This window comes from Diplotaxodon limnothrissa, linkage group LG9 (genome assembly GCF_057381915.1).
Source record: "Diplotaxodon limnothrissa isolate DT_005_m linkage group LG9, D_limnothrissa_male_GT1.1, whole genome shotgun sequence".
NCBI classification, from domain to species: Eukaryota; Metazoa; Chordata; class Actinopteri; order Cichliformes; family Cichlidae; genus Diplotaxodon; species Diplotaxodon limnothrissa.
Genome location: NC_140604.1, coordinates 12,523,481 through 12,808,021, shown reverse-complemented (window position 1 = coordinate 12,808,021; position 284,541 = coordinate 12,523,481). Strand labels below are relative to the sequence as shown.

The following is a 284,541-nucleotide window of genomic DNA, read 5'->3' as shown; positions in this document are numbered from 1 at the left end:
GATTGAAATGACAACATATGGACGAAACACATGAACACACGATCCATCCATCTGTCTTTTAGGGTGGGTATGGGTGTAGCTGCTGTGAGGCCACCCACTGGTTAATGAAGATCTGTTTTGAAGCCTTGAGATGAGCGTTTCCTATGTCACCATTTTGGTTGCAAAAAACAAAACAAAAAACGTGATAAGCTCTGCTTCATGCTCATTGGCTCTTCAATACACTTCTATAGAAATGTAAATATTTCAGTAGCCACAATTATTGCTATCTGATGGCCTTCAGATAGAATGTAAGTTTTCTGCATTGACTTAATTTTTCCACTACTGTTGGTTTGTATGATACATCAATGATGCGTCTCGTCTTTCCATTAGTGCACCGTATTATGTATATTGTTTCATACTGCGCACAGCAAGTAATGCACATACCAGAAGAGCCAGATGACACTAAAATTTTCTTACCATTAAGGTGATAATTTAACATGCATTTCTGAATTCATGCAGCCCTGTTAAAAACTAAGTTTGCCCGGTGATTCAGTGTTTTGTAGAACCATCTTTAACAGCAATAACATGACGTAATCACTTTCTCTCTGACTTTATCAGTCTCACACATTGTTGCAGAGGGATTTTGGCCCACTCTTCTTTGCAACTGTGCTTCACTTCATTGAGGTTTCTGTGCATTCTTTTATGCACAGCTCTCTCAAGGTCTCGCCACAGCATTTCAGTCAGCTTGACTTAACTTTGACTCGGTCACACCTTCTTATCCTTTTGCAGCCGTTGTGCTTGGGATCCAGTAGCGGTTTTTGATACGGGCGACACGGGCATTTGCCCGGGGCGGCATCGTGGTGGGGGCCGGATTCATGGGCATCTGCAAAAAAAAAAAAAATTCTCATACTCATGCTGCCCTGACATCAGCCAGCGCATATTGGGAATGTCATAGGCACCGATCGGTTTGCTATCGCTCATTTGCTGGGAGTAAGGACGCCCTCCGTTTGCGAGGTGCGCCTGCTGCTTGCGGCACAGGGAGGAGAGGGCGGGGCGGCGGGGGATTCTCTGGCTGGCTGGAGCAGCATCTAATAACCAACTCGCAAAATAAAACAATAAAAACAAAACAAAACAACAAACACGAAAACACGAGACATTATGATACAGACTTATAATTTGCACCGATGTTTTTTTGAAATTCTATATGCGAAAAGTGAGCGCGAGAGCCCTCGGTGCGCCTGCTCGCTGCTGAAGTCAAAGTAAACTTTATTGTCATCTCTGCTATATACAGTCCAGTATGTAGAGAGACGAGACGACGAGGCTCCAGTTACAGCAGTGCAAGTAAACAAACAATATATATAAGAAGAGTAAGAAAATAAACATACACTTTAGGACCAGGAGTAAAGGGATCAATAACAATTTAAAATTTATAATTTACAGTTTGATGATCTCACACACAACCCGTCGAAAGGGGAGGAGAGACCTGCTGCTTCCAGATGGAATAGAATAGAATAGAATAGAATTCAACTTTATTGTCATTGCACATGCACAGGTACAGGGCAACGAAATGCAGTTTGCATCCATCCAGAAGTGCTTAGTGATATAGGTATATTACAATATATATTAGCAATAATATAGATATGTGAGTATATTACAGAAATGGGTCTATTATGTTATAATGTACACGGTATGAAGTATGTTGTGAATATTCTATAACTATAAGTATGTACAGGCTGTATTGAGTACAAGCTATGTACAGGATATGAACAGGATATAAATATGAAAAACTATACAGAATATGAAATAAATAACTTTACAGGAATCTGAGATATACAGCTATACAGAAATGGGAACTATGCAAGTTGTAAACAGTTGTAGGGTTAAAAATTATCGTATGTACAGAATGATTATTTACACAGAGCTATACAGTAGTGCAGTTAAGATAAGTGAGATATGTGGATAATTTCTACAGAGGCTATATAAAGTGCTAGTGGTTGTGAGTGGTGGTTCACTCCATGTTATTATTGTGTGTTTGAGGGTACAGTTGTCCATTGTGTGTGTGTGTGTATGTTCAGTCCATGAGTTAACGTGGGTCAGATGTCAGGAGGCAGAGTTCAGGAGTCTGACAGCTGTGGGGAAGAAGCTGTTCCGGTACCTGGTGGTCTTAGTCCGGAGGCTCCTGTAGCGCCTCCCAGAGGGCAGGAGGGTGAAGAGTCCATGTGATGGGTGACTGGGGTCTCTGATGATAGAGCACATTTCATTCATAATATTGTAAATCCAAGCCCATTATGTATTCATGATCTGAATCCTGGGTTGTGTGAAATCCCAGAAATAAACCTTAGACAAAGTGAATCTGTGAACTAAGGTGTAGGTCTATTAGGTTATGTTGTGGTGATCCTCGAGTTGGGGGATTTGTGTTCATACTGCAGTGCAAAATTAAAACCAATGGAAGATGGACAAGAAAAGTTCAAAGCCATCAGGTCCTCAGTTTAGAAAAAAGAGAAAAGAAGAGGAGGAGAAACGAGCAAAAGATACAGGTAAGCAGATGTGTCATTGGATAATGGCAGGTCATCCTGAAACAATCAGAATCAGAATCAGAATACTTCATTAATCCCTAAGGAAATAATGTGGGTTACAGTTGCTCCAAAGAGAAATGGTAAAAACAGTAACAGTAACAGACTAAACTCCACCAGAGGGAGTGTTCGCCCGGGGCGCCAAACAGGCTAGGACCGCCACTGTTGGGATCATTATCCTGTTGCATGAGCCAAGCTTTAGTTGCCAGACAGACAGCCTTATATTTGACTCTAGAATACTTTGGTATACTGTAGAGTTCATGGTTGACACAATGACTGTAAAGTGCCCAAATCATCATCCCTACACCACTGTGCTTGGCCGTGAGTTGGCATGTGGTAGGTGCTTGTGTTGACATAATGTGTTTGGTTTTTGCTAAAGTGGTCAAATATTTCCACTTTACTCTCCAGAAATGTTGTGGTTGTCCACTCCTGGGAAGAAGTGTTAACACACACCTGAATGCTCGTAGAGGTGCTCACACTTGCTGATCATCAAACAGTAAGTTCAGCACTTAATTTCAGTGGAAGCAATAAAGGTGTACTTCGATTTTCTCGGGACTGGATAGAGGCCTGTGAGAAATTTCATTTTCACGTTACTATAAGTGGCCTCCTTGTAGCAGGGTAGAAGCTAGCTGTCCTCTAACCATCCCTGTGAGTAATCATGACACCAACAAGCCTTAAGCAGTATAAACATGGATGTCTTACTCTTTACAATAATTTTCTTGTATTCAGTGTACAAGTGGGGCCTTCAGAGCATCTACAGCGTAATGCCACAAATTTAGAGCAGAAAAACAATTGTGTTATTTTTCCAGAGAGATTTTCTTCTTCCATCCATGGCATTGATTTTGTTCCCAAAGAAATTTTACTGAAGCAGAGTGTACGTGCATCAAAAATGACCCATTATTCTTTTATTAAGACAACAATATTATCTCAACTGATTGAAGAAAGCCAGACAGCTGAATCCATGACAGTCTGCTATGAGCGAACGTCTGAAACAATACAAAGAAAAGCCGGCGTGCGGTTTCAAATCTTATCACTGCATCATGTAAATAAATTCAGAGTCAAACAATGCAGTCATCGCTGTCACCGGGCAATGGTCAGTGATGTTGACATTGCTGTCGACACTCAGTCTAATCTTTTATTTGCAGGGCTGTGATGCAGAAAACTAGCTGCGACTAACAGAATGGCCACAAAACAATCATGGTATCGTTGTTGACTCCACCCGAGGCAAGCAAATTCCAATATATTTGTCAATATTTACTCCATCTGAAACTGTCCAGGAAATGAAGCAACAATTTCTTGTTTCTTGTTCTCTGAAAACATCAGAGTTTACAGACAGAGGAGACAATGGTTCACTCCGCGGTGAAGGGATGCGACGCGGTGCTGTTGCCCTTAAGACTGCCTTTTCACAGGGCCTCGACAGCCAACGTCTTGGAGGCAGGAAGGATATTAAAGCTTTTTCCCAGAGTTGACAGAAGAATACTGGGAAGTGGGTTGACCCTGTGATTTTGACCAAAAGCAATGTAGGAAGTGTGAGAGGGCCGTGCTTCCAAGCAGACGTGCGCTGTTGTGATGGGTGAAATGCTGGCATTGCACAAAGCAACTGTGGCTTTTCAAGGTTGATGTCAATTTCTAGCATTGTGTTATGGCAATTTTTTTTTTCTATCAACTACTCTTGACTAAAAATAACCCCCAAAGAAGTGCTATTGAGTGTGTTTCTGGCTGATGTTACCAAAGAAATTGACAACACTGCAAATGATATCCATAAAAACGTGTTTAACAGAGGAGATATCGCTCAGTTAGTGGCTAATTATTATGTCAGTGTGTTGCTCGGGGCACGCTGCTCACGTCACAAGTATATGAGTTGGCAACCAACCACACAACCAACGCTGCGTCTTTCTAGGGTGAATGTGCAACACATCATTAAAGCGTCATCATGGATCTACATGTCCTGGTCCTGGTGGCCTGAGGGATGTTTTGACCTGATGACTTTACTTCAGCAACAATATTACAAACTGCAGGAATGAGTCAGGTGTGACTTTGTCATTCCCACCTATGGACATTCGCCAGGTGTCCATTGCATTGGGGGTTACCAAAGAAGGAAAAGATTTACTGTAGGTTAGACAGTGACACAGTTTTGCGTCTGTACACCACCACAGTGAATAAACAATTGACTGAAGTGCAGACTTTCAGCTTTAAACTCAGAGGTTTAACAAAAGCATCAATTCCTAACTTGTTTAGGAAGTTAGGATAGGAAGTTTCTGAAGTCTTTTAAAGCTTTCCTTTGGACATCAGCTGCTTTTTCACTCATTTTCATTTCTGTCATTGAACCTGACCAATTTCAGAGAAACGTGCTTTTTGTTTGTTAAGCCACCTTTTTTATGCTTGAATGACTGAAGCACAAAAAGGCACCTAACTAAAGTGATGAACCAGGGAAGCAAAATCCCAAATATAAATGGTATCTTGAGAAAATTTGTTGCTAGTTAGCTGAATACATGAAAATAAGAGTGTAAGAGTTTGCCTATAATGCTCTAGAATAACTGATTCGTCCAAATATCATCACATCAATGACATTAAATGTCAACCTGGAGATGTTTAAACCAATGTGCACATTTCCAATTCATTACAAAAAATGTTAGTGGCAAAGTCAAACTTTTTCTCGACCCAAGGGAGAGAACCGCAGTTTATGAACCTATGAGATGTTTGAGATTTTGATTACCCAGGTTTACAATGCTGATTTCTATGGATTATCAAGAGGTGCCATATAATTGTAGGACTTTTCAGAAAGGAGCTGATGAAACTTCATTACACACTCACAGTAATCTCTGCAGCTTCACTGAATAGCTGAGATAATGCTAAAAAGTTTGTAAAGTGTGGTGAGATGAGGCGTCTCGAACTGTAAATACCATGTTAACTTATTGGTTTTGTCATCATTTTTATTCGTTTGAGGTTCTTTCTCTCGCTTTCTTTAAATGAACTAACCCGTGTTGCCCTTCTTTTATGATTTTGCACAACTCTTGATATCCTAACTCAGAGTATTTGCATGAAAGAATCGGGTGACTATAAACAACAATGTGTATTTTTTTTCCCTATTTGCTTATTTGTTATTTATGAATTTTATATTGGCTTTTAATAATCACTATCACTATATAACTGTGCTTTTGTGCACAGTTCCAGAAGTGTGAAATATACTGCATGGAGAAAACAAATTTCCATGTGTTTAGCAGCTCCCACTGTTTTCCTGTTTTTTTCTCTGTTGTCTGTTGTCCTGTCCCAGAGCGCACATGTCATGTTTACAAAATAGTTCTATTTTTCATCTAACATAGACAGTATGACTGATCACTGCAGAGGTCATGTGATATGTTTTGGTTTTATAATTAATGATAAAGGTCTTGTGCATGTCTGTGTGGGGCCCATGAGGGAGGTTCTGCTTCACCCTCACAAAACACAAATACTGTGCACACATGCAGAAAACGTGCTGCTGTGCATCTACAAAGGCACTGCATAGTCTCATATTTATTTAACACAGCTACTCTGTGTTAAATAAACCCTTCCTTAGCAACATGACATCCAAAATATCCTTGAAAGAGCTGTGGGCCATCAGAAGTAAGTTCTCACAGCCAAACCAGGCCACACACATAAATATATATACACACACACACACACGCACACGCACACACACACACACAGCAAACACACTTTCCCACAGTAAAAAGCTCGGAGGCACATGACCTAAACAGGACATCCTTCCAGTCTTTTCCCACTCTCCCCTCCATTACTCCACTACCATGCCAACACATTTCTACTCAGTTTTTCTTTATGTGAGTTATTTTAACCTGTTACACTAGCTATTAAAAAGCGTACTTGAGCCTTTTCTGGCATTTTGTAATGTAGATGTGATAACTAGCTACACACCTGACAGCCCTGAATACTGAGGTTTTCATATACATGTTGACCTCTCTGTCCTTCCTTGACAGCAGCCTACAACTGACAGATAAGAAGTCACGTTTCAAAACAAAGAACGTGGTGACTTGATTATGTAATGCTTTAAGGAAAAGATAAGATTATTTGCTGAATTCAAACCAAAATTTTTTCTGAAGGATTTGTCAGGAGTCGATGCAGTATCATTTGTTCATTTAACTCAAATGTATTCCTGCTTCCTATGAGAAGCCCTGTACATTTTGTTGCCTTCAGTATTAAAGCTTCATTATGTTCAGAAATATGTGTTATTGTTTCTGCATCTGCAGGTATGGCAGGTTTACTGGACACGTGGACACGAATGACATGAATTTCATAATTGAATGGTGAGCACGAGGCTCTCTGTGGATGTCTGCACACTTTGTGTCACTGCATCCATGTCTGCAGCAGACTACAATCCCTGCCTTAGCCACTTGTTTAGGAAACGATCAGCCCATTGAATGACTGTTATCAGCTGTAATCAATCCCATGCTGAGTAAGCAGTCATTATCCACTGTAACGAGGAATAAACAGAAAGCAACGCAGACCTCTAGCAGTCATTTGTTGTAAAATGTGCTAAACATTAAGTTCAAACAACTTATCTGGACAGTAGTTCAACTCTAGTTATATCTGTAGCTGGCATCTTAAATGCAGAAAGAGTGAATATATCTTGTTATAAGCACATTGATAGGCTATAGGAGACCAGGCTTTAGAAATTAAAACAAGGGTAAAATCTTGTCAAATGGTTGTTAGGGCTACAGTTGTAAGAGAGTTCAGACTAAAACATGAATAAAATGCGGTGGAGAAACAAAAATGCTCGGTTAAAAATCATGCTTGGTGTTACCAAATGGTTTCCATCAGGTCAACAGTCTGAAAAAGGGAGACAATCTGTGGCCATGTACTCAAAACTAATTGCACCACTTTTTCACAAACTTAGCCTGTCTTGCTCTTTTAACAGTCCCACACAGCTACATCCACAACATCATTCCCCTTTTGCTTTGTCATGTTTACAACATCTCAAACCCCTGACTGTGAACAACGTGATCTGACACCAGGCATTAAGGAAAGGACAGCTGGAGTCTCCCCGTAACCTCTTTGTTGCTGTTCCTTTTTTTTCTTCTTATTTCACCATCTGTGCTCATTCTTCATCCCATTTTCCTACCCCTTTATTAACCTGTTTCCTGCTTTCACCTTTCTTATATTTTTCCTCCTCCCCTCTCCTATTCCACAGTGACCCTTTGCCTTTCTCTGTTTGACTCCCCTATTGCTCGCTAGATCTTCACGCAGCTGGATTCTGTCTCTGTCTCTCTCTCTCTCTCTCTCTCTCTCTCTCTCTCTCTCACACACACACACACACACACACACACACACACACACAGGCACATACTTAGCTAGAACAGACGGCTCAATCTGAAATGGTATTACTAAATAAACTGGTGCCTTGTGCGATAAGCCCTTTCTGCAACAGTGTGCGTGTCCAGATGCGCAGGCTGGGGCGACTCTTGGAACATAGTGAAACCTTTGCAACATCTTGCATCATCTCTCCAAAAACACCATTAAGACAGTCTAGGGACTCATTCCAAAGTTTTATTTCTACTTGTTTCTGAGTTTTTTTCTCTCTCTTTGCAACATTTCTCTCCAGCCTGTGAGGCTTCAACTGCTTCTGTGTGCATGACAGCTTTTATTGTTAATTTCCCTGCCGCTCCACTGTTATTTTTTCAATATTGTCTCTGACGAGATGCTGCAGAAGCAGTCATAATAGTCATTTTGATATTGTGACTCTCTCTGCTCTGCAGTAACCCGGAGAAAATGGATTTATTCTGTTTCAGATCAGATCTCGTGTGCAGATGGAAAAGATTTGGTTTGAATGTCTGCTCTTTACCATGTTTTACAATACACATGTGAGCAAAACCAACATCCTGTTAGGACTAGAAGCAAAACTAGATGCGGGGAGCTAAATCTATAGGACTGCAGACGATCAGGTGAGAAAAGAGGCGAGATGAAATTTGAATGATTCCTGGTACAAAAATGCACAAAAAAACTGGGGCATCGATTCTTTAAGAATATGAGAAACATAAGACTGAACAAAAAGGGATACGGATCCAGGCTTATGCTGACTGCCTGCCAGTTTAGAGAAATCTTCTTGAGTTCTCCCCTGACAGATTTAAAAGCATCCATCTCCTTACTTCTTCACAGCAAACATTAAGCTGACACATATACATTTCCTGCTGGTGGAAGCTTTTATTCATGCTGCAGGGCAGTCCTTCAGTATCCTCTGAGTGCAAATATGCATGAGTGGCTCATCACATGACTCTGTATTTACATAGCAGGGGCACCAGCATGCATCATAACCAGTCACTATTGGATTTACTGGCAGACAAGCATCTTTGTGTCAAATCTTCGTGCAGGGATTCAGCCCACTGACATGTAAGAAACTCGTTTTAATACACTTTACTTCTCTGGTTCTGATTTATCAATTAACTGGTGAGAAAACTACACTAATGCAAATGTAAGGAATTGGATGCAAAGGTTGATCAGAACCTGCAGTATATCATGTCTGATGGGAAACAGATCTAATCTAAATTTAGGTTTTTAGCTAAACCCAAATTTAAGATAGCTCTTTATTGTCACCGTTACCAGAACAATGAAACACAGTTTGGTATCCCTCCATTGGCAGCTTGTAAGTTTTTACATTCACTTCATTTATACCATATACACCATACCGTACAGAAAACTGTGTTATGAACCCTCTCAAACTTTCTATACTTCTGAAGAAATCTAACCTGAAACATCGCCTGATTTTCACAAAAGTCCTATAAGAAAAAACATAAAATCAAAATGAAACAAATGAATCAACGATATAGAACCTGGCCACTTATTTAGAGTGTGAAATAACATCATTACATTGATTTCATTCATCACAATCTTCCACACAGTGCAAAAAAGCTTGTTTCTTAATTCTTTGATGGTATTTGTATGATTTTGTATTTTTTGGGTTCATGTTTGCTCATTACTGATCATCAGTCATACAGCACAGAATATCATAAATAATCCTCTAACTTGAAACTCAGTATGTCCAAGATTGACAAAACAGGCTTAAATTCTTATTTAAAGAGGAGATCTTGAACTTTGGAACCTAAGTAAATTTAAACTGGTCTGTATGGCTGTGGATTGGTGGAAAACAACCTAACCACCCTAAACAGCCTAACTTTTGACATTAGACTGAACGACAATAATATTTTTTATCCTTTAAGCTGGATTTTTAGACCAATGTTACAAAAAAATTACTTTGAAAGAGTGGGGAGTGCTTTTCTGGAGTGAAAAAGGAATAATGAGCCATGGGAGGAAAATGTACAACAGAAAGAAGAAGATACATATGGAATAAAAGGTCCAGTCTGCAGACCACTTGCCATGACCACAGTGGTAAAGACTGTGAGCAGGAGGACTTCAGAGAAATGCCACTTTAAGGGCTCAGACACAGATGACATAGAAATTCAATATGAATCACATAAAGTCCATTCATTAAGAGGAGCTTTTGCATTTTTGGCCATAGACACAACGCTGATATATGTTTAAATGAGCTGCTTGGCATACTCATTAAACCCGGAGAGATCTGCCTTAAGATGCATTCAATGCTTCTTAACAATCCATTTTAATTTGAAAGTCTCAGTTTGTGTGGTGGGTCATACTGGTAATTTGGACTTGAGAATGGTATCACTTTGCAGTTATCCTGCTGAACTATAGAAGAGGGTTGGGATGAGTTTAACATAAGCAGACTCATTCAGGTGCAAGTACAGCAGCTAAGCCCAGGGATCATTTAAATCTAGACACTGTATATAACACCTGTTGTCTTCAGCACTTGAGTGAAGATGTGGATTTCTGATCTACTTGAAGGAAATTATTTTCACTTTGAAAGTCACTTAAGAGAAATTAGGATTATTAGCCACAACCTCTTAGTGCAGGCTACAGGAAGACTTTAAGATGAACACATTTCTGAAGGCTGAAGAAAAACTATATAGCTTACACGTATGATTGAAGTGTATTTATACAGTGAAAAAAGGGATGATGGAACATTTGCAGCTAATGATGTGGCATATCTGGTTGAATGCTGATGCAAATTGTAGCTCCAGCATCACATATGTACAGTGGGTCATGATTACAACACAGCAGAGACTGCTGACGGACACTTCCATTAATGGTTACGTAGCAAAGATTGAATGTTAATCTTTGACGGCTAACCATCTTTTCTTAAAGTCTATTTTTGCAAAATGCTTCTAATATGAAAGTTGTGCTGACATAAGTTCACCATTGGCTGGATGTACTTCTTGAATATAATCATCAGGATGTCCTTGCTAGGCTTTTTACCAACTGACTACACACTATTTGCAACTGTTTGTATCACAGTAGTTGAAGCAGTCAAACAATAAATTAGTTTCCAAGTTGAATATTTTTACTTTTGAGCAACCATTTGGTTTGATTCAGCGAGCTTTATTCTCATCAGTTTTTTAATTTTGCTTTTCTTTTAAAAAAACTGATCAAAAACTGCATTCTCATGAACAGAATTAATCTATTAAAATACAAAAGAGGTGGATTCCAGTATGTGGAAGCCGCCATATTGATCATAGCCATTCAGCCTAATTGCATTTCATGTCTTCATGTCTGGCATTTTAATAAAATATCAAAGTCTTCCTCCTCACCTTAAGCCTCATCTCCTAAACTGAAGTCTTGGCTCTTTTACACAAACATGCATAAATGTGCTTTTTTATTTCCGATATTTTTGCAATTACTTATTTTCAGCAGATTAGACATAATGTTATATCAGGTAGTGAGAGTCTATGAAAATCACACTTTCTCTCTGATAAACATTTGATTACATTCTCACATTGTATGAGAGTCTATTCACTAAATGTCTGAGTCCAGCTATGTTTGATCCCTTTTTCACTAACGCAGGCTAACGGAGGCTAGCATTAAGAAAAAAGTTCAAGATATTGTCAACAACTCCCCTCTGCATTGTTGTCATCGGACAGAAGAGAACTTTCCTGACTCATCAACTCATATCGGACTCCTTTCACAAAGTTTCACAGACTCTTCCTGAATAAACTGACATGGACAACAGCCGAGGAAACAGCATATTAACAGCCACTCATGGCGGCCAGAGTTGTTTGTCATACATTGACTTTAAGAAAACAGAACTCAGCTAAATGAAATTTACTGACAACTAGTGGTGAGATTTCACATACTGTCATTTTAAAGCTGGAGGTCCCACTCAGTCAGCACCAGATATTTGTACGTGTTCCTGATTACTGCTCTTGTTTTTGTTACTCCCTTTCTTTTCTTTTTTGAAAATAATTTATCCTCCTCTCCTCTCTTGTAGACTGCTTACTGAAAATTTGGAATGACCCTCCTGCTCCACATCGTTCACCCGACTCTGAAAAATACCAAAGAAAATTCACTACACCTGAACTATTGACCATTATCTGCAAAATCCCCAATAAACCTATTAAACTTTCATCTTTGGTGTTCAGATCTGGTTTGAGACTTTACAGTCACCACATTTTAAACATGGCCTTTGTTTACATTTCACAATATTTCCTTTTGACCCCAGAATTATGATGTTGAATAATCTTCAAAAAGTCGTTTTTTATGTTTTAAGAAAGCATCATGATGTCACAGTGAAATTTTGTGTCTGTGTCAACATAACTCAGTTTTATCGTGTGTATCAGTTACTGAGTTATAGGCAGGAACAAGTTTAGTTTAATGTGACCTTTGACCACAAAAAAAAAGAAAAAAAAAATCAGTTCATCCTCCCTCCCTCATAGAAATCCTGTCACATGTGCAGAGGCCTAGAAACTAAGAAACTAAGAGACCACTAAGAGAATTATGTATGACATGAAATTGGTTAGTAGGAAGTGTTTTATGTATTTATAGAGCGGTTTAAGTGCATCTCTGAGGTATTTGTAGCCTCAGAAGTGAGTTTCACTTTTCCGGTGACGCGTTTGTGCCTTGTTGTATTATGGGTGTTGCATCCTGCTGCTGTGAGTACAAAAGTGGATTCAAAGGAGCTTTTTTCTGAAAGCAGAGATCCCTCCAGTTTTGTCTTCCTGTTTACACCCATTCTCGCACTTACACACACGCACACACAGTTACTCATGTGAAGCAATACACACAGTCTCTCTATGACTGAAATACATATCACGCACTCACGCATGTATAACCCTCACATGCACACACAGCATTTTATTTTACAAGTATTTCATGTTTCATATTCATATCACAGCTTTTGTTGTCCTCCCATAGTGTGCCAGGCAACCTGCTGAACTGTCTCCCAGCAGGATTTCCTGTTACATCATCAGCTTATATATCTCCTGGAGTGTTTTTGTTTGTTCTTTTAACCACATATATGTTCAAATCTAAGCAAAGAATAATGGCAAGCTTACTGTGGTAGTACTATTAGCTTGTCACTAAGAAATTTGAATTACTTTTATCACGACATTGTGAAGACTGGACTAGAAGAAACTGTGACTGAAAAAAGTGTGGACAAAGATTGCGATGAGTCACGCTGAACCTAAGAAAATAATCCCATCACACCACATAAAGCTGTTGCCTCAAGCTGAAAGGAGTTGTTTTCGTGAGGAGAGAACTCAGCGCTATTGCCTTGGTCTTTGTTATGTAACATCTGAGCAGGTGGGATAAAAAGCAGAAAGAGCCAAAGGATGAAAAAACCCTGATGGATACTTTTAACAGCGTTCACTGGTGACTTTCTTTTTACCACATGAATGGTGTCTTGGTTTTTTTTATTGTATTGCCACAAGAGTACGCTCAAAGACACAGAGGTGTTGCGAGAGGTCTTATTTTATCTGATAACCAGTCTACATGATGTGAGATAATTACATGTGCTAGTGTAATTGTGACATGCAATGTTACTATCCTATAATAATTGAGCAGTTAGGGATATATGTGATATTAGGAACAACAAAAGCAGAAACAGATGACCCCAAGAATCAGGCTTAGCAGCACTCTCTAGTGCAAATGTATCACCTTTAAACTTTACTATGAAGGAAAAGACATCTCTAAGCAGAGACAATTACATCAGCAGCCTGCCACCAGAGGTACAGGGATGTACACTCATACTCATCATGACTCGATGAATCATGATCGAGTCATGACTCATCATTGTAAATACGCCTGACCATTTTATTACCAGCTATACCATCAAAAGGCAGAGGTGGGACCAAGTCATTGTTTTGCAAGTCTCAAGTCAAGTCTCAAGTAATGTCAGGCAAGTCAGAGTCGAGTCTCAAGTCATTGGTGTAAAAGTCCGAGTAAAGTCACAAGTCTGAAACTTTGAATTTCAAGTCCTTTCGAGTCTTTAAAAAAAAACAAAAAAACGAAAAAATAATGTTGCAGTTATGCTAAATGTAAATATTAGACCATGTAATTTTTAAATCTGTGTTTTTCTCAACACATGACAAAATAGTGAACTTAGAAAATATACACAAATTGTGAAATTGCACCTCTTTAAAATGCAGCTCAATTAAACCTAGCTCCAAGAATAATTTTCACCGACAGTTCTGAGATAAGCTGCATGTTATTCTTGGATGTGCTTGTAGGACCGGCTTTAAAATCGCATGACAAAAATATCATACACATTAAAAAAAACGGTATCATCAACGTAGCCTGGACAACATTTGCTTGTTAGATGAAGTCATGATCTCATCGTTGCAAAAGAGAAGCACCACCGACCGTTCTTTATGCAACTTCAACTGTCGGAGAAAGTTGGAAGTTGTTCCATCTCTGTCTGTGATTCTCTTCTTGCATGTTTTGCATATTGCATTTCGGTTTTTTGTTGACTACTTCATAGTTTATGTACCTGAAAAAAATAACTCCTTGCAGCATTTTTGAGCGTTTTTTTTTTTTTTTTAAATCTGGTTAATTTGATTGGCTGTGCTACAGCTCACACACACATACGTACGGAGTGTGGTTTGAATAAATGAATCAATGAATTGAATTAATGGTGCACACTTTCTATATAATATGTATGTTAAATTTTAGATTTGGGGTGAAATATCAAGTCTTTTCAAGTAAACCGGTTCAAGTCCAATTCAAGTCCCAGGTCATTGGTGTAAAAGTCCAAGTCAAGTCACAAGTCTTAGAAGATTTTTTCAAGTCAAGTCTAAAGTCATAAAATTAATGACTCAAGTCTGACTCGAGTCCAAGTCATGTGACTCGAGTCCACACCTCTGCAAAAAGGGACCAATAATCCATATGTGACCAGTCTCTATGTGGAGGGAGTGGAATACAGAGCACTGAGCTGTGGCAAGGAAATAACACCAAGCCAGTGGTTCAGATGTGTTAAGCAAATCAAAGTCCAAGAAATAGAGTTTAATGGAAAGCACAGTAAATACAAACCAGTTCATTCAGAATTTAATGAAGCTGTCTGGTGATTAAACTCAGATGACCCATCATAGCAGAATTGAATCGTGGGATGAACCAGTTGTGTCTACACATAATAGACAACTTGGCAAAGCATCAGGTTTTTGGGCACTTTCTTTCTTCACCCTGTAACAGAAACAAATAATTTGTTCCCATTTCTTTAGTTCAATCTATGAACAATATCAAAAATTAGACATTAGATAAAAAAAAGATCTTAATCTTAAGGTCGGGGAAACAGGGAGAAAAGGCAGAGGTTTGCCAGATTACACAAGAACTGGATTTATAATCCGTTTTCATGCTGTGATTAAACAAAATGAGATTTTTTTATTCCCATAAAGCTGACGTTCAAACTGTTTTTGCCTTCTGTTTCCATGTATTTTGCATGTTTTAATAAATTACAGCAACTCTTTCCCATTTTTCCAGGAAAACATAAAGAAATGAGGGAGTTTAATGCTGTTTTGACAAAATTCATTCATTATACTCAAGTTAACTAAAGTACCAGTCATAAAGTTTAAAGTCATCAAGAATGTGTTTAAAGACTAAAATACGTGCAGACTATTTAAGGATTTTCTAAAGGAGATATGGGTAATAAATGGGTTCACTGAATGTGTGTTTTTGCAATTAACGAAAGTGTACACGCTGCTTCAGTGATTCACATGTTTTTGTATTTTGGAATCAGGGTATATGTCCTCCCAGTTAAACACAGTTGAGAGTCTGGTTCCTGTTTCATGAACAGACTTCAGCTGCTTTGCATGAACCAAGTGGTCTTGCACAGAGTCAAAAACCTTGGACCGAGTTGTTGCTTCGGGCCACCCTCTGTATACGGTGGAGGAGAAAATACACACCAAACTGCTATTTCATGTGCTGCCTATTATCCACCAATAAAAGCCTAATAAAGACAGGTGTTACCAGGCAACCGAAGCTATTATAAAGTGAAACGGTCCTTTTATGATGCTTAATCCCTTTTTGAGTGCGTGAAAGTGCCCTAACAACGCTTCACTGAAACAGTGGGTGGGGTTGGAGAGCATTTGTGTAGTAGCCTGTTAGAAATAATGGCAAACCGAAAGCAGCATCAGTTCATCTTTTACATTTTGCACATTTTACAGCATAAAGCAGTCTCAGCTGCAAAAGTAAAACCATCTCCCTGTACTGGAAAGCTTTTATCTCTCAGGTGCGTATAGAGTAAGAGCGCACCATGCTGTCTTCATCCATGGAAGTCAGGGATTAGGTCTGGATTCATAATAAAACAATGGGTATAAATACAAAAGGCTAATTTGTAGCAGTAGACAGTGGTGCTGGTTTTAAATAAAACAGCACATTGAGCCTTGCTGATTGATGTTGTAGGTTTGGCATTGCTTCTCAGAAATGCACCAGTGCTCACAGCCCTTTAAAATTCTTTGTGTGTGTGTATCGGTGTCACTGTCAGTTATTATCAACATGACAGCAGCAGCAGCTTCCTGTGAGTTTATCATTTAGTACCCTTATAAAGGTTGTAAGGGCTGCATGCCTTGACAGTCAGCTATGCATGCTATGTGTTAAACACACAAAACAGTTTGGGATGCTCACATTAGTACACACACACACACACACACACACACACACACACACACACACACACACACACACACACACACACACACACACACACACACAGGTGATGACAACAACAGGAGATCAGGTAGGCACGTTCAGCCTGTCGGGAATGAAAGAAAAGACCTTCAGGAATACTGACTGGCCATATGTCCCTCCTTCACCCATCAGGGAATCAGTCTGCATAGCTGCCAAGTCTCTGCCGTGTCTCCGCCATCAGCACCAGAAAGACGAAATACAATCGGGTGTCACGCAGGGCGAAGCAGTGGAAGGTGAATCTGTCCCTCCAAGCTATCTCAAATGAAACTGCAGCAAAGAAAATTCAGGGCATTTCTACAACTTTTGTGTACGTGTTGAAGTTCAATCAGTGTGACTGCACGTGGAGAGACACTGGGGCATTCATTAACCTGTCACTGATGATTTACAGTGCAAAGGAAGCTACAAAAGCTATGTGTCAGTTTCATATCTGGCATTGTCTATTAGGAACGGGATTTATTTGAATGTCTTTTGAACTAAAGAGAGGATGACAGGTTGCAGGATTAATAATTAAATGTTTTTAATATTTCACTAAAACGGGACCTTCAAAGAGGATTAGTCCCTGTGTGGGGAAAAAAAGTGTGGCAACGCACTATGTGCAGAAAAACACAACGGCCTTTTTCAAAATTAATGCTATCTGGATTTATTTATTTATTTAATAACAAATGAGTACATGCCTGTAATTGAAAATGAATCTATTACACTTCTATTACACTCATTTCCAACTGCATGATTTTATTGTGGACTGCATTGGCTCCTAAATTAAACAACTGTTTTGCCAGTCTGTCGCAGGCCAACACACAGGGACAGACAACCATTCACACTCACATTCACACCTAGTGGTAATTTGGATTATCCAATTAACCTATCCCCACAAGCTGCATGTCTTTGGACGGTGGGAGGAAGTGCCACCGTGCTGCCTTGTATTTGTGTATATGTTGTAGAAATAAATGAGCTCCGGCCTGAGCAAGATGCTAACTTCGGTTTCCTCTCTATTAATCCACAGTGTGTTCATACTTGGCTACGCAGTGCTCTCTAGCCTGTGAGCCGCTTTCTGCCGGTCCAGATTCGCTTAGCTCTGGTGCTGGTAACAAAGACACAGTAGTGACATGGACATTTCTTCTCAGCCACATCTGCAGCTGTCATTTTTATAAATATCGACTTATTATATATGTGCGTATGTGTGGGTGGATGGGTCTCTTCATAGCAATATGTGGACACCAACCAAAGTACTTCTATATAGATGGCGACCCTACGCCCTTTAGTGACCTGGAAGCAGCTGTTGTTCCTGGATGCCTGTGATAAAACATAAGCTCTCCCAGTGTGATGAGGGCACCTTCAATATGTGGTGATCCGCTCTCACAGTCTCTATCTTATTCAGCACAACTTTTTCATTTTTGTTTCTTTTTTAAATTATGAAACAACAGACACAGATGAGCATCTATCCATCCATCCAATTCAGGGCTGTGATAGGGTGAAAACAGATAAGAAATAACACTGAAGCAAAGATAAGACAAGACTTTTCCCATTTTTCCTCCTTTGTCAGAACTGTGTGAGTGTTTAGATGTGTAAGTATGTGAGGATTACGATGGTGGTGATTCAAGAGTCACATTTAATAAATAAAGAAAAAAATTCAAATTAAACAACAAATGTTTAATTTAGTCAATAATATCTTGGTCTGTTGGAGTACATAGAGCCTTTGTTCCAGATGGATCATTCTCTGGTCCACAGCAACACGAAGCACACGAATGTATCCTGATCTCCTCTGGTGGAAAAAAAAGTTTCCTCCACCATCGTTTGCAGCCTTCTTTTTGTTTTCTTTAGGAAAACTGAACCACGTAGTGTCAAAGGTTATCTGCTTGGACGCCATCCATGGATGTCCTTCATTATCGTCTTAACTCTTGTGCCGAGCTCCTGTCTGCCTGTTTTCACAGCTAGTTTGTGCACTGAAGGACAGACACTGCTACACCTGATTGTTGGCTCACTCTATACCTCCTATGTTCAGCCTATATTTAGATGGTCACCAGTGTTCCTGCATCCTTTTCCAGCTTTGTGAAGTCAGTTCCTCTTGCAGCTCTTTTTAACACAGAGACCTGATGCAGACTCAAAGGTTTCAAACTGAGAGAGTTCTGGTGTTACCAGCTCATCTTATCTTTTTTATTTTAAGCGGACAAAAAGTTGGTTTCAGTGAGAAAAAGTTGTCTAATGTTTCAGTGATAACACTTGTTTTCATTTTATCGGGGTGAGAGAACTTCCACATTGGGGCTTATATTTTCAGCTTTTGTTTTTCATGGCTCATAAACAGAAATGTTCTTTTAATCGACTTCGATCACAGGCATCAAAGTCAGGCTAAAGGAATCAAATCAGTTTATGCTGATTTTGAGTTACTTTTCTGTAAACAATGGGATAAGAAGTAAGTTTTATACATTATGGATTTCTGTATATTTCTGCTGGTAACAGTTTAGCAGTCTCAGCATCTGATGCATTTTTTGTGGCTGCGACAAATACAGATGTGTCACAAAAGCATATAACGCCATCCTCTTGTCTTATAATAAGGCAGATTTTTTCTGCAGCGTCGCTGTGATTTTGTTAGCGCATTTTTATGGCTTCATCATCCTGCTGCTTCTAAACAGCTGCGATTCTGACAGTCCTGGGATTTAGGAACTGCACGCTTTGGAGAATCCACTTTCCGATGCCAACTGAACGATTTATTAGGCCTTCAGAAGAGTCTGGTTTCCTGTTGTGCAGCAGTTTTTAGCTCTTCTCAAAGCTCTTCAGATTTTAATGTGAAGATAAACAATACACAGTGAAACACAGCCCGCGAGCCTTCACGAGACCACACACACTGAAACTTCAACATTTAGGTGAGTGCAAACCCGTCACCCAGCATGATCAAAAATGTGCTTTTACTAAGTCAGATTGGTTTATGTGAGCTAACAAAAGCAGCTGCACTATGCTAAAACGTTCATTTTAAAAAAAGTCACCACAGTTTCAACTCACAGCTCTGACAAAGCATCATGAAAACAGACGGAGAGATATTTCTTGCCCTGGTGTTGCCTTCACATCATAAAAGATTTCAGTAGCTGCAGGCTGTTTTTGGACACGTTCAGCCTTAAATCCCTTTTATCTAGTTGTTGGGAACAGGAAGCAGGAGTGGAAACATACAGCTGATGGCCAACAGTAAACGACAAGATAAACAAGTTTCTGTTTGTGAGGCTGAGTGTTGCTCTCCTGCCAAACGAGCGATGGTGTCTGGAGGCATGACGCAGATTCTCCAGTCTCAGGGTCGAATGTCGACGACCTCATGCTGGCGACACACGTGTTTATCTTTTATCTTCATTTTAATGTTCTTTTTAAATTTTAACGCTCAACAAGCTTGGACCGTCTTCTCACTCGTGCTGGCGCCATCTTTAAATGTCCTTTCCTCTGAGTTGAACCTGGAAATATTCTGGTTCATAAAATGCTTTACTTGAAACTTTGGCATTTGATGCAAAGCTGTCTTTTTCTGCTACCCAGCCTGTTGCTTTGTAAGTCATTTATCTAAAACAAATGTGTCTTCCTTTTCACTTTTAGAAGCTCTATTAGAGAGTAGCTATCCATGAAATTTCCCCTTGTGGGACTAATAAAGGTATCTTATCTTATCTCATCTTAACCAACAGGGTTGTTGATGAAATCCTAACTATAATTAACTTGTTGGAGAATAGTGCCTATCAGTTAAAATACCTCTCTATTTTTAACCTCTTCTGCTTATAACTGTCTACAGCAGCGGTCCCCAACCTTTTTAGCGCCACGGACTGGTTTATGTCCAACAAAATAAAACCAGCACCGGTAGCACCAAAAAGAAGTATTATTTATAACACATGGGAAAAGACCCAGGGAAACCGAGTTGATGATAAAAACCATAAATTTCAGACTCGAGCCTCAACTCTCGTGGCCCGGTACCAAACGAATCATGGACCGGCACTGGTCTGTGGCCCGGGGATTGGGGACCGCTGGTCTACAGCATACACCATTTAAATCCATAAAAAGCTACTGTCAGTTGCTTAAATCTTGCTAACAGTGATGGTTTACCGTTGATGCTTTTCTCTGAGTCTCACAAACCACATTAAAAGTTTAAGAGAATATCGACTCTTAAATTCAAAAAGCCTGCAAGAGTGTTATGACTGCTTCATTACATTCGTGTGTGCGGAGAGATAAATGAAAGAGCTGCTGATGTCTTGGACGTCTGCTAAACCATGTAGCTGGATAAGTCACTTTTAGAAATGACATGGAGAGCATCTTTGAATGTGGTGTCTGGGTTATTTTGTTCTAAGGGAAACATGTTTGCTCTTTCAAATAATGCGTGATTCTACTTAAAGATAAAGGCCTTAAATGCATCTTAAAGTAGCATGGTCAGTGTTGTACTCTTGGCCATTTTTTGTGCGTTTTTTGGAATGTGAATGTGCTTAACGTACAGATGAGCAGAACAGAAGAGATGCTTTTCTATTTCCACATGATTTTATGAATCAGCCTTTTTCAGCTTGTAGTCTTAACGCTCAATAAAATACAACACGATTGCCAGGAAGCGGTTGTCTGAGTAGTTGGAGTGCATACTGCTGGAGGAGCTTCAAAAACAAGACAGAAGCCAAGCCTATCATCTGTGTGGTGGTACAGTGGTCAGTTGGTCCCACTGTCGCCCCACAGAAGGTCCTGGGTTCAAACCCAGTGTGTGTGGTGTTTGCCTGTTCTCCTTGAGTCTCTCTGGGTGCTCTAGCTTCCTTTTACGGTCCGGAATAATGAAAATGGGGTTAGGTTAATTGGTGTTCTAAAATGCAAAAGTATGAATGTTTGCATAAGTGGTTGTGTGTCTCACACTTTGCTCTGCGATAGATTGGTGACTTGGCGCCCTTCGCCTTATGGGAGCTGGGATACGAGGAGGATAATGGATGAAAACTCATCTGTATACGTTCGAAAACACTGAGACCAATGAATATTACATATAACTGTATATTTCTGTAAAATATCTTCTGCTTGGATACTCATTCTCTGCTCCTGCAGACTGAAATGAAGGGTGCTTATAGGAGGCTAGGACATCTTGCCTTCTTTACTTCAGATGTGTGAAATCTCAAGTGACCTCACTGGTCTTTAATTTCCATCTTCTCCAAGTCCACCTCTTCAGTGCAATTGCACACCCTTACCTTATGCCTGTGATTAACTGCTGTGTGCACAGCCACATTTCAAATGTCCTGATAAAAAAATTAGTCTGCAGTAGCACTTACACTATACTCCCCTCCTCTCGCTCTTTCAACTGCATTGAAGTTCTTGGGAAGGATGTTTGGATTTATCTAGTGTTTGGGCTAAAGGTCCTGCACAGATTTGTTGTGTATACACACAGATAATGCTGTTTGGGTTGACCACTCGCCTGCATCCTGCCTGACGCTGACTGAAACAGAGGAAAACAATGCACTGCCATCGATCGTCCTCAGAGCTCCCAAATCATCTCCCCTCCCCCGTCATTCCCTGACCTTTAACTCTTTTAATGGGTTTATGCATGTGCATTTCATTGTTTTAGATTTTTTTGTAGTATTTTAATTTAAAAAATCCTTTTACAATCTTTAAGCCTTCAAATGTGCTAAAACTGTCATGGTACTGGGTCGTGTGACCCAGTATGTGGGTTTTTAATGGATCATTTTGTATTCATTGGTGCTCTAGTTTCAGTTTGGCTCATCTAGTTAATTTCCAGGTTGCTGTTTAGTCCTTTGTTTCTTAAATTCCTTTTGTCATCTCCCCCTGTACTCAGTCTCCCTGGTTCGTGTGCCTACCTGTCATGTGTCATGTCTGTGTGGCTCTTGTTGTCAAGTTCGTTTCATGTATATGTCTCTGTGTTTCCTGTTTTATTTTGAAAGAGTCTGGTGTTCTTTGTTCACTGCATTTAATAATAATAATAATAATGGATTGGATTTATATAGCGCTTTTCAAGGCACCCAAAGCGCTTTACAATACCACTATTCATTCACACACTGGTGGAAGCAGCTACAGTTGTAGCCACAGCTGCCCTGGGGCAGACTGACAGAAGCGAGGCTGCCATATCGCGCCATCGGCCCCTCTGGCCAACACCGGTAGGCAAGTAGGGTAAAGTGTCTTGCCCAAGGACACAACGACTAGGACAGAGAGCCCAGGGATCGAACCGGCGACCTTCCGGTTACAGATGCAATTCCCAACCCCCTGAGCCACGGTCGCCCCAATTTAGTTTTACTCTCCCCTATGTTGTCATTATGTTTCTCCAAAGGTTGATTCTGTTCATCTGGACGAAGCATTTTGTGGGAGAAACGTTTCGTCACTCATCCGAGTGACTTCTTCAGTCTCAGCTGACTGCAGGTTTCCCAAATCTTATAAACAGTACATTTACAGAAACATTTCTCCCACAAAAAGCTACGTCCAGATGAACAGAATCAACTTTTGGAGATTTACTTTCCTGGATGATTGAGAATGCATCAAGACGTCATTATGTTTCATTCTAGTCAGCCGTGTCCTCATGTGTCTCCACTTTCCCTGATCACCTCATGTGTGTATTTAGTCCTCAGTCTTGCTGTGTTCAGTGTTGTGTTGTCTTTGTTATCTCCCCTACCCCTTGTCACGGTTTCCCAGTCAAGTCCTAATAAGTCATAGTTTTCCCTCAGTTACTTGTTTTTTTTCCGTGAGTTTTCAGCCCTAAATACAGGCTCGCCTTTTGTTAGGTCCAGTTTTGTCTCCCTGCCTCTGTCTGCTCTTGGGTCCTCTCCTCACTACACATGGTCTGCCCCGGCAGTTCGTGACAGTAACTGTAAATCCAAATTGCTCTTTTCTACTAAGGCATCTTTATTCTTTCAAAACATTTGAAGCAATGCCACTTCTCTGACTGTGATTTCTAATGAGTGTCACTTCTAAATGTGCTGCTGGCAGACTGATGAGGTGGCGTAGGAAGAGGACAAAGAAAAGGAAAATGAGTAGTTACTGAAATGACAGCAAGCGATCAGCGTGGACACACGTTAGCAGCAGACTTCCCTTGGCTTAATGCTCCGGCCCCTTGAGCCTTCACTTCATGTTGTTCACACAGAGATGGAAGCACAGAGTGCATGGAAATAACTAAACACGCAACATATTTTAGACCAGAGGAAGCCTCCAAAGGTCAATTCTTGGCACTCATTTTTCCAAAACGTCATGACTGAGCCGTCCATTGCACCCACCAGGCAACGTGGATTAATCCACAGTTTTAAATCATTTATCAGACGTAATATACATTGTGACTTGTAAGGCAATAAGCTTTTGGTTCAGCAAAGGCAACCTATGTTTCTGAAAGAATATCCTGAACACAGAAAATGTAAAAGCACTTATACAGTAATAAAAAAAGCGCCTCTCACACATGAAATCCTTTTGGTTAATGTGACGCGACCTGAGCACTGAATGAGTGTCGTACATCTGTTACAGTCACAACTATTTTCTTATAGAGACCTAGGAGCATATACACATGAGTTCATGGACTAATGCAGCGGTCCCCAACCCCCGGGCCTCGGACCGGTACCGGTCCGTGAGTTGTTTGGTACCGGGCCGCGAGAGTTGAGGCTCAGGTGTGAAATGTATAGTTTTCAGGGTTTTTATCGGTTTTCAACGTTATTTTATTATTATTTTTAGCGTTTACTCGGTTTTACTGGGTCTTTTCACGTGTGTTATGAATAAATTTTATTTTTTTCAGTACTAGTTTTATTTTGTTGTATTTATCCGCGACACCTTAAATGCCGGTCCATGAAAATATTGTCGGGCATAAACTGGTCCGTGGCGCAAAAAAGGTTGGGGACCACTGCACTAATGGACATAAAACATTACATAAGACCTGATCTGTATCGTCGTGAGTTGCTCAGCTCAGTAAAAGATTGTTTCTGAAAATGTCATGATGGAAAAAAGTGGCTTACTAACTCCACAGGCTTTTTGTGTGAGACACTTGCTTCAGTCTCTGTCACACCAAATAATATGAAGCCTTATTTTAAACTGACCTTTTCCTGCACACTAGACTGGACACCAGACTCTTGTATTTCAGCCCCAGCACTGGTCAATAAACACCAAAGAGCACAAAAGACACACACCTGTAGCTGAAGGAGGCACACAGCTTTCATGTATATTGAGTTGTACCTCGTTCACTTTGCTTTGCAGTTTTACTTTTGCTAAATGTTCCAGTGACGTCTTTAAAAACGAGTCAGTGACTGAACGAAGCCACGAGGAGCATCAATGGACCTTTAAATGAGGAAGAATCTTTTTGATTGATTCTCAGAGCAGAAAACACAATTATACATTTACTTCTATTAAAATAAAAACATAATACATAATTTGTATGTATGCTATCTTCTTCTCATCTATCTAAGGAAGTGAATTTTGTGGCTTGAGCGAGCTGAGCAGCTCTGGCTTTGCTACAGAATCTTGCAAACTTTTGTGAGTTTCACCATGTCTACTGCCTTCCTCCTCCAATATTTGGTTTCTTATTGCTGTGATTTTCAAATGCTTTGTCTTTACCCTTCATTATCCAGGTGGCAGTGATCTATGAAGCCTTTAATTCTGTTGGTCTGAATGAGAACTCAGGGGTGTGTTATGTGTTGTGTGTGAGTAATGAGACCTGGGTGTGTGTGTGTGTGCAGGCGAGTGCTACCAGAGTGAAAACCTCAGAGGTGATTACCAGTTGGAAATTGGTTTTGTTCTCAATTGCTAATGGGAACTTCTCAAAGCAACAAGGTATACTCAAAGTCACTTCAAAGGGGAGCTCATACTGGGAAGCAGGGCCGAAAGATTATTTGGGAGTGTTTGGTTTAACGCTCTCCTTAGTCTGCACGGGGCATGTATTCTCCCCTGAATAGAAAAGTGGTGGAAGTTGTAGTTTTTCAAGCTAAAAGTTTCTCGGGCTCACTGAAAAGTTCTGCAGGCGATCTTTTATAATGTCTCCAGGATGAGAAATACTGACAGACGGAGAAAGAGCCTGAGAGCCTGAGAGATGTAGAGCATGCTATTTTCAAAGGTGCAGGTTAGTCTTCCTGTTGTATGGTGTGGCAATGCCCAGTCCGAACAATTTGGGTATCACTTGAGTTTAAAGTTCTTAGGCTTTTGGAAACAGTGATTTGGGTGAAGATTATTTATTTGTCAAATTATTTTTATCACAGAAACTACAAAACCATCTTATGATTGGCGATATTTCAGTAAAAAGCCAATGAGATATAAGGTCGTATTTAACTTGGAAAATACATTCTATGTGTAGCCTGGCTAAATTAACCAGCCCAGAACACAGATTATCTTTGGGGTTCTTTTAATCTGAATGATAAAGTAAGTGCTCAGAAGAAAATAACAAGGTTGTAAAAATAAAGAAATAAAATTGTTACAGACAGCTCCTATCCAGTAACAGCTTTGTGCTCTGGTAACCCACTGCTACTGCAGGTTATTTCCCCAACTTTATCAGCATCTGGAACTCAAGGACATCTAGCGTCATTTCGTGTCTGATATAAACCCAAACATAAATAAAACAAAACTTAGCAGTGCAAAAATAACTGTAGTGGCTTCTCCTGCATAGATACAGAGCCAAGATTAAACAGTTAACACGGTACATTTCCCTCTTACCCACAGAGATAGTATAATACAAGTGTGAACTCAAATACATACAGTGCATTAATCCAGCAGAAAACGGAATATGGATCCCTCTGAGACGAACGGCGAAGTTGGTGGCAGCTACTCCTGGTGCCTTAACTGTTGCACACTTTGCGTTCAAAACAGATCACGCAGCGAAAAAAGGCATTGCACACCCACATAACACCAATGCAAGCTAGCACTCGTGCATGTCTCCGTAGATCCCCATGATCCCTTCCGCTCTCAGAGGTACCCCAAAAGAAAAACAGTGCCATCCAGTGGCATGTCCCATAATATCGAACTTCCACCCGGCTACATATGTCCAAGATAAAGATATCTCACTGCAATTGTGGAACAGGGGCTCAAAGAAGGGGAGTGAGTGGCCTCTTGGCCTCCTGCTTCCAGTGTCCTTTACTCAGTATTTCACAGCCTGTTCTCTTCCACGTCATCACGTAATCTGCTTTGCCACATGAACTCGGAGAAATGTCAGCTGAATTAAGTAGGGAGATTGTCAGAAGTTGCCCTTTCTCCAACGAGGTACACCACAGGTGACAGTCTGATTCAGATGCATTCTCACTTCAGGAGATGCATTTGATTTAAGTTCTGCTCGGGTAAAATCACATCACACAGATTTTTGTACAAGGAAACAGGTAGGTTAAAAACTGCCGGGTTGTATCTGCTCAGACTGTGTCCGACATTCGTGTTCTCGCATGCTGCAGTATGTTTGATGTTCGCTGTACTGATGTTTTGTCAGGCATCACACTATAACACACTGGGTAACCTGTTAGCACATTTTTATTGTCTAATGGAGTTCAACAGGAGTCTCTAAAGTTTTCAGAAAAGAAGGAATATGACCACAGCTAACTGTGGTAACCAAGGATACATAACCATGGTAACCAAGGCAATGTAAGAAAAGCTTTTGCAGAATTTGTCATGCTGGCAATAAAGTTTATAAGTTTCACAGGTTACTGCAAAAAACAAAAACAAAAACAAAAAACCCCAGAGAGAAATCCGGAGAAACCAACAAAGAAACAAAGAGTGAAAAAGAGCACATAAAAAACAAACCACAGAGTGGGATAATAACGTACAAGGCAACTCAGTCAAGACAACCATGAGGGCAGCAAGGGACATAAAACCACATGAGGATCTAATGTTCAACATAAAGCAGTCACCTGTGTGCAGAACAAGGATACAAAGGAAACACAGGAGGCACGGGATTATTATAAGAGCAAAACTACTATGGATTACAGCTGTGCTGCAAAACAATCACTTACTTTCTAATTAGAAATAAGTCAGAATAATCCGAGTTCCAGTAGATTTTTATTTGTGTACAAACTGTGATCAGCTGCCCTTTGCTGCCACTGTGATATTCACTGTGCTTTGCTTTAGCCAGCTGAATTAAACAAGATGTAAGAACATGCTTCACTCTATAATGTTCGTTCCATTTATGCTCACTTCTCTTCTGTAGGGCTCGCTACACACTGAGGATGGAGGCCACAACCTTTTTTGCATCTACAACATGAACCCATCACGGGGATAAGAAGAAAAAAGGCATGTACTGAAGGTGTAAACAGACCTGAGGATGTGAAATATCTCCATGTCAATACTGGCAGCAATGCCAGACAGCAGCACACAAAAAATGAACTCTGTCAACAGTAACATGCACTAACCAGCCAATCAGATTTAAGCACTTATTACATGAAGGTGCCAGAAACCTGTTACAAATCGTTCTGCCCCCTTTAACCCCTGCTTGTGTTTACTTTAGATTAAAGCATGCTAAACTTTATGGTGGATACACATGATAATGTAAGCACCACACAATTACAATATGCTGTGCAATGGCACTCATAGCATCTATTAAGAATAACCTCCATCTGGATACACAAGAAGGACCATATCAAGGGACTAGCTCTTCTTTTGTGGGTGAGAATTATTATTGAATCCCCTCAGCTTCCCACTGCGTTGAAATTCATAACATGGGAGGCCAAGTGCAAAAGGAAAATAAATGCATTCATTTCAGTGCACATATTTTTATATGTATATACTTCTTCAATCATTGCAGTTAATTATCTTTATTCTAAGCTTGCACAATTCCCAAAACATTTAAAAAAGCTTCCTTAGAAATGTTGGCACATATGAAGCACTTGTGTGGAGGAAGATAAAGAACTGAAGACACCCACAGGACATGAAATGTGCACAGAAAGGATCAAATGAATGCAGAAAGACTGTCATTTCAGCAGCTGGAGGAATAAATGTAAGACATTTGTGATTGTGCACTAAAACCGCACTGCGCTATGTCAGAGCAGGTGCTGTGTGTACATTCTCTTCATCTAAACTTACATTTTCTACATCTGCGTATCCTGCTCAGGGTCAGAGGAAGCTGGACACAATCCCAGCATGCAGTGGGTGAGAGGGATTGTGTGTGTTTGTGTTTGTGTTGTGCTATTTTCGAGCTGTCGCTGCCAACAGTCCTGGCACTAACGCGTGCTACAGTGAAGTGGTCTTATCAGTAATAGTAGGATGCCTCAGTGTAGCTACAAATGTACTGTAGAGATTTTTATGAGCTTATTAACTCTGTTAATAAGCACCATAATCACGTTAATGGGACACAGAGACTTGGGAGATACGGGACTAATCGGTGATGCATTTGATTGATCAAATCACTCTGCCAGCCATTGATTGTTGCAGGCGTGTGAACACAGCGAGTAGCAGGCCTATTAGAGCGATGCTGAATATACAAGGAGAACAGAGGGTGATGGTTTAGTTGGCTTCCCAGCAGCAAGACACACCAAAAAAACAAGTGTTTTAAAAATAAGAGCAAGAAAAACAGCGCAACAAATTCAAGTCATTTTACTGAAACATCAACAACAGTGGTATTCAACTCATCACAATACCATAGCAGTATAATTATAATTTATACTGTATCATTTTTAATGTTACAGTGAAATCCCCCCACAGAGTTGAACCCTTTAACCCCTGTGTATCATATTTGACACATGCAGGTTTTTACGAGTTTTTATAAACTTCTACAATTTTTTTCTCCCTGCAAATAAATTGAACAATACATTTTTGGGCAGTTAAAAAAAGAGATGTAGCATATACGATACAAGTTAAAACTCATATATCGTTAGCTTCATAGCATAAGTGCCTAAGTCATTGACTTAGTCAAATGACTTAGGCAATTATGCTATGAAGCTAACGATATGTAAATTAAAATGAAACAATTTTTTTAAACACATTTGTCAGAAGGTTCAACAAACTTTCCATTAAAAATAAAAAATCATATTTCAGGCTTTAAGGGGTTAAGTCAATAGACTAAACACATTTTTTGCTGAAAATGTCTCGTGTTAAGGTTAAACAACAGACAAATGTGTAAGTTGAGGGTGTTTTTTAGCACCAATGTTTGTGGAAGATAGAACTATAGAGAGAGATGGAAGAGTTCACACGTACCTTTCAACAATAAAAAACAAGAGGGATAAAACAACAGGATTATTCAAAGGCAAAAACACAAACTTGAGCATTTTATAGGCCAGAACATTAGGCACAATGTGGAGGATGATCAGTCGTGCTCGGTCTTGGCACGAGGCGTTGTCTTTAGGTGCTTTGCTGCTCTATCAGAGTTTAAGCTGAAGTTTAATAGCTGCTCAGGTTCGGGAGCTTTATACACTAAACCCACTACATTTGTTGGCTATTCGAGATACTTAAAAAAATCGAACATTCTCAGAGCCTTTTCTCCTGGGACACTGTCTGAAAATCCTAACATAGCTCACGCTCCTTTAGCTTTAACACTGTAAAAGGCTGAACCATGAAATAAGTGCTGGAAAATTCACATTTTTTTGAAAGCGGACTTTAAAAACTAAGAAATTGAGTATAAATGTGCATATATAAGTTTTAATTTGCATCAATTTTTCCATGTCCAGCATTTTTGCGCAATTTATTGCTCACAGTAGCACTGCGTGTGCCTGACTGCATCAGGTTTTTTGGAAATATTAAAATGACGCTGATGATGGAGAGGTCTCAAAAACTCCTGTATCAAATAAGGATTAATGCTTTAGTTTAAGGTCGTTTGTAACATGTAGCCATTTTAGCATTTGTTACTATCTGTACACATTAGGAGGTCGCAGACACTCATGAAGTTAATTTTACAAATGAGACATTTTGTCTGCCGTGGAGATGAAACATCTGCTGTTTCACAAATACAGGATTTAGATTCTGGTCAACACTCAGCAGGAACTCTAACCCCCGGTTCTCATGTAAGCTATCCGCTCAGCCTCTATCTGTGGTGAGCTTCACATATTTGGCAAAGAGAGCAGAGTCTCATTCGATAAGATAACTGTCAAGTGTTTTTGACATATCAAGTGAGCATTAGTGATGGGGACCACCAGATAACCCCAGAAACACACTCATGCTATCAGCTGTGTGGAGGTTAGATTAGATGGCTGGAGAGCAGAGCAATCTGTCTGATGCTGCTTTGTGACAACAGAAGTCTGCCATCACCCTCAGCACAGTTTAGCATTTTGCTAACAGAACTGTGAGAACGCTACTGGAGATTTTACACACTGTCACTTTATAAAATGTCTGGGCCAGTTCAGCCAAACAGTTTTTATGCTAATGTGTCCCCATACGTCAAAAAATCTGCATTTATTTTGCTGTTTGTTCATTACAAAGATTCTCCATTAGTGATGTAGTTTTAGCATCAGTGGGCAAAATGTCCAAAATAATCTTTCAGCAAATTATTCTTACAGCAGTCTGAGAGGAAACCAGGCTTCCACACGTCTTCTTGGCTCTGTTTTCTGGCTTTAGAAAATGACAGGAAACTGCAGGTCTTTGCGGAGAGAAGACATACCTACTGACTGCTCTATAAATGCAGATGAACATGCAGTCTGCATGTTGTTCCAGCACGAGCAGCAACAGCCAGCGATACAAAGCAATCAAAATGAATACGGCTCTTTGAAGGAGAGATTGAGCTGGTGTGATAATGAGACATGCGCCAATCTCAAAGCTCACAGAAACGCACTGATGTCCAGTATATTACATTCTGGTCATTCATGAGGAGATTAGCTCTTTATTTTCATTTAACTCTCTTTATCAAAATCAGTAGGCTGTGTAGACAGACACAGCTGTGCTCACGATTTTTATTTATGTATTTATTTTGGTTTTTTATTTTCTTTTTAAAAAAACAAAAAACAAAAACCCAGATTCCTGCAGTGTCACGGTTCTGGGTCGGTTTGACCCAGCATTTTAAGTTTATTATGTTTTGGGTTTATTTTTGCATTGTGGAGTGTTTTGGGGTTCTCTGGTGTTTTGATTATTTATGATAGATTATATTACTGTGGTTCTGGTTTAGGGTTTTGTTCACAGGGTTTGTGTTCTAATGTTTTGTGTGGGTTTAGTTCTGCGTCTGGTCTGCGTCTTTGTGTAGTGATGTCTTGTTCCTGTTTTATTGTGAAGGTCTGCGTCTCATGTGGGTGTGTTCAGTTTACCTCCCTTGTCTCGTCTCGTTAATTACTCCCACCTGTGTGTAATCTCCCTGTGTTTCTCTGAGTGTATTTAAGTCGTGTCTTCTGCTGTATGCTGTCTGTCTGCATATCTACCATGTGCCATTCGTGTGTTCTCCCTGCTGTCACCATCATATACCATCGTCTATCTTCCTTCATGTTCAGGTTCGTGTTCAGTAGTTCGTTGTTCCCAGTATATTTTAGTTCATTCTCCGTTTGCCGTTTGTCTATTTTTATTTTGTGTTCAATAAACCACCTTCACACCTTCACTACTGCCTGCAATTGGATCCTCCTTTATTATTTCCACACGGCTCATCTCACTCGCCGTGACATGCAGCCTATAAAGCATTTTATATAAGATTTTCCAAACAAATATTTGCATAACAGCTGTATGACAGGTGTCCAAGGGTGTCCAAGTGGATGCTGCCGGGCTTTAAATGCAAAATTCCAAAAGCTAAAACAGTGTACAGCGTAACAACAAGTTTATAGGACCACCAGTCACGAAAACGTCCAAATATTCCAGAAATCTGTCAAAAGCTTTTTTAAAGATAAACAAATTATACGTTTTTTTTTACTCAAATTTGGGACGGAGACTTCTCTGAGTGAGCAATTAACCCAGCATGACATTTAAACACTTCAACTAATTTATTCATTTCTTTTGGCTGATAAATGTAATTACATTCGGCTTCTTAATCCAAGAATAATTGTGTGTTTTATTGCATTTTATTCTTGTTTTTTTAAAACTGTAAATATGAAAATTAATGGATAACAACAACAATCATATTTCAGCATTGAAAATATAATTTCAATCAAAGAGCTCATGCATACTGGTATTAAACTGAGATGTTCAGCCCATGCTCACACGCACAGCTACTGGGAGCTGTGTGACAAATAATAATCATGTAGCACAGATTCCCACATGGCTGGTCAATATTAAACAGCCATATTCTGTTCCCTGTGTGTGTGTTTATTAACCTAGGTTGATTAAATTAGGACAGGCAGATGGAGGACCAATTATAGGAGACTTTGTTTAGCTTTCAGAAAGTTTTGTCCTGTTGCCACAAAAAGGAAAACCGAAAAGCAAACTGAGATGATTTAAAACGATGAGAAGCTCACTCAGTTTAGTTTATTGTACTTTGTTTATGCATACATTCAATCTGTCCCGCAGGCAGCATATTAGATCATGGATTCAAATCGCTTTTATCAGTGGAACGCAGCTCGGATCTTCAAACTCTTGAGGCATTTCCCTCACATTATTTACAATATAATGGAGATTTTCTGGAGGTTTTGCACCTTCCAATATCAATAATGCATCATGTTGTCATTGTGATACAGTCAGTCGACATTGGGATATGAGCCAGATGTATTGTTGAAAGAACCCGGCGTCCCACTGGGTTTGATTCATGGTCAGGATTTTCCTCGCGCTCAGAAGGAAATAACTGGAAGAGACTGAGAGGGACTGAAAGCAGACGATAAGAAATTTCATACACCGCTCTGAATTAAGGAGAACAAAAGGAAAAAATGTTATCTTTTAACTGGAAAACAAAGCTTGCACAAATATTAAACTTTTTCTCCAGCTCCTTGTGCGCACAGAGACTGTAAGGACTGTGTGTCTGAATGAAGTATCAGTGTAGATTCAACTTAAAGGCTAATCGGGAGATCTTACCTTTTATAGAACAAACACTTTGAATACAAAAATGATCCAGAAGGACGAATGGACGGGAGACTTAGGGTACACATTTTTGGAAACGGAACAAAGAACACTGAAATTGTGATTACAGTCTCTAACCTTTGAGGTCAATGTAACAAGATGTGGAGAAATTTTATTCAATTCTTCACAGACGTTAAACTTTTCAGGGACATGTGGCAGCAATGGTGCCACTAACGTAGCTGCTTCCTCAGGCAGGATTTTCTACCCATGTCTAGATTCTGCATCACTGTAGATGTGATGTTTACTTTCCACAAGCAACTGAGGAAAGTAAGCAAAATTAAACTGTTCTCTCACTGTTTTTCACATCATGTTTGTTAGCCAGAGCCAAATTGGTCAGTAATTAGAAAGTTAGCTGGTGGTACAAACAGACGCTTCTCTGTTTCTGATCGGTTGCTAGTACAGGCTGAGCTCGAGTGCTTGGAATAAAATCTGTTTTTTGTTTTTGGCCAACTTTTGTTTCAGACTAATGTGGTAAATAAATGAAATGATGTGTTGGCAGTGACTGAAAACAAGCCATTAAATGCCCTGGGCATGGTTTGTTTGCTGTGGTTTCTGTGGTTAGCTGAGAGCACAACGTGCTGTTGATATGTCCTCAGCTTGGATCAGAGACTGAACTTGAAGAAAGAAACAGTGTAAGCGCAACAATCATCCTCGCCCTGAAGTTAAGGGGGAGCAGATCCAGATTGTTTTGTGTCAGCAGTGTTTTGTCATTACCCGAAAACTTTCTGTATGACACTTTATTTCTTTTATTAAAGCTTTATGCATGACATCACTCATCTGCTCACTGAAGCAGCGCTTGTTACATCACTTTAGTGTTACTCATCAGCAGAGATGGGCAGTAACGCGTTACTTGTAACGCGTTACTGTAATCCGATTACTTTTTTCAAGTAACTAGTAAAGTAAGGGATTACTATTGCAAAAACGGTAATTAGATTACCGTTACTTTCCCGTAGGAACGCTGCGTTACTGCGTTACTAAAACCGTGATTTTTTTGCGAGAATGTCTCATGACAGTGACGTAAGCGAGTTCTACGGTTGTGACAACAGCTGTGTGCAGATCAACAGTGGATCATATATCGAGTGCGGGAGAGAGTATGAGCGTGCAGCGTTTAAAGTGTGGAAGCACTGACCTTACTTTGAGTTTAATTCCATAAAAAGTGACAAAAACATTAGTGTCCATTAGCATTGTGCGTGGGAAGAAAACATCTTTTTACAGCGAAAAAAAACCCTAAACTTCCAAGCAAGCTCCGAGTGCGCTATGACGTAATGGAAAATTCACAGAGAAACTGCCGTATCCTTCCACTGACCGCTGCGGCACACCTGCACCAGGGTAAACCTCCGCCTACCCAACTCCTGCTGTACAGGTGAAAATAGAGCAACAGGACCGCTAGTCTTTGATTTTATTTATTTTCTGCTGTGTTTTACTTGCATCTATTTGAAAGAGTGAGTGTAAACACAAAAAAAAAAAATATTTTATGTGCTGGAATGTGCAGAAAATAGGTTTAAATATTAAACAAATTTCTTCCAGTCAGAGAATGTTGCATATAATTAAATTTTTGCTTGATGCATAAAGTTAAAAGATTAAAATTAATAAAACTATAAAAGTTTTAAAAAGAGACTTTTCCATTTGATTACATTTTGTATGATGGATTATGCAGAAAAAGTAGAATTGGGCTGAAAGATCTATCGCTTTATCACCTATTCAGGTTGTAAATCGTGTTTTTAAAAAGTAACTAAGTAACTAAGTAATTAATTACTTTTGAAAATAAGTAATCAGTAAAGTAACGGGATTACTTTTTGGGGGAAGTAATCAGTAATTAGTTACTGATTACTTTTTTCAAGTAACTTGACCAACACTGCTCACAACACACCCAAAGGAGTTCAGCCAGATGGCCTTTTGTTGTGGGCAGTCTGAGGTACACCTGTGCACTACTCATGATGTCAGATCAGCATCCTGATGTGGCACACCTGTGAGGTGGGATGGATTATTTCAATATAGCAGATGTGCCCACTACCACACATTTGGACTGATTTGTGACCACTGTTTGGGAGGGATGGTTATATTGTGTATCTGGATTGAATTGTAGGTCTCTACGTCCATCCCATGGGGAATGGGAGCAAAAACAAAAGTGTTGCGTTTATATTTTTGTTCAGTGTATGAACATACACAAATCATATCCAGCACAATATGAAGAAGTCACTGTTGGATACAGAATTTAATCTATAAATCTGCTCCTCATTGATCCCACCCTCTGCCAACAAACCTGTTAAGCAATGTTTTGAGGAAATCTCCACCATAGCAGCTTCTCGCTTGAAGAGTGCTACCGCATTAAAGCCTCAAAGCTATTCAAACTGACCGCGGCGTAACCCCGGGAAGACAAAGGGAGCGAGGTTCTGCGCTCATGACCCATCATAGCAACATGCTTAATTAAAGCTTCACACACAAGAAACACCTTTGTTCCAGAGAGTGGGAGACTACTCAGAACTACTGAGAGAGATGAATGGGAAACATCAACATTTCAATTCGAATTCACTGTTGCGCACTTCATGTTGTGCCCATAACAAAAGCTGTTGACCCTTAGCTGCGGGCCATCAGTGAACTACTATCTACAAACATTTGCCAGCACTGTGGATGTAATTAACCAAACGATCAAATACTGTCCAAATACTAACATGATGCTAAATAATGTGTCACATACAGTAGCAGAGCTCGTTTATTATGCACTTTAAGTGTTTGTGTTCAGTGTTGTTGCCAGGGAATCTTTGATTACAAATACAGTAAATCTTTGTGGTAAATACCAGAGTGAAGGTGTGAAACAGGAAGCGGAGCCACACTAGCTGGGGCTTCGATGGAGCTTCGCTGGGGTTTCACTGGGTGCGTGGGAGGGACAAGTTGCTGAGTGAGATTCCAGAGATACGAGAACAGCAGGATGAGACAGAGGAAGGACTCAGCCTGAGGGGAGTCTGTGAGCAAAAGGAAATGGTGAGTAGTAACTAGGCAGTGAAGCAAAAAGGCTAAAAATACAAAATTAGCTGGGACACAGTTGACTGCGAGATAGAGTCGAGGATGGGGCGAGGCGCCAGGGTTGGAACTGGGTATTTGTGGAAGAACAGATGAGATGATGAGCACCTGGTGGATGACCTCCCACACACCTGCCTCCGCTTCTGCAATCAAACTGATGCAAGATGGGAAGACAAAAGACAGGAGGAGGAAAAAGGAGAGAGAGCGGTGGCAGAAGTAGAAGCTCTGGGTGCTTTTCATTATGGAAATGCACTGGCATTTATGTAGCACTTTTCTAGGTCAGCTGATCACTCAAGCCACATTCAGGGATTCAGGGATACAGTCACAGAGTGCTTAATTATATGCAGTTAAGCCACTTTACCTGTCTCACATCCACACCTCCGGCCAATTTCGAATCACCAATTAACTTACTGTGCATGTCTCTGGATGTGGAAGGAAGGAGATACCCAGACAGAAGCTACACAGGCATAGAGAGGTAAAGGTACAAAGAAAAATCACCAGGAAGAATTTTCAGATCCATGTTTGTTCGTGTTTTTCACGAGTTCTTATTTATTCACATGCATCAGTGCCGACACATTGCTGCGTCGGACATAAATGAGTTACAAGCTATGGCTTTGTGTAACACACAACACTCTGCTATTGTTGTATAATCATTTAATTTTTGATTTGTCATGCACAAGGTGGTGCGGCATTACAATGCATCCACTTAACCGTGTTATGTCCTCTCATTAACCAAATACACAGCAAAGTAAGCACTCTGACTATTAAGTGGCACATTTATAAATCAGACAGCTGTATACAAGGATGCATCTATGCCATTTAACTGAAACGTCATTCAAGATGGCGAGGCAGGAGCATTCGTTAGGTTTGTGACAAGGCCTTTCTGTCACTGATTCCCCGATGATGATGATGGGAACAATTGCACTGGAACATGTGTCCTTTTTTGTCCCACAACAGGAGAAATTAGAAACAAACATAAGAGCATTTCATTTACACATGCAACAAGGGGGTCAGGAATGTGTGGTAGCAAGCTTCTGATTGTCTGCCTCCTGTAGGGTGTCCTACTTGTATTCACGTTCCCATTTTGCCAGTTTAGTGGGTCTGTTGAATTGGATGAGAGGACTGTGTAAACCGGTGCTTCTGTCAATACAAATACTATCTGAGCAAGGTGATAGACTGGAACTAATTAGGCAAACATGATCACGGCATCTCTGTTTACACTAAAGGTTTATGGGGTTCACCACATTAAACATAGGAGGTTGTGTATGTGATGGGGTTTTTATCGTTTCCGATAACTGATTAGTGACATTTGAATGTTCTAAAGTCTTCGCCCCCATGACCGGAAAAGGAGTCTGACCTGCAAAAAGGGGGCGCTCCTGTACTGGTTTTGATGTTACGGGAAAAGATATGAGATACTGGATTAATTCATTAGCCCAGTTCAGGACTGGATCCAAGAACGACGTCAATAACTCACCTTGGTAAAATGTGATTTAACAGGAGTAAGAGTTGAGTCTGAATGCAGAGACGGAAATTGTCCTCTCTCAGTTTGAGTCTTCTGCACTTCTCACCCTTTACTAAAATTCTCTTTCTGGTACGCAAATATTTGTTCAAGTTATCTGTTAATCACATGCAGTCCTGACAGGGAAGCTGATCTATGAGCAGCATTGGCTGTATTCATGATTCCCTACCATTAGCATGTGACATTTATCATCCATTTGTTGTCTGTGCTGCTCTGCTTGCTGACTTATGGCTCTTATAAAGAAGCAAAGATGCATAAAAGGTCAACAGTATGTTGTAAGTTTAAACCGTGAAAGATAAATGAGAACTGCCACTTGGAAGATTAAGGATTTGGGACTATATGGGAATGTGACAGAGACGATGGTTTATCCTAATAACTGAGGCTGGTATACACCCATAAAACTCTGTGTTGTTTAAGTTTAAGAAACACCATCAGCTCGGACAGGCAGCTTGGACACATCATTAGTGAAAAGTGAGAACGCAGGGTCATCGGGTGTTCTGGGTATTTGATTGTCAGACCCCTCACCTGGTTGACTCAGCCAGGGGTGATCAGACCCCAGCTTGTGACCAAGCACCATGCTACACCATGGTTCCCCTCTCTTGACCTGCAGCTGTCTCTCTGCAACCTCTGTGATGTTTTGATGGTTTTCCTTTTCTCTGGTGCCAAGAAGCCCATGTGTGTGGTGCACAGACTGCCCCACTGAGTCATCTGCAGTGCACCTGAATGTGTTGAATGCAGACCTCAACCAGCTCTTGATATTTTGCTGTCTTTCATCTGTGGGCTTCTTTAAACTTCCAGAGGAACAGTGAGTTCTAAGAGCAACACTTCGATTGATGAGATAGATGAACTTCTGGTCTGAGTGCTTCAGCACACTTGAAGTATAGCTGTTTGCACAGGAGAAAATGTATCATTAAACCTATTCAACTTAATCACCTCACCTTTCACTTTTCACTGCCCCTTTTAAGTGAAAGCCAGAGGTAAGAAATATATGTGAAACAAAATAAGCCTATAGGGGAAGACAGCAAACGGTGTACAGCCTAACATTTACCCATTTACACACCAGCTGAAATCATTAATATGTTACCAGGTTATCCTTTATTATGTCACTGATACCCCTTAAGTTTACATCCTTGTGGTTTAAGGAAATAAATACATTTTTTTCTGCCTTTCTGTAGAGAGATTAAAAAAACGCAGGATTGGTTACAAATGTAATAAAGCTACAAAGAAAAGGAGGAATAGGGATTCTAGATATTCATCATTATTACATTGCTTATAATTCTAGGTATACCCCATCCTGGGCCTGCAATGAGAAAGAATATGAAAGAAATTGGCCTGAGGAGAAAACTAAAGGAATATAATATAGACTTTCCTATATCAGTTTTAATGTGACCTTGTAATCTCCCAGCTCCCACCACATCCATCCATTCTTAGATTGCAGATCTAAGCAGAAGTGGTCTGCATCTATGGGTTAGTGTGGGAATGCAAATCTACTTGTAGACCGCTGTGTGAATAGAACAGAACAGTTCAACATCTGCATCACTGCAGATGTCACACCAATCCTATCTTCTCCCTTCTCCCCTTACTCATGAACGACACCCTGAGATACTTGAACTTGAAGTCATTCCCAGCTGGGCTGAGAACCATGGCCTCAGGCTCGGACATGTTCATTCTCATTCCAGCTGTTTCACATTTGGCTACAAACTGCCCTGTAGGTCATCGCTTGATGAGGCCAGCAGAATCAAATCATCTTGAAAAAGCAGGATGATATCCTTAGATCATTGATCCCTGTGGTCTTTGGCTACGCCCAGAAAATCTACCCATAAAAATGATGCACGGAGGCCCCAGGAAAGAAGAGTTTAGAAGATAAACTAAAAGGTTTCTGCAAGCATTAGATGCCTCAACAATACATAGATTGCTATATAATACTGATTTTCTAGTAATCTTTTTGGCACAATGATGTCTACAGTACAGTACACTGAGATTGGCTATTTAAAAATTGTCCAAAAATGTGTTTCATACAGAACACTGCACCAAAATGCCTCATATATCACACCCTGTACACACCAGGAACTGATCATAAATTATCAAAGCTTTCTGCCTGCATGGTTGTAGAGTGGAGGCCACATTAATATGGTACTGTCATCTAGATGGGCAGTTTATGGTGAACATTACCATAATCTGCACAGGTTTCCATCAGCTTGCAAATTATTTCAGTGTGGATAACTTGCATAAGGACTTTATGGACTTGTTATTAGTGGAGCAGGCTGCTGCTTCTTGGTAATGTTGGGTAAATTTGGTAGAAGTTGTGATTCATGCCCTTCACAAACACATCTTTACTTTTTACCTCAGAGCACAAAAGAGAGAGGGAGAGAAAGGTTTATCGCAAACTTTGTTTCATATGAACGTCACTTTGTGTGCCTTCTGTGTTGTGTCTAATGAGCTAACACAGATTAGCTGCCTTTGATGCTTCAAGCTCTAGTATATTAAAAGGGATCTTACATATACAGTTAGAGCTGCGCCCGATAAGACTGATGAGTCTAAAAGCTAAAAATCAGTGATCTCATCTTTTTTGTCTTTCTTTTCATTTTTAACCTGTATTTTATCTGTTTGTCTGACAAGGAGCACAGATTTTTAGAAAAGATGATGAAAGTACTGAAAGAGATGATGTTTCATTCAACAGACATGGACAAAAAGACAGGCTAACCTCATACGAGCTAGTTAGTACTTGTAAGTGGAAAAAATGAAAGATTAAAAAAAAGGTTTACCCTCTCAGAAAGTGGTTATGCATGCAGATGACAAACAGCAAAACCTTGCTTTAGTTGCTCATATCAATAACTAATCAATGATCTAATCAGTTCCAGCAGTGGTTGCAGATTCCAACTCTATGAAATATGAAATTTCTTTCATTTGGATTTTGATTTGGATCCAAAAGGTTATTAAAATTTGAGTTAATAAACCTACCGCTAACTTCAAGGTCACTCTCATGGCTCATCACACTCCATCATCGAATTCCTCCAGATGCTGCTCTAGATGAACTGACCCCGGGTTGGGAGACGTCCTGGAAACAGGTGAGTGTCAAAAGTGTAAATTTAACAAATCTCCCACTTCAGGACTTCTTGCTTAACAAGAAACTATGTGTTGAAGAAAATCTGGAGACAGAGGAGTAGCACTGAATTAAAGAGTCTTAAGTAGTTAGTATGCAGCATCACCTGAAAACCCACCAAAAACACCTCACGGTGAGGAATTTAAAAACTGCATAAGTCCTGAAAACTGCAAGAGTTTAAATAGACTGTGTAATTGCAACAGTTACATTAATATTTCAGATCCAGTGTATCCAGCCAGAAAGATGTTGTTTTTCTTCGTACTTTTCTCTGTGCATCAAAGTAACAACTTGGTCCCCCTGTCTGACACATTATTATTTCTAAAAGATTTCTGATCAAACTGAAAATGATAAGTAGATTTAAAAGTTACCAGTTAACAGCGGGATTATATATAAGATATTAGTGTAAACAATATCAAAGGAGAGCAGATAGAGATTTCCCAAAATCAGTTAATCCGAGGTGTTTTTAAAGCTTTACAGTCAATCCAGTTACATGAGACATGAATGTAATTAGAAGCACTTCTTTGTATTTTATCCAACTTTATATTCCATTTTAAAGAGAGGTACATGCACACTTCTTCATGGTGGAGTTATTATTTTGACCTCTACTTCAGTACCTTTTATGCAGATCTGCTGTACATGAACTGATTCTCACTCTGACACGGTGGGGGTGGAGGCAAGTTTTATACACAGTAATAAGCTACAGAAGGTGAAATGGTGGTTAAATATCTTTGTACAGCCGGTACAGATGTAATTGTTCATTTGGATCCCTGATATTTGGCAAATACACAACCAGCTTTATCTTTTTTTTTTAGTTTTCTTTCTTCTTCTTCTTCTTTTTTTTTTTTTTTACCTCTGTGTTTTGTCTGTATGTCTTTCACTCCTGAACAAGGAGCACAGAGGTTTTTTTTTGTTTTTTGTTTTTAAATAATGGTGAACAAAAGGAGCAGCTAGTAAAATAAAAATGAAAAAGCTACGCTTCTAAATAGATGTACGCTATTGGTTTTTCCATATATATGGTAATTATGATATATCTATTATGGCATCTGTGTGTTCACGTTCACATTAATTTATTTACTGTCACTGACATTCTTGCTGTTAAAGAAATGTTTAGTGAGTTGCGCGTTTTCCTCCTAATTTTCAGTTCCTTTGTTCAAGTGTTTTGAAGCACTTTTCCTGCCAGCAGCAGCATTTCAATGAACAAACTGGGTGGATTTAAGTCCCATTAAGTGGGTATTGGATGCTCTTCTTTGTTCCAACTTCACTTCCTGATTTAGGATGATAACACATGTATTTATAAAAATGACTCCTCTAAATCACTGTCTTTTTGAGTAAACACAAAGAGCCAGTTCTTCTATTTAATTCATTCTGGTGTGAGCTTTATAAGGATCTTATGCTTAAGTCTTTGGGATGAATGATTATTCCACAAAGCCATTATAAGCTAAATTGTTTAGGCAGAAACTGACATTCTTCCAGGAGTTTGTCTAAACCTAATTTGTGCTTATTAACTTTCTTTTATTCTATAAAGTATCTCTCCCTTCACTGGCTGCGTACTTTAAACCTCTTCTGTTCTTTTCAGTTGAAGCTGTGACCTTAAAGAATTTCTTGCAAAAGCTTTTCATTGCATAAGCAGGTTAATCTACCCCTGACTTCACTTGTTCTCTTATAAAATAGCACAGCAAGGCAAGCCTCATAAAAGCTTGCACAGAAAAACAGGAACACAACTAAACATGCACATTTACAGAACATACGCTGTCTGGTAGATTTACGGTTTGTTAGCTTGTTGGATCTCTTAGAAAACAGGAAGTTCGGTGGAAGGCACTGGCAGCGTGCAACACCCTTGACCTCTGGGTGACCACTTTTGATCACAAGGGGATTGCACAGGCCAACTGCTGGGAGGCAACCTGTATCCAAACAATCACAAACCAACTTGGACTCAATAACTCTCAGACAGATTTGTAAAGGCAACAATGCAGATCAGCAAATAATTGCTATTTAATTTATAAATGCAGATATATTTTCATTGCATCAAATCAGTGTGAACAACTGCAATAGTTTTCTTTGCAATGAAGGACTCAACTCAACTGGTTGCCAGCCTTTTGTATTCTGGGTGTAGGCATGTGTAAAAGCAAGGTTGCCAGGCACCTATGTCGTTTTGAAGTGCAATTGCTTTCCTGCAGCATCATTGGAATGGCTGGACTCTGAATGTAAGTTGGGTTCAAGGTTTTGGAGAATGCAGATGGCAACAGATTTGCAATTGTTTGCAGACTATCACAAACAGATTGCAGGTTATTCTCAACTTAACCTTGTTCAATAACAAACTGACAGCAGGGTCACTTGTTGTCTTGTTATTGCCGTCTTGTCACATCAGAGTCGCTTTGAAGTTGGCAAATGACTCCGAGTGGTGGCAGACCTTGTCTTAGTCTATGAAGCAGCCATTTCAAAAGCAACGAGATCACAAGGTCATTGCACACGATCATGATAATTCTGGTTCTGCCATGGTTTTCTCCATTCTGACTGTCGCATGATGGTTAAACGGGTCTCTAACTGGGGCAAAATGGTCTGTTTCTTAAATAGTGCTTTTCTACTTGAGCATTTAAAGTGCATGCCTCATTCAACTATTTTTATACAAGCACTTTTTTTTCTTTCTATTCAACATTCACACACATTGGTGAGGTACAGCCACCCCACTGATGGCTATTAAAATATTCATGTGTCTTATATTTTAAAAAGTCTGTTTTTTGTTTTTAAATCACTAAACGGCCGGGGCCCTTCTTACCTGCCTGAGCTCCTATTTATTTATGCTTCAGAAAGAACCACAAGGTCCATGTCAAAACTATCCTTAACTATTCCACGGACTAAACTTAAGACTCGTGGTGACAGAGCCTTCTCTGTGACAGGTCACCGACTCTGGAATAGTCTTAGATCTGCACAAACACTCGAACATTTGAAATCGTTACTAAAGACACATTTTTATGGTCTGACTTTTAACATGCATTTTACATTGTTAAGCACTTTGTGCAGCATGTACTGTTTGGAAATGGGCTACATAAATAAACTTGACCTTGGTGAAACACTGACTTTAAAGCAAAACTAAAAGTCAGGTCAGTAGAAGATACAGCGGGAGTAATAATTATTTGATCCCCTGATGAATGTGTAGGTTTGCTCACTTACAAAGAAGTGAACGGTCTCATTTTTATTGTGCACTTAAATTTTAATGGAGAGAGACAGAATATCAACCCAAAAATCCAGAAAAACCATATTGCATAGATATTATACATTGATTCCTGTCTTTGAGTGAAATAAGTGTTTGATCCTGTACAACCCAGGAAGAATTCTAGCTCCCAAAAATGAGTTATTGATTGACTTGAATAATGAATAAATGAATAAATCATTCAAAAACAGATACTCCAGACCGCATCTTGTCATGTGTATAAGGCATACCGCTCCACAGAATCTGTTTCTTCCATTACAATCTCTCCAGCACCATGGTTGACACCAAAAACTGATACCTTCCTTAAGGAAGCAAGCTTACATATTCAGCAGGTGATCCAATAATTATTTATCCCACTGTAAGTTATTAATAGCAGAAAAGGGAAAACATAGTAAAGGGTGGGAGTAATAATATTACATAAAGCAGGATAATTTAAAAACAAAATCCAAACAGCTGCATATTTCTTGGCTCTAATGTGAAAATGTGTTTTTGCTAATTTAATTTTCTCCCCATGGACAAGCTCACAGCTTGCAGCTTTTAACTCTCCGTGGGGGAAAAAAACAACAAAACAAAAGAGAGCAATTTACTGCTCGTAGCTTCTAGCTGACACAGAGCCAGCCATTGTGTCCGTGCTCGTGTCTATGCGCTTCAAAAAAGTTTTTCACGACAAGTGACTCGACGCTACGCTGTTCCCTGACAGAGTGAAATGTCCCCTGACTACTTCCACACACTGTAAGTGTAATAGAGGAAAATACAGAATACAAATGATCGTAATGATGTTTTTGTGGATGTACAGATTGTCGGCTCTCATATTTGTCATCATTGCATTGCCTTATGAAAGGCATAAATCTTGGCTGTGTAAATTACTAGTTTGTTTGTTCCAAAAAGAATAATGGATACCCAGAGGAAACAACAAAAACCTTTGAGTCGTGGATGCAAATTCTCACATTTATGGAGGCACTGGTATTACTGTATTCCATCATAACGCAGTCGATGTGACGGGCCATCGTTCAGAATCTTTTAGATGTATGGTTGGATATCTTTGACACCGGGGCACCAAGAAAACACACACAAACAGAGGAAATCTTTAATTCAATTCAATTCAATTCTTTATTTATTTGTCACATGTAGTTATAACTAGTACAACACACAGTGAAATGTTTTTTCCGGCTAAAAAGTACTCCCCCCCCGACTGTGCATCTTACTAAACTTATAATAAAAAAATATCTATATAAAAGTATAAAAATGTATAATATCGTACAAAATATTACGCTGTAATAGTTAAGAGCTATAGTGTACGTATTTACGTAAATACAGATGTAAATGATAAAATACAAATAAAAATAAGGATAAAACTCAAAAGAAAATTATATACTGTGTATGGAATTGTCCATCATGTTGTCCGATTTGTGTTTTGGTTGAGGAGTCTCACTGTTTGTGGGTAAAAACTCCTTCTGAACCTTTCAGTTCTTGTTTTCAGGCTACAGAGGCGTTTCCCTGACCTCAGTGGCCTGAACAGTTTGTAAGCGGGATGGCTGGAGTCGTTAGTGATCCTGATGGCCCGGGATCTGCACCTTTCAGCGTAGATGTCCTGCAGTGTTGGTAAAGATGTTCCCATAGTGCGTTCAGCTGTGCGCACGACCCTCTGCAGGGCTTTCTGTTGCTGTACTGTGCAGTTCCCGTACCACACCGTGATGTTATTACACAGGATGCTCTCAATGACCCCGGTGTAGAATCTCCTCTGGATGTTCTTGGAGATCTTAAACCTCTTTAAACGCCTCAGATGATAGAGGCGCTGTCTGCCTTTGCTGATGAGGAAGTCCGTATGTGTGTTCCAATTAAGGTCCTCGTTGATATAAACACCGAGGTATTTAAAATTAGAGACTTTCTCCACAGGGTTTCCATTGATCTGAATTGGGGTGTGAGTTTTCTCGCCTCTCTGTCTCCTAAAATCAATCACCATCTCCTTTGTTTTGCTGATATTCATGGAGAGGTGGTTTGCCACACACCACTTTGCTAATCCGTCCACCTCGCTTCGGTAGGCCCTCTCGTCATTCCCGGAGATGAGTCCTACCACCACTGTGTCGTCAGCGAACTTCACAATGGAGTTAGTGGGGTATCTGGCCGTGCAGTCCGCGGTGTAGAGGGAATAAAGAAGAGGGCTAAGCACACATCCCTGGGGGGCCCCTATGTTCAGTGAAAGGGTATGAGAGTAGAGTTCAGATAGCAGAGGTGTTGTGCTGATAAACCCCCTGTGAATACAGACTCTGTGTCTGACTCATCGCCTTATCTCCACGGCTGCTCCATCTCAACACCTCACATGGCAGCTACATCTGTGTGGGCCTCCATTTTTCATTATGCAATTATACATCCACCAACTCCCTGACATTAGACAGGTTGTGCTCTAAGAATTTATGAGCAGCTTGACATATGCGGCCTAAGCCTACACAGTGTGTTTGTTAGAGGAGGCGTAGTGGAAGGGGGGAGGGGACCAAATGCCATCAGAGCCCAGTGAGCAGGCCGCTGACAGTTTGTCAAATGGATTTTTCTTGTTCATATGGGAAGGAAATAACAGCACAAACATCAAAGTGTAGGAACTACTAACAAAGGCTATTTAACCATATAAACTCTGGCTGTGCACTTCCTGTTTAATTTAAAAAGATATTTTTTAAACATTTAATCAGTCCCCACATTTCCGTCTCAGCAAGTACAGGTCACTTATGGTCAGTAGACTGAAAGGTATTTTTAAAAATGTGTTTATAAAAACCACAGACGATGCTCGACTCCTCCTTGTCATCTGCTCAAGGTCAGGATTTTGAAAAAGGCTCAGCCACCCACTGCCCAAAGAAGAGTTTTTTTCCCTACCTGACTGCAAATGAAATCGGTTAATATGCAGGAGAGAAACAGACTTAATATCTGTTTGAGTTTTGTTTTCTATTGACAGCCTATTTATTTTTGTTTTCCGTCTAGCTGAACAACACGACAGGCCTAATCCATCTGTATTTCTGGCTGTTTTTTGCTTGTTTTTTGTTATAGTGTATGCTGATCTCCGACTCTGTCTGGCTCTGCTAAAACATCAATACCTTACCTTAAGGAATCTGTCATTACTGAATGAGATGGATGAATATTTATTTGCAAAATAATAAATTACCAAGAGAAATGTGGAGTACCAGCCTTCATTTAAAAAAAAATATTTTGCTTCCAAGGAGCCAGAAGAGGTTTTGAGCAACAGTTCTCCAGGCTTTCAACTATATTTTTCCTTTGGACACTGGCTGCTTTTTCTTTCTTTGACTGTGTGTGAAAATAGTCACATACACTCCCTGTATGTGACTATTTTCAGCCGAATGCTTTTTTTGGTGTTGTCATTGTTGTTTGCTAAACCACCTACCACTGATCTAAGTGTAACAGCCTGTTGCAAAACACATCATTTGTTCCACTTTCTGTAGCTAAATCTATGAAAAGCGCCTGCGACAACAGTATAACAGACATAAACTAGTCTTTTTGTATCAACAAGCTGAATCCCAGTGTTAAAAGCTGAAAACGTGGTGCATCTTAGCAGAGTGTGCGCTGTGTCCTTAAAATCGGAGGAAAAGTGAAGGAGAAAAAAATGCCGCATGCCTAAAAAACTATCTACAGCAGACGAACAGTATCTGAAAGTCATGTCTTAAAGAAACAGGAGAACCCTGCTGACAATCTGAGTTCAGTCAATAGATGAACCTGATGAATACTGGATCTAGATGTTTCATAATGCCTCTGTAATCCTATAACACTAAACCTTTAAGCCTGATTTAAACAATAAACAGTCCAGAATTGTTACTGTTTTTTTCCCTGTTCATTGCTATATTTTTCTTCCCTTTCACACGTGTAGTTCATCACCACAGTGTCCATGGGCTGGCGGTATGGATGGATGGAAGAGGTCAAAATCCAGTCACCTGTGTTTAACTGTAAACAGTTTTCTCACAGCGGTCACTCTTCCGTCTTCATCAGAATAGTGTGTATGTGTGTGTGTGTGTTCAGTCACATAATGAATCAAACTTTACCCTTTCCCATGCACATGCTTGGTTCAGACGACCCTTCAGTGACTACACACACTCACACATGTTATGAACTGATAGACTGTGATGAAAAGTAACCCATGAATTTATAAACATCAAGCATTATTTATTCGATTTTACAAGCCCCACTTTTCTCTTCTTACGCTTTAGCTGGTTTGACCCTAATGACTTGTGTTTTGCATTTTTCACTTGGAGCAGAAATCTAAACCAGCTTGATTACAGGAAACATGTATTTAGAGCTTAGTTCTCATCAAAGAACATTAACACTAAAGCATAGTCGCAAATTCCCATTTCTTTTACGAGTGTGTTTTGTAACAGACTTTAAACTGGATCTAGTCTATTAACTCAGTCGTAGTTTGCCTTTTATGTTGTGGGATGAAAAGTGGTAATGTGGGCATCTCTGTGCGAACATTATTACGAATAAGACAAAGCATTAGTGTGACTCTAAGGAGAAAAGAAATCAGATTTTCACTTCTAATCTTACGAAAAATAGGTCGATAAAAGGCATTTCATTATGAGACTAAAGTTATATTTCAGTGTTGTGCTGTGTAATACAGTAATCCTTCAAGTAAACGCCCTCTAGAATGACACGTACAAACATTAAAAAAAAGATATATTTACACTATTTGGCTTCAATAAGTCTAGCAAGCACAATCATCAGACAACATTATATTACTTTACTGTATTGGCGAACTGGCATGTTCACATGAAAGAGGCACTGTTGCTGCCAGATGACCATGTTATGTACAACCTGTCATGATTCTCAGGGACTCAAACACTGACATTTTATGAAGACCACAGCAATCTCAGAGGTAATCACTGGGTGCACTTCGGAGTCATGGCAACCCTGCCAAGAGAGAACCGTCCATCTATTCTGTTAGGCTTCAGCCACACTGGGGAAAACAGTGGTTGTAGACTGCAGCATGACCAACATTAAAATGGCTGTGTACAATGAACTTGTATCCCTTGTATCTCCATCACTCGCAGCAAGTTGCCATCTTCAAAGTGACTTTGGTGCATCAAGATAGCAATAAAATGGTATTAAGACAAGTCTGCTATCAGTTTGCTATGAGTTTGTGATTGAATGAGGTCAAAATGGCAATTACAGTACATAAAATCTATTTTAAACAATATAGCAATTAGGTACGACAGATTGTCAAAAATTAAAAATCTTTTGCCATCTGTTGTAAATCTGTTGCCTCCTGCCGACAAAGAAATTGATATTCTTAAACTTACATTTCAGCCAGAACTTCATAAATTTGATGAGTGGGACTCATCTGCAAAATGTCTTACTGAGACTGAGTGCACTGCGTTGGCAATTTGTCTCTGGTTATAAATTATATGGCAATTATTTGCTTAGAATAAAGCCACTATTATCCACATTGAAAGGAGCCAGTTGAGGTGGTTTGGGCATGTGACTAAAATGCCCCCTAGGTGCTTCCCGAGTGAGGGCATGTACTACTGGGTGGAGATCCGGGAGTTGGAGAGCTGGAGAGATTACACTTCTCGACAGGCCTGGGAATGTTCCCCTTGGATTGGAGGAAGTAGCTGGGTAGAGAGGGGTCTGGGTTACTCTTCTCAGGCTTCTGTCCCTGTGGCTCGGCCTTGGATAAGCAGAAAATGAGGGATGGATGGATGGATATTTGCAGAGCTTTACAAATTTAAGCACCACTCTGAATTGGACTGCACTAGTTGATGTTTGCAGTCAACTGGTCATTCACTTCTTGCAATGAGTCAAAGCTGGGTAACCACTGATTTTTTCCCCAGTCACAAGGAGGTTGCCATCCAATTTTTTTCTCTACTGTGGCGGAGTCATGAAGCACTCATCTATTTCAGGATTGTTAGGGATGTGCAGCCTGGCTGACTGTGACTGAGAAATGGAGTACACCCCTGACAGGTCACCCGCTTATCACAGAGCTAAGGCAGACACAAAGGCCACCATTCACACCTTTAGACTCACCACTGTTCTGGCTGCGAGCCCTCCTGTATGAATTGGAGATTATGTATTTGAATTTCAGGAGCGGGACCACCCCTCCAAACACGCTCCTTCCGGTTGTCATCTATATAGGTTCCCACAGTTCTGCAAGCTGTTCATTCTCGTTTACGTGCCTCCCTCCCTTCTTGTTTTCAGTTCTTTAACTTCTTCATTTCTATTTAGTGCACGGGGATCCGCCAGGCCCAGGCGCCATCGCCAGTCCCCTTCGAGGCCTTCCCCAAACCGCAGCTCCATTCATGTCAAAGCATTCACTTTTACCTACTAAAACGCTGTCAAAGCTAAATGAGACCGTGGCCGCAGCTAGTGAATCCCCCTAAAATGCCAGGAGCTTCAATTGTGGTGTTAATCCCAGGACTGTCCCATAGACTTTTTTTCAGACTCTGTGTTCTGTTTTGGATTTTCCTCTTTGCTTTCACGCTGTTTAGTTTTGTATAGTTAGGTTTGGGCTGGAATACAGCAGCACCGCCTGCACACATAAAAATTACTCTGATGTAATACAACGCTGATGCAAGGGGTAATGACCTTGCCTCCATATGGCAGACCGGCTTCGGCATAGGCTCGTATTTTTTTTAATTATTTTTGTTTGTTTGTTTTGTTTTAAACTAAGTAATAAGATCTAGATCCAGTTTCTCAGACTGACTGTCTGGTCTGTACCTGCAGCACAAGTTTACTTTTACCTTTTTACTGAGCTGTGACAAACGGTTGTATCCTCATGCGAGTGATGGACTTCTGCTGCAAACATAACTTAATCTGCTAAAAGAAGACACTATAATAGCTATGATGCAATAAAACCTCTTCTATTCTATTTTTGGTTCTTCCAACATGAAAAAACTACAAAGATGGAAATAAGAATGCAGTTTGGATGGATAGCAGATAGAAAAAGAGGAGAAATATGAAACAAAGTTCCGAGTTCAGCAAATATTTTGAGTGGAAAAATGAGCGCTAGACAGAGCAAAAAAGACAAACAGTGTGTGTGTGTGTGTATATATGAAGCCCTCCATCCAGCTGGCTTTTCTCCCCCAGTTTTTCCAATAACCATTCATTCTCCCGCCACCTCTGAACATTTTTCTCTACACAGCTTGCATTATTCAGTCATTATCCCCCAGCAAAATATGACTTATGAACACCATTGTGACAAATGCTTCACAACACACCCAAAGGAGTTCAGCCAGATGGATGTGAACCCACAATGCATACAGTTTGGAGTGAAAAATGACACATTAAAGTGTCTCTCATTTCAGATTTAAAGATGGAGATATTTACATGCTGCTGGTGATGCTGCATCAACAATAAACTGCTTTTTAAATGATGCTGTTAAATTGATTGAACACATTTTCCCACCTGTTTTTTTTTTCTTTTTTAATCATTGTTCCTTCATTGTCTTAATTGGCTTCTGTCTTCAGCTTTTATCCTCTTTTTACAAGGTTTAAAAAACTATAATATAAATCTCTTTATTCAAGCACTGAGATGATGATGAATCCTGTCTCTTAACAAGGTTTCCTCTGTTATGTGCAGAGTAATGTGATGTGTGGAGGTATGACAAGCCTCTGCACATCAGGCTGTGCAGGGCCGCTCTGTCATCCTCGATTCCTCTTCCCTCTTCCTCCTGAACTCTTTGTCTTTCTCTTAACGTGTGCAAATCTTCTAATCCCTCTCTCTATCTGGAGCTGGATTTCCATGTGAGTGTGTCATGCAAATTATGATGAATGCAAACTGACAAACTGCAGGATTCTGGCGATGAGCTAAAAAAAAATCCTGCGTTTTTCTTTCATTTGTTTTTTTGCTTGTTATATATGTTATTTATTTATTTATTTATTTATATGCTTCATGTACAGTGCTCAGCATAAATGAGTACACTCCACTACATTTGTCAGAAAATCTTTAGTTTCCTTTCAGAATCAACATTTTCTATGAGATACTATAAAACACTCCCACAAATGTGGGCCATTGATTGCAAACAAGATTTGTTAATTTGCACACACAAAAAATGATTTTCCTAACAAATTCATTCAAGCCCATGTCGCAAAAATGAGTACATCCCAAATATAGTCTTGGGAGAAAAGCCACACTTAAGACTACAAAATTCGAATTAACAGGCATTCAACCACAGGTGAGTCTAATGATTCATTTAAGAGGTGTCCAGCAGACAGGTGACTACAAAAGGGTACTTAACAATGAAAAGCCCTTTCCATTTCATGCTGTCAGCAATGGCTCCACATGGAAGAGAAATGTCACAAAATCTGAGAAAGGAAATCATTTCTTTCCAAAAAAAAAAGGTGAGGGCTACAAGAAGATCAGCAAAGGTTTACATATCAGTCAAAAATACTGTAGCAAAAGTGATCCAAAAATTTAAGAAAGATGGAAGTGCAACCATCTTACAGAGACATCCAGGCCGTCCACAGAAGTTAACCTCTTGACAGGAGCGTCTTCTGATGAGAAGGGTTGAAGAAAATCACCATGGAAGTTCACTGCAGTTAGCTAAAGCAGTAGAAAGCTAAACTGGAGAGTCCGTTTCCTGTGACACCATACAGCACACACTGCAGAGGAATGGCATGCATGGATATATTCCACAAAGGAAGCCTCTCCTAAAGCCCATGCACAAAAAAGCAATTTGCTAGGGCCCATGCTGAAAAAGATGAAGACTACTGGGACTCTATACTCTGGAGTGATGAGACGAAGATCACTGTTTTTAGAACTAAGGGTTTCAAAACTGTATGGCGTTGTAAATGTGAGGATTTTAAAGAGAAATGCATGGTGCCTACAGTGAAACATGGTGGTGGCAGTGTCCTTATGTGGGGCTGCATGAGTGCTGCTGGTGTTGGGGAGCTGCATTTCATTGATGGTGTCATGAACTCTACTGCTCTATGCTGCCATCACTCTGTGCACTTGGTCGTCGTGCACTTTTCCAACACGACAATGATCCAAAACACACATCTAAAGCTACTGTTGCATTTCTGAAGAAGAACAGGATGAAGGTGATTGAATGGCCAAGTGTGTCTCCTGATCTGAACCCAATCGAACACCTGTGGGAAATTCTGAAGTGACAAGTTGAGCATCACTCTCCATCCAGCATCCGGGCTCTAAAAAAGGTTATTCTTGAAGAACAGAAAAAGATAGATGTTGCAATATGTCACTAACTTGTTCATTCCATGCCTAGAAGACTTGGTGCTGTCCTTGAAAATCACAGTGGTCATACAAAATACTAGATGTAGTAGTTTTTGTTGCTTCAACCATTTTGAGTAAAACTTAAGATTTTGTGATGTAAGTTATATTATTAACCTTAATTTCATGTTATGGAGTTAAACAAGTGTTCAATAAAACTCAGCCTTGTGAAAATTTTGGAAATTGTTCTTTTGTTCATTGAGCTACTGATTAAATTAGTACTTTTTAAAGTGGGTGTACTCATTATGCTGAGCACTGTATAAAGAGGCAAGTACAGATGCTCCTGAAGGGCTGGAGCTGCTCCCTATAAGCACCTGAAAAAAATACCAACTCAGCTCATTTAAAGACAACTGGTTTTCACCAAAGTGCTGTGCAAAAGATAAAACAGATTAAAAAAATATAAGGGAATAGATAAGGAATAAGTAAAAAAAAAAAAAACATGTTAGAAGGTGGAAAAATTTATACAATTGTGGCTGAAAAAGGCACAAGAGACACAATAAGCTAATCAGACAGACTCAGATGGTCTCCCTGACTTCACATCTAGAGCAGGGGATGGTCAGAAGCATCTAATTATCTGACCTGGAAGGTAAGCAGGGATTTAAGAACCAACTTGAAATGATTATTTTAATTTACAGTGCATGCGGTGGTATCTGCCACTCAGACCAATTCATTAAAGCTATTAAAACAGGTTTGCAAATTTCAGCCTTTAATTTCAGACTAAAGGAGAGAGACAAAGGCAGCCTTTCATTTCTAAATTGTTAACATGAAATTCAGACCTATGAATCTTGAAAACTTATTTCATGAATTAGAAGAAAAGGCTTATAAGACAGAGTAATTGAGAAGGCTGTGAAAATAGCCACCCACTGTCTGGTTTTCTAAAGGAACAATAATGTGCCTCCTCTGTCTGTCTGAAAAAGGCAGTTAGTCACTGTTCTCTGCCTTATTACAGAACCGAGAAAAATACACCTCTAGTGGTTTCTACATCATATAACGTGAGCAGCATTTCCAGTCCTTGTTAAGATATTATATTTTAACAAGGACCATTCTGTGTGTGATATGGCACTAATCTAAAAATTAATCTCTGGCAGGTCATAAACATGAAATAGAAAGTTCACCCTCTTTCAATTTTAAGGTTTTATATCTCTGGAGATAATAAATCTGGTCCTTAGCAGGTTTTGAAATAACGTAAGTAAAACCTCAGATGAACAATCACATATTACATGTTAATAATTTAACAAAACTAAGCCAAAATGCGGAAGCAGTGTGTCGAATGCACACTGCTACACATTTCTTGCTGCTAAGTGCACCTTTACTGCTTGCACAAGAATTAAGAGGGTAAGTAGCAGCCAGGTGCTGCAGTCTGTAAAAGCAAAGTTTTGGCAGTTTGTTGATCTGGAGCATTCAGGTGTATTAATACAATGTCAAGAAGGAAAGACATCAGCAAAGATCACAGAGGAAAAAGTTGTTGCTGACCATCAGTCCGGAAAGGGTTATAAGGCCATTTCCAGGCAATCTGAAGTCCATCTTTCTACAGGGAGAGCAATTATTCACAAGTGGAAAACATTCGAGACAGCTGAGTCTTTCCAGAACTTGATATCCAAGCAAAGTGACCCCAAGGTAGGACCATGTAATGGCAAAAACAGAGGATCTGAGGCTCTATAGCCGTCAGTTAGCATGTTAAATGTTAAAGTTCATGGCAGCACAATTATAAAAAGACTGAAGAAGTATGGCTTGTTTGGAAGGGCTGCAATGAAACACGGCTTAGGTTTCCAAAGTTACATTGAAACAAACAAGAAGACTCCTGGAGCAAAGTGCAGATTTTTAGCAATCATACACATTGCCACAGTACGGTGGTGGAGGAGTGATGATTTGGGTTTGTTCTACCTGCACAGCACCTGGGAACCTTGCAGTCAGTGTATCCACCATGGACCTTTCTGTATACCAAATGTTTTCTAAAGTCAATTATGAGGCTGCCTGTTCAACTGCTAAAGCTTGGTAAAAACTTTTAGTTCTGCCTGCAAACCTCAATAAAGTAAAATAACGTAAAGATGTGTGGCCAGAATTTCTCTATAAAAATGTGAGACCCTGATAAAGTCATAGCCATAAGCTACAGAATGATGGCATGAAGTTAATTTTGGACACACTTTATCTGTGTTTTAGTTTAGTTTTTATTAAATAAGTAATGACATGATGTAATATGTATTGTGTTGTTGCTTAGTATATAGCCTGATTTGTAAAACCTTGAAAGATGGTATACCCTCGGTGTCCAGTTTTATTTGAAAGTAGTTTAGTTTAGTTTACGTTAGTTTAACTTTTTATTCATTTGTTTTATTCAGGTCATATTTAGTTCATTGTATTAACATAATAAAAACAGCAAACCCACCGAGATAAAGTTCAGCAAGCCTGACACACTCGCTTCAGGACACGGAGTATTTCTGAAGTCTGGCGTAGTGCTGACTCAAATGAGGCATATTTAACCGACTGTCTGAGGATTAAGAACTAGAAATTCATAATTCATTATTAGTGGGACAATCAAAGAAGATTTCAAACCTCCCACAGGGATTTGTTCCTGGTGTTTTAGAGGCTTTTCCACTTCACAATCCAACATCCAGCTATTAGAACAAACAGCAAGAGGAAATCTATTATTACAGCATGAAGATGGCAGGTTCAACTGAGAAACTGAATTATAGCATACTGACAATGAGTCATCCTCATTAGAGACCATTAAAATTTGGTTGGAGGCAGAAAATATTTAGCTCAGCATAATTAGTGGAATATCAAACACAGCCACATGCCCCAATAATCTTTTCAATTAACAGATTCAACGATTATTTTTATATTAATTTACAAATTTTTATTTTAAATAAATCTGTAATCAGTAAATGGTAAATGGATTGGTTCTCATATAACATTTTTCTAAAGTGCTTTATAAGCAGTTTGAGCTTGACCAAGGCAAACATATAGGATGTCGCCTCCAGGCCTAGCTATTGTATACTTTGTCATGCAATAATACATCATTTTAAAAAAGTTGGCCTATTTATTGTTAAATATGAAACATAAACTCTAAATATTTGTGCACTGAGGAAATGGTTCAACAAGCAGTAGGAATTGAGCTCTAAAAATGTTTTTAATATAAAAGGCTCTATATAAAAGATGGACGTGGCCACTGTGACATCACATTGGGCTCATTTGAAGCTTCATACACTGGAAGACAAGAGTGGAGTGTTACATTATCAGTTGCATACAGTATGTCCTAATTAACTGGTAAGTAACAGACTCAAAATAACATCATTCAGCCCAAATACAGCTAGAGCACACACTTATTTACCACACAGCAGGCCATGATCCTCTTATGATGGAGGAAGGTAGATAATTAGAACATGCCAGCTTCATTGCTTAAGTTGTGCAGTTTAATGGGAAATAGGGCTCCATGGTGTAGTGGTTTACACATTGAGCTGGAATCGAAGGAGATTTGAATCTATCTGGGGATCTGTCAGGATGGGTATCTGATTCTAAGTCAAAAGATGGTGAGCCAGGGGCGATTTTAGCCCACCCCCAAAAATGAATCAAAGCACCCCCAAAGTTTTCTTACTTTTTTTTGACAATATTTGCTGTTTGTGTGACACACTACTAAAAATATAAAAAGCATACAGTACTGTACTTGTTTGAGACGTAACATTTTAACAACAAAAGTATAGATAACCCCCCTCCCAAAATGGTTTGTTCCAGCTCTCCCCTGCTCTGGCTCTAGCCAGAGCGATGGTGGCTGAGACGCAGCGGAGCGGAGGTGTAAGTGCCTGGCTTAAAACAGGACATATTAGCTGCATTTAACCTTCAGTTACTCTTTATATAGTTGCTAAGAGTCAGACCATGTTTCTTTTTAGCTGAAAAACATTACACCAGGTAACCTGCAGTGTTGAAAACGTGTTTACCGACTATGTTTGCTACCCTACAATCCGTCCTGCTCTGTAGTAAATTCAGCGACATTTGACCGTCCTGTTGCTAACATTGAAATGTATACAGCCTATTTAAAATCTAAAACTTTAAATTCTCCGTAGCCTGCTGTTGTTACCACTGTCCTGTTTGAAATGGATACTAACTAGCTAACTGACTGAATGCCCATTAGCCTTATAACTTCTGTTGTGTGTGTGTGTGTGCGTGTGTGTGTGTGTGTGTGTGTGTGCATACAGAGAGACAGCCAGGTTCATAATGGATATGAGGAAGTTTTTTCTAAAAAGGAGCCACATTCAGGTGAAAGTGTAAAATCAAATGATCTGTCAATCAAGAATAATGTTGGATCCGTGTTTCAATATTTATCTTTTATTAGATGTTCATGTGGTTTGGTTATTTGCCTTTTGGTTGAAAGTAAACTGAGAGAGGACTTTTTTATTAGTGATCTTAATAGTATTTTTTCATATTAATTTAATTTATCATCTAATTGAATACAATCTATTTGTGCATGATTGTCAGTCCAAAGAGGGAGCGAGGAAAGAGGGGAATGTGAGGAGAAAGTACAAGGTCAGGAAGAACCAGGTAAGAAAACAGACAGGGAACAGTGACAGGCACAACACAAACTGTTAAACTGACAAAGAAAAAAACCTGATTTTACTCACACAATCTGGAAGTTGTGTCCTCCCTATATTAAAGCTGCTATACAAAATCTGTAAAACAAACTGGGTTGAAACATTTTTGAGCCTCTTTAACAACATTCCAACATCACGTTATAATTGATCGGGGAGATTAAAATTAATGATATATTTTTATGTGGTTCAGCCACAACTCTACTAAAACCTCAGCCAGTAATAGGTAGGCCAATTTTTGGACCCTCCGGTTGTCTGTATGACTGCCGCAGTACGTACATCACATTTGCACACTATCAGAAAGAGCCAAACAGCCCTGGTGGAGTGAGGAGCTGTAAAGAGAAGCAGATGCTCTGTTTATATTCTAAACATGTTTTAAGCTTGTTTCAAAGATTCTGTACTGCAGCTTTAAATGTTTTCCAAAAGCACACACACACTTAACTTATCAGTGTTTCTCAAACTTTTTACAGTGTGTACCACCTGATAAAAATGTCGAGCTCTCCTAAGGACCACTATGAAAGCATGAAACTCATAAATCTTACAACACAAAATTAGTGTTATTAAATTAGTAAAATTAGTATCTGCAGTAAAGATTTTTTTCATACATTGTATAAATTCTACCACAGGCAAAGTTGCCTCCATTTTTATAGTTTTTATTAATATTTTGTAATAATTTATTTGTAATAATTCTGTTTTGGGAGTGTTTTCTATGTATCTGTATTATATTATACAAACACATTAAAAGTGAATCTCTGTCCAAAAAATGCACTCAGTTTACTTCTTACTCACTATGAGCATCATTCATTATTCTCCCCCAGTAATTAAGGTTAGGATATGTATTTTTTTATTCCAATACATTCTTCTTTTGTAGCATTTAAAAAACCTTTATCAGATTTGATGGTTTTGTTACAGACTTTTCAAAAAAGTGTTTTGCTTTTCTTTCACAAATGTGGGGATTAAATTGTGTTAAAATGTACAAAACAGTGATGTCATGTTTTGTGACAAGGACCCAGGCACAGAGAGACTTGATGAATTTAAGAATCTTATGATTTAACAAGGAAATTTGCAGACTTGCACAGAGATGGTAAAATTATGATGACTGATAACGGAGACGAAGACAACAGACGATGAGGACAGAGAGGAACAGGGGTTTAAATGCACCAAAGTGACAGTCAGAGAGAACTCGGGACAACATTTAAGGATGCAGGGACTGACAGAGACAGGTTTATCTTGCCTGGCTGGGCAGCTCTCTGGGTGCTCAGCACCCACAAAGCTCTGATCCTAGAATCGCCCCTGTGGTGAGCCCTTGTTAATAAGGAGATAAAATCATTGGAGATTGATTGATTCTGGAGCCTCACATGGCTACTAGAGGAACTGCAGGCTTTTGTAATTTTGCATTGGCTTCATTTTTCAACAGACGTTGCCAACTGATTCATGACGTAGTACTTTTAGCTTCTTGGTGGTGCCAAACATGCAATCCTCACAATCCTCACACACAAAACTGTCCTCATCATGATCGTCTGCAGATTAAACCACACCAGTCCATGTCAGCACACTTTGCAGAATCAGGTTTTCTGACTATGTCCACATTCCCACAACTAGATACTAACTGGCCAAGTGCTACAGAGTTAAAAGTGTGATAACAACCGGTACTTCCTGTTATGGATAGCACCTATGTAGCTGCAGCCAAGATTGATGACCTGCTGATATTTTGCATAGAGAATATGTGTTGGCTATGTGATTAAAAAAAGACTTCACTACCAAGAAAATTCCCAAACTTCCCAGTAGCCACTCTATTCCTGTTTGTGATCAAGAATGTGGAGGAGAAGCTTCTATTGTTGTTAAGGTTGCAAAAACCCTTAAATCATGATCTTATCTGAAAGCCAATAAACAGCAGCTGAAAGCGAGAACAATAATAACAACATGTCAGCTATCTCACCTTCCCCTCACTTTCAACCAGTTGCGACAGATGGCTGTCCGTCCTTGAACCTGGTTGTGCTCATGCTAATGATAGCATTTTGCTAAGAGTCACATTTGTTAAGTTATACTTGAATTGCCTTTGTACATCTTACCTTATATCCTTTGCTTAATTTAAATTTTAAAGATTTAAATATCCCTTGGTGACTAATATAAACAACAGCTTTAGTAATCATGGATAAAATGGAGAATTACAGAAATGCGGCTAACAAGGTTATACTAATATCTTTAGTCCTATACAGGTGAGTTGTTATCCTGGCTCCAACTCTGCAGTGCACTAAAACTGCAACTCATACTGTGACACTGATAGTCGCCAAGGGGGGGCATGTGTCTCTATGAAAATATCACTGCAGAGAGAGACTGAAAACGAAATGTTAATGTGAAGCACACTCAGCTGGCCTTGGCTTTGCCTCCAGTTATTAAAGCATAAACAAAGTTTAATCTATAAACAAGAACAAAACAAATAAACAGCTGTCCTCAGCTCTCTGCTTTGTGAGCTTTGCATAGGATCATTCAGGACTCGTGGGCATTTTTAGGCTATTAAATTCCAGCTTGGGGTTTCAGAAAAAGCATGAAAGTCTGCTGGGACACTCACTACATGAGGAAAAATTTGAAGCTATGCTGCAGGAAGAAACAAGTTTAACAACTAATAACAACCTATGATTGAAAACAGAATGAACCTATGATCTGTGTGAGACCAGCTACAGCAAGTCAGCTGCTGTATAACAGGCCCCATTGATTACATGTGAGGCTGGTGAGAAAGCAAAGTTACAATTACAGTTGTGTGGCTGTGCAGTAAAACATTTCAATTGATCTGTCTGGACCTCAAACAATGATAAAAATGAAGAAAGAGAAAATAGACGGTTGAACAGCCAGCAGTGACAGAAAGAAAAGATATCCCAGTGCAACACAATGCAGTCCATCCCAATTAAACTTGTTTATATAAATCTATGCTATGTAAATCTCTCTCTCTCTCTCGCTCTCTCTCGCCCTCTCTCTCTCTATATATATACATGTGTATGTGTGTGTGTATATATGTATATATACACACATATGGGTAATTATGGATTTCTTTCTTAAGACTGTGCAGGACAAAAAACCCTGGTAAATCAATGAATACTGGCCAAGTAACCCCATCCACCGTGGGAGGGTTTCAATCAGCAGTTTATAAAACCTCTGATGCCTCACTCTGCTTTAAAAGGCTGCTCACCCACTTTCATTAATTTCATTTCATTAGAGGGACAATCAAAGGAGATTTTAAACCTCCCAACGGGGACTTGCAAATTTTTTTCTTCCAACATTCGGGTTAGTGTTGTGAAGTGGAAAATTAACCAGAAAGTGCATTTCTTAGAAAAACACTTTCCAAGAAATAAAAGGTTATTTTGAGATTCTGTCCATTAATCCATAAAACATGGATGGAACATTGTTTAAATTACTGATAAGTTACAAAATGGAGTTCTCAGGTGGTAAACAGATTTGAATCCAAGCTGCACCATGATTTCCTAAAGGGTCTCATCTCATATCTGCACTTTTATCCAGTGGCTTTCATAAAAATAATAGAAAATTTCAGTCAGATTTTAACAATAGTAACCAAAAATGTTTTGTTATTTTAGTTCTGCTATTTAATAAACCAAGATATGGTATTTTGATGAAGGTCCAAAGTTAAGGTATTAGATAATCATAAACAGCTGAGTGCAGAGCAGTCCGGTGTGGTAAACATTCGATTATTTAAAACACTGTGTAAAAGTCTTGAGTCAACCATCATTTCTTTATGTTTTGCTGCAAAAATAGGAAATACTTTATTAGCTGCAATTTTCTGAAACATTCAAACATATGAAATACAGCATAAATAAAAATACAGCATTCTGTTCCGTTTTGTGTTTTTCCTGTCCAAGTATGCTGTTACTGCACTAGCTGTGTGTTGGGAATCACTGAAATGCTGGAACCTGAATCTGTTGCCAATCGGATGCTACACACCAACATAGAATCGGAGCGTATAAGACAAAAGAGAGTTTGGATATTCTAACAACCTTGGTATGTCCAACTTTGTTCTTCAACACAGCATGAACTCTTTAAGCAAGCAAAATTTTGACTCAAACAAAAGTTGGACAAAATGATCTGACAGTCTAACTAAATACTGAATTACGGTGTCGATCTACAAATGTTAATATCTTTATGTGAATGACTTTTCAGTTGATTATTTCTGGCATAAATGGGCTTCCATACATATCTCAGGCCAAATCCTAAAAGACTGCCAACTCTTCATTTTTATTTCCATTCTCAATGCTCCATCTCTTACTCCATCCAGTAACACACACAGCAGCGTCATTATTCAGAATTTTGCTAGCCACAGCTGCAAACTGGGCTCAGGAGTGATTGTGGGAGGTCAAATGAAGATGCATGCACCACATTTCCTCATTTACAGCTGAGGGTACATTCATGTCATTAAGCTCAGCTGAACATGCTAACAAGCGAGTTATCTGTGAGCTTCGCCGATGGTCACATGAGGTCTGACACATATCAGACCTCATGTGACGCTGTCAAGTTCCTGCCTACACAGTGACTGAGACTCCAGCAGCTCTATTAGGATATTAATCAGATCATATAATAAACACAGGAGCAAACACTGCTCTGCATGCCTGAGTATGAAGCTGCATGGTGTTTAAAATTTAAAGGAATCTGGAAGATAAACACTACTATCCCATGAATGCTAACCCATCTGGTACAGTCTTATGAGCTACTTCCATTCTGTTTGTGCTGTAAAACCACAGCTCTCTGCTTGTGCTTACGCAGTTATATGACTCAACAGGAATTCATAAATACAAGGATACGTCCTCAAAAACACGCTTAAACATCTGAGAAAGATTTTCATTGCTTTTATTTGAGCGGGTCTAAAAACAAATGAGTGAAAACAAATGTCTCGAAACTGATGAATTATAGAAAGAGACGTTCTTTATTTTGCTGTGATATTTATAGGGCTGCCTTTGAGCGAGTGAAACACATCACACATTTCAGCCCCGAGAGAGCGCTCACCTGTGGGAGTGTTAAACCCACTGAAGCCTGACATAATTATGACAGATGCTTTGCAGTCTAAACTTGGATGAAATTATTCTGCACCCTTTGAAATTATTCAGCAGCTAACCTCACACTGACTGCTCTCAGGAACAATAAGCGAAGGTTGCGTGATTAATGTGCAGGAGCTGCCCAGAGGCATCACCGTGGCGGCGCGCCGCGATGAGAGCTGTTTCGATTCAGCCTCCTGTACTTCGTGTAGATACAGCACCCTTTGTTTTCAGATGAACTGCAGTATACATACTATCCTCTCTTCCACACAAGCGATCAGTGTAACAGTTCATTTCAGGTTATCTCTATTGGCTTTCACTGCTGCCCAACTTCATTTAGGTTATTTTCTACTAATAGATCTTAGTGTTGGCCTCAGACGACACAAGCATTATGGAGAGAAGTAATTGGATTAAAGGGACCCATTCAGACAAACAAGACGCATCAGGGGAGAGGATTAGGAGAGATGATGTTGGGAAGGAGCAGACAGAAGAAAACAGAGAAGAAGTGACGTGGAAGTGCAAGAGAGAATGAGCGGTAGAGGTGGAGGGGGCAGCGTGAAAGACTGTCACAAAAAGGAATGATGGAGAGAGGAAAAGAAGAAGAGTGGGTGGATAATTATACGAATAAAGGTGGGAGAGAGATGCGCAGACATTCGGTGGGTGGAGGAAGATGCATGTAAAACGCTGTTCTTACTGCAAAGAGGCATGTAGAGATTAGTTTGTCATCCAACTGTGAAATTACAGCACTGTGTATGTTTTTATTATCTTGTTTTGGTACGATAACACAAAAGTAAGTTTCAAAGGTTTAATTAGAAAGGCTGTTTTTATTTCCTAGGTTAAAAATGAATGTGATAAGAAAGCTGGTGTACAGTAATGATGAAACAAGACTCGACTTTTGGTTTTGCATTACAAGAAAGAGTTTAGATAGTCTGTGGCATTTACTTCCCTTGCAGCCAAGGGGTTCCTGCAGTGCTCGACATTGAACAGGTCTGTTGTGATTCAGACAGGGTGTGAACATGAAGCTGTCACACTTAGATCTAAACCATGACCAGAAGTGAAAGAATGTGATTGTAGTGTATCTGGGTCCTTCATTAGAAATAAAGTAAATAGCTCAGTTTTCAGAGTTGATCAGACTAAAGCTGCTACTCTCGCACATTGAAAGTAGCCAGCTGATGTGGCTATTATTCCTCCTGGACACCTGCTAGGTAAGGTGTTTCTGACGTGTCCACCTGGGAAGCGGCCCTTTGGGGCACACCCAGGAATCTTTGGAGAGATTACGTCTCTTGCTTGGTTTGAACTGAACTGAAGGCCTGGGCTTCTCTACTTAGACTGCTGCCACAGTGACCCAGACAGAACATGGATGTAAGGATGGCCATTCTATAGACACACTACCAACACTACTTGGCAATGGAATTTCAATTATTCAAAGAGGCGAGTGAGACTGAGAAGATTGTGTTGCAGTTAAAGGTAATACATGCTGAGCAACATTTACTTTGACTGAAATTACTGCGACGCAAAAAAGGAAAAGTACGTTGGAATCGACTGAACCTAGACACAGATGGCAGAGCTGTCATAACAACAAAATGGCAAATGGTGACAGGGCTGCAAATTATTTGCATTATAAGGACGCAAGACACAATTACAGCTTATTGGATTCTGTAAAATAGTGACAAAACAAGGCTAAGAAAGTTCAGTTTGACTGGACTACTTGCACTAACACTTCCGCGTTCTATGTAGTCCTGCCCCAGTGCTTCCGGTGCGGTTAAACCATGGCGACGTTCTACACTCGCTGCCTACAAGAGCTCCCAAAATTGAACATCACCGATGTTCATCGGATTTGCAGAGTGACGACTACCCCCGCCAGCAAATTAGATAAAGGATTTAAGTTATATGCTGCATCATATATACACAACTACGAAGGTAAGAAAACGTAAATTAACCGACAAAGAAACGCTAGCTAACGTCAAATGCAAACACTACGTTACTCCGCTATGTCCTTCATTTGATGTCAGTTCTCTACATTACATGTTTTCTTAAACGGTGTTTTATGTCGTCCTAAACTATAGTTGAGGTTTTCTTAACTAATGTCACTTTTGTAGTTAGACACTGTTATAATGGCGTTAGGTAGTTGGCTAACTATGGAGGTAGTTAACTACCTAATGCTACTCTTGCTAAGTGTAAAATATATATGTTTAAGACATGCTGAAATGAGTAATACAGAAATAATGCTAATGGTACTTGTATCTTTATTCAGTGTCCAATAAAGACAGGTTGTCAGGGGAGGTCGGTGTGAGAGCCCTGTGCTACAGGTCGATGAGGAAGAGTGAGGCACCACACAGACTAAGTGTAGGCAGGAAGCTGTGTAAAGTTGTTAATCCCCGTTCAGTGGGGTTCAGTTCATTTAAGCATTAGTTAAGTTCATTCCTAAAGGCCCATCAACTTGAATGTTTTCCTTGTCTCCCTGCTTTATCACTCCTAATTTGACTAGTCAGATAGTTAAATCAACGTGTGTTTGGGTGATCAGAAACATTTGACAACAAGTTAATACTGCAAATATACACAATCTAAGTTATTACAGTTATCAAGGATGGTTAAGTTGTTTTAATAGGGAGAGAAGGAAACACTAAGCATTCAGGAGGGTACGTAACCATAACACTGAACTATGTTCCTGTTCAGCTCTTCCATGAAGATGTTACATTTTTAATTTTCGTTCTTTCTTCTTAGATTAAGCTTCTGGATTCATCGCCGGTGATACTGACACATAGCCAGTGCTCCTGTGTGGCAGGCGCTGTTATGTGCAATCACACAGTGGCATTGCTCTTCCAAACAGCACACTACTCACAACTCAGAGTGCCGGTTGTCCCCCCTGTGCATAGCTGCACGGAATCTGAACAGCAATGGCACAAGCCACGGACAGTGGTAATTTAAATGAGGTTAAAGTTTTTGAATTAGTCCATGTTTACATATGAACAGCAACACCATCCATAGTAAATGTGTCTTCTGTTAGGGTGTGAGGCCAGGACCCATCAACTCCATGATCTTCACTAAGCCGGTACCAAATAGGATGGCCCAGACTGGAGTACGGTAATTACATTTGTAAAATTTGGTTTCACGTGTTACAAATGTATGTTGCTATTTTTTTCATACATACATGTGTCAGAATAGGTATTAATTTACATACAACATTACACTTTCTGAAGACGGCTAACTCAGTCATGTACATATACATCCCAGTCTCTAACTTATGCACCACTGTTTTACACCTTTTAGTTTTTAGTTTAGTTGTTGTTCAGTATAACAACCTTCTTCCTTACATTATTGTCATTGATGTTTTCTTTAGGAGTGGCTTCTACAGAGGCATGGTGGGTCCGTTACCAGATCCCTGCTTGTTCAGAATAACGGAGGCATATGCAAAATTTAATATTGAGGACAGGCCACTTGTGACCACAATGAACATGAGACCTGACAAGCCCCTTGTGGAAAGTGCCTTTGGGCTGGTGCAGGAAGGCAGTGTTCTGTCATATCAGCAGCCGGTTTTGACAACCCGGTACATCACACTACACCGCGATGCACCACCAACACCGCACTTGCCTCTGGAGGGGTATGACATCTTGCCATCAGATTGTGTGTTTGTGTGCTCAGAAGAAGAGCTTCTGCATCTGAAAAGCTTGTCTGTAACTCTGGAAATGGCTCACAAAATAGAGGAAGCTACACGTGAGCAAAGCTCTTCGTCTGAGTGGCATCAGCTCCGCAGGCCCAGAGTGACTGCCTCTAGGTTTCGGGAGGTGTGTCACGTCAGAGGCCAGAGCTCGGCCGAGTCACTAGCAGAGCGTATATTGAAGGGAACAAGGCAGACAGCAGACATGAGGAGAGGAACTGAGATGGAGCCTGCAATAGCAGCAGAGTATAGTAGGCTAATGAATGTTAACTACTCACCCTGTGGTCTGGTCATTCACCCCATTGCTTGCTGCATCTCCTGATGGTGTTGTTTTTGACCCCAATGAATACCCCCAGTTTGGCTTCGTCGAATTCAAATGTCCCAATGTACAAAACTTTATTGACTGCAAATATGTGCAGATGGAATGTGGTACCCCTAAACTAAAAAAGAGCCACGCATATTACTGGCAAGTGCAAGGACAACTGCTCATCAGTGGGATGCAGTGGTGACTTTGTTGTGTGGGCACAAGAGGACTACCTAGTGCAAAGAATATACATGGATACAGATGTGCACAATGCAATCAGAGAAAAGGCAGACTATTTCTTTTTTTTACATATATATGCCAAGATACCTGTGTTTGAAAAAATGAACAGTGAAAACATAGCAAAAAGAAAAACAGATCCTTCAGGCTGGCTGGAACAAAATAACTGATGTTTTATTTTCAATATATTTCATGAATTCTTTTGTTGTTACATGTTACCTTTATGTGACATCAATGAACTGTTATTTAAGCAATGGCATCAATTAAATTTTTAAAAACACACATTAAAACGTTGAATTTGTGTAGAACTTATTTACATGGTATTTAAAACTCCATGCCTAGCATACTGATATACATTTAGACAATAACACAACTGAACTGTAGAAAATGACAAATGGTATTTTTGATGTTCCAAAAGCTCAATGTCACTTATGATTTTAAAACGATTTAGTGATTTACTTTATAATTTTGATAAACAGTTTTGTTGAATCTGAATAGTAATATAGTATTATAATTAAACAGTATTATTAACATTAAACATTTGCAATGAATTTGAATTATCAATAACTGAAACTCAACTATCGGCACTCAAGTACCAGTTCTGTAATCAAGTATTGTCAGCTGAGAAGGAAGAAATTCAACTGTAGTGGCCTCAGCTGCAGGTCATTTTCCATAAGTTACTGGCACTGGTGTCTTGGGAAAAATCCATCTTGTCTCACTTAACCCATTTTTTAACTAATGCTGTGTTCTGGTAATTTGACAGCATACATGCCACTGCAAACAGTTGGTTGATATTATAAACATGTGACATGGTAATGATGCTATCAAAAAGTTTGTTCTGTTTGATCCTCCTAATGACTCGCTCCACATGTACCCTGAGTCTGGCTATGGCCTGCGTCTCCTTAACCTGGTATGCTGGCATCTGCTTCTGCTTAGATAGAAAAGGTGGGCAGTACACTTTGCATTTACAACAATCAGTGATTAGGAAGCCCTTATCTACCATCACTGCCATGTCTTCAGTCAACTTCTCAGCAATGCCTGATTGTTTGAATAGTTCCTTGTCACTAACCGAACCAGCATACAGATTAGAGATGAATGTCACTGGACCATGTGGAGCTATGCCAACCAGGGCTTTCATCGTACAGTGGGATTTGTACGAAGAGTACATTTCACTTTGGAGAAGTGGTGAGGATGGTGTCTGACACCTCAGCTCTGTACAGTCAAGGATCATCTGGGTGTCTGAGAAATCTTTGAATTCCTCAGGGAGGTAAGCTTGCACTTCTTCACGTGTAAGCCAGATGCACTGAGACCCCAGTGCAGTGGCAAGAAAATTTGTCCATGTTGCAATAATGCGGCTCACTGTGGACTGGTGTATGTTAAATCGGTGTGCCAGGTCCCTCTCCTTCAAACCAACTGACAGGAAAACCAGGAAAAGAAAAAACTCATCAATTGGCTGTAGCAGCTGCCTCTGGAAGGTGAAAACAAAAGGGAAAATGTTACTCCTTAAGCTATGAACTAGTAAAATTATTCTTTTCTTGGCTAAATGTTTTGTAATGGTTAGGCATACCATACTGTACCATGGGGTAAACAATGAGGTGCTGTAGTGCACAGGTGTATGTATGTAAAGGATACTGAGTCTAGCATACATACACCTGTGTATGTATGCTACTGTACATAATGTAATGTTATTGTACATAAATACAATAACATTACACCTCTAGTTCTAACTACCAACAAACCCATAACCTACTGTTGATGTGCGTGCAGGTGTCAACACTTCTTCGTTCCGATTGGCAGCTGACTTGGCTCTTGAAACCCGGATCATTTTATAGATGCAAGGCTCAATCAAAACCCAGAATGCCATCAAATGATCATAGCTTGGAAATCTATTCACGAGAGAGACATACATCGTGTCCATCATTAATTAACATTACACACTGACATAAAAATAATGTGATCTGTGACAAATATGCTAATGGTATGCTGTATAAAATAGTCTGATTAAGAGTATTTGGTGTTGTATTTTACCTGTAGCATTAGGATATCGTTTAAATACTAAAGCATCTACATAAAACATACAATCAGCAGAGAAAAAGTAAATATCTATTTTGTTTTCATTAAGACTGGAAAAACTTTCGAAATTTAACTGATGGTGACCTTGGTATATTTTAAACAGTTAGCTTGAATAGAACTTAGGTGTACCTGGTATAGAATCGGATGTCACTGTCGGAGCCAGCAAAACGCTGTAACCCAAATTCTCGCTGGACACGTAACTCCTGTATTTCCTTCCTCAGAGTCTCCACGTCTTCGGACAGGTCTTCTGCAGCTGATGCAGATATGTCCAATGCAGACGGCTCAGGGACTGAGCAGTAGTCATGATCTCTTGTAAGACTGTGCTCTTCTTGATCGTCAGGAGGAACTAGTTCAGGGCATCGCTCCGTTCTCTCCCAAACACTACGCCGCGGTGGTTCAACTTTATAGCCATTCCACTCAAAAAGTGTTGGTACAGCACCTTTAATAAGCCTCCTTCGACCATCGAGGGTTGTTGGCTCTATGAGTTGATCACTGGCAAAGTGTCTGCAGCAGACCCTGGTGTGAGAGGTAATCGTGAAATGATCCCGGCGTATGTTTAACAGCCATTGTCTTCTCAAGTCGGAATGGGTCGGAAAGGCATGAAAACTTAGTATGCCGTTAAATTTGGCTGAAGCTGAACAAAGTGGGACACAGCAATGCTCGGAGTATTTCTTCTCCTGTTTTTGAAAATGTTCTGTTTTAAATACTTTCCTTTTTATACTCATTCTGAAGCGACATTAGCATAGCTACCGATAGATAAGCAAACGTACCGGAAACGCACAAGCGGTACTATTTGGAAACGGAAATACGTCACATGCCCTAGTGCAAGTAGTCTATTAAATACCTTTAAGTGGGTGCCCGGGGCAATTTTATATTCCACTTACGTAACTGCTAGACGTACTCTGACATTTAAAATAAATGCTCCTTTAAAAACTGCTAGAGACAGGCGCATTATCATAATTTTTAGACCATAATACCTCATTAAAAGTCTCTCTGTGTTTTGCCTGTTAAATCTAATGCCTAACATTAACATTAAATCCAGCACAGTGTTAGCTCAGGCTGGCCATGCTGGAAACTTAGCCAGCAGTCCCAGTAGATCAGCTGGTAATAGCCCATGATTCATCTGATATGCTTTCAAATTTGGACAAAATTTGATATTAGGGGTGTGCTATTTAAGATAAAGATTAAGATCCTTCCTGATGTGCAGTGCAGTGCATGCCACTTTACAACCCGCCTCAACCACAGACCCTTCTTTCTTTCTGTCGCACCTAATCTTCTTTTAACTGAAGTATTTGTTGTTAACATTATCTTGAGTTTAACTGAGGGCATTATTGTTCCCACAGCATGCCTCCAAACAGCAGAGCTCTGTTCCCTATCAAAGTAGAATCAGCAGTTTTTTTTGTAACAAAATGTATATACATTTAAATTGTTATCCTCCCAAAGCCAAACTTCAAATACCTGAATGTCAATGCTGACTTGTAATTGCGCAAAAATATGGATGGATAAAATTATATTATATTACTGTCCAACAACATCCATGCATTATTAATGCAACTTCTGCATCAGCAATCAAATCCATTTTTATAGCAGCAGCAAATACAAATGCACTAAACTAAACAGAATGAAGATATCATGATGCTTTTTTATTACACAGTGGGGGCTGCATGTTGACTACATCAGCAGTTTGTATACATGCATGTGTTGTGCAGCTTGCACATGTTGTAGTCTGAATATTATAAGAATAACAATTTTAACATTCTTATAGATACACTCTAGAATTCAAGGAGCCACAGGTCTTGAGTTCAGTGGCAGAATGGCATGTAACTTCATTTTTCTATGATTAAAAGTATATTTTTAATGATTACCTGAAAAGTTGTCGTAAAGAAAGAGGTAACGTTTGATTTAGGTTAGTGCTACAATATCTTTACACTGATTTATCATAGCTTGTACTCATATTACACATCTCTTTATACAGTTGTTTTATGGAAATTTGTGATACGTTTTATGGAAAGCACAGATCCTCAAAGCATTAAATAAAATGTATTAATAAAACATGAATTACAGTGAAGGTTAGTTTAGGTTTAATTACGTTTAGGGTAAGCAAATCATATATATAGTCATGAAGTAAGTGTGTCTCGAGCAGGGAAGCCCTGTCAGTATTTGATTTTTATCAAATCTTTCCAGCTCCGGTTGTTTACCATTGACTCAGCAAGTCAATAGCTTCCTCTTCTATTGTCTGTGAGTGATGACAGTTTTCCCGCGGTCTGGACTGCAGTCACACAATAGGGCTTACTTGTCATTTCCAATTTTCAAGATTGTGATTTTAAGAAGAAAAGAAAAATCTATTGAGTGGTTTCAAACCCAGTGTCTCAGCTCAGAACAAAGTGTCAAATAGAAACAATAAAACTATCCTTATAACCAGCTCTATTTCCTGAATGAACTTCTGTGTGCTTTGAACTTAGATTTTTATAACAAACTTCCACTGTTCACCATGTTTCCCTGTTATTTTTCAGATGCCTTTGGATTTAATTGCAGCCGGGATCATTGATTAGCTTCCTGGGAAAAGTCGATTTCTTCGTCCACCGTGACAAATAATCAGTAATTTAAGTGTTTTCAGCTGACACATACAGAGTTTGGGGCAAAGACAGTCCAATAACATAGCGATCGATACTGATCCATTATCCTTCCCCTGTTTCTTGACAGTTTGAGTGGATTGGGTGATGCAACCACATCACCTTGAAATTCCTTGTACATTTAAGGCATCTCCAGTCAATTAATTTAAAGCTAAATGTATTTTCAAGAGATTAAAGTAGCATTATTCATATTTTAGCCTGTGTAAAAATGATAAAGTGTTGATCCATATGTGTACACAGTAATCAAATATTGCTTACTCATATTCTGTGGTTCCTTTTCAATTCATAAGTACAGAAAAACTCTTAATATTTTATTTTCCAAAAGTTTTACAGTGAATTAAAAAACCTTCTATATTTCATGACAACAAAGGGCAGGTGTGAAGTGGCTTAGGTCTCACTTGCAAGAGAGCTTCCAGGTTATGCAAGATCTCTGATAATCTTGTGTCTGGCATTTCTCAGCAATGGGCCGAAGAAGACATGTAGAAGAAGACACGAAGTGTGTGTGTGTATATGTATATATATATATATATACAGTACTGTGAAGAAGCCTTTAGTACCCCCTCCCCCAATAATTTTTAAATAGGTTGCTTCACAGAGCCAGTTTTTGAAAATGCCAAAAATAACACAGATTGATGGGCATATAATAGTATTTTTATACCAACAAGGTGATTCCAGAAGAGCTAGTTGAAAACCAGCCATATTGTTGCATGATGTGCGCATTGTGCCCTTAAAATTTTTGAGGTAAATGGGACAAGAGGAGGACAGAAGAAGTGGCAGATCTAAAAAAAAACAAAACAAACAAACAAAAAAACCTCACAGCAAATGATCAGTGTCTGAAAGTCAAAGAAAGACACACAATGGAATCAGTCATGGATTGGTCTCCCCAGAGCTCGGACTGCGACATTATTGACATAGTGTGGGATCATCTCAGGAGAAAACATAACAAAAGAGCCAAAGTCCAAGGGAGAGGCCTGGAGAACTATTCCTCAAGACGACTTAAACAAGAAAGCTTGCCTAAGAGAGTTCAGGATGTGTTGAAAAATAAAGGTGGTCAGACCAAATATTGACTTTCAATAAATTGCTAAACCTATCTTACATTTTACTAGCAAAATATAAAGAAATAAAGAGTGATTTAATACTTGCAAAGTTCTGCACTGAGATATACTGACGTATATGGAATAGTTGGTTCACAGTGAGGAACATTGTTGTTGTTAAAAATGCGATGACATGATTACAACAGGTCTCCATGGAAGCAGTGTAGATAATTTGACCAAGCATCTTTGGTGAAGCAGTTTATTCCCCCAGGTTAAAGGTCACAACTGTCATGATTGTTTGCTGTTGTCAGAGTTGACCTCTGCACAAAATATCTCCTGGGTTGTACCTTTGAATTTGTAAGAAAATTCACGTACTGTTGCAAACTGAGTCAAAAAGTTACAACTGCATTGGTTTAACTGTTATTGTTATAGTGTAGCATCAGTATGTGTTCATCCCCAGCTTATAGAAATCCATCCTCAGCACTGCGTACATATAAACTACTGTTATTGCCCACAGAGATTATGACCCTGACAATGATGCATAAAGCAAACTCATCTTCCTCCTCTGTTCTCTTCAGCTTCTGATCGCTGCCATCTATTCACAGTTGCTCAGCACTCATATAATCCAATCAGAAATCTGTCAGCACATTTGCTAAAAATTGCAGAACGCAGCACATCATTTCCACATCTCTGCCACACTCTCCAATTTCCTTCATATTCCACTGATCTGTCTAGAAAAGCTTCACTTCAGTCATAGAAAATGTTGAGTATCATGCAGACAGCAGATTCAGCGAAAGTCAAAATCATTTTTTCTTTTGATTTCCAATCAAAGTCTGTGGGAAAATGTAGGGATTTGACGAGGTTGTATAGTTTTTCTACATGTCAGCTGTGGTCAGGACCCTAGGTCAGAGTTCAGTTGCCAAAAGCATATACGCTTGCTGCCTACCTGCTGATGTAGAAGGTTTAAAACCTGTAGCATATTCTCTGTTTTTTATATTTATATTTTTACTTTGGAAAGAACCTCATAAAGAATTCAGAAAGCAGCTAGTGAAGAGGCTGGTGGGCTCACTGGAACAGCAGCTCCTAACTCTGTACATCAGCGCTGCAAACACCATCAAAGCAGCAGACAATGTACCTTTGTGGTCTACACAAAGAGGGAAGACAGACAGACTGTGTTTGAGCTCAGGGAAGACAGTAAAAGCTATTAGAAATGTCAGGCTTGAAATGTAATACTGATCCTTTCATCAGACTCAGACAAAAAGAAAATGCATTTCCCCAAATATATGAAAATACATCAACAGTAATCTGGTGAGAATTTGTAAGATTGCCTGTACGATATCCCCACATACCCTTCTTCCTGTTAAAACAACATCCTACATTACTGTGCATTGATCAGCAGCCATGCAATTAAATTAGTAATATATTAGAGAGTTGGTTTAGCCACAACAGGAACTAAATGCTATGTACTTAATGTGTAATGCATGATAATGCATGGATTAATTCAGAAATTTGTGAAACATTTTTGCCCATTTCAGGAATATTTGGTTGCTTGCTTGCTTTTGACTTGGCAGAGAGAGATTTGAACCTTTCTCCCTGGATCTTATAAAGCTATTCTTTGCCTTGGTTGTGTCGTTCCTATTACAAATTGTTCATCATCCATCACTTCTTGCAGAATAAAGGCTGGGTAACTCCCGCTGCCACAGTTGCTGTCAGGTTTATTTAAACTGCTATGAAAAGGCAGCTGACCTTTCCCCATGCTGAGGAATGTCTTGTGTGTTTTCACACTGTAGAAAACCGTTGTTTATAATTGGCTGAGATCCTGAATTTCTTAGATATGTAGCTACACATCAAGTGTTTTTTGTTCTAAAAAGATATACTTGTACTCTACCCTCCACATTTACCACATGAGGAAAGTTTCGTCCTTGAATCAGAAATCTATCTTCAGTCGACTTGCCTCCACCTCTGTCTTCAAATCTATCTGCAGCTTGCACTTTTAAGCTGAGGTCTGCAGGGGCCACTTTAGATTTTCAGAGGGACACACATATATATTTATTTATCACTGCTCTACTATGATTTATCTGCAAAAGCTTTTCAAGGTTAGCAGAAAAGATAAATTAACCACTGACCAAGTCCAAGGAGCACATCTTTTTCCAAGGCAGCAGGCAGAGAAAGAGTTTGGTGAGAAAAGTTCAGAAGCAGTAGCAACACACTGACTTTCAACCACTTTCACAGATATGGAATAAAACAAGTCAAAGACTAACAGAAGAATTGGCTCAAGAGTTTCAGAGACAGAAGACTGGGCCTGATGAAGATTCAACACTAACTTAAAGATTTAGCTGTGATTAAATATAATTATCATCACACAAAGGACTTGATATACTTATATCTATATAATAATTAATCGTTTTGTCACAACAGATACAGACAAAAAACGACCTCAGTTCATCCAAAAAGACTCATCAAAAAGCCTAATAAGGAGGGACTTTCTAAAGTTATCCATTATTGCGGGGGCAGAGGGTCAGAGCCTTTATGAGAGCTTCAGACAAGGTTATAATTATTCTGACATGTTGATTGGCAGCACCACCTCCATCCGTTTCCTGCACTTCTGCCACCTCACTCAGAAGAAGGGTTTGAAGCATATGGAGTGCTGATGTATGTGCTGTAAGAGCACTTTCTTCAGTATTGCCTCTTAAATTTTTAATCGAAATGGACATATTCAAATATGCCTTTAAAGACCAAGTCCTCGCCTGTCTTTGCCGATTCACCCTGTCTTGTGAGGGCAGAGCTATTAGTTTTCTAATCACATGGCAGACACACACAGACACACACAGACGATGGGAGGTATTATCCAACATTGTCTTTATCTTGGACAACATCCACCTCTCAGACACCACCTTAAGGGAGTCCAGCTCCATCCCCACAACATTACTGGCCTCACGGATCAGTTTATTGAGTCTGTCGGCATCTGCGACCCTCAGCCTGCTCCCCCAGCATGCAACGGCATAGAGGATTGCACTGGCCACAACAGACTCGTAGAAAATCCTGAGCATTTGTGTGTTTGTGTGTGTTTTTAGTCCAGTTTATTGTCAATGTATACTCCGAGGTATTTATAGTACATAGAAGTACATATAGAAGTGCATGTTTTACAAGAATGGATTAGATCAACATCAGCGATTCACTTTTCAGCTAGTCCAATCATCAGTTCCAAATTAGTCAAATGCAGTTAACAGAATATTATTCAGTCATCAAACTACATTGTTAAATGAAATCAACACTTCAGGGTCTCTAATTGTGTAGATAAGCTTTTTAAGGTGAGCTTGAATAGAAAGAATGTATGAAGAAATAATTATTTGACTTTTGCCGTCTGTGAGCAAGATTAGAAAAAGTTAGATTAATGGAAACTTGATCGGAGTCTCTGGAGCTCTTAGAAGTGCAGCGAGTACTAATTTCACTGCTGTGAGTTTCTTTGGTTTAATGAGGTTGCTCAGTCATTAAATGGAGATTGAATATCATTTAGGTTGCTGTGGATTCATTTTTAGAGCAGTAAGATCATCATCATCATCTGGAGTACCAACATGGAAAAAAAACAGTGAATAATATGAATATGAGGCACTTAACTCAGGGGTTCCCTCAGGATTACACGTATTATTTGGTGCTTCAAAAGCTTTAAAACTCTCTATGGTTACATTTTTCGGTATTTATTTATTTTTATATCTCCAGAAGCAACTTTTCACACTTGCAGGAGGAAACCGAAACATAAGATGCAGGAAAGCAGAATAAAGTCTCAAACACAAAGCTGTAAGAAAAGGCCGAGGTCATGCACGGGTCGGCAGGCTGGCAACGTGGCAGACAAACAAGTGAGGGCCAGGCAAAAGTCAAAGTCCATGAAAGTGCGAGAAAGTCATGCATGAAGAGAACACTTGGAAACATGTGTATATAAAAAATAGAAAACTGGAAAATACAAGGATCATGAAAATGTGATGGAAAGCTGCAGCACTTTCTGTAGTCCAAACAAGAGAGGGTGGGGAAAAGGCTGGAAGTGACGTGACAGAAACACTGATTTCAAAATGAAACAGGAAGCGATAAAACAAAGATGTAAACCATGGGCAGTTGTTGCTGATCACAGATGTTTTAAACACAAAGCACATAAAATTGTCAACAAGCCCTCACTTACTCACTGCTGACACAGCAGAACAGAAGGTAGCCAGTGACAAAAATATTGTCATAATCTCCTCTGTAGGTCTGGAAGATTTATTTGTACACTTTTACTTCACCAAAAATGTAAAACTAACTATCTAATTTTTTTTTATTTCCTTCGATTAGGAGATTCCTGGTTCTCTTAATTCCTCCTTGTCCTATAGAGGTCATAAATTATTTGCTACCACTTAAAAGTTTCCTCTTCCTTCATATAGAGGATATGTGTCAGTCTGTGAACTTTGTTAGCAGTAGAGTTTATCATTCTCCAGATTGTAAACTCATTAACATGCCAGCACCACCTGGAGTCTTACAAAGATGTGTTCCTGTTTCCTTTAATATTAGACTCCTGCAACTCAGACTTGTCTTCCTGTCTTCGTCTATAAAGAGAGCAAACATCTCTGTGTTGGCTGAAGGAGCTTTTTGGGAAGTTCTGGACTGACTGCAAAGTTATTAACAGGCTTCCCAAATAGGGCTGTGCTGCACGTGCCAGCACCGAGACACCCATCCTGTGGAAACTCCTGCTGACTGTGTCAAGAGTGATGCCTGAGAAATCTGCGTCTGTAGTCTCCGTAGAGTCTGTAGCTTTTTCCACTAAACTTGAACTCGTTAATTTCAGTCTGCAGATTGAGTTGGCATATTAAAAATCTGTTTACAGTCTTTTCAGAGGGCTGCTTGGGGCATTCACATCATTTATGCAAAGCCTGATCTCACAATCAGCATTTACTCAAAACCTTTACCTGAGGTATGTCAGAGTTTCTAAAGTGTTTTCTTCTGATTGCACTTTAAAAGAAATCATTCCTGTTTGTCCTGAACACCCTGAGACGCCAGCCATTGTCCCCAATTGCACTGATTCTTCAATTAGCACAGCGGGAAAACACAACACAATCAGTATCTCTATTCAGACTTTTGCATTGGTCACAGGAGGGGAACACGACATTGTTTATTGTTGTTAAAATAGCATGCGACCCAGGGATAGGGAACGTCGACTGCGATCATTTCAGCTTTTTTTTAGGCTTTTTCGAAGCCTTTAAAAAGAGTTTGAATAAGTGAGATAATACTAAACAATGGAGGGAGCCAGGAGCCAAGCAGCTAAAAATAAAGGGGAAAAGAATCTGGACATAGGGTGTGCGTGTGTGTGTGTGTGTGTGTGTGTGTGTGTGTGTGTGTGTGTGTGTGTGTGTGTGTGTGTGTGTGTGTGTGTGTGTGTGTGTGTGAGTCAGTTTCTTAAGGTCAGTGGAGAAAAACTGCAAAAAGAGGAAGCACCTGTTCTTTTTCATAACACACATTTGCACTGCTATCTGTGTGAGGACTGGCAGTGACATTATGCATTAACTAGCCCTGAAACTTTATTACAGTTGAATGTCTAAACTCACCCTTATGTGAACCTGATTCCAGCCTTAAACTTAAAACCAAGTCTAAGCCCTTCAAACAGCCTTTGGTTGTTATAAAAGAGCAAAATGTGCCCAGTCACAGTGCCTCATATTCAGAGTGGTTCCCACAAAGATACATATACAAGCACACACAGTTTACAGTCTTGTTTACATGGACGTGGTCCAGGGCAGGCCTCCATGGGGGGCACACGAGTGAAATGAGCATGCAGAGGTTTAGCGCTTTATCTGTTTTGTATTCTCCAGTTTGCTGGAGGATATGCAAAAAAATAAATACATTTCTATAAAAACACTTGTAGTATAAGATCACAAAAGCCTGCAAAGCAACTGTTTACACAAAGTAAAGGGCTGTATTCTGTTAGCTATATTTATGATCATTATTTGTCCATGGTGGTAATGGCTCCACGGTGTGCTGGTTAACACACTCACCTACAAACCAGATCTCTGGTTTGAGTGTTGCAGGGCTTATAAACCCACCCTCTAGGGGTGCACAAGCGAGTATACTGCCAGTTCCAAGTGTGGATTAATAGAAGAGCGGTATTAGTAAAATCAGCAACTGATCAAACGTGCAGATGCATCTGCTGTGGCGACCCCTCGGGGAAATAAAGGAGCAAAAGTTCTTTATAGTTTTGTTTTTCCATGAGTCTTATAAATGGACACACACATATAATGAATAGAATAGAATAATCCTTTAATTCTCCCACAAGGGGAAATTTGGTTGTAACAGTAGCAAAGAAAAAAGCACATATACAAACAGAACAGGACACAGAACAGAAACAGACACAGAAAAAATATTTACATAGTTACAAAAACAGAGTACTGTACAGTTTTTATTAATTAAAGTACAAATAAAAATGGCAAACCCAGGTTGTAATGTGCAGACAGAGCAGGGTACTGGAAGATGTTTAAATAATTAAGAATATTTAGAAATAGTACAGATTGTGCATCGTACCTGTGCATTAAAAAGTAAACTTGTAACTTCCAATAAGTTAGTATATATAAATTAAGAAAGATAATGCTATAAAAATGGAAATAGGGGCAGAGATTTATTAATATTTCTACAAACATACATGAAAATGGAGTATGTAAGTATAATATACATTGCACATTCTGAGGAGCTTGAAGGTCAATATTAGGTATGACCACCTTTATTCTTCATTACAGCCTCAAGTGTTTAAGGCAACCTCTCTTATAAATTCTTTAGATAGACTTCAAAATAACTCTCCAGGCTTTATGAAGGACCTTCAAAGCTCTTCTTCAGATGTTGACTACCTTTTGTTCTGTTCTCTATCGACAGAGAGGACAGAAAATGGAATAACAGTGTTGAGAGCCGGGCTCTGGGGAGACCAATCCCTGCCTGATACACTTCTTTTGTGTGCTTTTCTATGCAACAGTGTCATGCAAAAAAATGTAGTTGTTATCAATCAGAAACTTTCCAGAAGGTGCTGCATCATAGATCAAATCTGATAGTACTTCCTGTTTTCATAATCCCATCAATTTTCTTAAGATCAACACCACTGGCTGAAACAGCACCAAACCGTGACAGAGCCAGATAGCTGCCCCTGCTCCCTGTTTGTACCTCTCTTCTTACCTCCTACATACAAACTGATGATGGCTTTCAGGTCCTGCAATGGGTTTTTGCTGATTTCGTTTTCCGGCTTCTTAAGGACATGACACTCAATTGCTGATTTTTGCCCGATAGTTCTTCTTTTGTCCTCCACTTGTCGAGTTAATGTTATGTGTTTTTGTGAAGTTGCTGCAAAACGTTGTCTGTTATCTGTATACAAAAAAATGGGTTTATCCCTGGAGTTGAATGCCATTTTTATGCTTGAATGATTCATAAGTCAATGTTAAAAGCTTAACGAACAAAAGCAGTCCTCTGAAAATGGCCAGGTACAAGGACTGGACTGGATTAGTGAAAAAAGCAGCCAAAGAAATGTCCAAAGAAAAACTTTGAAAAGCCTCCTGAAAACCTGGAGAAGTATTGCATGAGGCTACTTTTAAAATGCTCCATGAACCTTTTAACTATCAATTATTAAGTAAAATGGATGTGTGGCTACCAAGTTCTTTAAAAAAAAATCAGAGAGGTGCACAAGCTTTAGCATCACAGCTATGCAGTGTGGCAGAGATTCAAAGTTTGATGTGCTGGATGGCTGGAGGCCGATATATGAGTTTTTCCCAGGCGCTATGGCTGTTACAGGCCAAAGATGTGTGTTACAAATTGGCTGCACAGTAGGTGTTAATGTGAGAGCAGTTAGATTCCCAACAACATGGCAGGGGCAGACTCAAAACCATATTTAGAAAAGAAGGCAGACTTGGAGTCGTCACTACGACTCGGGCTTAATGTTAACTTTGGATGCTAATTTTAGACTTCATAAACCTGGCCTTGTAAATGTATGTACCGGAGACAGTGGACAGTGAGCTCCCTGCAGTGTCTTTCAGTACAATGGAGAGTTTAACAAGACAAAACAGCATGCAACATTGCTTCAAAACAGCCACTAATAATGCATAACTCTAAGCCTTCATCAAATTCAAATGCGAAGCATTGTGCCCAGCTTAGGAGGTAAGTAAGTGAAACATAGGACTTAAGAGAGTGTTCCCGCCACGGTCCTGAGAACAGGAAGTCCAGCTGTAATTCACAATTGAAGATGTGTTTTTTTTTTTTATATTATTTGTCAGAAGAACTATCCCAAAAAGCTGAAGTTATATAAAAAACAAAAAAAAAAAACACACATAAAACTAGCAAATGTTTGGAAGCCGAGGACGGGACGTGTCAGTTTCTGCCAGGGAGCAACTTCTGGAGCCAGGGTTTTTGAAACGACTCGATGACAATAAAGACAAACATAAAAATGTTGTAAAGTTGTTTCAAAGGAAGGAAAAACTAAAGAGACCAAAGCCATTTTTGGTACCAGGCTATAAACATTAAATATAAAGTCGGGCATTTCCAACATGGAGCCTTAAGAAATGAAATTTCTTCCAAGGTTTTTCTTGGGGTTTTACTATTGCATTTAATTTGCCTCGTCATAGTTTCATGTCAACACCTCTATTTGTAGCCAACACCTGATGCACAGATATACCCAACCTCTTTGACAAAACTGTGTCTGAGGCACAGCTACAAATGCATCATCTTCTTAAAATGAGAGAAAACACACTAAGAAAAAAAGTTCAAAATTCTGTCTTTTCTGTAAGTTTTTCAGTATTATTATTTTAAATTGGAGTTTAATTTACCTGTGTTTGCAAAGATGCTGGTGTTTATTGTGTGTTTGTGTGTGTACGGAGAGACAGGTGGAATAATTTGCACATGTAACAAGGATTAAATAGTTTAGTAGAATAACAGGCCTAAAGAAAAAAGCTAAAAAAGAAAAGTACAAAGTGCTCTACAAAGCACAGAATCCTTGTATCATCCATCGCTGCACGGGCTTTTCTTAATTAATGATATTTTTTGCCTTCTGCTGACTCAGGAAAGTCAGGTCTTTGATTCACATGTTCCAAATTTTGGTCAAATATTTGCAAAGCTAAAGCGTAATCTCAAGTGAATACCTAAACTACTTCTTTCTTTGAATTTTTTTGTTTCATACCTGTTGTTGCTGTGATCTCCCATTTGGGAGATGAAAAGTTCACACTGTTCACGCGGTCCCGGTCCTAAAGGAAACAATTTCCAGTCATCTTAAAAATTAGAACAACTTTTCCTCCAGGTAAACGAGACACCCCTGTGATCATGCACATTGCACATGCTGCATGAAACAGTTTACCTCATATTATCTAAGTATTAATCTCTGTTGAGCTAATATTTGTCATCAACATGCATTATAATGCAAGTCTTACAAAACTGTTCTGCTCTAAATGAAAGCCATTTTACACAGTGTAGAAAATGTATTTGCTTCAATATGTCTCCAATGTTTGGTTAAATCTATACAATTCATGATGTCACACCTCACTGCTCACATTTATTTAATTGCCGCGCGGAAAATATTCCAACGAGCCATTCATCAAACATAATGAATTGTCAGATTTTATTAAAGGAAGTGGTAACGGAGACCCTCAGAGGTTATGTTACAGGCGGATATCTGTGTACATTCAATTACATTCTGATGGAAAACAGGAAGGCTTTGCCTAATGAAGCCTCGAATCTTGTCGGGTTCCCGCTTAAATGAATTATAATAACAAGACAAAAAAAAGGCAGCAATCAAAGATGGGCTTCTTGTGGATTGTAATGCTGCACACGTGTGTGTGTGTGTATGTCTGTGCAGTCTTGTCAGTATTTAAGTGTAATTCAGAACAATCTTTTCCTGATTGCACACACCTGATATGAATGCAGAAACAGACACAATGGGACTTTTTTGAAACCACTTTGCAATTGATGATTAGATCTACATGCAAACTGGATGTTCAAAGAAAATATTTTTCTGTTTGCTTCACACTTTGGGCCTTATAGCGTACTTGTCTGTCCATCTGAGCGTCTTGTACTGCACAGTGACATTTCATATCTTTAGCTTTTTGTCATTTACAGCCCTCAATCATGTTGAAAACACATATTGTTGGAGACCACGCTTATTGATGGTACAGATTACTAGGTCACTATACACAAACACTCTTAACTCGTCACTAATGCAAAAAGCATAGAAAAACAAAATATGTAAACAGGATCAGCTCAAACTGGACTCAGAAACCAGAGTGTCGACTGTTTACTGAGAGCAGGAATGAAATAAAGGAGAGCAGATAAGCAGCTAGAGAAGATAACCTTTCAAATATAACCAGGAGCGCTGCCAGAGAGGCCAAGGTGAGTTCAATAGGATCTTGCAGTCCAAGATGAATGGGTGAGCAGCAGTGAGAAGTGAACAGGCAGGTGGAGAAGGGGAAGTCCTTTCCTTTGCAGGTCCCAAGAGCAACTGACCGGTTCAGGCAACAGTGACTGGTGGTGATAGCAAAACTCCTCATAAAAGCAGGAATCCAGGAAAACAGGTTTACACAATGATCAACTACAAAGGAGACTGAACAAAGACTACAAGAACCGTCACAAAGAAGCCCTAATCACACTATATAGGCATTAACCATCTGGTAAACGGCAGTAGCACCATCCAGTCTTTAACCCTCTCGAGGCAGGCGTTGCCGATTTGCAACAGTTAAAAACTAACAACCTGATTACCCCACATACATATTTTATGAGTTTTGTTTTACTCAGAAGTACCACTGCAGGACTTGGTTGTGCATTAGCAACAAAAAGTTTAATTTGAGAGGGTTAAAGCTTCTCTGTCTCATGGCTCTGGTTCTCCTGGATTCTCCTTGTTTCTCTCTTTCTCTCTCTCTCCCTTTGTTTTTGTGTGTATGTGCAGTGTTGATCGTGGGCTGGACTCTTCTTGAGTCTCTGCCCTACTCGGCTGTGATTGTTCCTCCACCTGCAGGTGGAGGAACAATCACAGCCGTTCTAAGGCACAGAGAGACAGCTGTTCATGGCTGGAACATTAACCTACGCCGTTAGCGAGACCCCGGCTCAATCTCTGGTTGACTTGTCGTGTGTTTCCTCGTGGCTTCCCTCGGTGATTGTTTGCCTTCCTTCTGTTCAGGTTGTTGTCCCCTTCGTTGTGTCCCTGGAGTGAGGTGAGCTAGAGAGTTTCCCCTCAAACCGTGAGAGTGTGCGTGGGTCGTGAGGATTGGATGTTTGGACTGCCCTCTGACCTCTGGATCTCCCCCACATTAACCCTCTTCTGTGTGGCCTGTGATTTTCTCTTCTCTGTAAATAAACAGAAAGGACAGATTCTAAAAGTCTACAGTGAGCTATGTAGCTAAGCCTGGTATAGCTAGCAAACATCTATACACGGGCTGTTTGTTGTGAAGATATGCATAAGGGGGAAAATAGTTTGTTACATGTGTTACTGAAAATAAACATTTAACAATAGTAAAACTGTACCGTCGTGCAGGACGTAAACTGTGAAGTAAAAGGTGAATCTTTTTATAACGAATCAATAAAAAGCCAGTTTAAGGTAATATAATAAACCTAATGAATGAATTAAAATGTGTTGTATTTTGACTCAGGGGGGCCACAGGATGACCACCACCGCTCTCAATCATTTTTTCTTTTTATAGAACAGCAATTTCTCCCTTGCAGCAATCGGAAACGCAGCTGGCATGAAACCCAGAATGACAGGGTCAGCAGGTGGTTCAGGGAGAGACACAGAGGGGAAACAGGCAACCAGAAGGCAAGCTTGATAACAAGCAGAATGGACAGATAACAGCTGGGCAGAGAGCAAGCAGACGGACAGAGGAAGTGTAGGTAAAGAGTGCAGGATCTTTGAGATGAAAACCAGAGGGAAGGTATTCAGTTAAGTAACGACAAAAAGGCAAATGAGTTTTCAGCTCTCTGGTCTTTTCTAATGTGAGATGATGTGATACGCTGCAACAAAGACAGAGGAGAGAGAGGAAAGCAGCAGTGCCATTAGGATGAAAGAGAGCTGCAGTTGCCTCAAACCGTGGACGCCCACACAGCACCACAACTTCCCGGTGACAAGAAACTTAGGACACACAAAGAGATTGGGGGGGGGTGACTGTGCTGTAGAGTCCTATATATCAGAGGGCCAGCAGACAGAAGAAGATAATGAGAAAACAAAATAAAGTTTAAAAAAAAAGAGTGGGTAGAGAAAGAAGAAAATGAAAGGACGAACTGACGGTGCTTACAGACCTCACTGTACAGTATGTTTTCTGTCTCCACCCCCCGAGTCCATTATTTATTTTATTGGAAGAAGGCATTTCTATTGTCCCACAAGTGGTCTGATAAAGTACATTCTGTGTATCTATGACATTTTAGAGGTCAGCGCAGCACCGTCTCATCTATTTCTTGTCAGTTCGATTTACAGTGCATCACTGGAGGAGTTCCCATCAAACCCAGACCTTGTTTATATTAATTTCATGACAATAATAAATGAAAACGGGGAGTGTTTTCATTTTGAAACATGAAAAAACTGCTATGCGTTCATTTAAAGACCAAAACAAATGTCTTACAGTGTGCGATGTTAGCTGGGCTGGTGTGAGATGTTGAAGCACAGTACAAAATCTATTTTCTTCCACTCATAACATCTGATAGAGCCATGAGGGTCACTGAATCACTAAAAATCAATCTCCTCCTGCAATCAAGTCCTTCTGCCTTTGTGAGCATTATACTTCATATGCAGCGTGGTCTGAATACAATGAATAAATGTTTATGAATCGTCCCATGACTCGCAGAAAGACAAAGAATATTGACCTTGGGAAAAAAAAATCTCCAGCTTATGCATATCAGTTATTTGAAGTTTTTGGGGAAACTAGTTTCGTGAGATCTGTGACACAGATAGTTCAAAGCATTTTTTAAAGACTTTATTATCAATTGTCTTAGCAAGTGAGGTTCTTTCTAGAGATGTCCCAACTAAACATCATCATCCTCCTGCAGCTCTTATATAAGCAGTTGCACTGCATCTTTTAGCTCATTCTTTGGGTTTTATTGCTCCCTGTTGTGTTTTAGTTCCCTCTAATCAGACAAGTGAAGTAAACATCCTTTTTTTTCCCTTCCCATTAGCTGGTTTGACAAAACCACATACTACAAACCACATCGGGCTGTGTGCCCTATGCTCACTCACACAAAGGGTTGGAAGGAAGGACTGGTTGACTCTTCCACACAAAACTGACCAAGTGCCTCCCCATGAGCTTTATTCAGACAATATCAGAGAGTGAATGATAAAGACATATAAAGGATATTAAAAGTTGGCAGTTGTATTGTGTTGACGAGGACACAACCTCAGGACACAAAGACAGGTGATGTAAAACAAAAGGTGAGCTGTTCAATTTCAAAAAACAAGCAAGAAATCTATGAGAATTACTAAGAAAATATCATCATCACAACAGAGTGTATTAACACACAGTCTGGCAAGAGCCAAAAGATAAAGACAAGACTATTTATACACGCTGCACTGATCAGGGAATGAGACACAGGAATGAGACACAGGTGGAAGCAGTTGTGCACAGGCATGGGAGGGGATGAACGGGAAGCCATGTGACACATTACATCAAAGAAAACAAGCCTTCAAAGTAAAACAGGAAATAACCAAATGATGCACACATAAAGACAGAAATTCCCAAACTCAATCCAACAAGTAATCAAACACACTCCTTAGAGCACTAACGTGGCAGTAAACGCAACCAGAAAGCACATAACACAAATGCAAAGAGCTACAAAGCAGCTCAAAATCCAGGGACTAAAGTACATTAGAAAAGGCGGTAAAGGGGAGTATGTTTGTTTGACCACTCAGAGCAGTGGTGCATTTTGATTACAATGTAGCAGCTGCACATTGAGCTCTGAAATTTACTTGTTGACATTTTTAAACATTAAGATCTACTCAGTGGTATCAGATCAGCTAATTAGGTATGCACAGTATGAACTGAGTCTGTCAGGTGGAAATGCAACATACACAGCACAGCTTCATTTGATGCCATTAACAATACATGACTTCACAAGTTACCTTTACATACATATAAATCTATCTATCTTTATATGTCTTTATCATCCACTCTCTGATATTGTCTGAATAAAGCTCATGGGGAGGCACTTGGTCAGTTTTGTGTGGAAGAGTCAACCAGTCCTTCCTTCCAACCCTTTGTGTGAGTGAGCATAGGGCACACAGCCCGATGTGGTTTGTAGTATCTATCTATCTATCTATCTATCTATCTATCTATCTATCTATCTATCTATCTATCTATCTATCTATCTATCTATCTATCTATCGATTGATCGATCGATCGAGAGAGAGAGAGAGACTGAATATAGCTTAATACAGATCAGCATTAGTTACCATGGTGATCGAGCCAGGTAAGAAGAGAGCCACCTTCGTGACACTGAAAACCCGACATACCTCAATAAGCCATTAATCTCCCTTTGTAGTACACTCCTCTGGTTGTCTTCAGCTCCAGCGGGCAACTGCCCAGCATCAAATGGCTGCATAATGGGATATTTAGCAGAGGAAGACAGAAATAAATAGAGGATGAATGCTGGACACAAACCTGCAGTAGAGCATAAGGTCGTACTGCATAGTCTAGGCAACTATTTGTTAGCCAAGTGAATCAGGTAATAGTGAACGGTCAGTGTGCTAGTTCATTCAAAGTTCAGCAAATTGGGTGCTTGCACAGACAGATGCAGTCCTTCAGGCTATCCAAGTGTTCCAATACATTTGTATACACAGTAGGGCTGTGTGTGTGTGTGTGTGTGTGTGTGTGTGTGTGTGTGTGTGTGTGTGTGTGTGTGTGTGTGTGTGTGTGTGTGTGTGTGTGAGAGAGAGAGAGAGAGAGCAAGAGGTTAGCAATCCAGCAGATTAACTAACTAACTAACAACAGTAAAAGGTCATTTTAGCCTAACCCTACTATTTTTTGTGTGTGTGATGGTGAGAACATTTACTGAGTGATGAAGTAAAAGTTGTCCTCGTGACACTGGCTGTGATCCATAATTACAGTCTGGAGTGGGGACAGCTTAATTGTCACGTACAAACACGACAGAACAGCTAACCAGTTAGCTGCGTCATGCACATGTGCAGCATGAACATACAGTGTGTATACAACTGTAAACAGAGACACAGAGAAGTATGCAAACCCTTGTGTATGTTTACAGATGCATCATCCAAACATACCCACACACATAATTAGTCCCACAGTGTTTTCTCTCTGTATTATTCATGCAAACTTTCTACATTAATTATTAACTGTAAACCAAGTATTGTTCTTCATATCTGGAATGTTTTCCACCAAGCTTTAGCCATAGTTATAGTTGTTATATGGCACATACCAGTCTTCGTTATCTTTTTTAAGGACATTTTTAATTTCAGCTGTTGTTCTGTATCTGATATTGTTTAGTGATTCAGAGTGATTTAGTGATCGAACAGAATTGGTACAAACAATCTGCACTACAGATTGCCATCATGCCAACTCATTGTCCTCTATTGTATTTTACAAAGAGCTCTAATGAGATACAATAAGGGCTCACTGGTTTGCTCTTGACTGAATCCAACTGACTGCTTTTTCTAACCACCTTAGACAAAGCAGCCTATCTGACACTCACTGGTTTCTTCTGTGCAATAATGACAGTAATGTTTCTTTCTTGCCACATCAAAGTAATACTTTTGTGTTTGTCGTGCCTGAAAAGGTGTGTCGGACTTAAAACAAATAATACAGCTTTCACAGCACATCACTAATTTGAAAATGTATTCCAATATAACAATATCAAACACAGAAACTGAAAAAAAAAAAACGAATTTATATTAACTGATTTTGAAAAACATCTCTGATAATACATGTTATCTATCAAATGTGTGCTCTTGGACTATAACACATTATTCAAATATATATATTCCTGTGGCTTGTATTGTTACTACATTATTGTGTATTTTTATCCCCTTTGGAATTTGTCTTATACTGCCCCCTACTGTTTGAGGTATTAACTATTCCCCTGTTCTTGTGAGTGGAACAATTTTCCCTGTCACAGAACACAAAAATGCACTTATCAAATTTGTGGGACTTTAACAGTAAGGTTGTGACATAAATGGTGTAATATCGATTTAAAATGTAATCAAACTGGAGTTCCCCTCCAGTGTTTGATGGTGGAGTTGAAATGTTCCCATTTTGATGAGGGTCTGAAACGAAGAAAGCATTTCCTCAATTGACTGTCATCTCTCTGGGGCCCTGGCACTGAAATACTGATAACATCTGGAGCCAGGAAAGAAAAAATAGTGAAAGCTGTGGGAGAGAGAAATATGAAAAGCTGAGATTGGCACACCTAGTTAAAATGCAGGAGGTTAAAAATGAGAACATGAACAAGAAATCTGTCCACATGTCTGTCCACACAGAAGAACAAAGACCTCTGTCTTTTGTTTAAGTTGGGGTCAGCAGCATGATTGTGACGATAAATTTGCACTTTTTAAAACAGAATAAGAAAAGAACTTTCAGATGAAAGTTGTTTTTAACAAGAGCTTTGCTACAGGGTGTTTGAGTGTCTTGGATCCTTAGACTGTGAGCTCCACAAGTGAGCAGTGCAAACAACAAAAGGCCTGACCACCTTTAATTTAGCCAAGATTTCAGAACTGTTAGCAGGGCTCTGCCAGAAAATCTCAAGCAGCAGTTGGACTCATTAGCAGAACCCACACATAAAAGCAGGAGCTTGATCGTTCAAGTCAGTAAAAACAAGCTGTGAAAGGCATTAGATAACATTGAAGGGCAACAAGGATTAGTGCAATGTGGCTAGTCCCCTTCAAACGTGTTACAAGGCTTGTAGAAGCCTTTCAAGTTAAGTTATAGTATTATGATGTTTCACCTTCTGATGCTTGAATAACAAGCGCTGCAATAATGCAGCATAGAGGAGATAAAAGGATGTATGATTGTTTCTAGATTAAAGGTTAAAAGAACTGGTCTAGTACTGGTTAAATATTTCAAGAGATGAAAAGAGAATGGTAATGCTGCGAATGCTGGGCCACTTGGCGTAATACTAATTAATTCTGATTTGGAGTCATTCAGCTGCAGGAAACTATTGGACATGCACTACTGAATTTCATCAACACAGAACATAATAGATGACACGCTGGTGGTATCAGGACATGAAGCTCTTTTTCATCCTCTTAGTAGCAGAACTCTATTATATGTTTAAGTCTGATTTGACCTAGTGGTTAAATTTATATAGGAAACGTAAAGGGAAGATAAAAATAGACCCCTGTGGCCAAGTATATGTAGAGATCAAATCAAAAATCAAATCAAATCATTTTTATTGTCACATCACATGTGCAGGTACATTGGTACAGCACATGTGAGTGAAATTCTTGTGTGCGAGCTTCACAAGCAACAGAGTTGTGCAAAATACAATAATGTAAACAAGCAAAATACAAGAATGGCTACATCTGAAACTAATAAATATATGTACAATATATAATAGTATATGCATTCCTGGATGTGTATACTAAATATTTTTCTACGCGTGTGTGTGTGTGTGTGTGTGTGTGTGTGTGTGTGTGTGTGTGTGTGTGTGTGTGTGTGTGTGTGTGTGTACACATATTTTACAAATTTTACAAATTAAATAGAGTAAACAATAAATAAAATATATAAAAATATACAGAGTGAGACATGTGCAAAACAGTGGCATTACTGTACAGTATGGAGTGCATAATGTTGAAGTTCCAGTAGTGAAGCTGAGGTGTCTATGACGTGTTCAGCAGTCTGATGGCCTGATGGAAAAAGCTGTCTCTCAGTCTGCTGGTACGGGACCGGATGCTGCAGAACCTCCTTCCTGATGGAAGCAGTCTGAACAGTTTATGGCTGGGGTGACTGGAGTCCTTGATGATCCTCCCCGCTTTCCTCAGGCACCGCTTCCTGTAGATGTCTTGGAGGGAGGGAAGCTCACCTCCAATTATCCGTTCAGAGCACCGCACTACTCGCTGGAGAGCTTTGCAGTTGTAGGCGGTGCTGTTGCCATACCAGGTGGTGATGCATCCAGTGAGGATGCTCTCAATGGCACAGTGATAGAAGGTCCTGAGGATGCGGGGGCTCATGCCGAATCTTTTCAGTCTCCTGAGAAAGAAGAGGCGCTGCTGCGCCTTCTTCACTGTTTTGTTTGTGTGTACTGACCACGTAAGATCCTCAGCCAGATGTACTCCAAGGAACCGGAAGCTGCTCACTCTCTCCACAGCAGCGCCGTTGATGGTGATGGGGGTGTGTACTTCTCTGCACCTCCGGAAGTCCACTATCAACTCCTTTGTCTTTGCGACGTTGAGGGTGAGATGGTTGTCTTGACACCAGTGGGTCAGGGCGCTGACCTCCTCCCTGTAAGCCGTCTCATCACCGTTGGTGATAAGACCCACCACTGTAGTGTCGTCCGCAAACTTCACAATGATGTTGGAGTTGTTAGTGGCTGTGCAGTCGTAGGTGTAGAGTGAGTACAGGAGAGGGCTCAGTACACACCCCTGTGGAGCACCAGTGTTCAGTGTGATGGGGGATGAGGTGATGCTGCCCAGTCTGACCACCTGGCGTCTGTCAGACAGGAAGCTAAGGATCCAGCTGCAGAGGGAGCTGCTCAGTCCTAGATCCTGCAGTTTCCTGTCCAGCTTCGAGGGAACGATGGTATTGAATGCTGAGCTGTAATCTACAAACAGCATCCTCACATACGCGTCTCTCTTCTCCAGGTGTGACAGGGCAGTGTGTAGTGTCAGGGCTATGGCACCATCAGTGGACCTGTTGTGGCGGTATGCAAACTGTAGAGGGTCCAGTGAGTCGGGTAGTGCAGAGCAGATGAAGTCCCTGACCAGCTTCTCGAAGCATTTGCTTACGATGGGGGTCAGGGCTACAGGTCGCCAGTCGTTCAATGAGGAGATGGTGGAGGATTTGGGTACAGGGACGATGGTGGCCATTTTGAAGCAGGCTGGGACTACAGACAGATACAAATATATATGTCAAATATATACATACATACACTCCCAGTAATACTTATTTTGGTTTCCATTAAGAAGTTGCAAGTCAGTGTGATTCTGGCAGGATAATTGACCGCTCTTGGCAAAATTAGTAGAGTTCCCAGCTTTTAAGCCCAGTCCACAAATTTTCAGTACAGTCGAGGTCGAGTTTTGGTGAGGCCATTCAAGAAGCTTAAAGTTAGCCTTCTTTATCCATTCCAAGACCAGTTTTGATGTGTGTTTGGGTTCATTGTCCTGTTGGAGCACTCAGTTCTGCCCTAGTTTCAACCCTTTTGCTGCTGATATGACTTGTTGAAGTTGATAGAATAATAAAAACGTCCTCCTTCTTCTTTGTTATATTACTTTTTTGCACTATACCAGTACCACTGGCAAACAAAACGCCAGCTCCAGTGCATGATGCTACCACCACAATGCTTTACAGTTAACTTTACAGATTGCAGTGAACAGTAACACTGGTGTTCCAGCAGTTCATGACAGGTTTTCAAAATAAAATCATAGATAAAAATGTTAGCTGAATGGTATGTTTAAAATTACAAGAGAAAGCTTCTTTGAAATAACATAATTATTAGAAGTTTGTAAATTAAGAGTGGAAATGCTCCTAGTCAAAGAGCAGACTAGAAAGAGCTTCTTATTTAGTATTCCGACATAGCAAAAATAGGTTTTTGTGCTTTTTCAAAGTCATTAACCATGAGGTACTGGGGTGAATTAAGGAGCACTTTAGATTCAGTTTGTAGAAATAACAAAATTCTTATCACCTAAGCCTGTTGACATATACTCTTGCATCAAGATACAGATATTTTTTTCTTCATTTTGACAAACTTCTTGTCAATGCTTCAGTTAGCAGCTATGAAGCACAAAGGTGTCAACAAAGCAGAATGGAGGAGAGTTGTATCATCAGAAAGGCAAACTTCAGATTTAACAGTCAAGTACTTTTTTTACATGCTATTATAATGTAGTGTGACTTATGCCTTTGCAACACAAATTTCAGTCAAATCACAGGGTTAGGCCAAATATCAACAATTCCAATACATACTCAGGAATCCAAACTGTGTTGAAACTATCTCCAATTCCAATTTCCCACTCGTGGGACTAATAATAAAGGCATCTTAATATATCTTGAGTATTCACCCTAAAAACCAGCCTAGCTAATATAAAAATATCTGTCCTTGTTAGGAATCATAGTGACAGCACATCCCCCACAGAGAGAAAAGAAATAGACTCCTGCTTTGAATACATGTGAAATGAGTTTTGCTACATGCCCACAGGCTTTGGTTGGGAAATGCATTCTGTGCCTATTTGCATAAAGGACATCTGTCTAGTTAGCAATTCATATCTACAAATGTTCTCGTCCACAGCTATGCGGACAGTTTATCTGGAAAGCAAACAGGACTGGAGTCTGGGTGATATATAGACCACAAATGCATGTTTGAATATTCAGCAGCTAATAAATATAGAAAGAGTGCTGAGAAATTCTGCCCGCCTGCAGGCAATTCACTTCTTATTTAAATGTTTAGTATGAAACTGAAGGAGCAGAAAGTGAAATATAAATGTCTCATCTTTATGTGTGAATGTGATTGATTCGTTTGGGTTTGGTGGAGTTGGTTTGATAGTGTCGAGACAGTGACTCATGAAAGCACCTGTCTTTGCACCGTCAAGATAAAACAAGGCAATTCTGCAATTTTTTGGCTTTTGGGTTCCTAAATTTCTTTCAGTATGCTGTATTTGAAATAAAATCTCATGCGCAGGCTCTGGGCTCTGGTAGACTTTTAGTGCTAATGCATGAAGTCACCTCAACATTAAGAGCTCTGATTTGCTACAGTTTCTTATTACCATGGAGAAATCCCACACAGCTGGGTGATGAATCTGTGCCTCGCTATCTGACAAACTAATTGAGTGGGTGGACTAAGAAACACAGGGTCTTGCTGCCTGGCCTGGCTGTTCAAGTCAAGAGGCTGAGAGAAAAGAACATTACTCATTAGAGATTTGAAAAGTTCCTTTCTGATTCAGTATGTGTATGTGAGTGCTGGTACTGGTATTGCTCATTTTGTGGGTACAAGTCTGTTCAAACATTCATATTTAATGGACGTGTCCACCTTTTGTGACAAAAATAAACAAATCCCAACTAATGGAAAGTTGTGAAATTGTATTAAGGATTTGGCATATAGTTAGAGTCTAAAGTTTCAGAAAATATATGCATACTAAAGATTAATGTCAACCATAAGAGTGGTGGAAAAACCAGAGAAGCCGGGGTTACTTGTAAAAGAGCTCCATCTAATGGTCAGTGATATTAAAACTACACTCATCTGCCACTATATTAGGTATGCCTGTTCAATAAGTCGTTAATGCAGATATCTAATCACCTAATCATGGCAGCAACTCAGTGCTTTAGGCTTGTAGACATGGTCTATTGAAGGTCAAACTGAGCATCTGAATGGGGAAGAAAGGTGGTTTAAATGGCTCTAAACGTGACGTGGTTTTCAGTCTTGGTCTTGACTTATAGTGAACGTCTATGTCCAGCCGTTAAGTAATACAACTGAGCAAAAGAACATTTTATTTTGAAAGTATTTCCCGGAAGACTAATTAATGTCAGGTTACGTTGCCAAGTAACCTACTGAGATATTTTCAAAACATCTGCTGCCATCAGCTGATATGTTTAGAGAGTAATTGGCAGCAGTCATGAGGTGATGTATATTTTACATCACAATGACGTTTGCATGTGATAAGAAGTCACGTGTGTATCACACAATGTAAATACTGTATATTTTATTTCCCTGGCTTAAGTTAGCTAACGTTAGCTGTTTGATGCCTTTGTTCCCAGATAAATTGCAAACTTTAAATCAAGTTGTTTTTGTATTGTATATAATGGGACAACATTTTTTATGACTTTTCCATTATGCAGAAGTTTTTATGCCGTTTTATTGATACATACACACACACAGAAAACCCAATTTGTATTTTATCACAGTAATATGCTATGTCAGAAATTTCTTGAGTGAGTTATTATTAGACTTTATGTTGGACCTATACCACAAGCTATCTGCATAGTATTACTAAGGCTATTTAATAGGCAACAAATGTGCTGCTGTGTATGATATTTTAGAAAATGGCTGCACATTTTTATATGTAAAGTCCTAATCTATAAAATAACATTTAACCTTAACAGTTTGTTAAAAGTAATGGAAAACATACATTAAAAAAACCCAACTTAATTCCTCCTAAAGAAAAAAGTGTGGTGAATTAGCAATATGAAGTCAATTAAAATGACTATAATTTGAATGAAATAAAAGTGCATACCACCAGATTATATGAAAAATAAGTATCTAAATCAGAGTAAATATTCCCACTGTTGGTTCTCTCATCAGTAGAACTCATCATAAGACACATTATGCAATATATTGTAATGTAAAAAGTAATCGGTCTCTTTGTCCTTCCTTCTCATGTTTCCTCTTCTGTAGCTTGCAGGAGGACGAGCCCCAACAAGGGACACTGCAGGAGGTGGCAGCCAGAATAATTCAGAAGACTTGGAGAGGATATATGGTAGGAACATCTACTACTACTGCTATGGGAACACAGACTCACATATGTGCACAATTGTAGTAACAGCTTTTTTTTTTAAATCTACCCAAATTGCAGGCCAGTGAAGTCTTCAGGTATTTCAAAGAGTTGATTTTCTACTGCAAACAGCAGGATCCAAAGACCATCCTCAAAACTGTCAATCCTCGAGAGGTAATGGAAATTGCAACCCCTATGAAATAAAACCAAATCAAACAAAATGAAATGTGATTTTGTTGTGGCAGGCCGAACTGCTGGATGCTGCAGCTGGAGTATTTATCAGATTTCGACTTGGAGGGGTAAGAACTCAGAGAGGAAATAGTTTAGGTCAGGAATAGATCACTCAGGAGCTATATGAATATAATATTAGAGACATGCCTTCCTCTCTAAGGCTAACCTCTCTGCCATTTTAGATCAACTTTCCTCCTGATATTTATTACAAGATCTTCACCCATCGGCCAATTACAGATGTGTGTGCAGGCAGCCCAAAAGACTACACCAAGCAAAGTCGTAGGAAGCTTGTGGCCCAGAAGACCAACAAAGGCCCAGCTGTCGCAAAGGATGACCGATCAGGTTGGTACAAGCGCATGGAGAACAATAGTTGGAGGCTGTTCTGTAACAAGGTGAGGAACAAAAATGATTTTCTGTTCTGCTTTAGTCAAGTTCTGCCATTTGTTTAGAAACAGGGAGCCAAAGAGCTACAGCAAGTTTACAAATGCTGTTTAACAGGAAGCCTCTAAAAGCCGAAGTTCTGCAAGTCTGTTTTGGGGTTTTTTTGCTTCGTCTTCTCTCTTAGGTGGTTTTGGCACGTGAGCCTGCAGAGATCGGTGCTGACAAAAAAATGGACTTTCATTACTCCAAGTTGCAGCGGAAGCAAGATTTAGAGAGTTGGAGGAAAAGAAAGAAAATTGAATGGCTGAAGCAGATGTAAGTGCTTTATGTTTTTGTGAAATGAAACAGTTGGTGAGCAAACCACTGTAGCATCAGTGATCACAATAATGCACATGCAATCTGAAGTTTGTGTCTGTTACTTATTAATAGTGATAGAAACCTCCCCCTTATAGAATCACATCTTTGCTAACAAACACATAATGATGTGTTGTTTTAATTGTGTTAAATGAGCTGTCACTCCTGTTCCTTACATACAGGTATAAAGAGGGTCATCTGCAGGATCATGCAGAGCACAGACACATGGCGGCCCTGGTGGAGAGTTCCGCCCAGGAATTGATGGAGACAATTGAAAAGAAAGGAGATGATGAAATACTGGAATGGGAGCTGGATGAGCTGCTGGCCTGGACCAACACTCTAAACTTCGAGGAGTAAGGCACTCTGATTAGAATGTTTGTGGCATTTGTAATCTTTCTCATAATTTCCTGCATCATGGGATGCCCCCCGTATGAATTTTCCTCTCTTGCCTGTGCAGGTATATGGAGGAATGGAGACATTTGGCCTGCAGTTACTCCTCTGAGCTGAGCAAAGGTAAAAATATTCCCTAAATACTGTATTCTGTGCTGCCATCTGATTTTTTTTAAATTGACAGCTAACATGGCAACATCATGTATGTTGCTTTGGAAGTCTTTGCATTATCCTGATAATCCAGTCTCATGCTATTCTGTCTTCCTTTTTTCTTCATCACCTTTTTCTCATAGTATCTCCTACAGATGGCCCTTCTCACCCACCCAGGTTAGATCCACACAAGCTCGCTGATGAAAACGCAGCAGAACAAACATGATTTATGTTAAAACTGTGCAGTCTCGAAGTGGAGTGTGCCACACTGTTATTGTCGCAGTATTCACTTTAATAAAGTCTGAAACTTGCAGTTGTTTACAGTCTTTGTTAGTCTGTCATATAAGTAGACATCACTGTGTGACATTTTTTGTTAGTTTTAAATAGTTTTTAAAAAACTATAAACATGTGATGAGCGTCTTTTGAAGTGGATTTTAATATTACGCTGCAGCCGAGAGAGCACTCTGGTCAAACGTCAAAATGGTCTCTAAGTTTACACGTTAGTTTTGACTGCTAATGAAAATAGTTTTCTTTACAAATAACTCTCGCACTGAACTAACAGCCAATCCCTCAACAAGTTTGTGCTCTCTGCTCATATTGCCTTCATATTAAATCATTTTGTGCTTTTTAAAGAACTTATTTTAACATTGCACTCAACAACAAACAAATCCTCCCTTACAACAAAAGTAACTTCAATGGCCAAACTGCATTATATTTCTTCAGGTCAATATACGGGCCCCAAGTAGGCCGTGAGTTTGAGACCCTTGCTAAAATGAAACGGTGGAGAGTCCCAGGTATTTATACACCAGAGGGATGTGTCCCTTAAAGGAATCCGGACACTCATCTTTCAAAGCTCCTTAGACTAACAGGCCCTGGATGACTGAAAACAGACAAAACTACTATCTTTTAGGCACTGCTGGGAGTTGAACCCAGGATCTCCTGTTTTCTAGTTTAATACTTACTAGACAGGCACTTTAACCAACTAAGCCACAGTGCCACATAGACACAGATGAGTGACTTGTTAGTGTGTAGACTATAGTTTGTTACAGTAACATTGTGTTAAACCACATTCCGAATTCCAGACAGTCAGACTGCCAAAAATTGCTGCTGATGATGAACATCTGCAAATCAACATACAGCTGATATCCTGTGTGTTTGTATCTTGACTGTTCAATTTCAAATATATGCTGGTGGTATATGAAGGCAAAATGACAATCCCAACTGGTCCTAACTGTATTTATGCCTTTTGTGTTTCTTAACTTGATATCTGAGGGTGTTCAGCTCATTGTGATAACACACTGTAGCACTGTAGAGAGAAGTGCATTTTAAAGGTCAGCCTTACTTGTATTCTGGCTGTTATTATTATTATTATTATTATCATTAAATTCCAAAAGCTTTACTTGTCATTAAGGTGACAAATTAAAGTTTTGCAAATGACTAACGCAAAACTGAAAAACAGGGGGCACCCGGATTTGAACCGGGGACCTCTTGATCTGCAGTCAAATGCTCTACCACTGAGCTATACCCCCTCACATTAAGCATAGAGGACGCATACGTATTTATCATAATGATCATAATCATTCCCCCATACGAAGTTGGCATAGAGTTCATGTTTATACCTTCAATTAAGTGATAACGAATTGATTTCGTATACTTTACATATTGTACAGCACACCATTGTCTGTTTAACTGGAAAGACGTGATCCTGTACATAAGCTATCAGCGGATGTGTCGTCATCAAAACGAGACGTTACCGGATACAGCAGTGTATCGAAAGGAAAGGGGAACAAACGAAGTGACAATGGTATGATAGCGTTTTTAATCCCTATACCATATTTTTAAATATCTTAAACCTTGTTGTTGCGTACTCTCTCTGCTTTATAATCTGTGTGATCATTTGAGGTCTCGGTGGTGAAGTTGTTTGTCTTTAACCGTGCCCAAACTGAGTAGCTGTGAATTTGATTAGTCACTCGAGCTAATGCCAGCTAGCGCTTAGGTTAGCCACAAGGTCCCTTAGATAAATACAACTTCCAGTATTTGTTGCTATTAGCTACATTAGATAGCCATTAGCTAAGTGTTATCAAATGTAAATGGTTTATGTATGTCTTTGATGTGGACTACAGAATTCCAGAGGACTTCGCTCTCAGCTTAAGGACAGTGTACCTGTGGCTGGGTTCTCTCCACAGGGAGCTTACGGAGTGCAGGACTCCCTCCGTAGTGGGTGAGAAACTGTTAAAAATAAAACTCTGTTGCATGGTAATCTCCAAAAACACATTTTTGTATTAGCCCCCAAATAAAGAACAATGTGCTTTTCGTAATACTGTTTTTTTCTCTTCTACTTTTATTAAACAGATTTACCAGTGTTAAGAATGAACTGCTTCCAAGCCACCCGCTGGAGCTGTCAGAAAAAAATGTGAGTCATTAAACCAATTAATGCGGTTTTCATGAAAGGCTTAAATGGTATTTGTGTTCTGTGCTTGGTTTTACTATAAAAATTACTGTTTTGTCAAATGCAGCTCAGTTTAATCACAATAGACACAAAGTGCAAGTAGTAAAAATACGTTTCTGTGGGTATCTCACTGTTTTCTGTTTCTCCATGAGCAGTTCCAATTGAACCAGGATAAGATGAATTTCTCAACACTCAGAAACATCCAGGGTCTTCACGCTCCTCTAAAACTGCAAATGGAGTACAGGGCGGCCCGACAGGTAGCTGCAGTCCTTTTTCAGGTGTTCTCGTGTTTTGTTTTGTTTTTCTCCTTCTCAGTCCTGACACCAACTGTTTCTTCCCTCCAGATCCAGCGTCTCCCATTCCTACAGAGCTCAAATTTGGCTCTCGATACGCTGCGAAACAGCGATGAGTCCATTGGATTTGAAGACGTCCTCAACGGTGGGAACCTTGTCCTTCCCTTTTACACCTTCAGTGATATGTGTGACGACGTGAAACCATGGCTTATACTGTGCTTTTGTCTTTTTCCTTTGTAGATCCAGCCCACAGTGAAGTGATGGGTGAGCCACACATGATGGTGGAGTACAAATTGGGATTGTTGTGAACAGAGTTGTGCACACAGATCCATATTATTATTATGTATGAATACATTTGTTTATCAACTCCATAACCAAAGTTAGTAGTTGGTGGAGAGTTTTAGTTGTGGAGTACTTTTGAGCAGGAAATGGGTGTGCGTGTGTAGTGATCTTGAAAAAAGTCACTCACACAGGCTGCTTTTGTATGATTTCATTTGGTTATTTCTAATAAACTTCATGACTCTCCTCATTGTCCTGGTTCATTTGATCAGTTATTGACATTTTTAGATGAGCTTGCGCTGATAAAATTACCTGGTGATGTGTTCAGAGAGAAGGTGTAACAAAGCCTCACTCTACCCACTCTGAGTTTGTTCACCTGTATAGCTAACATTGATTCGCCAATGCAACAGGTTAATAAAGAGCAACACTTGTATTTTAATCCATGTTATTCTTCACTTCACTCATTTTTCATTTGCCTAACTTGAAGTATCCTTAAAAACTCATTGATATCTAAATCGGGTTTTTTTTTCATCCCACAATTAAATTCTTCAGATATGTTATTTAAGTCTAATTGCATGTTTATACAACTGTACTCTCCAATTAGAGCTTAAGGAGCTGTTGGCAAGGCTCTCCGCTCTCTTTTAAAATTTGCACTGTGAAGCCCGAGCTTGTTAACATTAATAGCAGGGTGGAAATCACTGAGGTTGAATTTATAATGGCTGATGCTTGGTGGCATGGGCCGGTCAAACATCTGCAGCGAGCTGAAAAAACGCAGAGTATAGGTTTGTGATTGATGCTTTTCTGGGTGATGTATGACGTTCATGTGAAAATGTGCTAAAGAGAAATCCTACAAATGAACCCTAAAAAGGCACATCTGTGAAGTGAAAACCATTTCATATATCATGATGCTCATTGAGAGAAGGCTGAGGGTTTGTGGCACTGTAAAATAAGCAAAGCGTGGCTACTTCCAGGAATCTAAAATTTAAAACATATTTAGTTATTTATCATTCTTTTTGATGGTACATGATTCCATATTTCTTGCTTCATTTATTTGACGTCTTCAGTTTTGGACACACATTGTCAGGGTTTTTCTATATTGTAGATAAAACTTTTGACTGGTAGCTTTCAAGACAATCTTTCATACATGCCGCTTTATTTGCTCTGATATGTGACTTTTGGAAAAGACTGCATATTTTCATGTGGCTCGTTGGTCTAGGGGTATGATTCTCGCTTAGGGTGCGAGAGGTCCCGGGTTCAAATCCCGGACGAGCCCATATGTTGTCTACATGACCAAAATGTTGTTTAGCCTCTATTTAATCCAGCAATCAGTGAGATGTTCTCTACAGCTGCAAATCACACATGTTCCCATAGTAACTGATTTAGGGGCCGCTAAGAGATCTGATATGAATGACCTCATTGGCCTTGGCCAAGTAGAAAACATCCACAAATATTTCCAAAAATCTAGTGTTGTGTTGGTTTTTTATTTTCAAATATTGAATAACAAGACAAAACTGCAAAGCTGAATTAATTATTTTCACACTCTTAATTAACTGAAGCCTTTCACTGAACTACCAAACAAACAACTTGGTACTCTCTTTCTGGCCAGTGTCATTGAAGTTTTTAAAAAACTATAAACATGTGATGAGTGTCTTTTGAAGTGGATTTTAATATTACGCTGCAGCCGAGAGAGCACTCTGGTCAAACGTCAAAATGGTCTCTAAGTTTACACGTTAGTTTTGACTGCTAATGAAAATAGTTTTCTTTACAAATAACTCTCGCACTGAACTAACAGCCAATCCCTCAACAAGTTTGTGCTCTCTGCTCATATTGCCTTCATATTAAATCATTTTGTGCTTTTTAAAGAACTTATTTTAACATTGCACTCAACAACAAACAAATCCTCCATAACAACAAAAGTAACTTCAATGGCCAAACTGCATTATATTTCTTCAGGTCAATATACGGGCCCCAAGTAGGAGGGAGGTAAGCCGTGAGTTTGAGACCCTTGCTAAAATGAAACGGTGGAGAGTCCCAGGTATTTATACACCAGTGGGATGTGTCCCTTAAAGGAATCCGGACACTCATCTTTCAAAGCTCCTTAGACTAACAGGCCCTGGATGACTGAGAACAGACAAAACTACTATGTTTTAGGCACTGCTGGGAGTTGAACCCAGGATCTCCTGTTTTCTAGTGTTAATACTTACTAGACAGGCACTTTAACCAACTAAGCCACAGTGCCACATACACACAGATGAGTGACTGATGAACACCGAGAAAACCTCCAACCGTTAAATAGATTTGAGCCTAAACAGAAACACATGAAAGGCAGTCTTGTTTCTTATATTACTCACCAGAGGTTGTCGCATAAAAAGAGACGACGTGTTTAAAACTCAGGGGTTAAAAGTGGGACGGTGTTTTCGTTTTTGCTAGCTAAAGGTTCAGCTGCTGTTTTTCACAGGGAGAGAGAAGAAAGGGAGCTAACATCACATGGAAATGGAGAAAGATAAGAAAGACAGGACAGGAGAGGTGAAAGTGGTTCACAATAGTATCACACAGATGTACATAAAACATACATCATCATCATACAGCACAAATCCATTTAGAAGCTAGTCTAAATAAATGAGTCTTTAGCTGCTTTTTAAAAAACCTAAAGGTGGAGTCAAAGCATTCCACAACCTGGGGGCCACCGCTCTAAAAGATATGACTCCTTTGATCCTAAAACGTGCTTGTGGGACCACCAACAGCCTTTGATTAGATGATCCCAGGCTGTGAGAGGGAGGGTGGGGTTCTAACAGATCAGAGATGTAGGCAGGAGCGTCACGACTCAGAGCTTTAATAGTCAGCACTAAAAGTGAATTCTATAATGTACTGGAAGCCAGTGTAATGAGAAGAAAACCTATGTAATGTGCTCTCTTTTTCATGCCTTTGTTAAGAGCCTTGCAGCAGGACTGACTGGAGATAGTTACGATTCTTTTGGCTCAAACAAAGAAAACAGCTGTTACAATAATCTAAGCAAGCCGAAATAAAAGCTTGAATAATTATTTCCAATTCAGATTTAGACAACAACAGTCTGGTGAGGGGTAGTTTGGGAGACTGTGGGTGTTCATAAAGTACCTCCTATTCCTAGACTTTTTCTTTGATGTTGATGAGAAAAGGTCATTGATAAATCGATAAACGCCTGTGAAAAATATCATTACAAAGGTTGGCATATGAAAGAAAGAACCTCTAGGGTCAGATCTACTCGTGTCTGCAGCAGCTAAAAGCCTTCTCTTGACATTAAAAAGCTGTTGGGTTTACTAAAGAGGCTCAGTGTCAGCTTGTGACTGAAAGTTGTGAACAGGAGTATTTTTGCAGCTGGCCTTTGATTCAAAATCTTAAACACTAAATGGGATTTGAGGCTAAGAAACTCAAACTGAGGATCATCCACAAAGACCAACAAGTCAAAGAAAACAGGCACGTTCTCATTTTTACAATCTCACATGTCAGTGCAACAGGGACTAATATCAGGTTTAAATGTCAACATAGTATACTCAGCTTAATCTGTCTCTCAGCCCAGGAAGTCTGAACAGCCCCTGCTATGTAGTTACCAGCACAACAACCTGGATGTGATCCTGATCCCAAAGCTCTACTAAGGGAATAGTTTAAGCTTTTAGCCAATTCATTTCTGTGTTCAGGATTCCCAAAGTAATTCAGAGGGATCAAGGCTCTAATTTTACTTCTAGATTATTTGCACAGGCTCTCCAACAACTTCATTTTAAACATAAATCATTGGTGTGTCATCGTCAAAGTAAGGATTCATTAGAACGCTGCCATCAGCATTTAAATCATTGCTACATGCTTGTTGCACCAAACTGAAGGCTGATTGGGATGAAAGTTTGCCTTGGTGCTTACTGGCAGCCAGAGTAAGTAAGTTAATCCATTTTTTTTATATAGCGCTTTTTAAGACATGAAGCTATTAAAAAGTGCTTCTCAAGGGAATATAAAAGCGTATCAAACAAAACAACATATTACACACGAACGTTACCCAAATGTCTGTCTAAACAGATGTGCTTCAAGCTGTTTTTTAAATGAAGCCACAGAGTCGATGGTGTGTAGTGGGGGAGGTAAACTGTTCCACAGTGTTGGAGCTAGGGTTTGAAAAGCGAGATCCCCCTTCGTTTTCAAACGGGTCCGTGGAATAGTCAGAAGACCACTATCACTGGCTCTGAGGATCCTGTTTAGAGTTTGAAGGTTGAAAAAGCTCCGCGATATAGGTGGTGGCCTCACCTTGTAAAAATATGAACTTAAAAGTGAGGATTTTAAACTGATATCTGTACACAACCAGACGCCAGTGTAAGGATTTTAACATGGGAGTGATATGGGACCTAATTGCAAGCGACAACGTAATTCAAACAGAATTCAAACAGTTTAACAGAAACACATGAAAGGTAATCTTGGTTTTTATATTAATCACCAGAGGTTGTCGCATAAAAAGAGACGACGTGTGTCAAAGTCAGGGGTTAAAAGTGGGACAGTGTTTTTGTTTTGCTAACTCTCCACGACACTAAACTTCAGGCTGCTCACCTACAGTCAGCCTCCTCCATTGCCTCTTGATGCCCACTCACACTAGTCAGCTTCTACGACAGTGGGTGGGGTAACTGCAGAGTTACTGTAGTTTTGCTTTTTCATTTTTTCATTTGTTTTTAATTTTGTCTAGTTTCACTTACTTTCTGTTGTCAGTTTATGTATTTTAGTTTAGTTTTTATTGTTTGAAATTGTTTTGCTTTTCATTACAATTTTCAGTTCAATTCTATTTTATTTACATAAATAAAATTACAAATCACAGCAACAGTTGCCTAGGGGTGCTTTAGACTGTAAGATCAGACCCTACAATAACACATACCCCACAGCGGCCATGAAGAACTCCCTTTTAAAAAGAAGAAACCTCCAGCAGAACCAGGCTCAGGTAAGGGGCTGCTGTGCCAGAGAGCAAGAGAATAATAATAACTAATAATAAGATGCAGAGTGGCGTATAAACACATAGTCAGAAAAGTGACATGAGAAGAATCTTATTGCAGCATAACTAAGGGAGGATTCAGGGTCCCCTGGTCCAGTTCTAACTTTATGCCTTATTCAAAATGAAAGTGTATGTTAAAGGAATTCCCTGACTTGCACGGTCTTTGTGTCTTTGTTTAGAAGCAGAACGACATAGATGGATCCACTTCTCAACCCTGTCATCGCTGTGGTGGTGGGAAAGATATTTCTGTTCTAAAACCTTTGTGCATACAAAATAATACGACAGGACTTGAAGGAAAGTAACACATTTACTCTCATTTGGGGCGACTGAGGATGGATCAGATGAGTTTCACACCTACCTTGTGTCCTCATACCTGGTGGTAATGGACAGCATGTTGCCTTATCAGCACTGGGGTCTTTTGTTTGATGGTTCCACAGTGCCTCCTTCTGGCCGTGAAGAAGCACCACACCTCTCTGCTCTTTCCATTACAGGGAATGTGTAGAAAGCACAAACCTTTAATAATCACAGCTGAGATCATAAAGTGTAGTTATCCTTCCTTCCTTTCCTTCTTCCTTCCTCTTAAGCACTTAAGGGTTGCTGGAGAGGGGGTTGAAGAGTATCCCAGCTGTCACGAGGTAAAACTCAGGGTACACGCTTGACAGTTCACCACTCATGATCACATTCCCAATAGATTATTGTAGTTCCCAAGAGAATCAACAATTAACCTAAAAAAGCAAGTTGTTGGACAGTGAGAGGGAGCCGGAGCATCCTCAGAGAACCCAACATGCAAACAGCAGATTCACATGCACGACCTTCTTGCTGTGAGGCAACAGAACTAACCACTGCATCGCCATGCTGACCTTAGAGTGCAGTCCTGTGGTGGAAAATGTTACTGTGGGTGCTTTAGATTAAATTACATACAAAAAAAGTACTGGTTTATTATATCAGTGGGTAAAAGAGTCAAGATTGGATCTAAAGGATGTAAATGGACACGCACAGTGCATTTCTGCTCAGTCTGAACACTCAACGCAGCCTCATTCGCCTCATGTCTTCTCCACTGCTATTCCAAACATGGTGCTGATGCAGGGGTCATTAGCACAGTAAGATTTAAGTGCACAAAATGTTCACATCATAACTGCATCCATTTTGACAACATTTCTAACACCACTGGCTGAAAGGCAGCCCCAAACCATGACGGAGCATCCACCGTGTTTTAAAGATGGCTGAAGACATTCACTGCTGTAGCGCTCTCCTGACCTCCTCCGTATATGATGATGATTTAGACTAAATTTGGAGTCATCACTCCATCAAACCTTTTGCTCCTGATTTTCACTTGGTGTTCAGGAGCCAGACTGCTTTGGGGGAAAATGCTATTGCACAATCTTTCCGACCTGTTCCTGATGACGCAGAGTCGTCTTTTGGATGGAACGGTGGTAAACAGTTGGTGGGAAGGGTGATGCGGGTCAGCCATGATGCTAGTGGCTTTCCCAGTGAGGTGTAAATAACCTGTAGACTGGGTAGAGAGCTGCCAATAACACGCTCAGCGGTCCACACTATCCTCTGGAGGGCTCTGCGGTTGGATGCGTGGCAGTTTCCATACCAGACTGTGATGCAGTGGGTTAGGATGCTCTGCATGGTACCTCTGTAGAAAGTATTAAAGATGGGTTTGGGGATGTGCACCTTCTTCAGTCGTCTCTTGAAATGCAGTCGCTGCTGAGCTCTTTTAGTCACTGATTTGGTGTTGCTGGTCCAGGACAGGTCCAGGGGTGGATCTAGAGAAATGTTCCTAGGGTGGCATGGAAATCAAATGGGGTGGCAAAATCAAAGCCTTGTTTTAAACATATATGCAGGTGTTACATATGGTTAATGCATAAGTATATGTTTCATATAAATATGGTCTATAACGTAATTATTTTCTATAGCCCACATAATTAAACGTTTCTGTTACATAAAATGTGTGAATTTGTATTTTATGTGCTATATAGCCTTTATAAGAAATAAATATGTAACCAATGAGTATAAAATCCAGAAAGCTACACAAGTCTAACTTAAGCTTCACACTGTTTTTTGTTAGAAAAACAATCAAATTGTTACTGACTACTACTACTGTCAGAAATGTGTACTGTCACAAACAATAATTTAAACCTAATTTTTCATGATTTGTTGGGTTAATATTTTGAGGTCCAAAATATAATTGGCCATTTTTGTCACGGTTCTGGGTCAGTTTCAACCCAGTATTTTGAGTTTTGATTGTTAGTTTATTTTTGAATGACTGTTGTGGTTTTGGGTGCTATGAGTATTATTATTATTATTATTATTATTATTAGAGTTCCATGTTTCTGTTTATTTGTGTTTAAGATTTGTGTTCTCATGTTTTGTGTGGGTTTTAGTTCCATGTGTCATTTTCTGTCTGTCTCTCAGTGTCGAGTCTGCGTCTTTGTGTAGTGTTCTTGTTTCCTGTTTTATTGTGAAGGTCTGCGTCTCATGTGAGTGTGTTCAGTTTTACCTCTGTCTCCTCGTGTTGATTACTCCCAGCTGTGTTCCCCACCTGTGTTTCTCTGTGGCTGGCTGTGTCCCAATTCAGAGTCTGCAGGCTTGACGTAGGCATTTTAAGTGCGGTTACGTCACCGCCACGCGTAGACGGCTGTCCCAATTTGAAGTGTACTTCAAATGCATACTCCTATAACAAAGTATTACATACATAAATGCCGATATGCTAAATCCCCCCCTTCATGGCCTGCTCTTAAAAACGAACTCTCCCTGTTCCGTAAATCTCTTAAGCTAATAAATAAGCCCCAAGCAATCAAATTGCATAGATTTTTAGAAGAGTTTGATTTTTCTTAGCCCCTTATTTAAGTTATGTGTCTTGTTTATGGAACCTCACTTTCAGAGATTTTATGATCCCCCTTGTCTCGTTTATTTCTGTTCCTTGTTTTTCTTTTTTTTCTCATTCTTTTTTTATTGTTATTTATTTTTGTATTGGTTATTCATCTTTTATATTATTATTATGTAGATGTGTGTATATAGATGTGTACGTATGCATGTGTATATGCATATATATATATATATATATATATATATGTGTGTGTGTATGTGTATGTATGTATGTTTACTTTCAGTTATTGTCGATTTCATTGTGGTGTACAGGAGGTGTGATTCTGTTCTGATTGATTCAATATGTGGCTTGTCTCTTTGAGATTGTCATTATTATTGTTCTAAATAAAGTTCATTTAAAAAAAAATGCATACTCCAAATGCGCCATCGATTTCCCCAAATATCAAGCGTGGTCCGGTGCACGCTTCGTGGTCCCATATATTCCACAATTCATAGCGCCTCAGATACTCAACTAATCAAAGTGATGTCATGACAAAAATGAATTTTTCTCCTTCATTTCTGTCAAACAATGCTGTATGTAACGTGTCTCGCGTTAGTATCATGGTTGCTAGGCAACCTGAACAGCGCGACAAAGCGTATACCGTCCCATTTCACAAGCCTCTCACTTCCGCACTTCTCGTACTTATAGTACGCATCGTACGTAGTACGCGTAGTGCGCGTACTTCAAGCATGCGGTCTCTTAATTGGGACACAGCCCTTGAAGTTCTCCAGAGACCTGGTAATGAACTAATCATTTGATTCAGGTGTGTTGACCCAGGGTGAGGTCTAAAACCTCCAGGACACCGGCTCTCAAGGCCTGGAGTTCCCTACCTCTGCATTAGGGCCTATATATAGGCAGTGCAAAATTTTGTACTGGGTTTCTCCCTGGCGGTTGCAAGTGAAAGTAAACCTAACTATGCTAATAGTTCCTTTCGATTCCTCCTCAGTATATTGATTATTAAGATCTGCCTCCCATTTTTCAATAGCACTCAATGTACTGCTACTGTGAGCATAGAGTGATGAATAAAAAGCAGAAGTAAAATGAGTTCTGTATGTTTCCTTCATAAGAAATGTCTCCAGGTCATCATATATAGCTGTTTCTAAAAATTGTGACAACACAGTTATGAACCTGGAGAAAGCTAAAAAAAAAAATGTTCTGAAGAAAAATTAAAATGTGACTTCAATTGTTGAAAGTTCACCAATGTGATGTTTTGATCAAGGTCACTGATCATTTGTAACCTGTTGTTACGCCACATATCAAACAGACTGCAGTTTCTCAATAAAGGGGTTAAAAATAATGTGCTGTCTTCTCTATCCAACCTCTTACGTATCTCCCACCAAACCCTAATTATGTTACAGTATTTGGGTTATTCTTAATCTCTGTTTGTAATTTCGTTTTGTCCCAGACAACTAAACTCCAAAGTGAAGGTGGCTTAATTTTTAAGTTTATTTTGCGTAAACCTGAGCAAAAATAAGATTGGTTTAATCCTACAGACTGCGCTTGTGAAACCGGCTGCAGATCTAAACCACAGTGAACACTGGTGGGTTAGACTGCGCTCTCCAACATCATAATCAAATCAAACCAATAAGGAAATCTATGTTTGGAAGAATCCTCAAAGACTAAAACGGTTCTATTTTGTCTTACTTGCTTGTTTGCTTGCTTGTTAACTTTTTCAATATGTCACCTTTTTGTACAGTGACACATTCATCAAATGAGAATCTGACACACAGGGCACTCCAAGCTGGTTGGACATATTGATGACTTGCTTGAACTCACATCTGCTTCCAATTAGCAGTGATTAGAAGCTTTCCCTTGATTCTCAGTGGAGGGAAAACCAGCAGGTCTACTGGCTCTTGTTAAGTTATTTCAAACCTACAGTAGTCAGTGACTGTTAAATCAGCTTTAGTGCTGATATCTTACACTCAATCTCATGTATGAATTTAACAAATAACTATTACTTCTTTTTGTAGTTGTTGTTTGAGCTAATTTACTTGAAGATGAGTAAAGTTAGTGAAATGATTCAGGAAAACAGTGTTTGTATGCAGTCTGTTGACATGGACTTGACTTGTCTTCCTCCCGGCAACACGTCCCTGCAACAGGTAATGTTTATTTGTGTTTGTTTGTGTTTTTAATGCATAACCATTACTGCCAATTCTTCGCTTATTTGGGGTGTCTGTCCCAGTAACTGAATGGAGGGACTGGAAGAAACGGTTTAAACTCAGCTCCTCTGCTTTGATTTGTCTTTTTCTGTTGTTAGACTGATGCACCCAGTGCAGCTGAACAGCAGACAATGAGCGTTTATCTCAGAGTGAGGCCTTTCTCTAAAGAGGAGCTCTCTAACAATGAGGATCAGGTACACTCGAACATACTGGGATGACCAATAAGGAAAAAACAGTGTGTATCATCTCTGCTTTCTTCTGCAAGTGTTGTAGCTCATCTGCACATTTCCATGAATATAAGGGACTGGAACATTTTGTATTAAAACACAAGAGGTCCCCCCCGGGCGCCACCGGGCCCTCTGACCACCACCACTCCCCTTGGATTAGATGATCTTGTAGCCTAATACTATTTAAGAGCAGTTGTCTTGCATTCAAAATAAAACTAATGGAAAGAGCACCTGATTTAAGACACAGTGCCCATGCCCATGCATAGTGCCCATGCCAGTTCTGACTCTGAGATAGTTGGATTTACAAAGACTGTTAAACACTTTGTTTTCCCATCTCTCAGGCTTGTGTTGTGATTGAAAACAGCCAGACGGTGACACTGAATGCACCAAAAGGTTCTGCCACCATCAAGAGCCGTGAGAAAGGAATTGGCATGTCACTCCACAAATTTTATTTTTCACAGGTCAGTAACATTTGAAATGACCCATTTTCTCCCCCCCTTTCTATGTCAGTAATTGTCGACTTTTTATCTTCTGTTGCCTTTTAGATTTTTGGGCCTGACACAACACAGGCTGAGCTGTTTGAGAACACAGTCAAAAGCCAAATGAGTGATTTCTTGGATGGGAAGAACGCACTGATATTCAGCTATGGTGTAACCAATGCTGGGAAAACCTTCACAATCCAAGGTACGGACAGAAGCACAATATCCTTGTGAAGTTCAAGTCGTGCAAAGTTCTTCTGGTAATGTTTTGAAGTCCTGCAGGATCTCCAAAAGAGCCAGGGATACTGCCTCGAGTGCTGGAAAGCACTTTTCAGTACATTGGAGAACATCAGTATCTGGGAATGGACCTGAAGCCCTACCTCAGGAATGGTGTGCAGTCTCTGGATTTTCACCAAGTAAAGCAGGAAAGAATCACTAAAGCTGCCATTTTTGCTTCATTTAAAGAAGTAAGGACTCAGTTCTGTCAAATGTATTCCAGAAAAGAGAAGATGGTAATAAAGCACTTGAGTGTAGTGCTGTTTACATTCGTATGTCTCTCCTCTGGTCTAGGAGTGTGATTCTCTCAGAGGCAGTGGTTGTCTACAGTCTTGTTCGCCCAGCCATCTTTCATCCTCTTCTGCATTTTCAACTCAAACGGGTACTACTCATTAGAATAGTGATTATTGTTGTGGATTCTTATTATTTCTATATTTACGGTCTTCTGTGCTCCTACTTTAGTGCTGACCAGCAACCAGGCAGAAGCAAATGACAGCCAGTTTGCCTTATGGGTGGCTTTCTTTGAAATCTACAATGAGTATGTGTACGATCTTCTCCAGCCATCTTTGTGCTCCAAATCCAAGAAACGTGCCTGTCTCCGTGTATGCGATGATGGTGCTGGAAATGCTTATGTTAAAGGTGTGGAAATGACCTTGGCTTATGTTCTTAAATTATCAGGTGAATGTTAGCATTAATGATTAAAGGAAAAACATTTGTTTTGATTTCAGACCTCATTTGGATCAACATTCATAACCTGGGTGAAGCCTCCAAGCTGCTACACTTTGGGAATAAAAACAGAAGTGCTGCAGCCACAAAGATGAACCACTCATCTAGCCGAAGGTAAAACCAGTTAAGTTTATCATGGATGTGGTGTTAAACAACCTGTTCAAAACTCACACAGGCTTTCCTTACAGCCACAGCATATTTACAATGAAGTTACTGAGGATCAATGGAGGGACAGCTGAAAGGGTCTCTGAGTAAGTATATGAAAGTAGAAGTTAACTTTAACCTGCTCAGAAAACTTGTGTATTGTAAAAGGATTTTGTAACATTGCAAAAGTCCGTCCGTCCATGACTGAGATAAAAGATGGGGGGATTAAAAAGACAATAAGCAATTTAATATAAAGATGAAAAATAATTGACTCAAAATTAAACAAATGTGTAATGCTAAATAAGAATGTGATTTTTTTTGCAAATGCAAATAAAGCATACTAACAATCTAAAATGGCAATCAATAAATGTAAAGTGTACTTAATAATATTTTTTGCAACTAATTTCTCAAGTTGAAAATCATGCTAAAAATCCCTACTAACAATCATGGTTCAATCTCAGTTCATCAATATTTAAAACGGTGGTTGTCCTCCTAAAAGTACTAAAATGCATTATTGCTGCAGTAAAGCTAATGAAGATCATATTTAAATCAAAAATGTAATCTAGTACAGTGAAAAACAAAAGTTTTGCACTTGGACAGAGTGTCTGATATCTTGATACATGCTCAATCATCCAGGTAAGTAAATCCCAAAGAGTTGACTTTAAACAATAACTGAACCTAGCCAAATTAGTGGCTAGGCCGCTTCAGCTATTGTGCAAATGTATTGTTTATAAGATTGCAGTCAGCTGAGACTGAAGAAGTCACTTGGATCAGTGACTCCCACTGAAAACGCTACGTCCAGATGAACAGAATGAACTCTTTGGGAATGGTATCCAATACTTATAGTATCGAAAATAATAGTGCAGTAAAAAATGGAATATTGTGTCAACGTGATATTTATCTTGCATCTTTGCTATAGAAGTGCTTCTCATAGTGGTTTTTGGGATCATGTTTTAAATGTTAAAATAAACTAAAATGGTTCTTCAAGTACAGGAAAATAAAATGGATCACATGAAATGAGTTTCCCTAAGGGAATGTTTTGGGGCCTTCAGCGGGAGTTATTAGGTGAGAACTCTGATTCATTGCTGGGACTGAGGCACTAACATGTCCACCTTTTTTGTAAACATAAATTGTGAAACTATGATTCTTCTGTTTGTGTTTTTTCTCTCGCAGGTTCTCTCTCTGTGATCTGGCCGGCTCAGAAAGATGCAACAAAACAAAGACTTTTGGAGAGAGGCTTAAGGAGGCGGGTAACATTAATAATTCCCTGCTTATTTTGGGGAAGTGTATCACTGCGCTCCGCAACAGTGGGCCTGACAGGTACAGTGAGACTATCACCACCAGAGCAAACATGAGTGTTGACACAAAATGCTAAAGCTTTTGTTTGTTTTTAAGTAATGTAACTTTTGTCACATCTTGTCCTCGTTAGCGTTATTGTATGTTGGTTATGGTGTTGGCGAAGGAATAAATGAACCTTCATGTCGGATGGTTATGTGTTTTTAAACCTTTTGCATGCTTTTATGTTGTCATCCATCAGAACGAGGAGCATCCCCTTCCGAGAAAGCAAGCTCACCAAGCTGTTCCAGGCTTTCTTCTGCGGGAAGGGAAGACCCTCCATGATTGTCAACATTAACCAGTGTGCTTCCACCTATGACGAGACTCTCCATGTCATGAAGTTCTCAGCTGTTGCCAAACAGGTTAGCCCAAGTTCAAAATGCAGAAAAGGCCTTGGTGACGTGAAGCACTGATCTCAGCTCTGATTTGTGTAGGTGGTGCAGGTGATCCCAGATAAGGCTCTAGAATCTCTGGCTCCTCGTCTCGTAGGTCATGATGGCAAGCCCCTGCTGAGCAACGGGGTGTTTGACAGCAACGTCCTGGAGAGTTACCTGTCTGAAGATGAGCTGCTTGATGAAGAAGAGGAGGCTGACATGTCTTTGTTGCCACAGAGTGTAAAAAAAAAAAAAAAAAAAAAGTCTTCCATTAAACACTGATTTAGCTGAAAGCATGCCCTATGCCCAACTGTAGCTTGAAAGTAGCAGCAGCATGCCTGTACTCACGTTCTTGAAAGATAATGGCTAAGATAATAGAAATTGTTTCGGGTTTTTTGTTTTTTTTGTTTTTTTTGTCTCATTTCTAATATTAACGTTCATTTGTTTCAACCTATTATTATTATTATTATTATTTTTTTTTTTTTTTATAGGAACTTTTGAATGTGGTTGAGAACTTAAGAACAAAGCTACTGGCTGAGCGAAGAAAAAACCTGCTGCAAGAAATCGAAATTCGCAAAGAAATGGGAGACGCCATGTTGCAGCAGCTGATGGAAAGTGAAGAACTCCGCAAGTATGTGCAGTTTTGCAAAAGCGGGCCAGCGATCTTCCATAAATGTGTATGCTGTTGGTAGTGATTTCAGGTGAAGTTGATTATTTTCCAATATTATCTTCTGCAACTGTGAAGTCGTCAGATCGAAGAGCTGAAGGAGAGCTACCGGGATAAACTGGAAAACACATTTGAGATGTACAAGGATGCTATTAAAGAACATGCTTATCACAGCGCTATGACCAATCTGGAGGATAACTATGTACCGCTCGATGAGTTCACTGCAGAACAGGAGAAAGTGGAGGTATGTTTCAGTTGGCTGTTGAAATATCCCGTCTAAACTTTTTCCCAGGGTCTTTCTAAATTCACTTGTGTACTGATGTAAGGGAATCTTGAATAAAAGATTTGTCAAACAATGGATCAATCGGTAAACTGCACATTAGCTATGCTGACAATTTAAGTAGCCAACACCCTGAGATACTGATGATGAACACAACAGCTTTGACTCTTCTTGACTGTGTAGGCCCTCAGGCGTAAAGTGTCAGAGTTGGAGGCCTTGACTTCGAGGACCGGTGTAGTTCCTGCTGCTCCAACCGTGGATCAATCGAGCCAGACTGAACCACTGAGTATATGGGCAGGAGAAGCAGGTTGGTCCAGTTAATGGGTTTTTTGTCTTGTTTCATAGATGTGAATTTTCCTTTGGATGGTGGCACACATTTCTCAGCGTTGCTCTACTTTGTACACCATCACAGGACATGTAAAACAATCAAGACTTGAGTAGAGTTTTACTTTTAGACTTTTTACTTTTTTTAAACTTCCTTGAAATAACAATAGGAACTTAGAAAGTTGACAAATGCAATGATTTTTGAGAAATGTAGTGCCTCAAGGTTTTAGAGACTGATGAAATTATTTAGTAGTTTTAAGTATATTTATGAATAAGGACTATTTTTAAATTTTTGAAAGGATTAAAAAAAGAACCCCTTCCAAAATACAAAAAACTTGAATCCGTTCAGTTTTCTTTTTATAGCGCAAAATCTCAACAGTTGCGGTTTATATTGAAAGGTTGAGACCCCACAAGAATGCAGAGAAAACTTAGATGACCCTCTGAGCAAGCACTTGGGAACAGTGGGAAGAAAAACTTCCGTTTAATGGGAAAGTGGTTTCCTTGATTTTAAATTTTAAGTTTCCTGCTCTTCATTTGTTGTAATTTTCATTTGCAATTAAGTTTTAGCTTTTTTATCATGAGGCCAGCATTTATTAAAACAGCAGCAAATTCAACCCTACACAGGAGATGATCGATACAGGTGCCTACACAGAGAGAAATGTGCCATAGAGCGGATGTGTGAGGATAAACAACAGGTAACAAGGACACAACTTTCCAGTTAAACACTGGCTCTGATTGGCTATGTAATTATGTGTGTGTGTGTGTGTGTGTGTGTTGATGTTTGCTCGTCAGCTAATTTTGTCGCTGGAGAAAAGGCTGATGGAGCTTAATGAAACGCTACAAAAGGTCAGAGATGGTTTTATGGAGAAATCAGCTGATCTTGAGGCTCTGCAGAGGACTGCTGATGATCAGGTGAGATGATGCACAGCAGGAGTACACAACATGTTCTTGCTACCAAGGGTGGCACAACCAGATATTAGATTGATGGAGCAATTACTTTCTTACACATGACCAGAAAAATTAAAAAAGGAGAAATCAAGAAGCAGCAAATACTTTTCTCACAGCACAAATAATGCCTGTCTATATCATATGAAATTATTATTTATTTTTAAAGAAAAAATCCATGGAAGAGATCCTACAGCAAAATGTGGAAAAAGACAAGGAGATTGTCTCGCTGAAGGCAGAAGTTGCCAAGCTCTCCCAGAAGTCCCCTGTGCAAGCAAAGACTAAGCGAGGCCTTCTCGCCAACATCAGGGAGGCTGTCACATCACCACGGAAGGGAACGTCTGCCCGAACACTGAGGAAAACGGGCAAGACTGTACACCATTGAAAGCCCAGTTGTTGTACAACAACTGCACTCACCCGGTTAGTGCATGAAAATGTCCTCCTTTCAACTGAGGAAAATTGCATTTTGTTTTTAAGAACTTCCTTCGGATTTGAAGAAAATCCCCTTTAACTGAGAATGAAATGTGTATTTTTGTGTGCGTGTCTTGTGCTATAGTTTTTGTTTTTTTTAAATAAAATAAAATTGTACACTTAATGCTTTACATATGAAGATGCACAGAAAATCTAAGCAATCTCCTTCTGTTTTTAGAAGGCTTCGTTTCAAAGCTCCATTGGTGTAATGTGAGTTCATGCTCACCGTATATGTGCTGTCTTTTTATTTGGTCTATAGACTTTTTCCACATGAAAAAGCTCCTTCTGCATCCACTGCTATAGAAATATAACCTGCTTCTTCTAAGCATGCATTCAGTACATGGAGCTGTTCAAAATAAGGCCATCCATTTTCCAGAGCCTTCAGGGGAAAGTAAACCACAAAGAACCTTGATAGGACAAAGCAATCTACAACTTTCAATACTCTTAAGTGCATCAGTGTGCTTTCTAATCTGCTTATTAGTTTATCTTTACACACAGTCAATTCAAATCTTTAATTCTCACCTAGTGCAATGTACAACAAATTTCCAACATGCTAATAAAATATTTATGGAGTATATTGACCTTTACAGCTGAGTGAAGGAGGTGTAGCCACTGTGGTGTGCTTGAAGTAACAGAGCACAGCGTCCTCAGTTAGTGAAGGGGCCATTGTGGTAGGCAGCCAGCTGCTCTCCTCTCTGGTATCGTTGATGGTTAATAAGATTAGCTGCCTGTCTTAGCCTGCGTCAGTGCAAAGGGGTCAATCACAGGATTAGCACCTTGCTTAACAGTTACATCATTTTATTATCATTTTTTTCATTTTTCTTCATTACTTTGACTTTTCCCCACTCCAGCATCCATAGCATGTTTAGGACCTGTAATTGCAATATAGTTGCTGCAGGGGGATATTGTTGTGCATCATGCTGCCTTGGGACTGAGTTTGTCTCGACCCTCAGCCACTGAATGAAGAATCTTCCAGGGGAAGAAGAGGAGCAGTGGCAGCCAGGGAAGTAAAAGGTAGCCGGGCCAAACTCTTGTCTGCTGTGGCAGAGTCCTAGACTCTGGACAAGTCATCCCTCATGCCACTTGTAAATAACAAAGTGGGCAATGACTGCACAGTTGGCACAGACAAGACTTTGGCTGATGGGAAGGATCTGGTGGAATCTGTGATAAAGGTAAGTTGCTCCAAGTCTTCTCCTCTGGTCATAAAGAAAGCTCTGACCTCACTCTAGTCTCCTTTACATTTGTCTACTACGTTGTATTTGCATGTTTATGTACCAGTCTAATAGATTTGTGGACATGAATATGAAAAAAATGGCTGGGAAGTTGATTTGTACACGGCAGTAATTTCCAGAATTTCATGTGAATACTTGGTATGTAAAGAGTTCAGTATTGCATGAGAATATAAAACGTATGGGGGAAAAAATTAACTCCATTTGGTTTCAGTTCTATAGCCGTCGCCACGTAAACATTTTACACGCAGAGCATGCACAAAGGGGGGAAGTAACATCCTTTATTCCCGACCCCTGTGGCTAAAAGTGCACTCTCACTGAAAAGAATTTCTTGGTCCACTGAGTCTGTGCGACTCTCCTGCGTTAGATAATGCCGTGGACATGTTCGACATTTTCTCCCCATTAAAATCAACTGTTTAATTTTAAAGTTATTTTTGTCAGTATGATAAAGGATGTTTGCACAATGGCAGTTTGCATCTTATTTTCCTTGTACCTAGAGGTCGATGGTAGTATTTCTACTCATTAATTGGTGTAAGCAGCCACAAATGAAGCGCAGAAAATGACAAGATGGTGTTAATATTTAATATAACCGATTTTCAAAGGAAACGTTACAATTTAAGAATGGTATAGCGCATCTGTGGTTTTACCGTCACCAGTGCATGCTAGGAAAATGGGCCACTCAGAGTACACGAGGTTGCTTTGGCTTATCTAGAAATAGATCAATGTTAATGAGATTATTTCTAATATTTTTAATGAATGAAACCACCTGCTAATCTCTCTCTCCCCCCCAAGGTTAAATGTATCGGCTGAAAGTAAATAATTCTTGCAGTATGATTTAGATCAGAAAACAAAACGTGTACGTTTTTCTGCACTTCAGTTGCTGTTTCAAGCAGGTTAAGATGACTAATGTTCAGCTCGATCAGCTTTTTTCCCCAAACAGTTTTCTTTCAGTTTCGGTACTCTGATTTTTTTTTTTTTTTTGTGTGTGTGTGTGTGTGTGTGTGTGTGTGTGGGTTGGTGAAGTGTTTAGCAGAGAATAGCTGCTCAGAAGGTTAATGATGTGCAATACCTAATTAAGATTAGTGGTCTAAATACAGCAGGTGATATGGACAGCAAGGGCATGTCCCTACTATGAAAAACAAAAAGCCCATTCCTCTTGCAAACTTGGAGTTTAGCCACCTTGGAAGGGAATTATCAGGAATACTTTTGTTTAACTAGGAGTTCCTGAGCTCTGCATATTACCGAGCACTGTCAAATCTTTGTTACAGGTGGTAGCATGTTACCGGCATTTGGCTGCATGTGTTGGTGGCTGCACAGACAGTTTGCAGCTGCGGGATGAGCTAAGACAAATGCGAGAAAAGGCCCTGAATTTGGCCGAGGCCATCCGTCTGCATCTGACCTCACATCTGCGGGACAAGAGCCTGCCCGAGGACCAGCGCAAGGAGATGGAGCTCCTCTGGGTGGCCTTCTCCTCCAGTCTAGAACTGCTCCATGTTGACATGTGCAAGGTTTTCAGCATGGGTGACAACTTCTCCCTAGCCAACACTGCTTCCTTGGTGCAGACTGGCCTACAAGGTAAATGCAAGCCTTTCACATACTGCTGCTACTAGATGCAAGCAGTGTTGTCAACTGAAATCGAACTTTAAGCAAAACTAAGAAAACCGCAAAATAACTGCACTACTTTAGTCTTCAGAGGTTGTTTTAGAGTGAATGCAGAGGAAACTCTATTATTGTATCTTGTAAGACTCAATGACTACACATGGAGGGGAAAGCTTTTTGGATTGTTATGTAAAGTATTTAGCTGTTTTTCATACTCTGCAGATAATATTTTATCAGAATTAATATGCTCAAATCTGCCAGTGTGCTAACATTTTAGAGTATCTCGTGTGAATGTCCTGTGGCATCAGTAAAGGTGAAATATTTGGACTCTAGCCCTGCATTTATTCAGTTTACTATTATTTTTTTTCTGTTATCATTGATGGATAGAAGTAAAGTGTGTGGAGCTGTGCTTGAGTTGGTCCATCACACTGATACACAATGTTTTCCCAACTTTTAAATGGACTGGTTCAGGTTTTAATGGCCCCCAGATGTTGGATGCTGCTGATTTATTTATTCCTCTGTAGTGCCACTGTGACAATATTACATTAGAATTTTTAAGCAATGAGGATTGCCATGAGATTTTGTTCAAATATTCACATTTCGTTTCCCCACATGATGAAGTGGAAAGCTTCTGCCACATTTTACAAATCCACTATTGAGTTGTAAAAGCCAAAAGAAAATGGAAAGCTAAAATTTGTTTCTGGTAATGCAGGAGGAGGCAGTGAGGTAGCAGCTCGAGCACTCAGTTTGGCAGACTTGAACCAGGAGCCTCCAACCCTTCCTGCTGGTCTTGAGAGCCAGGAACGGAGCACCATGGAGCAGGAAATCAGCCAAATCGACCACATGATTGATGACATGGAGAAAAAAGTAAATGTGTTGCGCTGGATGGTGGAGCCCCGGGGGCCACAATACGCAGACCCGCTCAGCAGCACCGAGAGCGCCTCCCTGGCTCTGCTCAGCATTGACGAGGAGCAGCCTGGACACAAGCCTCTATGCCAGCGCAATTTGATCTTTGTGCTCTTATTGCTGTTTGCAGTTGTTTTGGTGGCAGCCACGTTATCTGTCTGTCTTGTCCTTTTCTCATGAACAAAACCTTAATTTTTATTTTTTATTTTTTTTGGTGCAACCTCAGAAATGCTCTCTAATACTGTAACACTGGCAAGCTTTGCAGGTACAGTAGTGTTCTTTTAACTATATTCTTTGCAATGATGAAAAGGTGACTTTTATTGTAAACCTTTATTAGTGCGTTCTACAAATACTGAAATTAATCTGGATGCGAACTTGTTTGCCATGTCTTGCAGTGAATCCAAGGCTGCCATATGCATTAAACAAAGTACATGACTGCCTGTTATACAATAAAATTATGTTTTATTTCACTAACAACGGTTTGAAAAGAAAATGGAGCCAACATTGTATTTTTTTTTTTTCCTGACTAGCTTTTGATGCACAAAAGGAGCAATTCTACTTTTTTTTTTCTTTTTCTTTTTTTCTAAGCAGCCAGAAAGGCACTTCCTATTCCTTATTGCAACTGAGAAGACATAGGTGCAAATGCTTCTTAATATAGGTGATCATGTATTTTCTATATAAAGTGCTGTAGAGAACTGATGATGTTTAGCACAGTTGCACAATATAAAAGTATCAACTTTGATATGAAACTGTCTTCTTGGGGTTTTGTTGTGTTTTTGTTCTGTAAATTATTACCTCAAAGCACAACTTTGGATCCAAAATCCTCTCAAGTCTTGCATAAGTTACTGCAGGCTGACAAGTCCCTAAAAGATGGCTGCAATACCATCTCACTCCTCTTAGGTTGGTTCAAAGCTATGACAAAACCGCTCAGCCACTGGAAATTATTTTCATATTCATGAAAGAAAAGTGTATAGACTACAGTATAGATGGCAGCAGATTCTCAGTCCAGTAAATCAAATCTGAAAGGTTGAAATATGAATCATCAAATATACAAACAAAAAATAGTACAATAGGAGCTTTATATTCATTCTGATGTATTAGTACTTATTAATTTATATTTTTCGGGTACTATACTGGTACTAATTGTACATAAAATACCCATTATGACTTAGCACCTAATCAATTATGACAAAAGAGGTGTTTTATTTTGAAAGGCGTGACCGGTAGTTTGACGATTCTTTGTCAGTTTCAATTGTAGTCCGGAGAACAGTAGGTGAAAGGGTCGATGCAGGCGTGACTGTGAAAATTTATCATCTGAGGCGCTTCACAGACGGAAGTACAGCCTTGGTAAAGAAAAAACAAAACTCGCTGTTAGTGGGACACACTCTCCTTGACGATGGTGCTTAAACAGTGCCAGTCTCGACTTAAACTTTTTAACTTTAACCACCCAGAAAAGTGGTATGATCCTCAAGACAGAGCTAGCATTTTTGTGCCTGCAGCGACATCGATTTTCGTCAGAGCCTCAGCGTGTTCTCAGTGTAACCTCACTCCGTCATTTAGCAAGTTTGAGAAGACACCGCTGAGATGGAGACGAGCTCCTGGAGTGAACATTACGCATTTGTCTGCTGCGACATGGATGTCCGTGAGAGGTAACAAACAGCGCTTACGCTTACAGTATCAAACAGTCTTTAACTGCATGTCTGCCACTTCAAACGTCGCCACGACCCATAAAAATGGCAGTTTTTAGCTGTGATGACCTAGTTTACATAAAGTGCACAAGTGAACTGGAGCTTCGTTTCTTCCAAAGACCGCAATCATACGTCCTTCAAAACTAGTGATGCGCGAATCATGAACGAATCGTTCAATACTCGAGAATCACTTTACTGACTCATGAATCATGATTCACAAGCCCAACTGACTCACTGACTCATCCCTGTTGCTGTTAGCAGCAATGTATCTAGCATGAAAAACATGAAAAGAGAAACAAATTAAGTTTGAGTGAAAATGTAAATTTTTTGCACTCTGGTCAACTGACAGTGAATCAAATGACTCAAAACCGATTCACTTTGGTGAGTGACTCATTAAAACTTGATTCAGTAAAAAGAATCGAATTTACCATCACTATTCAAAACCCTCTCACGCGAGACTTTAAATGACTACAGGTACTGTGATTTTGTCATGGTAACTGAGTTACTGTAGCCCATGTGCATGTCAAAATAAAAGTCAACTTGTGGACTGTGATGGTGCTAAACTTTGGCTACCTCCATAATAATTAATTAGTTCGCAGGTGTCTGCAAATCGCATACATCTATATTTTATTCACAGAAAACACTGAAAACATATCAGATGTTTAAACCGAGATGTTTCAATATTTAATGGAAAATATTAGCTCATTTTATGGCAGCAACACATCTAAAAAAAACATGGGATAGTTCCCTGTTCCCTGTGGGACTTGATGATGGAGGGTGAGTAATCCCCCCTCCCTGTCACTCCTTTCTGGACGCTGCTGTCTGTCCCTTGGATGTGGGTGCTTGATGATTTTGCTCCATGTGGCCACTGTGGTCACTGACCTGCTGCCTTGGGGGTGGTAGACAAGGGTGGCTTGGACATCTTCTGCATCTGGGGCTCTGCCAGGTGCTGGGTGGTTCTTGGGCACCATCATTATCAAGTACATTTACATAAGACACATATAATCACTTGCATTCTGTTTTTATTTACATTTTACACAGCATCCTAAATTTTTTGGAAATTGGTTTTGTGTGTGTGTGTGTGTGTGTGATTCCAAATGGAACGGTTCATTTCAGATAATAAATAGACTGAAAAAATCAAAAGCTACATACAGCAACCTAAACAAGATGTTAATATTTATGTGTATTCCAGTGTTGAGGTCATTCTAAAATGCTGTGTTTCTTAAAACCTCTGTCAAAGCTTTCCAGTATGATCTAAAACCAGACGTACCAAAGGCTGAAGGCCAGAAGCTGTTCTTTGATACGCATGCAGTGGTGCGACTCCTTGAGGAAAATGGTTAGTTGTTCGATTAAAAAAGCTACAGCATTATATTTCTTTTAAAATAGTAGGTTGCATTGATTTCATTTATAAGAACATATTTTTTTTCTCTTATGAACAGGTTTCACTACATCTCAGTCTGAAGGCATGGTCAGCGTACTGGTGAAGATGACAAACTCTAACATGGATGTCATTTACAGTGACATGATAACCAAAGTGCAGCAGGTGAGACAGCAGTACAATAATGTGCACTGTGTGCAGGCGTTGGTTGTGTTTCCTCTGTGTGTTCACTCACAAGCCTTTTTCTCTGGTCCCGTAAAGGTCAGTGAACCAGGATCGCTGGGTTGGTCATTGTACTATGAAAACACTGACCTGTGTAGTTAAATACAAACAGTGCTTGTGTTCCTAGAAACCTTTGATGTTGGTGTCCGTGATGAGTTACTTTTGAAAATTCATGGCACTGGAATGTCTGATGAGAATAAGGCCGATCTGTGATACAGCTCTCCGTGATCACTCTTACTGGCTCTTTTAACAATGTTAAGACTGATAGTGATATGGGAATATCTTTTTTTTTCTTAATGTTAAAATTTACATCTTATTATAAAATATTGCTCAAAACCCCCCTTTTCTAGCTATAATATAATATAATATTCCACTTCTTATTAAGTCGGTATTAATGTTAAAAAAATTCCATAATCCATATATCGCTGGGATTTCCAAGTGGCAGCCACCATGACATCGCTTGTACATGATTAATAGTTCTTCCTGGACTTCATATCTAAAGGCCTTAGAGTGAGTTGACTGTGAGGCTGGACACTGAGGTAAGAGAAAAGGACTGGTATCATTTGGCTAAGCAGGGAGGTTAAGCTGGAAAGGATGTGCAGCAGAATGGAAGATGGAAGGAGTACTTTGAGAGCTGATGGAAGAAGGAAATGAAAGAGAGGGGAGGATGGATCAGGAAGTGGAGAAGGTTTAGTATGGTGGGTGTAGTTATGAAGATAATGAAGATTGGAGAAGTGGTAGGTCCAGATGACAAACCTGTGGAAATATGGAAATGTCTAGTAAAAGATGGCAGTGGACTTTATATCAAGGTTGTTTCACAATTTTGGAGAATGAAAGGGTCACGTGTTGAGCTCTACTAACTACAGAAGGATAGAGTTATTGATCCATACCATGAAGATATGGGAACGAGTTGTTGTAGTTATGTTAGGAAGAATAATAATTTGTTTGTGTTTTCCACTTGCACTGCAGTACTGCTTCATGCTGAGAAAGAGCACTACAGGTGTGATGTTTGCTTTGTTTTGATGGAGAAGTATAGAGGAGGAGGAGTTGCTGCACTTTTTTTGTGGATCTAGAGAAAGCATATGAGGACAAAAATAAGAGCTAAGTCTTGTTATAATTTAATATTTTACATCTTCTGGTATCCACCCATTTATCTTCACTAATTAAGGATTTCTATAGGTTAAACCACTCTTTGCTGTATGTGAATGCTTTGCTCTCCCAGAGCCTTGGTAAAGGCTATAAAGTGAAAGATCAAGGCTATCATATACTTCACATTACCATCTATGGTTTGATATCGGTGTGTTAATTAAATCCCCACCACATGCTGTGCCTGTCAAAGCCACAGCGGCAATAACTTTTCTAAAAGCTCTGAATTTAGTGTGTTCCACTCGCACTACAGTACTTTATTTTTATGGTGAACCCTCTAACGTTTTGTGCGATCTTGGCAGGAGATCATGTTGCAGCGTGTGATGTCTCAAATAGCCGCTGTAAAGAAGGACATGGTGATCCTTGAGAAGAGCGAGTTCTCTGCTCTGCTGGCAGAAAATGAGGTAAATGTTTTTTTCGGAGTTGTTTTAAGAAGAAAAATTATTTGTTCGATAAAGATCACTTACTGCAGTGACAGTGTATCACGTTTGACTTGATCGTTTCGTCTGTCAGTAGTAGAAACAGGGATGACTGCACAGTGTGTTTGTGCCAACGATTTCCTTCCACTTAATCTGACTGTGTCAGTGTTTTGCCCTTTCTCCCAGAAACTCAAGGTCCAGTTGCTCCAGCTCAAGGTCCAACTAGCTGTAAGTGATTACTGTGAATGTATTAACCTTCATGAATAGCATTTTCCCATTCCTTGATCGTATTTGATTTATCTTAACTTGGTTGAAATCTCCATTTAGAAAAATGTTTTGACTTTCTTTTGTGTGTCTCTTTTTTACAACGTTGCAGGATGAAATGAAAAAAGTGCAGTCAGACAATATGTTGGATATGAATTTGGAGAAAAGCCAAGTGAAAGAATTGGTACGTGTTTGAGGAGATCAGTTCAATTATTGTTTGGAAAAAAATGACTGAATTTAAAACTACACGACTTTATTGTTCCCACATGAAGTTCTGCCTATAATTATGTTTGCATTTTATGCCATGGTGTCACAGTTACACAAACATTGCCTGCATTTATTTTTACATGTGCAAAGGAGCGTTTACCAATGTCGTATCACAAAAGGTGTCATGAAATCACATTTTATTTTCAGAGAGCAGAGCATGAGAAGAAACTTCTAGAAACACGAACTGAGATTATGGAAATGGTTTGTATACATGCATTTGGGTTTATAGCACACTGCATTCAGTCATTTATTTCTATTCTCCATTAAAGGTTTTTAATGCTTGCTTTTAATTTATCATGGGTCTTTATCGCCTTGCCTTTTTTACAGACTGCAGAACAGGAGCGCTATTTGACTCAGACAAACATGAAAATAGACACAGAAGTGGCTGGATTGAAAACCATGTTGGAGTCTCATAAACTGGATACTATAAAATACCTTGCAGGTACACATGCATGTTAAATATGGGTTGTAGTTACACTTTCTATCTTTTATTTTCTTACAGATACAGCTGGTACAAATAATTGCATGTGATATTTTTTTTCTCTTGCAGGTTCAGTGTTTACGTGCCTCACTGTGGTCTTGGGTTTTTATCGTGTTTGGATGTAATCAGGACTTTGATCATTGACTTTGATAATACTTGAATTGTTACTGCATCCTCTGAATGTGCTATGATTTGTTATTTCCCGGGCAGTGGTGATCTTTTTTACAAGTAGAACTTATGGAAGGACCAGCTCCTTCACCGATCACTCGTGGAAGTTATTTGATAAATACATTCATTCATCAAAAATTTCTACCGCACCACCCAGACAGTTTTTTAATTAAATTTTTATTGTCTTGTTTTATGGCTTCTGGAACCAAGTTGACAATTCACTTAGTAATTTTAAATACTGGAGAGAACATAATATTAATACTGAGGCACAAAGATTTTTGTACTTTTTTTTTTTTTGTCGTTTTCAGAAACATGTGAAAGATTCTGGGACAAATATTACGTGTTATTTAAATAAAATGTATTATCAATAAATGTAAGATTGATCTAGCTGTTGTCTGTGAGGTTTGTGCTTTTAGTACAGGTGGGCAGTGAAGTGAAGGAAGCTTGAGCTGCTTTCCTTTCCATTTTCAAAATCTATCAGTACTCCTTGAGCATTACAATAATGGGAAACCTATATGTCTGCAACTCAGTCATCTAGAATTGAGAGTTGTAGGAGTGATAGCAGAGAGATTTTTGATGAGGTTGTGAATACCGGACGAGCGAAACAAAAAGTATTTTCTTAATCGTGCCAGGCGAAGTTTATTTTGAAAAACATTTGACCCGGAAGTCATTCCCTCAGCAGAAAGGATGGAGTATCATTTGACACGTGTGTAGCTGTAAAGTGAACATTTATAAGTCCACAAGTAACTCCATGACTCTGAGTTGTGAGTATACGTTGTGTAGCCCTACAAATACACAACCTGACAGATTAGAAACAGCACTTAGTTTGTTTAGAGGCTCCGCGGACACCTATAGGGAATCTAGCTCCAGCTAAGCTAGCAGACAGCTAAACTACATTTTCCGCACTATGTGCTGTTTTTCAGTGTTATGACTTTCGTTAACGTCTGTCAGATTTTCATTTAAAATATCTGGGTTGCTGAATCCAGTTTACTGTGTTTCTACACGCATTTCTACGGGTTCACAGCACAGACATGGCTGGTGCGTTTAGCAGCAGCTCGGAAACTGTAATTCAGCGTGTGGTGGGAGTTGCAGTGAAGACGAGCACACCTGCGGATGACCTGGAAAAGTTTTATCAGATTAAAAAAACCTGCGACTTCATCAGTGAGCATCAGTTTGAAAAGGTAAGGAGGAGCAACATTTTACTTTCTTAGATGTCACTCACCTTTGTTTACAAAAGCATTTATGGCCTAGTAGCCAAATATTCTTAATATGTCTTGTTTTAATTAAAAGCAACTGCAGTTTAAAAATATAAAACAGTGCCTAATTTATACTTTATTTATTAATTATTATTACATTGGTTGCCGTGTGTGCAGGTAGCTCTGCAGTTTCCCGATGAGCTGTTGGTGGATTCAGTTGCAGTGGCAGAAGAGATCGAGAGAAACACTAATGCCAAGTCATACATTTTGGGTGATACATCCTATGGAAGGTAACACAGTAGATTTAAGAAATCATTGCTTTAATGCACTCATGCAACACTGTTTTTTTAATGGTTTTGAGTCATCAAGTAAAGTTGGGTTTTAAAATTGGTGGCAGGTTGCATTCACTGATATTTTTGACAAAAACTTGTCAACATCTCCAGACCTGTCAGACTTTGGATTCAAAATCTCAGCTCTGTTTTTCAGTACATGAGAATATTTACTGGGAGTTTTATTTTGATATAAAAGAAGCATTCGGTGTTATATAAAACAGTGTGCAAGGAAATTCCTCATCTAGTAAGGGTGTTAACTTATTTAACACTTTTGTTGAACTCTCATGTGCAGTTGCTGTGTGGATGAGGTCGCTGCAGAACACGTTGGCGCTGACTGCATTGTGCACTATGGCAGTGCTTGCCTTAGCCCATCCAGAAGGCTGCCCTTGTTATACATCTTTGAGCAAAGAGCAGTAGATGTGGAGAAGTGTGCCTCCTCCTTCAGAGAACTCTACCCTGACAGACACAGTCACATAATCATCCTCTATGATGTCAACTATGCTCATGCCATTAGTAAGTTTGCAGTCACCTTGAAAAGTTTGTGTGATCCTTCGAATTACTATGTCTCAACACAGATTTTTGTGTTTCGATCAGTCCCATCTGTCCACAGATATTTACCAGTATACATTTTTATTTTTTTTCCTCCCTCAGATGGTCTTTTGGCTCTACTGTCACCAGAGTATCCAAACCTTGTTGCATCTGAAATTGTTGTTGAAGGGGAGCAGTGTTACAGTCATGGGCAGATTAAAAGACAAGATGATGACGCCCGTCTCTCTGACCAAGACGATGGCCAGGTCATCTATCAGTTTGGACGTCAGTTCACCTTGAAAAGCAGTTTAAGCGTCACGGACTGCAGTATGTTTTATGTGGGCCAGGAGGGAGCGACCCTGCGAAACTTCATGATGACTTGGAATCGGTGCTCGTTTTGCTCTTTTGACCCTGTGACAGCGAAGGGGCAGGTCGAGTCTATAAGCATCAGCCGCGCTCTGATGAAGAGATACTATGCTATAGAAAGGGCCAAGGATGCCAATGTGGTCGGCATCCTGGTTGGGACTCTGGGGGTTGCCGATTACCTCTCTATCATTGAGCAGCTGAAAGAGACCATCAAGAGAGCTGGCAAGAAGAGCTACATGTTTGCCATGGGGAAGCTGAACGTACCCAAACTGGCAAACTTTCTTGAAATTGACATCTTTGTTTTAATTGCATGTCCAGAGAGCTCACTTTTGGACTCAAGGGGGTTTTTAAAACCTGTAGTGACGCCGTTTGAGATGGAGGTGGCCTGCAACAGGAAGAGGGAATGGTCAGAGGAATATGTCACAGACTTCCGACATCTCCTGCCAGGTGCGATTGGGAGTTTTTCACATCAGCTTTTCTTAAATGAACTCTCTTAAAGTTCTGTATTAATGTTAAGGATGTTAATGGTGTTGTCTATATGGCTTCGTAGTGTAGTGGTTTACGTGTTCTCCAAACAAGCAAAAGAGCCCAGGTTTAATCTAGAGAGTAGACGCAAATCTGCAAAATCAAACATGCGGCCATTACCCTTCAGGAAATGTTTCTATATGTCTGTTATCAGTAGTGTAATGTAGTTTCATTTTGCCACGTCTAACCTTTTTCTTCCCAAACTTGCTGTAGGTGGACAGAGTCACGTACCTTTGGCTGATCAGCAGGACGAGGAGGATGAAAGTGACGTTTCATTAATCACTGGTGCTCTGCGAAGCCACAATCTCCTGAGCAGTGAGCCTACAGAGCCGGCCTATGGGTCCTCTGTGGTCTTGAGGAACCAGACGCTGACCGTAGCAAACACAAACTCAGCTGGTATGACAGTGTGCTCCACCTAATCAACATGCATGAATTCCTATACAAAAGTAGACGCTTATGAATATCTTGTATTACACTACAAGTGTTTATTTATTCATTTTATTATTATTTTTTTCCAGCATCTTTTCTTGCAGGTCGAAGCTGGATCGGTTTAGAGCAGAAGCTGGGAGAGACACCTGTGGTGAAAGCAGTAGAGGGCAGGAGAGGCATAGCTATAGCCTACGAGGAGGAAGGAACATCGTCGTGATCATTTTTACCAATAATCCACAATGTCTTTGGTAAATTAATAAATAACCTATCAATGTACCAAATGTATAGCATATAAGCTGTATTTACTGGAAGAAGAAAGTGATTATTAAATGTTTTTTTTATTAACATCAGTACCAGGCGGTGGTAGTTTTAATACTGCATTACTTAAATTATAGGAATCTGTGATTCAGTGATTACAGTATTATGACATCATAACCAGACCAAAGGTTGTTACTCTGAACCAGGAAATGACTGAAATGTATTTTGATCTCTGAGTGTTAGAAAAAAATAGCCCAAGTGTCAGATGACCACTCATCTTAAATTATTCACGCAACTTGGAGGAAATTGGCCTTGTATGAAGTGGAAATGTATTAAGTATAAAAATGCACTTTTCAAATCTTATGACCTCTACGCTGACCCTGGGTTTGAGCTTTATAGCAGAAGGAAATTGTAACACTGCAAAGAAAAGAAAACAATTTGCTGAACGTATTAAAATATCCCACAGTTCATATTTTTCATTTTCTTTAGCAAAATAAGTAAAATGCATATAACCTTTGCATTTCATGTGTTTATTTGCTTTACATTGTTAAATAAGAGTGTTGTGCAAAAGTGTGGAGCCGCCCCTCATTTCTGTATTTTACTAGGAAAATGAAGAATTATTGCTTAAGACCCCTTTAAGAAATTACAAGAAAGTCTGGCTCCATAGAAAAAATAAGGGGTGTCTTAAGACTTTTGCACAACATTGTACACATAATGTTCTGGAGAATTAATGAAACTGACTCCATGCTGCAACATCCTACATACCTGTGATATCTGGACCAGGCCTGTCAGGATGACCTCAAAATAAATGCAGTCCTGTTTTTTTATGTTTTTTCTAATATAAAGTTTGATAGTAAGTCTTTATATAGTGCTCTTTTTAAATTGTTACATAATGAAGCCTGTTGCCCTGTACCTGTGCATGTGCAATGACAATAAAGTTGAATTCTATTCTATTCTAAGAAAGGTGAAATTCATATGAAGCCACATAAATGCAAAGATACAGACTTAAAATTTTTGACTAAAAGTCATTTAAATAATGTACATAAGTGGAAATTGTAACATTTTAAGCATTTATAATCAGCTATTGTAATCATCATATTTGGACTTGGTATATCAAAAGAAGTGGCACATTTTATCACCAAAGCAAACAACTTTTGAAAAGTTGTTAATCAGTGTTTTCAGCTTTTATAACAGATTAGCAAACCTGGCCATAAATCACTGGCCATTCGCAGGAACTTCTTCCACAAAGGATGCAGGGAATATCCCAGTATTCCCGTTACACTGCCCTTCCAACCAGTCTTGGTTAACTGAAGATGAACAAATTGTGAATTAGAATCATATATTCCATCAAATTGTAGAGTTTCTGTATGTTTGACGTATAAAAGAATGAAGCTTCACTTTTAGAGAGCAGTTTGATTTTATCCCCTTGCTGAAAATTCAGATCCTCGGGATTTGATGACTCGTAGGAGTGAAGTGCCACCAGGTGAATCTCCTCCTGAAATCCCCAAAGATCCACAATGGTTATCAGTGTAGACGGAAATTATAACAGGAGTGCAAAAACAAAAAGATACTAAAACTACGTCAGTATCGCTAATACTGGGAATATTGCTGTTGTTACTATAACAACAGCAATAACATGGCAATAGATGGTTGCTCTCTTACCTCCTTGGTGTTACACCACAAAGTGACACGCCCACCGCTGGCACGGCTCCACAGCTCCTCCATTTCTGTGTTGGCACTGATTACACTTTGTTCACTTGCCTCAGAGGTTAAACTAAACCCAGTAAAGGTATTCAGTTGTAAGTACAAACAATGCATACCAAACATTCTTGTTTTCTTAATTATGCACTCTACCTCAAGGTGATTGCAGAAGAAGGAAGATTCAGTTTCCTGCTGATTTTCTCAATCAGCATCGTGTAGGGTGACCCACACGGGACTGAGACGACAAAGTTGAAATTGAAATGCACTTTGACGATACATGAATTGTCTGTGGACTGTTTTTCCTGGAAATGATGAGAGGAAATAAAAGAACTTAAAATAACAGCCAGAATTAAACATCTCAGTACTTCTCATTTTCTTTGCGTTGGCATACCTGTCGCTGACGATTTCCACTAGTGACTTCACTTGGAGTAAGACCTTACATAAAGAAAATATGGAAAATTAGATTTTTCACATAAGGCTCAGATATCATTCGAAAATCCTCATTTAATTTTTGTATCCTGTACCAGAAAAGCCAACCTTGTATCCTTTCAGGTCTGGTGGGTGGCTGTCGGCTTGGAGGCGGAGTTATTCCCTGTTTATAGTTGTTCCCATTCAAAATAAAGAAAAGTAAAGACTGTGTTATTTTAAAAGCTTGGAAAGGAAACTACAATGTTTTAAGCGCTGACATTACCAGAGTCATTGATTATGACACCAACAATTGAGAATAATGACAAATAAATGCTTACCTTGTTTTTGTTAGAAGCTAAGGAGATTTCCAAACGTTCCAGATAGTTGTAAGGAACAAGCCCCCTCTGTGAAAGACATCACAGCCATGTTTACTCTCAGCAGACACCAGCAATGCATTAATTGTGTGATAAAAGTACATGATATGAATGCTGGCTTTAGTGCATAAAAACAACACAGTGTACTGGTGTTAAAATTTGTACAATAAGTGGCAGATGTGGAGATCTTACTCTTTCATTGAAGACCACATTTGCCCAGTTGTCAGCACCCTTCTGCAACACAAACACAATATTGCCCGGCACTACAGCCAGCTCATCACTGGTCTCAGGAATAAACTCAAAGAGCACAGTGTGCGGTTCTCCTTCCAACACCCTGTAAACACAAGAAATGTCCACATAGCATCAAGAGTGAATCCTCCCTTAGTTTTGCTGCAATAGGTGTAGGCTGCTGGGGGATTCCCATGATGCATTGAGTATTTCTTCTTCTCACTAACTATGTGTTAATGCACCTCTCTGCACTGAATCATACTTGTTATGAATCTCTGGCTCTCTTCCACAGCACGTCTTTTATCCTGTCTTCCTTCTCTCACCCCGCCCCTCCCTGAGCCTGGTTCTGCCGGAGGTTTCTTCCAGTTAAAAGGGAGTTTTTCCTTCCCACTGTCGCCAGAGTGCTTGTTCATAGGGGGTCATATGATTGGTGGGTTTTTCTCTGTATGTATTGTTGTAGGGTCTACCTTACAATATAAAACACATTGAGGCGACTGTTGTTGTGTAAAACTGAATGGAATTGAAGTGAAATTGAAGAGACATAAGACACAAAGGTTAAAGTTGCCACTATTCTGTGTAACGGTACATGTCTATTTTCAGGTTTTAATTATTAAACCTACACTCTGAGTCCCATTTTTCTCTTTGTGGAAAGCACAGTTTCATAGATATGTCTCATGCTTTCCCACATTTTGTATTTGTACGTTGTAAACATGTATAGTGGCGAATCCACATATCACAAAAACTTGCCACCTACAACATCATTAAATACTAAAATCATTTCTGTTTAAAGAGTTTCAAATCGGCATGGATCCAAAGTGACTATCATACCTCAGAACCTCAGGCTCTTTTGGACGAGTTGGACCATCTTGCACCTATCAAATAAAAAAAAAAACACAGTCCATCACAGACATGGCAACACACAGGGGTATGTAAAGGTTCAGTCTATCATCAAACTGTAAAGTTTTTATAGCCAATAAAAGCCAGCGTGTCACCTGAGGCTGCAATGGGGCAAATCCAGAGAACTCATCTTGAGGAACAACAGAGGCAACGACCTGATGATAACGGGGGGAAAGTGGCTTATAGATATCACTCAACAATAATTTCTCCTCTATATATTTATATATATATATATATGCGTGTGTGTGTGTGTGTGTGTGTGTGTAGAGATGCTGACTTTTGATAACTTTATAATCACACTAGATTAGATAAAACAGGCTGGGTAATGAGTCACCTTTGCTTTGCCCAGGTAGTCTTTCTTCTCCAGCTCTGCAACATAGTGCTTATTTGGTTTAAACATCTCTTTTGATTGGAACTCGACCAGTTTGAAAAGTTTCTGCTTCTGTTGGTGAAATTTCAGTGTGAGTGACACTTAAAGTCATGTGCATATCATTATCCTGTCACCTGATTTAAAGCAAAATTAGAATAAACCATATCAACTTACCAAATATAGGTTAATGGAATGAAGAAACTACTACATTTGATATCATAAATATAATCACATTTAAATGGGTTGACAAAAGTGATTGTATCACAACTCACTAGGATTGATTGCAGAGCTTTGTCGATGATATTAAACCTGGCCTCTGTCTTGTAGTTAAGAGCCTTCGTGAGGTGTTCCTGGGCCTTTTCCCAGTTACCCAGCTCAGCTTCAACCAGGGCCATATTGTGGAGAACCTGTGGAGACATTGTTAAGCTTGTGTCCTTGGCCAGGAAAAAAGAATGCTAAGTTGTATTATGAATGAACAGCTCATAACATCAAATGAATTATTTAGGTGTAATGTTCAGGATTAATAATAGAATCAAGAATACTCACATCACAAGCATATAGTATGTATCTGAGACCAAGCGCTTTGTAATCTATCAGCTGGTTGCCCCTGAGTGTTTTAAAGGTTTTCTGGAAGTCCGCTAAACTCTCCTCATACCTTTATGTAGAGACAATAAAGTTAAAACATTTGCATATGATATACTATTAAGCATTTTTAAATCACAACATTAAACATAAAAAAAAAATATGGTCCTTTTTTAAAAAAAAAAGAAAGAAAGAAAAAAGACAGGTGTGTCTTGCCTCTTCTTTTTGTAAAAAGTGATTCCTCTTTGAAAGAAGGCAATGGCCAAATGTTCATCCTTGCGTATGCTGCAATCAAACGCCTGAGAAACAAAGAAACTGTCACTTCCTCTAGAAAACATGGTAAGGTCTACTTCTCCTTTCTCAGTGACTTGCGCTTTCAGGCAGCATATCGGAGAATTGTATTTCAGCAACTATCAAAAGAGTTTCTTGTTTGGACTAATTTGCTGATACGACAGCTGTTAATATTTGTGTGTTTATGCTTCAGCCTGCAGATCAGACATACCTTTTCAGCAGCATCAAAGTCTTGGTCAAGAAGATGGAGACAGCCAATGTCAAAATAAATTTTGGAGTTTGGTTCCTGAATACCCAAGAAAATCTCAAGTGCTTTGGAGAAATCTTGTCTGTTGACGCAAGTTACCGCCTCATCCCACTGGCGCAGAGTGTCCACAAAAGACATGTTGGCAGGTTTGGAGTATACTGAGCTATAGACCACAGTAAGGAAGTTCCTCTGATTTGTACCATTGAGAAGAGGAAGTGTGATGAAAGTCATTGTTGGTGTATATAAATAACACATTACCACCAGGTCTTAAAGCTAAAGGGTTGTCCCCTTTTTCCCAATGTGATGTTACATGACAATTCATTATTTGTGTTTGGTGTTTAAATAAAGCTAATCTGATTTTGTTATACTTTCCCATCACCAGATATGTCATACGTGTGATGTTTAGCCATAGATTTCCTCTACCAGGAATGTTGACAGACAGGGTGTAGGGAATGTGATTGCACAAGAACAACTTAATGATGTGTCATTAAACAAGGATAAGATAAGAAGAAAGACTGAAAGTAATAGGGTTATATATTTATTTGTTTATTTATTTATTGAATCACGATTTGCAGCACCAGGTAAAAACACTTTGAAACAGGCAGTTGGTATTCTTTTTGTTGTCTTTTAGTTATCAGAAACAACTACAACTTCCGGCTTAATGTTTTTAAAAACGATAGTGACCTACTAGTACAAGCTTTGCACTCTAGCACAGCTTTATTAATTCACTTGTATTGTAAATGAAATCAGTTGTATTGATGGGTTTTCTTCTGTTGTTTACCAAAGTATGTATTCTTTACCTTCAGAAGAAAACTATTCCAGCTTCCTTGCTTTGTGGTTGGTTCTCTACCGCCTAAGCCCACCTACGCTGGCTCTCTCCACCAATCACAGCAGAGCGACTTGCGCGCTGCCTCCCTCCGGCTGATCCAAACTAGCGCTGGCCCCATCGGTAGTTAAACAAACATGGCTCTGCTACATTATCAGACAACGACTCTTTATGATACGTAGGCAAATTTAAAGGAAAAAATGCGAAGATTATTAAGAAACACGCCATGCGTGATGTGACACCGCGGACGGAGAGTCGCTACATTATTTAGTGCGTTAGCTTAGTGTAGCCTTTTGTGACCGTGTTTACACGTAGCTAGCTCTTGTTGGCTAATGTAATCTAGCAAAATGGACCTTGGATCAATGTTGTACAACAATTTAAAAGAAGTTACATGGAGTACTACGTCCTTACCATTAGATCAACTCGTCAGTAATTATAAGTTGCCTCAAATTGTCAAGCTGGATAACGGCAAGTAACTTTACCTTTTCATGCCATCAGCGCAGCGCTTGTTAGCTGCTAGCTAGCAGCAAAGGCAAACTTAAGCTGTAACAAATCTTTGCGATTGAGTTTAGCAGTGTGACTTACCGTTTCTCAACAGCGTGATCTAGTTTACATTACAAAATAAGCGTTTTCTTATTCTCTCTTTTCTTTTGGTTTATTTTTGGTAATACCTTTGCATCCGTTGTGCACATCTCACCTTTTTTGGTATTAAACGTGTAAACCCTATAGTCATCATTATAATGAAGTTATTTCAGGTTTAGTAAAAACTGTATTGCAACGACTGATGAGTTGTACCACATACTGTCTAGCTCCACCATTGGAAAGCCATTTTTCTTAATATATAGATGTATTGTTGCAGGCTGAGTCACAATGCCAATCTTATAACTAAATCGTAACCTAGTTGCTCTGTTTAAGCTGAGAAGCATCATTGTCTTCATTTTGGTTACAAAAAGACAAGTATTTATTTATTTGTTTTTAAGAATTAAGACATGATAATGTTATGGTGCTGTGCAAAAGTATTTAGCCACCACTAATTTCTTCATAATTTGCTTAGAAGTTGCCAGATTTGCATTTTCTGAAGTGGTCGTGAGCAATAGTTCTCCAGGTTTTCTGAAGGTTTTTCAAGGTTTTTCTAGGTCTTGTATCTGACCATTTTCTTCAAGGACAAAAAAGTACCTAATTTAAAGGGATCGTTTAAAGGGACCAGCCAGTGTTGTGTATACACTCCGATTCCCATTTATTTTGTTGAGTCCACAAAAAATACCAAATTAACCAAGAACCTGACTGAAAATCAGTAGCATCAGGTCTGATGGAGCAGTGAATGCAATTTAGAAATGTTTGGTTCAGAGCATTGTGAGTATGTACAGAGAAAGTCAGGAGTGACTACAGCCACCTGTTAAATAGGGTGGAGGCTGAACTGCAGCAACTGGTGTAAAGAAATTACAAGAAGGCTGCCTTAGAGTTTAGGCCGTGTTAAAGAACAAAGGTGGTCAAATAAAATATTGACTTTCAATTTTGTTAGAGTTGTACAAACTCTGCACTTGCCTTATAGCCTGTATTTCCATGTATGTTTGCACATATTGCAGCCATTTCCCATTTTCCTACTAAAATAAAGAAATGAGTGGGGGCTCAAGACTTTTGCACAGTACTGTTACTATCCCTCTAACTAAACTATATGTTAATGCAATCCTGGGTCTGAACGTGTATCTTTATCAGAATCAGAATACTTAAATAATACTGATTCTGATACAGTCCTGGGTCTGAAAGTGCATCTTTAAAACTATGTTACCCTCAGTATGCCTGAAAATAAACATGCTGACTGTGCCCTGCACTTTGCTATTATGTATTATTAATAATTTGAATAATTTTCTCCATCTCCCTGACACATGCCTGGCCTTTTCTGGAGAACTAAAGTGGTGTATTGTACTTTGAATGATAGAGCATGCTTTTTAGAGAGGTATGGATTAGGCCATTAGTCATTGACTAATGGCCTAATAGTGACTTTAAATGTGCTTGGTAATCCAATGCCTCAGTTTGAATGGAGCAGACTGTATGGCTAAAGAGTGGTATGAAAGCAGTGGTGTTTCTCAAAGTGATATTTAATAGAATGGCCTGTTCTCTGAGTTATTAAGGTTCAATAGTTCTCTCATGACCCACATCCAAGACACCACCTGGTAAAAACATATATAAACATTTTTTGTTTTAGATGTTTTGTTGCTGGATGGTTCAGTGCTTACTTTGCGGTTAATTTAAAGTTGTAATTATGCAAATTATGCTGTTTTCTGCTCTGTAAATAGTGTGGTTTTTTTTTTTTTTTTTTTTTTTTACTTTCTGTAGGTCAGCTGGTTGAAGGGCTCAGAGACAATGACTACCTCTTGATTCATTCCTGTCGTCAGTGGACGACTATTACTGCTCACAGTCTGGAGGAGGGACATTATGTCATTGGGCCCAAAATAGAGATCCCAGTTCACTATGAAGGTGAGATGCAGCCACAGTCTATGCTTATTTAGTTTGTCTTGTAAATGGTAAATGGACTAGTTCTTATAAAGCGCATTTCTACTCTATCCGAGCATTGAAAGTACTTTACAGTATTTATATGTTGCGCATTGTCAGATATCAAATATGATATTTGATGATGCATCTTTGCCTAAACTGAAGAATTATTCACTAAAATATATAAGGCAAAAATAAATTATGTGATTTTATAGTTGTAAGTCTGTGTTGATGCAAAACACCATTGACGTGTCTTTTCCATCTTTTCGTAGGTCAGTTCAAGCTGCTTGAGCAGGACAGAGATGTCAAAGAGCCTGTGCAGTACTACAACAGCGTGGAGGAAGTGGCCAAAGCTTTCCCTGAAAGGGTATATGTTATGGAGGAAATCATTTTCAATGTTAAGGTACATTTAATCCATCTATTTTTATGTGACATTTATGAATATAATATAATAATATATACAGTGGGGCAAAAAAGTATTTAGTCAGCCACCGATTGTGCAAGTCCCCCCACCTAAAATGATGACAGAGGTCAGTAATTTGCACCAGAGGTACACTTCAACTGTGAGAGACAGAATGTGAAAAAAAAAAAATCCATGAATTCACATGGTAGGATTTGTAAAGAATTTATTCGTAAATCAGGGTGGAAAATAAGTATTTGGTCAATAACAAAAATACAAGTCAATACTTTGTAACATAACCTTTGTTGGCAATAACAGAGGTCAAACGTTTACTATAGGTCTTTACCAGGTTTGCACACACAGTAGCTGGTATTTTGGCCCATTCCTCCATGCAGATCTTCTCGAGAGCAGTGATGTTTTGGGGCTGTCGCCGGACTTTCAACTCCCGCCACAGATTTTCTATGGGGTTGAGGTCTGGAGACTGGCTAGGCCACTCCAGGACTTTCAAATGCTTCTTACGGTGCCACTCCTTTGTTGCCCGGGCGGTGTGTTTTGGATCACTGTCATGTTGGAAGACCCAGCCTCGTTTCATCTTCAAAGTTCTCACTGATGGAAGGAGGTTTTGGCTCAAAATCTCACGATACATGGCCCCATTCATTCTGTCCTTAACACGGATCAGTCGTCCTGTCCCCTTGGCAGAAAAACAGCCCCATAGCATGATGTTTCCACCCCCATGCTTCACAGTAGGTATGGTGTTCTTGGGATGCAACTCAGTATTCTTCGTCCTCCAAACACGACGAGTTGAGTTGATACCAAAAAGTTCTACTTTGGTTTCATCTGACCACATGACATTCTCCCAATCCTCTGCTGTATCATCCATGTGCTCTCTGGCAAACTTCAGACGGGCCTGGACATGCACTGGCTTCAGCAGCGGAACACGTCTGGCACTGCGGGATTTGATTCCCTGCCGTTGTAGTGTGTTACTGATGGTGACCTTTGTTACTTTGGTCCCAGCTCTCTGCAGCTCATTCACCAGGTCCCCCCGTGTGGTTCTGGGATCTTTGCTCACCGTTCTCATGATCATTTTGACCCCACGGGATGAGATCTTGCGTGGAGCCCCAGATCGAGGGAGATTATCAGTGGTCTTGTATGTCTTCCATTTTCTGATGATTGCTCCCACAGTTGATTTTTTCACACCAAGCTGCTTGCCTATTGTAGATTCACTCTTCCCAGTCTGGTGCAGGTCTACAATACTTTTCCTGGTGTCCTTCGAAAGCTCTTTGGTCTTGGCCATGGCGGAGTTTGGAGTCTGACTGTTTGAGGCTGTGGACAGGTGTCTTTTATACAGATGATGAGTTCAAACAGGTGCCATTCATGCAGGTAACGAGTGGGGGACAGAAAAGCTTCTTACAGAAGACGTTACAGGTCTGTGAGAGCCAGAGATTTTCCTTGTTTGAGATGACCAAATACTGATTTTCCACCCTGATTTACGAATAAATTCTTTACAAATCCTACCATGTGGATTCATGGATTTTTTTTTCACATTCTGTCTCTCACAGTTGAAGTGTACCTCTGGTGCAAATTACTGACCTCTGTCATCATTTTAAGTGGGGGAACTTGCACAATCGGTGGCTGACTAAATACTTTTTTGCCCCACTGTAGCTATAATTCTAAACGCTTCCACCAAGAGTATTTCATAACTGTAGATTTCCAGTTAAAGTTTAAAATTTTCCAAGTTAAGGTTGGTAAAATAGATTCATTTCATTGCGTATATCGAAATTCATGTATGTAATGTTTTCATAGATGGCTTCAGGGGAATGCAATGAAGACACAGAGGTTTACAACATAACACTAAACACTGGTGATGAACTGACGTTAATGGGCCAAGCTGAGATCCTTTATGCCAAAAGCTTCAAAGAAAAATCAAGATTCAACACCATTTTTAAGAAGATTGGAAAGCTGAACTCCATCAGTAAGATCGGTCGAGGCAAGATGCCTTGCTTGATTTGCATGAACCATCGCACCAATGAGAGCATCAGCCTGCCGTTCCAGTGCAAAGGCAGGTTCAGTACCTGCAGTCCACTTGAGCTTCAGATGCAAGACGGGGAGCACAACATCAGGAACATCGTGGAGAAAACCCGTCTCCCGGTCAATGTGACAGTACCCAGCACCCCACCCCGCAACCAGTATGACCTCCACCTCATTAGGGAGGGTCATCGGTACAAATTGGTCAACATTCAGACGAAAACAGTGGTTGTGTGCTGCATTCTGCGAAGCAATAAAATTATCCCTATCCATTTTCCGTTTCATATAGCCATGCCACGATTTATTGTTCCAGAAGAATTGCTGCAAGGAGAGTTGTGGTTAGATACTATGGTGCATCGCTGGTTTGCGTTCTGCCAGGAGCAGTTTGATATCGATGACTATTCTCGTGCTGTCCGGGACGTACGAACAGACTGGAATGAAGATGGCAAAAGCCCCAAAAAAAGCAGTGGCAATGGTAGTTGTAGCAGTGGAGGAAGCGGGAGTTCAAGCGGCTGTCCCAATCATATGCAAATTCCCAGCTCTTTGACTTACGCCCGAGATGAACTCACCCAGTCCTTCCACCGACTGTCTGTGTGTGTGTATGGCAGCAACCTGCACGGTAACAGTGAGGTCAACTTGCAGGGTTGTATGCCATGCGGAGATTGGGCTCTTATGCCTTCTGATAGTCATCCTTCAGAAGAGAATGAACACTTTTTCCCAGAGCTGTTGGACTGCACAAACCCACAACCAACCCTCAACAAGCTGGATGTTCCCTATGAGGAGCTGTGGTTGGATCACTTGAGAAGTCAGATTCCAAAACCCTCTCAAAGCGAAGGAATCAGAGGCCTCAACAGTGACTGTGCCACAACAGCTGCACTGACAAACCCAGTCACTTGTCCTCTGGGAGCCATAACCAGCTCTGATGTGCCTCTTGCTCCTCCACCAGTCCCACCAAAGTCTGAAGCTGTGAGTATAATCTATTGTACTTTAGAGTTTTCGGTCTTAGGATTGGAGTGTTAGTTGATTTGATGGCGTCCGTGCTCACAACAAATGTATTTTAATACTACAGCAAAAGCCAGCATGAGTAGCTACTATGCAGTAAATTAATAAATAAAACTACTTGAAAACAACAAGTTTGATTGGCTGTTGCAGATAAAAAGCTGAACCTGAGGGTTCTTTGAAGAATGACTGTAATGTAAGAACATAAGCTTTAGTTACTGTTTCAACACAAACTCTTTTCATCCTAGGTGAAGGAAGAATGTCGTCTTTTGAATGCACCACCAATCCCACCACGAGGCCTGAAACAGATACCATCAGTGCCTGTCCTTTTGAAGCCACGGCAGCAAGAAACTCGGTCTCCAAGTCCAACCCTCTCCTATTATTCTTCTGGTCTCCACAACATGTAAGAATTTAAATTTTCACCCACATTCTCAAAACAAATGCTGTAAGATATCAAGTTTTGTACCTTTCTATGTTTACATGTATGAGGCTATTCTTATGCTATAAATTAATCTACTATTTTTCCATTAGCAGTGGAACATGTGAGCAAGAAGGAACTGACCCACAAGAGCAAAGCCATGTGTGCTACCCTTGCAGCTGGGCTAATTCCATCAGCACTGAACCGAAGGCTGTTTCGCCATGTAGTAGCTCACCGTTAGATGGAGTTTTATCGCGGTTGTCTTGGCCAAATCATTTCAGTGGAGGGGATTCGCATTGCATGGACGAGTTTCTGCCTACAACCTGTCGAAGTTACTACAGCTACCCCAGAAAGAGAACCCCAAGCACTCCAAAAACCTGTACAACCAGCCTTGTTGACTTTGATGGCCGAGAGTATGCACACCGCAGTAAGGACTTTAACTTGCCGAAAGCATCTCTGAGTCCTTTCTGCAACAAATCTTCAAGCTGCAATTCAGAAATGTACAGTGACAAGCTCATAGATGCATCTAACACTAAGCAGAGCCTCTCCTGCCCGATCTTGCCACCAAGAACACCAAAATCAAATGCCATAAAGAAGTGCACAGATGTGCTGTCAGAGTCAGTCTGTGACAGTAAGCCGGAAACTTTATATTCCTCACTTGCTCAACATGAGCAGGGAACAAAAGAGATACACTCCATCTCTAACACTCCAACTGTTAACTGTCCATCCTTGTCTCACACTACACAGTGGCAGCCACCATCGAGCTTGGCTGGCCTTTCAATTGAAGAGGTCTCCAAATGTCTGAAATTTATCGGCCTGCCAGATGACATTGTTTCTCTTTTCGTGTCTGAAAAAATTGATGGGAATCTACTCCTGCAGCTCACCGAGGAGATTTTGTCTGAGGACTTCAAGCTAAGCAAACTGCAGGTGAAGAAACTCATGCAGTTCATAAATGGGTGGAGACCCAAGATATAACAGTATGTAACTTAAAAACTCCTGTAAAGCTGAGAACATCATGCCTTCAGTATGTATGCTATGCACATCAAGCCACAAAGAGTTTCTTTTTGTATAGTATGAACTTATTTCTTGTTACTACATGGTGGGGAAGACAAGTGGGTAATGCCCACTTAAAGTCTATGACTCCTATTTGCTAACTGAATGGAATCATTTGGCACTTTCACAAAGACATTTACATGTCAACTGCTTACTTTTACACCCACGACCTATTCGTGTCATTACACAGATACTAATTTAAGCCAGGGAATTGAAAGAAATCCACATAATCGTTTTAATGTGAGAGCTATATGAAGACAATATTGTCTTTTGTAAAAGGAGAGTGTCACAGAATTTTGCTGCGAATAGCTAAATGTTTAAAAGAGCACGAACTAGAAAATATTTGAAATATATATATAGTAGAGCCAACTGCCAATAATTACAGAAAACCCAGTTTGGTATCAGGTGACAGGAGATAGTTAACTTTGGAAAATTAATTACTGCATGACAGGGTTCTGTTTTCCCTCAGAATTTGCATCCCCTTAATATAACTGTGCTAATAACAGTTAGCTACGCTAAGTCATTATCTGCAGTAGGGTTTAAAGGTGACACTTCCTATGCAAGAGCTCTTTTTTGTGTGTGCCTGAAGTTAAACACTGCTTATTGTAACCTAAAATGTCTCAGCTAAATGTCACTTTGGGTTATTTAAGCCTGAAAAGAAATTGGTTACATCTAACCAAATTCTGTCCTTTCTTTTAAACTCACATGGAGATAACCAAAAGCGCCAACAGATCTTGGCGTCCAATATAAATGAAAAATTAAATGCATCATGCACTTTGGTAGATTTCAGATTAAATATAGCAGTTGAGGTCATTAAATATAATTGATGAGATTGTTTATGTAGAGAATGAATGCACTACATTTTTTTAATTGCAAGGGTACTCATTTGTTTCCACTGTATGTATTGGTAAGTGTTACCTACAATACTTGCGAGACAGAAGTAATAGTTTTTTGCGCCTTAACCCAGAGACCTTAAACCATTTGATATTTTGACGTAACATTTTCTTTTTGTCAGAGAGTATACACTAACAACTGGAGTTTCTCCAGACCACGGAAGCATGTAGGCTAAACTTGAAAATGATAAACTACAATGAAATATTTGTTTGTATTGGTAACTTTTTTTAAAAATACCCTTGATTCAGAATTGAGTTATTTATGCAGTAATTTAACATGATGCAAAATATGCAGGAGAGTTATTGTCAGACCATTCTTATGGCTGACACATGAAGGTGCCTCAGCAGTCACAGCTTTTGTACAACTCGGGTCTGGTCTGTTGGCCAATAGCTGTTGTTTTGTTTCCCCCCCACCCAACAGTTTTTTTTCTCTTTTTTACAGTGGGGTGTTACATATTTTACTTGATATTTTTTTTATTTTGTATGTAGGTGCAAATTAAATATAATTTTTTTTTATTGAAATGATTACTAATGTTGAGATTATTTTTTATTGAGAAAAAGCTTATGTTCAAATTTCTGTTTTGTTTTTTTTTAATTCTGTAAAATGTGGGTTCTACTCGGGTTTCTAACTTCATGCAGTAAAATAACACTCGGTCACGGGGGGAAAATACCTACGAATCTCTTTCGCACTCCATGGACACTGACCAAAAGATAATGTTAATAAGCTGTATTTCCTTTTAAGTTAGTGTCAGTATCGCTGTTTTTATAGAGAATGATTTCTGTCCCTGGAAACTTATTACATAGCATAATGTCTTATGCAATAGCCATGGCACTCCAAAGTGACCACGGAAAGGAAATGCAAAGCAGTGGAGTATTATAGGGTATTATTAAGCGTATTGAAAATGCCACAGTGTTCATTTATAAAAAATGCATGCCAAAGAAATAATTCAAAAACCATTAGCCAATTTAAATTGAAGAATTCTGCAATTATTCAATGAACTGTGAAAACACTCCAACATCTAGCCGTGTCCGACTAATCCAACGTTGTGAAGCACTCGGAACCAAAGCTCATTCTGCGTTGGTAACACACTCAGCTCTGGATCACTGCCTACATGAACTGTTGCAATTTTTTGTACAAAAAGAAGGTAAATAACTGTGACACTGGGTTTGACATCATTACTTACAAGTTGAGTTCTGAACATTTGTTTTTCATTTTAACTCTTGTTTTCCCTGTTTCCCCTTTTGCATTGTATCATCTATTAAACATGGATTAACTGGTGCTCGTGTTTTTCTTCTTGGTCAAGTAACAGTAGTAGGCTTCATAGTAGTAACGAGCATGACCATTTTACTACTGATCACAAAGTTTGAGCGATTAACGCAATCTATATGATATACAGCAAGAGCTTTATGTGTAAGTCAGTCTTCATTCATTGATAATTCACAAAATAATTATTTTAAGGCGTGCCTGCCTGTCCAGGGAAATACGTGTCTATCCTGTGACATGGAGAAACATGAGTTTCATCAATTCCCCAGAATATTGTGACATATGGTGGTTTCACCACTTGGCTCCATGTCTATGTTAAAGTTGCAAAGTCAGAGCAGAGGCTAAAAGGACAGGGAGACATTCGAGGATTTAAAATTTGAATTTCATACTTCATAAAATTACAGCTTGTTCCAGTTCAATTCAGCAACAGTTTAGAAGAGTAGCCATCTGAAATTTACCACCTTGGGTCATTTTCCCCCAAAATTCACGTCAGAATTCATTTTAGTCGTCTCTGGATTCAGTGAATAACTTCCAGTTAGAAAACTCACCTGGTTTATTTATTTCTAACATTATTTTGCTCTTTTCCAGTGCGACTGATGATTTGTTCAGCTGATAGACAATTATTTATAATTTGGGTCATTTCTCAGGCAAAATTTGAGATGACTAAAGAATTAATAGAGACAATAAGTAACTGATTAACTGGTTATTTTTAGTAATCGATATTGAGTGTATGTTATCTGCATCTTTTATAGAATAGCAAATTGAATACAGGCGCATGTCAAATGCTGCAAAAAGGAAGTGAGACAGCAAATTGCATCAGGTGTTCAGCACCTTTATCAACAGTTTGCTGTTTCGTTACTTCTGCTGTCTTGCACTTTCCGGTTGTACATTAAGCAGGCTGACATGCCGCAGATCAAAGGTTTCGTAAGTTCTGCTTTTTATCAACATGTGATTTAGGTTTACATATTCTAAACCACATACTTTTAAAGCTTTGATTAAATTTGAATGTCTTTAAGTAAGTGTGATTTATTGAAAATACTTTGCACAAGCCTTATCCATATAAACGATTTCAATAGAGGTTATGAAAGAGCAGATATGCCTGTTTTCTTCAGTTGCTGGTGCACTGTGCAGCATCCGGTTTTTAAAATAAGTGTACATAAATGCAGATTTTAAAGGTTTTGCCTATTTTTCATGTAATTATGTGTCTACTGTTACCAACATGTTTTATTACCTCACTCTAAAGACACACACTTGGTCAAATTGGGCAAGCTCGACTTTTAAAACAACTGCATATGAACAATGACTAGGCCTGTGATGCCAACTTGTGCTTATTTGTTGCATTGTTAGCCGTTCCTGCCATTTGCTGCCTCCTTCCTGACTCCACCAGGTTTTGTATGGAGCATTTGTCTTGATGTCAACACAGCAACTTGTTTAAAAAATGGCTAATGCTCTAAGGAAACTAATTTGATTGGACTGGTACTTGACTGGTATTAGTTACCATTAGTAACTAATGGGTGATCATCAGTTATCCCGTTCAACTGTCAAATCTCTAATCTGATTAATTCCCGTTCTTAATGGGAAAGTTTTCTGATTACCTGCCCTGTGCAACTGAATTATAACTACATGGCTGAATTCATAATAAAATATTACTATATAAATGCCGTAGTGTATAGTTATAAATTAGTTACAGATTTCACACTTTCCACAGAATTTTATTTCTTCCTTTTGTTCCAAACGTCATACAATTTTGCCAAGCAAATTGGCAAAAAAAAGAACAAGACGCATATAAAGGTTTTCCACAACTGCATTAGAGAACATATTTGACATCAAAGGATTCTTTCAGGCCCTAAAAATCATTTGCATACAGTTTCTAAACGTGTGATTTATTTTGAATGACTCAAATCCACGGTTCCCAGCCCACCCAAACTCTGCAAAGCACATTTGGATCCATGGCCTGGTCTAGCAGACAGTCCACCTGATTCTCCACTGACAGGCCTTCGGCTGGAAGTCTAGCACGAATGTTGTGCTCCTTAGTGCCCAGAGCCACCGACTGCATCCCCGGGAAGGCACCATCCTTCTCAAAACCCAGCTTCAGCTCCTCACTGACAAAATAAACCCAAAACATCAAGTCAAAAACAAGACAAGCTGGAGAATAACAAAACAGTGACTGAATTGTATTATAAAGGTTTCTGATTTCAGATATGACCCCTAATATGAATCAACACACTCAGTAAAATGTTACCATTAGTTGAGTACTGGGACTTTCCATCATTATGGATGTCAAAAACAGAGGGTTGTACTAGCATAGAACGTTAATTAAATCCTATTAGATGTTTCATAATATGATTTGATGATCTACCTGGTTATAGCAGCTGGATTAGCTCCATCCAGTTTTCTCTTGGCAAAGTTAACCTTCTGCAAGGGATACCAGTTGATTTCTTTGGTGTTCACAGTCTCTGTCCATGTGCCTCCTTTCCTCAGTTGTTTCATCTCAAAGTTCTGCATGATAACAATAACACAACTTTTTTGTATCGTAATTTGAAAAACAGATTAAAAGTCTTTAATGTGCAACAGCAAGCAACATTTTATTGGGGGAAATTAAATTAATTCAATTTCACAAACAAAAACTGTAAAACAACAATAGACTATATAATGGCCAAGAGCCACAAATGAAAACAGAACATGCCACATGTTGTATATAATACAATCTTGAGCCGTATCCAAAATTCAGCATGTGCTGTCTGCAAAGTCGAGGGGTGATGATTTGAACTTGCTTTGGATACAACACAGGACTTGGGCACTTTGCAGTCATTGAGTCGACCATGAACTTCTCTGTATTCTAGAGTCAAATGATCCTAAGCACAGACCCAAATCTTCAAGAGAAGGGCTGAGGAAGAAACGAATCCAGAAAAGTCCAGACTTCAACCTGACTGGAATAATGTGGCGACACCTTAAGAGAGTTGTGGCTAAATGGATGCATTAAAATCTCAATGAACACTATTGAAAACATTATCCAAAATCTATCCACTCATTCAATGGTTACCTTCCAGTCCAGGGAGGGTTCCTTGACAAACACGTCCATAGTGTTAAGCAGAAGGTCTGGCTCAGCCCTGTAGGCCCGCAACGAATGAACCATGATGTTCTGGATCAAACCGGACTCCTTCAAGGGTTGCATTAAATTCACAAACTGTTGGGTCAGCCGGAAAGGCATGAGCTCAGGCACAGGGAGGAACTGGGAGAAAATACGGGATTGCACAGAAAGAGATTAACAGTACAGTAGGTCACCTTCTGACATGCTTCACATTCATGCAGCCGGTCACCTCAGCGGTGACAGTAAGATTCATACACCTAAACCAGACAATAAATTCTCCCAACCCAATCACGTGTAAATCACTTATTGCCTCTTCTATGGCATTTTGCTTTAGGCGAGTTAACATTCCTTTCACTGGATATACCTGTGTGGATGAGCCAAACGCATGCCCAAAGTCAATGCCAATCATGCCCCCTGTTTCCATATTTATCATGAAGTTGGAGAGGTGGCGATCTCCAATCCCAAGAATCCAGTGACTCACGCACAGCAAAGCGTGAGAGCTAATGAAGTGGGATCGCAGGGACAGAAAGGCCTCCGGACTGTTGCACATGTTTAGAAAAGCTCTCCTAGAATTTAAAACAAAGAAAAATATGAAGGTTATTACTGCAAGTGTTACCATGTCCCGAGCAGTCATGCTATACATGCAGTCCACTTACTTCAGCAAATCGCTGGGCACACACTGCAATACTTTCATAAAGTTGTTGACAGCATCGGCACGTTTTGCTTTCCTGGCAAAGAATGAAATGCAAGTGTAAGTCTGTTAAAATTATTCAAATTGTTTTTTTATGAGCATTTATTGAACCCAGTGTCATAGGAGTAAAAATTCAGGTAACTCACTTATAGGCCAGACCATAAAGTGCAATAGCGCTCACACGATTTTTGTCTTTTCGGTTTTCTGGTGCAAAGCGTGAGAGCCAGGCGTTGTACTCATCCATGGAACTTTAAAACAAAGACACAACTGCCATCATATCATCAAACACTAGATGAACTTCATGTTCTTCACCAAACACAGGGCCACGGCATTAGGGTGGAATAAATATACTGTACCTCCCTGCCCTCTGCTGCTCCTCCTCAGTCATTGTGTTGAGCACAAACTCCTTTAGAGTACAGGTGTTTTCCATCCATTCAATCAGACCAATTCTGTAATCATAATTTGCTTAGTTAGTTAATATTTTGTCTAATAATTGTTAAGTAATTAAATATGGGACCAAGAACCAAATGATACTTATAATATTAAATAAATTTTTCTTACTGGATAGTCTTATCAGAGAAAATTAAAAAAAAACAACATTTTATTCAATCTTTAATCAGTGTAAGTGGAACTGAAGGGACAGATATGGAGACACAGACATGCCCACCACCTTGTGTTTATAGGAATGACTTGATAGGTGCGGAGCTGCAAGCCTCTGTGCAAACACGACGTGTCCTGGCTCAGCAGGATGTTCATGACAGCGAAAAGCTGTTCGATTCGTTGGTCCTGTCGGAGGTCCTCCCCGCCCTTTACCAGAAAGGGGTGGTCCCGCTCGTCATCCCCACGAATGATGAGACGCTTGGGACGACGAATAGAAGACATCACCTTTACCTGCAGGCAAGATCCCAGAGAACTTTCACACTTACAGCCAGGATGAGAACAAACCGTTTAACTCTTCCTGTTTTAAAGTGCATACCCTCTCATCAAAGCCGGTTATCTTTGCATGATACTCTGGCAGTGGTTTGGCTCTCCCGTCATATTGTCCTGCGAGAAAGAAAACACAGCCTCATCAGTGGATAGAACATAACGGATGAGACTGTTTGAAATAAATCAAACAATATTAATCAGTATAGCTCTTAACCTGGGATCTCCAGCTCATTTCTGAATGAGTCTGCTTTAAATCCACTCAGCCAAGGTGAGTATTCCTTCAGGTTCCCTGGCTCCTTCTGAAATCCACGCATGGATGCAGCCAGGTCATCCACTTTCTGCAAAAAGGTTTTATCTTTCCTCTTTTCAAACAGCTGTTTGCCGTTCGGTCCCAACAATTTCTCCACGTCTTTGAAAAACTTCTGCAGGGAACAGCATAACATTATATTTTCTTGATTAGAAGCTGCATATTCTTTTCACTTGCTGATGAATGATCTGTACTAGCCTCCTAATTTCACAAATTTCTGGAGAATCATATTTTTGAGATAAAAAAAGAGGAAAAAAAGAAAAGAAATGACAAACTTTGATGAATTTCTTTCGAAACATCCCGTGACTATCTGCGCTGCAGTCTCCGAGTATAGACCGCATCTCTTCATACAAGTCTCCCATTTGCTTCCTGTTAAAAGTCGGCTTTTCCAGTTCATTTCTTACGCCATCCCACCAATCCTGCGTGTGGACAGAATGAAAACAATCAGTTTTCGTCTGGCATTTTGATTGAAATCATGTCTGAACTTTCACTCATTACCTTAAAAATCATCTCAGGATTTGTCAGCTGCTGAAGCGCATCCACAAAGTTCTTCACAGCACCTCCCTTGTCCAGCATGCTCTTGAGCCTGTTGATGCACAGCGCTCATAAAATTAAACTGAAGCTTTTGAAAAAATATTTTTAACACCGACCCCCCAAAAAACTGCACCTACAAACTTACCTGTTGACAAACTCCTGTTGCTGGTGTCCTGTAGCCGAGTCCTCAAACTGGTAGCTCTCACTGCTGATCATGAGTGCATAAACCAGTGCCTGAGGGTAGCACTCTGCTATCTGCTCTATGCAGTGCTGTACTGCCACAGCTTCTGGCTTGTCCAAAAGAGCAACCATCTGACTGATCCAGCTAATCAGCATCCAGCAGGGAACAGACATCATCTATATACAGACAGACGACACAATTAAAACATCTGCATTCCCAAAGCTTTAAGGTATTTGGTTTACATTTGCTAATAGTTTCAATGTTTTTTATGTTTACTGGACATATATTATTTTTCTTTTATAATCAGCAGAATTACGTTTCGACATACTAAAGACATTCTTTGTTAACAAAGCTAACCTCTTTTGTCATGAGGTCCAGCGTCTCAGACGGGTACAACTCAATGATCTGTAGCAGGCGTGGGAACCTGAGGCGAGCCTCCTCTGAATTCATCTTCAGTGCTTTCAACATGTTTTCCACTACATGCATCGGCAGCACCAGAAGCTCTGGAAACTGTGTTTCTGTAACCGTAAACAATGGCAACCAACATTTGAGGGAGGAAATAATCCTCTCAGTAGTCTTCAGCACACAGCTAAAGTGTTAAGACCAAGTATTGATCACATTAAGTACTCTGGGTGCTCACTGTTGGTCTTTTTTGCATCAATCTGAACAAATCTCTTCCTGGGAAATGTCACTACTCACCAGCATCGCTCTGCTCCTCCTCTCTTAACCGTTTGTCACAGAAGTTAGCCAAGGTCATGTACGTCTCTATGATGCTGCTAGTCTCCACAAAGTCCTGAGAATAAGACTGAAGCTCCTCGTCGGCCTTTCTGGTCGCTTCACATAGCAACTTCAGCGCCTGTAACTGCAATCCCACTTCCACTTTCTGCAGGAAAAAACTGCTTTTGTGATTCATTTGTTCATTCAATTGGTATAAAATTACAAAGAAGGGTTTAGTGTGATAATCTGCTGTGGAATAAAGTGGAGCCTTTTGCAATTCCCATATATAGCACAGAAATGATGCAGAACACTTTACATCCAATTATTTTTGCCACTATAATCCCAGTTTAGTCATTCATGCAAGTTTCTTCTCTAGCCAGCAACTATAAACAATGTATTTTCCTAAAAAGTAGAGTACCTTTGGATCTGCATTGGACGAGGAAACTCCAGAAAGCTTTACGACTCTCTCTGCTTTGTCAGCATCGATAGTTCCTAGGACTGACGGACTTCTGCTTACAGCTGTGGCCAAGATGTCGAACGATGTACCCTGGAGAATCTTCTGGTATCTGAACACTTTAGCTGTAGCACTCTGACTGTCAGTGTCAGCCTGAAGGTCCTCTGGAGAGAGAAATGAGCTGACATGAAATATGGCAAAAAAGAAAGCTGAAGGCCTTTAAGCTTTGAATACTCGACACTTGTGTGGCATTCTTTTTCCTTCTCACCCAGGAGTGGGATGGTTTTCAGCATGGTGCTGATTTGCTCCACAGGACCCTGAGCCTGACACCGTTTATGGCTGTAGCGGCTAAAACTGTGGACCCACCGCAGCAGCCATCTTCTGTCCATTTTGGCTTCTTTGTGAAGTTCTTTCAGCAGCTTCACAGCTACGGGGAAGTTATTCTGAAAACATTTGTTTGTCCAGGATGAGTTTGATGGGAAAGCATGCTAAAGAACAGACAGAGGAACATCCACACTTGTTTCTTCACCTGCTTCTGGGCTCCATCAGCCATGCGTAGCTTCATGTTGAACTTGCAGTCATTTACTAATGTCTCAATGTCGCCCGCTGGGTCACCTGAGCCGTCCACCTCCATGCTGTCAGATGGAGCATGGCCTCTGAGCTTTTCCCTGATCTTATCCAAAAAGAAACACCTGAAACGTAGAGAAAAAAATAAGGTAGTATCAGGTTCTGTTATTTGTCTTTACTTTAAAAAAAAAAAAAAAAAGATATGCACGCAGAGTCTTCTTACCGAGATGTAATGATATCATCCCACACATTCACTGGGTCCACTTTAGCATCAGGATACCGTTCAGTCCATGATCTGATGAGGTGCTTGAGGGAGTCCAAAGACACTAATAAAAAAAAATGGTAAAAATTGCAAAAATGTTTCAGAGCTTGAAAAAAAAAAAAATTCAAACAAAGACAGTTTTAGGAATAAATATTCCAAAATCTTGTAAAAAGACCAAACAAACATTTTAAACATTTTAAAAAGCCACTATCCACTCACCCTCTTCTTTAATAAACAACAGGAAGTCCTGGATTTCGGTCAAGGCCTGCACTGACTGCAGAATGGTTAGCCGGCTTTTAGTCAGGAGTGTATCCACGTTGGAGTAACTCTATATGAGGCAAACGAAGTAAGCATGTGTAATAAGTTAATCTAGATAACACACTTGTCTGCTTATTCAGTTAACAGCAACAATCTGTACATATATAACCGTTTCCCCCCCCATTTCATTTATGAAATAAACTGTTCTCTGTAAATCAAAGAATCGAATGTGCTGGACAGAGAAATGAGTGTGAGAGCAGACCTCCATAAAGAGCTGCATGGCGTAGTTTGTGTAGTATTTGGCGCGGTCGTAGTCCTCTTGCAGGATGTAGAGCAGGCTGAGTTCCTGGCTGTAATGACTTTCCAGCAGCTTTTTGCGCTCCTCCAACTTCATGGCATTGTCGATGAAGCTGAGGAGCGTTTGGTCCCGCTCGCCCCGCTGCAGCTGCTTCAACATGCTGCGTATCATGTGCTGCAGGTACATTTCCTAGGACAAATTCAATCGCCAGGGAAGCAAAACATTTGAAGAATGGATTTGATATCAAATGACCAAAAATGTCACAACATGCTGAGAATGCTTTTGTTACACTGCTATGCTACACATTTCTTTTCAATTTTAAAGATACAGTTTTAAGGATTCAGTGACACCTAGTGGTGAGGTTGCAGAAGGACCCAACTGTATACCCCTAAGTCTCCTCTTACTAGCGTGAAGGAAAAGCCACAACTGCTAAAAAAAAAAAGAAAGAAAGAAAAGAGAAACACTCTAGAGCCACTTTTGTGTAAACAGGGCTAATGTGGAAATAAAGTGGGGCAACATAGCAGGGACATAGCATAGCATAGCTCACTCAAGGTAATTAAACCAAGATTGTTATCTTCAGGAAGGGAAACCGAAGGAACATGATTACAAATATGTTCTATTTCTGCAGATCAACAGCCCCAAACCCTGCAAAGTAAATCTTTAAACCTAATTCACTGCGGCAGTGTTTCATTCAAGGAGTTTTGGAAAGCCACGAAATGAATGAATAGATTACAAAATGTAGGTTTCCAATTTAAGCCATCAGTTACCACAACAGAGGAAAAATGCAGGCTTCAGTTGCAGGTGAGTGGGAATTCCTAAACTGTAAAATCATTTGGGTTATTATTACCTGGTAGAGAGGCTCTGACCACATCATTTCCAAGTTGGGTGGTGAGTTTTCATCTATGTTCACAGTGGAGCAGTACTGAAGAGACTTCCACTCAGTCAAATGACTATATGCATCCATAGCAGCCATCTCCCAGAAGTCCTTCTCACTGTCTGTGGGCTCGCCATCAGGCCAGCTCTCGGTGTTTAGAGCCTGTCAGTATATAAGAGTTTAAACAAACAGCAAGCAATCCGGTGAAACCTGGTGCCCTTTGATTTCATATATTACTTCATATGTTTTCCTGAAATATTTAATATGGTTTCCTTCCCTTCCGGTGGGAAAATATGGGATTCAACCACCAGCTTCTACTGGACTAACAAACCTCATTGTAAAGCTTCACAGCCTCTGCAAAGTCAGTGTTGGCTTCAGCTTGGAGCGCAGTACAAGTGATGGATTTGGTCCCGACTTTACCACCAAAGATTCCACGCACAACATCATAATCTTCCAAAGATTTGTAGAGCCTGGAGAACAGCGGGAGAAAAACAGCACAGTAAATATTAGAGGTGGCAACCACCACACACCCCGTGATACAACTTTATCACTATACTTCACTCCTGATACAATATTACCGTGATTTTGTGACATGCTGAATATTGTTTTTTGAAGCAAAGTGAGACAGTCAACACATGCAAACACTGACAGTGAAACAAACGTTATTTAAGATAAAGTCATTATACTATTAGTCTAGTTTGCAGTTAAAAGCAATCTACTTATTATATTACAGCAATTAACTGTGATAAATCAGTGAAAGTCACAGGTGTTGCTGTCTACATGGAGAGAAAGTCACATTTAACTATTACATTTGCTCCCAGCAACGTTCCTATTCTGCAGGAATATAACCACAATACAACCAGCTGTCCCCTCGAGTTGTGACACAGATTCATTCAGACTGATGGAAATGCAGCAATCTGTCTGCATTTATAAATTAGACAGTACTTGTTGCCAAACCTTCAACAATCTCTGTGAGTGAGTGAAGTCAGTCCAAAATATCAGAAAAATATTGATATTTGGTGTCCATGTTATGACACAAAATCATAACACACAATACTATACTGATTTTTTTTTAATTTTCCACTTCAAAACAAACTCCAGACACTCTCAATCAGCAAACTAAAACTCCTGAACCTGTGACCTTCAGTGACATCATAGCTCTGATTTTGTTCGTTGATGTAATTAAATATTTTGAAGAATAAAAAAATCAGATAAAGAAATATTAAGAATAACACTCAGCTGTAAGGCAGCAATTACTGCAATACCTTGCGAGATTAATCCATTTATTGGTGTCTGGGGGGATTTCTTTGTGTCCTCGTGACCGTTTGGCAGGACGTTCAGCGGGGCCGTCAGCATGCAGTAAACCCTCTTCCAGCAGCAGGATGCCCGATGGCTGCTGCAGACTCATGAGACAAGTGGAGCTGATGGAAGCTGGGTTGAGCTGTTGGAGCTCTTTATGTTGGTAGCACATATCCTAGCACACAAAAAAGCCCCCCAAAATACAACATTTATATATATTTTCTTCAATATATTAAATACAGAAAGGGGAGTTTAACTATCAAATCTGTTTCTTACCTGCACACATGCTATAAACGGAGGAAAGCAGAGCATACTCTTGCTCAGGAAGTTGCTCATGTTGGACCGCAGCTCCTCTTTGATCCTCGCGCTCTCCTCTGGCCTCCGTTGTTTCGCCATTTCTTGCAGTATACCAGCAAAAAGAGAGCTGAACAGCTGTTTGGCTAAAATCGGGTCTCTCTAGTTAGGGCAAGGGGAAAAATGTAATATTTAACATTTTACATACAATATTTCTTCCTTAAAATTTCCCCCTTCATTTTGGCCCATCATTTGCAACTATTTTTGGTCTATGAAGTGTTTATGATAAAATCAAAGTCTGATCATATGGTTCATCATGTGCCCGTTTATGGTTTGTCTGAACAGATGGCGTTGGCAGTCTTACCTGTGCTAGAGCTTGAAGTGGAGCGATGAGGTTACTGTACGGGATTTGGATGTCTGGAAAGTCTCCCACCCTGTAGTTACGATACAAAGTCACCTGAGCCTCTTTTCTAAGGGCCAGATTGGCTTTTTCTTCCTGTGACACACAAGAGAACCACTGATAGTTACGAGTCTATCGCAGGCCTGGAAAGTTAGCGAGAGCAAACACAGAAAATCTGCATTATAGATGAACGGATTGGTCTGAGTGGCTCCTGGTTGAATCCCAGCACGGTAGATACCTTTTCCTGCCGTTGATGCTGGATCTCCTTTTTGGCAAAACCTAAGCTGACTTTCTCCTGATCCTTCAGAAACCTGCGTCTCAGTCTCAGGATGTTAGCCCGCTGCTCATTTACTGCTGTTCATACAAAGTGAAAATTTACATTTAAACCAATGAGTGAAGCTTTAGTCTCTTCTTACTGAAACAAGATGTGTTTGTGGTGGTGCTTTTTTTTTTTTTATCAAAAACTGAAAAATTAGTTTACATTTAATACTATGCAGTTAATACTGAGGTGGATGGTCAAACTAACCTTTGGTGCGGCTGTCCACCTCATCTGTTGATGCAGTGAGGCGCCTCAGCCCAAAGCCTTCTCCTATTGGTCTTCTCGCTGCGGTTCGCCTCTCTGCTTTCTTATCAAACACCAGCAACGACGACATCGACTCGGAGCCGAGTGAGTACTCTGCCAGCGTATCCACGCTGCTGCCTGTCAGCCAGTTATATGCAGTACGTCGACCTGGGAAAAACACAGCTGTGGTAATCTGCATATTCAAAAATGAAGGAAAGCATTTTAACAGGTACTTTGTTGCGTTGAAGGTGGGTAAACTGAAACACAGCGGTACCTTGTGTTTGTGTCTGACTGAACTCTAATGAAGTCTGCGTGGCTCGGAGCTTTCCCTTCATCGCTCCAGACTGAGATGCTGCCACACTCTCTGGGCCTTGAGAGCTTAGGGTTTCAACAAACATGGGGGTCATTACTGTGCTCCTGAAGCGCCAATTGGAATCGATCACATAGTCCTATAGAGTGAAATGAAAACATGATATTCACAAATCAGGCTTCTTAGTAACAAGCAAATAAAAAAAACCCCAAACAGATAAAGTTGTTTCTTCTTCTTCTTTTCTGTAAATGAATCCAAGAAACACAAAAGCTGACCTGGAAGGTGCACTCGGACAGCGGATACTCAAACATGTTTCGTTTAAAGTCCGGACTCTGGCTCGTCATTTCCAGAAGCAGATTGGTGGCCAGGCTTAAAAAGCACCTCTCTATTTTGCAGGAGTACAGAGAACAGAGCACCATCAACATTCGCTCGAGGGTCGCAGTGGGGAGGCGCTTCTCCTGACTCCAGAAGTTACAAACATACAGCCTGAAAAGACGGAACGAGGAGTACACAACATCAGAAGAGTCGACAAAAGATGAAATAAATTTAAAAAATACAAATATCCACTGTGGAAAGTATCTCATTATATTAGCATGGGGATAAAAAAGTCATATTGGGTGCTTACTGAAGGCCTTGATTTTCTTCTGACAAACCCTGAAGCAGTGTTTCTTTAGCAGCATTGAGAATTTCCAGTGAGGTGTTGTCTTCCATGCTTTCATCATCGCTGGAAGAAAAATAACATGTCACATGAATAAAACGGTCAGACGATCCTACTGAAAAAAGACTGTACAAAGGCATTATGTGGGTCGAATCTGAAAACACTAATTTTTTATTTAACCTTTATTTAACCAGGAATGTCCCGTTGAGATCAAAAACCTCTTTTTCAAGGGAGTCCTGGCCAAGAGGCAGCACATTTCCAAACAAATAAATACCAATAAGGCAAACAAAAAATAGTAAACTATGATCTGGTTGAGGCTGGAAGCCAAAAAGCCTCACCCATAGTTGTCCTGGATCCACATTAGGATGTCGTACATCCGCTCTCTGCAGACTGGAGAAGGATGAGAGACGAAAGCCGTAACAGAGCCCAGCAGCTCTTGAAGCTCCACCGGCGTCAGACGGGGAATAATCTTGTGGATGATATCGAGGCATGCTCTCTGCCGTGCCTCATCCCTGGAAAGAGAAATGTGGAGGAACATGGTTCAGCACCTCTTAATTTACACTTTTAATTTTGTAAGATTTATTTTTGGCTTTTATTATTTTTATAACAAGAAAGAAGGGACAGAGAACAGGGAGAATGGCACACAGGACGGGTGGAGCTGAACCCAGGCATATAGATCACCTGCTAACCCACCCCACATTTATAGTTATTTAATTGATCACAAACTAAATTTAAAAAAAATGCCCTGAATGTCAAATTCCCATTGATTCCGTATGGTTAATGCTTCCATCACCATTAAAGGATTTTACTTGCGCTAACACACATTCAAATGTTTGGCCCTGTTGGCGTGTATAAAAAAAGAAAACTCCACCGCAGAGGCCCAATAGGGTTCTGTGATCATTTCTGACATTTTTGCAATGATGATGGTGGATATGATAATAAAAAAAGAGAACTAAACAGAGAGGCAGCAAGGAAGAACTCGCCTATGGTTCATCATCTGAATGAAGCCGGTGATCTTCAGCTGCAGGAAGATGTCTGGAATGACATCAGCACGGCTCAGAACGCACTCCAAGCAGTTAGTCTTTAAGACGCCGTGCAGCTTTGGCAGGAGGAAGAACACATAATTCACAAACCTGAAAAATACAAAGAAAATAATGAAGACCAAAGCTTGGAAGGTAGCTTGATAATTACATTTAGAAAATTATACTAAAATAAATAAATAAATAAATTCGCACTGTAAACTTACCGATCCATAAATGGAGGAAAATGCTTGGAGACTTTGTTCAAACAAATAATGAACTTGTCATCCAGGTCTTTTTTCTTCAGATTTGTTATCTTACTTGTAGCAAGACTGAGAAGTTCTTGATGTTGCTAAGCAATAAAAACATTAAAAAATTAAGTCATACTTGTGAGGGAAAAACAACAATTCTTGCAATAAAACTGAAAAAGGGATTTCAGTGATTTGAGAAGGATAACATAAGATAAACACTTAGACTCGTCAAAATAAATCTAACATGTGGTCGAGGCATAAATGAACCGAAACTAGAGAAAGTTCATACCTCGCCCATATCAGTCATGCTCTTCAGGATGAGGCCGATAATTTCAGCAGCAGCCGAGTAGACTTCTTTATATCTTACATAGGACACGTTGGTGGTGAGAGACTGAATGTACCTGAAGGAGAAAAAAAGAAAGAGGACACCATACAGAAATCATATTTTTGCAGCACAGCAGTACATGAGCTACAACACACATATATACATGTGACTATAATGTCAGTGGCATAGTAGCTCATCTGGATCGCGATCCTTTTCACACATTACTGCTCGACAAATGTAACCCTGACCTTGAGCACAATTTGGTGAAGAACCATTATAACCTGTGATTGCTGTGAACTGTGGAAAGATCCAGGAGGATTTGCCAAAAATACACCAAAGTCTGCCTTTCGCTTCCTGCTTGCTGATTTCAACTTTGATTTCAACTTGCATCTTCCAACTTGCAACTTTTACCTCTCATATTCAATTCCGCACGACGCATCGTAGGCAGGGAGGTTGTTTGCCAAGATGATTCCCAGCAGCTGAAGCCCGACAGAGTTGTCTTTGCTGTTAGCGTCAGTGCCACAAAATCGCTCGTATATTAGACTGAGAAGGCAAGAAAAGAGAGAAAGCCAAGGACCACAGATCAGTTTCATTTTGTTAAAAACAAACAAAAAACAAACAAAAAAACATGCAAGAAAAAAAAATTTACATTTATAATTTATGTTAATATGTTTGAGACCGTACAACATTTGTAATTCAAATAAACAAAAGGATAAAATAATGCAGCATTTTTCCTACTTTTTATAACAACATAAGACATAATTAGAGTCGACAACAGACAACTTTACTCAGGAACAACTCATCAGAAAGTGTTTATTCCTAAAGATTTCATTCTCTGTTCAGCACACCAGTGTTTATAACACATGGGGCGATCGTGGCTCAAGAGTTGGGCGTTCGTCTTGTAATCGGAAGGTTGCCGGTTCGAGCCCCGGCTCCGACAGTCTCGGTCGTTGTGTCCTTGGGCAAGACACTTCACCTGTTGCCTACTGGTGGTGGTCAGAGGGCCCGGTGGCGCCAGTGTCCAGCAGCCTCGCCTCTGTCAGTGCCCCCAGGGTGGCTGTGGCTACAATGTAGCTGCCATCACCAGTGTGTGAATGTGTGTGTGACTGGTTGTGTAAAGCACTTTGGGGTCCTTAGGGACTAGTAAAGCGCTATACAAATACAGGCCATTTACCATGTTGGTAATTAAATGCAGATTTTTGATGTACAAAATAAGATGCCAGCAGCTTAAATATTGGTGACTGTTAAGTTTATCTGGACTTGATGTGATCTTGTGTGAGCACTACCTGTAAGGCACATGCAGACAGTCTTTCCAGCACTCTACCAGAGTGCGGATGATCTCCAGGTTGTGGCGGAAAACGGGCCTCTTAGAGTGAAAGCAGTGCTTCATCAGGAACTCCAGCAGCCGGTTGGCAAGGACTTCATCTCTGGGGTTACCCTTAGATTAAAAAAAAGAGAAGTTATCAATGATAAACTTTTATTATAAGAAATGTATCATATCATAGCAGATAACAAATGAGTAAAATACAATTTATGACTCTCCGTAGCGTTTTAACAAAAATAAATAAATAAATTAACTGAATCGCAGCTGATTTGGTGCCACGTTTTCACATTCATAAATTGAACTATGACAAACTTTGGGTGTAGCCAGGCTTGTCCAGGATAGCACCGTAACCACCACATCCACCACCATAAAATGGATCCCCACTCCTCCAGTGTTTCCAGAGACAACAAGCTGTAGAAGTGGCCCAAGCCAGTACTTGGCATAAGGCCGAAACACCTGGAGAAAAAAAAAGAAAAAAGAAAATGAGTCGTACAACCTATTTTATTAACTAATTTCTATATTTGAAAGAATTAACTGAGGGACATCCACCTCCTCTGTGTTGATGATCAGCTTAGAGATGAAGAGTCGAATGTTCAGAGGTGTTGATGGATTTGCCAGTTTTCCATGTAGGAATTTCATCCATGGAGGAAGCTCACTGGGCACATTTCCCTGTTTTACAGAGCATTTGACACAAACTCCTCAGTAGTCATCATACATTCATAATATTCATTACAGAGATTAATTAGAGAGTTGTAATTACATGAAAATTTTTAGGATTTGAAGTAAACGTCAGACTTACTTAATCCTGTTATAAATAATGAAAACCTGCCGTACTTTGGCACTGACCTGTTCAGTTTTGGGGGTTATGTTGTTCCTTTGCATGTGCCCAATAAGAGCAGTCATGGTCGTCATGCATTCATGCTGGTTTAGCTCATCCATTTCTAGATCAACCATTGCATCCTGGGACGGGCTCATCTCCTCTGTCTCCTAGATTTACAAACACGTTAGCAAACCTTCTTGATAACCATGAAACCAGAGCCATTTTGAAACAGCAAATGACTTATCCTTAACACTGGTTTCCATTGGGGCTTTCAAAAATGTTCAACTGGTTATACAATAGTCATTTTAAACTCCTGTGTTCTCATTTTAAAAGACAGAAAAAACTAACTCTTTTTGCAACAGCCCGCTTTTCTCCTTCTGGGTTTTGGGAACTGAAGGAAAAGCTTTGGACTCCTGTGGAAAAGTCAAACTGGCTCATCTCCTCGCTCAGGCTGCTGTCAGCCATGTATGACTGGGAGGACAGATAGACTGGAGCTTCTGTGGAAACCACAAATAAATCACAGAAACACACACCGTCAAGCTGCAGTAAGATACATTTATACGTCTGTGACAAACAGAAACACTTCTTACCTCCATTCTCTTCATTTACTTCTTTTCGAATCATAACGTATTTCTTTTTCCTCTCAAGCGGGACCTGCAATGTTTAAAAAAAATAAATTAATAAACCATGACTAAAACTAGCAGAAAAAACAAACAAACAACAACACATACCTCAATTTCAATTGGAAAGTTGTAGGTCCTTTCAACATCAATAATGTTTTCAAGAATAAACTGATTCTGGAACAAAAGAAAACACCATCAGTAAGGTCCTGAACAGTAAACTTTTTACCACTTTATATGAATTACAGAGTATCACAAGTAACAGTGTTTAAATGTCACCACTAGATGTCAGTAGAATGCAGATTATGGTCAACTGAGTTTTGTTTTCTTGCTCCTCCTAATTTAAGCACATAATCCCTGCTAAAGGATCATGTGCGACAGGACAAACATGTTTTAGTCAGCCAGCAGGGATCAAAAGCACAAGCTGGAGTGTTTCTGTTTAATTCTAAATTTATCAGCATGCATCACTTTGTTGAAAGACACAATTACACACAGTGTGAGCACAATATCCAATTTTTCTATTAAATAAACTAAAAAAAAAGTAGTTTGTACTGCATTGTACTAAACTAGGCCGTCTGAGAGATGTTGGTGTATTTATACAAACGAAGCACTACCTTCTCAGGTTTCTCACTGAAGAGGAAGCCATGGTAGAATTTGGGCTCGCTGAAGCTGCAGCTGATGACGGCGATGGCGCAGTTGTACGAAGTGCAGTGATAGCGTCTCCGGAGTTCAAGGAGCTGAGTCTCACCAGCCATGTTCTCAGTGAAGGCTTCAAAACACGACCTAATTGAAATAAAATGTATGTAATCATATATCACGAATGAATCACTTATTCATGATATAAAAATGGAATTTAAGTGACCAAAGCGCTGGAGAGGCCTACTTGATCAAAGTCTTGGACATCTCGTTTCCCTCAGTTTTCTCAGAGCGACAGTAGGCTTGATTAATGCGGGACTCTTTTGAGTAAACCTCTTCTTTGGGAAGCCGTGAATACAAAAGCTCCATCAGCTTGTAGCAGCCATTCTTCTTCAGCAATTGGACCTCAAAGGCTGTCTCGCTTGACTGAAAGTGAGAAATGAATGATCATAGTTCAGGTTAAATAATAACAATGATACAAAAACAGAATGGGACAGAGTTTCTCGTCTTTCATTTGACAGGCAGTGGCCAGCACAACAACACAGGCATGTCAACAAATAAAAAGATGCACTAAATGGAATAAAACTGGGTTCATGCTTGATCAGAGTGACTCTTACAGAGGTGACAGAAAACCTTTCATGTCCAGTTGAATTAGCTCTGAATGCTGAATGTGTGCTCTGCTGCTAGACTCATGTCAGAAATTTGAAGATGAGGAACATTTCCTCTGGTTAACTGAGAAGAAATTGGGGAGACTGACAGAACATGAGACTCTCAGTAAAGCACTCGCTTTACTGAGAGCCAATCCCATAGCAGGCACTCCTAATGTGACCTATACTGATCGTATTCTAACACTTTTAGGGAGGATTCTGCAACGTGATAACTGATGCCATCATCAACATCAATGCTGACAGCAATGTTCCTGCCAGCATTCCTGCCAAAATTAGCGGGGACTTCAGATTTTTCAGTTATTGTCCACAATTTACATCAGTGAAGAAAAATATCCAGTTAACTAGATCACTGTTAACAGTGTTCAGAGGCAAACCTTGGTGAATCGACTGAGCAGGAAAGAAATTATGTCAAAGACGTTTGTGATGAAGAAGTCATTCAGGGCCTTGGCGCTGCAGTGAGAGGCCAGAGGCAGCAGAACTCTCTCCATCATGGCCTGCAGCATGGAGCTCATCGGCACGTCACCTTGTTGAATCACCCCGTAAACTGTACACAGCAGCTGGAGCTGCCGCTCAACGCTTGCCCTAAACAGACATTGGCAAAAACATTGCACATAATGAAAGCAACTCATACAACTACATCTCCTTGTAGTGGAACAGTAAAGATCTATAGAGTCACTGCTGTAATGTGGCTCTAACAAATTAAAAACTTTTGCCTACCGCTTGGCAGTTCTTTGGAAACAGGTTTGGAACTGGTCCTCCATGATGTGTTTTGTGTCTCGACACAAAATTCCCGCAAGTAGTTTGAGCAGGAGTGGGCTCTGAGAAAGCTCCAGGGCGTCCAGGAACTAAGAGATGGAAGATGTAGAGCTGATAGCTGCAATGGTCTAAATCAACAACCTCCAAAGCAAATTGTCAGTAAAACCATCCATCCATCCATCCATCTCCTTATATATATATATATATATATATATATCCTCATGTATAACCAATCTTTTGTAGTCAGATCAAAGGGTATTTCACGCAGGCACGCACACTACTACTACTTTCTAAATCCCACTGTTTACCTTTCGGACACAGTCCATGTAGTTGTTGCGATGAAGGGAGCCCTTAGCAAACTCATCAGACTGCATGGGGAAGTGTGAAGCCACCAGGGTGTCGAGCGCTACCTGCAGCTCAGCTAGTGGCTCTTCTGGGAGTGTTGTGAAGAAGGGCAACACCAGCAGAGCCTGGCTCTGAAAAATTGATTGAGTTCAGCATAAAGTTTCACCGACTAGAAAATAACTTAATACATAAAACTGTCCCGTAACTTAAATAAAATCTGTTACTACCTTGAGATTCAGCGGCAGATTCATGTCAACCAGCAGCACAGTGAAAGTGGAAAACACTTGTCTGAATGCTTCATGTTTTATATCGGAGCAGACAGAGGAGTCAATCTGTTCAGAGAGAGAAATTCAATAAAATGAACTAAAATGAAAAGAAACACCAATATATCTGCACTATTACTATTACAAAGGTCTTAACATATTTTCACAGTTTTAGTTTATGGCTTTTTAGCAGGGGGCAGACAGCAGTAATTTGATCCTCCTGATACCTGCAGAAGCTTGGAGAGCAGCAGGAGGATGGCAGTTTTGCTCTCTGGGGTGGAAGAATCTCCCTCCCACCATGACTGCAGGCTCATCCATCGTTTTAGCACCTCTTCAACCAGCTGCTTCCCCTGAGTCTTCCTCACCGATCGTTCTTTAAAGCTGTGGTCCAGCATGCCATTCAGCAACACGCTCACCTGAACACCAGGAAATAAAAATCAAGTTTGTAATGAGAAAACAAGAAGTTATCCGTCTTCAGATGCCCGTGGTTACAGTTTTATAGTAAACTAACTAAAAATGACAAGTACCATGCTGGGGTTTTGGGAAGAAGCTTTCATCAGGCGTGGCACTGTTGTGTTCAGACTTCTCAGCAGCTCAGTGTTGATGGTCGCCTGAAAAAGGCTGTAGAAGTACTCGCCATGCGAGAAGCTCAGGAAGTTGTGGCTGTGACTTCCAGACACGGGCACAGAAAGCATGATGGTGTTCAAGAGCAAATCTACCAACTGCTCGCTCTGCAAAGAAATAGCAATAATGCACAACGTTAGAAAGCACTGTTACCTCAAACACTAGTTACCTTCACAGCAACACTGCTCAAAATGGGAATCTTATCAGTCCCAGTTTGCTTTTTAGTTCAGTGACTTGATGTTTCACTAACACCAGATTGAGCAGCAACACTGACCTGCTGACTGAGAGAAAACGCAAGCTGAAGCAGACCATCTGCAACCCTCCTGGTGTTTACGTCTAAGGATGGAAGTGCCTTCCTTTCTTCTCCTGGTGCTATGCCTTTATACACCGTCATTAGAAGCTGGGATCCAAGTTTTTTGCCATAAGATGAATCCTTAAGGAACACACAAAAAGATCTTACGGCAGTGCATTCAGTAGAGATGATGCAGTACGTGTTATAAATAAATAATAAAATATCCAGGCAACCTTACTTTGGTTTAATGTTCATACCTGGCTGTGCAGGATGGAGCTGAGGAAGCCGGCTTTGTGAATTTGCTTACAGGAAGACAGAACCATTTCCATCTGGTCATGGTGGCTGAGAGTGCTGGAATGGTACAGGTCTACGTTGCACAAGCCCTCTACACTACAGTGTTCATTAAAGAAATTTAGGAGGAAAAAACCAAAACATTAGTGGTTTTGATAATTGCACCAGTGCTGCAGAGTCAAATTAAAGCCCTACGTATCTTTCTTTAACAAATAAGAGAACTCAACCTTTTACATGAGATTTTTGTCCTCAAGCTGCTTTCCAGACGACTGCAGTAAGGTGAGGCCAGCAGTGCTTTCAGTAGAGGAACACACACTTCTGGTAGGTTCTTCATTACCTCCACATCTGCCATGTTGAAGCCTACAGCGGACGGCTCGCAAACCACCATCGCAGTCAGCTCGAAAAAAACTGAGCATAAAAACTCTTGTTCCAGAGACTATGAATAAAAATAAGGACATGATGAGTAAAACTTTGAAATGGAAGAATCAGCACCAAGTTACTTATTGTCAGTTCTTGTAATTCAGCGATACCTTCCAAAGCTCCTTGTCTCCTTTGGCAAGAATCATTGTGGTGAACTCCAGCAGGCGGACAATGATGGTGCATTTGCTGTAGTTGTACTGCTCCACCTCTCTTGGGCTGAAGTGTGAGGTCTTCTCACCAAGTGGGAAACAGCTCTCTGCTGCTACCAGTTCATGAGTTGCCAGCTCCGTCAGAAAGAAATGCAGAGCTTTCAGAAACCTCGATTTGTCTTTTGAGCCTTGAACATCAAATAAGCAGAGATTAATTGGAATCACTGGAATCTACCAAACTGATGTAGAATTCATTTGATAATGTTACGCAGAGTAGTGAACTTGGAGAAACTTTGGCACAAATATAGACTTACTTAGAATGTACTGAGGCTTGATAATGTGTAGGCCGATGAAAGTGTTGTAGCAGTCCAGAACAGCCAGCAGGAGGTCCAGCCACTGCAGCGTGGCTCGGACACTGAAAGGGCTCGTCAGGTCCCTGAGTGTTGGTTGGGAGAGGAGACCTCCGCCCTCAAACTGTGACATCAGAAAGTCTGTGCCATGATCCTTCAGCATGCCATCCACCCACTGAGGTGGGGATTTCTTCCCTAAGTCACACACATTCGGGAATTTACTGACATGTTTGGCAGAAGTTCATTTAGAGTAGCAGGGTAGTTATTATGCTAAACTGTAAATCTCAATTAATTGTTTTTAAGTGGGTTTTCTTTTTTTAATTTGCATGTGCCCATTTTAAATTTTCAGGTCACCTTTGCAAAAATTAAACTGTTGGTTCTCACCTGGGAGGAGGGGGATAAACTCATACAGGAGCTCCATGCATTTATGGCGACACTCAGTCTGAGGGCGGCCACATTGCTCCAAGAGCCATGAAACCACATCTGAGAGGCACAGCTTCTCATCGGGCGGAAAGCCTCTGAAAAAAGAGCAAGAAAGAAAGAACGATATTTAAACTGCTTGAAATGTGCTAATTTTTATCCTTAATTTTTTCATCGTTCTTTTGTTTTCATATGGAGACGAGTGGCAATGTTAGGTCACAATGTGATATACTGCAAAATTGACATCATTGGACGTATAAATTGAATGCACATTTAATAAAAGCAAAGAAGTAGAAAGGATTTTCATTTTCACCATGGTACCAACCTTGGGATGCGTCTCTTTGCATTGTGGTGATTGAGACTGGGAGCCTTGTGTTTGATTATTCTTTTTAAATGGTCAATGGCACTGCCACACTGCTGTAATGTACCTGAGTATGAGGGAGTTGCAAGAAAAGCATCACAAATCCTAAAAGAAATACCCTTCAACATATTTGACCAAATATAAAAACACACTATACAAACTTTTTTGCATATTTTCTTGAAATATAATTCCTATAAATCAGTTTGTGCAAATTCTGGCATAAATAAATTAACAAATGTTACAAAGCAGAACACATTAAGGAGTGATTGTCTTACATAATCTGTCTTTAATGAGAGAGGGAGAGGTTGATAATGACATGAAAATCCGAGTGCACAGTCTACAATGCTGATGTGACAATTACCCATAGATCGTTCATCTGAGTGTGCAAGAGCCAGACTTTCGACAAATATGACGAGAACCTCGAAGACAAACTGTTCCACCAATGAATTTTCCTCCCTGGAGAGAGACACAGATGACTGCATTCAGCACAGCATAATATCCCTTATTCAAAGGACCCAGTTAACGGCCATGGTCACAATTTAGAGGGTAAAATGCGAGTAGACAGACAGAATTCCTTTCCACCTGAATTGTCTGTAGATGCTATTGAATGCTAAGGCAGCACCAAGTCTTTTGAAGCCATTGGGGTGGAGAGCCAAGCTGTAGATGCGCTTAAACAAAGACTTCATGTTGGTGGGACTCCTCTCCTGCTGCTTGGGGGTGGTTTGCTTGATAGACCATTTGACAAACTCTTCAATGCAGCGGCCACAGAAGTCTCTGAGAGTGCTGTCCATTGGGTCGACCACGCCGTCCTGAAGAGAGCAAACCATGTGAGGCTTAAACTATTACAGAGAAACAGCTCCTGTGTGACCAATGATGGAAAGGGAATAAAGGGAAAAGACTCAAAAACTGTGTTTAACCTAGAACTGTAGTATTCAAACGCTTACCAGGATGGCCTCAAGAACAGCAACTGTGTCCTGGCTCTCAAACTTCTTGTTATTTGTGAACCAGTGAATGAGCTGCATAACCAGTGGTTCAAACAGCTGTCTGGTTACCTAGCAAAGAAATCCAGAAAGAAAAAAGTCAGGGTCTAAACAAGGCAGTGAGCAAGTGTGCTTAATGTTTAGTTCTGTTTCTTCAATTTTTTTTATTTATTTCTATCACAGCAATTTATAAAGTAGCTTGGATGAGATGTTCTATGTTGCCTGTACAGATCATCCACCACGTCATCTCCATATAGCTGTAAATATGTTGTTCAGCATGATTTATTTATTTAAATGGACAAATCTCAGTTGGTGGCACTCAGCAGGACAGAGCTGGTGTTTGCTACACCTGCCTGTTTAAAGGCGCATGCATTTCTCATTAAACACACACCAAAAATCTTTCTTTGCTCTCATAAAGAATTTGTAATCTTTTAGAAATTCTCTGATTTCTTTAGAGGATTTATTAGCCAACATCTCAATTACCATTAAGACAGTTTGATGGGGAAAAAATACCATACCATAAATTTATATAGCACTTTAAAAAAACGACACATGGCCGACCAAAGTGCTGTAGAGCATAAATATAAAAAATACAATAAGAATAATAAATACAATAAATAAATAACAATAAAACAACAGTGTCAGTTACCCACTGAGTCAAAGGATAGGGAATAAAAATGAGTTTTTAATCTGGATTTAAAAACCAGCACTGATGTAGATTGCTTAACGTGAAGAGGAAGATCATTGCAAAGCTTCAGGGCCACAATAGAGAACGCTCGGTCTCATCTAAGTTTCAGCCGTAATTTAGGGACTGCTCAGCTGACTGGAATGAGCGAGGGGGGACATAGGGCTTCAGCAGATCAGACAATTATACAGGTGCCAGACCATTTAAGGATTTAAAAACCAGTAAAAGGATTTTAAAATAGGAAGCCAGTGTAAGGCGGCCAGAACCAGAGTAATAGCAGCGCTACGGGAGGAAACTAGAGTCACAACTCCAACAGAGTGACTCTAGGAGCCTGTGGCGGGGACTAAGGACAATAACGGACTATAAAGCACCAACAACCGGTATGACGAACGCGGCCGTGACTCTGGCAGACGAGCTGAACACTTTCTATGCTCGCTTCGAGGCTGCAGCTAAGGTCTCCAACAATGCTAGTGTTAGCGGCGCTAACGGCTGCAGACAGGAAGATACTGCCAGCACCGGAAACGTGCTCGTCATCTCCGAGCATGAAGTAAGGAGAGCCTTCAAGAGAGTGAACACCAGGAAAGCAGCAGGACCAGACGGCATCCCAGGTCGTATCCTCAGAGACTGCGCATACCAGCTAGCTCCTGTGTTCACTGAGATATTCAACATCTCTTTATCTCAGTCGGTGATCCCCACATGCTTCAAAGAGTCCATCATTGTTCCTGTCCCGAAGAAACCCCACCCTGCTTCTCTCAATGACTATCGCCCTGTAGCCCTCACCTCAGTAGTGATGAAGTGCTTTGAACGCCTGGTCAGAGACTTCATCATTTCTTCACTATCAGACACACTGGACCCACTACAGTTCGCTTACCGTCCAAATCGTTCCACAGACGATGCCATCTCTCATCTCCTCCACACATCACTCACTCACTTGGACACTAGAAGGGGGAATTATGTTAAAATGCTCTTCATAGACTACAGCTCTGCATTTAACACCATAATTCCCTCCACACTCACCACCAAGCTGGAGCATCTGGGACTCAGCTCATCTATGTGTCAGTGGATCTCCAACTTCCTAACTGGCAGACCACAGGCAGTAAGGATGGGCGGACGTGTCTCAGCCTCCACCACTCTCAGCACTGGAGCCCCCCAGGGGTGTGTTCTGAGCCCCCTGCTGTACTCTTTGTACACATATGACTGTGTGGCCACTACCAGCTCCACCACCATCATCAAGTTTGCTGACGACACCGTCGTGGTGGGCCTGATCTCTAATAACAACGAGACGGCCTACCTGAAGGAGATTAGGAATCTGGAGAACTGGTGCCAGAGGAACAACCTCCTTCTAAACGTCAGTAAGACAAAGGAGCTGATAGTGGACTTCAGCACTAAGCAGGAGAGGAACTACCAGACCCCCGTCATCAACGAGTGCCCAGTGGAGAGAGTGGACAGCTTCAAATACCTCGGAGTTCACATCACGCAGGACCTGTCATGGTCCTGTCACATCAACACCGTGGTGAAAAAGGCCCGTCAGCGTCTCTACCACCTCAGACGCTTGAGAGACTTCCAACTGCCCTCCAAGGTGCTCAGGAACTTTTACTCGTGCACCATAGAGAGCATCCTGGCGGGAAACATCTTAACCTGGTTCGGGAACAGCACCATGCAGGACAGACGAGCTCTACAGAGGGTTGTGCGGTCAGCTGAGCGCACCATCCGCTCCGAGCTCCCTGACCTGCACTCAATCTACAGCAGGCGGTGCTGGACCAAGGCCAGGAAGATCGTGAAGGACCTCAGCCATCCCAACAACAGACTGTTCTCTCTGTTGAGGTCAGGAAAGCGATTCCGCTCCCTGAAGACCAACACAGAGAGACTGAGGAGGAGCTTCTTCCCGCAGGCGATACGGTCTCTCAATCACACCACCACACAGTACTGACCCACACATATAGTTCTTACACACACACTGGACTTTCTGGACTTTGGTTTTGCACAACACTGGTCACTATATTCTTCATTTCCGGTTAATACTTGTACAGCTGCTGTTATTGTGTATATATTTATTTATATTTAGATTTCTTCATACATTCTTATATAGTTCTATACTGTGTATTGTGTATTTTGTTGTACAGTTATTTTATTTTCAACTTTAATTTATATATTTATCTTTATCTTATTCTTCCCAGTTAAATTTACCCTTCATTCTAATTTGTGTTGTACAGTTATTTCATTTTTAACCTTAATTTATATTTTATTCCTTCCTAGTTAAATTTACCCTTTTTAATTTTTCATATTTATTTCCTATCTTATTCATAGCCTTTTCCTTTTTTGTTCTCTTTAGGTCACGAGCAGTTGTCCAAGCATTTCACTACATATCGTACTGTGTATGACTGTGTACGTGACAAATAAAATTTGAATTTGAATTTAATATGGTCAAATTTTCTTTTACCATTTAAAAACATGCCGCAGCATTCTGCACTAGTTGCAGTGCCCTCGCCAACCCCCATTAAAAGGGAGTTGCAGTAATCCAACGTGAGGTTATAAAAGCATGGATGACAGTTTCCAAGTTGCGTCTGGAAAGAAAAGACTTAACCTTTGACAGACATCTGAGGTAATAGAATCAAGATTTCACCACCCCATTTATGTGGCCATCAAAACTAACAGCAGTGTCGACTGTTACCCCAAGATTAGTAACCAAACTTTTTAGGTGAGGGGTACCAGAGGAAAAATTGCTTCTGTTTTACGTTATTAAAATTTTTAAAAATTTAGACTCATCCATGACTTAACAATCGCTAAGACAATCAAGCGATTGAAAGGTAGATAAAGCTGGCAATCGTCAGCATATAGATGAAATGAAATACCTGATCAACATCGCAAGCCAGACGTAGTAGGACAGGAAACAGTCGTTTGTGTAGCTTGTACATAGGTGGCAATGTATTCTCTCCTTCAGCCATCTGGGCACTCTTCCCAACCATGTAGACCACCATGCTGTGGAGCAGCTCACAAGCTGCTACCTACATCAAAGACAGGGAGTAATTCTGAGCAAAGTGGATGTTGATAAGTGTGACTCACAGAATTTTCTTTTTTTAAACACCAAGTGATGGTAAATAGACTGGCAACATAGTGCTTTTCTACTCTGAGCCCTCAAAGCATTTTATACAACTAATTCATTCACCCAATCACACCCATTCACACAAGCACGTTTTCTAAGTTGTTAAGTGCTTACAATCTAACATTCATACACATTCCCACTCCGATGGATGTATCGGAGAGCAACATGGGTGTAGTATCTTGCCATGTTCAAAAACGACTGTTAGAGGACTTACTTTAGTTTGTCTGTCACTTGTGGAAAGAGCCAGCTCACTGATCCGAGGCAAAAATGGGTCGAGGAAGATGACCGGCTTCATGTCCTTGAATGGCACTGCAAAGCTGAGTCTTTTCTCAGTATCCCAAGACACAAATTTCTTCATCATTTCTTCTGAGGAGACCACTAAATGCCAGAGCAGAGGCTTATGGTAACAGAAATACATCACAATAACAAATCGATGTAAAATAGAGTAGAATATTTTAAAAAAAAAAACTTTAAAAAGGGTTGGTTTTAGAGATCCTTACCAGTTACAAGGTTTCTATTTAACTTTCCTCCCAAGTGACCGAGTAGCTTCACTACCCTCAGCCTCACCTTGACAAGAGGAGCATCTTCCTACAAACAAAGGTTAATATTAAGTTTTTGGACTCGTTGCTAAATAAAAAGTAGTTCAATGTTATTGATCGTGACTGTTGTGTTTTGCATTTGTACAAAAAATGGAAACACCCAATAACACTGAATTGTGCATTAATCTGGCTGTGTAGTGACTACAACTGATATGGTGGTTGACACATAAATAAAAACAGAAACGTCTTAATTAGGAGTTTTTGTTATAACAATGAGACTTCTCCTTTATTATGAGTATTGCATGAGCAAGTTGCTTCTAATCAATTACCATAGAAAGCTGGTCGGATTTCTTCAGAAGCCTGCTCATCACCCTGCTGTATCCTCTGTCACTTTTTGAAGACAAAGACGATATCACCTCCCAGTTGCTCTCATCTTTGTCTAAAGTAAACAACAACAGATTTACACTTTTTGTTTATGATATGTCCAACTGACCAGCTGTGATTTAGCTCAGCTATCATCCTTCTTACTGTCAGTGGAGGAGGTTTTCAGGTATCCGTCCAGAATAGGAAGGACACTGGTGTAGCAGGGCTGCATCGTCTTCAGAGGAATGTGTGAGGACCAGTCCTCAAGAGCATCTAAGGCTGCGTTGGCCAAAGGAATGTGGCTCAGGCCTAATTTCAGAGCAGTCTAGACCCATTTACAAGTACACACAGACGTATAAGTCTTCAGAATCAGGTAGCACAAATGGTAAAAATTACAATTAATGAAAAGAAAAATTAAACCAGAGCTTTCCCACTTTGGTTGTTTATCCTCTTAGCCCTATCAGGGAAATATAGAAAACTTACTCACACCATTAAACAAGGTGCAAAGGCAAACTGGCTTTTATTAATTCATTTATTTTCATTTTCTTAATAAAAAAGTGGCTCTAAAAGCAGTTTAGAGCCAAAAAAAAGCCAAGCTATTCAATAATTTAGCCATTATTGTTAGCTAGCTAGGCTAACTGTTTAGCTTTTATTATTACATTTATTAATTCAGCATATATTCAATTGTTGACACTAATAACTACTATTTAATAAACATATTCAAAATATTTATCTAAAATTTTCCGATATTTTATAGTAAATAACCATTTTTAGCAACCAATTTACCTGATACATTTTAGCTAACGTTTGCCTGACAGCTAGCTTGCTAAGTACTTTGCTTGTAGTTGCACATACTTGGGCACCTGCTGTTAAATGTCACTGGGTTGAGATTTATACTCAACTGGTTATTTGTTTGTTTTGCAATTAAGCTAGTTCTGAATATTCCTACAGCCTCTCAACTATCACTGCAGCGGAACATTAGTGTACATTAGCGTTTTTGCACAGAAATATATCATTAGAAATATATCATGGAGCAAAAAAAAAAAAAAAAAAAAAAAAAGAATCCCACCTCAAGAGCAGGACAATAGGCCTTGATGTCCAGAGCTACAATGTTGTGGTGCAATGAGAGGACAAAAGTCAAGCAGGATGCCAGGAGCTCATCTTTGTACTGCTTCATTCTGACACACACCTAGCCAGAAAAAAATGTCACATAAATACATAAAAACATACACTTTAAATTCCACAGTACAGCTCTATTTCACTTTATAGTAGCAGAAAGCATGTTTACAACATTCCTGCAAAAGCGCTGTAATGAGAAGCTACCTCTTTTCCAAACTTGGAGAAGAGTGCAAAACAAGCAGTTTTCACCGAGTCACTCTGGGGGGATGTCGAGTTTCTCAGTCCAACTCCCTGTTCAAAGGCAGATATGTATTATATTATGTATTTAATGGAAACACTTACGATGAACAAGCCTCACCGGCTACATAGAATCTTAATGATAAACAAATTTATTCGACTTATAAGACATGATGAAACAATTTGATATTCTTGCTTCATGAGCAGCTGGCAAAATTCATTTTTCAAATATCCCAAAAATAAAAAACCTACCTGGTAGTACTTTATTCTCTTGGCAATTTTCATGGTGACAGAAAGCAGCTTGTAAAAGCCACTGACAAGAGGATTTCTTATGGAGTGGAGGATGAGCTCATGACTTAGGGGATACATCCAAGAGTGAAAATACTCCATGTGTTTATTCAGCAACAACTCACTGTGGAAGCAGGGGAAAAAAAGTTTTCACTCCAGTTGTGAAACAAAATATGGGTGGCTGTTTCTTATATTATAATGTGATGTAAACCAGTGTCCAAGGTGGAAGACAGTGGAAACTGGGGCATAAAAAAATGCATAGATCAGCTGTACTTGGCCAAATTCACACTAGTGGGAAAAGCACATATAAAAAGAATCCCACACAGTTCCGCTCCCATGTGGAAAAAGTGGAAAGTTCTGTCTCAGTTACCTGCAGAAGTCCACCAGATTGATAAAGGCGGTGAAGTCTTTGACCTTATTGGGGAGCAGGTGAGCAGTGGGGTCGGACGAGGGCAGGATGTGGGCTGCATCATCTGGAGCCTGGTCAACACAGAGATAAGTGGCAGGTGATGAAGGTCAACCAGCAGAAACGCTTTTGAAAAACTAAATGTGCTCTGTTTAAACTGATGCTAATAAAAATACCCTGTGCATCTGTCAACTCCCATATATGGGTCAATGAAGAAAAATACATAAAAACGTAACATTAGCGTGAGACCCTACCTCCTCTCCTGTTGTTACTTTTTGCACTGACAAGTCCAGTTTTTCCACGATACGCAGAATCGACTTCACCAACTCGTCATACAGGAGACGGCTCAAAGACCCGAGAGCTGCATTCTGACTTTCAAACGCTCCATCCAAAAAACCTGAATCCTGCAGAGGACGGCACAAGTGAGGAAGTGAATGAAATGCGCTGCTTTCCAAATGGCTTTTCATTTATGACATTTTCCAGCCACAAAGCATGTTTTTAACCATTGAGAGCACATAGAACATATGTCAGGATCAACTACACCTGAATATTAAAAACAGTGAACACATGAGGCCTTCAAAGGACGTCTGCATAATTTTAGCTACTGACTTTAAAGACTCCTTGCAGTTTAACAGCAGAACATAGACTTTTCTATAGATATGTAAATGCTGTTTCAAGATTACACAGCTAAATAATATGTAATGTGTAATATGCATTTTAACAGGCAAGTAAGAACATAAATGTACCTTCAACCGATCGCAGTCTAAAAGGTTTTTATACAGAGAAAGGTAGTCGTGACTAGCTGGAACTTTCCACTTCCCAGTGCGAACTTGGGAAGACTCAGAGGAACTGCTCGATGTGTCCTGCAAGATGATGGAGAAATGTACTTTATTAGAACAATAAGGAAATAATTCCACACCAAAAAAGCCTTCAACTTATTACAAACTGTACACATTTGTGTAAAAAGAAAAGTCTGACCTCAGAAAGAGTGAGGGGTTTTGAGCAGACGCGGATCAAGCCTTGGTGAACTGAAAAAGAGGCAAAGATAAGTGTCCTGTCCTCCAGTGAAGCATTTAAACAGCCATGAATAAATAACAGACGTTAATAAAGGGTTAAGGGTGTTTGAAGCAGGTCCAGTGTGCTCATGATCCACTCACCCACAGAGCTAATGAAACTCCATAGAACGGGTCCTTTAGAAGCGATGGCCACAAGCACCTTAAGGATGGACCTGGTGCAAGCAATCTGCATTCTCTCGCTGTACTGAGGAAAGCTGTCGATCTGCACCACAAGGAGGCGCTCTAGCAGTGGTGTATATACCTCTGGAATCTGGGGTCATTGAAACAAACAGGAGATTACAGTCCAACGTTATTTGCTGTTATTTAACTTAACGTCAAAGTAAACTGCAACAGAATATATACCTTGTCCAGGTGAATAAGAACACTGGCTATCGAGTCCAGAAAGCTGGGCAGCTGGTAGAAGCTGTCATCCTCCCCGTCGGACTCTGTCAGGTACATCTGCTTACAGCGCTGAATCAGCTCGGTGTACATCAAGTCTACGTCCTGGGGGCAAACCTTCTTGCATGGCTATAAAAAAAACAAAGAAACAAAAAAGAAACACTCATTTCGAGCCACATTGTGTTGGACTCCATCAGAGTAGCTTTGCATGATTCACAGTTCAAAATAATCCATATCTATCTCACACTGGGCCTCGGTGCACACAAGTCCGTTTTAAGCATACCCTACAACCGGGAACAACTGACTATTTGAAAGCAATGTACAGATCTGTTTTAGTTTACAACAATTCATTCATATGGACAGACTTTATCTACTTGTTACTCAAATGATTTGCATTTACTACAGCTATCACAGGAGACAGACGTACCGCTGCAAAGAATCCATATCCTCGTATGGCAATCGACAGCTCTTTGTATGTCGAGTCCATGGTCTTAATGATGCTGCAGAACTTCTGCATGAAGAACTTCAGCTTGGTTTTATGCTCCTCGATATTGTCAGCCACCAACAATGCAACCTGACAAATAATCACAAAAAGCATCAAAATATTTAGACTCTTAACCTCAGCGTGCATGTGCAGAGACATGCCACTGATTTTATTTAGCGTGTATCCAAGGTTAGTCCGGCTGTGCCTTTGCAGCTATGACTTGAAGTGTTTCACCTGTTTGAGGAAGGCCTCAAGTGCATAGTAACTCGTCTTCTTCATTTCCCCATTGATGTGTCCACAGAGTTTGGACATGACTTCAAATAAAGGTTTGTAGTGGTCCATGAGGCAGCTGCTGAATTGGGAGGCATGTCTGGCGAGCAACCTGAGGCCGGCTGTTAAAGAAACAGATCAACGAAAGATTACTTTTTAAAAGTTTTATCATTAGTTTGCCAAGAAATCACAAGACTTACCAAACGTGACTGCATATCGAGTCATGTCCATCTGTATAAAAAAAGATAAAGTTTATAGAAACATAACAAAAATGTTAAATATTGATGAAAATGCACTCTCTGAATTACCTGGGGACTGATTGACTTTAAGGTGTACTGAAAGATTTCCTTGGATGTTGCTGGGTCTGCAAATCAGGAACAATTACAAGTAATAAATAGTTCTTATGAATCTAAGCTGAAACAGGTGAGCACTCACCTTCTTCCATGGTTTTAGTGAAGTTGACCATTAGGGCAGTGATTCCTCTCAGACATCCAGCAACCACTAAAAGCTTGGGTTCCTTTGTTGAAGAGGTCATCTGCAAAAAACAAAGATGAAACCAGCTGGTGCTGTCATGCTCATCAGACAGTCTTTTTTTGTTTTCTTTTAGCCTTTAGTTAATCACAACTTTTCCATCATTCTTCTGTATGAATGCTCCGTACCTGATCTTTCAGTTCTCCTAGGTAAGCCCTGTAGAGTTTGTCTGAGCTGTTGACCATCTCACTGGGATGAACTTCTGCAAGAACTCCCAGCAACTCATAGACTTTTCCAAGGACTATAAAAAAGGTAACAAATAATAATCATAAATGAATAAATTAATCGAAACCCTTTTCATCTTTTTTACTTCCTTTTTTTTTATTAAAGTGGCACTCGCCTGAATCTGGCAGTCTGCTCTTCTCACACAGCTCGCTGTAATATTTGTCAAATATTTTTGTGATTCTAAAGTTTGCAGCAACACTGGAAGCCTTTGTAGTTTGGAGAACCTAATGAGACACATTAACAAGGATGATCTTTAAGAAGAACAAAAGTAAAAGTCCAGTTTTAAATCTTTTAAATTCTAAAGTCCATTAAAGAACAAACATTGCAAGATCACAGGAATTTAAAAATCTGTTTTTAATGGATCTCTTCCTCAGGTCTGAGGGCAGTTCCTGGAGTCTAACTAGAAACCAACCTTAATAAGGAGCTCCAGCACTGGGGTCCTGCATTTGGCTCCTTTGTCTTTTGTGTACACGATGATGCATGTGTCCTTAAAAGGCACAGAATTACCAAAACATTTACACATATAAAAGCAAATCTGTACTAGTAACAGTGCTGATGTAGTTATACCTGTCCTCTCACCGGTCACAGCCCTGTCTTTACCATGTAACACACAATAAAGACATGTAAAAAAAATAAATAAATAATGGAAAAGAATACTTACTCTTATGTCAGTGGCGTAAGTCTTTTCCCAACCTTTGAGCGTTGGTGAGACTTTGTCCAAGAACTTCTCCAAAAAAAACAGGATTTCAATCCGAGTGTCCCGCAGCTGGAAAACAGATATATCAGCCAACAGGAGAACTTAACACTTACTTACATAGTTGTTTACTATAGTTCGAGAAACCCACCTCATCCAAAGCCAGGGACTTCTTGAGGAAGGTAAGCAACCCATAGTCTTCCGAGAACAATAAAGATGTCTGCAGTGCTGGATGCCATAAAAAAGATAAAAAAAAGACGGATTAAGAAATCTTAGTACTTTTTTCATCTGTGCAATTTTAAATGTTCTGCTACAGACCAACAGAGCAGGTACTGGGACAAACATGGTTGTTAAACTTTGGTAGGATGCTGACAGATGACCAGGGTTTAACATTGCGCTTGTTTTCTAGTAATATTAGCGATCTGTGTTGTGTACTGTTGGAACAAAAGAGTTAAAGCCCCCCCTGAGGAATAAAGAGCAATGGAGGGAATCTGTGGTTGCATCGACATCCTGCAGACTTCTGATCTGTGCTGCAAAACTACTGATTTTTTGTGCTTTTATAACATTTAAAACCGTTATTACTATTATTTCTTCAACAATAAATATTTGCATTTAAGCTGTAATGCACCTTGAAACTTTCCTTATCATCAAAGAATCACGTGTGTTCTTCTTTGTTGTGTTTCGACTGAACGTTACCTCCCACCAGTTTTGGCGGAAGAGCTTGCATCAAATTGATTGATTAAACAAAGTTATCGATGTTACTAATGAATATTGTCTGCACGACGAACACATCAGTACCATCTAAAAAAAAACCCAAAACCCTTATCTTTCAATAGATTTGACGATGATCTGCAACAGAAGCCCCAGAAAGATAAAATTGCCGTATTGTTAAGGGAGGTTGGGACGGACAGTAAAGCGAGCGTTTAATGGAGTTTTTGTCTTACCGAGTTCATTCTCGGTTGCTGTTACCATGCACTCCTGTACCAGATCACCGATAATATCGTGAGATTTTAAAGCTGCCGCTCTAGTGTCTTCGTCCGAAAGTGATTCGTGAAGTTTCAGAAGCAGCCCTTGGATTCCTCCTGCAGCGCTGCTGTGGGAAGACATAGCTGGAGTGATGGCTTAAGCTAGCATTAGCAAAATAGATGTGGATTTATCTGGTAAGCCCGCAAACAGAGAACACGTGTTCTTCTAACTAGCTAAACACTGAACATTTCAGACTGTCAGCACACAGCCATTCAGTCCCAAATCCTTCGCATCAGGAAGAATCACAATAGCATGTAAGCTGCGTGTGTTTCAAAATAAAGGCCCCGAAAATAAAAATGGTACACAGGGTGACCGAGTGTATATTTAATGCCTATAAAGTGACAGGGGTAATATTACACTGTAAACAGACGTTACTATTTCGAGAAGAATTTCACTGTAGTTTCATTTATCTACTTTTGAAATTTTAATTTTGTAAGATTTATTTTGAAGGTCTCTACCGGATCAAACACTACAAATATTTGCATATTAGAAAAGCGACAAAAGTATAAATCTATTCTTTTTTCTATTTTTATTTTCTTTTCATATCTACCTTGGAATTAATGCGTTTAATCGTTACTTAGGGTTTACTTTGAGGTGATTACCGGAAACGTACCGATATTATTGTGTCTGCTTTAACGCTACGTCATACGCGAAACACTGACCTCTAGTGGTCACAATATGCTTTACATAATTAACTAGTAAAGAATTTATCTTGAAATACTTTTTTAAAACATTTTTAATGCTGTTCTGTTTGCTTTGGACTAGACAGAAAACAGAGACATACATTTCAGGAAAATTAACTTATATTCTTAACTTATTAACCTATATTCTTATATCCACAGACCTCAGTCAAACATTCGCATGACTGCTGCAGTTTGACTGAGGAAGAATAAAGTAGTCGTGGTAAGCCAAGCACATGACCACTTTAAGATGACAAAGCAACAAGGTGATATATACCAGTTTTTAAATTGTGTTGATAGGCCACGTAGGCATGTTTTCTCCTCAATAGTTTCAAGTTCAAGTTCAAGGTTCTTTATTTGTCACATGCATAGTTATACAAGTATAACACACAGTGAAATGTAGCCTGACACGCTCTTCGACATGTGCAAAAATGGGGGGGGGGGGGGGGGGGGGGTGTAGAGGAAGAACATTATATATATACAGACATATAGTGTATATACACTGGGTGAATGTGCAGTAGTAGCAGCAGCAGTTTCGTAGGTTTACTGTCTAAGGACAGCGCTAGCAAGCACTCTCTGCTTATGACCCCCAAAAAACAAAACAAATAACTGCCCGTTTGTGTTGGTGGAAAAATGCACCATGTCGACCAATCAAAAAATTATATGGCAACATGACATTTGGTAGTTTAGGAAGAGAGGGAGGTTTTAGGAGTGACTGCGAGAGAGAGAGACAGAAAGAAAGAAAGACAGCAGAAAAAGAGAGAGAGCGAGTTTTGAGACGTGAGAGATTTGTGACGTTTGCCGTGTTTGGAGTGTGTAGTGAATGTGTTGTCTTGTGTAGTTAGTGTGTAGTGTTGTGGATAGTTTAGTGTTGTGTGCCAGAACAATGAGGTGACTGCTGTCTCCAGATAGAAACAGGAGCAGTGATACACCTGCTGCTGTCAGACCTGCAGGTATCAGGCTGTGATGTTCTCCTTTAAAGGGGACAAATAATTTTTTGAAGTGGCACAAATAATTTGTGTGGCATGTTATTGATTGCGTTAATACAGTAAGTCAAAATGTAAAACTTGACTGTAAATTCAGACACGTGAGGTTGTGCTGAAAAGAATGATACCAAGCAAGGAAAAGTAAAAGTAAATAGTTTTTAAAGGTGAAATGTAGAGGGAAAATCAAAAGTGGACAGACAACATCAAGAATGATACCTCTAAAGAAATCAGTTCTGACTGTACAGAGTTTATAATATAAATAATTAGCATTGAAAATATCTCAAATTTACATTAAAAACACTTACTCAGTAAATATGTGTACCAGAGAACAAATATTGATCATGATTATGTATTCTGGTAAATGTCATGTAAAAGTATTTAGCAGAAGTATCACAGGATTTAAATGGGATCCTCAATTTCACCACTAGAGGGCAGTGAATACCAATGATATTACACCCATCAGTAGTGTGTGTGTGTGTGTGTGTGTGTGTGTGTGTGTGTGTGTGTGTGTGTGTGTGTGTGTGTGTGTGTGTGTGTTGGCAAAAGGCTCATAAAACAACTAGCTTAAGTGGCAACATTCCACATTTTTGAGACACGAGGGTGGGGTTTCTCTTTCTTTTTTTGAAACTGATGTTTGATATTGTTATGGGCCACAGAGGTCACATTGTGCCTGACTGTCTCAAAGGCTCTGTGGGTCTTGTGGTTTGTGATTGGCCCTAGGCAATGCTCTATATCCCAGTGCGATAGAGAGTGACCTGAGAAACTGATTTTTCAATCATCTACTGACGGGGAGCTTAAAACAAGTGAAACAGTAAGAAAAATGTTTTAAAGTTCAGTCCACTGCACAGCATCAGAATATCATTCAACCTCTGTCAGATTAGTTTCCTAAGAATTCTGCTACTGACCAGCTGAGCGACGGCATTAACACTGCACTCTGCATCCATCCAGCCAGTATGACCGTCACTCAGTAACTGACTTACTGTTGACGCGTCAACACCTGCTTAGTTATATAGACCATAACCAGAGTGAAAAATGAACCACAGACAATGTGAGAGTGTTTCATAGTGAGGAGAGCAGGAACCCACACTGGTGACCCTGTTATTATCAAAGTGTCTGTGTCAGCCTGAAGGCTCACTATAGACGTCTAACCTGGTCAGTCACATGTGCTCACATTACATTTGTGTCAAGAGATTAAAAAAAGCTAAGAGCTTATTTTGTTCCTTATCTTTAGCACTCATTGATACAAGTGACAGGATGAAAGAGGGTTGGGTCGAGCCCTTCTTTATGGCCACTGAGTATCAATAAGCATTATTTAAACAATCAATGCTGTAATTTGAAGCTTTTTATTCTTTAACACACATACAGTATTGACACTCAGACCTGGGCTGTTACTGTATTACTTTTATTGTATGTCATACCACGTAACACAGGAGACTCACATCCATACACATGCAGCCAAACACAGACTGATTTCACAGTATTGTGGCTCTTCTAAACCCCAACTGTTGTATTTCCCCACGACAAATTCAGATTTATTGAATATGGACCAACACACAAGTCCCCTTGTCCCCCTTGGGAGTGGACTTGAGGGTTGTTGACCTGTTATTTATCATCTGAGACATCACCTGAGCCAAGGTGTGAAAAAAGGCAATGACTCTCAGGACCATTTGGTAGACCAATCGGCATCCCGCTGCAAGCACAAGTACAGTAATTCATTCAGTCATATGTAATATATAACTGAGGTCGCAAGCGAAGGATATTTTCAGTGCTGATATGCTTTTTTTTCCTCCTGTCCCGTTTTACTGTATACATCGGAAACGTACTCACATCCAAAGTAAGAACGTTTGATTAACAGATGAAAGTAATGTTTGGTTTGTGGGAAATAAAAGTAGGGCTTACTTTATATTGTCAGATAGCTGACTTGATGTGTAAAGATTTTCCAGGGATGTTCATCTAGAGATCTATGATTATTTGTCCTTGTAGGAAATCTCATGAGGGCAAAACAAGTATCCATGACGCAAATGACTCAGCACCTAAGAGCAGTTTGTAAAAATCAAAATGTATCCACCAACAGCCCCATTTCTATTCAGAGTCATTAGATCTAAACAACTATCAAGTTCATGGGGAGAATCGACCTTATGGGTAGGCTGTACTAACCCCCCCCCCCCCTCCAAAAAAAGCAAACAGTTATTACTTTTAAATATATAATTATTATCATCTGGGTACTGATTTTAAAAGTCACCAGGCATTAGTTTAGAAAGCTTGTCCGTGTCCTGCAAGCACAGTTCCCACTCATTCTTCTCCTTTAAAAGGACACAGAGTGGTGTGCCTTTCCCAAAGGAATGTCCCATGTCCAAAAAACGTCCTGATCCAAGAAAAACAAATTGCAAATGGGAAACTAGTGCAAACCGAATGTGTCTGCCATACAGATTTGCTGTAGAAGTACATTTACATAAGCAATCCAGGCGAAGTCAGTGAAATCTTTGCTGCCTGCATGCATGCCTGTATATACACCATATACAGTAATCAGCAAAGGAGTCAATTAACCTATACTCAGTGTTTACTTTATTTTAGAACCAGTGACCTATGAATGGCATTTCAAAAATAGTTTTGTCAGAAAATGTCAAATCGGTTGGAATAGATAGTTTTATTTTCAGAATAAAGGTTTAATCACTCTTGCTTTTCTGAGAGCTTAGCACCAGGCACCTTGTTACATGTTTTGTAACCGCAAAGTGATCATGATGTTAAAATCACCATACTGTTATCATAATGTCCAAACTATTTATCATTTAAAGTCATCACATCACTGGTAAAAAAGTTTCATTTATACACTGTTTACCTTCAATTTAATACTTAACTTACTTCTTCCCAAGGCTTTCTGATAAAAATAGAAGCAAAAATTCAGCGCAGCACCTGAGCCTGAGTCAGGTGAAGTCACTCATTAAATAGACCTCCCCGTCCGGCATCACAGCGCCCCTAGCGGTGGCAGTTTTTATAAAACAAGAATAGAACATATGGTGTTTGAAGTTACGCCTTTATTTTGAAAGGAATGACCGGAAGGTTCAGCCTTCTAGTTTGGTGTGCTTTTCACTTTAAAACTCCAGACACCTGTTGTTAAGGGAGAGACCACAAAAATGCCAGTGAGGTCACACACACACCCTAACCGAGCTCCAGTTTACATCACATGGAGAGAAGAGCTGACGGAACACGGAGGGGCTGAGGCGGACACCGGAGGGTTTGGGACACAGCTGTGAAGATAAGGACAGAGCGGTGTCTGTGGATTAATTTATGTGTTTTTAATGCTGCCCATCGGACACTTTTTCGCTTCAGGATTTTTCGGGCTGCAATGTTTCAGGACTTAACGGCAGGTATGTGATTTTATTTGATAGATTAGAACTTTTTTTGAGTTTCTACTGTAGAATATGTGTGCTGGTAAATGCTTCAAGCTAACAAAATAGGATAGAGAAGTGAATAAAAAGTGCGGGTTAAGTCGCAGTTCTTTTATTTAGATCCACGCGAACTTCGTGCTTATCTTTTTTTTACTTTATTGTTGGATAACGAACTTTACGACACAAACACAAAGTCTCTTTACCACGAAAGATGAATGAGTTTATGCTGAACTTCACTTTTCTCTTCCAGTCATTCTGCTCAGCTAAACTCAAATGGTGGCCGCGGGCTGGCTCGGAGAAGGCAGCAAAAGATTATATTTTATGATCAGAGTGTTGCTAGTTTAGATTTATGGACGCCGAATCACCCACTCTGTCATAATGTTTCACTGACTTTAACGAGGATTAAATCTGGCCTTTATTGAGTTAGCAACAAGTCAAAAATCGCCCCGCTGTTTAAAATTAACTTGAAACGTCATGCTGTTCTTGATCTGCGTGTAGACGTGATGGGGCCACTCTGACTTGAGTAGCGGCTTAAATGTACACACGATGATCACCCCCCCCCCCCCCCCCCTCCCCTTTTAGATTCATAACACTATACACAGGGCTGTATATAACATTATAGCTACAGATTTGAACGTTAACATTTCATGACTGCTGTGTTGAATGTGGTAATGCGCCAAACGTGCAGAAACGCTACACTAGTCAGTACATTGTAGTAATAGCAGTAGTAATCTGTAGTTTGGTGGTCTCTGTCACATTATGTTCTGTGCTGTAAATGTTGTAAATTAAATAATTACTGCGTGAAAATGCAGATTATTTCGATGAATTCACATCACAGCAGTTTTCCACATTGTTCAAAGCACCACACTGCTTGCGAACTGTACATATTGACCATTTCATGCTCACTGCAGACTGTCACGATTGCCAGTGCCATAGAAAACGTGGAAAATCCACCTGTTGAGTATCAACAAATGCCTGATATGATTTCTGAGTATGCTGATTATCAGTAAAAGATTTCTAGCAGTGGCAAAGCTGGGTGAAAAATAGTCTTGTTGTACATGTTGCTGTTAAAAGTTTATGTCCTCTCTGATTTCACATGTGGTTGTATTGAAGTTGTGGAAAAGCTTTGTAATGTCATCTTATTGTAATTTCATGTTTCAGGATTAGACACCTTCTCTCTCTGTGGAGTGCTCTTCATCCCTGCTGGGGTGCTGTTTTTAGTTTGAGAACAGAGCTGATCTGAAGGACACCAGGCATCAGGCCCGAGGGCCACTGGACCATAAAGGCATGCTTGCTGCCATGCTGCGCCAAAGTTCTGGCGGAGGATCGGGCGGTGGTGGTGGTGGTGGAACCAAACTCTCTCTGGGTATTTCCCGACTCTCCAGCTCCAGCATGAGTTCAGCAGGACCTGCCAGAGCCTCCAAGAGCGGTTCGGTGAGCTTGGACAACCCGGATGTCCTCGCCTCCGACCCAAACTACATCATGCAGCTGGTCAGCGACGTGCGCAAGTTTGCTGACGTGCTTCTGCAACTCAAAGAGGTGTTCAACTCCAAAGGTATGTTAGAAACAAGAGAATGCAATCATCACGGCACATGTGCCACCACCTTTAAAAAATCTACAGCTGATTAAAAGTGACACAAACACTCTCCTGACTAAACAATAGATAATAACGAACAGTTCAGTTATTATTACCACATTAGTTACCATATTAGGTGTACACGCATCAGAAGGCTCGCTTAATCTGGACTCTTTCTGCTGTTATGAGAGTGTCTTTGGGGGTAACTGTGAGTGGTTTGTTTCCACAACAGTGTGCCTGCTGTGGATGTGGGCTTTTTCAACAAATTACACCAATGAGTACTTCCATGTATTAGCAATGTTTGCCTGTTTCTTAACTAAACACTGCACACCTCCTCTGCTTTTTTATTATTCTGTTTCAGTCATAAAAAAAACAAAACACTTGATTGGTCTTTAAACGCCGGGCTTCTCACGACACAGAAGTGCTGAGTAGTGTTGGAACGGCGATTTATTGCTGAATGTAGCTGCCGGTCCGCTCTTGTGCACATACTTTTGCTGTCACCGCAGAGGACACAGTCCGGACCCTATTTACCTGTTTTTGTCATGTCCCGGCCTTGACTGCACAGTCAGTGAACCTGCCTTATCTCACTTTCACTATGGCTCTTATCTTTCCTGTAAAGTAGAAAATAATGTGTCTTAATTGGTCTCAGACAAAATACACAGTGAGAATTGAATAAAAAGTTGGCGCCGCTCTGATCTGTTTTAAACGTGATACAAACCCCCCCCCCAAAACAACAGCAGCAGCATTCCAGCTGGGCTATACTGACAGTAAGGAATTTAGATGGAATACTAAGCCAGTTATTAATGCGTTTCCTTTAGACAGTTACCAATCTACAGGGAAGTAAGGTCTGGACTGAGGTTTACGCCATTCCTGCTTTGGTACGTTGTGCATTAGCTTTTGGATGAGACCCAGATTTGTTAATCCCCAGGTCTTATTAAGATGAGGTCAAGGTACATATGGTGGTGGGGCTGTCCCCTTTCCCCCCCATTAGCACTGCCATGACACTCAAGCTTTAGGAAAAAGGAATCCCAGTGGTTTTTTTTGTTTTTTTTTTCAGCAAAGGTCAGCAAAGGTGCTTGACCCGGCTGGGCAGCTTGAGAGACTTTTCAGCGACCCGTCAGCACGCCGCAGATCAAAGCAGTAAATCATCATGTGCGAGCGACTGACGTCTCCAGTTTTATGGGGGCAGGAGGAGACTTTATTTAGGAAATATACCTTGAAGCCTTTACCGCGTCACATTTTCTATGATTGACGACTTGGTCGAGTGTAATCAACAGACAGTTGTGTTTTCATTTAGTTTAATAGCAGATTTAATATATCAAAGTCAATACATAGAGTGCTAGCGCAGGTTCTCGCTGTGGATCACGGTTGCATAGCTGTCATTGTAGATATTTTTGCCTTTGGTTACTGGGGTTAAGAAACCGGTTTGTAATCTCTGTTTGTCTCCTAATGCTAATTACAGTCGTTGCCTATGTAACTGCACATCATTTACAGGTCTAGTAAGCACAGGCTCCGTCATGCCAGTGTAGTCGTTGAGATCCCAACACGTGATTGCAAAGCTTGTGAGTATCCCCATTGAAAGGCTTATTTTGGCTAAGTACAGGAAAGGGCAGATTTGGGGAAAACGGGGCAGATTACGATGCAGAAAATGGATCTGCCCGCTACTGGGGGAAGTGGCAAAAAAGTCGATCGCGGCTCAAGCAAAAGGTAGAGTTAGAAGTAATGTTTAAAGGCCGATTGTTACATCGTGAACCCATGCAAGCACGGGGCAGGATCTTACAGAGAGGCTACCAAACTTGGCAATATGTACTGATTCAGGAAATAAGTCTTTATCTTGATTGTATCAGGGTGGTTTTTGCTTGTCGTGTCATTGTTAAGGTTTAGGGCTTCAGGGCATTAAGGGAGTGCGCTAACAGATTGTTGGAAGTCGCTGACTTGTGCTCGGATTGGGTTTGATTTAACACCCCAAGGCCTCCTCCCACCCCACCCCCAAAATTTATGGCCATATTGTTTCTGTGGTGCTTCACAATAGAGGCAACCTCTCATTACCCCCAGCGCTTGCTGAAACTGGAGGGAACCCTCCTTTTTTTTTTAACGACACAGAGTGACGAGCGACAGTCAGCTCAGAGCCCCTGTAGCCTGTAACACTGCCTGTATTCACAGTCACTGATGTGAGTCTGACACTCATTGTCCCAGGAGGCATCTCCAGACTATCATGCTTCTGCTAACTGGCAACTTTTTGCAGAAACGATTCTTTCCCAAGTCCAGAATAGCTGCTGACCGCAGGACTGATCCCACAGGGGCTTTTCTCAGCCTGTGTTTTATTTTTCTGGCAATGCACATCAACCTTAAATGGTGATTAGTACTTAGTGCCTCTTGAGTTGTGGGTCAGTGACGCATGTCTGAATTGTCTTTTGCTAAGAGAAATCTGTTTATCCTCCTGGATTGCTGTTGGGTCAATGTTGACAACATGTCATATTCACAGTGTGACAGATACTTTTGGGGGCGTGACTTTGTCCAGTGGTTGCTTGTGAAAGACTTGTTAGTAATTGGATGGAGGGGATTGTTATTTTGACATATTGTTTTGCAGATGAGCTGTGGAGTTTGCCCTCATGGCATTTGCGTACAGCTGTAAGTAGAGTCTTTCCATCATATGATTTGTCAAGCAACTATTTAGCCCCTAATGTGTCTTCTTACAACAAATAACAAACTCCAAGCAACAGACTGTCGCTTCTCATCGTCTATTTTAGAGGTGAGGGAGTGCCTGTCCTGATACGATAGGTGTGCCATCGCTGTTGTTGTGAGTACCGAGGAGGATCGTGGCCAATTTCATGTGTCAGCTGCGCAATAAGGAAAACTGCAACACTAAGCAAACCATTCAGTGTAGGTCATTCAGACATTTACTGGCCCAGTTTTGTGTTTTCACTCAACCATAATAAAGCCGGTTAGTGTAATATTTAAGACTATAATATGGTTTGTTAATGGACTTATATTTTATGTAGAAGCTAAATAGCAACAAAAGCTTTAAAATGTTCAATTTAGCCTGATTCCTGCACATCGCAGGTGTTGCTGATAGAATGAGAGATGTGGACAGCTGCTGTCGGCTTAACTACTTTACAAATCCGCTGAATTTAAAGATGGTGGTAGACTAAACAAGCAGTCCGTCTGCATACAGACAGCTTTGATTTGAGCTTTTTCAATGTAGTTGTGCTGTTGCTGTGTAAAACCAGCAGGGCTTTTCAGGGAGGAGATGAATAAGAAAAACCAGGGAAAAGACCCGAGCACAGTGAGTAAATCGTGTAATTCTGATGCTTTTCTAGTTGTCTGGTCAGTCTTTGAACAGAACAGTTTTAACCAGATTAGCATGCTGTAACAAGGCATTAACAGCAGCTGATGCGGTGTTTCATATATTCCCTGCATCGGTGTCAGGGCGTTTCCCTGTCGGTCAAATATCTAAGAATACCTGGTGGACTAAGACCACCAGGTACCGGAACAGCTTCTTCCCCACAGCTGTCAGACTCCTGAACTCTGCCTCCTGACATCTGACCCACGTTAAACTCATGGACTGAACATACACACACCCACAATGGACAACTGTACCCTCAAACACAATAATAACATGGACTGAACCACCACTCACAACCACTAGCACTTTATATAGCCTCTGTAGAAACTATCTACACCCTCACTTATCTTAACTGCACTACTGTATAGCTCTGTGTAAATAATCATTCTGTACATTCGATAATCTTTAATCCTACAACTGTTTACAACTTGCATAGTTCCCATTTCTGTATAGCTGTATATCCCAGATTCTGTAAAGTTATTTATTTCATATTCTGTATAGTTTTTCATATTTATATCCTGTTCATATCCTGTACATAGCTTGTACTCACTACAGCCTGTACATACTTATAGTTATAGAATATTCACAACATACTTCATACCGTGTACATTATAACATACCATAATAGACCCATTTCTGTAATATACTCACATATCTATATTATTGCTAATATATATTGTAATATATCTATATCACTAAAGCACTTCTGGATGGATGCAAACTGCATTTCGTTGCCCTGTACCTGTGCATGTGCAATGACAATAAAGTTGAATTCTATTCTATTCTATTCTATTCTATCTGTTCCCTGTTTCTGCCTTAATTTGACACCCTGTATTTTTCTATGGACTGCTTTTGTGGACTGCTGATATATTGTGACTACTATAAACACGCAACTTCACATAGAAAATCTTAAACTCAGATCTGCATCCACTGCTTAGTTCATTGTGTGTGTCCTACACTCATGTTACATGTACCCTACATTGCTGTAGAACAAACCACACACACTTGTTTAGCGAATCTCTTGAATTACATGCTGACAAAGTGGGCCACAATGGGGTTTAAAGCCAAGTCTTTAATCATGCATTATAAATGAAGTGAGATTTCAGTGCAGCACGTGAATGCTGATGTGTCCAAAGCCCGTGGCCTCAGCAGCTCTGTGATTGTCAAATATTGCACAGTCCCCATCATTCTTTCTGGAAATGCCTGCGGTGCAGTACACGTACATAAAAACTGGGTTTTATTACAGCTTCGTCATCATTTGTCACGGTTATGATCTGTCAGGGGGAATGGATGACTCGTATGGCTGCCCTCTTTAATTCAGCCTTTGAGTGGTAGGTGTCCTCGGTTAATCAGTGTGGGTTTTCAGAGGTTTAGATTGTGTTGTTCTGGATTTTAATGATTAACAGGTGGCTTCTAAAAGTGACCTGCAGGTGTTGAGTAATGTGTAACGGCATCCTGTAATACACCTTGAAAAAAGAAATTGGTTCAGCTGGTTCATTCATGGGTAATGTAAGTTTAGCAAGTTGCATATTGGCGTTTTGGACTTTTTTTTGAAATTTTTTTGAAGTGAAAATATTTTCCCACATGTCATAACGTAAGTGCCCGTCTTTTTATTTTTGTGTCTTTTTTTTGAAAGCCGGCTGAATATCCTGCCATGCTGAAAAGGCTCTGTGGGAAAGTGATTCTGATCTGGGACCTCAGAGAAAGCCCTAATGCTATTTTCGTAATTTGTATTCCAAATCACCGCTTGTGAAATACCAGCCTAAAATTAGCCCTTCTTGTACTTTTCACTAACCGTTCCAGACTTTCTTAATGGCCGCAGCTATGCTGTGTTTAGACAGTCTCTCCCTCTGGGTCTGGGATCCACTGTAATGCATGCAAGCTTCTTCTTGCCTCCAAAAAGTTCCTTTTATGGTTCTTTTACTGTGCCTGTATTTAAAGTTGCTGTAAATTATCCTGAGCACAAGATAATAAGTCTCCCCAATATGTACTTACATGCAAGGTTTGGGATTCCTGGGATCTCGATTTAATCATGCTGGACACTTATCTTGTAAATTAAGCCTCCTAACTGGATTTATTACATTAGCTTAATTGTTCTGGGGGATCCTTGTTTAAAAGCACAGCTATTGTCTTGGTATTAGTTGATGGGCTAGAGTTGGATAGATTTTTGGATTGTTCTCTCTCCCTCCCTAGGATTAAAGTACAGAGTCTTGTGACATATGGCAGGTCAATTTATCCTCTCTGACTGGGGGAACAAAACATGTAATGATGCACCCTGTACAGAGCGCACTGAGCTGACTATCTATCTTTTGGCAACAACAATGTGTACACTGAAGGCAGGCTGTATACAGGTGGCAAAGCCATGCAGACTTGTTGAGTTTGATAGTCCAACATGACTTGAAGATTTGTAAGTTGTTTTCAAGTTGGAACCCTAGGAAGCTCCCTCTCTGTGCGTATCCCTCTCCTTCGTACACTCCAGAAAGATTTACACTTATGGGCACTGTTGTTGTGGGAGCAGCTTTGTTCCAGGAGGCTGTCGATGTCTGCCACACACCGAGATAAAGCTCCAGGATTCCCACACTGGGCACGAGAGGTTTAGATAGACTGTGGGAGCTGAAGCGGGAATGTGCTTGAGAGAATCAGCCCTTGGGTATTCTTTCATATATAGAGTAGAAGGTTTTTGCCCATATAAAAAATGGATACTGAAGATGTTTTCTATGTGTGTGAAAAACAGGCATATAGCAGTGTCATGTTATTCTTATTAATATTACTCAGAATACAGATAATAGATTTATTAAAGGACTCTTTGTCTGTGTAAGACTTTCTTTTGCCTCTTTTAATTAAACTTGAAGGCTGAAGATTTACTGAGACTATGCAATGACATCAAGACTCTATGGTGCAAATTATTCATCCATTAAACGGGGATATCCAAATTAATGCTGACGGTGCATGATGGTGCTCATCCAGTTCAGGGTTGCAGGGGGCTGGAGCCTATCTCAGGTGGGGTACACCTTGGACAGGTTGCTGGTCTGTCGCAGGGCTAACCCTAACCTTGGTGCATGCTTGCATGCGACTGGACCAACCCCACGCTGTTTACAGCTCATAGCTCTGTTGGTACCTGCCAACAAAGCTGATGGGAGTGCATTCATTGAATTATAAGCACAAAAATTAAACCATTACCTTCCCAGTCATTTGATAGAACAGAAATAGGTCATGACTAATATAAGAGAAAACTCCTTGGTTCATAACTTTGAAAGCTTTTACAGAAGAGTGGCAGATTAGCACTGGCTCTAGAGCCCAGAATGCCTTCGCTCCTGTGCACGTTCTGAGTCTGCTCACGCTGTTAATTGCAAGAAACAAAACAGTGCAATGTGCTCAGTTAAAATGCTTGGTATGGTTTTCCCAGATTCCTTTTTTATATTCGGTGTAGTTCAAGTTGGAGCTATACAAAGCAATGTGCTAAGTTCACAAAACGTGGAATTCTTGAATGTTTTTTATTGACTGAAATGTACTGTTTCAGTCAATTAAATGCCTTGACAGTTATGAAAGTAACTGTGTTTTGAGGGTCTTTTTAAAGCTTTTTAGCCCACAAAGCCCATTCTCCCAGGATTAGAATGCTAGTAAAGCTAAACAGTGTGCTCTTGTTCTCAGTGCAGTGTTTGCCCCCAACCTCAGCCTCCTCACCACCCAATTCTGCCCCTTGACAGGTGTACTAAAGGGGCCCATCTGTGCACTTGTTGGACAGCTCTCCCAACTCTGTCCTGCAGATTTTCCTTTGCCCGTACTCTCTTCAGTCTAATGCCTGGCCTGCTTGGCTGCAAACTAGAGGTTGCACTGTGGGGGTATTTGAAGTTTCTCTTTAAAAAAAAAAAAAGCATAGTTGGAATGCCAGCCTTCAGGGCTTTGCGTCCACAGTGGGCGACAGCGGCAGGGTGGTGATCTGGGGGGATATCTAGAGAGAAAGGTCGCCTGTCTTTCGTCTGTGACAGACGGCTCCAAATAGAAATGAAAGAGGATGAAAACAAATTCTTCACTCTACTGGGCATCTCATTTCTATTCAAAGGATTAAAGAGGGAAATATCTGATGGGTAAATGTGTCATTAGAGAAACACATCTTGGGATTTTTCACCTGTCTTAACATGTTATTGGATTTTTGTAATTGTTATTAATATGGTTATAGCTTGTTCTTCTCTCTGTTAACATGATGGCACGTTTTCTTAATTATTTTTTTTAACTGCTAACAAGCTTGAAAAAGGCAATTCCCAGCAGAGTGGGAACAAAAAAAGCCCCCTACCTGGGTAGAAGGTCTAGCCTAAGGGTATTTTTTTTTCTTCTCTTGAATGACAGCTCTTTGTGCATGCAGCCATGGGAAAATGGCTTCAAAGGTAAAGCAACAGGGAATGGTTTGGCATGAGCATAGAAACGTAGGCGATGTTCCCCTGCCTTTTTTAACCAGCTGAGTGTAATCTGCTAATCCACAGAGCAGGCTGCCGGTGGTCTGTCGACAGAGGTGGAACACGGCCGTTGACCACAGGAAGTTTGATGGGGAGGGGGGATATCGAGGGGATCTATAGGCCACCCATTGCAGTGACCTGGCAGAGTGTTAAAGGTTAAGTGGACCTATTTCGCAGGATTGCCTTATAGTCGCGCAAATAGTTTGAAATGGTGGTGAGGTCGTTTTTGCCTGTAAGTGAGAGAGGTGGTAGAAAGTGGCATTTCACTCTTGCCAATTAAATATGACTCCTTTACAATAAAAAGGTTATTGAGTCAGACAGTGATTGATTATTAGACCTAAGGGTCAAACTATGCTTAGCAAATCTTACCGTAGCTTTTGATGAATCCTCAAGTTACTGCCACTCCAAAGTGCCAGCTGGTTATTTAGGGGGTGAGTCAAAGGAATGTCCTGCTGCGGTCTTATTCAATGGGACACATGGAGTGGTTTTGATTGACATTAGTCATGGGTTGCCTGTCCAACATATTATTTAGCCCCCTCTGCCTTGAGCTGCTTCCATCTGATCGGAGCGGCGCAGACCCGGTCGTGACACGTTTAGCGATTTCACACTCGTTTTGTGGCAATGCGCAGCCTCTGTCCTCTCAAATGTTTTGAAGCATAAATAATACATTGCTCCCATGATTTGCAATGCATGAATGAGCATAGCTAGGGTCGCAGCAAAAGGAATGTTGCCAAGTCATATTGTGTCAGACCCAAGTGGAAGTTTTGTGCCTCAAAGAGTCGAATCATTGAAGGCCCAAAAAGTGAAAGCTGGCATGTGGTACACATCAAGCAAAGACGTTGGGGTTGCAACAAAAGTGGCTAGTTTTATTATATGGTTATTCTTTTATTGTGGGTAACGTGAAGTAGAAGGTTTATTTTTTTTATTTAGTCTAAGTTTAATATGTTTTTTTGTCTTTTGTTTGTTTGTTTTTAATCCTTTTTTGTTCTGAGAACCAAACAGACACAACTCGGGCAAATAATTCCTGTGCACGTCACTGCTTCACTGATGTGCCACATGTCTTTCCTGCATACTACGTAGCCTAAACCAATCATGAATCTTATCAAATGGAAGTATGCATCCTAAACTTAATGTTAAATCTTGAAGTCCATCACGTGAAGGTGTCAAGAGAGCATCTGCTCCACAGTGTTTTGGTGTTGACGTGTCATCTCAGTGGTGAGCGATCTGACAATGTTTTCATTATGGATCCCCCTCCACTCCTCGCTCCCGCAACTCCCGTCCGCGCTCCCAAACAAGAGGCTGGAATGTTGGGTTTCCATGACGCTAATGAAGTAAAAACCTGGCAATGCGTTGCTGGCAGCCTCTGAGCAGCTCCTGATCTGCGGCCTCCTTCTCATCAGGATCAGAGTCTGATCCCTCTGCAGCCTTCATTCACCAGGGCTTATTATGCCCAGGAATGTCTCTCACTCACTCCCTCCCTCATAACCCCCTCTGAAGCAGGGATGTGGGGTGCTGGGGTAAATTTTGGACAAATCCCCAGTAAGAGTACTACCCCAAATAACACACAACCCCCCCACACACTTTTTTTTCTGGCTCCCATCAAACTAAAACTCCTCCCCTACTACTCCTTACAATCTTTCCTCTGCTAACTGTCACACTTGGACAAAGATAAGCACAAACTCCTCTCCTTCTTTCCTGTGGAAAGCCTTTGTTGTGATTTATGTTCCATAAATGCTTCATGTAGCAGGCCCATGAGGTGACCAATCCCACTTGTTTGCCATTTGCCCCAGGGACAATGGGGAGTTTTTGGTACTCAAACAAGTCCTCACTCCAGAGTCCTTAGATTTCCCAGGGGAAAACAGAATGATCTTCCCAGAGGCGTGTTTATTTTTTTACCAGTGTTCAGAAATCCTTCAACTATTTGCAAATTGAAACGTCTTCCATCGCTGCACTGTCAATACCTCTGCCATTATGTTTTTTTTAAAGGCACTCTGCAGTGGGAACCAGTCCTTTCTTTGTGTTCCAGCCAGAAAGGCAATTTAGGGGTTAAATAATCAGTCTCTGTACATTATCCTGTGTCATGCTGGGCTGGTGGATGCACCCATAATGTCTTGCTAATTAGCCTCTATTTAGGTTTTTCCAATAGGCCACACAGCTGCCATTGACGACTGAAGCCCATGGAGCTTTGCAAAGGAAGACCCTCTGTCTTGTGGGCATTCATGATTTTAGGCTTGTCCTTAATAAACCTTTAGTCTCCCCAAGCTTGATGCTTTCAGGATTCGGTATCCAGTTACTTGGTAGATGAATAGGGTATCTTGCCTCTGTGGGGATGATTTAGTCCATTGTGTGTATGTTGTCTTTCAAAGGATAATGTCCATAAATGGGATCTAAACTGACCAGGACCCATTAAGGGCTCAAGGGTTGAAGCAACTTGTTGTAAACGTTGACCCTTATCATATAAGATAGTGACAGAAAGAGGTTGTGGGAAAACCCTAGCACCAGGGATAAAAATAGCAAAAATCTACATTCAAAAATACTAAAAGTAACAGTAAAAATAACAGAGTAGTTGCTGGACCATTACAAAACAACGTTTGTCAAGTTTTGTACAGCAGAACTGAGTCTTATTATGATGTCTGGTTGTGCCAGAAGTTCATCACTGGTTCCTTTTGCTGCCTCGTGTGGAGCTGGGCAGCTGAAACAAAAAGACTAGAGGCTTATGCCCTCAAAACCCACCAGGTCTTCGGCACTGGAAGGAGCTGCACATGGCATCTGATGATTGATGAAGATGGTTGCTATGGATAAAGATGGGATTCCAGGTCCTGTGGAGAAGCTTTTGGCAAAATAGAAGGAGCAAGCATGTTGGCATGGACGACCATCTCACTGTGGTAGTGAAACAGTCTTGTGATTGAGCTTGTCCCCTCATGAAATAGTTTTTGGTAATGAGCTGCTTATTTAGTTATTTCCACACATTTTAGGCAATCTTTTGCTGGTTAATTGGTTTGAGTTGCCGCTTGTTGTCTTTATGATGATATTTCTCAACAGTCTAGTCGGCTGGACATAAAGTTCCCAGTAGAGCTGGGCGATATGAGATTTTTTCATATCACGATATGTTTTTTTCATTTCAGGCGATAACGATATCTATCACGATATAAGCCAAATAACTATTTGTAAGATTTAAATGTGCCGTTGCTCACAAGTAAAATGTGAAATAATCAGCAGCTTGTTTTTATTTAAATATTTATTTCCCATAATAAGTTCAACAGGGTAGATGTACTTAAGGAACATGAGACTTTTTCAGATAAATAAAGGCAAATATTGCAAACTACACAAAAGGCAGCCGCTAAAGCGTTTAAGTTTCAAAATAGAACAAACGAAACAAACTAAATTGTCAATTCCACTTAGAAACAAAATATTAATTCTAAAAATAAATCTTAGTTTGTTTTACAGAAGAACAGACAAAACTGACTAACTTTTGTCAATATCAAATAAACTGAGAACTAAAAGGAAATTCTCAATCTCTCCTTGTTGTATAGCTTAGCTTTTCAAACAGTTTTAACAGTTACTTTAGTCTGACAAAAGCCGAATGACGAATTAGCGCTTCCAGTCAGAGACTGAGGCTACGTCCACACGTACACGGGTATTTTTGAAAACGGAGATTTTCTGTTTTCGTTTTAAAAAATAATCCCGTCCACACATAAAGGCAGAAATGAAGGAAAACGCTGCTATGAACATGCCAAAGCATCAGGTGGCGCTAGATTCCTAACCGTGTAGAAATGTTGGCCAATCAGAAGTCTAGAAGCCTCGGTGGGAAAAAGTAAACAAAGCTGGGGCATAGAAGCAGAACCGAGTCGTATGTGTGGAGGGACAGTAACTGTGTGTATATGTAAGCATTTAAACACTGCAGAGAGTAGAATTAACAGTAACAGTATTGTAGAAATTCATTTCACCGAAACAATAACGTGGTGCACAGTGTGACGCATGCACCAGTTTATTGTATTTCCAGACTTGCTTTCGGCACAATTTACAGTGCACGCTACTCTGTTTTTTGTCAGACTTGAAATAGCCGAAATACCTTCACACTACGGAGCTTCTATGGCTCTTCCGTTCGACAATCTCTCCGGCATTGGAACCATCATCTGTTTTCTCTTCGGTCACGCTCGGTTGATTTTTCTAGTCGGCACACTCATTTCCTCCATTACCCGCTGGCTGCTTCCCAAACAAACACACGTGCGGCTTGGCACTTGTGCTGTACGTAACAAGTCACGCGACGTGACGCTGCGGCTGTGATTGGTTCGGCTCTGCGCTACTGAATTTGGATCGGCTGACCTTTTTGAACAAGAGTGGCGAGGTCTATCGCGATAGCTTAATTTCTCTATCGAGTAAAAGTTATATCGCGATACATATCGTTATCGTTCTATCGCCCAGCTCTAGTTCCCAGTAAAGCAGCAGAATATATAGACATTTTGCATGTCAGAGCTGTTCTGTTCAAAACGTTTTACCTGAACTGTTGATCACTGTGAAGTTGTCACAGACTGGTCAGTCGGCTGGATTTACATTTCAGGCCTCAGCTAGTATTGTCACGGTGGCCACAAAGACCTAGCATTATTAGCCCCACTGGCGGAACTATTTGTCCCACTCCAAAAGAGAGAGCTAACGAATAAAAGAAAAAACGGGAGACAGCTAAAGTCTTCCTGATCCCCATTTCCATGAAGGGTAATCCAGGGGTGATCGTCAGCACAAAATGCGGCTTTGACCGACTGTGTCTTTTGTGTGTGTGTGTGTGTGTGTGTGTGTGTATGTTTGTTTGTGTGTTTTCGTTTAACCTGTATTTGGCTGCAAAGATATGTGACCTGGAAACAACTATTAAAGTGAAGTCATATGACATTTAAAACATGAAATCAAAACAACCTCCCAAACAGCCTCCTGTGTATTTAGTGTGATTATAGTTTAGGACTCAGCATATCTAGATCACAAGTGTAATTATGTGAGTATGTGTGTATATTGAGTTTGCATGAGTGAGGGAACAGAGGGAGACGTGCCTACCCTCTTGTACTGGTTATTTCTAAGAAAGCCACCCATGCATGTTGTGTCAGCAGTCTGGTCACACTCCACTGTATGTTACCAGTAAGTAGCAAAAAATACCTCAGCCTTACCTACCTTAGTTAATGCATTGCACTGTTCATGATCTCACTCTGACTAAGCCGAGAGCACGTTTTCAAGGTTAGATGATAACAGAGTGTTTTGTCCCCTTGTTAATGGCTGTGACTCACTGTTTGTAAAGTCACGTGCAGTACAGAGAACCACATACCTGAGATGCCGTGTTTTCTTTGGTTCGCTCGCTGGATGGCTGATGATTGCTAAAAGACCATAGTAGGTCTCGTTTATTTATGCACATAGCAGTTGGGTTCGTGTGTTGCGTTTCTGCCGTCCTCCACTTTATGGTGCTGTCGCCAGGACAGGAGAACTCAAACCCGGAATGGTGTCACATAGTTATCTTGTCACCAGTATGTACAGTGGGGCAAAAAAGTATTTAGTATCTTCTTCCTCCAAACACGACGAGTTGAGTTTATACCAAAAAGTTCTACTTTGGTTTCATCTGACCACATGACATTCTCCCAATCCTCTGCTGTATCATCCATGTGCTCTCTGGCAAACTTCAGACGGGCCTGGACATGCACTGGCTTCAGCAGCGGAACACGTCTGGCACTGCGGGATTTGATTCCCTGCCGTTGTAGTGTGTTACTGATGGTGACCTTTGTTACTTTGGTCCCAGCTCTCTGCAGGTCATTCACCAGGTCCCCCCGTGTGGTTCTGGGATCTTTGCTCACCGTTCTCATGATTATTTTTTTACCCCACGGGATGAGATCTTGCGTGGAGCCCCAGATCGAGGGAGATTATCAGTGGTCTTGTATGTCTTCCATTTTCTGATGATTGCTCCCACAGTTGATTTTTTCACACCAAGCTGCTTGCCTATTGTAGATTCACTCTTCCCAGTCTGGTGCAGGTCTACAATACTTTTCCTGGTGTCCTTCGAAAGCTCTTTGGTCTTGGCCATGGCGGAGTTTGGAGTCTGACTGTTTGAGGCTGTGGACAGGTGTCTTTTATACAGATGATGAGTTCAAACAGGTGCCATTCATACAGGTAACGAGTGGGGGACAGAAAAGCTTCTTACAGAAGACGTTACAGGTCTGTGAGAGCCAGAGATTTTCCTTGTTTGAGGTGACCAAATACTTATTTTCCACCCTAACTTACGAATAAATTCTTTACAAATCCTACCATGTGGATTCATGGATTTTTTTTTCACATTGTGTCTCTCACAGTTGAAGTGTACCTCTGGTGCAAATTACTGACCTCTGACATCATTTTAAGTGGGGGAACTTGCACAATCGGTGGCTGACTAAATACTTTTTTGCCCCACTGTAAATTGGTGGGTCCTAGGACTAATCTGCTCAGGGTTTATAAAACGTGATAGCATTTTGTTTGATACACTTCTGTTTGGAAACACAGTGGGCCTGCAGACACAGTTCATAGCATAAAGTGGCACCTTGGAAACGTTTAATTTTCCAGCTTCTACAGTATCATGTAGCATATGACCTGTCATCATTGAGACGGAGCAACACTGCCAATGATCTCTTTTCTTACTGGTGAAAGGTTAACAAGGCTAATGGATAATCCACTGGCTGTATAATATGTCAGTTCTGTCATTTGAAATGGTTGATTTCATATATCTGTTTGGATATATGATTGTGGCTCAAGAGTTGGGAGTTCGCCTTGTAATCGGAAGGTTGCTGGTTCGAGCCCCGGCTTGGACAGTCTCGGTCGTTGTGTCCTTGGGCAAGACACTTCACCCGTTGCCTACTGGTGGTGGTCAGAGGGCCCGGTGGCGCCAGTGTCCGGCAGCCTCGCCTCTGTCAGTGCGCCCCAGGGTGGCTGTGGCTACAATGTAGCTTGCCATCACCAGTGTGTGAATGTGTGTGTGAATGGGTGGATGACTGGATATGTAAAGCGCTTTGGGGTCCTTAGGGACTAGTAAAGCGCTATATAAATACAGGCCATTTACCATATCGCATGTTAGTTATTGCCAAAATGTTCTAAGGGGCTAAGGGATTCCTTTTCTCATCAGTCTGGACTAAATGTGAGCATATCTTTCTGACTGGGTGGAAAATGTGTGCAATAAGCATTATTTAACTGTCTTGACAATCTCCAGAGCACCAAGACTGTCTTCACCACGCGGTCCACGAACGTCTCGGTGAGCTGCTACGAGTCCTGAAGGCCATTATCAGCAAACACCAGAGCCTCAACTCAGTGGATATCCTCAGTACAGCTGGAACCGTCATCGCCACGGTCAAAGGTGAGCAAAGATGACCAGCTCCCCCTAAATGCTCACCCTCATAACTTTCGGCTTTCCTGTAAAACATGCCAGATACTCCTCCACTCTTCCTTTAGTCTGTTTTCTGTCTCTGCTTATCTAATCCTCCCTTCTCCCTTGATAGTCTTCTCTGCTGGGCATTCACTATTACCACGTCCTGTCTCTCATACAGTCTTCCCAATCCTGGTTTAAAGAACTTCCCAGAGACTGTTTCTCTGGAGTTGTCTTTCAGCTTCAAGGTGACACAGTTCTTCAGAAGTCACTCGAGCACTTTGAATGCAGCAACGTGTGTTTCAAACCCCATATAGAGACTAAGAAAATAATATTTGGGAGTCGGGTACCTGATACTTGAAGATCCAGGGAGAAGCGGGTGTCCTTTGTGCTTTGTCTGCCAGTCCAGTGGGAACTGCACAGAGGAATCCTTTTCAGTCGCTCATTCTTTAAGATTATGATCTGGCATGCAGGTCAGTTCTTAACTTGGCGGCCACACAAGAATCCCTAGAGTATACCTCGTCTCAATTTGCATTGCAAAGAGGGGCAGAGAGGGGCTGCATAAAAAGCTTTTACTTCTAAGGAATGGTGACATGATGGAGAGGCCTGAGGAGGCTCTGCATGTGCATGTGAATGTGAATGGGCTTCACCTTTAGCTGAAATACTTGGAATGAGTCCATACACATTTGGGCGTGTGCATATATGTGCCACAAAAAATAAGCTCTTGCAAGTCCTGTCTTTCATGCAGTAACTTGAGTGTTTATGTGGCACTGGAACATGTCTTTGCACAAGCGAGACAAAAAAGCACAACTTTGTCAATGAGGAAGGCTTGGATTTGAGAGCTTAATAGTCATTCTGTAAAAACATTGTTATTAATGCTCGTGATTATATTGCATTAATCATTAGGAGGATTCATAAGTATATAGATTGAAAGTCTTCAGCTGTTAGACAAACTTTTTTTTAAATAGTTCTGAGTAATGGTCTTATTATTTTTATTTCAGAGGAAGTTCCTATAGTGAATAGTAGATATTATAACACAGTAATTACTTGTTCTTTCCATAACTATATGAAGTGCTGTAACATCTTTCTACCACTAGGTGGCCAGACCTGTCCACTTCTTGATACCCCACCCCCCCAAAAAAGAGAGATGTAGACGGTGCCAGTGTGTTATCAGCTTTGCTCCATTGTTTTTGAGCCACCAAGCCTGATATTTTACACAATAACGTACATATGAGGCAAAACTAGCAATTTGTTTTGGATTTCTACTTGAAGTGCACCCTGACCCTACGTCAAAGAGTTGTTTTGGTGGAAAATTGAACCTCCCACCCTGTGATACTCTGTTTCCTTGGCATACCTCAGTACGTCTTCAATTACTCTCTGTTGGAGCTTCCGATCCCTTAATTGCAGCACAGGACTCTGCTACTGATGAGTGTTTCGAGAGTGTTGTGCTTTTCGAGTGAAACAATACCATTTTTCTCTGATGATGTAACTTCCACATTTGGACCACTGGTTGGGGCCTGAGCGAGTACTGGCATTGTATTCCAGCAAGCCTCAGGATGTCCTGTTGGGGGGTAGGGGCTGTGCGGGAGAGGAGATGCGAAAGCAGAGCTGTATGATTTGAATGGTGGTAACTGCTGGGGGTGGCTTGGAGACACCCCGTTAAAATCAGTTTTTAAATTTAATTTGAAGACTTTTTCTTTCCCCCCATTGAATTTATTTTATTTATTTTCAGTGGTCAGTCTTTCCTTGTGTTGGTCAAAGGAATCCTTTTCTTGGACCAGCTAAAGATTTGCAAGTATTTTGGTGTCATGTTTAAGGCTTCTTCCAAGGAGTCTTAAGCAGGTGTTGATTTCCATGATCAACAAGGCTTATATCTGTTTAGGACAAAGCGGGACAGAAACCTGTTTTGAGGTAGGTAATTGCTGGTTCACTTGTGTGCTTCTTTAGCAACACCTTCTGAAAACATTTTGAGGTACGAGGCAATATGTAATAGCAGTTTAGAAGACTGGGAAGGTCTATAGTAGGCGTTTGTAGGTGGTTTGCATTATGTGAAGCAGATACTAAGAGACCAGGTGGAAGATCTAGGACTCTAGGTGTGGATGACGTTTAGGCTAGTTTTGTTTCAGGATTTGAGAAGTTATTAAAGTTCAGGAAATTCTGAAGTTGTCCCAGCTTAGGATTAATGTTCAAAAGTCAAGACATTGAAGTAGGTTTTGAGCTTAGCTAATAAAAAACAAGTGAACTCTGTTAGTTTTCTATTTAAAATGTCTGAAAGTCATTGAACTCTAGAAATCTCCATTGTTCTATTGGAAAGGAAAGACTGAATGACCAGTGACATCACTGATTTATTGCTGGGTCTCATTTCTGAGCATCTCTCTCCTGGTTTATTTTCCCTCTGCTCAGTCCGGCCAGGAAGTTTATTGTGAAGACTGATTACAGCCGTATTTACACTGGTGTTTTTCCTCCATTCTGTCCTCAGTCATCACTGTGTTTAGATTTTCAGCAGGAAACTACTGCAAGAGCAGATTACAGCCAAATATACACACTCACGGTCTTTGCTTATCTTCACTGATTTAACATAAAGTTGTTTTTGGATGCCTCTGAGGGATTGCTCAACTCTAAAAGGTCTACACACAAACAGTCCTCTAGCTCTCAGAGCTTTTGAGGAGTACAGTCTGAGTCAGAAGAGATTTTCATTCACTCTGTTGTTAACATCATGCACAGGATGATGAATCATATCTTGTGATTGTTGCCTTAAACACAGGATGTCTTCAGTATGCAGGATTTGGGGTTGTTACAGAAAGTTGACTCAGTCTTACTTCACCATAATTTGACAGGAGTGAACTTTAAGGAGGTGAACGAAGACAACAAACATAAGCATTTCGGAGAGATCTACGCCGCAATCGACACATTGGCATTCACCTTTGGCAATGTGTGAGTATGATGTCATTACTCTGATTGCTCCTTCCACGGCTCATTTCACTCGATGATGTTTGTTACTGCGTTCAATTCGTTTGCATATGCACGCAGCTAATGGAGGCCAGCCGATATTTATTAATCTTGTGTAAAAAGAGAGAATAAGAGCTAAGGAAAAATAAAAGCAGTTCTTTTTTGTGAGTGCAGATAAAAACTCTGTTTATGCTAAATAAACCCCCCGAACATAATTTAAGTCGTGTTTTTGTGTGTATTTCCTTTTGTGCTTTTCATTCTTTACTGAACCTTTCTTTTATTTTGTTTTGTTTTTCTTCAGAGTGTCTGACTTCCTTATGGGAGATGTAGAGAATGGATCAGTGTTGGGGCTCCCCCTGACTAAGAGAAGCAGGGTAAGAGAAGTGCAATATTTAAAAGTGAGGCTTTAACTTCCTGATAAACATCCTCCAGAACTGCATTTAAGATTTAAAATGAAACTCGTACCTTAGAATATGGGCTCCATTATTAAACATACATTCATCATCAGTTCATGGACTCTCCTGTTAAGTGTACGATTTTGGCTTCTGGCCCTGAATTGTCAAAAATAAGATATGAAAAGTTGCCCAGCGGAGATCAGGGGTGAAGCAACATACCTGCAGGTTGCAGCATGATTCTGAAATGGCCTCTTCAAATGATGAATTGATGTCATGCTTTGTTGTTTTCCCACTGCAGTTTTTGTAACTGATGTAAGGAGGAAGCCAAGTTTCTGATAAGCCTTTTTCAAGCGTTTTAGCCGAGCGTACTCTGCTTTGACAAGGAAGTTCACCCTTCGTGCACCTCCCCTATGTCTCATATTTATTTATTCATGTTTTCCAGTCTTTTGAGAACCTCTCTGTGGAATCTGGAGGATCCGGTCTTGAGAAAGATGATCCGCCAGGTAAGGCAGATCACTGACACACAGCTACTGTACTGTACTGTTCTCCAGTGTGGAAGTTTCAGGAGTGGGGAGAGATTGACTCTGTTTTTTGTCCTCTCCCTGGCATGTCTGTGGGGTTATTTGCAATTATGTCCAGTCACCTTATTCTGGTATTAATGCATGTGGTCATTCTCCTGTCATCATTGCTTCCCTTCAAAAGGCATTAATATTGTATACTTTATTGATCCCTGTGGGGAAATTCTTCTCTGCATTTAACCGATGGGCATGGGCTTTTTCAGTGTGTAGAGACGGTACCTTGCTCAGGGGTACCTCAGGGTAGCCATTCGTTGGATTCGAACCCCCACCTTCCGATCATGGGGCCAAACACTCTACCTACTGAGCTGTCCCTGCTCCCACATCTTAGCCGCATTAGCCCACATCTTGCTAACTCAAGGTCAGCATGGGCTTTTTCCTGCTGACTCACAGTCATAGATGTTGCTAAACATGCACCTACTCCATCGAGCCATGTTCGATGTGTGTTGGTTGGTTAGTGGGGATCATGTTGCACACGCTTCCTCATGTGATTTATTTTTATTTTTTATTTTTTTTCGTGTGCTCATCAAAGAGTCTTCTCCACCGGTTCGGGCCGAAGAGGTGGACAGGACACTGCAGAGGCAGGACAGCGGAGTGGAGTCAGCACTGGCCTACGCCAAGGCGTGGTCCAAGTATACCAAAGAGCTGCTGGCATGGGTGGAGAAGCGTCTCAATATGGGTGAGTTATGACACCGGTGGATTCATAAGACCAATTCTGAAGTACTGTTGGGAGGCAGCAACTAAGTACTAAGTCATTAACTAACGCCCAAGTAGCTCAAAAGAATCCAAAATGATGTCATGAGTTGGTGTCATGGACCACGGTCATGTGCTTGACTCTTTAGTTGCCATACGAGATCCTTTCATTAGCTTTTTATGACGATGGGAACTAAAACGTCTTGTTTTGGACAGTAGATGAGCCGAGGGGCTTCAAAAGGGGCATTAATGAATATGAACTTGAATCATGCAAAGCTACACTAATGGAGTCTCAGCCATCTTAGTAGTTAATTTGTCCACTTGATCTTAAAAGTAGCTCCATTACAAGATCACTGGGAAATGTCAATGATAACTGCTGTACATTTTCTAGCTAAACACATCATTTTAGTGAGTGGACAGTGTAGTGATCCATTAAAGGCTAGTTCCCAGGGAAACCATGTTGATCACCTGAGCTGGACGTAAAACAATGAAGTCTTGTTCATGCTCAAGGTTGAGTTTGTAGTGTGCAAACTTTTGTTTGATAGATTGGTTAATGAATGGTTTCACTTATCCTGTGACACAGAACGCTCAGTCAAGCTGTGCAGTCCATATTATCAGCTCCTTTTCTTAAACACACTGATTTATCTTTTATCAGAATTAAGGACAATGTGCAGTTGATTTGGAAAGCATTAATGACTTAAAACATTTGTTTGAGATCCAATTATTAATTGAAAATGAAAGATACTTAAATAAAATATACATTTTTGAACCAGCAGAAAGGACGTTGTGTTGTAATGTTTGTTTAATCTATTTGAACCTGTTTGAATCTTGTTGTCTTTTTGCAGATATTGAGTGTGCAAAAAGTTACGCCAAGATGGCTGAGACTGCTAAGACGCTTGCTAGTCAACAGGTAAGTTGACGCTGCAGTTAACTTGACTTACATCGGCATCGTGTGCATCTCACACATGTTAGGGACTGAGATTTAAACCTCTTCTGCCTCGTTCAAGGAATTCATGCCTTTCCGTGAGATCTACATGACAGCTTTCAAAAATGACATCGAGTATAGCCAGCTGATTCTTCAAACTGCAGCAATACTCCAAAGCAACAAATTCATGCAGGTAACTGCTGCATTCATGAAATCTAACTTTATCATGGGTTGTATGATGGAAACAAGTGGTCTTACTGCTTTTGTGGGTGTGGTGTGGATTTTCTGTGTTTCTTTCCAGCCTCTCCTGGCCAGAAAAAATGAGCTGGACAAACTGCGAAAAGAGGTCAAGGAGCAGTGGCAGAGAGAGCAAAAGAAAATGGTGAGTCGACAGTCACGGAGGTTGCACTTTTAAGAGGACCACACACAAATGCACACTGGATCAAAAGCTTCATTGACCTGGGGTCTCAGCCCAAGAATGCTCTTGAAGTGATTCAGCCCGATATACAAATCCAGACAAATAGTTTGTTTTTAACCTGCCAAGACAAGTGCTCTGTTGCACGTATGACGGATTGAGAGACACTAATCCAGTGACTAAATCTAAGAAATAGTCAAAGTCCTAAACTCTGTAGTAGGACACCATAATAGAAATGTTACTGAACATGAATTATCTCTGCAAATCTGTTTGTGAATTGTATCTTTATAGCAATTATTGCATGTTATCAAAAACTTAAAAGCCATCTTTTTCTGTGGTTGCATTCACGTTGTACACAGCATGAATCTGTGTGTGACTCAAACTAATACGTGTACATCTGCAGCACGAAGCAGACACGGCTCTGAGGAAGGCCCGGCTCCTGCAGACCCAGCGACAGGATGAATACGAGAAGGCCAAGGTGTCGACTAGTCGGCTGGAGGAGGAGCAGACTGGAGGGGGAGGGGGAGCGGCAGCGGCAAAGCAGCTAGAAAAAAGGCGTAGGCTGGAGGAGGAGGCGCTGCAGAAGGTAGAGCATCACCTCTAATAGTCCAATCTATCCATTTTAGATATCAGTGAATTTGTTTCCTGTGATTATAAAGCCTTCAGTTGCCATTCGAGAACAAGTGATTAGTCTCTATTTGCAACATGAAGATCAGCTTTTAGTCATTAAAGTTCTTATTTCCTATTTTTTCCCCCAGATTTGAATCCATCACTTTAATTGAAAATTTCAGTGATTTATATTCTTTCTGTTGGCAGGCCGAGGAGGCCAAAGATCACTGCAAAGCTTGTCAGGTTGATGTCGGGGTGAAGAGAGTCGAGCTGGTCAACACCAAGAATGAGATTATCACTCAGATCCGAGAGATGGTCTCCCAGTGTGACCTCACCCTCAAGGCCGTAAGTTGAAATACGTTAAGTCTTTAAAGACATGTTCATTTAAACTGAAACCAGGCTGAGTGGTAGAAATAATGCACACCTCCACCGATAAGTTAACACTGGCTCAAAGTTGCTGAATCATCATTCACTGGAATGTGTCCCTGTTTCAGGTGACCGTCAACTGGTTCCAGCTTCAGCAGGCCCAGGTTGTGTCTCTACCTGTCAACCACCAGACTCTGTGTGAAAATGCCAAGCTGTACGAGCCTGGCCAGCGTTACATCGACTTTGTCAGGAGTTTACCTACGGATGCGCCTCGACTTGAGTGTCACTCGTTGGATTCATCTGTCACACAAAACACAGGGTGCGATGTCCCTTCCTCTTATTTGCTGTCTGAATGTGGTCAGAGCTTGTCATTTTAAACAGGTGTTTAAATTTAGTTTAGCTATTTGAACATTTGAATTCAATTGAAATGTGATGTGTTTTTAAGGTAATCAAATGACCTTATCTTAGTTTACCTACCTAAAGGTTTTTACTTGTTATTGGGGGGGTGGATTTATTTATTTGAAGATTTTAATTTCAGCATCGTTTAGAAGGTATGTCGTATTTTTAGTAGGATGCATGCAATGGAGTTCTGCAGGGTTCTGTGCAGGAACCAATTCTGTTTATATTAACCATGTTTTCCTGGAGCTATGTGATTTGAATTGAATGCTTTTGTCTCTACATTTTGTGTTGACAAACAATTACTTCAACACCTCAAAGCTTCACTGTTGGAACTGTAAATTTAAGTAAATATAGTACTGTAGCTATTACTGTCTGAGACTGCACATACTTTAGCAGTGATAGGTGGAGTTCCAGAGTCAGAGAGCTTGCTTTGGAAAATCTGAAACAGTTGTGACATCGCGCTGGCCGGGGCTTCCTGCGGAAATTACTGTGGTCACGGGAGAAAGGAGCTGGGCCAGTGGGCTTACCATCAGTTTACTAAACCCCGTCAGGGTTTCCCCTAGCATTAGTTTTGGGGTGGAGGCTAGCCCACTGTAAGAAGCCACAGCAAGAAAACAACAAAATTAAAAGATGAATTAGTTTATTTACCAAATGTAGCCCCACTTTTTCTTATTTCTTATTTTGAGCTGTGCCACTGTCTCTACATTTGTCAGTCATCTATGGCTGGCCTAATTCTCTAGGGGTCACTGCTGCACATTACTCACACAAGGGGAAACATAGCTCTTTGAAGATTTTCAGCACCATTAAACTCATGTACACACAAAGTCTGATTGACTAAGATGACACACACATTGGTCACTTCATAATTAGGCAAATGTAGTATCGACTTCTTTTGAAGGCTATGGTTAAAAATAGACGGTTTCCCTTTTGAGAGAGTTTTGTTGACGCGGGTTTGGGGTCACACACACAAATACCAGACAGATGGAAATAACAGTGTGCTTTGTTCTCACTTAGTTTTCTCCCTCCACGACCCCCACTCTCCTGCCTCCACCACACCCACCTCTGATCCCTCTGATCAAAAGAATTCAGCTTGGGAAAGAGGAAATGAAACTTAGGCCCACACACCAGCACTCATATGCTCTCACATGCACCCAGTGCAGCGGCCACCAAAAGGTTAAATATAGACCCGTGACCTACTTATTGTATATTGTTAGATGCAGCTGGATACTTAGCCTAACAATGGATGGCATCACATGTAGCTTTTGCCATTCCCGAGCTTATCTGTGTCAGTTAGTTGTCATTATGCTCTAATTATCTGCTGTCTTTGATTGGCTGATCATTCGTGGATCGTATCAAAACTGATGAGATTTACAGTTGTAAGTGGAAATTTGTTCCATCAGCAGAGGAGGAAATGTGGATGTTGACTGAGCTTAAAATTGTCTTGAAGTCAGTGGTCTTACTGCTAGACAGGAATCCTCAAATATAATATTGTAGGTATTAGATATTCATACTTTGTATGGGGACTAACAGCATTTGGCAGCCAGAAAGCTGAAAGCTTTGCTCTTTGTGAACTTTCCCTATTCTGGGGATAAATAATGTTGGGGTGTAATAGTCCCTGATGGGGGGATACTTTGATCTCCATATTATTAATTAGATCAATGTAAACAACTGTACATATAACAGTTTTAAATAACTAGGATATGGCATTGTGATTTTTAAGTAAATAATACAAATTGATGTCTTTTTCCACCCTAGGATGCCTTTCAATAAGCGCTCACTAAGTGGCAGCCACTCCTCCCACAGTAACCTGTCACAGGCATCTGTGACCTCTGACCTCCTTGTTGGAGATGATGTGGACAGCCCCATCAGTGCCCAACACCCCAAGATTGCTGAAAGACGCTCCAACGGTAGCGGTGACATCCAAGGTACACGTTTAGGATTTCTTCTATAAATGCAATCAACAGAAACGGGGTCAAATCATGACATCCTGAGAGAAAGTACAAAAACTTTTACACAGCTTACTAATCTCACTGAGTAAATACCTGCACAACAAAGACGGAAACTAGCACTAGAGATAGTTTTGCACTCCACTACATTGTTGCTGAGGGAGGTACACAACAGTTTGCTCAATGCCTAGCAAGTAAACATTTTGAAATATGAAGTTCGGGTAACCAGGTTGAAGATTTAAACTGGAGCCAACTTCCCTGTGGTTTGTTTTGTTTTTGGTAATGTGTGCAGGTGTTGACCTCATTACCTTTAGGCCCGCCTTTAAGTGTTTGTAACATAATTGGAAACTGACTTCAACTGACTTTATGATCAGTTTTATAGCATGCAGCTAACATGGGACTTCTTATCTTTTAATGTTGTGTTTTTGAACAAGCACTTAAAATTCAGGCGCCATTTCGTCCCTGGACCTCGGCCAATCAGGGTGGAGGGATGTGCAGTGATTCGGAAAGTGCTGGAGGGAGCAGTGAGTCCCGGTCCATGGACTCGCCGACTGCAAGCCCAGGTAGGATTGTGAAGATTGTGAAGTCCCCCTAAAATGATCACTAGCAGAACTGATTTAGTGCGACACCGCACTCAATAGCTATTTAGCTAACGAGTACGAATGCTGTGTCTATCTGCTGGGTAAATCTCTGCATGCCGTCACACTTGAGCTATCAAAAAAGAAAGAAAGAAAATCACATTCACTTCCTGTCGGTATGTTTTTTTGTCCCGATAATAAAGGCAGCACGCTGGGTTTTCCCTCCACAGTTGCACAACATCAAACTCATTTGTGTCAGTCTTTCATCATGGTTAAAAGCACCACCCATAGCCAGAGATGGCACATTTTTCTGGACTGACTGTCTTGAGAGCACCTCAGGGCAGCACGCATCTTTTTTTTTCCCTAGCGAACTTGATGTTCACCCAGGTTTGTTGGTGTGTAATCACAGAATAAAGAGGCAGTCATGGCTCTTTGTTGCACTCTGCAACGTACGCACACACATAAGAATGTTGCAACGGTTTCCCTGTGCTCCCTGATTGCTGTGCAACAACATGTGTGTTTTGCGTCCTGTAGTTTGTTGTTGTAGTTCTTGTTTTTTTTTTGTTTTTTTTTGCAGGGGCTTTTTTTTGTAATGGTGTTTTTCTGTATATGCACCACCCTTCTGTTCTTTTGTTTTCCATACTTTTGCACTGGGCCTACTTTTTTGTTCTTTTTTTGCTAAGATGTTTTCCCGTGTTGGTTTGTTTTGCCCATTTGCACGCACTTTCTTAAAATGCAGTGCTCTGAGCTTTCGGTTCGACTATAATCAGAATGCAAAAAGCCATTTGCAAAGAAGAACGTAGCTATAATTGTTATTTTATGTGTTCCTGTCATGGACTTTACATTGAAAACTTTAAATAGCACTATGCCCATTTTATATGTTACAGTGACAAATTTAGGTAATACCACCAGGTTTGTAGTAACCTTGGAGAACATCAAACAATTTCCTGTTAAATTGATTTTACCAAACCTGTGTGTAAGGCATGGCTAGTTGTTATGGGCGGGTCTTGACTGGAGAAAGTTGGTGCACGGTGTTAAATTGTGTATTGGAGTCTGCCACAAAGCTCTCCCAGCCCCCAGAGTGGGGGCTGGGAGCACTGGCAGCACTTATCTCTGATTAACCTGTTATTGAGCTCATCAGAAGATCAAAAACATTCTGAAAAGGCTCTGATCAGTATTCAACCCCCTTACTCATCAGCCAATCCAGGTGTTAATCCACCACCAACAATAACATGCTGGATTCAGTTACCAACAATATGTTAAGCCCGCCTTTTCATTTGCTACTTTAAATTCGTCAAATCGCCGTATTGCTTCTCAGTTTTACCGCTGAGATGTAGAGCATAGGAGACAGGGGGGAAAACAGTGTCCTGACGTGACTGTAAAGATGTGGACTTTTTGGTGTGTCCTACCTTACTGTTCAGGAGACTTCAAGAGGAGATTACCCAGAACCCCCTCCACTGGTACCATGTCGTCTGCTGATGACTTGGATGAGAGAGAGCCTCCCTCGCCGTCTGATAATGGTAAGTCAGTTGTATTTGTATAAGGGTTTTGTGTTTATTTTTTCCTTTTTTTTAAGGTACTCTTATGTGTTCCTTACACTTATAGGCCACATATTTACATTTGTAACAATGCTCCTTTGCCACTGCAGGTTTAAATGAAATGGTAATCGAAACGGCGAGCTCTCCAGGACCCTTTAGAAACACTCAGATGTCTAAGGCGGCCCAAACCCACAAGCTTAGAAAGCTTCGAGCACCTTCCAAGTGTCGTGAGTGTGACAGCCTGGTGGTGTTTCATGGAGCGGAGTGTGAGGAGGTAACCTTGGATTCCTTTCTTTTATTATTTGTATTATTCCTTTCTGTTTGCGGCCCACAGCATTCAGCGTATTACAAATTCACGATAAAGATTGCCAGAGGCTCACAACAGCTTCTTTATCACTCGTGGCCAGCAAAAAAATCAAGCAGAAACAAAAGAGAAAAGCCACCTCTCCCCTCATCAGCATGTTTGGATGAGGAAATAAAGGGAAAAGTTGAAACTGGCCGCAAGCTCTCCTCTGTGACCAAATTCACTAACTGGTCTCAGTTGGGGGAATGGGCGCTAGAAACTGAGGACCTTTTGTTCGTCTTCTGAGGAGTCCTTTCCATCGTCCCTGTGCACCCTCTGTCCACTGTTGATTTTAGATCAAGTTTCTGTCCATATGTATTAGATACACTGAAGAAGACAATAAGAGCGGCTCTTGGTTGGAGAAACGCTTTTAAAAGAGGTTATGCAACGCAATAGACATATTGAGAAGAAACTGACATAGGAATGCAGCTCACTGCAGAGTCTTGGAATGATTCAGTGTGAGTGGTTCAGAGGGTCACTAGATGTGAAGCTTTCCTCGTTTGCTTCTTGGACTTGGTTTTTGGGCAAATTAACAAAAATAGCTATGTTGTGAGGACGTGTTTTTTCGTCAGTTTTTCCACTGTTTTTGTTGACCTACAGTTAAAACTGTTCAGGATTTTCTTAGAAATGTTTTACTCTGTCCTTGTTATAACTGAGGTATGTGTCACTGTGTTTGCAGTGCTCCTTGGCGTGCCATAAAAAGTGTCTGGAAACCCTGGCTATCCAGTGTGGCCACAAGAAGCTCCAGGGAAGGCTTCACCTATTTGGCATTGACTTCACACAGTCGGCTAAGAACAGCCAGGATGGCATCCCATTCATCATACGGAAGTGCACGTCGGAAATTGAGAATAGAGCCCTCAGCATCAAGGTACTTATAATAGGTGTTTTAGTGGTTTGGTTACAAATAAATTGATCATTAATTTTCATGAAACAAGAACCCAAAACTGTAGCATAGATCTGCTGGCACTGGCATTAAAGTTCACTTATAAAGCATCCAATACTGTGACCATAAAAGTGGCTGCGCTGTGAAAGGCTGTCATTGCTGTCAGGACTAATCACAATGTGTTGAGGGAATTTATCTAATATGTAAAAAATGAGTGTATTAGCGACATATGCAAAAATATGTTTTTCTAAAACTATGTTGGCAAAAAAATAGTTTTTGTGGATTTAGTGATGAAAGCTTTTGGCTTTTCATAGTGATTTCCATCAGTTGTTCTTAATGCTGTGCAGCCTGAATGCCCAAAGGTCATGGGCACTCTGTGTTGGTTTTCAGCCTTGTCCTGTGTGTACAAAGATTTCTCTGGCTTCTCTGGATCTTTATTGGCACTGCTAACACACTGTATGTGATAAAAGTATTTGAGACTTCCTTCAAAGCTATTTGTTCATGCAGTCTTTTACAGAGTGAAAGTGAAATTAGAAAAACGAGTCCTCCACTTCACCTTCGATATTTGTTATGCTTTTTAAATTATTTGATAATTATTGGTTTCTGTTTCCGTTACGTTTTATCAAACAAGACCAAAACCCTTTTTAAATAAGAATGAAGTGTTCTCCCATTTTTTTCTTTGGCTGATCTTGTTAGTATTCTGCTCATATGTTTGCCCAGTTTCTTCATATTGATTCCAAAAACTTGTGTGTAATTTTCATGCGCTGATTGCATTTTGTGTGCTCTGAAGGGGATCTACCGTGTGAATGGTGCAAAGTCTCGAGTAGAGAAGCTGTGCCAGGCCTTTGAGAACGGCAAGGATCTGGTGGAGCTTTCCGATCTTTCTCCCCACGACATTAGCAATGTACTCAAACTGTACCTGAGACAGGTGGGTTGCTTTTGGTCATTAGCATAATGAGGTATTTCAGCTTTCATCCTGTGAAGGAGATGGCTAAAGTAGGCTTTGGATGACAAACTGCATTAATACTAAAAATGTGCATTTGTCTGTTTATTTTTGGCGCATAATTCCTGCCGCTTATCACCAGGGTGCTTATCTCTTTTCTAATTCTGTACCACTTGTGTATTTATGTCCATATTTTGGTTGCTGCTGTTTATTATCATCTCTGTTTCATTTGTTTATCTAATTCTTCCTCCGTACTTTCCAGCTTCCAGAGCCACTCATCCTCTTCCGCTATTATAACGACTTTATTGGTTTGGCCAAGGAGAGCCAGAGTATCATTGTGGAGGAACTGGAAGCACAGAGAGTTAATCCCACCACTGCGACCCCTGCGCAGGTTAGCGTCGAGCTCAATCGAGTCCTGTTCAAGATCAAGGATCTGCTAAGACAGCTGCCACCAGCTAATTACAAGACGCTGCAGTTCCTCATAGAGCATCTTCACCGGTAGGGAGGGCTGAATGGATTTCTGGGCATCCCATTACATACAACATATGGATGTGTTGCTCCTTTTTTTTAATAATAGTAGGAATGATCATTTCTTATCTGTTTCATTCTCCTTCCAGGGTGACGGAGCAATCAGAGGAGAACAAGATGACCGCCAGCAATCTGGGTATCATCTTTGGCCCGACGCTGATCAAGCCAAGGCAGGCCGATGCTGAAGTTTCCCTTTCTTCTCTGGTGGATTACCCTTATCAGGCGCTCATTGTGGAGCTCCTGATCAGACATTACCAGATGGTCTTTGACACGCCTCTGAGTCCTGTAAGTGGCACCTCGCCCACGGAGGTTGATGCCCAGACCCGCGCTAACACTCGCCTTATGCAACAGGACAAAGAGCAGCAGCTGATCAGGCACTCCAAGTCACTGGGAGACATTAAAGAGGTAACTGGTTTGCCAACACTACGATACATGAATGACACAGGATGTTGTAAATGTACAATGATAGTAAAGAGCTATTCTGTTATCTATATAGCGTGATAAAGTATAAAAACTATACACAGTACTCTTCTTGTTTAGCATGTGGTAGAGTGGTGGGTTGTTTTCTGTTCTTACTGTCTGTCTTTGTCTTGCAGTCGAGCTTAAAGGTGTTTAAAAGGCATTCGTCTATAATTCCTTCTTCACACTTATTGACTGAGGTTCAGGAGAGGATGCCAAGCCTTGATGGAAGCGATTTTGAACCAGGTCAGTATTGTCACAGTAATAGATAATTATTAAAATAACAATCATGTTGTTATTTTATCGTAAAAGTTTTATTTGTCCTCTTTTTAAAGCTGATGAAACTGATTCAGAGACCCTCAGTTTGTCGTCAAGTGTCCCTGAAGTCGCAAAATCTGGGGAGAGAGGCCTGTGTCGTTCTCATCACATCACAGTCACCAGGGTTCAGCTTCGACACCCTCGCAACAAGCTACCGTCACGGCCGTTTAGCATGCCGGCCGAACGGATACTTAACCGAAGCCAAATAGACGAGAATAACTCCCGGAACGCCACTGACCAAGATGACAGGAAGGGAAGCGGTTGCGACCAGTCCATCGAAGAAGTGGACGAGACTGAGAATACAAAAACAAGAGCGGCCACACATTTCCGGAGTACCTTTATCGACACCCAGACATTACGCAGAACTTGGGATAAACAATACAAACATGAAGTTGCCTCAAGAACTGTCAAAATTGAGGCCAGCTCATCCACAGAGAGTGCAGCAGTGGAAGGCTTGTCAACCTCTGTGCCATCAACCCTCTCCCTTGGAACTACTTACACAGTCGCAGTGCGACCCAACAGGACTATAAAAAGGGAAGATAATGTCACAAAGTATAGCCCCATTGCAACAACTTTCAGAGCCCCCAGAACTCTTCAGCCCCCCCCAGGAACCTTCTACAAGCCCCCATCGGGAAGCAAAGCTAAAGTCCTGCAGAATTGTGCACAAGCTAACAGTGCTGAGGAAGAAGATGAAGAGGAGGATGAGGAGGAGGATGAGGAGGGGGAAATAGGCATTGAGATAGAGGTGTCTGTAGATGAGCCCCTTGAGGAAGACGTTGAGATTGAACAGACAGCCATATCTCAGTCTCCCAGCTGTAGCCCTGAGGAAATGGACCAAAACCAGGCAAAACCAGTGTACCAGAGACTAAGGCCCAGGCGTCTTCCAGAGGTGGAACACAGAGAGGCACATTTTGTTTAAGCCACTTAAAGACATTGTTGTTAGAGCTCCGAGAATCACAATGTGTGTCACGTTAGGAGGAACACGCAGAAACATCTGCATTGACTCTGTAGAGAAAATGAGCAGATGTATGACTGGCACTGTGTAGATCTATTGTAAGTATTATGATATCTTTGATCCTCAAAAGAAAAAAAATGCACTTATAATGCTGTAAATTTTGATTCACAAATCATACATTTACCAATCACTTGCTCAGTATACTCTGGCACACAGCCAGGATATTTATAATTTTTGGATCTGTGCAATTTGTTTTTGTTTGAATATTTTGTGTAAAATTCTTACAGGTTCACGTATGTATGTTTCTATACCAAAAAAAGCCCTCGAGGCGTAACAATACTGCATAACGTTATGGAGATGTGTGGTGCACTTACCTGATAACGCTCTTTCACCATCAGCCTTCTGCCTGCACCGTTGAAGAGTGTTTTAAGCTGTTACAAGTAGTCTGTAATTAAAAACATTGCTAATATTTTTTTGCAATTTAACAACATCTGTTACGTGATGTACTCTGATGTCTGTGTTTGCGTTTGGTCATGTAAGGAAGCATCACTTACAAAGGGTATAAATCCACTCGTTTTTGTACTGCGTGGTGTTAAATGTGTCTGAAAAGCTTTTAGAAATGCTACAGGATTCTGACATGGCATTATTCTTCCTAATTTTAATATATGTACATTTTTTAATAGCCAAAGCTTTTTTTTCATTGTTTTTTTTTTTGTTGGTTTTGTTGTTGGTTGTTTTGTTTTGTTTGTTTTTTTACAATTTGAGTAGTTTTATCAATAACCTGAATCTTATGCTTTCTTTGTAAGTAATGGGAAGTGCATCATTTATTTAAATGGTATCTGTTTTTCATGGTAATGTACAAGCCTGGCACAGTGTTGAAAGTTCAGTGTAAGAAAACAGGTACATAAAACAAACACCCTTTTGTAACTTATTAAAATATATCTGACAACTTACAACAGTGATGGTCTTTTGTGCGTGTGTTTTTTTTTTTGTTTTTTTTTTACAGGAATATTAATTTAATCTGTGTAATGCAATAAACTGAGTTCATGCAGTTTGTGCAGGATGATAATCTGCGACTAGAGATTCAAGTTTTTGTTAAAATGTAAGGAAAATGTAAGAGTGATGGGATTATAATAGTGGTAGGATTATACCGCACTGTTAATGTCAGGTGGCCGGGTCATGCAGGCCTCTACAAATGGCAGAGAGGTGTTAGCAGGCTCCCAGCACCGAGAAAGGAGATTAAAACAATCTGCTTAACTATTCTGGAGGTCTGGAAACAAGCTGTGTTTGCAACCACAGCAAACAGTCTGTAGAATATGCAGAGTTATTTTGTTGTTATTGGCGATCAATCTACAGTACAGGTGCTCTTCTGAGGTAAGTGACAATTTAAGTTGCACTGTGTCCTTTGGATTATGGTGGAAGTATGTGGAAACAGTGAATGGATAGAGAATGTCATCATGATTGGAACTAAACTAGATTAAATGTATGGTGTGGCTGCACAGACAGTGTGGGATTTCATTTTATTTTATTTTGGGGGGATTGGCGTTAACCAGAAATTGTAGCGAAAGAGCGTTTGACAAGTCTATAATTGTAAATCTGACCATGTCAAGGTCTTGAGCTCATTAACCTCATTACTAAGCTACTGCTAGCTTTCACATGGATTTCTCACCAGATGAATGGACCGACTTGTGAGTTCATCGACAAAATTTAGCCTTTCAAATGCAAATTGCATTTTAGAGTCATGAGTAGTTTTGTAAGACAAAAGTTAGCCTTACTTGGCCCGTAAGATGTTTTATGGTCTGGTTCAATACAGATTTACTGGCTATAGCCAGCCCCTGCGGGGGTGAAAAGGAGGCACCATGGGGGCAGGAAGACAGGTCAGACTCCTGCTGTGGAAGAACTGGACCATCCGCAGGAGGCAAAGGGTAAAAGCTCCACACTCCAGTTGTCCCAGTAAAGGCTAAGCTATGCCTCCAGAGCTTCTGACCCCACCAGTTCACACATTACTAAATATATCTTTCATTTTTTTAATGCATATTATACAGTGCAAGTCTTTTTTTTATGCGAGCCCAGAATATACTTAAAAACTAACGCATCTTTACTGATTTTGTCCCAAACTGGGGTTGGTAAGAGTGGAGAATTTGTCAGATTGATAGAAACCACAACTAAAACTGGAAAACCTGCTCATTTAAAAGATGTTGTCTGTTTTAACCAGGTACGTTTGTTCATGGAGATCTTGTGGCCTGTTATGCTGTTCATGGGGCTGGTGTGGCTACGAAAAGTAAATCCACTTTATCGCCAACATGAATGTGAGCAAACAGTTCTTCGCTGGAAAATATTAGCACAGCCCGCTGAGACAGAAAAACAATATCCTCTGTATCTAGTGCAATTCATAAATGTTCTCATCCGACTCAGGTCATTTCCCCAATAAAGCCATGCCCTCTGCTGGGGTCCTGCCATGGATCCAAGGAATCTTCTGTAATGCCAACAACCCTTGTTTTCAATACCCCACCCGTGGTGAATCTCCTGGCCTGGTGTCCAACTACAACAACTCCATGTAAGCATCAACTGTAGGCTGGCAGTGGGAAGAGTTTTGGATTCGTATTAAGTATCTGATCTAAGATGAACAGGCAAAATTATTAAGTCGAGTGAAAGAGATGAATCTAGGTATTTAGCCTTAATAATAATTGTTAATATTATGGCCTTCCTCCTCAGATTGGCTCGGTTCTATTCGGATGCTGAAGAGCTTCTTTTTACGGACCCAGAGTTTTTGCAGCTTGGTCGCCTATGGAGGGAGCTCAATGCTATGAGCAACTTCATGGACACGCTACGTATTCATCCTGAAAAAGTCTCAGGTCAGTGCTCTGGGCTTTCATCAACATCCAGCAGAAGCCTTTAGAAGTAAATCCACGGTCAGAAAGGTTCATTTATAAAGTTCTTTCATTAAAGCAGTGGAATAAAAGCTTTTTTCTGAACAATGGTTTAAAATAAGTAGTTTATTGAAATCTTTATATACTCCATGAATACAATCAATATCAAATCAGTCGTGCCTCTTGCAGATCATACAACACGGGTGTCGTTTACTTCAGACGCTTTTGCTTTTTTTAGGGGTATTGTGACTCATAAGATGTTGATCTTTTAAAAGTTGAACACGTCGCCTGGTAATCGCAGTTTACATCACACCTCACATTCTTTCCCATCAGTCTGTCTGTGGTGTCTGCGTGGAGTAACACGATTACATCACAACGGTTTAAGACCGGCTCGCAAAGTAAGCTGCTTACTTTTGCTGCTAGCACGCTGTTTATTTGGTGGGAAAGCAATTCATATACCACCCCTCACACTCCCAGAAACACTCATCCCATCTCAAGGGCCTGCATGCAGACTGCGCTCTGTTCATATATACGTGTGCACTGTACATATGCCATGCTTCCCTACTGGCAAAATAAACCTTTATGATGGGAGTGGAATGGAGCTGAGTGCATTCCAGGCTTTGAATGATTATGTCTGGCTGCTCTCTGTGCTGCCACTTTCATGCAGAAATATGTAGATGGACTAACAGAGCTAACAGAGATCCACATCCACATTCCACTCGTGTTCCCATGAGCCCCGGGAAGGAAAACTAAATCACGTTGAGAATAAAGTTATATAAATGACGACTGTGACTCATGGATATTAAACAGGAAAATCGTCCGACCTCTTTTTCACACATCTGGCATTATTAGCAAGCAGAATCATGATCCACGTGCACTGTTGTGCCAAACATATTTGCTTTGCATTTTACATTGTGAGCCACGCGCAGCTCATTTTGATGTTAAGTGGGCTGGATGAGTAAAACTCACCTTTGTGTAAGTGTAAAGATTCATTCAAAGATTCAATTTCTAAGATGTCTTAATATAAGAAAAATCAGTGCAGTTTCAACAGTACAGACTTTCTACACAACAAGGAAATGTTGCTGTAGAATTATTCCTTAGACCCTTCTGTAACTATGAAAAAGAAAGTTTTTATCAATCGAAAGAAAATATCCTGGTTTTTTTGTCTTTTACTGCTCAGATAACTTTTCTGTCATTTAGTTGTTTTTCATCTGCTACTTAATTACTTAATGTTGGGGGGTCTTTATCAACAGGAAATGCTATAAAATCTATGAAAATATAGCTAAAACTCCAAGATTTAACCTCTCATTTACTTTTTCCAAAGCCATTGGAGTCTTTGCCGAGCTGATTCTGGCTCCCATGCCTTATGTTTGACAACCCTGCTCAATTGGCTTCTCTTATTACTCTTTTTCATGTTTGATTTCATTTTATGTATTTGTTATTCACATTAGTATATGTGCATTTTAGGAATTCCAGAGTTCACAGGCAGGGAGTGGCAGAAGTGATCAGGAACGAAAAAAAAGAGACAGAGGAGGAGAAAAGAAAAAGGGGAAAAATAAGGAAATATTTGAGATTAAACCTCTTGGCTAAAACATATTTAGAATTGTCTTGATACAGCATTTACTGCTAGTATTTTTCTTTAATGACATCAATAACACACACACACACACACACACACACACACACACACACACACACACACACACACACACACACACACACACACACACACACACACACGTTTCAGCTTTGTTTGTTTAATTTGTGTTTATCTCAAACCATGTTCATCAGGGGCACAGCCTGGATAAAAGCCAAAACAGCACTTTGCCTGGCAATGCAGCCTTCATTCATGCACAGACAGGCTACTGGAAATTGTGTCATTTAATGAAACACATTTGTCACAACTTGCCCAATATGTGTTACTATGAAACTAAGCTTTTTCCAACTTGTCCAGTTTATCCAGTTCCATATCAAACAGCGAACAGTTATCTATCTAGCCATGACAGTCATTCACCGTGAAAGGTTAAAGACAGTTAAAGACATGAAACCGTTCTTATGATTTTTCCATTACACCGACTGCCTCTGTTTGTCTACAGGTCGAGGGGTAAAAGTGGAGACTATCCTGAAGGATGACGAGACTCTGACGTCATTCCTCCTCAGAGACATTCCTCTGACTGAGTCTGTAGTGTATCATCTAGTTAATGCCCAAATCAGGCCTGAACAGGTACGCGGGTGCTCACACACATGCATAAACACACGCACACAGCCAAGGGTACACAGTGTGACATTTTACCATTAAGAAGTCAAGACACTGATATTGCTTCATACCACCAAGGCAAGGATTCTGGTGGAGTACAGTATGGAACACAAATGGTAATATGACACAGTAAAGGAAGAAAAACAAGGGAAATATACAGGCGATCAGTGGTCATGACAACTGCAAATTAACCATCATGAAATTGACCACGGCCCATTGTTAGTCAGTAGTTACCAGTTTCAGTCATCATGCAAATGTACTGTTTATAAAGCTGGGGAAACTTGCAGCCAGCTGAGACTGAAGATGCCACTTGGATGTCCAGATGTATCCAAATACAGATGAACAGGACTTGGTTACCTGGGTGATTAAGCATGCATCACGACAATATACAGATGTTTAATTCAAGACATAGAATAAAAGCTAACAGACAAAAGACGTCACGGCGCAGTGACATACACATCAGATTGCTTCTGTTTTTGCTGATGTCATCTGAATCTGCATAAATCTGCTTTTTTCCAGTTTGCTTTTGGAGTCCCGGACTTGCATTTAAAAGACATTGCGTGCAGCCTCAACTTGCTCGAGCGATTCCTGATTTTCCCCAGCCGTCGAGGACTCTACGCAGTTCGCAACGCCATGTGCATCCTCACTCCACAGCGACTACAGATCATTGAGGACAAATTCTACGCCAATGTCGACTTTTTCAAACTTTTCCGGCTGGTGAGTGTTAGTTTTGTTCTTGATTTTAGAGAGCTGACATGGAAATCACCAAGGATCACTGGCTTACCTTTTAAAAAATAGTTGCACAATTTAAATTTCATTCTGGCTCAGTTAAACTGGGAGCACTCAGTCTGTAATTACATCTTTATACCTTTGACTAAACTATCTATTGTGCACTGAATGGATACACTTAATACCACAATTTGGCAGTGATCTGGTTGGTTCATGAATAGGCCGTATAGAGCTGTATTTGGATACATCCAGTTTGGGATCTTGCCATGTTTAAAAATTCATTTGGGTAAGTCAGCCATGTGCTGGCTAAGCGACTTGAGGTCAAGCTGGCAAAGGGCAGTGTAGGATTTGCCAGGATATGATTTCAAAAGCAGTTATCAAACAGTATCATAAACTGCTGTGTTTCTAATTCTTACATACATGTAGTTGGCAACCAACAAAAACACACTTGAGTAAAATATGAAGTAAATGAAGTAATCAAGTAACATGACTAGATTGTACCACGAGTTTCTAGTATATTGTAAAAACAACAAGAGAAAAACAGTAAGAGGTACCGTCATGTTTACCATGATGCATGATTATCCACCTTCAGCTCAGTATGTCCCATCATGCTTTAGCACGTTTTGTGTTTTAGACTCTGATTGCACTGCATTCATAGTTTGTCCTCCAGATCAAAACCCAACAAGCTGACACACGCCTATTGTCGCCTGACATACCTCCTGTTCAAAGTCAGGAGATGCAAAGGATAAACAGATGTTAGTATTTTTATTAGAGCTATGACTCATGGGGTGGGGCAAAACAAAAATTCTCTGGGAAATGCAAAAAGCAAAGCAAACAAGGCGTCGTTCCCCAGGAATGTACAATGTCAAATACACTACTTTGTGTGGTGAAAGATGGCTTTAATTTTTCCTTATGTATTTGATGAGCTGTAATTACCTCATAAAAATGAAGTGTCTATCAACATGCTTTAAGTAGGCAGTAGTGATACAAACAGTTTGTAAAGGAGCAAGCTTTGGCCAGCGAGACAGACTTAGCCTCTTTCTTTGATTAGCTTAGGTTAGAGACAGTGCTTTCTTTAGAATAAGTAAGAGTGAGAGTAAACACAAACCATAAAAAAGCAGCTGAAAACAATGGACACCCTCTGCCTTATATTCATCCAGGTGCAGGAATATGGGACTGGGCCAAGTGATCTTAACTGTATGAACCTGTCTGTCCGCTAATTCTTTTAAGCCTCAATCCCTGTGTTCTTGCCACTCTGTCCACTCTTAATACCATTATTTTTAACCTTATCCTCCATTGTTTGTTGTGTAGTTTGACTTCAGGCACAGGAATAGCTTAAAATATTACTGCCTTGCTTTAGAAATGAATTTCACTCAAACCACACATCCTCCCATTTAGTGTCCGCGTGCACTGAGATAGGAACATATGTCAAAGCGGAAGGATGTTTCCACTGGTGATTCTGTGTCTTGGCCTTCTTCTGCTTCCTGAACCTTTAGCCTATTGTGTTGTGAACTTTCTGGAAGCTCTCTCGGCAAACCAGCAAGATCCTTGGTAGAAGGTAGTACTCAGATGAACATAAGAGAAGGGTTTTACAGATGGTTTTCAAAATTCTGTTTGCATCACATAATATCACCATGTCCTCATAAGACAGTGGCTTTATGGGAAATGTGTTCATTTTGAGAAGTACAATACTGGAAGTTTACAGCTTTTGTATGAATGCAAAAGCAGAAAATGTTCATTCATTTGTATTTCTCATTAGCTTCCTCTTGTACTGGACAATCACTCAAAAGGCATCGACATTCACTTCTGGGTCCGGGTTGTCTCCTCTGCCTCGGACAAACTGAAAGAGGTAAGCCCCGGCTCCAGCAGCTCAATTCAAAAGTTCACCGCCTGCTATTTTTAGTTGTCAGGAAACAGTTGCTTCCTCTGGCCTGGCTTTTTACGCAAACAGACAGTAGGGGGATATTATCTAGTGCGTATAAGGAAGGCTAAATTCAGAACATGGCATTTTAGCCCCCCAAAAACAGCAAAAGCAGATAGATCATCATTATGGGACCGTTCACTGGAAAAATGCCCCCCAAACATAGCAAAAAAGACCTAGGCTGCAAGGACAGGTAAAAGTCTCCAATCAGCATAGATTAAAAAACCCTGGTGATGAATGATTGTGTTAGTGTATGTGTTTCTCTCACTAAAAAGTCTATGAACATGATTTTTCACTTATTTTACAGTTTTTCTCGATTGCTAAAACACATTTCTTGAAACTACGCCTCATATCCTCACAACAGTAAACACAAATCCATAACCTCTCACTCAATTCCCCAAACATCCTATTTCCAGGTCAAAATGAAGCTCTACACCCAAAACTATTCACTCCTGCTGAAAAACCAAACTTTGCCCTCAGACATCAAACACAAGCCCTCAAAAACACACACACTACAACAGAGTTTTGCACACTGGTACTATTAATTCAAAACAATAGTTCCAAAACAATTAGGTTGCTTATGGTTCTCCCCTTCAAAACCCTTGTCACATGATAAACACAAAAGACGCAACCAATGTATGTACAGTGGCACATTGTCATTCATGTACTATACAGTACAACACACACCAGAAACATTATCCCACCTCAGCATCTTGTCTTTGGTCTGGGTCAGGCCAGAGAATCTCATCCACATCACAGGCTATATTGGCCCCAGCCAGGCAGCGGGGGTAAAATCCTCTTGCATGCCTGATCCACCCCTGGCATGCATCTACTGATATGTCTAGGCAGGCCTCTTCCATGGCCTGAAGGAGGTGAACACGGACATAAGGTTCTCGGTCATACACTTTCCACCGCCATGCCGAAAATAACTCCTCTATCGGGTTTAGAAAGGGAGAGTATGCAGGCAGAAAGATATTAGAAAACCTTGGGTTATTGGTAAACCAGTCACGAACCAGAGCAGCGCGATGGAAGCTGACGTTATCCCACACAACAACGTAGTGAGGCTGCTCTGGCTGTGCTGGTTCCCTGTAGTCCAGCTGGAACATATGTTGTCTTAAACCATCAAGAAAAGCAAGGAGAAGCATAGTGTTATAGGGTCCTAGTACGGCATGGCGGTGGAGTACCCCTCGTTGGCTGATGGCTGCGCACATAGTGACATTCCCCCCACGCTGACCAGGGACATTTACAATAGCCCGATGGCCAATTATGTTCCTCCCCCTTTTCCTTCTTTTGGTCAGGTTAAAACCTGCCTCATCCACAAAGATTATTTCATGGGGAACAGGCCGTCCTTCAATCTCAAAGATTCTCTGCAAAACACATAACACAGTAGAGTCAATCGGTACCCTGAACCACAGTTCAAGAGTGCTGAAATGGCAGCATAAACTGCCATGCTGTGATGGTACACAATACTTTATACAGTATCAAAACTCATACCTGAACATATTCCACACGTTGGTTCTTCACTCTGTCAGAGTTTCGTTCGAAAGGGACTCGGTATGCCTGTTTCATCCGGAATTGATTCTTTCGGAGGATGCGGTCAATTGTGGAGAGGCTGATGGCATTTATGCCTCGAAAAAGATGATCATCCTCAATCACTCTCCTTTGAATCTCTCGCAGGCGGATTACATTATTTGCAATTACCATGTTTACAAGTTCCCTCTCTTGCTCCTCCGACAAAAGCCTTAACCTGCCTCCACCAGGTGGTCGTCTCTGTGTCCTACAAAAATAGAAGCACTCATTACTGTAACTGTCACACATTCATTTTACAGGCAAATAATGGAAACATACTGAAACTCAAGACACATAAGTTCAGTAACTTACAAGTTACTGTACAAAGCAGTCTTACTGCAAGTACACCTACCTGTTTTCCTCCCTGAAGGTTCTGATGATGGAGGCAACAGTGAAGCGACTCAAATTTGGTTGTACTCGTTGCCCAGCCTCCCTCATAGTCATCCCATGGACAAGGACATGGTCAACTAAAGTGGCTCGAATTTCATCCGAGACTGACTGTCTTCGTGCCCTTGCTCTTCCCCTTCCTTGTCGCCGTCGTTCTCCACCTCCACCTCCTTCACCACGTCCTCCTCCTCCTCCACCTCTCCCTCCTCCTCCACCACCTTCCTGTTGTCCTAGACCACCTCCTCCTCCTCTTCCACCACGTCCTCCTCTTTCACCATGTCCTCTTCCTCCACCACGTCCTCCTCCTTCACCACGTCCTCCTCTTTCACCATGTCCTCTTCCTCCACCATGTCCTCCTCCTTCACCACGTCCTCCTCTTTCACCATGTCCTCTTCCTCCACCACGTCCTCCTCCTTCACCACGTCCTCTTTCTCCACCACGTCCTCTTCCTTTGCATCTCTTTGGATCCATTGTTTCAAACCTGAATGAGCTGACTTTGGCCCTTTTATCTATCCATCGCAGGTTCTGATTGGTGTGTGCTAAATTTTGACTCCTAGTGTTTCCACCTGGTTAATTGTGTGCTAATTGAGCTCAAGCTATGCTGACTTAAGTTAACATTATTGCATGCTAGTGCTTTCTAAATGACTACATGGTGTAAGCACTGTAAAATGTAGGGATTTGTGTGTAGAGTTTTGCAGTAACAGTTCACCAAATTTGAGTCATGTGTCAAAGCAGGGAATAGTGTTTATAGTTCAGGGAAATGGGTGTGCTTTTTGACCAATAGCGTTACGGTTTTGAAATTTTAGTTTAGAGGCCTGGTTATAGTGTTTAAGCAATCGAGAAAAACTGTAATTGCTGTCATTGGAAAAACAATTTTTTCACACCTTAGCAGGCCTCAGCTTAGTGATTGCCAAAGAGCCAAATTTATTGTACGAGTGTGACTTAAAGTTAGAATTAGGCGTGCTCACAAACTACCATTTATGTCTGTATGTGGAAATACTGTTTTGTTTGTTGTGGATGTTTCCATGGGACATTCATTGAAACTGACAGTCTGGCATCCTGTTGGCGAGACACTTGTCTCTCTCAGGACTATAGAGAGCGTATGATCCAAGTGGAAGGCATTAAAATAAACTCATTCTTTCTTCTTTTTTAAAATTAGACATTAAATATTTGTCAAAAGTTCCAATAATTGTTGAGTTATGCACCTGCCAGCTGTTATTTAGATATATCATAACTGACTAATGTTGATACGTATGCTAATCATGTGTAAAGGATACGGGATATTTAGTCCTCTGTAGAGGGTAGCTTGATATAACAGAGCCCCCTTTCTCTTTTTATATTTATTGTATGTATTAAGATCTGTACAAATCTTTTTTTTTATAATATTGCACATGTCAGTTTTAAGTAATTTAATATCTCAGACACTAAAACGTTTAACAAGTTAATATGGAAGATGTAGAAGACTGCAGCCGGGTTACACATAATCTCGAGGATATTTTTAATGCAGTGTTTTAGTGGCTGTGCTGACCCTGTAATAAGAGGATAAAATATATGGACAAAAGTACACATTACACCTACAGGAGCTGCTCAGCCAGGAAGCTGCTGGCACACAATTTTTGTGATGATAGTAGTGCGAGATGAGGTTTGGAACATCTGGCCACTTTTATGCACTTCCATTTACTGTTTACAGCTGATCATGGAATATCTAGGAGGGAAGAAGGGCTTTAACAAATGTTTGTAAAGGCAGACTGGCTAGTGCCTGATTGTATACACTCTGGCAATGGAGCTGAAAACACCTGAAGGTGTATACTTTTTCCCATCAGGTGCATACTGTTTACACCTATGACAGAAACTGGTTGTGTAAAAAACACATTTACACCAGCCTATTTATAGATTTCTGCTGAACATATCTTTATCATTAGATAACTGCTAGATTATATCTAAAAGTTTTCATCTTCTTTTTTTGTTTGTTGAAGCTTGAATGATTCTTCTTATCTCTCTGCAGTTGTTCCAGAAGAGTAGCTTCAGGGAGCTCATCCAAGTCGTGACTCCTCTCTTCCAGAAAAATCTGTCTTTCAGGGAAGTGATGGCTGCCGCCTCCAGCCTTGTATGCGGGTACACTGAGGGGGCTTTCTCCCGAGTCACCTCCTTTAACTGGTATGAAGACAATAACTACAAAGCCTTCCTGGGTATCGGCACTGGGTGGGCACAGGACCGTTACACATATGATAACAGCACCAGTGAGTACACCATGTGTATGTGTGTATATGTGTGTATGTATGTGTTAGTCCCCGTAGGGAAATTGCTCCTCTGCATTTAACCCATTCACCTATTGAAGCAGTGGGCAGCCACCAATGCAGCGCCCGGGGAGCTGTGTGTAGGGACGGTACCTTACTCAGGGGTACCTCAGGGTAGCCGTTCAGTAGAGTCGAACCCACGACCTTCCAATCATGAGGCAGCTACTCTACCTATTGAGCTATCCCTGCCCGTATACATATACATCTGTATTACCTTGTATGACAGACCAAACTAAAAGTACTGTTCTTGAGACTGCTGCCGTTCTTTTTTGGAGTAACCTTTAGTTTGCAAACCCTCTAGTTTTGTATAAGAGTTGTGATTTTAACCCACTTTGCTGATTTGCAAATTCTCTTAAAAGCCATATACAAATATGGAAGTTTCTTGGAGAACTGGGCTCAGATCTTCTGTGGATTTAGCACATGGTCTCCCAATACTTTTTTCTCTTCATGCTGTGGAAGGAAGAACTCCAGCAATGTGTTGACCATGATAAGAGGCTTTTTTGTTAGATCATCACCTACTATAAAGTTAATCCAGTTATCCATAATCCAGTTAACTATAAAGTTAAAGCCAGTGTTGCTGGAGTTTTCAGCTGTCAGTCGTGTTCCTGCTTTATGCAGTTTGGAAGTGGAGGAAGTTGCAGCAGCATTTCTTTACTTTCACCGTCTCTGCATGTGGATTGCCCATTGTCAGCTGGATAATGGGCTAAAACAATGGATGGATTGATGCATGGCTGAATGACTGAAAAACTGGCTGCTCTCATCTTTATCAGCAAATTTTAACTTGATCTCCACCCTGCCCAACCTATGCAACACATTTAGATGAGCATAAAAATAATTATGCACTCTGTAATTGGTTTCCAAATAATTCTTTGTGCCATGGCATCTTTGATAGGGTTCTGTTTAAGTGCCTAGCTTGACCTATATTGCAACAGCTTTTACATAACAAATAATCTTTCCCTTCAGCTCCTTTCTGCAATGACCTGATGAAAGAACTGGAGTCCAACCCTGCCACCAGGATTGTGTGGAACTCTGTGAAGCCCATGCTGATGGGACGGATCCTCTTTGCCCCTGACTCTCCAGCTGTCAGAAAGATCATACAAAATGTAAGCGGCATTTAGGAGATGACAGGTGGAGCTCATGGTGTCAAACCAAAACCTTGTTCTATGGAATAAAAACAGCTTTTAAATTGTTTTTAATGAGCTCTGACTGGTGATTCTGTGTGTTTTTATGCAGTTTTTATATCCAGCTTTATATCTATTCAAAGTAAAGTATGTTTGGCTAATAAATGCACCTATTTGAGCAGTTCAAAATAATTGCCCAAACAAGTGCTTGGAGGTGTTTTATAGGATGGCTGATAGGAGGACTTTGGCAGCAACAGTTGAGATATTTTATTATAATTCAGCCACATGTGCTTCAGAGATTTCAACTATAGCAGGTATGTTGTATTGATTCACATAACACAGGTGCCATACAGTCAGCAAGTTAAAGCGTAGCTTGATGTATTTAATGCCTGGTAGATTCCAACTCTGATACTAATACGTGAGGGATTTATTGCACATTTTGTACATTTTAACAGTGAATACTCGAAATAACTTGGCAGTTAACAGGATTGAACCAAGTAAAGAGACATAGTTAAAACATCTAAAAAACTGAAAATTTCTTGTATCACAGATAACCCCCTTTAGATGATTTGTTTTACTCAGTAACCTCCATGTCTTTGTTTGTCTTTTGGAGCAGCGTCCACTGTAGTGAACAATGCATTTTCCTTCAAAAGGGGATCAGCTTTCATCAAGTCATGTCCAACCTTTTGTGTCTAGATGTAGATACGTGTTGGTCAAAGGCCTTTGAGGGGCGGGGGTGGGTTGGTAGCGGTCATGGATGGTTTGATCGCAATGCAAGAGCACAAGCTGATCGGCTATGGTGAAACCACGGCGCAGTCTAATGGCGCCGTGGCCTTTTTAACTGTTGTGTAAGCAACAAAGTGTCTCCTTAAGGATGTGTGATCGGACACAAAAGAGACACACAAAAACGTGCGTTTCCCCCTTCCCAACCTTTAATGACCTCTTTGTTTTCCTCTTCTCTCAGATTGCGAACTTGATTGGTCTAGGAATGTAATGAGCAAGGGGTTAATCCATTACTTTACAAGACTGAAAACATAGCCTCTATAGGCTCTTTGTTGTCATGCTCTCAGCTCCTGTCATGCATCAGTGTGTTTCATAAGAAAACGAAGAACCATGCGCTTAAACATATGTTATCACGCTTTATGTGACTGCCCTTGTTTTATGTAAGCCACGTAGGTCTTGTCTGTACTGTATCCTGCTGTTACCGTGCTTATTTTTCATTTGTTACACTGTAAGAATTTATCTTAAAGTGCAAAGTCACATACTTCAGAGCCTTCTTTTTACTGGAAAGCATAGATAGAGGCGTATTTATTCTGTGAGGGCACAATCAACATCCACTTTTATCTTTACAGTGTCTCTTACATTAGATGCATCATATGTGCTGCTGTGTCTGTATAGATATTCATATTCAAAGTTGCACGTCAGCTACTCGAAAGATACTTTGATTGCTTTCTTTGATAAAATTATGGAACTAAGTAATCCCCCCTAGCTCCCTTGTTCTCCCCTTTTGCCTGCTGTTTTCAAACTGCCTCATGGGCTGAGGAAGCACTCACTTGTGGGAACCTGACTGGGATTCACTGGGCAGGCTGAATGCATTCAGCCAGTTGTCACCAACAGCCTCCATTGTCACCCCAGCTCCATTGTCCCCATTGTCACCCAAAATCAGACACACACAAGGGGAAGGCGTTTAATTGGGTGTACTCTTGAGTGCTTTCATCCCCCACTGCACACGGCTGAATGCTGAAGTAGCCAGCCTTGGGTGTGTGCCACACAAAGCACTGTAGCGTACCCATACGCACATTCAGGGTTTTAACGATAAGCGTGTGGTAAATATTGGTTGCACAGTTGCCGGTTATCTATACAGGCCGACAGGAATTCTTTGTGTGAGAATGTGTGTGTTGTCTTTGCTGATCCTGTTTTCACAGGGAGTTTAATGTGGGAATGGTATGTAGCGGGAGATTAGGAGATCTGTGACAGAGTGTGTGTTTGAATGTCTGAATGTTGTGTACACACGTGCAGATTTAATGAATTCTTCTGTATATTGTTTGAACTGTGGTTGTGTTTGTACCTGTTCCTATGTTACTGATTGTTTTTCCATTAAGATATGGGGAACAGTTTGAATAGATTTGCCTCGCTTTGGCTAACGCTTTCCAACTACTGACATGCACATTTGCATGTCTCCCGTAGGCTAACACTACCTTTGAGGAGCTGGAGAGGCTGAGGACTATGGGGAAGGCCTGGGAAGAAGTTGCTCCTCAGATCTGGGCTTTCTTCCAAGATGGAGTCCAAGTCAAGATGGTCCGGGTAGGGTACTGTGTGAATGAAAAGGTGTCAGTGATTGAGGCTCATTTAACATCAAAAGATAACCACAGAGTAGATTAACAAAATATTAATGTCCTAATAAAGTGACCTGTCTTCAACAATCTAGTACCTATCAGTCTAATAACGTTAGATAACAGTAACATTATTGCATGCTTTGTTCTTGTCTTGGCAGGATTATCGTGTTCCTACTGGTTCTTGCTTCTGTTAGTGGGGAAAAAATAGTTAAGTAAGTGTGATGACCCTTCTTCCTTTCATTTCAGGACACCATCCGTAATCCTTCTGTGATGGATTTCATCGACCGGAGTCTGGAGATGGCGCCTTTCTCCTCCAAACACATCCTCAACTTCCTGCACAGCGGCCCCCCAGAGGAACGCCCAGATGACGTGCCTGATTTTGACTGGCGGGACATCTTCAACCTTACAGACCGGGTGATTCGGATGCTTAACCAGTATGGGGATGTGAGTGGCTGTTGCTTTTTTCTTGGGGAATTTAGCATTTCCTTCCTGCGGTCACCTCTCCAGTACCAGTCTTCTGTTTTTGTGAAGTGTGTATCAGTGTGTGGAATTATACTGACTTGTCAAAGGGAGCTTGGCGTTTCTAGATGAATCCAAAGTGTCAGAATAATTTTTGCAGAGTGTTTTTTTTTTTTTACCTTTTCACCTGTCTGACTTTGACAGTAAGAGTGCAGACTGTTGTGCAATTTTCACTTCACCTGAAAAGGTGACAGGCTTTTTCATGACATAATCCAATTATCCACAGGTCCTGTCACCCGCTGATTTCAGTGCCCTGGTTACCTAACCGCTACGTGCTCAATGCAACCCTTGACATGATCTAAACATTTAGATAGTGTCTCTGGGAACTGTAATTTGTCCCCCTGTCCAAAGACATGGAAATCCACCCAGGTGGGCCTGAGCCAGAGCAGCAAACTGGCTGTCAAGTCTCTTTTGTTTACTGCTGATTGAGAGGGAGGGTAAAATAAAAGAAAAGCATCACAGACCATCTCTTGTGAGTGCCCTCCACTATGAGTGGGCCAATGTGTTTGAAACAAAGTTACCCATTTCCCTGTACAGGCTGAGCAGGATGAGAGGCCTATCACACTTGGGGGTGACACTGGGGTATCTGGGGGCATGGTTGGGTAGATCGTTGGTGCTCTGTGTTTTTGTCCAAGTTGAAGCTTACAGCACTTCTGTGTGACAGCGAGAGTGGGAACGATTGAGGCTGATTAGATACAGCTGTCACTCTGTCCACCATCCTTTATAAAGAGGCAACAATGAACGTGAGCTTGATGGCTGGCTGAGTCAGGTTGGTGGCACGCATTCAGATCTCACCACCCAGTTGGGCTGCAGTGTTGTTAGTTGGATGCTTGATTAAATGAAGGGGAGGCCTTTTGGATATGGAGTAGTTTTCAGTACGTGTTCTGGATAATGGGTTTATAAATGCATACTGTAGATGAATATACGTGGATGCATATGTGTGTTTGCACACAAAGAGGTAAATATTTTTGCTGTGGCGGGATCCCTTTTGAAACCAGGCTCTCCCTATTTGCATTCACTTACAGTGAATCGCTGTATCAGACACGGTTTTCAGTGAAGAGACAACCACTGCAATGCCACTGCACATGTGTGAAGATACACACGTCTTTGTGACTCACTAGCCTCTGTTGTCTTTAACATTCGAGCTATTCTGTTAGGTTTGGTTTGAGTAATGGCAGTATTTGTCTGTCCCTATGGAGCAGCCACAAATGAAGTTTTGATATTCATAGTTCTCCAAACTGATTGAATTCAAGACGACTCTGGTAATGTACTTTTCTCTAGCACCACCTGCAGATTAAAATTTTCATTTTTGTAAAGACAGTCATGATTTTCAGTCATTTTTTTCCCTTTTGTCTTCTTATAACTTTTACTGAAGACTTTTACACCAGTTAAAAGTTTATCCTGTACGTTTTTATTCATTTGGTAAATGTTCATTTGATTTAACTTGTCGAGGTTCCAAACCTTATTGACCATAAAGACAGGTTAGGATTAAACACAAAGTGTTTATACACCATTTTGCATTTAATCATCATTATTAATCTCTGGTGGAGGTTTCTTCCTGTTAAAAGGGAGTTTTTCCTTCCCACTGTCGCCAAATGCTTGCTCATAGGGTGTCGTCTGATTGTTGGTATCTTTACCTTTCAATGTAAAGCGCCTTAAGGCAACTGTTCTTGTGATTTGGTGCTATATAAATAAATTTGAACTGAACTGAATTTTTGATAAATGTTCATTGACTCCTCTGGTAAACTCAAGCATTGACGGCACGACCTGTTAGGAAACTTATTTTGAGTTTTTGAGTTGATGACTGTTTCTCTTCTGTTCCCTCTCTCGCTCCCAGTGTGTGATTCTGGATAAATTTGTGGCTCTGCCTGATGAGGATACCGTTACGTATCGGGCGTTAGGAATGCTGGAGGACAGAAAGTTCTGGGCAGGCCTCGTCTTTGTAAATATGTACTCCTGGACTACTAATCCCCCGCCTCATGTTAAGTTCAAGATCCGTATGGATATTGATGCAGTGGAACGCACCAATAAGGTCAAAGACAGGTTAGGATGAAATTCTACTTAATTTTTATTTAGTGTCGCACAATAAACACATAGGAGCTAAATATGCGTGTATTCCTCAGGTACTGGGATCCAGGCCCCAGAGCTGATCCTATGGATGACCTCCGTTACGTTTGGGGTGGCTTCGCTTACCTGCAGGACATAATAGAGCATGCCATCATCAGGACACAGACAGGAAAGGAGCGGCCGCTGGGTGTTTACCTACAGCAGATGCCCTACCCTTGTTACGTGGATGATCTGTTAGTGGAATTATTATAATTAAAGAATGCAAATAATTACATTTAACAGTCATTGCAGATCATAGCTTTTACTTTCAAGGTATAGTAATAAATGATCTGTCCATGTGCCAAAACTGATCTGTCTTGGCAGGAAAGCTGACAACTTGTGAGATGTATGCAACAATCACTGCACATTTCTCACTTTTGCCCTCTTTGTCTTCCTTTAAAGCTTCATGCTGACTCTCAATCGCTGTTTCCCCATCTTCATGGTTCTGGCCTGGGTCTACTCTGTGTCCATGATTGCAAAGAGCATTGTTCTGGAGAAGGAACTGCGGTTGAAGGAGACCCTTAAGGCCGTAGGGGTCACCAACGGTGTCATTTGGTCCACCTGGTTTATTGACAGCTTTATTGTGATGGGCACTAGCACAGCTCTTCTTACGGCCATCATCATGGTGAGAAAAAAGAGCTTAGCTTTTTCTAGAAGCTCCTTTTGTGTCTGGGCTTTTATTCAACTCATCCAAGCAAATATCTGATTACCAACACCTCTCTCCTTATTTGCATGAAGTTACAATTTAACCATTTAGTTTTGCACCGCAATCTGGCATTTTACCAGAGGCAGTACGTGTGATTAAGTCAGTGCATCTGTTATATAACGCACCAGTAAATCATGACTTACACTGTGAATCATTACAAGTGTTTTACCTTGAAATAATAAATGGATAATAGTTTCTCACTGACCCCATAAATCATTAATGAAATAACTGTGAATACTGTGATATCATGGGAATTATGTCAGTGTCTTTGCAGTAATGTGCCGGTGAATAATTAACACTTCTAAGCCACAACTTCTCTCATGTAGACAGCAAGTTACTCAGCAGGCACATTATTGTAAAATGGGCTGTTGTGACATCTAGTGGGAGTATTGTATAAAAAAACAAAAAATAAATATTAAAACTTCCAAATTATGTGTGAAAATTCACAAGTATTTCTTGTTTTTGTGGTGATTATTTATTAGCTCTTCTTATCTTATATTCTCAAAATTTTCAAAAGCTTCATAATGACCCAGTAAATTTGGTTTGGGGGAAATAAATGAGTCTTTCACTTACCCAAGCCATCAAATATTTATTTTAAAGACCATTTTTCTTCCAGTGTACAAGCACACTGAGCAGCTAAACATCATCCATGCACTTTTTTGCCTTAACTACAGGGAGGCAGGGTGTTGAACTACAGCAACCCGGTCATCCTCTTCCTGTTTCTGCTCACCTTCACCACGGCCACCATCATGCAGTGCTTCCTTCTCAGCGTCTTCTTCAACCAGGCAAACTTGGCAGCTGCTTGCTGTGGTATCATCTACTTCACCCTTTACCTTCCGCACATTTTCTGCTTCGCCTGGCAAGACCGCATCACCAAAGACATGAAGCTCCTGGTGGTGGGTGTCTCAAGTTGAAAGCATGCTTACTAATGATGACTGTTGTTTAGTTTTAGTTATAGAACAGGATTAGCTTATTCGAATCATTAATACTTACACACATTATGTGTACCAACCACAGCTACTTCTGTTTCCTTACTTTTAACCCTGATGCAGACTTAGGAACAGACAATAGGAATAACACATGAGACTACAGATGGTTGATAGACTTGCTTTAAATGTCAAGCAAAGATAATCTTAGCACTGATTCCTTTCTCAGAGTCTACTATCTCAAGTGGCATTTGGGTTTGGGACAGAGTATTTGTCAAGGTATGAGGAGCAGGGTCTGGGTCTTCAGTGGGATAACATCCAGACAAGCCCCCTGGAGGGGGATGAGTTCTCCTTCCTCACTTCCATCTGCATGATGGGCTTGGACACAGTCCTGTATGGGGTTCTGGCGTGGTACCTGGACAATGTATTCCCTGGTTAGTGTGTAGGAGAATATTGAAGGGTCTTATTACAGCTATTTCATTATAAATAATTGTGTTCATTTATTTAATACGATTTATTTTCATCATAGGACAGTATGGAATTGGCCGTCCATTTTACTTTCCCTTTCTGCCCTGTTATTGGCTCAACACTGTGGCTCCAGCTTCAGGTACGTTTGCTATTATACATTTCCGGATGCTTTTTCGTGGGAGGGTTAAGTTGTTTGAGAGTGGGTATTGCAGACAGATAAGAAACAGTCATAAATCTAATATATTGTTTTTGTCATCTAGCAACAAACTAATTTAAATCTCATTTCCCAAAGGCAACACCAGAATGGAGTTGGATAAAAAAGGCTTTGATAATCTTGCAAACAAAGAGCAAGGAGAGCAAACAAAAGAAGAAGATGGAATCCATGATCAGGAGAATAGCCCAGAGAAAACCAAGGGTAAAGAGGATCCACCTTCCTGTGAGCATCACGACCAGCGTGAGAGGCTGGGGAAGGAGAACAAGCCCGAGAAGAACCAGGAGAAAGACGGTATAACGGATGGAGCAGCTTTACCACAGTGTATAAAAATACAACACGCTTCTACATTTAACTGTCTGCTACTTTCTCAATTTAAAGAACACATCTTACTATAATGATCGTAGCATACAGTATGTATACAAGTCTGTTCCCTCTAAACACATGAATCAATCTGAATGAAACGCACTTTATAACCTACAAAGGGTATCAGGATGATCAAAATCTGCTGTATGTTTGTTGTTTACATTGCAGGTGTGTTTTTCACTTCCAAGAAAACATAATTTATTCAACACCATTCACATGGTTACTGAACACTATCCTGTTACGCTAGTATTAATCCAGTACCATCTTTAGTGTCACTATTATTCATATTGATATGGTTTTTATCACTGTATACAGTGATATGATACATGATAATAACTTGATAAATCAACATACATGTCTGTGTTTTCATACGTGAGTGAACTAGCTTCCTCCCATAGGGTGCATTTTCGCCAGTACAGTTAATTATGTATTTTATGACTTGGACTTATGTAATGTTTCTCCAGGCAAACAGCTGATTTCAATGCAGGATTAGGGCTCTCTTTCATTGCATTCACTTTGCCCCTCATTTTCCATTTATCACTGTCAACATTACCTGTGTGGGAACTCAGTGTCCTTGTATGTGTTTGCACTTGCTGACATTTGTGAACGTACACAGCTAACCCTTCAGGTTTATGCTTAGTTAATAAGTGATGGAAACGTTTCCTTTGCACTGTATGGCATTCCAGTTGGCTGAGCTCATATGTTCCTTCCTGCTTTCATTTGGGAAATATTAAATTTTTTTAAATTTACTGAAAAACATATATTCTGTCACTCTGTTTTGTGGAATTCAGTAGTTTTCATTTGTCTTGCATTATTAACTCCATATCCAGACAAATGAAAGAGATGAAATGTGTCTTTGGTGTCCACAGAGCAGCCTTACTTCGAGGCAGAGCCAGATGATCTAGTAAAGGGTGTCTGCATCAAGGACCTGGTCAAGATGTTCGGTAGTTGCTTCAGACCGGCTGTGGATGGCCTCTCCATCAGTTTCTATGAGAGCCAGATTACTGCCCTTCTGGGGCACAATGGAGCTGGAAAGACCACCACTATGTATGCCAAACAGTACATAGATGCCCATCGATGTATATCTATAGTCTAAAGAAAATATAATAATATCTGTTTTCTTCTCTCCTGTCTCTCCTAGGTCTGTCTTGACTGGTATGTATCCTCCCACCTCAGGGACAGCCACCGTTTATGGGAAAGACATCCGCACAGACATGGACACTATCCGACAGTCTCTGGGAATGTGTCCTCAACACAATGTCCTTTTTCAGTAGTATGTACTTCCTCACATATTAATAACAGAAGTAGTTTTTGGACATGTTACATGAGCAAACAGATATAAAGATAGCACCGTACTGTATAGCTGGATCACTGTTTCCTTGTCTTTCTCTTGCTCTTTATCAGTATGACTGTGGCAGAGCACATCCTGTTCTACTCTCTGCTGAAAGGCCGTCCAATAGCAGAGGCTGAGGAGGAGGTGGAGAACATGCTGGAGGATCTGGGTCTTCCTCACAAGAGAGATGTACTGACCCAGAACCTTTCAGGTGTGTTTGGAAGCAGATGCACACATAGATCTATCAAAGCTCACTGTAATGCAGACTACACACACACACACACACACACACACACACACACACACACACACACACACACACACACACACACACACACAATAATGTACTCCCCATCAATAAATGATGGTGTTCTGTTCAAGGGGGCATGCAGAGGAAGCTGTCTGTTGCTCTGGCTTTTGTTGGCGGGGCCAAGGTGGTGATCCTGGACGAGCCCACATCTGGGGTGGATCCCTACTCCAGACGTTCTATCTGGGACCTGCTACTCAAATACCGTGCAGGTAACACTGATCAATACTGATTTTAGACGAGTATGTAAGGTTTTTAAAATATTTATACCAATGTGTTGTATTTGCGATTGTTGATTGTACTAAGAAAACATTATTATGTGTTACACGAAAATATTCTGAGTACAAGAGTGCTCATACAGAGAATTAATTACCCAACCCGACTATTCACATTAGAAGAAATCTAAAATGAAAATCATTAAACACACTTAGCTCGACCTGTTACACAACATGGCCTGTAGAGGTTAGACGATGAATAAATCTGACTGGTTTGTCCAGACGGCCAGCAAATAATTAAGCTTAGATCCTGCACAAATCATTATAGCAACTAAACCACTACCAACAGCACGTATTACACTTTTCTGGCATACCTCATATCACCATCATAAACTTTAACCTTGCTGAACTAAAACTTTAAAGTGAAATATATAATAAATGATATATTTTCTATGACAACTGACAGATGCCTCCAGTATAACATGGATGACTGTGTTTAATATATTCTTAGGCGGGAAGGATTTATGACACCACAATCAGACCAGCTCCACTGAAATCGCCATAATAAAAACGAGTTATTACTCAGCTTTGAAAAGCTTTTCTTAAATCAAATGCATATTTCCATTATTCAGCCTCTCTTTATTAAATTCACTCTCTCTCTGCTGTTTGCAGGGCGCACAGTGATCATGTCCACCCATCACATGGACGAGGCTGACCTGCTGAGCGACCGCGTGGCTATCATTTCTCAGGGTCGCCTCTACTGCTGCGGTTCCCCAATCTTCTTAAAGAACTGTTTTGGTGCTGGCTTCTACCTCACTCTTGTACGCCGCATGAAGCATGACACTCTCAAGGTGGGAACTAAGGAAGAGGGAACCTGTTGTATATTTGTGCATTATCATCTTTAAAGTTATAGATGTTGTAGTTTTGCAAATTAAAGTAAACCTGGTTTAAAGTTAAGTTCCTTCCTCCTTATAACATTTGTAAAACCCCCAACATTACAAAGAAAACACAGCGGGATTTCTTATTTTTCTGATGGTATATTTAACACTGCGACACAGCGATTTCTCATTAATATCTTGTTACGGTGTCCTTCAGCCTAGCTGTGACTGCACAGAGGATTGCTCGTGTGTGTGCTCGAAATGTTCGACATTTAAAGCGAACCGGGAGGAGAGTCACACCCCTGACAGACAGATGGATGGTAAGTCACATTTAGAAGACTTACCGTGGGAAAAGCTGGCCATTAATTCATTATATTATTAGTATATAATCACTTTGTTATGACGACACTATTGTCATTTTCGTTGAACCTGTTTTTAGGCTAATCTAATTATTAAGACTATAGGGCACACTCCCTTTGTCATGTTGATGAATAATACCTTTACAATGGATTGCAGTCACTCTGGTTACTGTATCTGCTGACAACACACCTAGAAACACCTTATATTCACTGTGAAATACTGTGACCTATAAAATTAAAATCATTATCATTAGTTAGTGTGAAAATTAAGTGCACTGAGTAACAGATTAAATGCAAAGAATAATGTGTAAAAGGCTGATTTAAGGCAAAATATATTTCTTATCTTATCTTCTTATCTGCAGGTAACATGGAAAGCATCACAGCCTTGGTCCATCATCATGTGCCCCAGGCCCGCCTGATCGAGGCTATTGGCCAGGAGCTCACCTTTCTTCTGCCCAATCGTAACTTCCAGCCCAGGGCTTATGCTAGCCTCTTCAGGGAGTTGGAGGAAACTCTCTTGGACATCGGCCTCAGCAGCTTTGGTGTGTCTGACACGTCGCTGGAGGAGGTGTGTGGAAAAAAATAACCCTGAAAGTAAAAGCAGTAGTTTCATGCAGTTACAATAATAGGAATAATATCAATAGTCATTTACATTTGCAAATTAACATTGTGACTCCATAAATAAAACTAGAAATAAAGAAGCAAAAAATAATTATTATATCTTTAAAAACCGGCAATCTGTCACTGCCTGGCTGTCTCTGTAAAAAGATACATTTTATATGTTTTTTCATTAAACTTTCTTCGTCTTATGTCCTGAAATTAAAACGGATATATTTTTTTTTTGCAGATCTTTCTGAAGGTCACTGCAGATGGGAATGCAACCAAGAGGAAATGTTTTCAAGGTAAAGCATGAACAAACTGTAGAAAGAGCTCAATCTAGGGCAGAATTTTCTTTTCACCACTTCTTTTCTTCCTGTTGATTTATCAAAGCCTGATTGGAGCCTGACAGTTCTGATTGTTTTCTCAGTCCAACCGTGTCCACCTATAATCATGTTTTATGTCCTTCATATCCATTCTTTAACTCTCTCAGACAACAAATCATGGCAACAGATTTCTCGAGCTAGTCTCTGTGGATTCAACAGAGTCGCTGTTGATATGGAACCGCTAAAAGGTGACAGCGTCTTTAAGCTCACAGCTCTGGCCAGTAGCTGCTGTTGTGAGGAAAACAACAGTTATTGTGAAGGTTACACTAAAAAGGAAATAACATAAAGAGATTTCTGCATGGTAAAAATAAAAGTACTTACTAACAGCTAGTTAGCCTAGCATGTATAAAAAACATGAAAAAGCTGACAAAACATTTGTAATAAAGTTTTCAAAAGCTTAGAAACATTTTATACACAAAGGAAGTGACCATTAATTACTCTGGTACATAATGGCTCCATTAGTAGATTTGAAAAGGCTAACATACAAAGCCATGCTAGCTGTTTCCTTCTGCTTGTAGCATTTGTTTTCAGCTAACTAGAACCTCACCAGGCCAGAAAATCCTATCAGTCACTGATGAAACTCTAACATTTAAGATTATAAGATTATAAGATACTCTTTTAATCTCGTTTTATGTATTTGTTTCTACTACTTATTTTGGCAAAGGTTATTCCTGGCAACAGTGTAATGCAGAGAGCTTCAGCTTTGCTATTAGGCCAGCCAAAGTCAGGCTACTGAGCACTGCTGGCAAATGCTTTTCGGTCACAGTGAAGACTAAAGATGCGGCTGTAATTTAGCATTGAGATCTCTGGTGGAAGTCATTTTAATTTAAGCTTTTATTTCAGAGTCCAATGGCCAGAGTACATGTGACACATCAGAAGGCAGTGCAGGCAGAGGATCCTACCAGGTCAGAGGCCTCTGTCTGACCACCAAACAATTCTTTGCTTTGGTAATCAAGAGGTTGCATCATGCCACACGCTCTTACAAAGATTTCATTGCCCAGGTAACCTTCTTATTTTATGATATCTTAATAAAAGACATTGTCATTATCATTATTCTTTTAAGAACTACCATTGCCTTGGACGGCTGTGGAAACAAACAAAGTGCACTATGTGTTTCAGCTGTAAGATTGGTTTTTGTTTTTCTGTTTTTGGTAGATTGTCCTGCCTGCCAGTTTTGTTTTCCTGGCACTGACATTCACTCTGATCGTTCCACCTTTTGGAGAGTATCCGAGCCTGACCCTCAGCCCATGGATGTATGGACAACAATACACCTTCTTCAGGTATGCACTAGGCCATCATGAAAGGTTTAGCTGTTACGAGAAGATGTACCTGTTCAGTTGGGTTGATCAGTCTGGCTCAAATAAAACATCTTTTAACAAATGTTTGTGTAAAATGTGTAAATGGATAGAATTTTCATATTTTTGCTATTTTGTATTCATTACACTTTACCCAATGTAGTAATGAGCACCCTCCAGATGCTCAGATGAGGTATTTCGGCGAGGTGTTGTTGGAAAAGCCCGGCTTTGGGACTCGGTGCATGGCGGATGAACCGCTGGAGTAAGTCAACTTAACAGAACTAGCGGTTCTTGCACTGTCTTGTGTGTTTTTTGTTTAACATTAGTTCCTTTCCTCCATTGGAAGAGATTTCCCATGTAACAACATCACCACAGAATGGGAGATGCCTTTGGTCAACCCTGCTTTCATAGAAATGCTGGCTGGCACAGAGTGGAGCTCCCTGAGACCGTCTCCACAATGCAAGTGCAGCACACCTACAAAACTTACCATGCTTCCTGTGTGTCCTGATGGAGCTGGAGGGCTGCCACCTCCACAGGTAGGTTACGTAACTGATACTGAACATGACCACATTATGTGCATGCAATTATATAAGTACAACGCTAAGATCCATGAGTGGAATTACATCTGCATTCGATCCACTGCTGCTGATAAGTGTTAACAGAGAAATCCTGTTCCTATTCCTCAGAGGATCCAGTCAACAGGAGATGTCCTCATGGACCTAACAGGCAGGAATATTTCAGACTACCTGGTGAAAACCTACCCCGGAATCATCAGAACCAGGTGTTTTGGACAAGTTCTTGCCAGTTGTTTTAATATACTCCAGGGTGAAAACAATATCTAATTACTGCATCTGATTTTTTTTCAGCTTGAAAAGCAAATACTGGGTGAATGAACAAAGGTAATTTAAATTTGAATCAAACTAATTTATTGGAAAATCCATTTCAGTCCAAATAGTGGAAATGTCTGACATGGTTGAAGTGCACCTCATAGACGTTGTGTTATGTGCAGTGGTATGGTTCTTCCTCTAGTGGTTGAAATAAGGTAATAATTTAAGTATGAAAGCAGGCAGATTACTGAAAGGCTCTGTCAAAGGGATTTTCTGTGTGGCATCCAGGTACGGGGGTATATCAGTGGGAGCACAGCTCCCTGTTTTAGGGGTGGAGCCAAAGACCATCCAGGACGTAGCAGGTCAGCTGGGACGACTGCTCAATGTAACAGGGGTAAGCCTTTGAAGCCAAATACTATGTTTTTTTCTGTGGAGGGTCTGAGTCATTGTCGCTGTATCTCTGTTTCTGCATGTTTATCACTTTGTTCCTTTGTGATTATTTTTTAAGCCTCAAATTTGTGCTTGCAGGGAAAATACTCGAAACAAACGCTAGAGGATATAGGGACATTCTTTAGGTACATGGAGACTGAAAACAATGTCAAGGTCAGTTAATTAAATGAAAGCTTCGTCTCTAAAATTAACTTGCCTACACAATATGAAAGATCATGCTGTAATTTGATATTAGGAATCAGCAGCAGCATCTATTCCTTTTTGCAGGTGTGGTATAACAATAAGGGCTGGCATGCCATGGTATCTTTTATGAACGTGGCCAACAATGCAATCCTCCGTGCAAACCTGCCCAGAGAAGCTAACCTTGCTGAATATGGAATCACTGCCATCAACCATCCTCTGAACCTCACCAAAGAACAGCTCTCTGAGATCACTGTGTGAGTCAACCTCAGCCAAGTAGTTATCACCCCATCTTATTTCAAGGGGTTTTTAAGAGAGCCAAAAAAGATATTTGTTGCACAAAGATCTCCTAAAAAAAATTAAAAAAAATAAATCCATCTCTCTCTCATTTTCCCAGTCTGACCACATCAGTGGATGCAGTGGTGGCCATTTGTGTCATCTTTGCCATGTCCTTTGTCCCAGCCAGCTTTGTCCTCTATCTCATCCAGGAGAGGGTCACTCAGGCCAAACACCTGCAGTTTGTCAGTGGTGTCAGTCCACTGGTGTACTGGATGGCCAACTTTCTGTGGGACATGGTACTGCAGCAGCATTACATTACGACTGTGACAGTGGCTGAGATTTCAGTACAATCAAGAAGACCCGTCAGTAGCTTTTTGTAAACACTGGTATTTCTGTAACTCTCTTCAGGTTAATTATTCCATCAGTGCAGCAATGGTGGTGGAAATTTTCATCTTTTTCGACAGGAAGTGCTACACCTCACCAACCAACCTCCAACCACTAATTGCTCTGCTTATGCTTTACGGGTAAGCTTTAATCTTTTTAGTTTACTGTTTTACATGTGTGATTTTAGTTACTAACGGTGTAATAATTATGGATGTGCATGACTAGATGAATAATTGTCACTGATCAAACTACTCGGTGTCAGACATACTAGTCATTTAATCCAGTTCTTAACATTCTAATTGATTCCCAGTGCCAGTAAACTGTCTTAGCTGTTATTCAGCCATCTGCCACCAGGTGGGGCTGCAGCCCAAACAATATTGTGGAAAAATGTTAATCTAGGCATGAGATTTTTGTTATTTTTTGAGATTTTCTGAAGGCAAAAGAATAAGATTGTGGAGACAAGTGGTTAAATGAGCTTTCTCTCCCTTAGAGATAGGGTGAGGAGTTCAGTCATTCGGGAGGGGCTCATCGTAGAGCTGTTACTCCTTCATATTGAATGGAGGCAGGTGAGGTGGTTGCCTACTGGGTGAGGAGGACACAAGGTAGATCCAGAACACGCTGGAGTTCCCAGGCCACATCCCTCGGCTAGCCTGGAAAACCCTTGGTGTTTCCCCAAATGAGGTGAAAGACGTGGCTACGTTTCACTGCTTAGGCTGCCGCCCCGGACAAGGACGGATGATTTATTGTTTCTTGTTATTTCAGATTTGCACTTTTATTGTGGTTATTTTATTGGTTGTCATTAATTGCAGAACAATGTGCTTCTTTAATAATGCACGGCACAACGCTGTGCGCAACACTTTTTATCTGCGATTTATTTGTTTTTTTAATGTTAATTTGTGATATTTTAATAATATGTAAGCATCTGTCGTAAAGTGTTTTCATATCATATTTAATATCAGTTTATTCTTCTACTTCTGCGACCGTTTGGGCTGTAACAGGCAGTGTTCATAATGAATGACGCGAGACACACAGTGAAACAGCACGATCGAAGAATGTGACACTGCCCATCAAACAGTCCTCTAATTTAGCTCGATAGTTAGTTTCTTAGTTTTAGATTAGTCATTCTAACTTTTTCTTCTCTTTTAATCAACTGAGAAATTAGTCGTCACCTGCAGTCACTAGTAATAATGTGGTATTGTCACAGCCACATTGTTTGAAAATAGTAAAAATGACATCTAAAGCAGCCAGTCTCTGATGTCTCCAGTTTTCCATAGACATTTGTTTCCTGCAGTAACCTAATGTAATTACACTAAATGTCACACCATAAACTCCAGCCTGTCCTCTAAGAGCTACATTGGATTTGCATTCTTGTGAAATACAGACAAAACAAGAAGAAAGTAGATCTGAATCAAAAGGAAACTTCAAGCATACTTCTTGAATTAATTTCACAGCTGACTGGTTTTCTAATATTGCATATATCTATCACATATTTATTCTAATATTATTTTATTATTGATTGGTTTTGAGTTTGGTCTACATGGGTAGAGTTTTTATAATCTTTCTCTGGTAAATATTTCCTATCATCTGGCCTAAATGTGAGCTACTGCATCACTGAATTCTTATTAAACTCGTGTATATCAGGTTTTCACTACATTGCCCGGCTGGGTCATTAAATACCATGTCAAGTAAAAATATTGCAGCATTTTTGTTTATTTGGCAAAGATTTGGAGAGCACATACTGTCAAAAAAACATAAAACGTGATCTATTGCAGCGTTTTCCTCTCATCAGCATCAAGCACTGGGCTTTCCCTTTAATTGATCCTTTTTCTAATCTCCTTCCTTCTCTCTCAGCTGGTCTGTGACACCCATGATGTACCCCATGTCATACGTGTTCAGTGTTCCCAGCACAGCCTACGTCTCTTTGTCATGTATCAACCTCTTCATTGGCATCAACAGCAGTGCCATTACCTTCATCCTGGACCTGTTTGAGAGCAACACGGTAAGCCCAGTAGGTTTGTTTCTACCACTTCAACCAATTTTAATGTCAAACTTAATTAACAAAAAATAAATAAATAAAAAAATGTCAAACTTAATATTACACGTTGGGTTTCTATCTAGGCTCTGTATGGGTTCAACCAGCTGTTGAAGAGGGTGATGCTGATGTTCCCCCATTACTGCCTGGGCCGAGGTCTCATAGACATGGCTATGAACCAAGCTATAAGTGATGTCTATGCCCGCTTTGGTAATTATGAACCACACAGACTCATACCCCTCAAATACATGTAGCTATAAAATATCCTACAATGTCTTTTTAATAAAGAGGTCATCAGAAATCTCATACCATACATTTGCCACCATGACCCGAAGCAGCTGCAGTCTTGCTGCAAAGACTGCTTAGGCAACAAGATCCCCTGGAGCAGAATCAGCATTATTGCTATGCAAATGTGAACTAAAGATGCAACATGAAATATTAATGATGTGTATCTAACGGTTCATGCATTCCAGTGTTTTCCACATTACAAAGGCTGGAGAAACTTACATGAAAAGCACCAACTGGGAAAGTAGGATTTATAGGAATTTTGTTTCTACATTTTCTCAGGTGAGGACTACAGTCCAGATCCCTATAACTGGGATTTTATTGGGAAGAACCTGTTCTGCATGGGTGTTGAGGGATTTGTCTATTTCATCATTAATATTCTCTTCCAGTATTGCTTCTTCCTGAATAACTGGCAAGTAAATGTGTTACCAAACTTGTTAGATGCACATGAATAAATGCTATTTGAAATTTACACATGTGATGAAAGTCATTGTCCAGATAACACACCAAATCAAACCATGACTGAGTAGCAATTTTTTTTCCCGCTGGCAGGATACCCGATTGCCCAAAGCCTCACATTTTGGATGAAGACGTGGATGTTGGAGAGGAAAGACAGCGAATTTATCAGAGTGGAAAATCAAATGACATTTTACGTGTGAGAGACTTGTCCAAGGTCAGTGTTAGTCTTTATTAGGACACACTGTGGACAACAAAAAAAGAAAACTGATTTTGGAGAAAGATTTGAGTTTGAGCTTTATTTTTGTTCTGATGTTCTCTTACCAGACTTACACAGGAACAATTATCCCTGCAGTAGACCGAATCTGTGTCGGAGTATCACCTGGAGAGGTTTGTAGAGGTTTGGTTAAACTGATATATGGTACGGTATGTTACCTCTAAGGCTGTCTTTTTCTGCTTCCAAATATCCACAGTGCTTCGGTCTCCTGGGGGTAAATGGAGCTGGGAAAACCACAACCTTTAAGATGTTGACTGGAGACATTAATGTCACCTCAGGAGAAGCCTCGGTTGCAGGTCACAGGTTTGTACATCGCAGTTGTTCCGTGCTGAATTTGAGCATTGATGTCGAATACATTCAGTTGCTGATAATCGCCGTTGTTTTAAGTTTCTTTGATGCTGGGTGAAAAAGAAGGTTTGATACACTTCACCTATCTGCATAAATCTCTCACAGCATTTTGACCAATATCCTGGATGTCCATCAGAACATGGGTTACTGCCCTCAGTTTGATGCCATAGATGAGCTGCTGACAGGCAGAGAACACCTACACCTCTACGCTCGCCTTCGTGGAGTGCCAGAGTCTGAGATCAGCAGGGTGAGATGCAGAACTAGGTCTGACAGTTGATGGATGAAGTTTTATTGTGACATTATTTTGAAATGGGGAACTTTATCTTCTTCTAACTTAGGTTGCAGAGTGGGCCATCCAGAAGCTGGGTCTCTCAGAATATGCAGGTCACAGTGCTGGGACCTACAGCGGAGGTAACAGGAGGAAACTCTCCACAGCCATTGCAATGATTGGCTGTCCTGCTCTGGTGCTGCTGGTGAGTCCAACAATAACAGGATTAGTGGGTTATGAGTGGATATTACAGTTATAAGAATATTAAGCAGATAATGGACAAAATTCAAATGTGCCAAAGCTAATTTGTTTATTGTTCCTGCACTTTAGGATGAGCCTACTACAGGTATGGACCCTCTCTCCAGACGTTTTCTGTGGAACTCCATCATGAGTGTTATTCAGGACAAAAGAGCCGTGGTCCTCACGTCACACAGGTAAAGCATATATTTTAACATAAACAAATACATATGGATAACTGACATATAAAGCAAAAAAATCTGAATGCTTGACTCCTACGTTCCACAGCTGTGTTATGCCGTGGGGGTTTTATGCTGACATGTTTCGTTGCTTTAGAGCAGAGATGTCAAACTTTACACTGTAGGCCACACTTTGATCTTAAATGGTCTGGTCCAGAGAAGCTCCACTTTTTGTCAGTGTAAAGAAGTTCTGCCATTTAATTATTTATTTATATTTAATTTCTTTGGTGTATGAAAGGCCAGAGAGCAGGTCTTCATCAGTAGCGAAAGCTGCAAAAAGGCCTAAACATATAAGCCCTCCTTCGCATTTTCCAAAGCTGTCCAGCGGGCCAGATTGAAGTCTTTACTGTGCCAATTCTGGTCCCCAAGCCTTATGTTTAACACCCATGCCTTAGAGGCATCTTCTGGTACAGTACCCCCAATAATAGGGCAACATGGGTTTAATACTCTGGGCTGTTTTCCCAGAGAAAATGCAGAAAGGAAGACGGAAAAGTAAATCATATGCCATAAGTCAGAGATAACCTTACTGCATTATTTTCCTTTGGATTTTGAATTCACACCTGGTGAATGAATTTTGTTTTTTACTCCATAAACCAATGCACAAAATCTCACTAGGAAGCAGGAAGTAATACGTTTGTCACTTAAAAATTCCTGCAGGAAAACCATCCACCCTACTGCTTTAAAGTCCCCACTCCCAGTGTCCAGATAATACATATGCCCTTTACAACTTACGCTGAGGCAATACTAGCAGTGTATGGTGTCCAAATAACTTACAAAGACACTTTTTCTTGTTCTGATCGTCTGATTTCTCCCCTGTCTCTCTGTATTATGTGTGTACACATGTGAGTGAGCACGGCATCTAATTGTTATGATTTTCTTTCCAGTATGGAGGAATGTGAGGCACTGTGTACGCGCTTGGCCATTATGGTTAATGGATCCTTCAAGTGTTTGGGAACTATTCAGCATCTCAAATACAAGTTGGTCATTTTACTTTATTATTTATTCATATAACAAAATACCTGATCTTCATTTTCCTCCTTTCCTATCCACCAATCTTTCAGTAACTATTTCACTAAAAGTGCCAGACTTTTTACACACTTTAGATTTGGCGATGGCTACGTGGTCACCATGAAGATCAGGGCGTCTAAGCCCGGTTGTGCCCCAGACTTGAACCCTGCTGAAGCATTCATGGAAAGTACCTTCCCTGGCTGCATCCAGAGAGAGAAGCACTACAACACGCTACAGTACAAGATCTCCTCATCCTCCCTGGCTAGGATCTTTCAGATGGTCCTGGCTAATAAGGAGAAACTCAAAATAGAGGACTACTCAGTGTCACAAACCACTCTCGACCAGGTAAATAGGTGCAGAAATGCACAACACAATGAATTATAAAATGGAAAAAAGATCTATTTCATTATGTTGCAAGACTTTGCACGTCGGTCATATTTTAACCTCCTTTTGCATTTTGTGCCTTGGCTCCTAATTTTATGGCGTATGTCAACCTGCTGCTTTAATCAAATCTTTGTTTTTGTTTCTTTGTCCCTGCAGGTGTTTGTGAATTTTGCCAAGCAGCAGTCAAGAGAGGATGAAAGTATTGTATTGCATCCAAAAGCTGCTGGAGCCCAGCGATATATTGATACCACACCCATCAAGTCTTTGGGGAGGTGAACTTAATTTAATGAGCTCAGCTGGAAGAGATCATTTTTATGTCATTGGCAGCCAGTGTTCAAAGTCCTATTGATGTGTGTACTTTGAGGGGACTGAAAGCTAGTCGGCATAATCGGGGCCACCTTTTGATTTGAGACAGTCTGCAGAAAAATCCCTCCCAACCCAACAGACACCAGTGACAGGCGCATCATTTTTTGGATGCCAACAGAGGATGAACTTTTGGTTTCCAACTTTTGCGGAAAAGAAGTCCTTTGTGTTTTAAATCCACGTTTGATGGAGTCTTTTGAATGTTGCAGTCGATCTGTTGCATCTTCTAACCTCACAGCGCAGCCTGTGAAGAAGTCGATCCCTTAAACTGATTTCACTCGTGGCAAAAGTGCATGCTGCTCGATTTTGCTTCTCCAGTAAACAATGTTAGCGGGCTTTGACTTTTTGGAAAATGTGGAGCATTTCTGTGCCTGCCTGCTATTTGTTCCACGTTCTGCTCACCTTTTAGGCCTTTAACAGAATCAGAATCAGAATCAGAATGGGTTTATTGCCAGATGTTGAGGTTTACAACATTAGGAAATTGCTGCGGTGCTTCAGTGCAACTGAAATATGAAAAAAACAACCTGTAAAGAAAGGGTGTGTAAAGAAAGCATAGATTGTTTATATATATATATATTTGCTTCAGATGCCAAGCAAGATTCACTTTCACTGCCTTCTTTAGATATGTGGAGTAAGGGCTCAGAGAAGCAAAGGCTTAGCACCTTATTGATGCAGTATTACTCGAAGCATCATGAGATTTATTGGTGATCTGTGTAATACAGCTCATAATCATTACAAAATCCTTCTTGCGCTGTTAAATACATTTCATTAATATGATCTCTTCATGCCATTCATTTTTAATTTTTGCGCTTTGTCCTCATGATTTGTTTGCAGCACCTAGTGTCATTAGAAGATGATGACGTGTTTCTGTGAGGCAGAGTATAATAAATAATGAAGTGCGTTTTCTTTAAGATGTGGACCTTTATTCAGACCTTGCATTCACTTTTATAACCAAAAAAAGAACAGTTTTAACCTGAGATTAGGCAATATAGGCTTGAGAACTGCAGCACTTATCACTGACTACCTGATAAAGTCTCTGTACATTAACGTCAGTACAGTTTGCACTTCTCTGGAGAAAACTATCTGAGATAAGCATTAGAAGGGCTTAACTTTAGCGTGATTAAACACCTGCTTTATCAGCGTTCCTCCTGAGAGCTTAAAAGTGATGTCGCACTCTTAAATGGATGCTGTGACATTTCAAATTTCTTCGTTTGCTTCCGCAGGCACTTTATGATGAGGATGAGGATGCTCAATTTCTTTCACTTACATGTAACTAGAAAACTTTCATCTCGTAATAAAAAGCAACAACGTATGCTAACAAACCAATATGCAGTCAGCACTCCTCGCTGGTTTCTCAAACACTCCTTAATATTCTGAAAGAATCAAACATAGAAAATCCAAATGTTAAAGCGTAGCTAATATGACAGGAAGAACTCTGAGTTTTATCACAATGCTAAATCAACCTCTGAGAAAGAAATCCAATCTTCTGTTGATATTAAACACTGCTATTATTGCTGACTTTAAAGGTTTCCGGCATGTTTTTTAAAGCCTTAAACACGTAAACAGCCACATTATTGCTCTGTTTCCTCCTAGTTCGGCTCATTCATTTGTAGACAAAATTGCATAGTAGCAGCAGCAGCAGACTTCTTTGTTTCTTTGTATGAGGTTCATGCTTTAAGCCTTATCAAAGAATCAGAGGTATAATAGCCACTCGGAGACTGGGATAGTCCTTGAATTCCCTGATGTAGGCTCTGTGCTTTCCTTTGGCCCAGATGGTCATCTGAATAAACCCCAGTAATGTGTAAAATGCCACTGAAAGACAAAATATACAACATGTGGGGATAACCAAGAGGACTATGCAGGCTTTCTCATCAACCATACAGTTCCACAATGGATTATATTTATGGACATGCTCACTTGGTGACAGCAAAAGGTGAAAGGAAGCTCATACCTGGCAGACACTGGGTCATGATAGAAAAGCTCACCCAAGCTCCAACCTACAGTGTATGTCCAGTGTGCAAGCAGAAAGTGAGATTATGCTCAAGCACGAATGAAAATTTAATGCTAGATAAACCGTTCTGAATGCTGCGTGTTACCTCGTATGTGTAGTTTGGGCAGGATACAAAGAAGAAAAGCCAGGTGAAGGGGTTCTTATTTGGCATAGGAAATCTTCTACCCTTGGGTCCTGCAAAGATAATTCGTCCAGTGAACGGATTACATATGTATAATTTCATTTTACAGTATTTGAATTGATGGGTGACCCTGCTTCATCCATGAATGTTAACAAAGCTCAGCGACTCACCATCTCCCCTGAGCTTATTCAGAGTCAAGTGAATGGAGAAGTTGCCCATTTCACACATCTAGAGCAGAAATAAACAAATCAGGAGTCTGTATATGTGATATGCCATGTGTAATTATTAGTATACGTACCACAAATAGAATTAGTGCATAGTTGACTTGCAGTTCTCCGTATGCTGTGGAGAAAGACAGTTTGGCTTTGATATGATGAAAATACAGGAGAAAAACATGTTGTATGTGGCATACTCGGACTGACTTACATGGAGGCGTATAGAGAGGGTGGTTGATATAGTAAGCCAACCATGCTGAAAACCCCCAGTAATAGGCACAATTCTGAAAGACGAAATGAGCACATACATAAATACTTAATGTGAAAATGATCAGTGAAGTTCCAGTCCTCACAAAGATACTGTGTAGAGACTGCAAGTTGTATTCTGCATTGCCAAACGAAGCTTTGTTTAGCTTTATTATGACATTCATGAATTATAGTGCATTCAAGGACCTTGTGTGGATGGGCATTGGAAACTGGCAGTGGTACGTGCTACATGCTTGTAGCTATAAATAAACATTAAAACATGAAAAAACAAAAACTGGTGCAGGACAGTAAAAATGAGGCCACACACTGTGAAAGAGAGGAGCTTATTATCAGAGGCTCTCCTCTTTAACTTTAGACGTACCTCACCTTGACTATAGTCCTGAGAGGCATGGTCCCATGTGAGAAGCGATGCACAAAGATTGTCTCTATCAGCCTCTTCGTGTAGTGGAAGGTATGACAGACGCAGGCCAGTCTGAGAGAGAGAGCCGAGGGATAAGACTGGCTTCTGGCAACAGGTCATTCTCTTGCATAGTACATGTATATGTATATATAATAGTTAGAATAGCATGTTTTCATCATAGAACAATTTTAATTTAGCCGTGGCCTGTCGTAATTTGTGCTGTAGTTGATATTTCATTTTCAACGTACGTGACAACAGGGTGGGGGCTGGAACTAAGTGCATATCTGTTTGAGTAAATGTAGGGTATTCGAAAATAGAAGAGGAGGTAGCTCAGAAGGGGCCCGATATACTCTGCAAGAAACACCTGAAAACAGAAGAAAAGATGACTTTCTTTTTTAATGTGTCACAGATTAAAAAAAACAACTGCCAATATGCCTGTTGAATTAATCGTACCATAGTCCAGCCTAATTGTGGACCAAGATCTTTGAAATACATGGTGGCAGTGGTTCCCACTGGTAGATTCTGTAAGATTTCATCATCTCTGAGTGATTTTCCCTCTGTATAAGAACAAAAACAACCTTTAGGCAAACAAATCCATCTGGAAAAATACCAACAAACATTTTTACTATTCAACAGAGATCATCGCCTCTAGAATGTGGGCTTGAGAAATGGACAAAACAGCAGAAATCTTCATAGTGACACAGGCAGCGCTGTGCAGAGTTTCAGGTTTTCAGCACACGTTCTCTCTACCTGCAAGCTCCAGGGGGCACGGCCACAGATAATTTGCTCTACTAATTGGGCAGCATTTTTAGAATATCCTGAGGGGCAACTGACCCAAATAGATTTGAACCAAAGTTCTCTTGTCTAATTCTTAGCAGCCAGGTAGATCCCAGATATTCAAGACTAAAGCCTTCCAACATCATACATCAGGTTAGGCTGTATTTGCCTTTACAGCTTTAATTTGGGCTGAAATGGATGGAGCAGTGATGCATATTAAATGGTCTTTAAAACAATAAAGGAGAAATGGACAAAAGATTTCATAGTGGAAGCAGCACGCTGAAATGTATTAATGGTTCACTGCTCACTGAAGTACAGGATGGGTGTAAAGATAAATATGCCAGAACTTATTGGATAAACTTTTATCAATAGCAAATGATCCTATATTCAACCAAGGATATTTTTAGGGTTAGGAGGTGGCATATCAGAATCAGAATCAGAATCAGAATCAGAAAGGGGTTTATTGCCAAATGTTGAGCAGGTTTACAACATTAGGAAATTGCTGCGGTGCTTCAGTGCAAACATAGTGTCATAAATAGCACTTAAATAGACATGAAAAAATAAAAGTAGGGATAAGAATTAAAAGTGCTACGTAGAAAGATATGTGCATGAGATATACATGAGATATATACATGAGAATAAGAATTAAGAGTGCTACGTTGAAAGATATATACATGAGTGCAGGTGGTGATCAGTGCCAAACATGGAATGATGCAGTGACACAGCGTAGGGTCATGTGTTAGTGGCGGGGACAGTCATATGGTTATTGTTCATGTGTCCAACAGCAGAGGGGAAGAAACTGTTCTTATGGCGAGAGGTTCTGGTGTGAATGGACCGGAGCCTCCTGCCTGAGGGGAGCAGGGGAGCAGGTCAAACAGATATCATTAGTTGTCTGCATTAGTCTGTTTGATTAATCAAATTTTTTGCTTGACAAACACTAGACAGCGTGCACCTGCAGAGGTTTAGTTTGTATTTATTTCATTTACATCAGGTTAGATTCAATGGTGAATCTGAATTAGCCATAAGTGTGGCTGAAAGAGCACAGCATAGAGCGCAGCATAAAGTGCTGTGTGAAAAAACTGAATGTGGCTTGTAGTGTAAAGCACTTTGAGTGGTCAGCAACACTACAAAAGTGCTTTGGGGACTGAAGATGTGTGATCCTCTTTATGCATTCTGGATGCATCCAACTGTAGGTTATCACAAACCTTTTACCTCTGACCTCTTTCTGATGGACTTTAGCTCTCCATCAAGTCAGGAGCACACCTGAAAATACTGAACTGACAGCACCAAAGATACATTTAGAAGTCAGGTGTAGGCTTACTTTCAGAACTGTAACTAGGAACTGTGTTCCTCACACGTACTTTTCTTTCTATACTAACATAAACCTTCTCTGCCATGGAGGTGATGTTTTTGGTAGTGATTATGTGGGTGTGATTCTGTCTGCAAACATGATAGCTCAAAAAGGTTTCAATTAATGTGTGTGGGGTAGCATAACATAAGCAGCATGGAAAGTGATAGGAAGACGGCATCTGCAGACTGTTCAAGCTTCTTTTAAGTGTTCTTAATTTCCCCCCTCCCACATACCTGTTTTACACATAGGACCTGCACAAAGGAACACACAAGTATAACCAAACTACATAAACAAATGAAAGATTCAAATCAACTAATGATGAAGTGACATTTAGCTTTGAGAACATTTGCACTGCTGTAATGAGTATAACCAATACTACCACAAACAGACCCGGGATAGTATGCAGAGGTGAGGTTACATGCGCTGTGTTTACATTAAAGCATTATGATTAGATAACAGAACACAAAATAACAATATATGCAAGTAACAAATGGTAAATGAATTCAGTCCTAGCCACTTTGTCACAATGTGATAAAACTTTTTACTGGTGTAGAGCGGGGTCGTATTAACAATCCACTAAAATGTATCTTATATCCAATGAGGTCATCTGAAGTCTTCATGGTCAACTTAATGACTAATTAGTCAGGAAAGTGACAAAAAACCATAGAACTTATGCCTTTTCCTTAAAAAATGCTTTTGCCTTTGTTTGTACTGAAAACATTTAGAACATCATATCAATGTGGGGGATTCTAAATATCACATTATAATTATCACATTATAATTTGGATCTAAATATTATTCACATTTGACCTCTGACCTCACTTTTACGTTTCAAGTCTGCCTATCTGTCAAGTTGACCTCCAAATGTGTTACATTTTTAATGAAAGTATAATATTATACAGTAAGCTTGAGTTATTCATGTCCAGTTATTTACAAATCAATACTTGTAAATAAAGTAAATATCTGCTATGCTTCCCTTATCTGATTTTTATTGCACTACAAACTTCTTAAATATATATTTTTTAAAAAAAATCAAAGAAACCAAAGTATTATATACAAAATTATTCCCTTAAAAGTAAGTAGCGCCCACAGAGTGAGCTTCTTTGGAAGATGTTTGTGCTCTCACAGTGCTTCTTGTTTAAAGCTTTGACTTTATTGTGGCATCCAATTTTGCATGTGTATCTAAAAGTTTATGGCCTGGAAAGTACAACACAATCTCAGACCAAACATTTCTACGTTCCAGTTTTTGTTGATTTATTGCAAAACCCAAATTCACAGCTTGATTCAAATGTACTGAGCTAGACATACAGTATTTAAGTCCCACCCCAGTTTTGTAAGTGTAGCATTGCAAAACAGCAGTACCTGAGGTGATGGATACAGACCAATACAGACGTATCTATGAATAAATGAGTTTTAACTAAAATCAAGAGTATTTGTAGAGATGTTGGCCTTTACGACGAAAAAAGATCTCATACTTATCTATACGGGTACTTGTGGGTAATGATGTCCAAATATTTTAGACAGTTTGAAACTTGAACTGAGTAACCAGTCTTCTTCTGTAGTGTTTAATGCTATAAAACACACACACACACACACACACACACACACACACACACACACACACACACACACACACACACACACACACACACACACTAAATGCTAGATTTACAACACAGCCACTTACTTGGATCAAGCTTCAGGGCCTGTCTTGCTGGATACCAGTGAGGATCTGTGCCGATCAAACGAGCACGTATGCACACACAAACACAGTCGCAGTGTTGGACATAGCTGGTACCGCACACACAGTTTTTTGGCCTCAGGCCCAAAAATAATTGATCACAATGGAATAACGTTGAGCTCTGCTACTCTGATAGATGCCGATGGCCTTGGGCTCAGCAGACATTTGGTAACGTTTCTGACCAGACACATGCTGATGACAGAAGCACTGTGGGCTTCAGAGAAGTAAATAAAAAATTGTTTTTTAGAAGGACAGCTCTCTGGTGAAGAGATTTAATAGGAGGAACTGTAAGATTTTTCATTCAGAGATAGTGTAATAATGTTTTTTTATCCAATAACCACAAGTTGAAGGATTTGTTTACAGTAAACATGCAGTGAAAGATAATAAAGAACTAGGAGCACTGATCTTCTGTGTTTTATTGAATTATAGTATAACTCAAGTCTTGTTCTATTTATTGACAGGGTTCTAGGTAACAGCAAGACTAACAAAATTACAGCCACATGTGCTTCTAACAAATCTAAACAGGCTCATTTGTGCGCTACATTACTATTATAGGCACTCACATGATTTGTGAAAAAGGCTCTTTATGTCTCCTACTGTCGAGTGGGGCTCCACCTTAATGCAACAGAAAGTTTACAGTCAGTATAAACTCAACTTTATGTCAGACTCAAGCACTAAATACAAAGCACTGTGTCAATGAGATTGAAAAGTCATTTTCATGTCCTTATTTATTCATAATTATAAACTTAAGACGTATCCTGGGGGCCTTTGAATTGTGTTAAAATGTCAGCATACCTTGTCTAGAAAACAAAGCTGCTCCCTTGTCTTGGCATCAAGAACTTCCACCTGAAGAAAGAAAATGAGGCACCTTTATAATGTATATAACCCACAGAGTAAAAGCCAGATTTAAGATTTCTTTTCAGCTTTGTTGATCACAGTAGCACAAGATTAAACTCTATTGCTACTTTTAGTTATGTATTGCTTTCTTGCAGCTGTAAGGTAGACATTGTTGCACATGTAATCATCACTGTAAAAACACAATTTGAATAAAATATAAACGCCTCAAATAAAATGTGGTCACGTCTGCTCCTAAAATACCTACTGCAAAGTGTGTCCATTTGTCCTTAGTGATATGCTTTCTTGCACACATTTGTTTTCATCTTAATTAGACCATGTCAGCGGTGATGTATAGCATATGCAAGGAGGGTGGGTGGGTGGGCCCACAATTTGCTCTGAAAGCACTCCATACTGTGCTGCTCAGCAGAGCTGTCCTAGCTAAATAGGTTCCTTTACTGGACAGTGTAATAACCCGCTAATGGGTATCTGAAGATTTGCTGAGTGCACAGTCACAACAGAGGGAATGAGGATGAGGAAAAGCTCAACATAAAAGCCATCAGCCTCTTTGGATAGAGTGAATGAAGTTTTATAGGACATTTAATTCATACAGAGGTTTAAGTAAAAAGTTTAGCTGCAAACCTCAGTGTTCCATATATAAAATGATTATTTCACCCTTTCACTCTTTGCGATGTGTGAGGATGCTTGCGGGATCTGGAATCAAATCATGCTCATGTCTCAGCAAAGCGCATCGTGGGAGATGGGATTGTTTTGCTTTCCATCTGCCAGCTTTTCCAGCTGCATTCTGGTGGCACACGCTGATGTATTAGCATGCTGGTAAAGAGCATCACGGTGTCGTTGGGCTGCACACTGTGCACTCAGATGTGCCATGGCTTTGTAAAACCGATCATTAGGATTTCCTGTCCTCCTGTGCGGGCGGCAGTGCTGACAGCACAGGTTGTACAGAACATGCACATGCTTGCAGAGGCCTTGGGGATGCAGGGGAAATTTAAGTAAATGTTTAAATAAACACTTATTTTATGTTTGCTGGGTAAAATCTGAGAAACTGAGCTTGCCAGCTTTTTAATTAAAAAAAACAAACACATATTGTCTTTGGACTAATATAACTAACTGATAAAACTGGAGAAAACTCTCATCCATAATCTTCTTCGTCTTCTAGCTGTTCCCTTTAGGGGTCCCCACACCTGCTCATCTCCACCCTACCCTCCTCCATCTGCTCTGCTACATCCAGCCCTCTGCATGTCTTCCTTCATCCCTGAATCTGCACAGCAAAATCTCCAGTGTTAAATTAACACTAGAGAGTGTCTATATGGGTCCACACCTCTGAGTGTTAAATACAACACTGTTGAGTGTTAAATTAACACTTTTGACAGTGTTATATGTTTAAAAGTAACCTAGTCAGTTTTGAAGATTAACAATGGCTAACACTGAGCAGTGCTGATTTTCTAACACTGGAAAATAACTCAAAATGTTAGAAATATTCCAGTGTTAGCAAAACAGCACTGCTCAGTGTTAGCCATTGTTAATCTTCAAAACTGACTAGGTTACTTTTAAACATATAACACTGTCAAAAGTGTTAATTTAACACTCAACAGTGTTGTATTTAACACTCAGAGGTGTGGACCCATATAGACACTCTCTAGTGTTAATTTAACACTGGAGATTTTGCTGTGTGTGGTCTTCCTCTTTTCCTCCTGCCTCGCAGCTCCATATTCAACACCCTTTGTCAAGTATATCCATTGTCCCTCCTCTGCATGTCCTTCTCTAACTTTGTTTCCAAACCGCTCAGCCTGAGCTGTCATGCTAATATTTTCCTTTCTAATCACAAATCTAATAATCTCTGGCACTTCCAACTTGGCCTCCTTTCTTTTTATTAGTGCTGCCATCTCCAAACAATATATCATAACAGGTTTCACCAGCATCTTTATACCTTCCCTTTCACTCTTGCTGCCATCCTTCTGCTACAAATCACTCCTCATACTTGTCACCACCCGCTCCACCTCACCTGCACGGTCTCCTTCACCTCTCATGTGCACTGTCTGTTGTTTTGGATGGCTGGTATTTAAACTCATTAACCTTTCACCACCTCTACTCTTCATAGCTTCACTGTTCAGTTTAGTTCAATTCAGTTTTATTTATATAGCACCAGTTCAACAAATCCCCTCAAGGCTACTGTTGTTGTGAGCTGTCTTCCTCCCATTCAAAAACATGTATTCTGTCTTGCTTCTACTGACTTTAATTCCTCATCTCTTCAGTGTATACCTCCACCTCTTCAGACACGTTTCCACCTGCCTCACAATCTCACTACAGATCAAAATGTGACCGGCAGACATCACAGTCCACAGACTCCTGCCTGACCTCATCTGTCAGCCTGTCCGTCACCAGTGCAAACAAGAAGGGGCTCAGAGCCAGTTTCACTTTGAACCCATCTGTCACTCCTAGCGCACACCTCACCACTATCTCGCTGTCTTCATAAATGTCCTGCATGACCCTCACATACTTTTAATTTTTTTAAGTTTTATAAGATAGACAGACTATCTAGACAGTTTCTCTTTCAGTCAAGGACAGTAATTCACCTCTTAGTTTGTCTTAAATTTTTCACGTGTGTCTGACCCTGTACACTACACACAAATAGACACAAATTACAGTCCACTACTTAAATGGCTGTTTCATGAAGTTGAAAATGACGTTTCCTAAGTGAAGGATGAAGTACGTCTGAAAAGCCTCCAAGGCATCAAGGTAAAGATACTCTCTTAAATATTGTAGTGCCAATCTAATGGCAGCCTGAAGTTAAAGGAAAGTTAAACATTACGGCAAATGTGCCTCCATCCTGCAAAACCTCCTTTTTTCTTATATATCAGAAGTAGAGGATCAGTACCATTTTTAAAACTGTCCAGTCAGTGTGAAGGTGGATTTTCTGGCTGTCTTACTGTAAAGACTGGAAGCTTAACTATTTCCATATTTTCCACTGTGACTCAGTTTTTTCAATAACAGCTTCTGAGAGCATGGCACACTTCCCAGAGCATGTTGTAATTAGCTTGAGTTCATAGGCCTGCTGCACTTACAGCAAATTACTTGTCTGCTTCTTCATTAAAGCTTGTCAGGCCCTTAAGCCAAAACTGAAGGCTACAGAAAAATCATAGAAACACCACCAGCTTTGAGCTTATCTGGACAATAAACTTGGACTTTATAAACTTTCCGATCCCTTTAGAACAACATGTAATATTTTCAGCCTTGTTAAGTTTTCCCCAAATTTGGCTGCACCTCTTATCACTCTGTAGAGTCCTTTGGTCAAGTGCCTTTCAGTAACTCACTCTATCAGGAAGTGGCAGTTGCCCGTGTCATTTATTCAAGTAGCAGTAAAACTGTGCATTGGCTTACCTCAAAGAAGGTGGTCCGGCTCATGGCGGTGGCTTATTTTTGATATGTCCTCTGTGCACACGGTGAAAGAATGGCCTTAACTATTAGTATGAGCAAACAAAACACATGCACAGATCCCTCTCACACATGCAGGAATTGCTCCTCTCCTTTCAAAGACAAACCCTGTACTGACCCTTATTCTTCCGAGTCTTCACCACGCTCTCCCTCTCTGTCTCTCTCACCCTTCCTCTCTTTATCCGTGATAGTGCTGGGAACACAGAATCACTAGAGGCACTGTAGAGATCCTGCTCGTGGTCTTACTCTTGATTTTCTTTTCTCCAACTTCCTCCTCCCCCCACCTCCCTCTGTCTCTCACTCTGTTTTTTCCCTGTTTGTTAAAGTATCTTTGGAGAACACTCTTGGCTCATAAGTCTGTGTTGGCTCATGTGGCCACTGGAAACTGAGATGCTCAAGGAGTGGAGTATGCACAAGAACAGTAGTGTTTCAAAAATACACAAGATGGCACAAAACTTTAAATTCTCCTGTGGATAAAATGGTCTGCTGCAGTGGCTAAGAGTGCAGAAATGGAAGAGCAAGAAATAACTATAACTCCCTTGTGAAAAGAAATACTGATGAAAAATGTCAGTTCATTTGAGATATTTGAGACTTCATTAATCTAAATGTAAGTCTTAAAATGCAATATTGAGCTGTGCCACAAGAAGAGGACAAAAGTAGATTATTATGGAGTCACACTGTAATCACTTTTAATTGAGTGCATGTAGTTCACACATTCTGGTGAAAAACTGTCTTCAGCGTGAAGTCATCCTCACAGTTGAATCCTGTCAGAGTGAAACCTTTAACACTTTGAAAGTGTTTTGTTGTTTCCAAAAGTATCTTTGAATTCTAAGGTCTCTCCACCTGAATATTTTGTGAGGTTTTACTTTATGGTTTCTTATAAAGCGTTACATTCTTTCTGGTAACACCTGCAATGAAAAGAATCCAAATTGAATATGACTAAAAGAAGTTTGTCGCAATAGCAACAACAAATTTTTACAAGGATAAAAGATGTTTTCACAGAATATTTTTCTGCTGATTGTCCACACACTCCTGAGGCGGCTCTATATGCTGTATGCACAACACATATGCTACGTTTACACAACTGAGGTCCATAATAAATGAATGGACTGGTGCTTCCATAGTGTTTTTCTATACTAACTTTTTTCTACACTTAAGCACTTTGTCTATCATTCACACGGACAATAACAGTCATTGGGACAACTCGGAGTACAGTATCTTGCCCAAAGATGCAGACTGTTTTTGGGTTCACTTACCCCTCCTGCACAGCCTTGGTGAGACATTTTGAGTTTGCATTGCCTGCTTAGTAAGTTATTTTTTTTCTAACCTGCTTTTTTTTTTTTGTAGTTTTTCCACATGCACTTACTCAGCATTTTCTCCAGTTGTCCCCTTCAAAGGTAGATTCAGACACAAAAAACAAGTTGAGAACATCTCCTCACTTCTGTTGTTGTGATACTTGAGGGGGATTTGGTTTGTGGGATTGAAAGGCTATTGGATGCTAAACCAGACTCTAAAGGCCTCAGTCAAAATGATTATTCACTGTACAGTATAAGACTTGGTATCTGTATTTGTATTTGTACAGCCTCTTACTCCCTGAGCAGGTATACAGAAATGAATAACCTTTGTAATTTGATAATACCACGTGGCACATATGTTATTTAACTTTTTGTAACTATATTAATCATAAATCTAGGATGTTTCACAGATCCAAAATCAATCAGTGTTGTCAAATTAAAACTCATATACCTATATCCGTGGACATAAAGGTTCAGTAGCTATCAGCACTGTTTTCATCTTCTTGCTTTCTCCTTGATGCCGTGCTTCACTGAAAGTTTCAAATATCTAGAATGAAAATCTTTCTTAATCAAAGAAAGTGGAAGATTTTTTTCAGGCATCAACTTTCCTTAAATTATCTCGATAGTCTTAGATTATTTTTTTAAAGAACGCTCGAGCAACTTCCAAAGGAATGATGGATTCAGTCTATGCAGTGGTGTGCTGTTTGATTTTATTTGATGTGCTCATCACTTAAAAACATACACCAGCACTTTTTTTCAGGAATGTTCCCACTGATTGACTGCAAACTACTGATACTAATTACAGTTAATAAAAGGTTAACCAAGGTCAAGTATCACACTAACATGTAAAGCTGAATATATGTGCCAGGTGCTACTTGTACAGTAGTAGATACCTTATTAGAAAAATAACACATGACAACTTGAGGAATAATGTTTTAGGGAATTATATTGAACAGACTCCCACTTTGAGTTCCTTATACCATGTAGGATGAGACTGTCCTCTGCTGGTCAGTGTGGTCAGTATTTCTTGGTGACCCTACTGTGGCTGTTTATCTAGTTCTGCATGCTCCACAATCCCCAGCTGTTTTTGGACCACACATTAAACTTTAGATGCTAAACTGATGGCCAGTTAACAGGTTAGAGTTTGGTAGATACTTTCAAGGCAAACACATAATCTATCTTTATAAAAAACGCGCTCGGGATCATGTATTTTGCAATTCGCTAAAGGGGGAAATTATTAGAATTTGTTGTGACTTAATTATAGTGTAATATGCTTATCTTGGAGTTTAATGGGCAGTTTCGGATTCGCTGTTTAAAGCTTATTCATGGTAGCTGACTCCTATGTTAAAAAAAAAAATTCCAAGTCTACATCAGGTCCTGTCGCCTGCTGATCCCATGGGCCATTATTGATTTTTCCATCAGGCTGCGTCACCCTCTAACCTCCGAGAGCTCCGGCTCATTGTAGTTTGGGGCTCTTTTTTTTGTCGGGATGTGGAGTTTAGTAGGAAATGAGCTAGAGGCTATAGCTAAATGTAATCAGCTCACTGCTGGGTGAGGGGGTGTGATGGTGGCTGGCAGGATGTCTCCTTCACTTTCTCTGTCGAGACCTGAGGCGGCGACCCTCTGCAAGAAGACATCGTGTGTCCACGCAGTGCATGCACATGCATACCGCCAAGTCTATGACGTTTAATGCTGAAAAGAGAAAGCTTATCTGAGGCATAATATTGGACGTTTAGAGATTTGATAAGCCAGAGTGTCTCTCTCTATTGCTTTTTCCTAACAACAATCAAAATACTGTTTATTGTAGTGTTAAATTAGTACATGAGGTTCTTTTTCAATGTACATGAGATAAACTATTAATATCCTAACCCTGGCATGTTAGTGCTTGATGCCTCTAGCAGGAAATATTATAATGAATCTTTAATGCAGACCTAAAACTGTTATACCATCTTGGTGTTTTTGCATCATGGTTCATACATGAAATATCCTCATGAACCGCATGTCCCTTTTTGCAAAGTAACAGCGGAATAAAAACAAAACACTTCAGACGAGAGAAAAAGTCAGAGGACCCCTTCTTAGACTTCCACATATTTGCAGGAAACATTAACTATTCGGAACAGTTCTCCGCCCCCTACCTGAACTGAAGTCATCTATTTAGTGTTAGAGTAAGGTTGGAGGCCTGCAGCACTTCTCCCACCTGGCTCTCATGAGAGCCTCTTATGCTAGTACTTCAAGGGTTACTGAGGCATGGGCTGGAATTCAAATAAGCATCTGGCATGTCTGATATATAGGGGTTTACTTTGCTTTAAACTGATGCATGCTAAAATTCATTTATTTATTAAATCTATAGCAGATACACTCTTGCAACCACCTCTTCACACTTCAGTGTGGCTGCTGCAAATTGTAATCTATAAACTAATCTACAGTTTAAAGGCAATATATTAGTTTATTAAGGTCTGCTGCACATTATTTGATCTTGTTCTCCAGTGAAACCGGTGTATCTCCAATAGGGGGAGATAGTGGCCTACCACTGGGTAGTACAGGTATCCTGCAGAATCAGTTTTTGAATGAAGCCAGGATCTCTTAAATTCTTAAACCACCTTCTTTCATGTGTCTCTGTTTGATCGTCTTTCTTAGATTCCGGTCTGTGTTGAGGAATCTAACTCATATGGGAGACTACTCAGCCAACCTATTGTTCCTCTTGATGTCTGAGAAGAGAAGTTCTGCTGGAGGTGGAAGTAAATCTTATAAAACTTTAAAAAAAATACAGACTAATTACATTTAACTTCCAGCGAGTTATATGAAGTTTGTCAACTTTAAAATTAAACCTGTAGAGTATAAAAGACAGTCAGCTAAACTTTTACCATTAAACCTTTTTTAAAAGAATACATTTTCCAATTTTATAGCACTCAGTATTTCTTTATTAATATAAATGATATGTGAGTTAAGAGCATATGGTGGTCGAGTTGACGACTAGTAATTCTGAGGTAAATGAAGGAGTTGAGCTGAAGTTATGAGCTATGCTCTGTGTTTTATTTCTATCAAATGAGTTTGAATTTGAAGTAGAATAGAAAATCATGAAGAATTAATCGTTTAGTTTTGGGTATGCTTTACCCAGAGCTGTTTCTGCAGCACAGTGGAAAAAAATTACTTTGATTTTTTTCCATTAGCAAAGACTCAAGTGAACTGAGAGAACACAAGTGACTGGGTGCACTAATTTCCAAGGCAAAAACAACCCTTTAATTTTTTTTTTTTTTTTTAGAAAAACTAATGACTTGTTAAAAAGAAATAACGAGAATTCTGTGAAATGACCTTCATCAAAATCCATTTGTGTGGAAAATGGCACACTCCAGTCTCTCAGGTATGTCATTCACTACAACACAATCTCAGCTTGATTGATTTTTGTTCAGCCTACAAAACATATTGGTGATAAATATGAAGTTTCAAGTAGTTAGCTTGAAAGTGTTAGCTAAAAAGTGTAGAATACTAACAAGCTAGCTAACAAGCTAATGACCTGACACTGAGAGATTATGAAGGTAAAGGGGTTTTAGCCTTGATAAAACGTGTGATCTTTTGCATCTGTTAGTACTAATGATTATATTAATCACACTTTCCCCACTGCAAGTAAAAAAAGGAGCTTTTCTCATAGAAGTTGCTCCATCACTTTCATGCACAAACACGTAATTTTTTGCTAACCCTAACTCTGTAAGTCTTCAATGTGTTGACAATCAAGCCTGCAACAATGTCTGTTGTTAACAACGCTGATGCCTGCATCGCAGCAAAGATGAAGTAAATGTTTCACCACATAAACTGCAGATATGAGGCGCTCGTAAGGAGGGATGTCACTGCTGCTTTTTGTTGCCTTGTCAGTGCTACAGGGAAAAGATATTACCACTGCTGCGGAAGATATCCCGAGTAATCAGTCAACATATTACAATGTGTCACTGCAGCCTCACACATCATTGTTTTCATTAGTTTTACTCAAGTAACGTCATCTTCATTGTCCAGACAGATGGTAAAGCAGTCAGCTGCACTGGCAGCTATTATGAAAGTTCTATGGCAGCCTGTATACAGTAGAGGAGCCCTGGGGTCCTGTTTTTCCTCTGCTTGCATGAGATTTTTGGAGATCATGTTGTTTTGTTTGTCACTTCTCAGAGGAGTTATGCTTTTGGTTTGTGTTGCTGGCTGTGTGCGCACACGACTATTATTAACCTTAAGGTGTCAAGTAGTTACTACTGGATCCTTAACACTCATTTTGCTGGCTTTAAATTTTCCCCCTCTCTCTGTGACACACTACTGAAAGAGTTCAGTTTGCCACAAACACCAATCAGGAGGAGAATTAAGTTACTCTAACTCTCTCCATGTCTTATTGGGGTCTTGACTCAAATGTCTTTTTGAACATTAGAATGAACTTCAGCACATATCTGAGCATGCGCAGTGACAAATCCCCCAGCGACCTGTTTTTCTTTGTTTCACAGGGTAATACCATATTTTAAGTTTGGAATACATTATTCATCCTTTCTTTACATTTATGAACTTCAGTTCCAGTACCACGATTACATTTTTTAAATTTTTGTTATTTGTTACTTCAACTGCTTCATCCTCTGCACTTTTTTTTTTATCTTTCAAAATTCACTCAAAGTCTCATTTCAGTAAAGATTTTGATGGTGCCATCTATGAAATGGCAACAATGTATTCAGCTGCATTTGGTGGAGCGGTCGCTTCATAACAGCAACTCGGTGATTACCTGCCTAAGTGCTGACATTTCTGACTTTCAAAAATCCCTTTTTGACCTGCCCTTTTTTGGGGGGTGAAAAAGCCTCTCTGTCTGAAAATCTGACGTTTTATTAGGCATTTTCAGCTGCTCAACAATAGTGCAATAATGCACTATAAGTTGGTGTTGATAAGCAATTCAAAGCCAAAGCTAAAAGGCTTACTTCTCAGTCCAAAAAAACCCCCCTCAGCAACAGTTTTATTCAGTATAATAAGCCACCCATGTCTGTAACTTTTTTTTATTATTTATTTTTATATTCTTACAATTGCAAATTGAATGCCTTTTTAAATCATCAGTACACTGGCATGAGTTATTCATCCTGTAATCAGGACTCTCTGAAATGCAGATCTGTAGATTAACACAATAAGATTAACATTTTCATATTGGTAGTACACAATCTAAAGCAAATTATCGAATGTTAGACACTGATGTCAGCGAAATGTGTCTGGTTTTTATGCATGTGAAAACCTTATTCCCATTTCCATTTCTTTAAACCTCATCTGTAAAATTACTCAACACAAAAATTCCATGTCCATGTATTTTGACATTTGACATGAATTACTTATCAGCTCCAAGGCCATCATGACTAGCTCAGTTTCACTTATTAGTGCAGGGCAGCGTAGGCACACTACTGCACAAGCCTAATCGTGGACGATGACAACGGCATAGGCACAGGGTATCTGTCCTGCCTTACTGACTCTTAGTGGACATGGTCATTGTGAAACGCAGCTTTTGAATCACGTCTTAAAAGAAAAACTGAACAACAGATAGAAGCAATCTGTGCAGGGATGTGAACATTACTGTCTCATTCCTGTAAAGTCTTGGTGAATGTAACACTGCACCAACTGTCTGTTTTGTCTTGCTGAGTGTATCTGTTCTGACCAAACAGCTGTGCAGGACATTTAGGACAATACATAAAGAAGACACAATATGTAGGCTATCACAGTATGATAATAATACAGATATACTGCAATAAAAACGAGTTAACTACATAACTGATACAGATCATAAAATGGGAGTTTAGTTATTCCTAAATGAGTTCCTGCCATGTACATAAAGTTTTGCTGAACAGGCACAGCTTGATAACTGCCATTTCCACCAGTGGGATATTATTCTGTAAAAAAAGCAAAAAGAAAAAGGGCAGAGATGTGTGACTTTGGGTGTTCATTGCAATTTTGCAGTCGGCTGTACAATATACCAGGGACACTAATCTCTCTGTGCAGCAGATATGAAAAACAACTGAACAACAATCATCTCAGATTAAAAGGAATCTCATCTCTGGTTTTCAAAACTTCAGTGAAATAAAAAAATAAAAGAAAAAATAAAATACGCTGCAGTCACTACTACATCATTTTCTTTTTCTCAGTTTACAACACAAGCACGGACCAAAATGTCTCCCAGTAATCAGAGGGACTGGGATAAAATCAAATCCAAGACCTCGACCTAGGAGGGCTTACTGAGCATGTTGGCAGGCACTAAGATGTTCTGCTCCTCCTTGTTAACTAAGAACTACCTGGGAGAAAATCCAGGTGTTAAAAAACCCCTCAAATCAAAATGAGGAAATAGAAATGACCTTCTGGGCAACAACCATTAGTGTGTGCTAAAGGTCAGGAGCAGAAGAGCAGGAAAGTGGAACAGCTGAGGCAGACATGGGAAAGTTAAAGCCACTGGCACAAAATGTTCAGACTGACACAGACAGCCACGGATTACGTCAAACAATGAGAAAAAGAATAGAAATCTGAGAGGAAACGACAAGCTGATTTGGAAAAAGTGAAGCACATATGAAGGCAGAGAGGCAGCTAGAAACATCAGATAACAACCGGAAAAACAAGAGCACCTTAATGGGTAACTTCAGAATTCTATTAGAGGGGATAAGAGACAAGACAAGGACAAAGTATTTGAAGAAAAAGACAAATTACAGATAAAAATCGATATAATTGCGTGCCAAGGAGATTAGAGTGGGCTGTGGAAAACAGCTAGGAGACAATTGGAGGATTTGTATGAATTAAAAACAGAAAACGCTGTAGCTGGTGAAGACACATAAATGTTGCCTTCACGTTTTCAATGGGAGATTTTTCGATTTGAAAAGTTTTGTCGAAATTATAAAGTATCACACGGTGATACTTTGTCAAGAACCTGCCACCTGCTTGTGTCCCAGCTAAAACGTTTGGGGAAAATTGCAGATGCTGTCTGAACAGATGGCTTCCTCTGTGACTTCACAATGATTTTCTTTATTCAGCCGTGACATGACTGCTGCTGTGATAAACACGTGTCTTTCGCATTTTTACTACTCAAGTCAATCTTTTATTCAGCCACACTGTTTTAACACTACCTTTCAAAAATTCTTTCTCCTGTTGAACGGTGAATCAGACACACTAATGCACGGGATTGTAGAATTACAGATCAGATAAATGTGGTGAGAAAAATGCATCGAGCAGGACTTTTAGACCAGATATAGCAGTGTTTATGGTATGATCTTCCATTCGATCTGAGAACTTGGCTGAAAAGTGTTTCAAGTCTTCATTAAATCATACTTTTCTTTCATGGCAGCATTTGACAATAATTATTGATTTGATTGGTTTATATCTTGCTGACTAACTGACCACACCCAGCCTAGAGATAGCTGTGAAGATTACCAATCATAAACTTGTAAAAACACTACTACTTTTTAATGATTGTTTCCCTTTTAACATTGAATAGGAACATGACATCTGACACCTAAGACATGTAGTTGTTAATGTTCCTGTCACTGTATCAAGAAGAATAAAGAAAAGACTATTTATATACCTTCTTTGTATTTTGCTTCTAAGGATCCAGACGTTCTTATCATTTTTAAAAGTGGTCTCGAGCATTACTTCTCCAGGCTTTCTGAAGGTTAGATTTCCTCTGGACATTGGCTACTTTTTCACTTGTACATAACCATTTTTAGGAGAATGTTTTGTGTTTCCTTTGGTTTGTTTGTTAAGCCACTTAACACTGACCCATCAGTTATTCAAGCATAAAAAAGGCATCCTACTCAAGAGATGAAAGAGTGTCATGTCTCTACATAAGAGACAACTTAGCAAAAAGCTCACTTTAAATTGTTTCTTTAGGCACGTTTTTTATTAGAAAACATTCAAACATTCAAATTCTCTATGTTTCTTCATCTGAATCTAAGAATAAAGCCTCACAAACAGGTTGACAGGCATAAAATAGTATTTCTGCATCAACAAGGTGATTTCCCCAAGAGCTATTATCTGAAAACTTGGCATGTATACATTTTTCGATATACTGCTGCTTTTTCAATGTTTATGTAAAAAGGTGTAGCCACATCTTTTTACATAAGGCCATGAAAGCCACCTTTTGAAGTTGCCCAAGTTTTCTTTTTCGTATCTTATGCTTTTCCAAACTATTTCACTTTACCCCTAGCTTACAAAATGCCTTTATGTGGTTTTAGACGATTTTTAATTCTTTGTTTTCAAAGAAAAAAAAAAGAAAAGACATTTATTATTATTTTAAAAGAATTAATTTATGTGTTTTTGTTGGATCTGGAATGCATGTCCAGTTTTTCCCTGAGTTACAGTTGTGGTCAAAAGTTTACATACACTTGTAAAGAATATAATATAATGGCTCTACCGAGTGTCCCGTTATTTCTAAAACTCTAATTTTTCTCTGATAGAGTGATTGGAACAGATACTTCTTTGTCACAAAAAACATTCATGAAGTTTGGTTCTTTTATGACTTTATTATGGGTTAACAGAAAAAAGTGATCACATCTGCTGGGTCAAAAATATACATACAGCAGTGCTAATATTTGGTTACATGTCCCTTAGCCATTTTCACTTCAATTAGGCGCTTTTGGTAGCCATCCACAAGCTTCTGGTTGAATCTTTGACCACTCCTCTTGACAGAATTAGTGCAGTTCAGTTAAATTTGATGGCTTTCTGACATGGACTTGTTTCTTCAGCATTGTCCACATGTTTTCAATGGGGTTTAAGTCAGGACTTTGGGAAGGCCATTCTAAAACCCTTATTCTAGCCTGACTTAGCCATTCCTTTACCACTTTTGATGTGTGTTTGGGATCATTGTCCTGTTGGAACACCCAACTGTGCCCAAGACCCAACCTTCGTGCTGATGATTTTAGGTTATGTTGAAGAATGTGAAGGTAATCCTCCTTCTTCATTGTCCCATTTACTCTCTGTAAAGCACCAGTTCCATTGGCAGCAAAACAGCCCCACAGCATAATACTCCCACCACCATGCTTGATTGTAGGCATGGTGTTCTTGGGGTTAAAGGCCTCACCTTTTCTCCTCCAAACATATCGCTGGGCATTGTGGCCAAAAAGCTCGATTTTTGTTTCGTCTGACCACAGAACTTTCCTCCAGAAGGTCTTATCTTTGTCCATGTGATCAGCAGCAAACTTCAGTCGAACCTTAAGGTGCCGCTTTTGGAACTAGGGCTTCCTTCTTGCACGGCAGCCTCTCAGTCCATGGAGATGCAAAACACGTATGACTGTGGACAATAACACCTGTGTTCCAGCAGCTTCTAATTCTTGGCAGATCTGCTTTTTGGTGATTCTTGGTTGACTCTTCACCCTCCTGACCAATTTTCTCTCAGCAGCAGGTGATAGCTTGCGTTTTCTTCCTGATCTTGGCAGTGACGAAACAGTGCCATGCACTTTATACTTACAAACAATTGTTTGCACTGTTGCTCTTGGGACATGCAGCTGCTTTGAAATGGCCCCAAGTGACTTTCCTGACTTGTTCAAGTTAATAATTCGCTTTTTCAGATCCATGCTAAGCTCCTTTGACTTTCCCATTGTAGCGTTTGTGGGCGTTTGTATCCAATGAGCCCTATTTAACTGGCCTAAGAGAAGTCAGCAGCTGTAGTCACTCATAATCACTCACAAGAAGTTAAGAGGCCATGCTATGAAGCTCAGTTCACTGACAACTTTGTAAGTCACCAAAATTGCTAATTCATGTTGCTGTATGTATATTTTTGACCCAGCAGATGTGATCACTTTTTTCTGTTAACCCATAATAAAGTCATTAAAGAACCAAACTTCATGAATGTTTTTTGTGACAAAGAAGTATCTGTTCCAATCACTCTATCAGAGAAAAATCAGAGTTTTAGAAATAACGGGACACTCGGTAGAGCCATTATATTATATTCTTTACAAGTGTATGTAAACTTTTGACCACAACTGTATATACCCCCACTTTACAGCTTTATTGTCATACCCATTTCTTTGTAATCATCATATGATTCTGTTACATATTTTAAAACAGAAATCATTTTCCAGTGTCATAGAATGTATTTTTAAACATGTATTGCATATTCTTCCACAGCTGTTCCAGTATTGAGTGGGGAATATTGGATGCTTGTTTTATGTATTGTTTATGTACCCAGAATGTGCCTCTAATCCTGAGGCAATAAATGCAAACTGCTGACTAAAAGTTTAATAGAAATGTCAACACATCTTTATAATGTGATGATGTTGTTTGCACTAATAAGGAGGCAGGCTGGTTTTGCATATTTTGGCCCATTAACTAGAAATTGCACACCCTGCTGTCAAACGTTTTCCAAAGCATATTCCAAAATTCTCTGTTCTACCTGCCTGGCAGTCATTATCTTCCATTAATTTGAAATAGTCCATAATAAATAAACAAATAAATAAACCCACACCAATGGTAGTCAGCCATGCAAGGAGCTGGAGTGAGCACTGTGAGAAATTTGATCAGAGTTACACAATGATACTTGACCTTGTCAACAGCAGAATCTGTCCCAAACCACTCCATTGGTGGTGGAGAACTGGAAGAACTGGATGGAGTACTGGGCCATTATTAATGCCAGAAGTGGCCAAACTTTCAGGAGGCTGTTTGTAAAGGTGACTTTTGGTCACCGCTTGCTTGTTATGAGAGCACAAATTATAAGTGCACCGCATCTATCAGCTCTTGAAAGTCTTGAACTGTTGCTGCTAAATGCTCTGCCACACAAAAACAACTATGATAATCTGTTTTATATACTTCTGCCAACTGCATAAGCTGCATGTTTGTCCAGTTTTGGGTGTAATTAGTTCCAAACTAACGTGTTACTGTAATCATATCTTATTTTTATATTATAATAATTTATATTATTATAGTTACGATCATGTTGTTACTTGTGTTACAAAAGCTCTCTACTTACGGTATCTGAAAAAATATAAAGAAAAAAAATCTAACTCATATTCCTTTCTCATGCTGTGTACGTGTATTGTAATCTGCTGGTTTAAGTTCAAGTGCATTGGTCTATAACTTTTGAGCAATAGAGACGTGGACATTACTTTTATTTTCATTACAAGCAAGGACAAGAGCATGATCAAATAGTGTGCATATCGAAATTTGGCTCTTTGCAATCATCAGCAGCCAGATGCTGAACTCCAACAGGCCACAAAAGCAGTCAGGTTTGCAGGACTGTAGCCTCTGTTTCTACCCTTACATGTTTCCAAAGTGCACACACTTTGAAGTCTGGTTTGTTTGGGCTGTTATTCAAATTTTCTATGTGCTGTAATTTTTTTTGTTCATATGCAAATACTAAAAGAAAGATTGTATGTGTGTCTTCATTAGATAGGGCTCTGTTTTGGTGTGTGGAACTGCAGCCCAAGGTTTATATATACTGTATATAAATGTGTTTCAGGTCATATGAAAGAATTCATTTGGTGAAAACGATTCAGTGTATGATTACATTTTAAATGTCCCCACAATCTTCCCCCACGTTCCTCAGTTATTTTCTTTTATATTGATAATTCTCTAAAAATCACTTTAGTAATTCAGATTTTTGGAGGCTTTACTGGACCACCTGGACAATACATTGTTGGGTAATGGGATTTTCACTGGCAGAGTTGGTTTTGAATGAGTAACACACTCTTAACACGTAGGTCCTCTTTCTACTGTGACAGAGCAGCTGGGATAGATTCACCGGGTGAAGTAGACGCAGCAAGGCTTTTTTATGCACAGCTGTCTCAGTGACTCTTTTAATTCTAACTGGGTTTTCATATGATGCTACATTCTTTGTTTTTTATTTGATCTGTATTGCTAGATTAGTATCGTTCCCCTTGTGCCCTCATTATAAACTTCAAAAATATGTGCCATTGAAAGAAAAGAATTGACCAGCATATGAACTGTTCACTGCACCTTGTAAACATCCACAAGACTCTCAAGATTACTCTGGATTTCATCACACTTTCTCCAAAAAGTCAAAATGCAATTAAGTCACTGTTAGTGTATATATTTGGAGAATCCAAAAGTCTTGCTTGAGCTTACTGCACTGAAGCTATGGCAGCAGCTGAGGCTCTGACCAACATGCTTTATGAATTCTGCTGTGCTGTGATAATGTCAGCAAGAGTAGAGTACAAAGTGAAGCTCCGACAGCGCTGATTAGCATGCTAATTGTTAGCCTTTCCTCAACATTTTAGCTGAACTTAGTTATACACAACAGTATAAAGACTAATCTGAGCATCTGATTCAAAGTGCTCGAGTGCTGTTGTCAGCACTATTAACCCTTGGGGTCTGACAGTAAGAGCTCCCCATCTAATAGCCCGAGGCTGTTCTGTGCCTGGGGGTGGGGGATTGATTCAACTGTACTGTCCCTAGCCACGACAGAAAAAACATGTCCACCCATTTAGACATTTAGACTCACCCATGGTTTACTCAGGAAGCTGCAAACTCACAGCGGACACACACTATTGATTTTTTTTCACAAAGATGAAAGGTGCATGGTATGTATTTGGGGTGTGGGAGTTCATCACACTGGGTTCTTCTACTTGACACTGTCAAAGTGTTTGACACTTATCTTCAAGCCAGGATATGGTTATGAATATAAAGCCCACAAGGCTGGGCTGCTGGTGCAGGGGCATCAGTTAAAGCAACAGATATGCCTCATACCATGACAGCCAGAACAAGTGAATACACCTAGACATCAAGTACAGTCCATTAATATGATATCCCTGTAGTGTCGTGTTCTCCCAAGTTTTTGTTTAGTTTTTATTGAGTTTTGGGGCCTATTTTTATTTTATTGATAGTCTTTTCTTATGCTTCTAATATTTTGTGTAATTGTTTCCAGGATAGTTCCCCGTCTTTTCTTCGCTATGCATAATTGTCTTTGTTTTACTTCCCTGTGCTTTTGCTTCCTGTCTGTCTTTCCTCCTTTGTGATTCCCCCTTTTCTCATTTCCCAAACTCCACAACCTCTTCAACCTATTCCTTTTCTCGACTCCTCCCTCATGTCCTAGATCCTCCCACCAGAGATACTAGCAGAAAGGTGTGCAAGCGACATGAGGAGAGAGAGTAGTCAAGGCCACGTGTCACGGCTAGTGTGGCAGGGCAGGACTCAAACGTGGGACTTTGTCTTAAAAAGTGTTACGTCTGGTTCAGTTTGGGTAAGAAGGAAAAACAGCCGAGTCCGTGTAGGTGACAAAAATAGTGATTTTATTACACACTTCTAAGACAGAAGCATGGGAAGACAAGCGTACAGCCACAGATCTCCAAAGAGTGGACCGTTCCCCATCCTTATATAAACCCATGATGACATCACACAGTTAGACCTTACTGGAAATGATAACAGTCTCCCCATAGTCCAAAGTTCTCCTTATACAAACATCAGATGATACTTTAGAGAAATAGAAGTGTATGACATGTCATGTTGTGCAGTTCTGTGAGCCTGTGTGTCCAACTAGAGAATGTCCTGACATGACCTCCCTGTGTAAATAAGGGTGAAGGTGCGTGTTTACATAACTCTCTATGTGCATGTTCTGATGTAGGCCTGCAAATGAATTAGAACAAGGTCCTGCTGGACCCTCCAGTTATGGACGGTGAATACAATGCTGTGGATACCATTTGAGACTTGATTACAATGATGATAATATGCATACATTAATCTTTACTCAGATTACCATAGATATAAAACAAAGATTATACTGTCATCAGATTCCACAATGGTAAATGATTAATCAATGATAACTAATTATGAGAATACAAAATAAAATATCTCCTGGTCACATTCCTCCTCTTTGGGCTGGCTTGCCAGCCCAACTCACACCAGGATTTGTTTCCAAACCAAACAAACACGTTATGACACTTATCAACCCCAACACCTCCGTTGTTTTCCAATTTTCCCACAACCCAGCTGTTCTTTTAGCTTCAGACTCGAGTCTCAGCCTGTCACGCTTCAGGCCTCTTTGCCACCTCCTCTTGGAGCGAAGAAACGCCCTCGGATTCTTCTTTCTTCAGCTCCCCAGGTAGACTACTGAGTGAGCTAGCCACGTTGCAGAGGATTATTCTGCCTCTGTTTTACCACCCGTGTTGTGACTTGGAATGAGTTTTTCCCTGAGCTCCCCTCGGCTCATTCACCTTGAGACCACCGGAAACAGAACTATTACTTCCGGAGCTTGGCACGCTCCCTCCTTCTCCTGGAAGCTCAGTAGTACAGCTCTCTGTGCCATTTCCGCTGTTCTGCTCAAGATGATCCCTGACGCCTCTCCGCTCACGTCTCATCCAAGCATTCCCCGAGACCTCATTGTTCTGGTGTCTATTCCTTTCTCTGCAAGAGACAGAAAGCCAACACATCTCCCTCGCTGGCTCTCCTAACCTAATGTTGTTGACTTTGTTCATTCCAATCCTATGCTATGCCTATGTGACTGATTTATCTGATTCTGATTCTGATTCCGATTCTATGTGTGTAAGCGTGCATGCATTTAACCCTCTTCACGTGAAGTCAATAGCTCCAATATATCAATCCGATCCGTTGTCGGATGAAGCTTTTGACCTTCACAGACTAAGTGCCAGCTCCTTATAAGCACATTTGCAATGTGTGTATAAAAGTGAACAACAGACCTCAAACAAATTGGGCATTCTTAATTCTAACTTAAGTTTAAGTCTAGTACTCAGTTTCTGATCATCTAATTATGCTTCTCACTGGTTCCCTAAATTGACTAGAAACCTTTAATTTTGCCATACCTAAATCATTAAAACACAAACGAAATCATAGACCCCTGCTATAGCTTTTTGCCTTATGAAGCTGAGCACAAATTCTATAATGAGCAACAACCTGCAATATGTACCAAAAAATCTTCATGGTCCCACCTGCAATTAAAGATCAGATGCATTTTATACCTGTTTTAATTCTTCCTTATATAGAACCTCCTCAGTTTCAGGTTAGTTGCGATTAGTCTCAATTAATCGTTCTAGTTGTATTTTGCAATTCAGCTAAAAAGCAAACCTGTTAAAGCAAACAGCTTATTTACAACCACCTGCAAATCATAAGAGTAATAAAAGATTCAGCACAACAGACAAGTATCATGTTCAGGATTTCTCTGATCATTAAATCACTATTATTGCCACAATTTGTTTTATTCACCCTTTGGGCAATGTTACTCCACTTGTGTATCCCTACCAAGAGCTCCCTAATTGGCCAGTTAGTGAGCTCTATGTCAAACTGTCCCCAAATTTGTTATTTGTTATTATTACTTGTTTTCATGTCACTTGTCTGTTTTCTACTGCACCCTCCTCACACATTCTTAACACAGCAAAGCAAACATTAGCAGCACATCCACATTCCAGAGGTGCTATAAAAAGATTTCCTGTAAAAAGAATCACACATAAATTCATCCACCCTCTTGTTCTATCTCGGTGGAGGTTAACCTTAAGTCGTAGTCAAGTCTTGTCAGCTTTTACCAGTCAGTCCGTTTGTTTTATTTCCAGTCTTTCATCCATTCATTCATTCATCCATTTTTTCTTTCTTTGCTGATAGTGGAAACCATCGCCGCATTTAGATTTCCGCCCTCAGCAAAATGAGCTCATTTCAAAAAGAAAAAGAAGAACTTGAGATCGGATTAACTCGCTGAATCCTTTTTTGGGCCGGGACTCTCATTTTCTAATTGTCCCCATAAGTGGTTTCCTCCAGAGCCAATTTTAATGCGGAGAAACTCACTTACAACAATTTTCTCGCCGACGTGTAATGCTTGTAATTTCCGATGTGCAGATCTGCTTAAAGAAAAGATTCACAAACAAAAATCAGTGCACTGTTCAAAATATAAAACAAAATAAAATAAAAGATAACAAAAACAAAAATACCAACGCCCGGGTCTTAGGACTTGTCACTGAATATTCCTCCCATCAATAAAAATACCCACCTAAACCTACACAGAGTCAAATCAACACCACCTCAACCTTTTCCTATTCCTAAACCTATATGTTTTGCGTTCGTGAAACAAAATAGAACCGTTTCCATATTAAGTAATTTGAGCTCTTGAAATGTTTTAATTCTCTTAATTCTGCCTGTTTATTTCAACACTTATTCAATGACTTTTATTCAACTGCTACTTGGTCACTCAAATCTTAGCTGTTCAAATTGCCTAGAGTTCAACAAAGTCTAGATCCCCGTTATCATGAAACTTGAACGGGTGTACGATGATTTACTTACAGTAATTTAGAATCATCACTCAACCTAGCTCTACTACTGGCACTGCGTGACTTTTCTCACACTGGAAACCAGAATTTAGTACAGAACTTTAATACCTCAGGCAATCGTGTTCAAGGGCTGCCCCCCCCTTTCTCTTCTTCTTTGTCCGTGTGTTCCTCCTTTTATTAAATCTCCATCACAATGATGTGGCGCTCTGAAATAAGACTCACACTGTTAATTCATCGTTTTCACTCTGCATCACTGCTCAGGCTGTTTTCTTTTCTTTTTGGTGTACAGTAAACAATTGAGTCGAGGCCTTAAGCCCCAGATATCTCGCACGGGCATCGTTTTCATAACCAAACCGCTCCGGACCCTGCTCCCCAGACCACACAAATGCCCTCCGGGCTTATTATTGTAACAGATTCTGTATTTGGATTTGTTGTGTGCAGCATTGAGCCTTTGTTAATAAAGCATTCTTCATTGCAGCAGCTGGAGCATTATGTGTCACTTCTTAGTGAATAAATCAACATTTTGATTTTGGTGCATGGGTATGTATCAGTTTTCACTCCCTCAACGAGTGCATAAGTGTTCATTTGTGTGTTTCTCTTCATTCTAAGTCGGCGCATGCAGAAGTGTGTGTTCGTGTGTTGGTGTATGTTTGTGTTCATCACCTTCCTGTTCTGTAGTTTAGGTAAACCAGCGGCCTGAAGCATGCCCTGGGGTCCTCCCCTCCTCTTTGGGTCTGTTTTCACCCGTTGTTGCAGCTGCCTGCATCTTCTCCTTGTAACTTGACCCTTTTGCTTCTGTAGCTCCTTCAGGGCTTGCTCCTGCTGTTGGAGCTTTGCATCAGGTCTGGCGACCTCCTGCTCCAGCAAGCTTCCGCCTGATTACAAGTCCTGTACGTGAAACTCCAAATCTGAGTGATGGGTTCAATTAGCAGCCAGCTCCTCCGGAGCCATGCTCAGTTTCTGCTCTGATGCCTTGAGCTCTTACTGAGGGCAAAAACCTCAGAGTCTTTTCCTTCTACGTCAGATCGGAGTCTATTTATGTTGTCCTTATTTTGCTCCACGGCCTTCTGCAGCTCTGCTGTTCGGCTCTTCTCAGAGGTCAGCATTCTTTTGCTCACCCTCCCTTTTCCTCCGGGCTTAATGTGCGTCTCGTCACAGCTTTGTCAGCTGAAGCTTTAGCGTTCTCCATCTCCGCTGCATGAGATTGTTTTCTGCAGCACTGTTGACATCCTCAAGTTGTTGTTGTGAGTCCAGCTGCTGTGGCCTTCAGGGGTCAAAGGGTCAAAGATGGTCGCGGAGAGGGCAACGATGGTAGAGGGGAGGGTAGGAGTCCAGGTCAGCTTCGGCTTTCAGAAAAAACAAAAACAAAACAAAACAGGCGAACAGGAAAATGATGTTGTGTTAGCTGTGCTGTGTTGGCTGTGTTATCCAGAGAGGGGAGAAACAACGGGGTCTCCTTTCCCCCCTTTTTGTTTTTTCTCACCACATAATCAACTCATAACCCCCCAAGTTGACAGGACAACACAGGTACGTGTTAAAATTCTTAAGATCCTGTTTAGAAACCTAAAAAGGAATTTTCTATCATTCAGTAGTCATTTGTCTTAAACAATCAACAAAAACATATCCCAATTTAACCACTAAATTTGTCGTATCCTCACTTAATCATCAGACCAGTGTCTTTGTCTTTTGACGTTAAGTTGTTGTCTTGCAACCCAGAGAGTTTATTTGTCAGTCATGTATAAACTATATCATTTAAAAACAGGTGTATGTTAAGTGTCGCTACTTTAATCTTGCATGTACGTGCACATGTATGTAAGCTGTTTCTTCATTGCATGTATGGGTGCGTCTGTATATAGAATAAAATAGAATAGAATTCAACTTTATTGTCATTGCACATGCACAGGTACAGGGCAACGAAATGCAGTGTATGGGTTAATTTAACTTCTTCTCAAATGAGGCATTTCTCTAACACGCACATGTGTCTGTTCCTCACACTTCTCATACCTTTCTCTGGTTGTGTGTGGTTTTATTTGTTTCGGTCATTTACCAGGAACATCTTTTCCTTTTCTCCATGTCTTCCGCCAGAGGTTAACACTGGTGAGATTCAGGGACACAGCACCCAGAGCAGTTCAGCGAGAAAAACCTGCCTAAAACTTCATTCTCTCTTTTTTTTTCCGGGAGGGGTAGGGACAACTCTGGTGTCCAGCCGTGAATTTTTAGCCAAAGCTTGGCCTGTCTTCTGCTGCCGTACTCAGGTTTCCAGGTTAAGAAAAAACACCTGTATGAGGACACTAAACATACATTTAGTATTCGTATAAACATAACTGCCTAAATTATTGAACTCTTGAGGAGGGTTGATTTAACTCTTTACTAACTTTAAACCCCACCATAACAATTTCTCACTCACAAACTTCTATGCATTCATTTAAACATGTGAAGCCAGCACAAATTCACACTCATACCCCTACAGCAAAGCTTTAACATACCCACAATCCAACTCCTCCCTTAAACGGGAGAAATCACCCTGAATCAACCCACTCTATATAAAACGTCAAACAAAGATGAACCACAAACATTTCTACACTTCTGTGTCTTCCACGCAGCACACTAGGCAGAAAAACACCGATTACTCACAGTCTATTCAATTTATACTTAACATCACAACAAAAGAAAAACCTGCTCTTTTCACAACTCTCACAGCTAAAGTCACCAACTCCAAAACCACAGAATTAAATCAATATAGTCAAAACTCTTACCCAGAGCCTCTGAAATAATAAAAAATCACCAAACACTCGGTTACTTTTTTCACTCGCTCCTTCACACTCCCTTCTTCCTCATTCTCCTCTATACAGCATACACGCTCGCTCCCGCGGACCCACTCGGCCCCGCGGGCTCACTCGGCCCCCACCTTTTTTCTCTCACAGAGACAGAGAGAGCCCCTTTTCCTTTTTTATTTTTTTTTCTGGATGCACAAACATTTATTGTAGCAGAATCAGAAAAAACAAAGTGTAACTCAAGCACAGTGAGCGTACTCGTAGGTACGAATTCACACAGTTCAGTTGATGGTGTTCAAATAATAACATGCATTCAAATTAATAAATCAGGACCTTTACAGGTTATTTCCAAACTGGTGACATCTAACAGATTGCTGATACATTTTTCATGCTCCTCAGTTTCATCACTGTGGTGAGCTTTTGGTCGCGCTGTTATCACTGTGAGACGAGGCATCTGGCTCCCATCTGTGCTCTGATGTCCTTACATTTTTAGGCTTGTTCGTTTCTTTCTGTGTTTTCCATACAGAAACTGGTAGATGAAAATGGAAGTGGAACAGCCTGACGAAAGACTGTATACTTTGGAAGTTTGATGGTCACATCAATGCTGTCGGATGAGGCACATACAATTGATGCAGAAACCTCCTGGTTGGCATTGCTCTCAGATGTCTGGTTGAAGCCGTAAAGCAAAGCCATGCCTGGGATGTATCTTTCCATTCTGGAGCAGTAATTCACCATCTCTTCTGGCACATTGGCCCACTCTACTTTGGCTTCAAGTGTCTGCCTGGGAGCAGGGGACTGTGCAGCAGCAGCCATCACCGATATTTTGTAGGGCTTACATTGAGCTCCCCAACTAATCATTGCCTTAACATTAGCAGGAGACTGTGCAGAAGCGTCGACACACATCTTCCAGTTGGCGGCGTCTCCGATATGGGACATGATCATTTGGGCCTTCAGAGTGTCTCCTTCAGATGGGTTGTACAGGGTCACATCGAAACCCTCAAGGTTCTG

At 40.2% G+C, this 284,541-nt stretch overlaps 15 protein-coding genes and 4 non-coding genes across 26 annotated transcripts in view; 11 read left to right on the top strand and 8 right to left on the bottom strand.

The window, feature by feature from the left end:
* Window positions 1–64,791: 64,791 nt before the first annotated feature.
* Window positions 64,792–67,238, top strand: LOC146625222 (uncharacterized). Of its 2 annotated transcripts, XM_085361974.1 has the most exons (5): window positions 64,792–64,998; window positions 65,333–65,424; window positions 65,803–65,997; window positions 66,086–66,162; window positions 66,419–67,238. In XM_085361974.1, exons 1-5 carry the CDS (start codon window positions 64,848–64,850, stop codon window positions 67,056–67,058), a joined length of 1,155 nt encoding a protein of 384 aa, XP_085218100.1. In that variant the 5' UTR covers window positions 64,792–64,847; the 3' UTR covers window positions 67,059–67,238. The 2 variants fall into 2 exon arrangements, with proteins under 2 accessions (XP_085218100.1, XP_085218099.1); XM_085361973.1 differs by lacking the exon at window positions 65,333–65,424 and having other exon boundaries at window positions 64,904–64,998.
* Window positions 67,239–67,827: 589 nt separating this feature from the next.
* On the bottom strand, window positions 67,828–70,165 carry LOC146625221 (uncharacterized). The gene is made up of 3 exons (XM_085361971.1): window positions 69,480–70,165; window positions 69,028–69,163; window positions 67,828–68,745 (listed from the first exon to the last, which is right to left on the bottom strand). The coding sequence occupies exons 1-3, from the start codon at window positions 70,073–70,075 to the stop codon at window positions 67,993–67,995; spliced, it is 1,485 nt and encodes a 494-aa protein (XP_085218097.1). The 5' UTR covers window positions 70,076–70,165; the 3' UTR covers window positions 67,828–67,992.
* A 22,584-nt stretch (window positions 70,166–92,749) lies between these two features.
* Window positions 92,750–97,346, top strand: lg9h11orf65 (linkage group 9 C11orf65 homolog). Its single transcript, XM_085362142.1, has 9 exons — window positions 92,750–92,754; window positions 95,518–95,599; window positions 95,696–95,788; window positions 95,860–95,913; window positions 96,028–96,237; window positions 96,411–96,541; window positions 96,763–96,933; window positions 97,038–97,093; window positions 97,264–97,346. The coding sequence occupies exons 1-9, from the start codon at window positions 92,750–92,752 to the stop codon at window positions 97,344–97,346; spliced, it is 885 nt and encodes a 294-aa protein (XP_085218268.1).
* A 682-nt stretch (window positions 97,347–98,028) lies between these two features.
* On the bottom strand, window positions 98,029–98,117 carry trnat-agu (transfer RNA threonine (anticodon AGU)). Its single transcript is given in 2 exon segments — window positions 98,029–98,064; window positions 98,080–98,117. It is a non-coding gene; the product is annotated as a tRNA-Thr (tRNA).
* A 460-nt stretch (window positions 98,118–98,577) lies between these two features.
* Window positions 98,578–98,649, bottom strand: trnac-gca (transfer RNA cysteine (anticodon GCA)). Its single transcript has one exon. It is a non-coding gene; the product is annotated as a tRNA-Cys (tRNA).
* A 197-nt stretch (window positions 98,650–98,846) lies between these two features.
* pomp (proteasome maturation protein) lies at window positions 98,847–100,375 on the top strand. Its single transcript, XM_085361970.1, has 6 exons — window positions 98,847–98,924; window positions 99,244–99,341; window positions 99,473–99,533; window positions 99,725–99,826; window positions 99,914–100,007; window positions 100,103–100,375. The coding sequence occupies exons 1-6, from the start codon at window positions 98,847–98,849 to the stop codon at window positions 100,168–100,170; spliced, it is 501 nt and encodes a 166-aa protein (XP_085218096.1). The 3' UTR covers window positions 100,171–100,375.
* Window positions 100,376–101,342: 967 nt separating this feature from the next.
* trnap-agg (transfer RNA proline (anticodon AGG)) lies at window positions 101,343–101,414 on the top strand. Its single transcript has one exon. It is a non-coding gene; the product is annotated as a tRNA-Pro (tRNA).
* An 876-nt stretch (window positions 101,415–102,290) lies between these two features.
* Window positions 102,291–102,380, bottom strand: trnat-agu (transfer RNA threonine (anticodon AGU)). The gene is given in 2 exon segments: window positions 102,291–102,326; window positions 102,343–102,380. It is a non-coding gene; the product is annotated as a tRNA-Thr (tRNA).
* A 7,629-nt stretch (window positions 102,381–110,009) lies between these two features.
* LOC146625214 (kinesin-like protein KIF20A) lies at window positions 110,010–116,333 on the top strand. Its single transcript, XM_085361969.1, has 18 exons — window positions 110,010–110,111; window positions 110,270–110,365; window positions 110,740–110,859; window positions 110,944–111,082; window positions 111,160–111,344; window positions 111,448–111,535; window positions 111,616–111,792; window positions 111,882–111,993; window positions 112,068–112,130; window positions 113,197–113,343; window positions 113,561–113,720; window positions 113,793–113,972; window positions 114,224–114,363; window positions 114,478–114,643; window positions 114,863–114,986; window positions 115,628–115,698; window positions 115,796–115,915; window positions 116,118–116,333. Exons 1-18 carry the CDS (start codon window positions 110,010–110,012, stop codon window positions 116,331–116,333), a joined length of 2,406 nt encoding a protein of 801 aa, XP_085218095.1.
* A 1,162-nt stretch (window positions 116,334–117,495) lies between these two features.
* Window positions 117,496–120,333, top strand: rgs9bp (regulator of G protein signaling 9 binding protein). The gene is made up of 3 exons (XM_085361968.1): window positions 117,496–117,591; window positions 118,917–119,223; window positions 119,960–120,333. The coding sequence occupies exons 1-3, from the start codon at window positions 117,496–117,498 to the stop codon at window positions 120,331–120,333; spliced, it is 777 nt and encodes a 258-aa protein (XP_085218094.1).
* Window positions 120,334–121,422: 1,089 nt separating this feature from the next.
* Window positions 121,423–126,450, top strand: mcur1 (mitochondrial calcium uniporter regulator 1). The gene is made up of 9 exons (XM_085361967.1): window positions 121,423–121,802; window positions 123,082–123,177; window positions 123,281–123,384; window positions 124,890–124,991; window positions 125,193–125,234; window positions 125,383–125,454; window positions 125,685–125,738; window positions 125,865–125,979; window positions 126,088–126,450. Exons 1-9 carry the CDS (start codon window positions 121,550–121,552, stop codon window positions 126,141–126,143), a joined length of 894 nt encoding a protein of 297 aa, XP_085218093.1. The 5' UTR covers window positions 121,423–121,549; the 3' UTR covers window positions 126,144–126,450.
* A 418-nt stretch (window positions 126,451–126,868) lies between these two features.
* On the top strand, window positions 126,869–130,323 carry dph2 (diphthamide biosynthesis 2). Of its 2 annotated transcripts, XM_085361966.1 has the most exons (7): window positions 126,869–126,950; window positions 127,211–127,367; window positions 127,560–127,672; window positions 128,007–128,227; window positions 128,366–129,055; window positions 129,347–129,529; window positions 129,652–130,323. In XM_085361966.1, exons 2-7 carry the CDS (start codon window positions 127,218–127,220, stop codon window positions 129,777–129,779), a joined length of 1,485 nt encoding a protein of 494 aa, XP_085218092.1. In that variant the 5' UTR covers window positions 126,869–126,950; window positions 127,211–127,217; the 3' UTR covers window positions 129,780–130,323. The 2 variants fall into 2 exon arrangements, with proteins under 2 accessions (XP_085218092.1, XP_085218091.1); XM_085361965.1 differs by having other exon boundaries at window positions 126,869–127,367.
* A 668-nt stretch (window positions 130,324–130,991) lies between these two features.
* ncf2 (neutrophil cytosolic factor 2) lies at window positions 130,992–135,056 on the bottom strand. Of its 3 annotated transcripts, none has more exons than XM_085361963.1 (15): window positions 134,883–135,056; window positions 134,597–134,679; window positions 134,345–134,453; window positions 134,071–134,205; window positions 133,763–133,870; window positions 133,524–133,583; window positions 133,360–133,403; window positions 132,496–132,637; window positions 132,268–132,333; window positions 132,059–132,113; window positions 131,913–131,956; window positions 131,675–131,823; window positions 131,462–131,594; window positions 131,219–131,312; window positions 130,992–131,127 (listed from the first exon to the last, which is right to left on the bottom strand). In XM_085361963.1, the coding sequence occupies exons 1-15, from the start codon at window positions 135,054–135,056 to the stop codon at window positions 131,036–131,038; spliced, it is 1,488 nt and encodes a 495-aa protein (XP_085218089.1). In that variant the 3' UTR covers window positions 130,992–131,035. The 3 variants fall into 3 exon arrangements, with proteins under 3 accessions (XP_085218089.1, XP_085218088.1, XP_085218090.1); XM_085361962.1 differs by having other exon boundaries at window positions 131,219–131,315; window positions 131,483–131,594; XM_085361964.1 differs by having other exon boundaries at window positions 131,219–131,315; window positions 131,675–131,814.
* An 802-nt stretch (window positions 135,057–135,858) lies between these two features.
* On the top strand, window positions 135,859–143,599 carry garem1 (GRB2 associated regulator of MAPK1 subtype 1). The gene is made up of 6 exons (XM_085361961.1): window positions 135,859–136,212; window positions 138,082–138,222; window positions 138,510–138,640; window positions 140,441–141,628; window positions 141,910–142,064; window positions 142,193–143,599. The coding sequence occupies exons 1-6, from the start codon at window positions 136,092–136,094 to the stop codon at window positions 143,052–143,054; spliced, it is 2,598 nt and encodes an 865-aa protein (XP_085218087.1). The 5' UTR covers window positions 135,859–136,091; the 3' UTR covers window positions 143,055–143,599.
* A 3,536-nt stretch (window positions 143,600–147,135) lies between these two features.
* On the bottom strand, window positions 147,136–180,521 carry prkdc (protein kinase, DNA-activated, catalytic subunit). Its single transcript, XM_085362724.1, has 86 exons — window positions 180,230–180,521; window positions 179,437–179,513; window positions 179,253–179,357; window positions 179,004–179,078; window positions 178,707–178,815; window positions 178,495–178,607; window positions 178,271–178,370; window positions 178,144–178,199; window positions 178,036–178,066; window positions 177,800–177,957; window positions 177,509–177,655; window positions 177,046–177,210; window positions 176,785–176,953; window positions 176,606–176,655; window positions 176,374–176,490; window positions 175,882–176,031; window positions 175,592–175,701; window positions 175,186–175,345; window positions 174,901–174,987; window positions 174,647–174,766; window positions 173,743–173,902; window positions 173,544–173,653; window positions 173,176–173,263; window positions 172,890–173,053; window positions 172,425–172,577; window positions 168,852–168,959; window positions 168,490–168,716; window positions 168,269–168,363; window positions 167,872–167,974; window positions 167,511–167,644; window positions 167,091–167,321; window positions 166,738–166,964; window positions 166,435–166,643; window positions 166,174–166,306; window positions 165,899–166,057; window positions 165,528–165,731; window positions 165,228–165,416; window positions 164,965–165,069; window positions 164,701–164,868; window positions 164,354–164,481; window positions 164,011–164,218; window positions 163,216–163,394; window positions 162,947–163,115; window positions 162,444–162,509; window positions 162,303–162,366; window positions 162,061–162,209; window positions 161,739–161,879; window positions 161,442–161,561; window positions 161,205–161,348; window positions 160,855–161,006; window positions 159,980–160,111; window positions 159,533–159,644; window positions 159,220–159,344; window positions 158,957–159,106; window positions 158,312–158,485; window positions 157,941–158,039; window positions 157,591–157,801; window positions 157,280–157,454; window positions 156,970–157,173; window positions 156,682–156,797; window positions 156,408–156,539; window positions 156,026–156,205; window positions 155,716–155,924; window positions 154,782–154,920; window positions 154,424–154,612; window positions 153,541–153,765; window positions 153,240–153,348; window positions 152,982–153,084; window positions 152,721–152,883; window positions 152,460–152,634; window positions 152,156–152,355; window positions 151,720–151,903; window positions 151,378–151,538; window positions 150,985–151,196; window positions 150,804–150,891; window positions 150,581–150,724; window positions 150,213–150,420; window positions 150,048–150,115; window positions 149,742–149,962; window positions 149,428–149,520; window positions 149,218–149,319; window positions 149,037–149,108; window positions 148,745–148,946; window positions 148,333–148,521; window positions 147,649–147,788; window positions 147,136–147,391 (listed from the first exon to the last, which is right to left on the bottom strand). Exons 1-86 carry the CDS (start codon window positions 180,390–180,392, stop codon window positions 147,187–147,189), a joined length of 12,360 nt encoding a protein of 4,119 aa, XP_085218850.1. The 5' UTR covers window positions 180,393–180,521; the 3' UTR covers window positions 147,136–147,186.
* A 4,591-nt stretch (window positions 180,522–185,112) lies between these two features.
* Window positions 185,113–218,860, top strand: arhgap29a (Rho GTPase activating protein 29a). Of its 2 annotated transcripts, XM_085362721.1 has the most exons (23): window positions 185,113–185,345; window positions 186,528–186,921; window positions 201,950–202,093; window positions 204,940–205,036; window positions 205,353–205,425; window positions 205,889–205,949; window positions 206,554–206,700; window positions 207,560–207,624; window positions 207,722–207,832; window positions 207,941–208,021; window positions 208,458–208,640; window positions 208,871–209,008; window positions 209,158–209,348; window positions 211,184–211,353; window positions 211,809–211,937; window positions 213,374–213,472; window positions 213,601–213,764; window positions 214,513–214,701; window positions 215,507–215,644; window positions 215,922–216,157; window positions 216,277–216,592; window positions 216,784–216,892; window positions 216,982–218,860. In XM_085362721.1, exons 2-23 carry the CDS (start codon window positions 186,654–186,656, stop codon window positions 217,881–217,883), a joined length of 4,011 nt encoding a protein of 1,336 aa, XP_085218847.1. In that variant the 5' UTR covers window positions 185,113–185,345; window positions 186,528–186,653; the 3' UTR covers window positions 217,884–218,860. The 2 variants fall into 2 exon arrangements, with proteins under 2 accessions (XP_085218847.1, XP_085218848.1); XM_085362722.1 differs by lacking the exons at window positions 185,113–185,345; window positions 186,528–186,921; window positions 201,950–202,093 and adding an exon at window positions 202,112–204,013.
* Window positions 218,861–219,778: 918 nt separating this feature from the next.
* LOC146625206 (retinal-specific phospholipid-transporting ATPase ABCA4-like) lies at window positions 219,779–252,298 on the top strand. Of its 2 annotated transcripts, none has more exons than XM_085362719.1 (50): window positions 219,779–219,844; window positions 220,135–220,228; window positions 220,335–220,476; window positions 220,635–220,774; window positions 222,886–223,013; window positions 223,566–223,763; window positions 225,535–225,624; window positions 229,658–229,892; window positions 230,913–231,052; window positions 233,258–233,374; window positions 233,653–233,850; window positions 235,763–235,968; window positions 236,049–236,225; window positions 236,434–236,656; window positions 237,412–237,633; window positions 237,893–238,097; window positions 238,193–238,270; window positions 238,424–238,636; window positions 239,578–239,755; window positions 239,850–239,981; window positions 240,113–240,252; window positions 240,423–240,560; window positions 241,236–241,414; window positions 241,659–241,761; window positions 242,163–242,368; window positions 242,648–242,702; window positions 242,891–242,971; window positions 243,627–243,784; window positions 243,939–244,063; window positions 244,242–244,340; window positions 244,425–244,614; window positions 244,765–244,859; window positions 244,945–244,977; window positions 245,194–245,299; window positions 245,434–245,508; window positions 245,623–245,792; window positions 245,933–246,110; window positions 246,223–246,338; window positions 248,050–248,197; window positions 248,317–248,440; window positions 248,798–248,927; window positions 249,068–249,188; window positions 249,299–249,361; window positions 249,445–249,551; window positions 249,702–249,843; window positions 249,935–250,069; window positions 250,195–250,298; window positions 251,225–251,317; window positions 251,444–251,693; window positions 251,889–252,298. In XM_085362719.1, exons 1-50 carry the CDS (start codon window positions 219,779–219,781, stop codon window positions 252,006–252,008), a joined length of 6,966 nt encoding a protein of 2,321 aa, XP_085218845.1. In that variant the 3' UTR covers window positions 252,009–252,298. The 2 variants fall into 2 exon arrangements, with proteins under 2 accessions (XP_085218845.1, XP_085218846.1); XM_085362720.1 differs by having other exon boundaries at window positions 248,050–248,206.
* A 1,481-nt stretch (window positions 252,299–253,779) lies between these two features.
* tecrl2a (trans-2,3-enoyl-CoA reductase-like 2a) lies at window positions 253,780–263,238 on the bottom strand. Of its 2 annotated transcripts, XM_085361958.1 has the most exons (14): window positions 263,215–263,238; window positions 261,016–261,032; window positions 259,774–259,846; window positions 259,542–259,593; window positions 258,925–258,969; window positions 255,563–255,666; window positions 255,358–255,473; window positions 255,076–255,181; window positions 254,654–254,726; window positions 254,526–254,569; window positions 254,398–254,455; window positions 254,192–254,280; window positions 254,047–254,092; window positions 253,780–253,907 (listed from the first exon to the last, which is right to left on the bottom strand). In XM_085361958.1, the coding sequence occupies exons 1-14, from the start codon at window positions 263,236–263,238 to the stop codon at window positions 253,780–253,782; spliced, it is 975 nt and encodes a 324-aa protein (XP_085218084.1). The 2 variants fall into 2 exon arrangements, with proteins under 2 accessions (XP_085218084.1, XP_085218085.1); XM_085361959.1 differs by lacking the exon at window positions 261,016–261,032 and having other exon boundaries at window positions 259,774–259,824.
* Window positions 263,239–283,722: 20,484 nt separating this feature from the next.
* LOC146625204 (vitellogenin-like) overlaps window positions 283,723–284,541 on the bottom strand; it is a 4,052-nt gene continuing 3,233 nt past the window's right edge. Inside the window, exon 1 of the mRNA XM_085362718.1 lies at window positions 283,723–284,541. This exon is cut by the window's right edge and continues 3,233 nt beyond it. Coding sequence (XP_085218844.1) covers window positions 284,023–284,541 — 519 coding nt within the window. The 3' untranslated portion in view covers window positions 283,723–284,022.

Excerpts from the sequence above, each read along its gene's own strand:
- mcur1 (XM_085361967.1), top strand. The coding sequence starts at position 121,550 with ATGGTGCTTAAACAGTGCCAGTCTCGACTTAAACTTTTTAACTTTAAC. Across the intron at positions 124,992-125,192 it reads CTCTGCTGGCAGAAAATGAG|AAACTCAAGGTCCAGTTGCT; the intron begins GTAAATGTTTTT and ends CCTTTCTCCCAG. Across the intron at positions 125,739-125,864 it reads GAACTGAGATTATGGAAATG|ACTGCAGAACAGGAGCGCTA; the intron begins GTTTGTATACAT and ends CCTTTTTTACAG.
- LOC146625206 (XM_085362720.1), top strand. The coding sequence starts at position 219,779 with ATGGGGGCAGGAAGACAGGTCAGACTCCTGCTGTGGAAGAACTGGACC. Across the intron at positions 243,785-243,938 it reads ACAAAGATTTCATTGCCCAG|ATTGTCCTGCCTGCCAGTTT; the intron begins GTAACCTTCTTA and ends TGTTTTTGGTAG. Across the intron at positions 244,615-244,764 it reads GAGGGCTGCCACCTCCACAG|AGGATCCAGTCAACAGGAGA; the intron begins GTAGGTTACGTA and ends CCTATTCCTCAG.
- dph2 (XM_085361966.1), top strand. The coding sequence starts at position 127,218 with ATGGCTGGTGCGTTTAGCAGCAGCTCGGAAACTGTAATTCAGCGTGTG. Across the intron at positions 129,056-129,346 it reads CTTCCGACATCTCCTGCCAG|GTGGACAGAGTCACGTACCT; the intron begins GTGCGATTGGGA and ends AACTTGCTGTAG. Across the intron at positions 129,530-129,651 it reads AGCAAACACAAACTCAGCTG|CATCTTTTCTTGCAGGTCGA; the intron begins GTATGACAGTGT and ends ATTTTTTTCCAG.
- LOC146625214 (XM_085361969.1), top strand. The coding sequence starts at position 110,010 with ATGAGTAAAGTTAGTGAAATGATTCAGGAAAACAGTGTTTGTATGCAG. Across the intron at positions 114,364-114,477 it reads GAAAGTGAAGAACTCCGCAA|TCGTCAGATCGAAGAGCTGA; the intron begins GTATGTGCAGTT and ends GCAACTGTGAAG. Across the intron at positions 115,699-115,795 it reads TGTGTGAGGATAAACAACAG|CTAATTTTGTCGCTGGAGAA; the intron begins GTAACAAGGACA and ends TTTGCTCGTCAG.
- arhgap29a (XM_085362721.1), top strand. The coding sequence starts at position 186,654 with ATGCTTGCTGCCATGCTGCGCCAAAGTTCTGGCGGAGGATCGGGCGGT. Across the intron at positions 205,037-205,352 it reads GCATTCACCTTTGGCAATGT|AGTGTCTGACTTCCTTATGG; the intron begins GTGAGTATGATG and ends GTTTTTCTTCAG. Across the intron at positions 211,354-211,808 it reads CGGTAGCGGTGACATCCAAG|CACTTAAAATTCAGGCGCCA; the intron begins GTACACGTTTAG and ends TTTTTGAACAAG.
- LOC146625222 (XM_085361974.1), top strand. The coding sequence starts at position 64,848 with ATGGCGACGTTCTACACTCGCTGCCTACAAGAGCTCCCAAAATTGAAC. Across the intron at positions 64,999-65,332 it reads ATATATACACAACTACGAAG|TGTCCAATAAAGACAGGTTG; the intron begins GTAAGAAAACGT and ends ATCTTTATTCAG. Across the intron at positions 65,998-66,085 it reads GGCACAAGCCACGGACAGTG|GGTGTGAGGCCAGGACCCAT; the intron begins GTAATTTAAATG and ends GTCTTCTGTTAG.
- lg9h11orf65 (XM_085362142.1), top strand. Across the intron at positions 95,600-95,695 it reads AGACTTGGAGAGGATATATG|GCCAGTGAAGTCTTCAGGTA; the intron begins GTAGGAACATCT and ends CCCAAATTGCAG. Across the intron at positions 96,934-97,037 it reads AACACTCTAAACTTCGAGGA|GTATATGGAGGAATGGAGAC; the intron begins GTAAGGCACTCT and ends TTGCCTGTGCAG.
- rgs9bp (XM_085361968.1), top strand. The coding sequence starts at position 117,496 with ATGCCACTTGTAAATAACAAAGTGGGCAATGACTGCACAGTTGGCACA. Across the intron at positions 117,592-118,916 it reads TGGTGGAATCTGTGATAAAG|GTGGTAGCATGTTACCGGCA; the intron begins GTAAGTTGCTCC and ends TCTTTGTTACAG. Across the intron at positions 119,224-119,959 it reads GGTGCAGACTGGCCTACAAG|GAGGAGGCAGTGAGGTAGCA; the intron begins GTAAATGCAAGC and ends CTGGTAATGCAG.
- LOC146625221 (XM_085361971.1), bottom strand. The coding sequence starts at position 70,075 with ATGAGTATAAAAAGGAAAGTATTTAAAACAGAACATTTTCAAAAACAG. Across the intron at positions 69,164-69,479 it reads GACATCCGATTCTATACCAG|ATTTCCAAGCTATGATCATT; the intron begins GTACACCTAAGT and ends TCTCGTGAATAG. Across the intron at positions 68,746-69,027 it reads CACCTGCACGCACATCAACA|AGGCAGCTGCTACAGCCAAT; the intron begins GTAGGTTATGGG and ends TTCACCTTCCAG.
- prkdc (XM_085362724.1), bottom strand. The coding sequence starts at position 180,392 with ATGTCTTCCCACAGCAGCGCTGCAGGAGGAATCCAAGGGCTGCTTCTG. Across the intron at positions 156,540-156,681 it reads AGCATCAACGGCAGGAAAAG|GAAGAAAAAGCCAATCTGGC; the intron begins GTATCTACCGTG and ends TGTGTGTCACAG. Across the intron at positions 152,884-152,981 it reads GATGATATCATTACATCTCG|GTGTTTCTTTTTGGATAAGA; the intron begins GTAAGAAGACTC and ends TCTACGTTTCAG.
- pomp (XM_085361970.1), top strand. The coding sequence starts at position 98,847 with ATGTGTCGTCATCAAAACGAGACGTTACCGGATACAGCAGTGTATCGA. Across the intron at positions 98,925-99,243 it reads GAACAAACGAAGTGACAATG|AATTCCAGAGGACTTCGCTC; the intron begins GTATGATAGCGT and ends TGTGGACTACAG. Across the intron at positions 99,534-99,724 it reads TGGAGCTGTCAGAAAAAAAT|TTCCAATTGAACCAGGATAA; the intron begins GTGAGTCATTAA and ends CTCCATGAGCAG.
- tecrl2a (XM_085361958.1), bottom strand. The coding sequence starts at position 263,238 with ATGAGCCGGACCACCTTCTTTGAG. Across the intron at positions 259,594-259,773 it reads AGCTTTGTTTTCTAGACAAG|GTGGAGCCCCACTCGACAGT; the intron begins GTATGCTGACAT and ends TGTTGCATTAAG. Across the intron at positions 254,456-254,525 it reads ATGCACTAATTCTATTTGTG|ATGTGTGAAATGGGCAACTT; the intron begins GTACGTATACTA and ends TTTCTGCTCTAG.
- ncf2 (XM_085361963.1), bottom strand. The coding sequence starts at position 135,056 with ATGTCTTTTGTGGACACTCTGCGCCAGTGGGATGAGGCGGTAACTTGC. Across the intron at positions 132,638-133,359 it reads AAAGAGCCTGAGGTTCTGAG|GGTGTTGGAAGGAGAACCGC; the intron begins GTATGATAGTCA and ends TTGTGTTTACAG. Across the intron at positions 131,957-132,058 it reads CAGACCTGAAAGGATACAAG|GTCTTACTCCAAGTGAAGTC; the intron begins GTTGGCTTTTCT and ends TCTTTATGTAAG.
- garem1 (XM_085361961.1), top strand. The coding sequence starts at position 136,092 with ATGGACCTTGGATCAATGTTGTACAACAATTTAAAAGAAGTTACATGG. Across the intron at positions 136,213-138,081 it reads AATTGTCAAGCTGGATAACG|GTCAGCTGGTTGAAGGGCTC; the intron begins GCAAGTAACTTT and ends TACTTTCTGTAG. Across the intron at positions 138,641-140,440 it reads AAATCATTTTCAATGTTAAG|ATGGCTTCAGGGGAATGCAA; the intron begins GTACATTTAATC and ends ATGTTTTCATAG.